The 288,358-nt window shown below is 46.5% G+C and overlaps 6 protein-coding genes across 8 annotated transcripts in view; 3 read left to right on the forward strand and 3 right to left on the reverse strand.

Annotated features, from left to right (window-relative positions):
• Window positions 1-57,609: 57,609 nt before the first annotated feature.
• LOC119383042 (putative polypeptide N-acetylgalactosaminyltransferase 10) lies at window positions 57,610-201,605 on the reverse strand. 2 transcript variants are annotated; one of them, XM_037651020.2, is made up of 10 exons: window positions 201,268-201,605; window positions 171,137-171,420; window positions 128,315-128,386; window positions 106,615-106,883; window positions 83,152-83,318; window positions 76,776-77,142; window positions 75,215-75,464; window positions 71,526-71,726; window positions 67,460-67,714; window positions 57,610-62,651 (listed from the first exon to the last, which is right to left on the reverse strand). In XM_037651020.2, the coding sequence occupies exons 2-10, from the start codon at window positions 171,311-171,313 to the stop codon at window positions 62,499-62,501; spliced, it is 1,911 nt and encodes a 636-aa protein (XP_037506948.1). In that variant the 5' UTR covers window positions 171,314-171,420; window positions 201,268-201,605; the 3' UTR covers window positions 57,610-62,498. The 2 variants fall into 2 exon arrangements, with proteins under 2 accessions (XP_037506948.1, XP_037506949.1); XM_037651021.2 differs by lacking the exon at window positions 128,315-128,386 and having other exon boundaries at window positions 201,268-201,603.
• A 2,223-nt stretch (window positions 201,606-203,828) lies between these two features.
• LOC119383044 (fucose-1-phosphate guanylyltransferase) lies at window positions 203,829-208,377 on the forward strand. The gene is made up of 4 exons (XM_037651022.2): window positions 203,829-204,025; window positions 205,916-206,086; window positions 206,362-206,865; window positions 207,301-208,377. The coding sequence occupies exons 1-4, from the start codon at window positions 203,965-203,967 to the stop codon at window positions 208,266-208,268; spliced, it is 1,704 nt and encodes a 567-aa protein (XP_037506950.1). The 5' UTR covers window positions 203,829-203,964; the 3' UTR covers window positions 208,269-208,377.
• A 1,511-nt stretch (window positions 208,378-209,888) lies between these two features.
• LOC119383045 (GDP-Man:Man(3)GlcNAc(2)-PP-Dol alpha-1,2-mannosyltransferase) lies at window positions 209,889-213,778 on the reverse strand. Its single transcript, XM_037651023.2, has 4 exons — window positions 213,570-213,778; window positions 213,285-213,500; window positions 212,043-212,983; window positions 209,889-210,604 (listed from the first exon to the last, which is right to left on the reverse strand). Exons 2-4 carry the CDS (start codon window positions 213,488-213,490, stop codon window positions 210,324-210,326), a joined length of 1,428 nt encoding a protein of 475 aa, XP_037506951.1. The 5' UTR covers window positions 213,491-213,500; window positions 213,570-213,778; the 3' UTR covers window positions 209,889-210,323.
• Window positions 213,779-214,121: 343 nt separating this feature from the next.
• LOC119383047 (transmembrane protein 184C) lies at window positions 214,122-231,830 on the forward strand. Of its 2 annotated transcripts, none has more exons than XM_037651025.2 (9): window positions 214,122-214,691; window positions 216,357-216,393; window positions 216,483-216,688; window positions 217,670-217,744; window positions 217,828-217,921; window positions 218,110-218,222; window positions 221,333-221,432; window positions 222,890-223,158; window positions 230,114-231,830. In XM_037651025.2, the coding sequence occupies exons 1-8, from the start codon at window positions 214,438-214,440 to the stop codon at window positions 223,121-223,123; spliced, it is 1,113 nt and encodes a 370-aa protein (XP_037506953.1). In that variant the 5' UTR covers window positions 214,122-214,437; the 3' UTR covers window positions 223,124-223,158; window positions 230,114-231,830. The 2 variants fall into 2 exon arrangements, with proteins under 2 accessions (XP_037506953.1, XP_037506952.1); XM_037651024.2 differs by having other exon boundaries at window positions 222,890-223,064.
• A 1,900-nt stretch (window positions 231,831-233,730) lies between these two features.
• LOC119383048 (proteasome maturation protein) lies at window positions 233,731-236,153 on the reverse strand. Its single transcript, XM_037651026.1, has 6 exons — window positions 236,088-236,153; window positions 235,582-235,676; window positions 235,438-235,498; window positions 235,271-235,372; window positions 234,503-234,596; window positions 233,731-233,861 (listed from the first exon to the last, which is right to left on the reverse strand). Exons 2-6 carry the CDS (start codon window positions 235,674-235,676, stop codon window positions 233,794-233,796), a joined length of 420 nt encoding a protein of 139 aa, XP_037506954.1. The 5' UTR covers window positions 236,088-236,153; the 3' UTR covers window positions 233,731-233,793.
• Window positions 236,154-263,672: 27,519 nt separating this feature from the next.
• LOC119381619 (vascular endothelial growth factor receptor 1) overlaps window positions 263,673-288,358 on the forward strand; it is a 53,157-nt gene continuing 28,471 nt past the window's right edge. The window contains exon 1 of the mRNA XM_037649391.2: window positions 263,673-264,141. Within this exon, the coding sequence (XP_037505319.1) occupies window positions 264,048-264,141 (94 nt within the window). The 5' untranslated portion in view covers window positions 263,673-264,047. The remainder of the gene's footprint in view (window positions 264,142-288,358) is intronic.

The raw sequence follows: 288,358 nt of genomic DNA on the forward strand, positions 1-288,358 counted from the left end.
TTGAATTCGGAATGTTTTGTCGTGTGTTCGCTCATATTCAGAGTATTCACAAAAACGTCTTACGCAAACATTTTGGTAGGACAGTATCTGAGCCAATCACGATGCGGGACATAGCATTAACGAAACCGGCGTATCAATGGAAAAAGGCACTTACGAAAGAGAAACTTTGTGAATTTAGCCCCTAGTGTATTACGGAGAGCTCCAAGAAATAAAGGTTCTGATAATCTGCCTTCGAACTCTATTATAAGTTACAGTTTAGAAAATGAGAAGGGGGGGGGGTCGAAATTTCTTTTCGAGCGATATGGGTGAGCACAGCCGCACTGATATGCAACAAAAGTTTGTTAACGCTTCAGCGCGTAGCTGCGCTTGTCCCCACACCGGTATCGCGTAATTGCAGCCACAAAAGCCAAGGCTACATTCCAAGTGGGGTATAGGCTATGGCACAGCACGGCCCTTTCATACAGGCAATTCCAAGCTCCAGTGATTATACGAGCAGGGGATGAGACGGCCATTACGCTAGCTCACACTCTAAACCCTCAGCCACTCGCTTGCAGTGCAGCTCTCGTAATTACGGTCGGGTACTTTTGCACGGCTAGGAGAAATTACCACCGCGCATGAAGGTGAGGTCGATTGAGCGGCAAAAGCACGGACGGCAGCCTTAGTAGGGCTTTGTGCAACGTACATGCCATTTCTTGCGTTGAACCAGCGATTTCCTATTGTGGTCAAGGTCGGGAAGGCCACGACAAGTTGATTGCGGAACATTGCTATTTATCTTAATGTAGTGATTTTTTTGTGATGCACTGAGGCGCAATATATCCAAAGTCCACTTGCAGTGCGGTGCCTTATTCCTATGCTGAGAGAGAGAGAGAGAGAGAGAGAGAGAACACAACTTTATTGTCGTCAGACTTTATGGATGTAGCTGAAGTTTGTCCACGAGCGACGTTCCGTGACGGTAACCAAAAAACGCTCGTCCTTTAGAGCCTTTCCTGCAACCTGGCAGCATCGCAGCATTACCGACGTTTCTTCACATTGCATGCTTGTCAAGGAGTAAAGCGTACCAGTCTGAAAGCCTAAACTAGTGCGTTGTAGGCAAGGGCCCGCACAGGCGGCACTGAGGCTGAGGCTGACGCGGCGTTCTCTTCCCTAATCTATCCAACGATAGCTCGAAGGAGAAAAGAAAATGCGCGACGAAAGCGGTGACTTCGGCCATCGTCGTTGCCGTGTAACAGGAGAGCCGATGCGTGCCAGCCAGCGGCATGTATTCAAGTGCCAGCGGGCGCTTGGAGCAATTTGTGGCAGGAACCGTGGAAGTTAACGACATCCTCCTCCTGCTTCTTTTGTTTTCGTTTATATGCATCGGATGCATAGAAGCGTTTCTATGCATCTTTTCTTTACATTGTTGTATTCATTGCGGCACGCCGTGCCGCAGTTCCCATTATCTACGGGACTCGACTTAGAAAGCCAGCGCAGTTCGCGTTACGACGTCACTCGAGCGTCTTAGGTTCCAACATCCCCGTTTGTATCCTTTCTTCGTGTCCCCTCAAAAGAGTTGCCGCTTTTTTTCTTTTCCTTTTTTTTATGGCCTTGTAGCGTATAAAGATTTTTAGTGACACCAGCAGCGAGTGACACTCTTGTTTCTGTTCCGAGCTCTTCCGGTCGAGCCCTTACTTCCGGTTTCCCGAATATTCAGAAAACGTGTTTTAAAAAATAAAACTAGTACGAGATCGATGATTCTGTTTCAAGCTAACATTTATATTGGATACATATCATATTAGAGCATAAGATTACTTAAAATAACGGCCAATTATCTGTCAGGATAATTAACGAAAATAATCGGATGAGTTCATTCAAACAGCAGAGTTTTCGTGTGAGCAGCTGGGATCGTTGCGTCACCTGGCGGAGCAGATCTCAACTACGCGCTTCTTTCTGCGTGGCCTCTGAGATCCGCTAGGCAGTGCGACGAAACTAAATGTTAACCCAAGGAATGCACCAGGGCACACGATTGCCGAGGTGCGAGTGCCACTAACAGACACCTAAGTCGAAGGTTAGGGTGACCTGCAATGTTTTTTATTGCGATATCAATTATATGGACACTCTCGGTGGATTTTTCCCGTCACCGTCATGTCCCGGATATGTATATGTATGCATATCTATAAAAAAGACACAAAAAAATAAAGCAGGAGAAAAAATTCTGAAGTACCCGACCGAGGAATCGAACCAGCGACCCCTCGCTCCCCAGCGCGCTGCGTTAGACAACTCAGCCACATGCCATTTTTTTTTTTATTTCATGGTATTTATTATAATGCGTATTTGAAGTTATCACAAACGCTATGACGTAGTATGCGCTGGAGAAAGAACGGTGAGCTATTTATGTTTACCATTTACCGCTGGTGGTAAGCAAATCTCGGAGGAGCATGAGCGTGTTTTCTATCAAGCAACGCTCCTACCTATTCTTTCAATTTGAAAACTACCCTTGAGACGGGCACAACAAAGTGGCCCTTTTCTGTTCCCACTCGTGATGTGGAACGAAAAACAAGAGAACACCGGGCACTCCTTGCGCCAGACGGCCCCGGGTGGCAGGAGACGCAGATGGGTCGCTCCACGCGCAGCAGTTTAAAAGAAAAAGAAATATTCAAGAGCGTCTCATTCTACATTCTCGACATTTATCAGTGTGCAGTGCGCTCACGGCATCCGGTGATATGAAAACATTGAAAGAGTTCAAATCCCTAACACCTGAGCACTTAACGTACGTTCGTTTAGTATGGGTACCTGGGCATAGAGGTCTATTTTTAAATGAAACAGCTGATACATTAGCGAAAGCGGCGTTAGACGGACCAGCTATTAATATTACCCCTACATCAGCTTTTATAGTAGCGGCTAGATTTCGGAGGCAAATGATGATGCAAGAATTCAGTATATCAGCTCTAAGAAATTCCCCGGACTTTAATCATCTAATGACACCCTGGAAAAGTTCAACATGTCATAACAGAGATCTAGAAGTTATAATTACGAAGTTGCGTTGCCGAATTCCATCATTAAATTTTTATTTATATAGAGCCGGTTTGGCACCATCACCCCTCTGTTCTTATTGTAGGGAAGAGGAAATAATAGAACACTTTCTGATTTCATGTCAGAAGTTTTCTAAATTACGAAAGACATCTCTGGAAACGCCGTTACGCATAATGGGATTAGAGTTGAGAACCTCAAATTTACTATCACTAGGTGCACTTACCCTTGGGCACAGCAGCGGGAAAGTATGCGAGGCCATGCAAGAGTTCATAGAACAGTCAAAAAGATTTAAACAATAACCACAGTTCAAAAGTTCCATAGTTAACCAGAAGCAAAGTACAGCAAGATTCTTTTCTATATTTATGTATTTCTTATTTGATGAAAATTAATTCCACCCACCTTTTTCCTTTTTTTTGAAATTATTATTCTCACAAAATTAACTTGTAAAAAATCTTTCTGTTAAACGAAATAGGAAATTATTCTCATTACTAGTTTTTAAATAATTTTTTGTAAGCTACCCGATTCTTGGCCAGTCCCCTGAGTGGGTGTGAGCCAGCTGTACAGGATCTACATCTACATCTACATATTCTCGACACGCAGTCTTGGCCAATCCCCCAGAGTTTTTATGTGCCATACTTTTGAGGAAACAAACAAACATTGTCGACACTTGCAGCGCGTTGCTCAAGCAGAAAGACGTAACAACTGTGACAGTTAACGTTTGTCCTGTGTATACCTGTGCGTTCATTTCGGGCGTCCTCCTTTGTGCTTCAGCGCCGCGCCGCAAGTATCGAGCCGCTTGTCGTTCTTCGTATGACATTCCAATTTCTTGCTATCGCATCGATTGCTTCGCCCTTGCGGCGAAACTGTGACTTTTCTTAACTAAACGCATATAAGGAGAGGTTGGTGCCAATGCGTGGCGCCGGCTACTCCTCTTCTGTTGCACAACGGTTGTCATCGCGAAGCAGAAAATAAACGCAAGACTATACAAAAGCATACAGTACAGCACTTACGCACTCAGTCCAAGTTCTTCAATAGAATATTCTGTCCGCTCAACACGAACTACCCCATCTGACTCCGACAAATCGACAAAGAATATTAACTATGATATTAATTAGAGAGTTCACTTTCTCCTCTAGCGATTTTATCTGCGGAGCCCAAGACAGCCGTCTGCAATGTTTGTTTCGTTATTCTACGTTTATTGTGGCTTTCGTGTTTTCTTTTCCTTGTCCTAAGTGCTTGTTTTGTTCTTACAAATTCACACTAAGATAGGTTATTCGTGGCTTTAATTTAGTCCTGGTGCCTTGTCATTAGCCTTCTTTAGCATTTAGCCTTCCCTTCACCCTGTCTTTAATTACTATTTCTCACCCGTTCTTCCTAAATAGTAGGGTTGTTCCGATCTCGCGCGCGCTGTGGGTGGCAGGTTTCTGATCCTTTTCTTTGCTTATTTTCTTTCTTTTAATTATTGCGATGGAAATTATATGCACGCTCTCGGCGGCGTTTTGCCGTCGCCGTAATGTTCCGTATATGGATCTGCGCGTATACAGAGGGTTTGTCCGGAAAGTATTAGGGCTGATTTTTTCCCTGCCAGAACATGGTAAAGGAGGCAGGTGTTACTGAGGTGATTGGGTGGTGGGGGTACTTAGCTACCGGAGCACCACTCACCAGTCGTCTCCAAGCCTCCACGGAGTGTAGATCGAGTTTAGTGTGAACCCCTTTCGAGGTGCCTTGTCATCTCCACAATGAATCGTTTGTTAGAGCAGCGTTACTCGGTGAATTTTCGCTTCAAACTGGGTAAAACTGCGCGTGAGACCCATGACATGATCAAGACTGCTTATGGGAGCGATGTCATGGGTCGATCAAGTGCAGGGTGTCGGAACGAAATGTTTTTCGTTTCGGTTTTAGTTTCGTTCCACCGCAAAAAGTTCCGTTCCGTTTCTGTTCCGGAACAAAAAAATAATGTTCCGTAACGGTTCGTAACGTTTTTTTTTATGGAAAAATTTGAAGCTAAAGTAATCATAAAAAAAAACATTTGATTTGTGATGTAGTTACTTGCCTTCCTCCTAAGAAAGCGGGACAAGGGTAAAACACGTTCATCAGAGGAGCGGAAGAACTGTACATATGAATTCCTACCAACTAGCACAAACCAGTATACCCTTCAAAGTCATAGTATTTATTTTTTCCAAATTCAATCACAATTTTAGTGGGCTCAGTGCTTTGTGTCAAGGGAGTGAGCACGATCTCAGAAGCAGCACGTCACTGAGTGCACTCTGTGATGTGCGAGACCGCTGTTTTGATAAAAAGATTGCCAGGCCTGCGCGGAATGTGCAGCACAGTCACAGCGAAAGTTGGAAGAGCGGACTTTGTAGAGCCCGTTGTAGAGTGTCTTGGTGCAGCTGATACAAGTACACATGCAGGGTACCCACTACGCCATAAATCATCGTAATTTTTCTGAAGTACCGAAGTTCCCACTATGTCATTTTTCGTGATTCTTCGGAGAATCGTGGTAGCCGCTGCACACCTGTAAGGCATTATGTGCGCTTTGTGTTGTGGCTGATGACGATGAACTATGGCTGAGCACTTTGCAGTGGGTGGGAAGCATTAAACCACACACTCTTTGCGGAATTAGCATTTTGTGATGGCTGGTTGTCGTTTTACTCTTCTGCCACGCTGTATTACCTATGTTAACACGATTCCTTGCCCGACATGACGCCTGTATAGAGTATTTTTGCGAAGGAGTTATAAGCACCAGCGTGGCACTGTGGTGGAAGACTCGAATGCCACGCAGGGGACGCGGGTTAAAATCCCATCCGATCCTAGAAATTTGTTTCTCATTTTATTTTTTCTTACTTCACGCGATAGTGGTCACGGACACGGGCGGCGGCGGGCAACTATGGTGCCAAAATCAGCTGTTCTGATCTCATAAGAGCCTTCGCTGTAACAAACTTCAGCGCCGACAATGCCCTCTCCACTTTGGCCTGCGTGACAGGCCCGCAAAAGTCCACTTGCGCTAATATCAACATCTCTGGTTGCCACTGTTTTCGTTTTTCGCACAATTTCAACATATCTTTGCTTTGGAATTGCTGCCTGAGGTACGCGTTAATACTGTACCCTGAGATATGCTCACAATGCATGAGCTCAGTTGTTCCGGACTGCGAAGTTTTCTCATGAACCGAAAAACGATTGAAAAAATTTCGGTTTCACTCCGGAACGAAATAATAGATAAAGTTTCGGTTACGTTTTCGTTCCGGTCAAAAATATCGTTTTTTTCGTTTTTCGTTTTCGGTTTTCGTTCCGTTCCGACACCCTGATCAAGTGTTCTTCAGTGGCTCAAGTTGTTTCAAGAGGGAAGAGAGCAAGTTGAAGCTGAGCAACGCCCTTCAATGGCAGAAAGTGACGAAAACTTAATGAAAGTTCGAAATCTTTTTAACTCTGACCGCTGAATGAGTGTGTGGATGATAGCAGAACAATTAAACTTCCTAAAAACTGTTGTGCACAATATTGTGACCGAAAACTTGGGTTTGAAAAAAGTGTGTAAAATTAGTGTCGAATGTATTAAGCGACGAACAAAAACAAAGACGTCTTGTGATTTGTCAAAAACTCCTTGATTGTGTTCGTAACGTACCAACTTTCTCGACAATGGCATCACCGTAGACGAGTCGTGGTTTTTTTTTTTTTTTTTTCGTACGACCCCGCGACAAAGCGCCAAAGCTCTGAATGGCGCACCCCCGCCCCACCTCTCCAGGATGCGGTTCCAGAATGCTGTCTTGATTTGTACGCGTATTTTTTTTCCCGAACGATAAAAGAGAGGGATGATTTGTTAGTATCTGTATTCACATCAACGAGCATTGGAAGTTTTGAAGAGCGCATTAAAGACCTATTATAAAATTGATCATTGCTAGTGTTATACGTACATTGCCATGACGTTCGAAATTGCATCCTGTAGTTATTATTGCGATAGCAATTATATGGACAGTCTCAGCTGGTTTTTGCCGCCGCCGTCATGCACCATATATATATATATATATATATATATATATATATATATATATATATATATATAAAGTCCCAAGGAAAAATAAGTCAGAAAAATGCTTCCGACACGCGGAATCGAACCAGCGACCTCTCGCTCGGCAGCGCTAACCACTACGCCACAAAGAGCAGATCCTTCACGTAGCTAACGGCGAGCATTATACACACACCCTTTACCGCTGGCAGGACTCAGAGACGGCAGGCGCTTATAAGCGTTTCTTCATTACCAGCGAGATGGCTCGAGGAGCGCAACGGGCTCTTTAAAAGTCGTCGGCCAGCTCGCTCGCTTCTTCTAATATTTGCGCAGGGAGAACGTTGCCCTTCCGCTGTCTGCTCGCGCGGTAGTTGCGTTTCTGCAGCGTAGCAGCGCGTTCATCACGGGCCGCTTTTCTTGCTATCGCATTCATTGCTTCGCCCTTGCGGCGAAACTGTGACTTTTTTTTTTCATACTGCATACTATACCACTGTCACGATGTCTGTCTGTATGTTATTTTTCTATAGTTTCGTTTTTTGTTTTTGAAAAATATGCATTTTTCTACAGTTTTGTTCTTTTTATACTATGTTATACTTACTTTATTCTGTGTTGTCTGTAAATTCACTGTACCCACCGTGTTACGGCCATGAAAGGAAACAGTATTTGTAAATAAATAAAAAATAATAAACACTGGTCCTCGACGTGCATTTTTTTCAAAGCGTCGTCAATTAAGGAGAAAAACGGCATGGTGTAAGCTCCCTAGTAACAAGGTAACCTATGCCTGCGCTCATGCATACACTACCACACTACCCGTTAGCAACACGGGAGGCAGAGGTTCGTAGCTCGAGCCGCGAATGCGCGCAGGCGTTCCACGTCCTGCTGGCCTCTGTATCGCTTCACCAAGGCGCAACAATCGCCCGTCGACATCGTTGCCTTTCCGCAGCGCTTACTCCAGCAGTTTTATTAGTCGATACTATCGCACTCGAAGCAGTGGGCGCGATAACATCGTTGTGCATATGAAAGCTGCACTACTCCGACAACGAGCCGTCACACGCTAGGTCTGCTCGATTTGGCTGCACTTTCCGCAATTTGGGGCTCGATTTGGCGAGTGCAGCGCGCGCCACCTGCACCTCTGCACTCGATTTGACGTCTTGCTGCACGCGACCATCTGCACTTCAGCACTAGCTTCCGCACGAGTTCTCGTCTCGTGCAAGTAGCACAAGGCATATCACGTTGCTGCACTTTTGCCCTCCATTTCACCGCTGCACCGAAACCGCTAGTGTCGTGCTGCAGTCACACTGAAAAAACTGGCGCGGCACTTGCACGGCCCTTTCGTGAACTACGTCCAGAAAGCGCAGCCAAATCGAGGAGACCTGCTAATACGACGCGAAATGCGAAGAACGCAAGTGCGTCTAGGGACGACTCTCCGATGCTAACGCCGCCAGTGCTTTTCGCCTCCAAGACTGCGCGCCTCCATGGCCTCCAATACTGCGCGTCGGCGCGCAATCTCGGAGGCCATGCTTTAAATGCGTCGTCGCCGAATGTTCTCTACTGGCGCCAGTAAGTGCCATGCCGTATTACTTTATGTCACCGCTCACAGACGGCGGCACCGCCCCGCCCCGTTTAGCTCCGCCAGAAGAGAGCACCGTGGGAGAGAGATTGTGTGAGAGATATAAGGCGCGTTTGTCAGGTGTCTTGTAACTTGGTCGGTAGAGCGCCAGGTGATTGTCGTCCCGGGCCAAGACGTCATAGGTTCAATTCCTGGCAGGGGAACTTTTTCTTACATGTTTTTTTTCCTCATCCTTTGGCGTCCATTTTATGAACGTGATATCCGTAACGGAAATACGTCATTGAAGTCTTAGTGGACCTCGGCATAAAACACTTTCGGGTTAAAACCGCAAGGCAAGATAAAGCTCGCGACCGTGGATTCGAGCGTGCGAACCCACAGCACGCCACTTTAGACACCTCCAGCATACTAACGGCGAGCTATTTATATACACCATTTACCGCTGGTGGTACGCAGAACTTAGAGCTGCTTCAGCGTGCTCGCTAGCACCCGTGAAACGGCGCGAAGGGCGCGCTATAAAGATCGTCACCCCGCACATGTTTTGCCGGAGTTCAGATGTGCGCGCGCCTCCTACCTGTATTTGACCTACAGGGCGTGGTCGCCCGTACTGGCGCGTTTATCTCGTGAGGGGGGAAGTTTGTAGGTATTGCGCTTTCACCGCAAAGCTTGCGTTGAAGCTTCACACGAACGTCACTTCGCTTGCTGCAGCGGCCGCGTTTGTGAAAGTAGTGAGCTGCTAGCTAGAAGAGCCAAATGAGGGGCTAATTGGTTGCACGTACTCCACATTTGCAGCGCACTGCTCAAACAGAACAAAGTAACAACTGTGACAGTTGTTGGTTCGCGCTCGTCCTCTGTATACCTGTGTGTTCTTTTCATGCGTCCTTTGTGTTTGAGTGGCGCGCTGCAAGTGTCGAGCATTGACAGTTGTTACCTCGCGCTCGTCCTGTGTGTTCTTTTCGTGCGTCCTTTGTTTCGTCGAAACTTGCAGCGCGCTGCAAGTTTCGAGCTGCTTGCCGTTCTTCGTGTGACATTCCAGTTTGTTGCCATCGCACTCATTGCTTCTCCCTTGAGGCGAAACTGTGACGTTTCTCTTATTAGAAACAAACCAGCAAGCAGCCTGAATGTCCCCGTAGAAGTATATTTCAAGAAGTGTGGAGGAGAGAAGCAACAAATACAACAAGTTTAGGAAGGACCGCGTACAGCCCTGGAAATGTTTCTTGTCGTCTCGCCTTCGGCATCTTGTGACCACATCACCGACGGCAGTCGCCACCAGACCGTGTCATCGTTCTGGAAATGAAAAATTGAAAAAGTGGTGGCAAAAGAGGCAGCGACGTATAGTTCGAGTAATGCTTGGTGGGGATATCAAAAAAAAAGAGGACGTCGACGACCACGCTGTGCAGTACCTATACGGTACCGGAACTTCTTGTATTTTTGTCTCTACCATGCGTCAAACCGAGAGGCACGGCCAATGTAGAAAGATCGGAAGCAAGAGCAAGTACGTGATACGAAGTGGAAAGATCAGAGCCAGTGGAAAAAGGAAATCGCAGTTCTCATTTTGTATTTCTTGCCTTTTATTTTAAAGTTTCGTGCCTGCCCTAGAGTCTTTTTTTTAATTTCTAATTCTATCCACAAGAATATGTTTAAATTCACCACACTCCACTCGACACGTATTACGTGATGCATCTGAAAAAAAAGATTGACGCTCTCGGCTAACAACACTGTATGGTGCTCAGAACATGCACAGTAAAAGGATGTGCACGTCTACTAGAGAAAAAGACGTTGTTTACATGTATTAAGTATTTATTTTTTGCCCTGAACTGCTTTTGAAATGTTTGTGGTCCGGTCAACTTGAACGGCGAGCGTTTATGATAAATGAGGTTTGACAGTTTGCACCATTGATCTCTACTAGGACGAGCTGGATGGCGCATCACGCACGCGGGCGTGAAGCCACCGGAAGCCGCCGTTTTTGTCCTGGAAAAGAGCTTTTCTCTTCTTTTTTTTAAAGAAATACCTGCTTGTAGCGCAGTAAACTGTATGAATCGACCGGAAAAGTCGTCAGGGAAGACATTTCACGCGTAAGTACCTCAAAGTTGCATTACTTTTTACGCATTTTGTACGTTTGCAGCACTCCGCCGTATTCGGACGGTGTCGGCACGGCGTCTGTCATCTTTCCTGTAGCGTTCCTCGGCGTCTAAAGTGAGGCGTAATCGCAGAGTCTGAAAAAATAAAAAATAAAAACGATCATAACAGCTGGCACCCGAGAATATTTGAATTGCGCGACTGAGACGCACAGAAGACGCCGGCTTCCGGGACAAACAGCACACCTTCCGGTGGCTTCACAAGCGCCCGCCTCGCAGAGCGGGGATGTGCCGTCCAGCCTTTTAAAGACGATAGTCTTTCTTGGGGAACTTAAACGCAGAAATTTTGGTCTGTCTGTCTGTCTGTCTTTCTGTTTGTCGGCACGTCCCTCGATTCAGCCACTCGGCCAAAGTTGAACCACTTGCCCAAGGGCCAGCCGTCTTGAACTGGTACGGCTGTTCATACTTGTGAACGTTGTCGATCAAAAAGTAAATATCATGCATATCTGAGGTGCAACATCACTAGGTAAGTATTAGGTGGCGTGTTCCTTTAATAGAAAATGCATACATACGTAATTTTAAGGACCCTAGTTTCTTAAGCTGCGCTGAAAATGCATAAGAATGGAAGCTTGAGCGAGTTGGTATGCGTTCATCTTTGTTGAAACAGCGCTCACTAGACGACGACGAAGTAAAAGAAGGCACAGGACAGGACAGAGCTTTTGGACAGGGAAGGGCTGGAAGACGCCGCCTGCTGTGGTGTTGTTGGCTGAGTATTGAGTGGTTTTAGCTTTTGTGTCCCTAGTCGAGTATCTGCTTTTGATTTTATCTCAATCTTCGGTGCCGATGTCGACCAATTCTCCTGGTCAGGCGCGATCCGCCTGGTCAGCGTCACTGCCGTCTAATGACTTACCGCTAGACTTGTTTTTCCGCAGTGGTGTCAGCAGCATTCCTGTTGCACTGGTGCCCACAAATGGAGGTTTCATCAGGCTCACTAACCCCCAGGCTGTCCAGAAGGAGCTTAAAGCCACGTCAAACCATTTTCAGACCATCACCGACGTGCGCCAATTCGGGCGAGGAGGCATAGTGTGTAGGTCACCAGACCAGACCTGTGTGCAGGATCTGCTTAAGTGCACCTCGTTTGCTTCAACCCCGGTGAGTGCTTTTATTCCGCCTCACCTTGCGTGTACTAAGGGCCTCGTACGGGGCGTCGACTCCAAGTTAAGTCCAGCCGAGACACTAGACAGGCTTTCTGGAGCAGGCGTCATTTCCGTTTACCGATGTAATCGCATTATTAACAACGAGAGGATCCCAACTGAATCTGTCATTGCGACATTTGTGGGCACAACATGCCCGTCCGAAATAAAGTTATGGCCTCTCATCTTTCGCGTAGAGCCCCTCGCTTCTCGTCCAATTCAGTGTAAAAACTGCTGGAGGTTCGGCCACAGTGCGGGAGGATGCAAATCAAACCTTCGTTGCCGTACCTGCGGAGAGAGCCATTCTTCAAGCGACTGCTCCGCAACATCAGCAAAGTGTTGTCTCTGTGGAGGGAGTCACTCTGCAGACTACTCCGACTGCTCTGCTCGTGCTCAGGAAGTACACATACTAGAAATTATTGACCGCCGCCGCTGTTCGCGAAGGGAAGCTGTTGATATGGTTAAAGACAGGGCCTTCGGATATTCTGGTGTTGCAGCACGACACACTTCAAATCTAGATTCTAATCTATCGCAGGCAATTGAATCTGCTGTGGAGAAGGCAATGACTAAGGCTATGGATAAACTAATATCCAACCTTTCCGAATGTTTCATGCAAATGATTTCAAATCAGATGACGCCAGGAATCCAGGTTCCTACAGCGCCTGAGTCAACTGTCACCATTGACACCGCTGAACTACATAGGCTAGTGCTGGACAAAATTTCTGCATCTGCAGATAAGGCTAAGCAATCTGTATCACAAGTGCAATCAGACCGGTCTACGCCTCAGCCAAGCACAAGTGATGCCACAGACATGGAAATTGATGCTCGAGCTCATAAACGTGCAAGGTCCCCTATTTCTGCTGCTCTCAAGTCAAAAACTAAAAAGACTGAATCGTTGCTTACGAATAAAGATAACGGCAAGGAAGCGGCAAGCGCCTCTGCGGTGCGCTCACCACCATTGGTCAGTTAAGGGTACTTCAGTGGAACTGCCGATCTATATTCTCAGCCTCAACTGACTTAAATTACCTTTGTAATCAACTTAACCCTGATATTGTAATTCTCCAAGAAACCTGGCTTACACCGGATAAAAATTTCTCTCTCGCAGGTTTTCGTTCTTTTCGATTAGATCGCCAAACACGTGGCGGTAGTTTAATGATTCTGGTATCAAGTAAAATATGTCATAGGGCGCAAATTTCTTTCAGAATGTTGGACTCTGATTGTGAAATTATAGCATTAGATTTGTGTCTTCCAGGCTACCACCCTTTTTCGATCGTAAATTGTTATTTCCCCACCGGTGTACAAAGTACGAGCCACCTCGACAGCGTTTTGACAGCCTGTAGAAATGAAATTGTACTAACAGGAGACTTCAACTCACATCATTTGTCTTGGGGGCTCAAAACAGATTTGTGTGGGAGGCGACTGTGGGAGTGGACCATTGACAAAAATCTTTCGTGTATGAATAAAGGGCAGGTAACATTTGTTCGAGGTCAGACTCGCTCAGTGTTAGATTTAACGTTCTGCACAAAAGCGATCAATATTTTATCATGGTCCGTGGTTGACTCGGCAACTAACAGCGATCATCTTCCTGTAGCTTTTGATATTACTTGCCCAATAATAACTTTAGATCAGCCAACACGCATATATGTCAATCACAAGAAATTTCAAAGCTGTCTGCGTTCTGCTCTTTTAAAACTTCAGAATGCCAGTGGTCAGGAAATTGCGTCTAAGATCGGCTCAATACTAGACGGATCTCGGAAAAACTCCGAGTTCGTTATCCCATCGAGTAAACGATCCTCTTCTCGTTGGTGGAATGATGAATGTACGCGCGATTACAGAAGACGAAAAGCTGCCTGGAAAAAGCTCCTACATAATCAATGCCCAACAAATTGGAAAGACTATCAGTTTCTCGCTGGCGTATTTAAGCGCACTGTTAACCGTGCAAAAGAAGAATATGACATTAGACATTACGATTACCTTTCCAAGTCAAAAAATAAGCGTGCTTTGTTTGCGTACCTTCGAACAAGAAAAGTACTGCCAACGCCTTTAACATTAGAATCTTGTATCTTGACGCCGCAAGAAATGAGCGCTTCACTGGAAGAGATAGCCAAAGGTTTAGAACGTCGCTTTACCACTAATCTATCGGCTATTCGCAACATGTCGGTATCTTCGCATGATTTTCCGGCAATTTCTTTATATGAATTGACTCAGACTGTATTATGTCTACCGAACACTGCTCCTGGACCAGATGGAATTACGAATTCAATGCTAAAAGTTTTACTTCAGGAATCGCCTAACGTTCTTTTAGAACTTGTGAATTATTCCTTAAAGAATGCATGGATACCCTTGGAGTGGAAAATTGCTAAAATTATATTGCTGCTCAAGAAACAAGATGGAGGGTATATTTTGGATAACATAAGGCCAATCGCCTTGACGTCAAATCTAGTGAAATTAATCGAGAGAATTATCCATACTCGAATCAATGATTTTATTGACGAGAGATCAATTCTAAGTCCCTGTCAAATCGGGTTCAGGGCTGGGTGTTCAATTTGGAATGCTCATGTTGATTTAGAAAGTCGTATACACTTAGCACGACTACGTAATGAATATGCGGCTTTAGTTACTTTAGACATCGCTAAAGCATATGATACTGTAGAACATGGTATTTTATTGGATCGATTGGAATACCTCAATTTTCCGGCATACATAGTAGCGTGGATTCGGAAATTCCTTGTGGACAGAAAATTTTATTGTTTTAAAAGCGGTTTTTCATCGACTACCCATACACAAACGAGAGGAGTACCGCAAGGCTCAGTGCTTTCCCCGGTGCTATTTAATATACTAATGAGCACCATTCCACGACACGAGGAAATAACAACTTATGTGTATGCTGACGACATCGCATTCTTTGCAACGGCAGATAATATCCAGACATTATATGAACGGATGCAGACTTACCTTAATACCCTGGAGATCTGGCTCGATCACAATCACTTTTTGCTTAATCCGAGTAAATGTGCCCTTCTTGTTTTTCCACTGCAATGCCCTGTGCACATCTCACTGAGTTACCATTATGAGGACATACCACAGGTGGAGTCTATTAAGTACCTTGGGGTAATTTATGATCAATCCCTTAACTGGCGACCCCACATCGAATATACAGCTGGAAAAGGTGCGCGTGCTGTTGGCATGTTGCGTAGGCTAAGCAACTACCGCACAGGTTTGAAAAGAGACACACTATTAATGATCTATCGCATGTACGTTCGCCCTATCTTGGAATTTGGCTGCGTACTATTCTCTGGTGCCCCAGCCTATAAGATACGGCCTTTAATTCTTTTGGAAAGGGAAGCGCTGCGCTTATGCCTCGGCCTTCCAAAAACTGTTTCTAACAACGTTCTGTATCTAGAATCGAGGGTTCCTTCTCTTTCGTGCCGGTTTCGCCTTCTGACTGTTCAGACATTCTTAAGAATTTACGAGTCCCCACTACGACAATCAGAAACAGCTTTATTTCCCATCCGGAATTATTTTTTGGGGCTAGATGGCCGCGATTTCACACACCCCAAATTATATTTGCACAACGTTACTGGACCCTTTGAACGTACATATCTGCGATATAACCCCGCCTCGTGATAATTCGTACCCTGTGGATATTCAATTTGATGATATTTTTCCTAATAATGCAAAATTACTCCCCCATCATACTTTAGACGGTTTATTACAAGAACACCTGCAGAGCATTAGCACTAACATTATTATTGCTACAGATGCATCACAGTGTGACGAAAAGTCAGGTGTTGGTATATTTAGCCCGAATTTGGACTGGTCTTATTCCCTTCGACTACCCGACTTCATACCCGTTTTTGTGGCTGAATTTCTGGCAGTAGTGCTCGCATTGCGCAAGTTAAACTCGACAATTACATCTGCCGTTATACTCACAGATTCCCTATCCCTCTGTGCTGCACTTTCTGCTGGGGTTGACTCCCACGTAATAAAGGCGTTTCGTGCACTGGTACCCGTGCATTTGAGAAAAGTTCGCTTAGTTTGGGTTCCTGGACATAAAGGGTTGCTCCTAAATGAAATTGCCGATTCTTTAGCGAAGTCGTCGATTAATGGACCGATTTTACCTTCTTTTCCAACATCCGCTTATGTGACGGCTGCGCGATTTCGCAGGCGTAGCATTATGGAAGTTTTTGCAGACACAGCACTCACAAGTTCCACAGAATATCGGCACTTATTATATCCCTGGCGGAGGTCATTTTGTCAAACCCGTAAACTGGAAGTGTCAATTACGAGGCTACGATGTCGTGTACCGAGGCTAAATTTCTACCAACACAGGTCTGCTCAGGCACCTTCTCCACTGTGCGCATTCTGTGGTGAGCTGGAAACAATTGATCATTTCTTTCTGACCTGCAGGCGATATACTACAGCACGAAAAACCCATTTGGAAAGGCCTTTACGGGCTATTGGAATGAATTTATCTGTGCCTGTGCTTTTGTCTTTTGGAGCCTCTATTTCTGGGTTCTCCAATGCGAAGGTTTGCGTGGCTGTGAGGGATTACCTCAATGAAACCAATCGGCTAACTAGATAATCTATATTACTATTCTTCTGTGTCAACTCATGTATATAGTTAAAATATTCGGGCATTGATTTATTTTATTTCATTATTGTTATTTCTTTATTTATTTTTCATATTTGATCAAGTGTCAAAATTTCCTATCAAATTTATAATTTTTCTATTTTGTAACCTCCCCTCTAAAGAATTATAACATTTATAAAACCACTCAAGTCTTGGCCAATCCCCCACAGTGGGTGTGAGCCAAAGTTGCAGGTGAACAAGAACAAGAACAAGGCGCTGCCTGTCCTGTGCCTTCTTTTACTTCGTGGTCGTCTAGTGAGCGCTGTTTCAACAAAGCTGAAAATGCGACTGCGCTGAAATTTGCCCTCCTCCGTGCCCTTCGCACGAGCTCATTGTTGTGTTTCGGTTTCGGTTCTGTATTGCACTGTACGAATGCTATGGGTTGGTGTTGAAAAACTTTAGTTTTGAGAAGGCCAAGAAGGTGAAAAAAAAATATTTAAAAAATGAAAAAGCAGCGTTATGGGCGGCCTTCAGGCTGCCGGTTGTGGGCGCCGCTCTGGCGTTCCTGTTTTACCCAGGCGACGTGTAAATAAGAGTGTGTGGAGAGTACTCGTTGAGTGCGGACGTTTCTCTGCAAAGGTCTTCGCCTGCTGCTGCGCCGGGACTACCAGCACGCAACACAGCACTCATGTTTCCCGACGTATTGCCAGATGGCTTCCATATCTCACACAGCGCCTCTTCTATCGTCTTTACACGACATTTGCAGCGAAGCACGCAGATACGCGGCCAAGTTTTTTAATGGAGGTCAGTGGTTTGCACTGCTTAGGCTCATGCTTTGCACTGCACAACCGAGGCGATGAAACTGAAGCTTTGCTTACAAAGAAAGTTCTACAGCGCTCGCTTACGCGGAGGTGAAGCCTTCATCATAGAATAAGTACTGTAAGAAAACTTGACAACTACGGACAACAAGGGAGACGTTCAAGTGTTTGGGTGAATTAGGCATACTTTATTCTTATAATGATGGGAGAATATAGGAGCCGGAACAGGTCGGATGACTTTTTCTAAGTTACGATGGAAATTTCAGCCATTTCTTAGTAAGCACGCACACGACCTGAGGGTTAACATTAGATATAACTGCACATTTCGTAATAAGCAGCACGATACTGGTGTTAGAGGTGGCATAAAATCAGAATAGAATAGATAGAGTAGACTATAATTAGCAATGACATAAATAATATCAGAACAGAATAATAGATAGAGTAGACTATAACTAGGAATGACGCATTATCTATGGCAAATCCTAATTACAGCAACGCGCCACAGATTGCAACATTCGACCACACTGTTCTGTATTGAAGATGTGAGCCACAATGCAAGAATATCGTCATGGACATCCGAAATAAGGCAGCCATAAGCGAAACTAGTAGCGCGATTAAAGCGGTTTGTGGTGCTTGGATTGTTGTCGAAAATCAGTAAGCGTGTTTCCGGCATCCGGAAGCAATATCCTGCTGGTTCATCGACTTCAGGCAGCGGTACGGTCCCGCGCCACGATCGGTTTCCGGAGCCAGGCGGCCGACGTTTTGTCAACCCCTTGTGGAAGCTCGATTAACTACCGACCGTCAGCCAAAGTCAACCGAAGCCGAAGCCAATAGGAAGCGCAGTTGTGCACAGCGACAGGGACTCACGCACAAACGCTTCATCACAAGCTGCGCTGTATCCTTCCATCGCCAAGCCGTACACTGCGCACAACGCTAGACTGGTCACAGCACCGCATCGATCACACGCCTCAGCCAGCGTTCGACCGGACACCACCCGGAATCAATTCTTACCCGCTTTCTATATATATTTTTTCTTTCCCCTTAGTGTTAAGCACACATTGCGTGAGCAAAACTATTCACTGGATTGCAACTGAATGGCCAGGAAAGAATAACAAATTAGACAGACGAACCGAAAGACTTTGAAGAGGTAATGATGCGGAAAGAGGAGCTTCCATGTTCGCATAGTCAGCCGAGAACGGAAGTTAACGCCTTTCTTCGTACGAACCAGGCAACCGCAGGCACCGCTTACGATAAGCTCAAAAAGGGAGTGAGACACTTTCGCCAGTTTAACTGAACTCCCGGACAAAACTATTTCGAATCAGATAAGCTTTCTTTGAACACGAGGTCTGGACACAAGAAAAAGTATAAAAAATGTTGCGAACGTTACACGCTGCAAACGTGATGAATTTATATTCTACTTAATTTACGAGGTTTAACATCCCAAAGTGATTCAGGCTATGAGAAACACTGTAGTGGAGGGCTCCGAATAATTTCTACCACCTGAGGCACAGACCATGCACTAGCACCATTGCTGCCGATGATTCTTGGTGCCGAAGTCACTTTATACATATGTTTTTCATTCATTAATTCATTCATTGCCAATTGCATTTCTCATTTGAACAAATGCTTACTAAATTTCCTATGTATTTATATTTATTTTCTTCTTCAGACTACAAGCACAGCGCTCTACAAAAAAATCGCCGTATATTTTCAGCACCTTCGAAGGGGTCGTGGCACACCGCCACTTTCAGATAAGCAAAGACTGACGGCATACAAGAACAGCAGAGGAGCGCCCACCTCGCAGTGTGTAGCAGGTCGTCCATTATTCACGCCGGCTAATTCAGCGTTGTGCCACCGCTAATCACCGAGCCGCCAAAGGTGTGCGCTTTTGTCACCGCTCAACTACCAACGATAGCTTTCTTGACCGGGTGGTATGGAAGGACATGATACTGTCTGTGACTCGGACAGACGAAGCAATCGGAACTGGAACTGCGAGGCATCGCAGTGCCAAATATGGGTGGGATAGCTGTGTAAAAAAAAAAGAATTATGAAGAAAGAGTGTCTCCGCACGTCCACATATTGTGTTAAGCGAATGAGAAAGTACGTGTGGCAAACAAAAAAATTAAGGGGCCCTTGCTTTATTGAGAAAAGGGGGGCAAACGAAACTTGGCATGTGTGTTTTTGACGTACTACTTTTTTTTTCTTTTTTTTCTTCCTTTCTTTCTTTCTTTCTTTCTTTCTTTCTTTCTTTCTTTTGTACGTCAGCTATTAAGTTCCGACTTACGCTTAAGCAGAACACATAACATCAAGGCACTTCTATAATACCTAAAAAAAAAAATCAAGCAATACGTTAGACGAGAAACGCTCTCTGAACCACTCTGACCTTGTTCTGCTGGTCGTGCTGTATGGGTTTATGAATGACCACTCAGACACGGCGACCATTCCGATGAGAAATGGATTGGAAACCCAATTACCCCTGGGACTTGTAAAACGATACTGACGTCGACTGGGAGAAGACGGCCGATACGGCACACATACGTGGTTTCGAGAGTGCACACGTACTACGTGAGGGCTACGCCTTCAATCACGTTCGATTTGTGGAATCTACGCCCATCGTAGAACAACACATTTGTCAGGAAACCATGGGAAGCAGGAGCAGCGGCGGGCAGTCCTGGTACGGAAGAAAAGGCCAGAAGGCAATCAGAATGGCACCTAACTGCTTCTGCTGTCGGAACTGGGGGAATCTCGGCGCAGAAATCAGCGCAGACGTGGATAAAATAATGATTCCAATCACACTATAGCGTCGTTATCTTGCACTTTATGTGTTCTCGCCATGAACGATAATAGCGTTCAGAAGTGATGAAGCGAAGGAAACCAATCTGCGCCGAAAGCCCAGGGGAGCTGTAAGCACACTTACGCGCAGAAATACTCAATTTGTGGCGGAGCACGCTTTACAGGCAACAACAGTCAATGGATTATTGATTGATGCCTTGAAGTTGAAGTTGGGCGGCACAATTTTGGAAACATTTCTCGCTCGTTAGGTTGGACGTAACATTCTCATTTGAGCTGAACACTTCCCTTAGCAACGGCCATTTGAAACTCTACGCAGCGTCAGTGCCAATGCCAAAAAGTTAGTCAAGGCAATACAATGTTTTCTCCAGTACGAATATAAGCATGTGCTTCAAATTTTGTTGTATCAACTCTCCGCAGGTTACCAATATGTATTGGTTAAATATACGAAAAGAAATCGAACTGCTCAAACAGCCAATAATCAAGATTGACTGTATAACTCTAAAGCATAACGTTCACTATCAGTCGCCAAATATTTTGTCTACACTAAAAAAGACTAACTGAAACAAGGCGTACAGCTACAACGCTCGAAAAGTATTCTTAACGTATCTACCCTCCAATAACCGCAAGTTCTTGAGTGCCCTTGAGACGAACAGAACCTCGCTAACAAAGAACTAATCGTGTGTTTCATTTTAACTTCGCTTTTGAACTTTCGTTGCCTTCTTTTCAGTGGCACCCGCACGATTTGTTGACTGCTGTTTATCCTTCTTTTCTTCCGCTTGAGGGACCAGCTGAATGAGATTACACTTCGAACTAATCTGATTTTCGTCGGAGAACACTTCCCTTAGGAGCTGCCTTTCTAAGCTGGGCGACTGTTTCGCCGGCTGCACAGACGTTATCAAAAACGACAGCGCACAATTTCTGCGAAAGTGAGTGCGACGCGACATTAGAGATAGCGTCGAGATTGAAACGCCCACTCCTCATTTGCATAGTGAGGTGGCTTCTCGACTTTCCTCGCGCTCAGGCGCCTCCAATCGCAAGCACGCGGGAGAGAATTCAAAGGCCATCTGTAAATACACAAAAACAGGAGGGGCACAACGGGATTTGAAACTATAGACCTAATTCACAAATGTGCTCATCCGAGAAAATTACTGTCATTAGCTGATGCTAATGGCATTGTCTAATAATACGTTCGAAATAATATTCGTTGCCAGCGGCCTATATCAACTGCACAGACGTAACCTGCTTTACGAATACAAAAACTGGTTTGCTTCGTATCTCCTTTCACGAAACTGCTTCTTTTCTCTTCTCAACGCTTTTGAAATGTCAGCGCTTGAGGCAAGAAACATAAAATTAGGGTGTTTTTTTTTGTTGTTGTTGTTTTTTTTTTCTTTACAGCATACTGCGTGTTTGCACCATGACGCCTTTCGTTGAGTATCTCGCACGACTCATAATTTGATGGTCAAGGCCGAAGCTCGAGGCCGCATCAATACTAGAGTGCTAAAGAAACAAACGCCTCAACAATTTGGGCGAGCACTACGAATGAAAAGAGATTACTACCACAGGACGACGAGGAGTGTATGAGGACATCATCACTTTTATATCTTGTTCTCAAGATAACGAACTGCAAGGCCAAGTCATCAATGGCACAAAGACTTCACTGTCATGACGGTGAAGACGCATTAACGAGCCCAGCGGCTCATTCATTCGATCAATTTATCCTCCTTTGCGTTGGCACTAAGCCGGAAACGGTTTGCACAAAATTGGTGTGTTATATTTTCGTTTTCCTCTCTGTACGACACGTTCTTATCCTTTCTTAGTGTTTACCTCCTTCCGGAGGCTTCCTTAAACACAACCCCGGAATATTAATGACCGTGCCACATTGTCACGACACCGCGGAGACTCCATAACTCAAGATAGTGCCAAGAAACAGAGGAGGCCTGCGCTGCGCGATAACTCTTCCGAACTTTCTGGTGAGCTGCGTATTTAACGTGTATATGAAAACACACTGGAGGACGTTTACTACAACACGTTTTATACAGCTGGTGTAATAGTGTACAAATTATGTCTTCTTTACGTAGTTGTCACGGACACCTTTCAACAAATAAAAACCCACAATTGAACCTTAAAGCGTTCCCTAAATCGACAAGCAATATTGCGACGAAAAAAAAAAGTGGGGGAGGGGGAGCGGGGGACGTGCTATGCCAGATTAGCGCATGTAGCTCCGAAAATACACGTAATATATTGATAACATAACTGAAAGAAAAGTCGTTCACAAAATGCAACTCAGCCAGGAAAAATGCACATATTATGTGTCATGGACGCCATTACTCGCGCGATAATAAACGATGCTAAGAGGTTTAATTTTTGCGCTAGCATTTGAGGTGAAGAGCGCCCCCGTTACATAAAGCGTCCCACACTGATAACAAAGGATTTAAAGTGCAAAGCAGCTTCTTGATACTCATAGGCATCGAAGCGTTCTTGTAAAAATACAACTAAGGAGCTTGCGGCCTAGAGATAACCACTTAGGAAGCCATTAGTTGGGCCGGTTTGGTTGGATTACATAGACACTTCGTAGTTCCTTAGTGCCTGTGCATCGAGCCAATGAACGCAGAAAGAAAGAAAGAAAGAAAGAAAGAAAGAAAGAAAGAAAGAAAGAAAGAAAGAAAGAAAGAAAGAAAGAAAGAAAGAAAGAAAGAAAGAAAGAAAGAAAGAAAGAAAGAAAGAAAGAAAGAAAGAAAGAAAGAAAGAAAGAAAGAAAGAAAGAAAGAAAGAAAGAAAGAACGAAAGAAAGAAAGAAAGAAAGAAAGAAAGAAAGAAAGAAAGAGTTTTAAGAGAAGCCGTAGCAAGGCTCCAATTCGATTTTGCGCAACTGTGGTTTTGGAACGTAAACGCAAATTTAAATGCAAGATCATTTTACCGCCAAATCAGCTTTCGTGTGATTTTTTTTACTTGCTTGTGCAAGCGATTAAGGCATTGCGATAAAGTGCAGTCATGCTTGCACAAAGCGAAAACTTGGTCGTCGCTGACATTGAATATTGGGGTACAGGGCTGTACTCATAAGTAGAGGCCGGAATTTTAGACACTAAAAAAGCTCGTTTTAGGCGCCAAAAATAGGCAGGCAAAACAATGTTTTAGGCTTCCAAAATAGCAAATATAGGAACAATAAATTTTCACATAAATGAAAATAATTTCAAACGAAGACGTGCGCGACCTCTATCTACGACAGGAAAACAAAAATGTTATTGCTTAAGATGGCACAAAGGCGCCAACATTTGAACATAGCGTGCTTTGTCCCGCACGGTTCGAACTCCCGTATTCTGCAGAGTGAGTCAAATGTCTACTGTCGAATCAACACACTCCTGAGTGTCTTTCCGGTGTGACTTAGAAGCGCAGAGCAGGAGAAGGCAGCCAGATCGCTAAAAGACCAGAAGGGAGGGATTCCTCCTATTGGCCAGGTCGAATAGCGTACAGCCGATTTCTCACCTGGCAGTGAACCACTGGCGTAGACAGGCGAGGGGGAGGGGGCAGTTCAAGCTCCCCCCTTTCCCAAAACTTTTCAGTTTTGCGTGTGTGTATATAGACGCACAAACACAAACGCATGCACGATCATATATAAAGTATGGTTGTCCCCCCCCCCCCCCCCCCGTCCCTCCCCTGAAAAATATTTCTGGCTACGCTACTACAGTGAACACCTTAAAAAATAAATTACACACAAAACAAAAGTTGCGTGCACATCACATCTTTCTTTCTTTTTTTTGCTCTTCACTCTCCTTTCCGCTGACGGCTCTCCGCGGTTTCGCATTCGCCAACCGCTCGGGCCATGTCAGCGCGGCGGCGAATGGTCGCCGGCGTGTCTTGCTTCACTGCTGCTAGCGGTTGTTGGTTGGTTGAACTAGAGGACTAGGTTGAAACCCATAGTTCCCAACAGTCAATCTTACGCGGTAACACGAACAACGGACTCAAACAGCACCCGGGAGCGAAACTCGAGGCTAAATAGCGTTCATAAAAGCGCCAATCTTGAAAATAGGCATTTATGGGCATTTGTAAGCATTTAGGCACGAACGTCAAAATAGGCATTTATAGGCACATATAAAAACACTATAAAAGCCCTTCTTAACCCCTAATTCATGCTCATATATCAAAATGGTGCGATAGGAGCGCAAGGAACAAAATAGGCATTTGCCAAAAATCCGGTCTCTACTCATAAGATAAAGCACTATTGAAACATCGTCATACGTTCTTATTTTCACCGTTTCGATCTGCAGCAACACTTCTTTACCGTTGACTCAGAATGCACTGGTATAGCGGAGGACGAAACCATAAAAAGAACAGTCGCTTCCTATTTGATTTTTTTTTTTAGAAATGTCACCACGAAAGCCCTCGCGCACATCAACGTCAAGTTAGTTCTACTGTGAAAATTCCTTTCGCATTACATATAGCAAAACTACGCCAGTGAAACCTAACTGCTGGCCAGATTTCTACTTGCCTGGAAGAGATTTCTTTCCGTTCTATTTCTTTCCTCTCTATAGCACAACTGCAGCGACGTTCACTACCGCTTTTTTGTCCTCGTTCATCTAAGCCTCTTTTGTCAGCCGTTAGGGAACGTAATGCGGTAATAAAATGCCACGATGTTCACGAAAGTCAACCACCACACGTACGGCCGTTAAACTACACCGAAGTAATACTTCAGCGCAGTAAAGCTCCATAAAGGTGATAAAATGCGCGCGAGGGGGTCAGTACCAATGGGCAAATAAAACCCTTCTTACTGCCGCACGAGCTGTATGTACTAACTTCGCCTGTTCGAAACACACGTACGCATCGCAGAAAGCTACTAGAGTTGTCAATACACATAGCTTTCCTTCAAGCAACGCGCATGCGCAAGAACGTCAGGCACGCGCGGCCCCAGATAAGTAGGCTGGCGTATGTCCGGTCATTCTGGCCCGAGTGGGCATTATGATTCCACGCACGGAAGTCAAAGCGAGACTCTAGTGGCAATAAACATAATAAACGAGCGGGTGAACGGCAGGACAGAGCGAAGCTAACGGGCGAGCAGTTCAAAGTAGCTGTAGCACATGCGTGCTCGCCTTTCGCCGCTTACGGTTGCAGCGAGCGGTGGATAAGACGCTTTCTTCCTCGCAGCCTTCGGGAATGGCAAGAAGGTACACAAACGGGCGCTCCATCGCACATGCGATACGAGCAGCAATGAGAGCTAGCGGGCTGAGCAAAGACACAGGGGGCACTCGATTCATAGGGATTCACGCAAGGGTGAATACTAACGAGGCAGCCACCGGAGCGGATGTCTTCTCCAGACGTTGGCAGGAGCTCCCAACAGTGGAAAAGACTTCCAGCGTTACTGTCATTCATCAATTTCTGTAGTTATTCTTTAGTACTGCAGTGGAACATTAGTAATAATAATAATAATAATCATCAGCCTGTCTACGCCCACTGCAGGGCAAAGGCCTCTCCCATGTTCCGCCAATCAACCCGGTCCTGTGCTTCCTGTTGCCACGTTATACCTACAAACTTCTTAATCTCATCTACCCACCTAATTTTCTGTCTTCCCCTCACGCGTTTGCCCTCTCTTGGAATCCAGTCAGTTACCCTTAATGACCACCGGTTATCCTGCCGACGTGCTACGTGCCCGGCCCATATCCATTTCTTCTTCTTTGTTTCAACTATGATATCCTTAACCCCCGTTTGTTCCCTGACCCACTCTGCTCTCTTCCTGTCTCTTAAGGTTACACCTATCATTTTCCTTTCCATCGCTCGCTGCGTCGTCCTCAATTTAAGTTGAACCCTCTTTGTAAGTCTCCAGGTTTCTGCTCCGTGGGTAAGTACCGGTAAGATGCAGCTGTTATATACCTTCCTCTTGAGAGATAGTGGTAGACTACCATTCATGATTTGATAATGCTTGTCGAATGAGCCCCATCCCATCCTTATTCTTCTAGTTATTTCACTCTCATGGTTCGGCTCCGCGGTTACTACCTGTCCTAAGTAGACGTACTCCTTTACAACTTCCAGTGTCTCGCCACCTATCGCAAAGCGCTGTTCTCTGCCAAGATTGTTCCACATTACTTTAGTTTTATGCATATTAATGCTTTGATCTTATGAACTATAATCTTATGATCATAGATCATAGATCTTATGATCTATGAACATTAATGCTTTGATCTAACAATGGGCCATTCAAAATGACATTCTCGGTCAAGTATTAACAAACACACACAACTCCAAGAGAACTGCAGAACTGCATAGTCGAGAGACTTGGAGCCGATGCCAGAGCCCGGCTTGTTTTCAACGACGACCCCAGCGTGAAGGCACTAGACTGCGTTTTTTCTCTAGTACACACCTGGCATGATTTTCTAGACTATCCATTTCTTCCTTTCTTTCCTTTTCCTTATATTCTTTAAAACGAGCGACGAAAAGCTTAGGCAGTGGACAAAACAGGTTAAGAATAAAAAGCTGCAGCAATTTCGGCAATTGTCGTTGAACGAATACGTGTTTCTAATCTCCTCGTGAAAGCTCCTTTCTTCCGCAGCCGTATTTCGTGCGAAATGACGGCGACATTCTCTGGGAAAGATTACCACAACCCCCTAGAAGCGGTAAATACACTACGTAACACAGCTGAGAAAGTTTGGCGGGTGGAGCCGCATTGCGTCGATACTTTCAGCAATTATTAAACACCGCCAAGAAGGGCAGACCTATACCAAATAGTGATATCAATCAATCAATCAATCAATCAATCAATCAATCAATCAATCAATCAATCAATCAATCAATCAATCAATCAATCAATCAATCAGGTTTTATTCATAACAAAATTGAGTACAGTGCTTAATATTTATACAGGTGGGACCCCAGAACTCGACATGAGTTGTGGAAGGGGTCCCTTTGACAGATGGTGCTACTTGTATCCGTTATATTACGTGTTACACCCCAAGGCAGCGCTGGGGAAGTATACTGTAAACGCCGACTTCGATTTTGGCACGTAACACACCAGCGATTATTACTAATTATCTTCGAGTTAATTATGTTCACTACCATACCTGTGAAACGTTGGTGAAGGGCGCAATGATACGTCATACTAAATATGAAGAGTAATGTATATATTTTAACAGGCACAAACTGTATCTCTTTACTTCTTGCGTATCATCGCTTTTAAATTATTTTATTCAAACTAAAGGAAGCACGTAATTTCATAGCTGCTTAAGGATGATGACTACGCTATAACACAATCATAGTTGGCACAAATAAGCGCGCAATAGCACACAGAATCTCGAAGATGAAAAATTACTTACTATTTCTAGAGAAATCTGTCACGCAATGTTTATCCAAGCAGTTTAATTACCTAAGGAGTGGAATTCGTATATTGGGCCCACGAACAAATAAAAAAAAGAATTGGCAAAATTTTTTTATGTCTTAAATAATGTAGGTCACTGTAGTTGCTGCTTTGTAGGCTCCGGTTCACGTCGAGGACCGCTGGTTAAAGCCCTGTTATGAAAAAAACAGAGGTAAATAAAAATTGCTGGAAATTTGCACTAAGTCGCAAAAAGCTTGGCACAAAGAAGCACGAGCTCGTCGCCGCTCGCGAGGCAACCTAATTCTCTATATTTTTCTATAGAGCTGGGCGGCCTATATTCCCTTTAGTTTTCTCTTTCTTTTTCCTTCTTCTCTCTGTTTATTCAGTCTTTTTTGTCTGCGTTTACTTCTGGTACTTTCTTTCTCATTCTCTTTTTCTTTCTATTTCTTCCTCTTTCTATATTTCTTTCTATTTCTTTCCTATCTTTGTCTCTCTATTTTTCGCTTGCTTCCTCTTGCTCTCTATCTTTCTCTCTCTCTCTCTACTTCTTTCTTTCTCTCTTTTTTAATTATCTCTCTTTCTTTCTCTTTCTGCATTTCTTTATTTCTCTCTCATTATTTAAAGGGTATGCCTTACTCTCTTCCCTCAACCTTTCCCTCCCCCTCACTTTCACTTACATTTCTACCCCCTTGCTATAAGATACCATACAAGGGGACAATAGTGATTGTGGGGTAAATAGAAGAAAAACATAAATGAACATACCCCGACCCGTACCACAAGTATAACGGGTTTGTATCCAATAAAAATAAATAAATAAATAGGGCAGATGCCAAAAGAGAAATTTTGGGGAAAAAAAAGAGGAAAAAAAGGGGGGGGGGTACTACTCCTAGCGAACCACTACCAAGGGAACGGGCCCGGCAACAGCGGGCATTTATTTAAAGTTTTTCTTTTTTTTTCTTTTTTTACTAAAGCGGTGTCTTGAATCTTCAATCTTGAACCTTGATTGGGAAGTTTTCTTGCTTCCAAATTGGCTTGAATCTTGAATCTTGAAACTTGAAATTCAGAGGTTTTCTTGCTTCCAAGTGGCTTGTTGATCCATAGTGACTTTTGGCTTGTGGATCCCGAGTCCGGCTGAAGATTGCTGGTATGAGGTAGTATTTTCGCAAACTGGGAAGTTTTCTTGCTTCCAAGGTGGTTTGTTCATCCCAAGTGCCTCTTGGCTCGTTGATCCCGTTCCAAAGTGGCTTTTTCATCCAAGGTAACTTTTAGCTTGCTGATCTCGAGGCCAGGTGAAGAGTAATGGTATGAGATGAGGTGGTATTGTCGGTCGAGGGGGCTGTTGCCTTCATCTGATTTCTAGGTTTGATGTCTTCAGACGTCTTGACTGATGGTTGACTCCTCATCACCCAGAACGCCCCGAGGAGCCCGCCAGGACGAGAAAGTGGGAAGTGCTGCCAGCATTTATTGAAAAAGAAATAGATGTAAGTTGAGTGTAATATAAGGAAGAGTAGAGTGGTGCTATGTTGTAAACCTTTGTTGGTTCGTAATTGTTTGGCGGTTTGGTTTGGTTTGTAGGAACGAACCCTCATTGCAGGTATTGTTCTGGAGGATATTTAGATACGGTGACCTCCAATGGCTAAGACGAGATGCCAACATCTACAATGGGGTCGCATATAAAAGTAATTTGTCTTGATGTCATTTTTCTTGTAGATGTCTTCGAGTCCAGTAGATCTGAGTGTGAGCCCGGCCCTGCAACCGTTTGTCAAATTGGCTCGGGGCTCAGTGCTCGTTACTCACTTATGTCTTGAGTGATTTTCTTTCTTTCACGATGTGTGTCGTAGTGGACCGGACTTAAGTGGCAGGGATTTGTCCCTGTGAGTCCGGTTGATTCCAGGCGCTACTCCGCTGATGTCAGGTCACTGGAAGTTGAACTTGATGGCTTGTTTTCATCATCAAATTAGGGAGTGTGTTGTATTTCAGATGGCAAGGTGACTTGCTTACTTTTAGTATTTGCACCAGAACGATAAAGAGAAAAGTTTATGAATTATTACATGAGGAATGAGAAAGTGAGATGGAAATGAGAAAAGGAGTATGAGAAATGAAAAATGAGTTATGTCTTTGAAGAATTATGTAAATATGTAAATAGTAGAAAAGTAAGCCGGCAGCACCCCACGCCCCCAATTGCCCACCGGGCCCCCCGCGGCACTCCAGGAGAAAATTTTTGTATTTTTCTTTAGATATTTAAAACAGAAGCCTTGTCTATGCTGGGAGTGAGGGGGAAGACCCCACCTCGTTTGGTTGAGCTCACTTTCAGCGGGATTGCAAGCTGATCAAGCACGACACGATGCCCAGCGTGGGCTGGCAACGGGCTTTACACAAAGCAGCGCAACAAAATGTAGCCCGGAACTAAGCACCACTTTAGGGAAGCCTACAATGGAGCTTTACACCACTAATAACGGAAGAAAAAAAAAAGAACGAACATAACTGTGATACACAAATTCAGAGTCAACGGCAGGCTGCCGGAAGATGGTCCAAAACAGTGGCACCATTGAGTCTAATAACACCGAACAGGTGCGAAAGCCAGCCGGAATAAAAAATAATAACAGAGAAACGCCTCGCTCGCGCTGTGACATTGTTTTCATTCTATGTGACACGCCAGGTATAGAGGCCAACATCTACACAGATGCAATCGAGTGCAATCATACGTGCGTTTCCTCGTGACAATTTCAAGCTCGCTTATCGCAACGCATACAGCGACCCAATTAACGAATACTTCATTTGTTCCTATGTGTTTCCTATGTCCTACTGGCTGGCCGCATTCGATGACAGCGTGTCAAGTGTCGTTTACGTATAGAACTCGGCCTTACGAACAGCTCTATTATAAGCGTTATCTTTTTATGAACATGGGCCGTACGTGTACTTACGTGAAGCAGCATAGCATCAAATCGAAAAGAGGCAGGATTTGTAGGCTTACTGACGTGTGGCACTTACGTAAAGTAAATGCATAAAACACTACTCGAGGCCTTAGCAATACTAACACCATGAGCTGAGGTGAAGCAGTGCTTTCTAGGAAGAGCTACGGCAGTTTGACTTTACAATTAAAATGCTTGCAAAGTCCGCTGTTAGCGCCACGAAAATGGCACGGCGTTTCGAACGATAGCATAACACCGGCATGTATCAACGTTTACCTCAGCAACTTTATGCCTATGGCGAAGCGTTTTCCAAGACACTGAGAAAAGCCGGAAAAAGAGACAGAAATAGCCTCGAAACGCTGGGTTTTTAGTCAAACCTCGGCTGGAGTGCCGTCTTTCACTAAAATCTGTTTCATCCAACCAGGGAGGTTTCTGTCGAAGCAGTTTACTTTTAAATTATTACCACAGTAAAGAACAACTGTAGGCATATCTAAATCATTAGAGCACCCACGACACGTATCGCTGATGAAAGCCCTCCCCTATCAAAACGTTTAGAAGAAAGGTAACTAGCATTGAGCAATAGGTAACTAGCAATAGTAATCTGACCGTGAATTGAGCAGACAGCGCTGCATTAATTAACTAACGCCTGGATAGCAGGTGTCTTTTTTTTTTCAGCATTATATTGGGGCAAGTAGGAAGCCATAATATTACATCATTACTTATATGTGATTATTTATCTTGCATAGCGGGGAAGGTATACGGATTGTACTGAGAAGACCATTTGCTCCTCTCTACCAACACCCCTAGTTTAACGCTCTGATGCGAGCTTACTTATGATAACTGTGCGTGAATGCGAGTGAGGAAGTCATTTATCAAGCGTACAGAAGTCAAAGGCAGTTGCTTCTAACGACGCTTTGCGTAAAGGAGTTATTTAAGAACATAAAATATGGGAGTCGAATACTCGCGAAATGGTAAGCCGTTTCTTCTTTTTCTTCTGTTCTTCAGAGGTGAACTCGTAGATATCCCTGATATGCACAATGTAAGAACTCATTAACATCGCCTCAACAAAAAAAAAAGAAGCTTACAATCACATAAAAGGACAAAACTATAAGTAGACGTATCTCGTCCTGCCCTCAGTCGCTCGCCTGCCTCTTGTTAATCGAATTTGAATGTAAATAATATTTGAATTCGCAAATAACGCCAGAGAGTAATTAGCATATGTTACAGAAAGTTTGCATATTAAAAAGGTTACACCTACAGTGACACGGGACGGTTGTTACTTTCCGACAGTGTTGCGATCGAAATACCTCTTCCGGGTCAATTAAAACAACTTGCGCATTTCCACACATACACACACAAAACTCCAGTGCTAATGCCGTTCTCGTGTAGCGATTGGTGTAGTTCTCCATAGCGAGTTGGGCGAGTTGCGCCGTTTGCGCCGGCCGTCATGAGTAGTTCTAAATCCTCCGCTAAATGCAGCTCTACTACTGTTAAACATGAGGAAGTGTGTAACACGGGCACCCAGAGATTCCCGTCGCTCTATTAGTCTCTGTCTGTGAATGATTTCTCGCAGGACTTCGTAACAGCGGCGCCGGAGAGGCGCCGGTGGGAAGAGCAATCGCGCGCCTGGCGTGGTGGTGGCGCCCTCTATAGCGCGGCGTGGGTGCCAGCCGCATGTGTCCGAAGCGTCTTCAGCGATTTTAAGTGTAAGTGTTAATTACATTATTTCACATCTTGCTCGTTTATTTAAAGCCAGTTTTGAGCATTGCTAGCCTTGTTTTAGGCTTGTGTTGACCACTTGATTTGAGCGCGAGCACGCCACATGAGATCTGGGGATGGTCGACAAGCCGGGACCCTAACGTGCTACGCACATTTTAAAAATATCTTTCGCGAAAACATGAGATCGCTCATAGACAGCATCTCCGCACTCATCTGATCATGCTGCGCTGCATCGCTAGTTTATCGACTAAACTTGCAGCATTACATTCGTACGAATAATGTCAAACGCCAGCAAGACACGTGCCACCCATTGAATTGAAGTGCCTGTAATACCTGCAAAGATGCACGTTCCTGCATTGTCGTGCCACGGAGCACAATAATTTGGCAGTGCAACGTTAAGCAAGTGCTTGTTTCAATGGGTGTTCACGAAGACAGACAGTTTAACAAGATCGAATTTCACGTAGGCTATATGCTGTAGTATGAAAGAGAGGATGGAGACGCGAAAAACGACACGAGATTTTCCACGCGCACTGGGGCATTCATCATGAATTTTAGTTACATGAAACCACGGGAAAGGAAAACCCCTGAAGAAACCCAGCAGGGTTTCTTATGCATTCCCCTAAGACGACTCGAAGGCCAAGTCGATCTTTTTATTTCTTCTCAGTCGATGTATTGATCCTCTCCCGCCCCCCGCCGAAAGCTTTCTACATCTAACATGGTTTTTCACTGCCTCCGTGACCAGCCCACCTTTGAACAAGCTTTCGGCGATGTCATGTGATGACGTCATCATATCACGGGACGTCATCGTGGGATGATGATCTTTTGCAGCGCTCGTGTTGACGCCAACGCCGACGGTCAATTTTCGCGTTTGATGAGGCGTCTAAGGCTCTTTTTTTTTTTAAGAACAATAAGTATGCTCACGGCGCCGCAAACTGCTGTGGAGCCTCAGGGCGCTTAAGGCGCGTGGCAGTTTCGTGGCACTACGCAACATTCTGTCAGTGGCTTCGTTAACAGGGTCGGGCTCAGGAGCGCGAGTGGCGAAGTAAGCAGCAAAGGCAGAGGTCGAGCAACAAAGGGTCGACGAAACCGCGTTCTTACCAAATCGAATCAAGCCGGCGCTGCGAAGCCCGAGGGCAGCCGCCTGTATATGGCAAGAAATTGAAGTAAGCACTACAGGCACGCAAGATGCCGTTCTGCGAAACGGAGAGGGGTAACATAAATCCAATTACGAGAAGAAGTCGTAGCGATGATGGCATCGACCCCTAGACGCATTTTAGTTATATATACAAAAGGAGGATTTTATTATTATCTTTAACCCTCCTTGTATACACGCTCGGCTTACGCACAGTGAAGGAAAATTCACTGTAATAAAATAAGTTCCGACTGATCAGTTTTTGCCGTAGTATTCTATGCAGCTGCTTGAGTGCTAGCGTTTTCACATGGGACAGTGATTGTGCTTGAATTTGGTGTGAGCTCATTCATACGTCAAGTGAAAATGAGAAATTAGCAAATAAAAGAAGCTGTTGTCGTTGTTGACAGATCAAACAATACCGGGTGTCAAAAAAGGAAAACTCTACAGTTCTTCTAGCAATGCGACTCTGAACTATAGAAACTTGGAGGACGCTTGAGCTTCGGCTTCAAGAGTGGGACGCGATAGCGTAATCGGGCCCCGTTTGCGTCGCCTTCACATTCGCTTGCCACGCTTGGCTCTTCTCGGTGGCCACCTGAACCACGCCGCGAGTGAAGGAACGTCTATGCGAGCGCCCAAATACATGGAGCGCATGAATCGCTCGCTACAAGGCCAGCAGCTGACATTCCGGCTGAACTCGCTGCCGCACTCACGGATGGGGCAGCGCGCCGCGGCATTCAGCGCTCTAGCTCAGCACACTCCGGACGTGAACGATTACAGTGCCCCTCCCCACAGCCATCACCCTCTGACCATTCGGATACGCATGCCGGGAGTGGGAAACAAGAGAACCAACGTGCGCGCTTAGGCAGGAAACTGCTGCCACGTTCGATGAACTTCTCGCGGGGCGCCTCCTACTCTTCACCGACGCTACTGTGCTGAGTGACGGATCTGCCGCTGCTGCGTGTGTCGTCCCCTCGTTGGAGATGCGCTGGCAGTGCCGCCTTGTGTGCGAGGTATCGCCGACGATCGCCGAGCTTGCTGCACTCGACCTGGGCGCTGATGCCCTCCTCGAACCGAAAGCTCCGTCGGCTGCCACGCTCTCGGATTCTCGTGTTGCACTCCAACTACTTGCGAACGACATCCGAGACCCACCTGTCACAAAATACATCGTGTGAAAGCTCAAGTGGCGCAGTACCTCGGGTGCGATATTGTCCTGCAGTGGATTCCCGCGCAAGTTGCAATCCCCGGCAATAAGGCAGCCGATGAGCTCGTCAAGGCAGCGCACGCGACTCAGACGCCCATCACAACAGCCGTCAGCACCTTCGACGAAGCACGAGGACGGATCAGCCGCTCTCTCCGTTCCTGTCACCCGGACCCTCGTGTTGTGGCTGGCAAACCACCACGCCCCCTCCCGAAAACTGCCTTTACGAGAGAAGAGCGCACCTTCCTCCTAAGCCTCCACATCGGCTCCTAACGGACCGCGGAGGGGCTACACCGACAATCGGGTGAGGGCGACCCGCTTTGTGCACATTACGCGCAAACTGAGACATTCGAGCACATCATCTTGCACTACAGTGAGGACTCAGATGACCGCAGTGCATTATTCCAAGCCTACTACAAATAAGAACTCGCCATCACCAGTGTCGATGAGATCTTGTTCCCATGTGTGCACGCATGTGTTATTAAGCGTGCCCAAACGGCGCTCATCTCCTTCTTAGAGGCCAGCGCACTGTTCGAGCACCTCTAAACAAGAGGAATGCTTGCCAGCCGGCCTCTCGGCGGCTTTGTTGGTTGGCGGCTGAGGCACCGTGATTCGTTTACTTTTCTTTACCGCCCCTTTTTTTTTTAACACGAAAGTGTTTTATGCCGGGGACCGCCACGGCTCTACTGACCACTTATATAGTAACAAGTGCGCAGCGGAATGTCACAGTCATTCAGACACCGCCGCGTGTGCCCTACCGAGTAATGACACCATGCTTGTCCATTCACAAGTCGACCGCATTTTTCGTAGAAGTCACCCATCGGCCTTCATGGACAGAGACCATCGATTTCGACCAGCTGATATCGCGTCCAAAAGCTTTTCTTGGGTATCGGGAAGACGCAGGCAAAAAGAACAGCGTTCGCGAAGCAGTGGCCGAGCCTGACAAATGGCACTGACGCTGCGAAGCAAGGGGGTAAACCCCGCAGGCGCCTGCTGTTACGGCACGGCGTCGATATCCTTCTTGGATCCCGCTGGGCCACATTGCTCCCGCCCCAATCCCTGCGGCACTCTCGAGACGCCAGAAGACGCGAAGGCCAAAGACAGCTCGCAGAATAAAGGACGGGAAGCAATGAAGCAGGCCTGCCGTACCGGAGTGGTTGCGACCACGAAAGTCACTTATACCGAGGTATAGAATTTCAGCAGCCGCAAGCAACTATATCGTGTAACGACAGTCCTGCGGCAGTCACCATGGAGAGGCAAATGAACGTTATGAAGTAAAGAAACTATCCAAAGCAATAAATGTGGCGTTGCCACCCCATACTTACGAAGAACTTGCTCTATATATCTTCAATGTTGTACTTCTCGGCCCGTGGCAAGACAGCGGTTGTGCGATGCGCAACACAAAAGCGCTGTTGGTGTTGTTGAGGAACACTCGACTTAACAAAAGTTTGTGAATGACTCTTTTGTGTATATATGTGCGTTTGTGATTGTACGTACTACTTGTGTGTATATGTGATCATTTTATATACCATAGTCATCACCCGACACCCGGAGTAGCAAGCCAGGCGACAAAACAGGCTAACCTCTCCGTGATTTTCATTAAAGATTATTATCTCTCTCTCTCTTCTTATAGACGAAAGAAACAAGTATGACATGCAAATGTTATAAAAAAGAACTTTCGCACTTCCAGTAAAAAAGAACAAACGACCTAAAGGAAATAAGGAAAAGGTATAATAAAACAGATGCCAGGTCGCTCGACTCGCGGTGCACGGTAGACAACAAACGACACAATGAAATGCCGTACACAGGTCTGTGCTATCCTTTCATCGAAAACCTGATGTTCGATCGGAGCACTCGCTCAAACACTACGACATCGATGATACTATATTCTACCACTTCAACAGCAAGACCGCTTCCAGCTCAGGACACCAAGTTGAAGACAACAAAACGACGTATTTCTCTGTGCCATCCCGTGGGTTCTCATTCAACGAACGAGACAGCATTGATCGGTCCTATGTTGGAGTGTCTTGTTTCGCTGTGGAATATTGCCTCCCTCTCGCGTGCTTCTTCATCTCGATCGCTGCTGTCGCTGCGGGCGTCAGTCGGCAAAGGCGTAGTGTGTTGGTAAAGCAAGTGCCTCATTGGCGACCACCTTTTCGATCTATCAATATGGTTCCAGAGGGTGTGCCTTTGATTCTCCGTTTGCCTTTTCTGTTCAGGCACCGGGAAGCCGCATCAGACAAAAATAATATGCAACAAGGAGAGAGAGAGAAACGAAGGAGAAAGGCAGGGAGGTTAACCAAGCTTGGATCGGTTGGCTAATGCAACAAGGAGAACTGTCGTTCTGCGGGGGAGATGTCAAAGTGCTTAGCACCCCGCAAGAAAGATTCAGAGTTTTCGAGTAGACGCTGCTGCAGCGGAGTCAAAGGAGTGTGTTTGTGTCATTTTTAGTATTACGGATTGTGTGCGAGTAAGCGTGTGTCGGTGCGTGTGGGAGGGAGTTAATCAGGGTGTTAACTTCTTCGCCGTAAAATTGAGATAGGAAGCTGCTTTGCACTTTCTTTCACATTCAATTTGTCTCATCAATTTTGCATCAATTAAAAAAAACAAAAACAAATGCGCTACACAGAGCATAACTTTCATTGTCTCGCGAACACTCTTTCTGGCAAAATCTGCGCCATTTTGAACCTTTTTAAAACCTAGCTCCTCGATTTTTTTTTTAACAAATCACACGCTATCGTTGCTAATGTCGCTATATTTATGCTTTAACAAACTAGTAGTGCACCGTAACGCGGCAATAAAAATGCTTTACATTTCATAATGAACGTATAAAAGACAGTTTTCTGGGAGCAATGTAATCTTGTACGAGTTTGCTCCCTGACAGTGGTTCTGTTATCAAGGTAGTGTCAAGTTATCAAAGAGCGCGAATGGAAGTCTATTTGACAACCACAACACGCCACACATCCGACACACCTCGGGGGCCCCGCGGTCAATAATAATCATAGCACACAACGAAACTAGATTATCAAGAAATACTACTGAATATCACGGAACCAACAAATATAACTTAAAAATACCCCTCCAGCCACACTCAGAAAATGGCAAAATAACTAACTGACTAACTGCAACAGAAACTTAAAAAAGCGGATTGAGCGGTATTTCCTGACGATGATGTGCTCCGAAAGCAATAAACAAAGAATGTTGAACTGCACTTAAATCACGTAACACGATGCAGAGAGCAAGCGAACAAACAAAGAGCATGAGAGAGGAAACAAGAAAGTACTTCAATACGCAGAAGAGGTAGCGACGTGCGGAAACGGGTAAATCACAGGAGCCCCTGATACACGAATCCCGAGCTTATACAGCAACAGACACAGAAATAATACTTTCAACAGCTGTAGTAGCATTAGCCGGACGCAGTTTTCGGATATATCGAGTTGAATTACATTTGTCTTACGTAAACACCGAATCCCCGTCCCATCTTTGATTGTGTCGACGAAGATTGGGGACCTCGCTTAACGATACGTTCCCGGCGCAGTAAGGTTACCGGCGCGCCGCAGCACGGGAGCTTCCGGCGCATATCTCAGAGCGGAAGCAGCAGAGCAGGAAACGGGAGCCGTATCGCGGTTGTGCGCCGCACCAGGGAGTCGGGAGTTGTCGGGCGGTGCGCCGAGAAATAGGTGAACATGAGTCCAACTAGCAAAACGCATCTTCGCAGCGCTCAGGTGTCCTCGCTTCCTGTGAACTGCGCCTTTCAACTTCGCTTATCATCGCACACAACTGTAGAAAATACTTTGGACGCAGAAGAACATGAACTAAAGTTACACCGAAATCTACGCTATCACACGACACGTTTATAATACAAGGTGAATAACAGCGCTACGAGGTGCACGCACAACAAAAACCTTCTACGGCCTCAATTAACTGCGCGTTCGCCTATCTTATAAAGAGCGCAGCAGGGGAAGTTTCGGTAGCGTTCACACGTGAGAGAGTCACGTGACATGAGTAGAAACGTCACGTAGGACGTCTTAGGTAGAGGCACACGTCGCTGCCGACTCTGGTTCTGGCAGTAGTGATGCTGACGAAATAGCAAGAACCACGAAGCGGTACGTCGTAGGTTACCCCCCACCCCCTTTCATGACACGGGCCAACCCCTGACACTGGCCAAATAGCGATACTTACGCAAAGCCAGCCAACACCTTTTCTTTCCATTCAAACTTTGGCGGTGGTGTGATGACGTCATGCGAGACATTTCTGCTCAAGTCACGTGACTTTCGCACATGTGGATGCGGTCGGAAGTTCCGCTGCAGCGCTCGTTAGGGTATAAACATGCTAACGCTCTGCACCTTTTCAGTTAACATTTTATAAAATAAATTGATAACGCTCATCTTCACGCTTGTTGGTTTCTTTAGCGCACAGACCAACGGGTTAAACTACATCTGTATCCACGCAGGCGATAAGTAAGACGAGCGAACGGAAAGTGCCGAAGAGATAGGCTGACATCTGAATTGCCGTTGAAATTAAGCATTAAGCAAAAAATCCCGACGAAAGCTAAGAGGCGCGCAATCATTCATCTGCGTACAATTTATGCCGAGTGAAATGCGCCGTCAGATGAGATCTTCGCTTCGAGGAATAAGTATGAATTAATGGCGGCAGTTTCAGAGGTGCCACAATGAGTTAGCACCGATTGATGACGCATTCTTTAAGGAGCGTAGCTCGAAGCCGTGAGCGGTAAACTGATGGCCGTTGTCAAAATGTATCTGCAACGCGTTTTCTGAAATGTAATTTAGCGGAAAATACTTAGCTTTGCTACAACTTCTCGACAGCAATTGACACAAAAGAAAAATTGAGACAGTTTTACAAACACTAACACGCGCGTAATAATGAGCGCACAACGTACAGATATGCAAATGTCCACATGCAACGTTCCACAGCATCAAAAAAGAAAAAAAAAATGACAAGCTGTCATGCATATAAATGTTGCTCATACATTATGCCACCTTTTCAACTCTTTTAGTCTTCTTGAGCATGTATTTCAAAGCAGCTGCGAAAAATGATGGGTTATTATACAAACACAGCTATATTGATCGATAAACTTTCTGGGCTTTGAATATAAACGTGAAGTCCTTCGCTTTTTTTAGCACAGCAGTAGCGATTTTTTTAAATATTCAGGACATTGCAACACAATCTATGAGAGGTATAAATAAGGTAGTGATATATGGACGACTGCGTTACTGATTTTTACGCTTCGAATATAGGTATACATGCCTCTAGAAAATCAATAGCTTCTTTTCTTTTTTTTCTTGAGTAATGCGCTTCGAGGTCTTTCGTGGTTAGACGTTCGCATAAATGGCCAAAAATTGAATAGTGGCCTCTTACGGTATAATGAAAGGGCTCTTAGGGTATAATACTCTGCGATAAGCGGCCCGTTATTTTAAGTTAGTCATTCGTTAACCTCCTTAGCTCCACATTTTCCTATTTTAAACAAGATCAGATGTCCACGTGGACGTGAAAATAGGAAGGTAAATTTGCCAGAATTAAGGTAAGAAACCAATAGAAAACAAGACATGCAAAGGGCAAATAAATACAGAAGAGGCGTGTTCCGTAGTAATAAATAACAGCTTTTAGCTGCGCAATAATTTCACGTGTCTCTTTCGTAGACTTCATAAGGTGTGCCTCAATCCTCGAGTTCCGAAAGCATGAACATTAGCATTTTCGTGCTACATAACCGCAAGACTATTAGAATACGAGTAGGCCACATGGTTAGGAGAAAGTATCTTCCTCATTCCGGAATACTCATTTCCGAGATGGGTTCTCTCTGATATGTGATTCCCTTTACGAGCTTCACCATTGCAAAAAAGCTCGCGCACACGCACAAAAAAGCAGTTAGGGTAGATTAAAATTCTTCCTGCTCGTTTACTTTATCTGAATGTTTCTGTCAAAACGTTTCATGTACGTATAAACAAAATTTGTAAGCAAGACTGCCAGATCTCTTTTGCAGCTAATCGCCTGCATCTTATCTTGACTGACATCACTATTTTTCATTTCTTATGGTCTCTGCCTGCCGGAACAATTCGCGCGTAATTGCACCACCTAAATACGATTGCTTTTAAAGGGAGCAAGCACACAGCGCAGCTCGCAAGAAGCCACAAGAAAAAAAAAATTCAATACGGGCATTCGCTTCCTGCTTTCTTTCAAACTCTCTCTTTCAAAAGCTATTTAGAAACGAACGTAAAAACAGTTATGACGCAGTTAAAAATACCCATGAAAGATACTCATCCCTGAACAGCGAGGTTATATTTTTGCCACTCTTCACCACAGGAATGCATGTATGCTTTCCCATATACGGCCATCTTTTCAACTGCAATATAGCGTTGAATATTCAATGGCACTTCATCACCGTGAAATGCTCTTGAGCTCCCAAATGCGCAGCCCTCTCTTTTTTTTTTTTTCTTCAGCGTCCATTTTGCTCTGGGTAATTTCGTCCGTAACGTTCTAGCGCCCTCGCTTTGGCAGCGCTAACCCGTTTGATTAAAACCTGTCAGCATAACCGGCCCTTATAAAAAGGCCGCCGACACGGCGCGGATATATAACACGCTTCACAATATCACGAGACGCGGAACGCACGAAAAAAAATGTAATAAAGAACTCGAGGGAAGAAAAGAATAGTCTCCATTGCTGGTGTTTTCAAAAGGGCCCCACAAACGGATAACTTTGCTTACGCCGTTCCTTTCACTAACTTGAAAGCGCGTCCGTTGAGTAGTTTTCGTCATGAATGATGAAATTGCATGGCCACCGCGCAATTGGCTACATCAACGAGCAAAACCCGTTGAAAGTGTCAACCTTTCAGAGGCTCCAGGATCCGAAGCAGCTGCAAGTATTACGCGGTCAGCGATTGAGCTAAGTAAGGGGCGTCTGGAGTAAAAGATTAGTTGAGGTTTAGTTCTTCTAAACCTAGCTATCACGAGCGAAAGGTGTGTTTGGCTTCGTTCTGCATAGGCTATGCACGGAGTGTTTCGTTAATCGCCTTGTCACGTGGTACCGCAGCGGCGAGGGCCCGAACGAGTGCAGCTGCGGTGCCACTCAGCAGCTGATCATGTGGCGTGACGTCACGCCTGCCACACTTGGGCTCCGGCGGCTCAAGGTCATTGCGACGCGATGAATGACCTTGGGAGACAGCGTAGCATAATATTCGCTCTAATAATTGGCAGAGGAAAAATGCAGAGAAGAGATTGATAAGAGCTGTGTGGTTACAGGCGCATGTAGCAGCACGTCTCATAAATAGAAGCTTGCATTAAGAAACCGAGAAAAAAAATAAAATCAGGAGAGCCAAGACCCATAAATTGAATGTATTAAATTACATCTGATTATAATATAAACTGGGTGGATATTTGTAATCACCACACTTCTGAAGGGACGCCAATGAAGAACGTAATCGTCGTCAAGGTCACGGGTTCGACCTCCGACAGCAGCCCCTCTATATGGATCGGGTCGCGAATGCGAAAGTACACGTTTACCCGGAATAAAAACAAGCTCTATGTATTGTCAGGTATTTTTTGTATAGCCACAAATACGGCGTGCCTCAAAACACGCTATAGCTATTGTCAGGTATTATTGTATAGCCACAAATACTGCATCCCTCTAAACGAGGTCTCTGATTGCGAAACTTTAAAACCAACAATTGCATGTTCCCAACGACACATAACTCAGCAGCGTCAGCGCTATTTTGTTCCAAAATAACAAGAGCACGCGCTGAAATTTCATGGGTGAGCTCAAGCCACTAGCTTACAGTACTCGCGCGTTCAAACACGACATCAATTTTTCTACTATAACGACTGGTATGTGCAATTGCTCGAGATAACCACGTCGCTAAAGATAACGTTGCCCTTGATCTACGGGTTCGAGTCGAAAATACGCCGATATGATCCGAAGTGAAGACGGTGGAAACAAAATTATGTGCGTTACTTAGCCCTAAATTGTCCTGTTCGAATCCGCGAGTACTGTACATCACTTTTTCGCTTGCCCTCTCGTTTCACAGTTGTGAAGTTACTAATTTAAGTGAAACTTCGTATTTTTCGTCATTCGGAGACATTCATCGAACGTTCGCCCTTTATTTATATTCCTATTCGGGAAGTGTTTGGAAATGATTGTGGAAACCATTGTTCCGTACCCGAGCAGTCGCCAGTGTGCGTTACATTTTGTCTGAGTCAACAGCTCGGAAAGACATTGGCTTTCATTATGAGTAAAATTCTAACAGAACACTGCTCAGGAACCGTGGAGCGAAGTGTGAAGGGGTTTCGTATATAAGGAAAAAAAATCGAACAAATAAGAATGGCTAAAGCAACCCTACGGCACAAAATTCTTTTCTAAAGAAAGACGTAAAAACCTTCACATTCGCTTTTCCAGCTTTCGCACGTAAAGCACATGCCATAAAGGCCTACTTGCAGGTATACCTGCACGAAGCGTTCCACAAGAACCGGTACAGTTACCTGAAACGCATGCTGTGCATAACTATAGGCAGACAACGTAGGTAGACGGCGCAAGTTCTCAACAGTAGATGGCGTCTTAGCCCGTGACCACAAAGCCACGTGAAGAACCGTTCTTTAAGGCGCTCCGTTATAAAGAACGCTCCCGGGCTCTACAGCATAAGCACGGTACAATTACCCACGTACATGCTCGGCACAGCTATAATTTGTCCTAAAGTACCATCCTTAGACTTTGAATTCTTGCCTTTCTACTCTGCGTCCACAGCGACATGTCGCGCGCACACCACAGAATCCCATTACGGCTCTCAACCTGCAATTAAAGCTGAAATTGCCCGCAGGTGCAGCGAAGCGGAAAACGCCGAAAGCGTAGCAGCTCTGTTGGGAAGCGCTTACACCTCCTTTTCCTTCAGCTCCTAGTAAAGTAGCATTCGTTTTCTTGGGGCACGTCCCAGAGGAACGAGCTAGAGGGGCACTGCCGAAAAACCCGACTACCGAACAAACACCGGTTCGCGGGAGAAGCGTCGGACACGTCATGAGCACAAGAACGTACAGTATACCCACAAATAGAGAGGAGCGCGAACTCCTAACGAGGCGTTCTGCCCGACTTCTCCCAGTCATTCCAGGATCCCTGGCGCGAGACGGTGCTTCCGCCGTGGCCCTGCGAAGCTGTACACTTGCAAAGCTGTCCTGGCGCACATCACTTCCACTCAGTGTCTCCCTATACCCGTACAGTTTCGGCGATGAAAAGGGAGCCTCGGGATTTTCCCGCCAACAAGCCGTGAACCCCGTCGCTTTTCCCCTCGTCTTCCATGACGCCGGGTGCCGCAGATGGCACAGACGCTCCACGTCGGTTGTTCCCGTGAGGCAAGCAAGTACGTTGGCTGTTTCTGCAGAGGATGCGAATGAGGTGTAGGAGGAGGAGCAGAATGTGTGTTGAGTTTCTGTCACACGGTCAAAAGTGACTCGTGAACGGTAAGGTTGTGCGAAAGTGTTGGGCTGGCAACCACAGACGCTGCAAATAAAATGCGCAGGTGCCTCGCATCTGTGCAAAAATGGTTGAAGCTAAGCTGATTTCGTTAAAGTTAACAAGAAGAAGATTAATGGTAACGCGAATTCTCGTCGAGAATGGTTTTGTGGAAGGACCAGAGATAGATGCGTATAATACATTACGTCATTTGAATTGAAGTGTGTGAGATGATGTTTGTTTGTTTCGTTGATTTGTTTGTTTGCTTTACTTGTCTCACAGGTTTGCGTGCTTTGATTGATTGATTGATTGATTGATTGATTGATTGATTGATTGATTGATTGATTGATTGATTGATTGATTGATTGATTGATTGATTGATTGAGTGAGTGATTGAGTGAGTGAGTGAGTGAGTGAGTGAGTGAGTGAGTGAGTGAGTGAGTGAGTGAGTGAGTGAGTGAGTGAGTGAGTGAGTGAGTGAGTGAGTGAGTGAGTGAGTGAGTGAGTGAGTGAGTGAGTGAGGTGAGTGATGAGTGAGTGAGTGAGTGAGGGAGTGAGTGAGTGAGTGAGTGAGTGAGTGAGTGAGTGAGTGAGTGAGTGAGTGAGTGAGTGATACACACAAAATGGTATACGAGGGACACCGTGGTGATCGTGGGTTCAACTCGTGGGTTCCAGGAACAAGCAGACGAGCGCACAAAATTGAGGTCGCCAAAGATGTATTGTCAGCTACCGACGCCACAGCCTTCTGTGACAACTACGTATGCCTGTACTACGCTTGATAACATCTCTGATAACATTTAACAGTTGGAGTCGTTCAGGTCCCGGCAACTCATGAGAGTGATCGCCATAATAAATAGCCATGCCTCCACCTCGGCCTTGACCAATCGAAGTCTGAACTTGTGAAAAAAGTACGCAGAAGCTTACTAAACACCAGGGTGCCGGAACGAAATGTTTTTCGTTTCGGTTTTAGTTTCGTTCCACCGCAAAACGTTCCGTTCCGTTTCTACTCCGGAACGAAAAAAAAAGGTTCCGTAACGGTTCGTAACGGTTTTTTTTTTTTGTATGCAAAAAGTTGAAGTTCAGGAAATCATAAAACACATTGGATTTATGATGTAGTTACTTGCCCTCCTATTAAGAAAGTGGGACAAGGGTAAAACACGTTCTTCAGAGAAGCGCAGGTAACTGTACCACGAATGCCTACCAACTAGCAGAAACCAGTATTAATTTCAAAGTCATAGTATTTATTTTCTCGAAAGACAAATACGAATTTTTTTAGTGGGCTCAATGCTTTGTGTCAAGGGAGTGAGCACGATCTCAGAAGCAGCACGTCATTGAGTGTACTCTCTGAGGTGCGAGACCGCTGTTCTGATAAAAAGATCGCCAGGCCTGCGCGGAACACGCCGCACAGTCACAGCGAAAGCTGGAAGAGCGGGCTTTGTAGAGCCCGTTGTAGAGTCTCTTGGGGCAACTAATACAAGTACACATGGAAGCTACCCACTACGTCATAAATCATCGCAATTTTTCTGAAGCAGCGAAGTTCCCACTATGCCATTTTTCGTCATTCCTTGGAGAATCGTGGTACCCGCTACACATGTGTAGGTAGCAAAACAGCCATTTGGGCTAGTTGGTAACGGTTCATATCTTAAAGCAAAAAAGCGCACAACAAGGGAGGAACCGACGACACAAAGCGCTTCGTGTCGTCGGTTCCTCCCTTCTTATGTCCTTGTTCCCGCAGTGCGCCTTTTTGCTTTAAGATATGAACATGTGTAGGTCTTTAGTCATTATGTGCAGATTGTGCTGTGGCTGATGATGATGAAGAATTATGGCTGAGCACTTTGCAGTGGGTGGGAAGCAGTGTTGCGGAATGGGCTCCTCCATTACATTCCAATTCCATTCCGGGGAATTAAAACTTGCCGCGATTCCATTCCTTTCAATTCCTCGGAATGAAAAAGCCTATTCCCACCCTAGGAGTGGCCGGGCAGTTCAATTCCATTTCTGTAATTCTTCAACGTAGGAAAGGCATCTTGAGACTTTTATCGAGCTAAGAATGAACGCCGCATAAAGCTGATGTCATCAGATGCATTAGGAACTGCAAAAGTACGCAAAACACTTTACCAAGGTCGACGAATAGCAGCTTGGCGACATATCTCGTGCAGTACAACCCCCTTACTAATTCCCATATGGGCAGTTCTCCCGCTACCTATAGTATTTGCATGGCCAGCATGTTTGAACAAATGGTGGTGTTTTAATATTGTTTAAGCTTAAACGTGTTAGTGCTGAAATTACGACATAGCGTATTCTTATACAAAAGTAGTATTCAAGAAGACTAAGCAGTTTTGCCACGCATCTGGAGCGGTCGTGAATATGGAGAAATCTAAGAATTGGGTAATGGGGAACAAAGCCCTCTAGATCTGCTGGTATTAGTTGGAACAGTGCACCGCTAGGACAACTTGTGCCTTTGCATCGAATACGGAACTCTGGGCCGTACTGCTCTACAGCACTCACGCTTGTCAAGCGCGCCTCGCAAGCATGAATGGGGTGAGAACTTTCTGTGTTCGCCTGTGCGCAGGTAAGCAGTATCTTCCTTGTCGCAGGAGGTTATTTGCATATGTCAGGTACTAAACTGCTCGTGAGATAAAGATCAGGCTGTGCATACAGTATTTGCCACTTTCGCGTGGGGTTATCAATGGAAACCAACGCGCAGGGGCAATTTGTTTCTCCCTTCGGTATCTACTGGGATAATCCGTTTGTACACTAACTGATGCCTCTGTTTGTAGTAGGCGCGTTGCTTATAAATGTACCGTGCTTGTAATCAGCCAAGCCATTTTAAAAATTCTGCTTTATCGTTAATTTCGAGGCTCAGACTTCCTAATGTTTGAAAACGTGCTCTATTTTCGGAAAAAGACGTAATTCCATTTCGATTCCATTGCGTGCAGAAGGTGCTTAACATTCCCATTTCACTCCCCAAGCGTTGTCCCCATTCCATTCCTGGGTCGCGAAAATGTAGAATGATTCCGGTGTCGTTCCAATTCTGGTGGGCCAACTCTGCAACACTGGTGGGAAGCATTAAACCACACACTCTTTGCGCTATTAGCATTATGTGATGACTGGTTGTTATTTTACTCTTCTGCCACGCTATATTACATAGGTTAACACGATTCCTTGCCCGAAATGACGCCTGTATGCAGTATTTTTGCGAAGGAGTTACAAGCACCATCGTGGCACTGGTGGAAGACCCGACTGCCACGCAGAGGGGCAGGTTAAAATCCCATCCGATCACACAAAAATTCTTTCTAATTTAATGTTTTCTTATATCACGTGATAGCGGACATGGACACCGGCAGCAACGGGAAACTATGGCGCCAAAATCAGCTGTTGTGATCTCATAACGGCTTTCGCTGTAACAAACTTCAGCGCCGACAATGCCCTCTCACCTTTGGCCTGCGGGACGGGCGACAGGCGCGCAAAAGTCCACTTGTGTTAATATAAACATCTCTGGTTGCCACTGTTATCGTTTTTCGCACAATTTCAACATATCTTTGCTTTGGAATTCCTGCCTGAGATATGCTCACATTGCATGAGGTCAGTTGTTCCGGATTGCCAAGTTTCCTCGTGAACCGAAAAACGATTGAAAAAATTTCGGTTTCACTCCGGAACGAAATAATAGATAAAGTTTCGGTTACGTTTTCGTTCCGGTCAAAAATATCGTTCTTTTTTTCGTTTTTCGTTTCCGGTTTTTGTTCCGTTCCGACACCCTGCTAAACACTGGGTCATGGAGGTTTCGCATAGGCAGTGGACACTTTCCAATATGTGCTTAAATATTCTGTTTGAGTCAATATTGTGGCCTCATCACGACGGTCTGCCGCTTCAAAGTGATCGAAAGAAGCTATCTGAGTTTTGTAGAAAACCTGTCGCTATCACGGCAGCTTGCCGACGCTACTTTACTTGTTGTACATTCTCCGAAGAGGCTAAGAGGATTTCCCAACCATAATCGCGAAGCACTTCGCGTCCACGACATTATTACGCCCGATTTAGCTAAAGGCTCTGCAATGGACCACGGACGACTGCTTCCTGCATCACCATCCCTTTCTCTAGCAGTATACAACCACGAACGAGCAGCTTCAGAGCTTACCCAGCATGAACCAAACCGAGTTCTAGCCTAAGCGAATACCCTTACAGTCCCCCTTCTAAAAGAACGCCAGCGTATACTTGCAACTGTACCTGTTTGCTTGAAACCTGGCCAGCCATAGACTTAAGCCATCAGGTAATCTTGAGGAAAAACCCATCAGCGCTAACACTCGCATTCCATTCGCCTGCCCTCGCTTGTGCAGAGGTGCTTCCACGCCGGAAAAAGAACGCGCACAAACTATGGCGCCTGCCTCGTGTCCGACACCGTAGGGGTGGCTGTATCCGCGTATGGCTCAGTAGAGTAGAGTGGTTCAGCGCTGGGAAGGAAGATTGCTGCTACAGCCATACGGCCGAGCCTAGAAGCACCGTTCCAGCGGCTCAGCTGCGGCGAGCGTCTGGCAGGCTCATTTTGTTCGACTCCCCCGAATACCTAATTAGAGGCCCATTCCGCGAGAATCCAGGCTCTCCCTTGTTTCAGTCATTCCGTGTCTGTTCTCCCTAACACTCTTTTGCTGGTCTATGCTATGTGGATAAAGAAATGCTCGAAAAGCTACCTCGAAGTTACAGTAATTTCGATCGACGCGAAAATTTCTATCAGTACTTTATCGCTAAAGTCTCAACAATACGGAGGTCTATCTTAGGAGCTTTGTAGATCACTAATGGCGCATGTCTATAACGGCGAGGTTGTTTTCATGGGTAACATTCTTCCACAAGATGGAGGAAACGTTTTTCCGTGTGTCACCAACCAAATATGTGTAGCATCATCTACACCCGACAACCACATCAGCTGTTTTCCTTTTTTTTTTTTGCTGCGAAAAAGTACCACCGGATGCATTTACTTTTGCGTTACGCAAATGACAGGTGTCTCCACGAAAACATCGTATGTCATTGGGGATCTGTTCATCTGTCTTTAGCCATACCTTTCCTTGACATGCAACATGTTGAAAACAATAAATGAAATTAAATGAAATGAAACGCCAAGCGTTCTCAGACATAGGTGAGGCATAGATAAAAGGCAGACATCACGGAAAGAGATACATGTGTGACTATGGCGCGGCCTAAAAACGTATGTCAGTGACGAAGCAGCTGTGGAAGGAACTAGAATAAGATTCGAGCGTTGAAGTTGTGTAACACAAAGAAGAAGAAGAAATGAAAAAAAGAAACAGGAACAAGAAAAGGAATACAAAACAAATCAACGTCATCTAGGAAAGGACAGTCATCATCATAAAATTAATGCAGAAACTTCCTACTGGGAAATGTCAGATGACGCTGAACGTTCTTTCGAGTTTTGTCAAAAAACGATATACAGTGTATGCACGTGCCACGTGTGGTGTCTTTAATTTATAAAAAAGAGAAAAAAAAAAGAAACTCGATAGGCAGTAAAAAGTAAGCGACTAGAAGGATTGCCAAATAGTATGCACGGTTCTCCTTGCAGTTTCTTATCTCTCAGTACGACGGCCTTAGTTTCAAAGAATAGAGTTTCACAAGTAATTTTCGCAATGTACTACGATGAATGCTAAGCACTATTTCACATTTCACCAGTAGGCGGAGTGTGGATTAATTACTTATTCTTGCATTTATTTATGTATTTTTATCATTCATCGTTCTTATTTGAAGTACAGCGTGCCAGACATGCAGTCATGCCATTTGCTCCAGTTTTTGGTTAATTGTCTCCGTCGTCAAGCTTCCTTCGAGTGCTTACGCAGGAGCCCAGTCTTTAAGAAAACGAAAAAGAAACAGTAATCTCGTACCTAAACCACTGAAAGCCCATTCCTTCTTGTCACCGCTAAACGAAGCGGAACGTAACCTTGCCGCCGTGACGGCTAATGGCGCATTAAATCGCTCATCCAACTCGATTTGTTTTCTATAATCCTTCAACGAATAAGGACCTTTTTTTTTTCTCCACTTCCGTTGTTTCTTGTTCTATTTCCAATACCTTCACGCCACTTCCATTCGTTCAGTCGATATTGCCGGTACGGGGCGGTGCTACAGTTTCTATCAACACTTTCTGTAAGGCCGACCGTTTAATAGCAGATGCACAGATAGACGATGAGAAGCCCGGATTATTGGCTCTGAACTATGCTTTGAAGAATGTTTGCTCGACTCCTCAAATGCCGGAACAGACTAAGATACGAAGGGCTGACAGATTGAGCACACACATTCGGGCTGTCTTGTGCCGTTCGGTCGAGGTTCTGCAAACTTTGTACTGATGGAACAGGTTACAATGGAGCTTCTGAAAATGCAGCATTGCGTGTATACTCCAGATTTTCAATCCTCTCACCAAATGGCACGCATAGTGCGACAACGACAAAGCACTCAGCTTTAGCGCATTTATCAGTCCCACAATTTCTTCAAAAAGTCAATAGTCGGGCTTATTACTAAGTTGTAGTAGCCGCAAAGATCCGAGGGAGGAAAAAATGAATAAAAGTATAGCCTGCATAGCAGTATCGACTTGATGTTGCCCCGTCGAATGTAGTATATTTAAGGAATCACTGCTGACCTAGCACTCCTGCATTTCTTCTCACGTTCGACCAACGAGACAGCCGACGACTCGTGTTCTTGAATTAGGAATCGTGAATCCCGGCCGCGGCGGCCGCACTTTCGATGCTGGAGGCCCGTGTGCTTAGATTTAAGTGCCCATAAGGAACCCCAGGTGGTTGAAATTTTCGGAGCCCTCCACTACGGCGTCTCTCATAATCATATCGTGGTTTTGGGACGTAAACCCCTACAGTTGCTGTTATTATTATTGTTATTAATATTATTATTATTATTATTATTATTATTATTATTATTATTACTATTCTTATTATTATTATTATTATTATTATTATTATTATTATTATTATTATTATTATTATTATTATTATTATTATTATTATTATTATTATTATTATTATTATTTATCAACGACATAGAAACAACAACAGAGCCAGTCATGTTTTTATCTCTCCCTGCTTTCTACACCGCATGTTCAAAGAGCAAAAAAAAAAAAAGAAAAAAAAACAAAGAAAGAAAAAGAGAAAGAAGGCACTGCACGAAGGAGTACCCTGCTTTCACAGCTCTTCTCACGCAGCAGCAGCAAAAACGGGCAGCCGAGGGAACTCCGTCGCCCTCAAACATATCGGCGTCGTCCGATGTCGCCATTAGGACAGCGCACGCCCTCCGGCGTAAGCCAGACCCGGATTCGGAGCATCTGTCATCGCTCGGGGTTCCGTCGTGGTATGTACTAGAAGGAAGAGGCAGCCCTGCGGGTCGACGACGCGACGACCGGAATCGGCGGCAATAAGTGGACGCCAGACCGAAGGGACGGCGCGCCGTCGCTCCTCCACTGGCCGTACGTAATGAGCGTTTGCACTCAGACCTCCCTTCCGGGTTCTTATACGGGACCATGGTTGGACTAAGCAGGGGCGACGCGGCGTCGCACATCCGACAGCGGCATCGTAGTGATGCAGCTGGCGGCGGGCAAATGTCTTCGGCATCGCCCTCCCTCACCCCCTGTTTTAGACGCACTGCCCAGCCGATGTCGAGTCACTGTCGTGATTTGGGCTCAACCATCGCTTCGGCTGGGCGCTGTTGCACCAGAATCACCACGCCAGCTGTTCGTGTGCGCCTTCCTAATCGTTAGTGCAGGTTGTTTTAACGCGATAGCGTTAAAGAGCTCGTTTCGCAGAAATTCCGGCGTCGGCGGCGAAGTCTTTGGTTGTGAGCGAAAAAGCAGCATTGGCCGTGAGCGACAATTCGAGGTAGATGCAAATAAAGATAGGAGCCGGAGGGCGTTTGCATTTTGACTTTTCTTGCGGCGCTGTTTAGGTTTCCACCGAGAGGCGAAGGCAGGCTAGCGATTGGGAAGGCGATAGCGTGCGTGCGTGCGTCATTATCGCGTTCGTCACTTAAAGGCGAAGCTTAAGGGTCCCCCAATTTTTAATCCCTTGAACGAAAAGATTATATTTGGATGACGTGCAGGAGGATATACCGAAACACAATACGAAAGAGAAAGCTAAACTCGTGGTGGACAAAACATGGAAAGACGAATGGTTTACACAAAAGGTCACACCTCCGGAAAGAGAAACCAGTCGTCGTTCCTATGCAAGGTTAAACGAAGATGAGGTATCGCACTGCAATACATTTTTTAAAGGCTGCGTAACGCCATTTGTTGACAATAATTGTACCGGGCTGCTCGAGATATGATAGCCTAACAGCACAACTGCCCTCCCAGTCTATACCCGAATCCCAGTCCAACACGGAATTTGCCGAGAGAAGAGTTACCGTTTTCTAGCTATCTTTGAAACGTAATTGTAAATTCCTTGCCGTGCGCGGTGCTATAATATTTGGTTCAGATATTTACAGGAACCTTGATTGCCGATCGCAGTTCCAATCCACATCATACTAACAACGCTAGAGAATAGCATTCATTCTCATTTGTCCAGCTCTTTTTACACTAATCTCAAGTCGGCACAACGCTGGATTGGACGACCTTTAGCTGCAAATAACGTGTCGTAGAGTGCTAGCTCCAAAGTATATTATACTAATGACGAAAGTAATCTGAACAACGCCAAGAAAGGTACGAGTGCGTTTTTCTAGAAATTTTCAAAGAAAGAAAATCTCATTAAGCATATTTTTCCTTCAAATTTCTTTAGTGTTGTTCATGAAACCTCGCTTTTTTTTGGCATTCCTTCAACGATTCATGTCGGAACTATACGCTGGCATGCCATTAGCAAGACAACGTCGCCAAATGCAAAGAACGTTCACGCGTTCTCGAAATTCAGGACGATGGAATCCAAAAGACCAGACAACCAGAAGAAGAAAAACTACACGGAGAAGAAAATTACAGTGGGCGAACATTGAAATCAACGTAAGCTACGCGGCAACGTTCTTTTGTTCCCGTCGCTAGGCGACAAGCTTTCTGCGACACATTTGGCCGCTATTGCCCATTATAGCTGCAGTCTATAGACGTGTGCATTAGGCGAGCAGCAGCTATCTTGAATAGGAATCGCCATGCACGTCCGTACGTACTATGTATCCACGTCCAAACACAAAAGAAAGACGGAATGATCGGAAGTGCCGCTGTGCGTAATGATTTCCGGCACGGCGTTGCCTACAATTTGCGGCGGCATGCGCAAATTGGCCGTTAACAAACGCAAATGTCACGTCGAAATTAAAGGACTTCCCAGAAAAAAAAAGACAAAAAATCTATGCTTAGCCGTGGATCAAGAAACGTAAAACAACACGGACTGAAGACGACCAGCCCTGTAGGGCTGCAGCTTGCCGCTTCGGTAGCGGCGGTAGCGATTAGAGCTTAGTAGCTGCAACAAAATTCCAGGCTCGGATACTAAAGACACGATATCCATATTATCAGCACATTTGCACATCCGGGACTAGCGTTGTAAATGGGGCTGATGAGTACCATTCATGCTCAATGTTCGTAACGTGTTACCACGACAAAATGACTGCGGGTATTCTCTGCACTTGTTCCGCAATAACGTGTTAACGGAGAGATCCGTAAATAAAATAGGCTAAGCTTCAGAACCACGTTCGCGGTGTCAATCGGTTAGAGTGACGACATGGAGCACTGTAAAAAGAAAAAAAAAATGAAGAAAGACCATCACGTGGGGTTACCGTGAAGGTGTCCAATGACGCTGGAAAGTGCATGCCACCGTGATCCAGTCACCATGGCAAACATGGTTTCACGTGAAAGGGAGGCAAATCACAGGTGCGTCGTTTCGTTAACCTCCGAGGTATACGAAGTGGGGGTTTTCGAAGAAAATCTGGCTTGGCTTGGCTTGGCTTGGCTTGCCTCCTCTCGACCACGAGCCGCAGGAGCACTAGCTCTACTCATTCCCGTGCTGCCCGTGTTGCCCGCACTGCGCTCATGCGTTTCATCACCCAGCCACTGGGCACCACTGCTACGTGCATATCACGAAGACGCCGAGCGAAGGTGTCGCAGTGTGTTTGCGGATATCGCTGCTGCTTCTCTAACACGCATGTCACGAGTGGCGATCAAATGAAAAGCCGCGAGTGACCGAGCCGTTTTCACAGTGATAACGTCTACCATCAGACCTGGAGGTGGAAGCACTTTCGTGCATCCTAAAAAGCGCCCCGTCATGTTTTGTTCGCCCGTTATCTTGTTCGCTGCTCTGTTTCGTTTTTCAAGCACAATGACAAAGCTGTTTCCAGGACATATTTTAACCTCTTCGAAACGAAACGATAACGGAAGTCGCCGACGTCACCGCAAGCCCTCGCTGCTGCACATTAAGAAAAAGGAACTACCAGCAGCGACATGCGGTCGGCGCTGCTCATACTGAACCATCTTTCTCGAACCAACCTCTGATGTACCAGGAAAACGCAAATGCACGTTCTCCATGCCTGATGTTTCTGGATAAACTCGACGATCAGCCGAGGCTGCTTGCGAGGGTAAAATGCCCATGCGCTATGCCTAAGGGACGTAATACAAGTTATTATGTACGTACACACCTGACACATATTTATGAAACACAAAGCAGAGTGTCAGCCAGACTGGTGATACAATGTAATGTTTACATGTGCCCCTCGCTGTCGTATCGTAGAATGGAAACATTGTTTTTAAGGCAAGTAATACCATTAAGATAACCACGACAGTTAGAGCTTTAGAGAGGTACTTTTTCATTTTTTTTTTATTCAATTTTTTTTCGTGTTTAGTCAGTCTTTTCGTTCTTCGTGCAAGTGTTACAAATAGAGTTCGCTTAATGAGACGTATGCCCGCGTTTTACTTACACGTGATTTGTGACATAACGGTTCCGTTTTCTTACACAAACAGCGTCCGCACTGAAAAGGACGTCACCATGACACAGCAATACACTCTACCTTGAGGGTGTGTCCAGATAAGATCGAACACGAGGTCCCGGTCACCATTCCCGATTTTGATGAACTTTACTGTAGGTCTAGGCATTACACCCAGAACAATGGTTTCGCAGTTAGTATTGCGAAGAAAAATTTTTTTCGCCTGAAAAAAATACACAAATTTTGGCCGCAAAAAACACTTTTCCGCCAATTTTGCGATTTCTTAATTTTGAGCGCACCTAGGGAAAAAACGGTGCACTTCTTCGTCACAATATTTATTCCCCTTAAAGAACAAGTGAAATACAATCTTATGAGTCTTTTATTTCCCTTGCTTGTCGAAGCACTTTTGAAGAAAAAAATCACAAACTTGGCAAATCGCACAAACTACCTTTATTTCGGGAATTTATTGCTGCATACAAGTTAAAGTGAGGATAATAAAACTCGGTACATATTAACTTTGATACTTTCGCTCTCTTTTAAAATAATTTGCTTGGTTTTATCGCGTTCTGTTTTACTTGATAAGTGGGTTGAAACGTAAGTGATTTACCAAAAACGCCGAACTTTGAAAATGATTTTCTCAAAAAGGCCATTTTTAATTTTTTTTTAAATCTCTCTGATTGAAGTCAAGGACGTCATCTACAATTCTGCAGAAAAAAACGTTGCATTATTTTGGTTGCTAACAAGTTATAGTGCGTCAAATGTGACCATGGCAGCCTAGCGGCCGCGTCGTTCGTTATGTGGTGGAACTCGGATATAAGTTGCTAAAAATACTTGTACGTGACCTTATCACAAATCAGCAGCTCCACGCCAACAAATGCGCAGCCAGGTGTCATGGTTCAGCAAGCTTAGTCTTGCGATCAGCCGCTTGACAAACCCGCGCAGCAGCGGCCGTTCCATGCTGCGGGCGCTCACTTTACATGAGTGCCGCTTCGAATGCGGATAAGCTCCGCTTGCGCGCCAAACTACGCTCAGAGGACGAACGAGAGAAGTAATGCATCACTGTGAAAGTTAAAGGCTGTTAAGTGCTAACAAATGTCATAGTATGCAACGAAAACTCTGCCGGCAATTTCCCAGTGAGCGCCTCCAGTAGTGCGCTCATGTGTTGCTTTCTCTCTTCTGATGGCCTAAAGATAATTAGGTTCATTCTATGAGCAACATATGACACAAAAGAAAGCCATTGACATCTAAAAAAAACTGTCATACGTGCTTCCGATGGTCGAACAACTCAAACTGCAGTTGTTCATCTCGTGCCAGAACACTTGTCAGCCGGCTGTGAAAAGAAGTGTGTCCAAGTCCTTTGCTTCATTAAAGAACCGCTTTTACAATGCTGTATTGTTGTGCGTCCACAGATAGAATATCCAACGCAAGTCGAGCGTTTACACGATATTTTGCGGCTTCGCGCATAACAGCGCATAACAGTGCTGTAATGAAGGCGCTCACTGGGAAATTACCGGCAGAGTTTTCGTTGCATATTATGACATTTGTTGGCACTTAACGGCCTTTAACTTTCACAGTGATGCATTCCTTCTCTCGTTTGTCCTCTGAGCGTAGTTTGGCACGCAAGCGGGGCTCATCCGCAGTCGAAGTGGCACTCATGTAATATGAGTGCCCGCAGCATCGAGCGGCCGCTGCTGCGGGCTTCTCAAGCGGCTCATCGCAAGACAAAGCTTGCTGAACCACGACACCTGGCTGCGCATTTGTTGGTGTGGAGCTACTGATTTGTGATTAAGTCACGTACAAGTATTTTTAGCAACTTATATCCGAGTTTCAGCACATAACGAACGACGCGGCCGCTAGGCTGGTATGGTCACATTCGACGCACTATAACTTGTTAGCAACCAAAATAATGCAACGTCTTTTTCTGCAGAATTGTAGATGACGTCCTTGACTTCAATCAGAGGGATTTTAAAAAAAAATTAAAAATGGCCTTTTTGAGAAAATCATTTTCAAAGTTCGGCGTTTTTGGTAAATCACTTACGTTTCAGCCCACTTATCAAGTGAAACAGAACGCGATAAAACCAAGAAAATTATTTTAAAAGAGAGCGAAAGTATCAAAGTTAATATGTACCGAGTTTTATTATCCTCACTTTAACTTGCATGCAGCAATAAATTCCTGAAATAAAGGTACTTTGTGCGATTTGCCAAGTTTGTGATTTTTTTCTTCAAAAGTGCTTTGACAAGCAAGGGAAATAAAAGACTCATAAGATCGTATTTCACTTGTTCTTTAAGGGGAATAAATATTGTGACGAAGAAATCCACCGTTTTCCCCTAGGTGCGCTCAAAATTCAGAAATCGCGAAATTGGTGGAAAAGTGTTTTTTTGCGGCCAAAATTTGTATATTTTTTTTTTCAGGCGAACAAATTTTTTTTCGCAAAACCAACTGCGAAACCATTGTTCTGGGTGTAATGCCTAGACCTGCAGTAAATTTCATCAATATCGGGAATGGTGACCGGGACCTCGTGTTCGATCTTATCTGGACACACCCTTGACTTTTTTTTTTTTGCCGAAGGCGAGGCGAGCTACTTCGACACACAAGCACAAAGACAACGAAGAAGAACAAAGAAGCTTCACCTTTTTATTATTGATCACTAATATTGTTGAGAGAAAACAAAATACTTGCCCTGAATTCTCCCCGCGTAGATTTCACGTCTCTCTCCATCACTTAGCATTTAATGAGAATAAATGGCCGACACAAACGCTACACACACACACATACCGCCTCGAAACGTCATTTCTTTGCTTACCGCGTGATCTACACGGTGTACGCAATTCGTGGAGGAAGGTAGAAAAACTGAGAAGGCGCCCAGTCAACAGTAGATATAGTCACGCGTCACTCAGGCCCGAATTATGGGTTGCATACTAGGACGGGACATTCTATTATCAGATACAATTTTTTGATACGGTATTAGACTTTGCTTCGAATTCACTACATAGAACTTCGGAACTGCAATCGTATTATTATTACGGTAATGATGGTTCTACACGAATTCGTCCAATATTCGTGCATGTAGATTAAAATGCCCCTTAGGCATTTATAAGACAGAGTCCTCATAAATTTCCAAACGCTCGTAGTTTTCTAAACGCTGGAAGCTCCACATGCGCAGTCATAGCAAACATGTTACATTTATAGCGGAATGTTTGGCGTGAAATGACGACTTTGATGAATGAGAAAACCTTCTTCAAGTTCAAAAGGACGAAAATTAGCCGACTCCATGTACTACCGTCCCTTACTAGCACGCTGGGCGACTATACTAGTAGGTTCCACACACCCCAGTTCCGTGCAGAAATATTTGAACTATACTTCCAAGTTCTACGAGGGATTAAGTGACGTTGCTGCTTCGGCTAAAGTCCCTAGATTTTTCTCTAGAGAAAAAAAATCTAGGGACTTTAGCTTCGGCACTATGCCGAACAAGACGACGAAGTTTCTAATCGCTCATATAAAAGAGAGGCCCGGAGGAGGGAAGTACCTCTCCCTGTCACGTTCTCAAGGCCTTCACTGTGATTGGCCAAGGAAACTCAAAGTGCACCCAATAAGCACATTTGGTTTGTCGCCGCATAAGGGAGTGCGACTTCAGGGTACGTCCTGAAGCTTGTTTTTCTACCTTCCTCCAATATGGAAGGGCACTTTTCAATGAACCAAAAAGAGAAGTCTCCATGCACCGGCTGCCAATAGCGATGATGGACGCTACATGAAACGAAAGGTTACCAAATGTAAAAAAGTAAAAGCGTCAAATAAAAACTCTCGTTTGACTTATAGATGGCAACGCGCTCAGGAAATGTTTGGAATGCGACGACTCCACGACCATAAAAAAAAAGTACAAGGAAAAGAAACGAAGTGTACCTCTGTTTCCGTGTATTTCGGTAGTGCCCTCGCGAAGGTCGATCCCCGATCGCATGAGCCTGGTTTCCGTTTCAAAATATGTAACTTGACGCAAGACAGAACAATGGACACAATATGTAAGCCGCAAAGTATAAAAGAACAGCAAAAACCTCCCGTTTTTTTTTTTTAAACCAACAACTACGCAGACTTCGAGGATATTGCACGACACGAAAAAAAAATGTATTTGGAAAAAGATCAGTGAGCTTGTATAACGTGTATCACAGTCTCCAAACACCACTAGCGCAACTATAATTACTATAAAGATGGCGTACATCTTTGTTTCAATTTATGGTTTTCTGGGTTAACTGAACAAAACGGAATGTAGTAATACAAGCTTGTTTGAGGCAAAGTGAATGCTGCACTGGAAAATCCGAAGACTCGAGCAATGCGGCGTGCTATTTATAGCGATCGCTTTCCATTTTTTTTTTTCGATGTAGAATGAGCCCTGCGAGGTCGCCTTAATTTTTTTTTTATGAGAAAGACCTGAAATATCACATGTTATAAAACAAAAGTACTTTGACCTATAGCTTCACGTAGACGGAAACCCGAATCGTTGTCGAGCCAGCTGCTGCTTAAAGCCACAAAAAAAATTACATACAATTCTTTTTTTACTTAGAGAAACTTAAAGAACAGTTAGTTTATTAGGTACCAGTGGAACCAATATTCGGCAAGGGATGTCGCAGTTACGCCCGAGGTCCCATTAGCTTATGGCCTGTGCAGTCTCTATTCCCTCTTTTTGTGCAGTTATACGGAGCCGATGCATACCTTCGAGATACCTGGCAAAAAAAAATAATGAGGCTTAATAAACGTCTACTAGTAATTCTCCATAGATAAGGCTATTGCTTCCTTAACTGCGTAAAAGAAAGCACTTTTTAACGAAGAAATTCGAGCAAGTTGGAATTGAAAGGATGGTGCGGTAACAACCATTAACTAATCAGTATCATTAGTTAACCACTGCACTATCCGATCTAGTTAAGTTGCACTGTGGTTACTTGCAGTTTCGCAGTCACCAGCCCAAAGAAACATGTTAGCAGTGAACAAGCGGGTAACCTCGTTGATATTTTAAGCACTTATAATGGAGACAGTCTTTTTCTTATAGATAAGAAACTGACCACGAGGCGTTCACATACTGCTGGCACACGCAGAAAATGCTTCAGAATACTTGGCACGACGGTTTTATCACCGGTTTCCCATTTCTCACAACGCTAGAGCGACGAAGAGGCGCAGACTTCGAAAGTGCAAACGAAGACACCCTAGCCAGAATTCTCTACCTCGACTAACGCCTTTCCATAGTGTATCTGGCCACAACCTTAAGTTCCCGATTTATTTCGCGGCGTTTTTTAAACATAACGTAACAAAGTACGCTTGAAAGTGTGTTTTAGCCCCATCCCGAATACGGGTGGTCCCGTGAGCCACTTATACGGCTTATCCATTACGAATATGCACCGCGGTCAACTGCTACATGGAACATCAGAGCGCGTGGCGACCCCTGGGCGCCACCACGGGCCGGTGGCTGCAATGAGTTTTGCGCAGGCGCAGTGAACATCGTGCTAGGTGCTCTGTCATCGCGCGAACGGTTCGCTTCGCGACGATTCGCAGCGCGGCAGCAGACGGTAGCGGACGGCGAAAGAGCTCCACTCTTATAGGTGGTGGTAGTGGTTTGAAGAGGAAAAGGCGCCTAATTTCTGCAGCCCGGTCGGGAGCACGGCGCAGCGCCTGCGGGAAAGGGGAGATGGGATGACAGTGGATAGGAGAGAGAGGGTTAGAGGTGTGGAGGCACAGAGGTCATCAGTACGAAGAGCAGCAGGCCGGCAGCAAGGATAGGGGTGGCAAGGGTCCCGGTCTCAGTGGTAGGCCACTCTTATAGGGAGCCTGCATGTGTGCGCCTCCGTGCCTCCGTCTTTAAAACCACGGAGGCGCGCATAAGTACGCTCCCTACACTCATAGCACTCACTGTGCCTGCGCGAAACTCGTTTCAGTCGCCGGCCGGTGGTGGCGCCGAGCGGCCGCCACGCGTAGGGTGCCTTGATGCGCTCCGATGTTCCATGTAACAGTTGACCGCGGTGTACAGGGTGGACCACATTTAAGGTGAACACCCCGTTAATATTCAAGTCGCTAAATCTAGAACGTCTATTGTACTTCACGAGGCAAATGTGCATTACATGACGTCTAATCATGATACCGATAGACACAATAATTTTACGAATAATGCATTAAAAATTAGCTTCTACGAGGTGTTGAATACTAATGAGGTGTCCAGCTTAGATGTGGACGACCCCATATAAACCAGCCGTATATGTGGTTCATGCCATCATTCCTTTCGCGTGGCTATGCTTTCTTTTTTCGGTCTTTAACGAGCTCCGTTGCTCGCCTGACTAAAGGGTCGGATTTATACGGGTACGCCGAAGGTAAAGAGAAAAATATATTGAAAATCTCGACAATAAACAATGGCGTTGTAAAACGGAACGGTACAGCTGTTGCCGGTATCTCCACGATAAATGTTAACTCGGATGATGCAGTGATGGTGGTCATGCACGGTATGTAAAACCATCGCGTCAGAGACAGCTGTGAACACGACAGCTATTGTACAATAGCGAGTAGGGCTAAAAAAAAAAAAACACCGATGATTAAGTTGTCCTCACGTGACTGGCAAACTCAATCGTAAAGTCGCAAGCAACGAATTCCTGCTCGGAAACTGATGGAACTTTCTGTCAGACTGCTGACCTCTGTTCGCTGCTCTAGCAAAAAAAAAAAAAAGATATAATAAAGAAACACCAGTTATTACAAACAACGCGCACGGGACTCGGCAGCCTTATTATGCACGGTCCCAAGCACGCAATTAACGCTCGAACACACGCTTCAGAACAAGAAAAACAACAAATATTGCTTGTAAGAAAAATACACTCAAAAAGCCAACACTAAGTTGTCAGACAAGTTCAAGAAGTCTCTCGCCAGATGCACATTTTCCAATCAAACACGGTCACACACACACAAACGGAGATAGATGCCACGGCGCTGCTTTCGGCGGGGAAACCTTCAGACGGTCCTCGTGGCCACAGGAGAACGCTGTCTGAAGAACCAGAGTACTTGGGTCGCACCTGAACAGTACGTCGCAAAAGCACCGACCACCACAGCAGCAACACTCAAGGAAGAATCGAGCGCACTCCGTGGGCTGGAATGAAATTGGAATGCTAATTCCCGCTCGGAAGCGCCCACCGATGTACGTCGCAGTACGCCCATTCAAACTTCAATCACCGGGCTGAAAGAACGAGTGCTTACGTCTTCATTCGTGGGTACTGATTACACCGCCTTACCGGAAACAGCACTCTTTCGTCTTCGCAAGAAAAGCACACAAACACGCATTGAGCTTTCTCGACACACATTAAGTCTTCTACACAGTCTATCCATTCCTTCCAGATCCTAAGAGCCACTTCACGCAGCGATGCGACCTGAATGGGGATACTAAGACGTACAGTTCCACACAACATTGGCTTTCTCGTGTCCCATGCCCATACCTCGTAAACCATGAAAGATATGTGGAGACTCTGCGTTTCTTTCTACAAACAAGTCACTTGGAAAAACAAAAATAAGCAACAAAATGCGCCTTCAGAGACTCCAGTTAATATAGCACATAGTTCGTCACACCTTCACACACGTTCAGTATGACTCCGAACTAAACATCTCACATTCACGGCACGCAGTTCAAGTCACGGCGCACAGTTTGGTGCCCAAGTGGCTGAACAGACGGAACAATCAATGAAGCGACTCTCAATAAAACGGCCAGAAGTTGCACGCACTAGGCGATGTGGATCGTCCAAGAGCGTCGCTGCGCTTAGACCAGGGAAGTCAAGAATGACGTCGAAGGTCGCGGGAGCGGCTCCCGAAGGCGTGGCAAGCTATAGTGACGATGCACGTTTTTGTTACGGCGATCACCAGTTGGTCAGCGCCGTCTCGTTCACGTGCTCGAAGAGCCAGCGCTGCGACGCCGAGTTCGGGTCGCACGAGTTCATGAAAATCTCGCGCCTTTCCGCGTCGCAGTCGAGGCACGAGGCTGTGATGGGGTGGCTGATCTGCTTCGTCGTCTGCAACAAAAGAAAAGAAAGACAATGCTGCATGGAATCTCAATTCTGTGACGCTGTTCAACGCAGAAATGTTGGCTAGTTTATTTATTTATTTATTTATTTATTTATTTATTTATTTATTTATTTATTTACACTACCCCCGGGCGCATAATGGCTTTAGAGAGTAGGTAGGGCACTAGTAACAGAAATGCAGTAAAAAATAGAACATAAATATACAACAAATTAGGACGGGCACTCGTCCTGTTCACATGCCTCTGCATTGTGTGAATGCTGCTTTGCGCTGTTAAGATGTATAACTTCTGTTGCGCTGAGCGCAGTATGTTATCTTCTCAGAGCATACGGATGCATAAGAGCCCTCGTTATTAGATGCAAAGCATCTTATGGCGGAGTTCAATCCGGTGGTGGTGGTGTGCGGCGTGACCACCCTTACTGTGCAAGCGCAAACCCTCACCCCACACCTCCTCTCCCCCTTTCCCCTCTACAATCCCTTTAGCCTTTCTCCCCTCCCCTCTCGACTTTCCATCTCCACTTCCCCTCTCCACTTTCCCTCTCCCCTCCCACCTCTGAAACGCGGGCTCGACATGCCGAAACGCTGCTTCGCATCGCCTCATGGTCCCCTTTAGCGGGAGATGGTGTGATATTTCCTATACAAACGCCATAAATACCGCAATCCGAAAACAAGTACAGGTTTGTCATCTAGAAAGAAAAAAAAATTGGCGAAGCATGCACTAAGCACTAAGCCGCGCAAGCCTTGAAACAGCGAAACTGGACGATTCTAAAGACTAATCTGGTTGCTTATAGGTTGTTTCTAGGCCCCATCTATGGTGCAGGTTGTTTCAAGGTTGCTTCTAGGTCGTTGCTAGGCTTTAACTAGGTGATGAAACATTGTTTCTACGTTGATTCTCAGCGAAGAGAGGTTCGAGTTTGTAGTGTACACGTACTTCACAGGAGTACGGCCACTAGCGTGGGTTCGGACTTAGCGAGCCACAGGGCCGCGTTTGCCGTCGCCTCGCGTGAACTAGCGCGCCGCTGCACACGTACGTTCGAGCGCAAAGGCGCCGAGCGCAACGCGGCAAGTACACAGTACTGCTCTCGAGATCCGCAACAGTTTATTTGCCTGCGGCAACACCACAAAACGCCGTACAACGCCCGCTCCCAAAGGCGGCGGGAGAAGCAAACAGGCTTCACCACACCACGGGCGAAAATACAACACAAAGGGTGCCGCTAGCACGTCTCCGCGGGCAGCGGGCTCACGGCGACACGCCGCTGAGAGGAAACGGGTCTCTCGCGACTATGCTGCGTACTCTTACGATCTGTGACCACAGGGCCCGATCGCTCGAGTGAGGGCAAACTCCGCTCGCGTTGGCTTCGATAAGTACGGTTTCGGCGTAGTACGACCACGCGCGAATGCACCGCACCGCTCTTCAGCCTAGCGTTCGGAAAAGGACAACGTAAGGTAAGCGCTCGCCGCTGGCGCAAGGCACCGTTAGCGAGTTCCGTCCGAGCGAGCCCAAAAGAGGAGCCGACGGACGGGAGAGAAAATACGTGCTTACCCCACGAGGTCCAGAGAGGGTCTCCCCCTCGCTGGCGCGAAACGTCTCGCGGGACACGAAACTCGAGCGCAGCGCCCCCCGTCGAGGCCCGGCGCCGGGAGAGAGGAGGTTAACGTCACTCCCCGCTCGCCCAGCGCCGTAAGACGGCGGAGGAGAGGAACGGCATGATCGGACGTGGGGATGGCAGAAATAGGCGAAAACCAGCGCAATGGCGACGGGCAAGCCTCAATCCCCACAAGTTAAACCACAGACAGTCACAGACACGACATGGATGTCCAAACTCCAGAGACGGAACCTTGCGCTGAAACAAAGTGTTTGCACCTCTCATAGATCTACGGGTACGTCGTCGTTGGCGTAGACCATGTCATCGCTTCGGGGTCTTCTCGCAGCTGCCGTTGACTTTCCCGTTCCCTAGTGCTGGGCTAACTGTTGCCTTCTTCCTTTTTAGTGGACCAGTGGCGAGTAATGGGATTTACCCAACTTCTGTGGCATATACCCCGTTTATGATGATAGTTTTTAAAGACGATAGTCTTTCTTGGGGAACTTAAACGCTGAAATTTTGGTCTGTCTTTCTGTCTGTCTGTCTGTCTTTCTGTTTGTCGGCACGTCCCTCGATTCAGCCACTCGGCCAAAGTTGAACCACTTGCCCAAGGGCCAGCCGTCTTGAACTGGTACGGCTGTTCATACTTGTGAACGTTGTCGATCAAAAAGTAAATATCATGCATATCTGACGTGCAATATCACTAGGTAAGTATTAGGTGGCGTGTTCCTTTAATAGAAAATGCATACATACGTAATTTTAAGGACCCTAGTTTCTTAAGCTGCGCTGAAAATGCATAAGAATGGAAGCTTGAGCGAGTTGGTATGCGTTCATCTTTGTTGAAACAGCGCTCACTAGACGACGACGAAGTAAAAGAAGGCACAGGACAGGCGCTGCCTGTCCTGTGCCTTCTTTTACTTCGTCGTCGTCTAGTGAGCGCTGTTTCAACAAAGCTGAAAATGCGACTGCGCTGAAATCTGCCTTCCTCCATGCCCTTCGCACGAGCTCATTGTTGTGTTTCGGTTTCGGTTTCGGTTCTGTACTGCACTGTACGAATGCCATGGGTTGGTGTTGAAAAACTAGTTTTGAGAAGGCCAAGAAGGTGAAAAAAAATATTTAAAAAATGAAAAAGCAGCGTTGTGGGCGGCCTTCAGGCTGCCGGTTGTGGGCGCCGCTCTGGCGTTCCTGTTTTATCCAGGCGACGTGTAAATAAAAGAGTGTGTGGAGAGTACTCGTTGAGTGCGGACGTTTCTCTGCTTCAGCGCTTCGCGCCAAACCGCGTTTTCGGGCTGGCTGGCGTCCCCGCCGGTCGCGTGGTCACCGCCGGTCTTCGCCTGCTGCTGCGCCGGGACTACCAGCACGCAACACAGCACTCATGTTTCCCGACGTATTGCCAGATGGCGTCCATATCTCACACAGCGCCTCTTCTATCGTCTTTACACGACATTTGCAGCGAAGCACGCAGATACGCGGCCAATTTTGTTTCATAGGCCGCACGAATTTTCTGTGGCACATACCCGTTTGTTGGGCTAACTGTTGTCTTCTTCATTTTTAGCGGACCAGTGGTGAGTAGTGGGATTTACTCAATTTCTGTGACACTTACCTGATAGGCCACACAGGATAGGCGGCACAAATTACGGCTGCCTTAATCAGATTCGCTGTTAAAACAATCTGGTGACGACCCTAATCCTTGACTTATGACGGTAGTTGTAGTGGCACTCGCACTATGGTGTACTAGAATGGGGTAGTGTGCCGTCTGGCGCCGGAAACGTGGCTCTTTTTGCGATGACAGCCTGCGGTGCCAGAGCACACCGTACTACTGTGTCGCCACCTGACGCCGCCCCCTGAAGTAATTTATGGTAAGCTGATATACAAAGCCTCCGAGATCGGTAGTTGTAGTTGCCGCGCTGGTCGCGCGTGTACGTGGGAAACTTGCTGATTGTTCCCTTCTGTTTCTCATGACACGTTAGCGAATTTTTTCGTGTGCATGGCAGACTCAGTGTTTGGGGAAGCCTGATGCATTCAAGCTTTCAAAGACCGATTGGAACTACGGACTTATTCACATAGGATAAATCCAACACCCCGAATACACCGCGGTGCATATAGCTGCATTCCTGCGTTTTGGCGCCCCTTTGAGGAGTAAAATCTCTAAAGAAATGAAGCAGCATTCGTCATTGAGCGTTGTATTTTTTCTGTCGAAAACCTTGCGACTGCTCTTCTGGCTGATGCAGGTGACGGGTGGTCATGCAACTCACCTGATACTGCTAATGTTAGCCTTCCGGACCTCCTCGTGTGTTTCGACGCATAACTTCAAATTAGTGTGATAGCTAGACAGGCGTATATATGCGTGGAATGAACAGCGATGTGCTTTTTTATGCCGTTTGCAATCCAAACAGTAAGCATGCAGACGATCCGGGACGCTGCTCAGCGATAGGAATTGGGCAAGCTCAGACGACCCAGAAGCATTTTTAGTTATTGTAATAATGCTACCAAATGTGTTTAGTGCCTAAATCTTGCAAATATATTTAGTTTCAATCTTGTTACGTGACCATTTGACTCAAGAACGGCAGAAATTTTCGCAATTTCAATTTAAATTTCGCGCGCTGGGCACACCGTTCGATCGTGGCGCCCTGCTAGTGGTGTCATCGCGAAAGCGACCACCGTTCACCTATTGGTTTGCTGCGAAGACGGCACACTACCCCATTCTAGTACACCATACTCGCACGGCGGCGTTTGTGTGCCCTGGTGTATTCCTTGGGTTAGGTTTGTGTTTCGCGCGCTGAGGAAGCGGATCTCAGAGGCCATGTAGAGAAAAGCGCGTGGTTGACATCTGCTCCGCCAGGTGCCGCAACGATCCCAGGCGCTCACAATCTATCGATGAACTCAATAAATTGACTTTCGTTAATTATCCTGACAGCTAATGGGCCCTTATCATAAACAAACATATTGCTCCGTATCATGTTAATCTAATATATTCCTTAACTTGAACTATAACCATCGGTATCGATTTTTTAGAACACGTTTTTCTGAACTATCGGAAAACCAGAAGTAAGTGCTCGATCGGAAGTGCTCGGAAGTGAAACGAGGGTGTCACTCGGTGCTCGTGCAACTAAAAGATTAAACGTATAGAAGGTATTAAAAGGTAAAAGGTCATTACGACGTACCGACTCGCTCAACAATCCATTCTTCCAAAAGGTTATTCCTCTGATACGTACCGTGTCGTACTTGAATAGCTGGTTGCCGTGCATGCCGTGGCAGCTCCACAGCACCACAGGCGCCCTGGCCTCGGAGCTGGATACGTCGAAGCAGACGGTGCGCTTCTGCGGTCGGATGTCCTTGTGCCAGGTGAGCACGAACTGCTGCTCGCCCGACTGGTCTCGGTGGTCCTTGATGCACTTGTCGAGGGAGAACCGCTCGTTCTGGCCCTTGAACTGAGTGTCGATGCACAGCGAGCTCTTCTCGTGCCGGATCTGCGTAGAAGCGGCACAACGAGAGTTCACGGCGGTGTAAAGTCCATCAGAAACACCTGATGAAACACCATCAGAAACACCGCCTGTGTAGAACGTGTAAACACAGATCCACGCGAAAGGAATTCGTGTAACCAACCGAATAGTAGATGTTTATCATACGTACTAAGCAAAATCATGCGTGCGATAAATTCAGCGTGTCCGCCTCGGTGGTGCGGCGGTTGCGGTGCTCAGCTGCTGACCAGGACGTCGCGGGTTCGATCCCGGCCGCGGTGGTCATATTGCGATGGCGGCGAAATGCTAGATTTCAGTGTACTGTGCGACGTAAGTGCGCGTTAATGAACACCAGATGGTCGAAATTTCCGGAGCCCTCTACTACGGCGTGCCTCATAATTATATCGCGGTTTTGGCGCATAAAATCCCGGACATTATTACAGTAGGCAGAAAACGAAACACAAAGCCACTTGCCCCATAAGTAGCGAATTGCAGGTGTTGACATTACAGCGACAGAAAAGGAAACCTTTCAACGGTGAAAAGAAAAAAGAAAATAAAGGAAGAAAAAGCACGACACCCAGCTTCTTTTTGTTGAGCAGATGGAGTGAAAGAACAAAAACAAATGAACAAGAAAAAAAAACCAGGAAGAAGACGGGACAATGTTAGTGATAAGATCTGCGCGGCGTCTCTTTCATAAACTGAAGCCCACGCGACGCGAAAGACGAGCCTCGTGTAGCTTTTGTTCGCGTGCCGAGACAACGCGGGCGCCACTCCGCTATCGCAACAAGCGATCCGATGCGGTCCACGGAATGTCGCCAATTTGGCGCTCGACTGATTACACGGCGTGTTCATTTTCCCTCTCTCCCGTGGTTGCTGCCGCTGCTGCCTTTTCGCCGGGCCTCGTTTTCAGTTATCGCCACGCAAACTTTACTGTTCATCCATGCAATTGTTGAAAAACTGGAATCTTTTTTTTTTTTTCGCGAATGTTTTAGCCGAACGCCGATGAGATTCCAGCAGTCGGCCACCACGGTGGTACAGCAGTTACGGTGCTCGGCTGCTGACGCTAAAGTCGCGGGTTCGAAGCCGGCCGCGGTGGTCTCATTTCGATGAAGGCGAAATCATAAAGGTCTGTGTACTTAAATTAAGGTGCACGTTAAAGAATCCCGGGCGGACGAAATATCGCTGCGCCATGGTGGTCTAGTGGTTATGGCGTTCGTCTGCTGACCCGAAGGTCGCGGGATCGAATCCCGGCCGCGGCGGCTGCATTTTCGATGGAGGCGGAAATGTTTGAGGCCCGTGTACTTAGATTTAGGTGCACGTTAAAGAACCCCAGGTGGTCGAAATTTCCGGAACCATCCACTACAGCGTCTCTCATGATCATATCGTGGTTTTCGGACGTTAGACCCCAGATATTATTGGACGAAATTCCTCCAGCCCTCCATTACGGCGTGCCTCATAATCACATCGTGGTTTTGGCGCGTCAAACCACAGATATTATTATTAATTTTAGCAGCGCATCAATGAACGGCGATACAGCCTCTGCGGATGTGTGCGAATAGAGTAACGCCTCTCGTGAAAATCAGACACGTGCATGGAAACGACGTTACTTAAAATACTTTTGGCTACATTCTACTGGGGTGCGCGGTAACTTGCTCTGCGCAGTCTCGCGAGGAGTTCGTTTTGTAATGCAAAGGTTACGAAAGAATATTGCACCATTGTCATTTGTGGTATGTTTAGTTCATGAAAGCATGCGCGGCTGCGAAAAAAAAAGGAAGAAAAAGAGAATTAGAATGAAGTTGGCATCGGGGAAGGCAAAGTATAGGCTTACTGTTAACGTGCGCACTAACGGACTAACAGACGCGATGTTCTCTACAAATGTTTAAATGTCTTGTCTGTGGTTACGAAAGTTCTCCGAGCGAGAAACCGACGCTGGGCTTTCAGAGCTGTTACGAAAGCGCCGGTAGCGCGAAATGGCTCCCTCAATGTGCGAAAAAGAAAAACAGCAGAAAAAAAGCAAAGAAAAATAAAAAACACAGCACCATGGCAATGAATGGCCTTTTATTATTATTTTTTCTTCGGGCATCTTGCTACAGGCCGCTTTTAAGGGCAAGAAAACAGCAATTTACGCTTCAGCTTGGGCCTTTTGGGAGCCTCCGGTGAAGGGAAAGATTCAGGGTAAGATTCACGTGTTAAAAAGCCTCGTACAAACGCCGGTCACGTGCGCCATTAAAAATAGAAAAAATACTTTAATAAGAGCTTTCTTTCTTTCTTCTTCGTTTTTTTTTTTTATCGCGGTGGCGCGCGTATACAATGCTGGCTCTCATTAAAAGCGTATGTTGTGATGGAAACCACTGCGAGTAGCGCATATTGAATCAGCCGTAAAATGCGCCAAGTTGCATTGGCAGACACGAAACGCTACTGCTTTTGACCTAGTGTTCTTCGAATTGTTCGCATGCCGTGGATAAATAAGGATTATTAATAATAATTGTCGGTATTTAATGTCCCAAAACCACGATATGATTATGAGGGACGCCGTAATTGAGGCCTCCGGAAATTACGACCACCTAGGGTTCTTTAACGTGCACCTAAATCTAAGTACACGGGCCTCGAGCATTTTCGGCTCCATCGAAAATCGAATGCCGGATCCATCGAATGCCGGAATTCGATCCAGCGACCTTCGGGTCAGTAGTCGAACACCATAACCACTAGACCACCGTGACGGGTACGCACGCAGAATAGTTAGGTGCCTGCTAACGTTTGAGGATTGGGCAAGTTAGCTTCGCATCCCTACGGCATCCCTACGAGTCCAACGTTTATATAGTTACGGCACCCTCTCAGCCTTGCGACGAGCTGCACGGTATTAAAGTAGCGGTGAAAAGAGAGCGCTGTGTGGACAGCAAAAAAAAAAAAAAATATATATATATATATATATATATATATATATATATATATATATATATATATATATATTAATAATAAAAGGCAGTTCCAGGAACCTTGGACGTTAAGGTTAAATAGCAGGAAAACTACTGCATCTGCTTCGAAACGTAGGGATATAAAAAAGCAAAACACAAACAGCGCAATTAACGAACATTGCAGCATAGCACGCGAGTGAAATATGAGAAGTGGCGCAACACCTCATCGTTTATCGTTCTTCTTGCTCTTTCTAACCACGGAAGAGAACGCAAACATAGAACCATGGCTGTAAGAGCCTGTCACACGCAAGCGATACACATCCTATATCCCGACCCAGCATCGCTTATGTTGCAATAGCTAGCTACATTAGGCACTAATCCGATGCCACGACAACGCAGTTTTTCCTACCTATAAAGTAGGAATAAACGGAATGAGAAAAAGAGAAAAGAAAAAACGTAATAATCGAGAAACACGGAAACAACTACACCTCGTGATTACCGTAATCGCAATGGAAAAGCCGCCACCCGGCTACTCTACACTATCAATCCCGTCTAAATAAATAAATAAATAAATAAATAAATAAATAACCTGCAACGTACGGCGCCCGGTCAGACAGTCGCGAAAAGCCGGGATAAAAAACGCACGCTCTCTTTCTATAGTCCGGTTACCAGGCAGCGCAGACTCACTAACGCCACTTTCAACATAGTGCGCGTGCGAAGACGGCGTGCACCACATCAGCAGCCTTCTGGGGTCACCTTTGCACCCGCAGAAGATCACGCGGCCACCAACACACGGGTTACCACCTCGAATTTAAAATTTAATCGAACCATCACGGAAGACGCATCTCCAGCGTCTGTTTGTAACAAGTCATCCAATTATGAAGGATCGTGGCGTCACTGCTCACCTCTCCCCACGCGTAGTCGGGCGGCTCGATGGCCGGGTACTTGGAGGGCTGATCGAAGGCCACGTTCTCCATGAACCACTTGAAGGACTTGCACTTGAGCCGCTTGCGGAGCTCCTTCTGCGCGGTCAGGTCGCCGGGTTCCAGGTTGCGGTAGTGAGGCCGCCGCATGTACAGGTACTCCTTGTACTCGTCCATCCACACCTGCACAGCGAGAAGACGACACGAGTGCGGGACTGAATTATTATATCCTTGACGCCGCAGTAATGCCGATCACGAGATATCTGCTACCCGCCCATATGCCCTTACGTTCGCAGCTGTGGGCTGTAAATGCGTAATCGGTGACAAAAGCTTCGTTTATTATTATTAGAGCGAACCTAGGTTCTGGCGGATCGCGTCCGCGAACAAAACGACGCGTAAAACAACAATTTGAGGCGCCACTCGTCCCCTCACCACCACTGATGTCTATTTCACAACAGTCGCGATATTCGGCGGCGGCACTTCACGCCAGTAGTTGTGCCCCTTTGCCTTTCCACGTAGAGATCGCGCTAGCGTTGCTATCAGTAGTGGCCCTTTGGAGTCGCTATGGGACGGACGCGTGTCATTCGCTCGGAGGAAGAAGAGCGGGAATTGAAGGAGCGCCATCGAGCGCAGAAGCGTGAATGGGAGCGAGGACGACGTGAAGCCGCTGCCGCAAAACGTATACAGCCGCAGCCGCTGGATTCGCTGGCTTCCATCTACACGGTAGTGGAAGGGCTCCGATTTCTTTTAGCGGTGCACAGTTGTCTTTCTGTCATCCATCGTTGCATTTGAGTGTTATAATAACTGCACACAGACGGTAATGCCGGGGCATTGTAATCAATTATTGGACAACGATCGCAATCTGCTAGTCCCTTTCCAATGGCAGACTCGCTCTTTTTATCACGTTTCCACTGGCGTCTATTCGTTCGTACAATTTGCCTTGAACGAGCTCCAGAATTGTGGTAAGACAGTTTTCGCAACCAGTGGCCGAGGGAGGAGCTCTGGTGGTTCCTACGGCATGCTCCCATCCAACTTCCTCGTAGTTTGAAGGAAAGTGCGAGGAAATGACTCCCATAGGACCAGCGGCGAGCCAGTGTCGTCCTGAAAGGCCACGCTTTTACGAGCGTCCCATGTACGACGCTGAAATCAGCGAAACGGAAGGAGCCGTGTGTTCCCAACTAGTAAGAAAAAGGAAAAAGATGGAAGAAGCGTCGTGCAGCACCCTGCGCCATTCCGATAAAAGCCGTCGGGCAAGCGAGACAAAAGAAAATGCTGGGCTAGCTCATACGCCCTCGCGACCGCAACGTGGCGCCCAGACTTCGAGACACCGGGAGAACGTGACGACACGCCGCCGTTCAAAAGCTAACGAAGGCGCCGGGGAGTTTAGAAATACTTCGTTAATTAGAAACGGCGCAATCGTGAGACAATAAACGAAAACGCAGAGAGCACGGGACGCCATTATGGTTGTCCGAAAAGGAGAGAGATCGCTTGCCTAGTTGATGATGCTCGATTAGATATAAACCGAAATGAAAATGAATAGGAGAGCAAGCCGCAGGTTGACGAGAGTACGATTGACTACCCTGCCATCGGACAGTACATAATAAAGATAAAGATAAAAGCAAAGATGGAAAGGAACGATTCTAAAGACACGAAATAATCAAACATCCCAAATATCAGACACACTTCAGTCCCACGAAAGCGCTAAAGAACCGCGCAAAAGGGGCTGATAATAAACAGATTCCTTCATCAAGTCCACCCGTTTGCGACTGCCTTCTCGTTAATTATTACGTGCCCTGACTGAGCGCGCGCACGCTATGTACGCCTCGCAGCCGACGCGACGGTTCAGAAGATTAATTACGCGGAATAAAAGCGAGAATCATCAAGTGAGCCCACGATTAATTGCCGTCACTCTCGGGCATCGTTCCTTTTCGGCCGACAGAACGCGTCCAAGCGAGAGGCTACGTGCGTCGTATTCACACGTGACGTCGGATTGCAGGGCTCGCAGCAGATGGACATCGGACTCATCGTTAGCGAGGAAAACATTTCCGCGCTGGGGCCTCTGCGCAGTACGTTAAGCGAAAGAACCGAAGCAGCAGGAGCAATCACACTCGTACATTCCAAATTCTTGCGCTAATGAACGAAAGAAGACAAGCAGCATGAGGTAGTATAGTCGCCGACAACATTTCTTGGCGATGAAGGATAGGCTACGGGGCCGGAGCTTCTGCACACGTACTGCCACGCGAAGTAGTCCGGTTTGGCACGCGTTTCGTACCGTTGTGTAATGTGATGGCTTCGCGGCACAAGCATTGTATACAGTTTGCTTTGTCTGCTTAGATGGCCATCTGTGGGTGAAGTCCGTGGCAAGTTTCTTAAACGAGCGAAACGAAAAGCCAGAACGTGACGTACGCTCACCTGCAGACGCTGACGTCATGTATGTAACGTTTGAGGTACACGTAAAACGCGCGACTTTCTCACGCATGCAAAAATGCGAATTTGCAACGTATAAAGTAAAACAGGTGTAAGTATGTACCCGATGTGTGCTTCGTACTGTCTCGAAAAGCTTCCTGTAGAAAATTAGAGAGTTTGATTTTGTTTCTCACGCACAAAACACACTAATGGACTTGTGGGACTGCAATAATTAACAGCAGCGTTCGCTTCATTGCCACGAAAAGTTGTCCGTGAGTATAACTTGACAGGGTAGTCCAAACAAGAGCACATTCTTGCCGGGCAACGTCGGTCTTTTTGGGCAATGCGCGAATGGACCAGCGTTTCACTTGTTTCTGTCAAGTCCCACAGGGCATGTCAGGCTTGTCAGACTCTCCGATAATGTGCGTCATAACTCCGTTGCTTGCTTTACTTCAATACGGATCAAAGGAGGTATAATATTACCAACGTATGGCTTGCTACATTATATTTCGAACCGGCAACGTTTTTATGGCTACTCTGTTTCGCAGTTGCTTCTCTGACCACAAACCAGATTGGCATAAAATATGAGGAAAATAGAAATTTGCCAAGTTAAACTTGGCAAACCGACCGACTTGGCAAAGTGTCCGACCGGAACGATATGTCGCACTGGAGAGAGGGCTTCGGTCAGTACGATAACTCGGACATTCAGAAAAGAACAAAAAAATCAGTAGCAATACGGCGGTAAACCCGACAGCTCCTATTTTACTTATATTTACATTCAATTACCTTTATTGTAAACACTACCGAACATTAGCTAAACGTTTTGGCGTTTGCCAGCGTCCCCGCTAACGCGATAAGAAAGCACCACAGCGAGCACGTATAATGACGAGGTAATAATGGCAGCATCACGGTGTAAGAAAAAATATTTTTCTTACACCGTGGGCAGCACTAATAAGAACGTGTGTCTTATCCTCTGACTCGAAGGCTTGGCTGCTGTACGGGTCATTCACTGCAAAGGTAAGCATCGCGTCGAACAAGAAAAGTGCGCTGAGAGCGTTTTCTTAATCCCGGCAGACGCATTCCGAGCAGCGGAAGGCACCGAATACTGTGCCGCCTGCGGAAGGGGGTGCACGTGAGCAGTGCATCTTTCTGCCAACCATGAACTGTAACAGCGCCTAATAGCAGCGTGTTTTCTTACGTCTCTGTTTCTCTGCGAAGCTCTCGATAGCCAGCTATAAACTATGAAGCAGTCACGGCACACTTACCTCGGCTACACGGCGGTAGTTTCGGCCGACGAAGTCCCCTATGCCCGGGTTGGGGAACGGGGCGAACTTGCGGTAGATGTGTCCCACACGGGAGCAGGGCGCGTCCACCATAGTTCCGCCGCATTGCCAGATCTTGAAGGACAGCTCGTACTGCTCACCGCCCCACACGTCCAGCCCTTCGTCGTAGCCACCCAGCTCCCAGAAGTAGCGACGGCTTATGGCGAACAGGCCGCCGGCCATCACGGGGCTCCTGCGCGTTGAACGAGTCGCGTTTACCGAGGGCGACGTCAAGCGTCAACACACGCAGCGAACAAGCCCGGTAAAATGGCCCTACGAGACGTTTTACCGGGACTCTACAGGGAAACGTCCAGTCAGTACCCTCCGAGGCTGGGTTTAGCTCTGTATTTTAATACTATTCGAGGCTACGGCAGACTACAACGTAAAAGTTGGGCCAACACGCGGCACACGATTGACCAAATGCAGAAGTGTACGTACAGTGGTGTAAGGTGAAAGTAGCGACAGAAATGCTGCTTGTTCGCTCTATTACATACATTCTTTCTTTTTTGCTCAATTCTGGCCCTCTCCGCGAATGATTATTGTTACTTTTTTTTGTTATTGTTGCAAATGGATCTGACCTGACGAGCACTCATTTGTGTGATTTAAGTTAGACTGCACCGCAGAACGGCGAATCACACTAAAATATCTCGGGTTTTTACTCCTGCCTTGCGTCGGACAACATTACATCAACTTCATTCCCAAGCCTCCACAGCATCAGACGAAAGTACCAAACATTCCCAGAGACACTGTTTATTGCTTTCAGATCATGGACGTCCTCCCGTGTTGGTATTTCACTTTGCGCTACGCCAATTAAAATCAATGAAATCGTCAACAGTGAAATTACGAAATAAATTCGAAGATGTGCCAAAATACTGAACGTCGATGTTTTTCCAGCGCTTAAGCGAAATAGGAAAAACACGTGCAGACACGGAAAGCAATAGGGACAGTAAGAACGCTGAATCCTTGCAGTCCCGCCGCGTTGTTACTGTCCCTTTTTTCTTTCCGTGTCTCAATGTGTTTTTCCTATTTCGGTTATGCGCTGGAAGAGCATCGAAGTTGAGTATTCTAACTAGCCCAGTAAACTGTTTTAAGTTTTGCTGAATTACAAAACGTAGGCCATGTTGCGACAAGATCATGTTGAATATTAAAGGAGATGCGTCACTTTAGTCTCACTCACTCACTCACTCACTCACTCACTCACTCACTCACTCACTCACTCACTCACTCACTCACTCACTCACTCACTCACTCACCCGCTCTCTCACTACGTCAGATGCGTCACTCTAGTCTCACTCACTCACTCACTCACTCACTCACTCACTCACTCACTCACTCACTCACTCACTCACTCACTCACTCACTCACTCACTCACTCACTCACGGACGCACATGTAATGATTTTTGCAATCAATCCCTCTGCCGATGGTGCCGTTTTAATAATCCACGTGACTACAGAGAAAGCAGGGCAGCGCGGTATGCGACGGTGAGATCTGAACGCACGCACTTGAAGGGCTCGGTGGGGTTGGCCAAGTCCTCCGAGAGCAGCGGCAGCCTCTTGTAGTAGAGCTCCCAGTCGAAGGAGCCCCGGGCTCCTTCGTCCTGCGCGCGGTAGGCGAACGTCTCGTAGTCGATGACGTCGATGAAGGGGCACACCACGGTACGGTAGTCCTGGGCGATGGGCTCCAGCAGCGGAGGCAGCCAGTTGACGTTGGCTTCGGTGTGCGAGTCGAGGAATATGAGCACGTCGCCCGTCGCCTGCCGAGCACCCAGCAGTCGAGCCCGGATGAGGCCCTCTCGCCGCGTCGCACGCACCACGCGCACCTTGTTCCAGTGCTTGGCGATGTAGTCCTCCAGGGGCTTCTTCAGCTGCTCTGCACGGGGTGAAACGACAAAGACAGAGTCAGCGGGTCGGAGAGAGAAACGCAGTGCTCAGCAGCACAAGGTCATTGGCAACTGAGCTGAGCGGTGGCGCGCTCGAGATAAAGGTTTGGGTGATAAATACGTCCCGAAACCTTCCAGTACACTGACTTCAAAATAAGTGGAAACTCGTTATAGCGAACATTGATATAGCGAATTATCGGTTATAGCGAACTAAATACGAACTTTGGTTTGTCGCGCTTCATTACAATGACATTCGTTCTTTTTATAACGAAGCTGAAAACGTGAGAGCCGCCGCGATATCGGCTGTAACGAAGAAATATTTGCTTCGCAGGAGGCTAAAAACTCTAAAGAGAACATACAAAGCAAAGTAAATGTTGAAAGACAATTCGCCACCCCATTCTAGCAAAGCCTAGAATGATGCGTTTTTGTGCCTATAGAATTTTTGCGCGAGCCAGATTGCCGATTTGTAAGAGCTGATATTTATCTCTACGTTTACAACAAATACCGGATATAACGAACTATTTTATGGCCCCGATGCTGCTTCGCTATAATCAGATTCAACTGTACGCAACAGTAGCGTAGCCAGAAACTTTTTTCGGGGGAGGGGGGAGGGTAACCATACTTTAGGTATATTCGTGCGTGCGTTTGTACAGGGTGTCCCAGCTATCATGCAGCACGATTTAAAAAAAGAGGAACGGCGTTACGCGAATCAAACCTACAGCATATTGTTCCTAGTACACTAGAGTAGCCACTGCTATTTTTTTCGTTAATGAGGTTTAATTAATTAGTCATAATTATATTTCTAACTCGACAAGTACTCGCCTAATTGTCAAAATGTCAATGAGGCGTATGTAGGCATGTTCAAATGGCATCTAACTGCGCTACTTTCAACAACGTGCTAATTGCGCGCTCATTTTTTTCCGCTTGATCAAGAAAGCCCGCGAAATATGAAAAGTGACACGTGACTAGAGTGTTGCGCGCGTCGGGAACCAGCGCCCTCAAACAGGCTCCCTATGAGGCAGACAGTATCAAGGAAAAAATGCAGAAAGAAAAAAAAACGCATCGCCCTATCTGCCACTCCCCGGCCTAAGAAACGCACCGCTTGGTTTTACAGTCAGGCCGTAATAAGAACACCTGCCGCGTTATCAATAAGAACAGTCGGCCGTGAGATATGGATGATTGCGGCGTATTATCGAACGGATTGAATCCCAGCGAAATTGCACGCATATCGCTGGCGCCCGACCTGTACCCTTGCCAAAATGCGGAACGCTGTCTTTCGCAACAGGCAACAGGCAAAGCGGTTGTTTGCAGTAAGCTTATTTCAGGGCGCTGGTTTCCTTTGCGGGTGGGAGCGTAGTCACGTGTTATTTTTCATATTTAGCGGGCTTTCTTTATCAGCCGGAAAAAATGAGCGCGCAATTAGCACGTTGTTGAAAGTAGCACAGTTAGATGCCATTTGAACATGCCTACATACGCCTCATTGACATTTTGACAATTAGGCGAGTACTTGTCGAGTTAGACATATAATTATGACTAATTAATTAAACCTCAATAACGAAAAAAATAGTAGTGGCTACTCTAGTGTACTAGGAACAATATGCTGTAGGTTTGATTCGCGTAACGCCGTTCCTCTTTTCTTAAATCGTGCTGCGTGATAGCTGGGACACCCTGTATATGCGCCTGTATATACACACATGCAGAATTTAAAATTTTCGGGGGGAGGGGTGAAGGGTTTAAACCCCCTAACACCCCCCCCCCCTGGCTACGCCTGCGGCACGCAAACCAGCTCAGCGCACAAACTATCGGGGGCCCATATTCACAAAAACGCCTTACGCTAAAAATTTTCGTAAGAGAATATTTCAACCAATGACGATGCAGGACACATCATTAGTGAAGCCGGTTTACCAATGGGAAAGCGACCTTACGAAAGGGAAGTTCTGTGAAGTCGGCCCCAGAGGGGATCTATAAAAGCCCCAGAATATACACGCAGTTGGCGCATTAACCTGCAAGGCGTGAAGATATGTATCCGTACAGCTTTATTTACATTTCCTCACGTAGTGTAAGGTCTCGCATAAAGGCACCGAGTTCGTCATCGTCGTCAGTATTATCATTGCCACCGTGATATGCCGGACCGAATAACACTCTCGAAACGTTCGCCTTTCGTAATTCATCGTCTACGCTTCCTGAACTATTCCCCAATGTAAGTTAGATTCCTTGCCATTTTCCGGTTTGCCCTCTCCTGCGTCAACTAGTTGACTTCCCTAAATCGATTCGCTTTCGAATCGCCTCACTTTTATCGAACCATTTCATCTTCTAGCTTTCCGAGTGCGCTACTTTTCCACAGGCAGCGACTCTGACAGACCATCGATTACGAGGCCTTTCAAATTCTTCCTCTTCGTCTAAACTGGAATATCGACTAGCTAGCCCCGTTTGCTCTCTAATCGATGCCGATGTCGTTTCGTCTCTTACTGGTAGGCTTGTCACTTTCGTTTTTCCAACGCTCGTCACGCTGTACTCATTCGGCGCTAACGAAGAACTAGCGCCAATAACAAAACGAGCTAGTCAGAGAGCTGAGCGCATCTCGTTACCGAACTCAAGTCTCCAAAATAAATCTTTACAGCGCACTCTGAGCAGGCTTCACGATGCGGCACCGCGTTTTTCCTGCACGCGATCATAAAAGCAACAGCGCAATAAAACCGGAACATGCTTTTTTTTCTCGTATATACCTTTTTTTTTTTTGAGGAATACAATGATGTTTGTCGGGGCAAGTACTGCGACCTATATTTTGCACCGAAACGTCAATACCATTTTGTAGGTTGTTTTTCATAGGCCCGCTTATACAGATAAAGGCGATTAAGCTCAAGTCGAACGAACACTGGTGCCACCCGAAAGATCGCCAGAAGAGAAAAAAGCAAAGAACCATGATTGATTCGCCCCGCATCCAGAACGCGATAAGGCCACGCTTAACTCGATTGAATGAAAAAAAAAATTACACCATCTCCCGCTAAAGGGGACCATGAGGCGATGCGAAGCCGGAGCACTTGCACGATCGCGTTCCGTTGGCGTTCGTTGGGCATGCTACCGACCTCGCGTCGTGGAACGCGAAGAGGGACGCTACGCGCGTCGTATCTTCCATCTAGCCTGGCCGTTAATTCTCACAGGGCGAGCGGGGAACGCGGTCGACAGGCGGGCGAGAGGGGGCAGCGTAGGAGAGGAGAGAGAAGGGGAGGGGACGCGCATGCGCTCGAGCTCATCACGGCGTTGCGCAGGAGAGAATTTCGGCATGTCTAGCCCGCGTTTCAGAGGAAGAGTGCAAAGGGGGAGGGGAGAGGGGTACGGGAGAGGGGAGGGGAGAGGAAAAGTGGAGAGGGAAATTGGAGAGGGGAAGGGAGAGGGGAGGAGAGAGGATGGGTGGAGAGGAGGTGTGTGGAGAGGGTATGCGCATGCGCAGTAAGGGTGGTCACGCCGCACACCACCACCACTACCACCACCACCACCGGATTGAGCTCCGCCTTAAGATACTTCGCATCTAAAAGTGCATCCCGTATGGGCTAAATGAAGGCAGCAAGGCAATCGTGATATTAGCCTGGCTTCGCTCGCGATTGTGTTTATGTCATGCCTTCTCTATCTCTGGCGGCTACAGCACGATCGCTCCTACAGATCCCACTAAGGACGTAGGAGCCGGTAATCGCACCTTGTAATGACAAAAGCATTTGTTGTATCTTTCTCCACAAGCCGGGAAAGGATAAAAAAAAAGAAGTCGAGACACTAGCGGTCAAGCCGAACGAATAAACAAAATACGAGAAAAAAAAGCGAGCTGAACTGAAGCGCACAGTAAATATGAGAGAGTAATGAGGGTCGCGATTTTCTTTTCATTCTTCTTACTTTTTCTTTTTTTTTAGACATTTCCCGGTGGCTGCATTCTCTGCTGCTGCTGCTGCTGCTGCTGCTGCTAGTGGAACCGAGGGCTCTCTCGACCAGGTCACAGCGATCTCTTCCTCTTTAAGAGATAATTGCGCCAGCAGCTGTCGCTAATGCAACCGTACGGGCCACTCGCCGTGCTCGGATTGTCTTCGGCACTGGCTGTAGCGTCGCTTTATGGACCCGTATCCGGCCATCTCCGGAAGCAAAAGCCCCGTCTCGTTACTTTCATCCTCCCGGCGATATCTCGTCTCGACGCCGCCGATATGACGTTACCTTTCACTCCACCAACCATATACTTGTATTATATTTTTTCTTCCTCGATCATCGCCCACATTACTCGTCGCTCGGTTACTCGTCTCCTTTTTTATTGTTTCTTTTTCTGCGCCAGTGTGTCCAGACTGTGTATAAACGACACCCATATCACCGCTACTCTTTCCGTGCGCAAGAAGGAAGCATGCTCTTGTTTTATTCTCGGGGGAATGTCAACAGAACCCGTACGATGTGTGTAGCTTCACCTCGATCCTTCGTAGAGCAAACGAGACGGGCCGAGATAAAAAGGATCGATAGAAGAAAGCACAGCCCCGGAGGTTCATTTTTTACTTTTCGTCTGCGGCATCACTTCCTTGCGCTACTTGGTCGACGCATCCTGTCGGATGTTGATAAGCGAAGCAAATTGAGGGCCCTGAGGGATGTCTGCGTATCGTTATGACGATTTTGTGCCCGTTATGACTTTAACGGCCCAAGCGCGACACGAAATCCGGCCGCTATCTCTAACACAGCTTGTACCTAAGAAAAAAGGTGCACTCCGGCAGCACTAACCATCTCTTTCACGTCCAAATCCTCGACGGATGACTTGTTAGAGATGTAGCACCGCGCATATCAGTGATTAAAACCCATTCAAACGTGGTTCCTTCATAGCGAGAAGTTAGCAAGTCGGAGCAAAGAAGGCAAGTGTTCACACTTACGAAAATATCTGAACGGGGAGAAAGAAGCATAAAGCGTCGTTTTTCACGGCACAGTCAAGTACGGTGCACACACAAACGCCAAACCGTTAAGAACGAAACGCATTGATCATACAAGCGAAATAGCGGAGCGCGAGGCTTTGGCGTTTGGCGGCAGGACGCGACAGCGAGCGGAAATTGGAAATTTGTCGTCCAAGGCATGCGCTATATCCTGACCACGCCAAGAGGTAACTCTTTAAAACCAGCGCTGTGTTTCTGGTACTGGAGAACGTGTTACCAACCTTTCGGTGACAAGACACAGCTCTATATTTCAGTAACACCCTGCAATCAGCGTGAAATAATGCAACTCGTCATCATTCTGAACAGTAGCGCAAAGAAGCACGCGGACGGTGACATATCAAGACGGGACACAGCGCTAACTAACAACTAACAAACGTGAGAGGCGTTGTTAGTTAGCGCTGTGTCCCGTCTTGACCTGTCGCCGTCCGCATGCTTCCTTGCGCTACCGTTCAGAATTTTCATTACCAACTAGCCCATCAGTCCGTCCTTATGAGCGTCATCGTTACTGAAGATAGTACATACAGTATCTCCTAACAGAAACTCAATCACTAAATTACTGTCAGCGTACCGACTGCGTACAGACATTTGCTCGATAGATCGGGAAGTTCGTAAACTCTGTAGACACAAGTAGTAGATATTAAGGATTTCTAGATTGCCCGCAATCTTATATGCGTTAGCGTTATACCGGGCTACGGTAGCCGCAAACGTGTGAGGCCGGAGAGCTGGTGGCATTCGGTGGGCCCGAGATGAACCAGGCAAGCACAGAATTTTCATTGCAGAAACCTAGCGCATTCTATTACCCGGCTGGTGCAAATTCTAGGCATCGGCATAATTCCGAATGAGCTGCCTTGTTCAACTTTCATTTCCCTCAAAGACACTCGGCGAAAACAAACAAACGTGTCTATAATTGCGGCTGCGCGAAGCGTCACAAGATGTCGATACCATCGTTCGGCAACCCGGTATTCTGTAAACCCATTTGCGTATATCCGAATACCGTACACGCTAAAACGCCTATTGCTCGACTCTGTTGCCTGGCTGGACAGCCAAGTATACCTTTGTTGCTGTAGTCATCGGCCAGGATGATCTCCTTGATCAGCTCCGGCGGTGACCGGTTGAGCACACTGGTAGCAGTACGCAGAAGCGTCGTCCAGTGCTCGTTGTGGAATGGAACAATCACGCTCACCGTCGGCAGCTTGGGCACGTAGTGCTTCTTCAGGCATCTGCACCATACGAGAGGCGACGAAGTTATCAGACAAACCATGACTTGACTCATATAAAGCTGGTTTAACAGATTCTAACACATCGTAGGTGACACTAGACTACAGTTCAGGCAAAAAAGAAATAATTTCCCAGGTAGATGAAGGTTTCATGTGATGAGAAGTTTCCGAGCAAAGAATATTGCTGGGGCCGTCGTTTCGACGGGGGAACTTCGAACGAGAAATACGATCTAAACCTTTGCCTGGGCCGTACCATATGCGGGTAACATTTAGATAATCCTCACGGTCGAGCTTCGGTATATCATCCCTGAGAGCACGCAGACAGTATTCTACGCCTGTCGTGATTTGCCGGCAGGCGTATAATGTCACAAAGCCAGTCCAAAATGTTACTTTAGGAACACAGCTATCTGGCTCATAGCTGAACCCTGGTTACCGAAAGTGCCGCTTAAGTGGGTAGATGAGGGAAGAGGTGAGCCGAGCAGTTTGCACGCCCTTCAATTTCATATTTGGTGTGCGCTGATTGTCTGTGCGCTGCATGTTTTTTGTTGTTGTTTTTATTGCAGGAGAACTTCCAACGCTCGCCAGTGCCAACGCTCGCCAGTGCCGCGGCTTCTAGTTGCCGCAGATCCCCGTACAACCGAGTTGTCAAGGTGGAAGCGATAATCCCCGGTGCCTTGCGACGAACCGAGGAGCGGTTGAGCCCCGGCTTAGGACGACAGGGAGGTCGGGGCAGGGGACGTGAAAAAAAAAACGAGATACGGCGAACGAAAGGCTGCAACAAATCCTCCGCGACAGTGCGTTTGCGCGTGTGTGCGTTCGCCATAAAACCAACAACTCGAACGGTATAGTCGGAAAGAAAAGTGCAAAAGAAAACGACACACAGGCTCTATCTCCGTCGAACGCAGCAGTTATTTTCGAAGATTCCAAAAGGCTGCAGACAGCATCCCCTGCTCAGATTTAAAACGGCGTTAATATAAACTCCGATAAAGAAAAAAGTGCCAGTTACAATGAAAATAGCGTATGTCGGGTTTCGTTGTGTAAACTGTGGTAGCTGCCGCAACATCGAATTCAGGAACGCGTGGGAAAGCAGGGCTCCGCTACCCTATAAGGCAAGCCGACGTTGGAGAACTGCACATCAACAAACACTCGTGCATTTCTGCCGCAACGTTTAGTATCATTGTACTGAAGCAACTGCTGCGACGCAAGACATACTTCTTCGAGACAAACTCGGCACGCATTTCACGTTAGTCAATGTATACCAGAAGAACAAGTCTAGGACGAGCTACCCTTTAGATCTGGCTAGAGCAACGATAACTTCAAAAAGCATTTCAAATAAACACACACAAAAAACGTACGATAAAGGGATTAGTTTGACAAAAAGATTCACTTTTTACGCACACTTTCTTTAAGGCACAGAATTTCCCAATCACAATTTTTCTTTTGTTCTTCTAGCTTAGAAACACCCTCGTCATGCCGCGAGCGGTTTCCGGGGGTTGCAGGATCAAGAGGAATATCCGCTTGCGCAGTTATTTACCTCGCTGAATCACATTACGTTTTGATGTTTTGTTGCCGCTCGTTTTCTGGCAAAAGAGCGTCTTCCGATTGCGCTCTTTTTATCCGGCAGCGTGGGTCGTCAGGCGAGAAATAACAAAACGGTAAACACTAATGCGACGCGTCGAACACAGAGAGAGAAAAAGAGTAAACAAGAAGCCCCGCAGAAACCTCGCAAAACGAATGCGGTGGAGTGAGAGGATCCCATGAAAGTGAAGAAAGAAAATGAAAGAGAGCAACTAAAAATTACAGCATATCCACGGGTGAATGATGAAGAGCTTGGGCGAAGCTACTGAAGCAATCATGGTTACACCGTGAAATGTTCAGTGGTTTCGCCAAGCAGTAATCAAAGCGATACGCCGCTTTGATTATTTTTCCTTTTTTTTCTTTTTTTTCTTCTTTTTTTATTATTTTTATTTTTCTAGTTTTTTTGTTTTCTTTATTTTCGGTTTTTTTAGTTTTTATTATGTTTTATTTATTATTTTTATTTTCATTTATTTTTGTATTTTTATTATTTTTTTTTATCTCTATGGGACAGCGCTATATCGTCACCCAACTGCAGTTTGCATGCATCTCTATGGGAGAGCGCCATCTATTGAGTGATATGGGAGACGCGACGGCGGGGGCACGCCGGATGGAGCGACGGCCGACCAGGTGATGCTATAAGGACCGTCGCCTCTAAAAGAGAGAAAGAGAAAGATCGGAATCACACTGAAGATTAGCCTAGCACGCCATTTATAGTATACATGAACACGAGCGGCAAGCGAGTACGACAAAACTAAGCGTCAAGGTCGCGAGTCGACATTCTCGGCGAGCTCAGGATACGGAGAATATGAATAATGACACGCGACATTTCTCGGCAGCTTCATTCGATATGACAAACGCTGCGACTAGAATCAACGTGGCTGTCGTGGGCACTCGCTTCAAAGATCTTTAATCAGAAGCTAGGATTATCTCCCCGTACACAATGAATAAGGCGTACTGCGCGCAAGTGAACTCGCGTTGCGTCCTTCGCACCCGCACCTACATCATTGCCCCTCGCGCAAGTGCTACTTCCGTGATGTAGCGTGGTCGATTGCCTAACTCCTGAAACACATGAAACAGAGTGACAAAGGACAGACGCCGGACCCTTTTGTAGCAAGAGTTCTCCCCGAATTCCTAGGTCATAAGCGCACATCCGGTATGCAGTAACAAGCCGTACGCAGAGCTAATTCGTCGTCGCAACGTTCAGGAATCCAAACCGATGGAGGCTACAAGTGCACTTATTTTGGTTTCTGAAAACTTTAGCAAACACCTCTCAAAACTTATGCAAAACAAAGCCAACTGAGCACGTTCGCGAAGAAGCAAGGTCCCGCAAGAATAAGTTACACGTTTGTATCACTGCAATCAGGCTTCACCTCATAACGACCATCGTTGTGGGGAAGCGCGTTCCTGAGAGCATGTAAAATACACGCGCGTCTACAAGTCGTGATGATAGCTAAGATATGACACAGGAAACATATTTAATAGGGCTTTGTGACAAAAACAAATTGTTGGAATTATTATCTATAGGGATGTAACACATCCAAGCGGAGCTGTAGGTTATCAAGCCGTAGTGGATTCCTGCTGAGTAATTTCACAGTATGGGTTTATGCTCAGAATGCAAAACGAGGTGTTCTTTTGTGCGTGCGTGCGTGCGTGCGTGTGTGTGTGTGTGTGTGTGTGTGTGTGTGTGTGTGTGTGTGTGTGTGTGTGTGTGTGTGTGTGTGTGTGTGTGTGTGTGTGTGTGTGTGTGTGTGTGTGTGTGTGTGTGTGTGTGTGTGTGTGTGTGTGTGCGCGCGCGCGCGCGCGCGCATCCCGCGCTTATAAGAATCTAGTACGATGGTGAAGGATGAAAGCTCAGGAACCGTGTCTCTGTATACGTGGTTTTATATCGAACTTTCCCTTGAAACGAAATTCCCTAAATCAAAGAAACCAGAAATCGTCGTTAAAAGTTGCGGCTGTGCTTAACATGAGCGCCGACGTCTCCAGATGACGTGACACGTAGTCACTGGAGATTGGTTGAAGTAAGCGTGCCTGTTGACACACCCATGTGCAGGTCTCATGCGCAAATGCCCAAACTTCCGAAGCAGCGAAACAAGTTTCCCCGAAGAGCTTCGCAGTAGGACAAGGGAAAACAATGAAACTGCCAAGCGCATTCCTCATGCGCAGATCAGCCGAATGTTATACATAGAAAACGCACTCCCGCTCTATCGTTAGGATTCGAAAATACTTTTGAGTTTGAGCGACGCAGTTTTAACTAAAAGTCTGCCGCGCAAAAGCGGACATTCTTTCAACTTATGCAGGCACGCATTCGAAAGCTAACTTGGAACGGATACGAATCGAGCGAATGCGCATGAAGAGCAAGACCCAGGAAACGAAGAACGAAGCATGAAGACAGAGAGGAGAGAGAGGGAGAGAGGAGGAGGAGGAGGAGGAGGAGGAGGAGGAATACGTCTACGAACTAGATAAACACTTTAGCATAAATTTAGCATCTTACTCGTGGGCACGCGATGTTGGACGGCGATAGACAGCGGGATGCCTTTAAAGAGCTCCCTTTCAGATGAGGAGCACAAAGTCTATGCAAATTGCGGCTGGAGCCCCGTCTTTTGTAGTAGGCCGGCGAAGACTCCCACACTGGCATGCTATGCTTTGTGTGCCACCACCAAGGCTACCTCGAAAGAAACAGAAAAGAAAAACGAGCGAAGAGGCGGTGGCTTGGGAACGACATCTCGGACTGTGCAACGCTTCATTGCACAAAAAACGAGGTGACGTGGGTAAATTTAAATTTCGCTATTCTGATAAATAGTCGCCTAGTGACGGCTCAGAATTAAACGACGCGGTGCGACTAAATCCACACAATGCGAGCGCTGCACAGTCTTCGGGAAATTACGCGCCGAACGAACTAAACACAGAGCGAAAACTAAAGATACAAGAGCGTTGCTCCTTTTAGCCTTCGACGTCACTGCTTCTGGCGATGTTCAGACATATAAGGCGCGTAGACGTGGTCAATATGAACAAGATCCTTATGCTCACCGAAACAAACAAAAAGAAGCTGGAACGTTATTCGTAATTCAGAGACATACGAAAATTCGTAAGAGCACGTTTGTAATGAAATAAATATTTTTCGTTGTGTAGCAATAGTAATCTACAGCTGGTGCTGGTGTTTGTGGTGTAAATGTTGGTTAGAAGTAAAGGAGAATTGATAAAATAAATGTCCATCGTGGCTAAAAATTATCAGTTAGGTTAAATATGCGTAGGATTCATTAGCCTTTTTTTTCACACGCCTGATGGGAATTATCATTTCTCACACGGCGACATTCAGCGTACCTTCAAAAAATGAATTACGCTTATTTTTGAACAAAATTCGCATCTCACAAAACGATCTTAATGAAGCTTTTTTCTTTTTTTTATGGGCTCCGTATTTAACACCTCTTGAACCCAGGCGTTCAAGTAAAAATGGAACAGCCCAAAATCACCTGATGTTCCATAATGCCCGCGTCTCCGCGCTCTCGTCACATCCTCCGCGACGCTTTCACGCCGTCCGCGCCGTTTTTTCCCTCGTCGCGCGGACGGCGCGACGAGGGAAAGAAAATGACCGAAGCCCTTCAGACGAACTTAAATAGCGAAACGCGCTTCTTCATTCATGGCGGCGCGTGAGACGTTAATGATCGCGGACGGTCCACTCCCGCCGGTCACTCAACGGGCTGATTAAGCGGACATCTGCTGTCCTACTCGGAAGCTTTCCAGTGGAACCTGTCAAGTCCAGTGCGGCAGGGTGTCCATATATGCACGGCGGCCCCGCCCATACCGCGCTTACGTTGTTTTATTCGTCACTCATTTCTCGTCGTCAAAGGCCGTTTTACCTGCGTGCGTGCTTCCCCTGAATACTCGTGCATGAGAGCGGAAAAAGTAGTCATATCGGCACAAAATGTAGGCCTAAAATTATGCCCTCTAATTGGGATAAAGCGGCGCTTTAAAAAAAAAAAAAAGCTGTGAAAGTTAATGTTTACGCTGACGCGTTGAAGAGAATTTGTGAAAGCTGGTGCGTAGGCAAAAGTTTTACCTCTTACACTTGGAGTTGTGGGCCCGTTGACTCGCTATTTCGCCTTTTATCCATTGCATATTTGTCTTTTCGTACCAGACAATAATATTAATATTGATAAACACTAAATATTATTCACCCTCCAGCAACTGTTACGTTTTTTCACTATCAAACGCACTACTCCACACAGGCTGCGTACAGCAGTGCAGATTTATGTTTTCTGCGCAAGATTTACGCGCCACACTACTCCAGCTTGTCTTAACCAGGCTTCTGCGATCTCTTACACCGCCATCGACAACAGCCGAAATCATCAAGTATATGAGATACAAATGCAGCAGCCATCCCCGTAAAACAGTCAAGATCAACAGAGCATGAAGTTACCGAGTTCAGCGAAGAATGCCTCAAACTGGTTCGCTAGTTATCGAGAGAAAAAAAGAGACAGAGGGTTCTACGAACGAAGGGAGAGGTATACGTCGCGCCTGAATTTTGAGTTCCAGGCACGACGGGCTGAAAGTGGCATGTACACAACAAAGTCAAGATGGGAGCCGACAGATGGATACACGGAGCGGGATAGGTTGAACGAGCAGGAGAAAGTGCCTCAGACAGGCTGGCCGACGTTTCGATAGGAGGACCTTTGTCAATGGCGCCTTTTCATCCTCATCGTGTTAGTTTTAAAGCTACCACGCCTAGGATGACAAGACGCCTTTGACAAAGATAGGTGCTCCTATCGAAACGGCGGCCAGGCTGTCTGAGGCACTTTCTCCTGTTTGTTCAACCTATGTACACAACAAGGCACTTCCCGACCCGCTGCCTGAAGTGCGAATCAGCGTTACACGCACGCCAGGAGTGTACGCGGCACGCAAATACGCATAAAGTGGTACAACTAACGGCCAACGCACGATAAAAGGAAGCCACTTAACGTGAGCCGCCTGCCTTTACTTATGCGGGTAATGCTCAAAGAGTCAGAAAGCGTGCGAGAGAGAGGCGGAGAATGCTCCACCATTAGCCGTAATTCTCGTGCATGTTGTCACGCTGGGCTCCGTTGGCGAGAGAAACAAAGGGGCGCAAACGCTGTAAACATACTTGGCCTCATGGCGAATGCCTTCGAGAGCAACAAGACCTTTCCGAGACAATATGACAACCTTGAGAAGCACGCCGCTGTAGGGTGTAATGAAGACAAATATTTGGATCTAACGTACACGGTGCAAGCAGAACCCGCAGAGCCAGGCGAAAGAAGGGGACGAAGTGTATTTCGCTTAGCTTGCTATAGCAGGCTGGAGACGCACCGCTGACCGTGCTTTTCGAGGCTCATAGCGAGCGAGAGATGCAGCTTAGCTGAAAGTGTTTGGAACCTTTTCTGCAAAGCTTGGCGGCAGCTACGTGTTGGTTAAAGTAAATTAAGCCCACATGTAAATAAATCTACATGCACTACGTGTTTAAACAATCTGGCAACGCAACAAAAGAACTACTTGTTTGCAACTAAGTGTGCCAACAGCTGCAGAAGTTATGTGAACGACCCCATCGAATGAGAGTGCGTTGACAAACGTCTCAGTAGCCTTGTGTGGCCTGAAAATGTTGCCTCGGGTAGGAAAATACCGCGCATGACGCTGAAATTTTCGCCCTAACTCTAGCCCAAAACACATTTCTGCGTACGCTCGTATCTCCCGAATATTATCTTAAGGTCATCAAACTGGCGTCTCGTCGGAGCTATGTGGCATTCCCTCCGCAGTGTTCTCATCTTAACCGCTAACTCCCATACACAGACTCTCACATAGGCACGCAGTCTAACAGAAGCTTTAGCTTCAGTAGAACATGCTGAAAATTTATCTTAATTTAAGCAGACAACGTCACCCTCTATGCCTACATCATTTAGAGCGGGTTATTAGTTAACCAGCGCTCAAGAGATGGGTCAGGCTATAAATTTATCTTAAGTAGACGATGCTGCCCTGTATGCATACATATATTAAAACGGGTTACTAGTTAACCAGTTGACTGTTAAGCCAGTGACATTGGCAAGACAAATAGCTTACGCATTATTTCGTATGCATGAACATGGTGACATCTCAAACAGCTGATTGTGCATTCCAAACCATCAGCGAATGGCGTCGTAAAGGGTAATTTTCCCAGACCCATCCCGTAAACAGGAGTCATGCGGTCGTGACAAGTGTAGTTGCATCGCAGTCACATAAACTTCCTTCCACTTGCTCATACATTAAAATAATGTAGTTTAGAAACAGGATACGCACGCAGTACACGCATGCACGGTCAAATGATTCCGTGTCCATTTGAGCCGAACGACAAATGGCACACAGACGGCATGGATACTTACGTACACTGACCATTACATTCGCATCGCTTAAGACAAGAAAAAAAAACTCATAGGGTCCTTATGCATTCACCTAAGACAACTTGAAGGCGAAAGCCTTCTTCTTCTTATTCTTCTTCTTCTTCTCAGTCGTATGTATTGATCCTCCCTCCCACCACGAAAGCTTACTGCACCTACCGTAGCTTTGCAGTGCCTCCAAGCTCGGAGACATCGCAGCTCTCTCCACGTCACGTCGTTTTGCAAGAGCGCCTCAGAGATCGGCACACATTTGATTAAGCGATGATGTCGCGTGGTGACGTCATCATGTGACGTCATATACTCTGACAATTAGCGACGTCACGATGACGTCATTGTGCCGTAATCTCTGATAACGCGACTTTTGGCGTCGTTCGTGTTGACGCCGACGCCGCCGACGATCGCTTTTCGCGTTTTATGAGGCATGTATAGCTTTCGCCTTAATAATGCCTCGAACACAGCTCGTAGAAGCGTCGCCGGAGGGAAGCTGCGTTGTTTTCAAAGTTCAGCGACGCGCAAGTCACGACGCTCTCTTGAGACTCGTGTACATCGAACGGAGCACGAGCGCACGCTCGCTGCAGCCACGCTGAGTTTCGGGCTACGACGTCCCCTGGGTCACCGCAAGAGCGCGTAAGTGGATAGAGACCAAAAAAAAAAAACAGCAGTAAAGAAACGTGAAGCGACGAGCGGGTGCGAGCGCCGTGGTAGATCCGGCGGAAATATCGCTAACGCAATATGCGTGTTCCCAGGCGCGCGCATAAAAGCCACCGGCACGCGAAACAGGCAAGAAAATGAGAGTGGAGCCGGCGGCGGTCCTAGGAGGCACTTCTCTCGACAGGGAGTGTCTCCTCCAAGTCGACGGACGAGGCAGGGAGAAAGGAAGAGAGAGTGAGGGGAGAATCATGCATGCACGGAATAGCTGGGGCGATGCCTTGGGCCGAGGTACCGCGCGCGCGCTGAGCGCATATAAATATTACATAGGGGTGCACGCAGGAGCGCGCTGGGTGCGAAGGTTCAAAGGGCGCGCGAGTTGTTTTGTCGCCCGTTTCGTCCCAGGGGTAATGCGGGACACGCGACCCTCTTAGCCCGCTGAGACGCCTATGCCCCAGGCACAAGACGAGGACGTCCGAGGGCGGGCGTTTTCGGGGCCCGAGGCACGACAAGTCTCTGCTATAGGCTTTTCTGCGAAGCTGTCCTATGTGAGTCGATTCTCGTGTAAAGGCATCATATTGCGAGCGATTGCGAGCGAGATTGTTTGGACGCAAATGCGGGACTGAGGCACGCGGTAATGCAAATTCACTCTGGCAGAGGGGATACGGGAAGATTGTCCCTATATTCGCGCCAAATAGCCCTCTGAATAAGTCCAGTGCTGGCCATTGTCTTCCGCGCCTAGTATATTCTATATTCGCTCTGACTCGTTCTTTCCCGAAACAATAAAAACTGCATGGCATACATCCATTTTCAGATTCAACGGAGCTTCTTGGCTGTCACGACCCTATGATGGGTTTTCCTACAGCTGTTTCACCGGAAAGTGCGTCTCAGCTGTCCCGCCGGAGATTATGTCAACTATGTTCACGGTGCCGCCCAACGGTGCAAACTTCGTCCTTTTTTTTATTTTCTTCTGAGGGGTAAGGTGGCTGCAGTTATCAGTTTTAGCGACAACAAAAAACTTGACACTACTGTTAATACCGATATCAGATGAACACTAAAACCCGCCACGCGCGCAATGTCACTAACATGTCCAATGTTTTATATTGCTATGAAATAACTCGAGGTTCAAGTACAGGCAATACCTCACGGAGGCATCAAAAGCTTTTGTTTGTTTGTTTTTTCGCTTGATAGTTCGCAGTTAGTATGGTAACAAAGCCACGCAAGTTATTGACCTTGAACAAGATAGCGCTTCATATTCACCGTAAATTTGCAGAGGCGAACCAACCGTGCAGGTAATGAACGACGCTTCGCTTTAGACGCTATACCGATGGCCACTACCGGATAAAATTGATCGTCTTCCTTCTAAACGAAACAAACGAAGAAAAGTTAAAGATCGTGAACACTGAGCTCTTCCATTCGTCTGAGGAACCGGGGTATGAGCCTAGGGAACATTTCTGCTCCTTGCATTCGAAGAAAACATAAAGCCGGCTACAACGAAATAAAAAGAATGTCGAGAGATCTTCTGAAGGCCTCTTCCACATTACTTCGAGAAGCAATGACCGGGTGGAAAACATAGCAGCAATTGGGAGAATCAAAGCAGCAATTCTACGCGTGCGACCCCCGTCCTCCTTTCATCGAGACGAAAAAGAAGACCAAAAGTAAAGGAAGTGCTGTGTTGAAAGAAAAGATGAAACAAGGGGTGCCACCATCAATTGCAGGTTCGTGTTTGTGAAACTAAAAAGTTAAGAGAAAGTCCGAGGTAGTCGCTTAGTTTACGTCCCGATTTTTTTTTTTTTTTTGTTGGACACTGGTCAGTGAGCTCGCAGAAGCGAGTTGAGAGCGCCATGATCAAACGAAGGCGAATAGAAATAAGAAAGAGCGAGAAGATGAAGAGGAGGAGGAAAAAGAGCACAAACCCGGTTTTCAGAAGCAGTATGCCCTCTGCTCACTCTGCCGCTGCGATACCTCCTTTCCGGTTTTCACGGCCGGTGCTCGAAGACGAACACGCTCGCTTTCTTTCTTCGCCACCACCGAGGCGAAAGTGGAACGAAAGGACGGAATCGAAGTGGGAGGGGTCACAAACTCATCGAGACACGCGGGGAACTGAGCGAAACGCGCGGAATAAGGTTGCACCGCCTCAGCGCCATCTTCATGCGAAATGCTCCAGAAACCAAACGCAGAAATGCGTGTCTACCACGACGGCTGGATAGTGTGCTCCCATAGACATATGCTTCCGCGCACTCTTTCTCCTTCCCTTATCGTTCCCGAGAATGGCAATGTTATCTTTTAGAGGCTATAGGATACTGTTACTACACAGCGAAACAGACAAGACTCAGTGCGACCGTTTTACTCTGGATTACAAAACGTGACTAGATGAAGACGATGGAGATAGCGGGGCGCCGTATAACGTCGCTGCGGTGGTGCAACGCTCGCCGAAGGCGGAATTTACAGTTATCCTTGCGAACGCCTAATTTACAGCATGGCCCAAGAGAGGACAACGAAAAAGCCGTACATGCGAAGCAAACAACGGCACGAATAAAGAAGCAAGCGCGCAGGAAATCTTCTCGAAGGAAGACGACAATTTCAACGTTGATACTGCCTCCCACTATGCGATACACTGAGCAATCGTCACACCACGATATGCAGTGCCTTCGTTTTTCGAACTGCACATCTCAGCGTCCTTCCAAACCCTACGCAATAAACCCAGACAAAAAAATATATAAGAATAAATCTGCAGTAAATTATTTAAACAGGTACCGTTTCGCTTACCGAAAGCGTTAGTCCGCGAATGCTATATCATGTCAGAAGCATCCAGAAAAACATGGCTGATCCCTCCGTCATAGGAATCGGTATAACACGAAAGTGAAACGTGTCTTCACAGAAGTAGTACTTATTGTGTAGTGATATATGAGAGCTTGTGCAATGTCTATTTGTGTTTGGCAGCTATTCGCGGCGAGATCGACCTATAGGTGGCAGCACCGTCACCCCGCTAGTGTGGATACTGGTTTCGTGTGGTGTGTGTAGAAGTGCACGGGGCTTCTGTTTTCACATCGTGATTTTGTGTTCCGTACCCGCAGAAAACTCTTCGTTATCGAGGATGAGGTTTTGTTCGGTGCCACAATGCCGCACATACTGCACAGAGCCAGGGATAAGCTTCCATTTTTATCCCACCGACGCGGAACGTCGCCGACTGTGGCTCGTTAGCCTTCGTAACGGCAGGACGCCTTCCAAGTACGCGATGGTGTGCAGCAAGCACTTCGACGACGGTGCATTCGCATTCGCAGACGAGAAAGAATGGTGAGTAGTCAGCGATAACTTCGCTAATGCGTGCATTTATATGCTTGTTGCTGCTGTGCACTACGAGCGTGAAGACGGTCGCAGTAAGCGAACGCTCGGGGAAGCTTCCTTGTGCTTCAATTTTACTACACTTCCGCAGGAAAATTAAGCGAGAATCAATCGAGAAAGAAGAAAATTAATTCATGGAATTTATTCTTTGTCATTCATGTACCGTCTGCGCTGTGAATGCGAAGTTTGTTCGCGCTTGGCTATGAGTCTGTTTAAACGAGAGTCCCCGAGCCCTTTTGTAGTTCGCGCATGTTCCACTGTGTTTACAGGGCCGCGAGAACAGTGAGAACAGTTCTCAGTATTCCGCAGGGCAAGTACGTGCACCGAAACGCGGCAAGTGTGTATGCATGATCTGGTGCATAGTAAAGGGTATCGTTTTATGAGCCCTCACACGCCACGTAAGCGATGAAAATGCGCGAGCGAGTTTATCGCCACTGCTTGTCTTGATGAATATATTTTTCTCGCTCGCTCTCTTTTTTTTAAGGGTTTTCGCGAAAGAGATTGAGGCCTGACGTACTTCCGACACTGAACTTGCCACAGCGCAAATTTGAGAGGCATAAGCTACCTCGCAAGCATAGGTCAGCAAAAAATGAGGAGCTCACTCAGACTCACTCATGAAATATATCTTGCCGTTAGGGCTCACTCGGACTCGGACTCACCAAAATTTACCTTGGCCGGACTCACTCGGACTCAGACTCACTATAACTTTTCTCAACCGGACTCACTCGGACTCAGACTCACCGAAATATAATTCTCTCGAACTCGCTCAGACTCACACTCACGGCTCGATCCGAGTCTGAGTGAGTCGATCCGAGTCATGAGTCGACTCATGAGCCCGTTCGCCTATAATTAGCTCTTTCTACCGTAGTGTCCCAATGCTCTTTAGCACCAATATCTCGCAAAATCGGTGCTCTACTTTGCACATTTTCATCTCGCACCTTCAAATAAGAGTTATCAGAGTTTGCAATCTAGAAAGGACATCTTTATTAAAAGAGATGACTCACACGAGATATTTTTATCAATAACTTCCCGTGAAAGAATCTGCGGGGGGGGGGGGTCAAGGCACCTCTTCCCCTCTCCCTGCGCAACTCACACCTCTGATCAATAAATATCGAGCTGACGTATAAACGGTAGCCTGTGGAAGTATGTGTGAGTAGACGTGAGTATAAACGTGAGCCGACATAAGGCTGATAGTAATGCTGAAGTTGAGGTGATCACGATAGGTCGGCAAAAAATGAGGAGCTCTCTCAGACTTATGAAATATATCTTGCCGTTAGGGCTCACTCGGACTCAGACTCACCAAAATTTTCCTCGGCCAGACTCACTCGGACTCAGACTCACTATAATTTTTCTCAACCGGACTCACTCGGACTCAGACTCACCGAAATATAGTTCGCTCGAACGCACTCAGACTCAGTCAGACTCACGGCTCAATCTGAGTCTGAGTGAGCCGACTCATAAGTGAGTTTGCCGACCTATGCTCGCAAGTAAACGGGTGTCTTTGTATACATTTCGCCACTAGTTATAATTGCGCAAGGCAACTCAGTTTTGCGATTTCCGTGTCATTCCATTTTCTGCTCTGTTTAGGGGACAATTTAGGTACCGAAGTGTCAGACCTGACTTGACAAATATTTCTCTGTAGTGGGATCAGCACCCTACACAACTCAAGCTCGTCGCGTAACCTATAAACGACAGTCCCGAAGTTATACACCTAACCACAACGCGCAAATGCATGAGATCCTTTTTTTTTAACCACCGAGCCGATAAAAGGCTATATTCACATGCTATTTAATACTTCTCATCTTTAGGACAACGCCGAGTGCACTTTGCAATGCGCTTGAACCACAGAGCGGCACCTACACTGATATGACTCTCGTGAACGGACGGTACGACGACCACACACAGCACTCTCGACAAGTGCACTCACTGATCTTATTACAGTACATATATAGCCGCTCAAGGCCAAATGCTTCTTTACATGTTGTTAGGCATACGTACGAGCGGTTAAAGTTGCACAAACGCAACGGAGCAAACCGCCTTTAGAGGCCCTGCATGACGTACGCGCACATGCAAACACAACGCGGCTAGCAGACGACGCATGGAGCAATCCACACTAGGCGCGCTTCAGCCAGTAGCCGCCAGGCGGCGACTCCGCTCGATCTCGCGGCCAATAGCACCGTTTGACGTGGATGCACCCATATTGACAGCATGTCTTTATCGCGACGACTAACGCCCATGATAATGATTAAACCGTTGTGGTAGCTGACGGTGTGAACATATATTTGGACACAGCGAATCGTGAATCCCGCGTAAGGATGATATCAACAATCTCATAATCAACACTGGTACCCGGTATGCACTTCTTCAAAGCGTCGTCCATTAAGGAGAGAATGGCACTGTGTGCGCTTTCAAGTAATGGGTAGCCGACGCCTGTGCTCATGCATACATAACACACACTGCGCTTCAGCAACACGGGAGGTAGATGTTCGTAGCCTGAGCCGCAAACGCGTGCGCCCCGCTGGCTTCTTTCTCTCAGGCGCTGCTCTCGCTCCACCAAGGCACGACATTCGCCCGTCGAAATCGCGTCCTTTCTGCAACGCATATTGCAGCAGTTTTGTTAGTCGGTGCTCGCGCCATTGAAGCAGTCGGCGGCGGAGAAATACCGTTGGTGCACGTGGAAGCTGCACTACTCCGATGAGCCGACGCACGCTAACACGAAGCCAAAGGCAAAGAACGTAACTGCGTCATGGGTGCCTCGGCGACGCCAGCGCGGCCAGTCTACCTCTCTGGTACCGAGACGCTTTAACCATGACCTCCGATATCGCGTCCAATCTCGGAGTAAGCGCTAGTAAGTGTCGATCGTGAAGCATTACTTATTTTCACGTCTCACAGACGGCGGCACCGGCCCACTCCGCCCGCCGCGAAAGAGAATGTGTGAAAGATATAAGGCGCGTTCGCCCCGTGTCTAGCATCTCGCGAGTTAGCTTAGTCGGTAGGGCGTCGGGCGCTTGCCGTCGCGGCCGCAACGTCTTGGGTTCGATTCCCAGCGGGGTGTCTTGTTTTTTTGTTTTTTTTTCTCACCCGTTGGCGTCCATTTTATCAACGTCATATCCGTGACGGATGTACTTGGTGGACCCCGGCATAAAACACTTTCGTGTTTAAAAAAAACGACGGAAATCACCACTACAGTACCCGCCTTTGATTCGCTCCTATACTTATCTGCAACGATCCGCTCTGCTCCAGTCAGCGACGCAATTCGATCGACTAGGAACACAACGGATCCGTCGGCGCAATTCCGAGAGACGACCGAATAGGCTGCGGCGTGCCACTAAACCCATTGTACCCGTTGTGCCCTCTGTGCACTCTCCACTTGCACAGAGCAAGGCGACCCGGAGTTTGTATGTGTGTGTGTGTGTGTGTGTGTGTGTGTGCGTGCAGAGGCAGAAAACTGTGGCGACCGCGATGTCGCGTTCCCCTTTTATCTCGCTCGCTTTAACAAAGGGAGCGCCGAGCGAATTGTGTGCCTCGCTAGCAGCTCTTTTCTTGGTGACAACACTACTGCTGCACTGCTTGCTCAGGAGAGGCAAGAGTGCTGCGGTGGCGGTCCACGGAAAAGGAGGAAAGTGCGGCGCAGAGAGAGACCGGCAACACAAAGGAACTCCACTGCGTACGAAGGGACGAGTAGCAAAGCTCGGCATGGGATAAAGCAAGCACACCAAGAAGGAACCATGTATGAATGGAGTGCAATTCACATTCCTGAGGACTCTCTCCCCGTACGTTCGGACCGATACTCAAGCGCGCATTTCTTGTTAGGAAAAAAAAAGTAACTTCGAAAACTTAGTATTAAATAGAAACAATTCTGAAAGTCTGATGTGTTATTGGCCGCGAGATCGATATCTGAAAGACATCTTGTCTGGTCGGACGGAAACCCACCATATTCGGAGGGAGGAGACCCTCATCCTCGATACCTCTCAACGCAGGATGTGATGCTTCTCCTTAAATCTCACATCATTGACGACAGCACTCGCGATGCCAGGGCCATACTTGGTCTCGATCTGGCTAAGGCGTTTGATCACATATCTCATACCCACATACTGGAATCCATAAATGACATGAACCTGGGTGCGCGATTTTACAATTTTGCCGCTGCTTTTCTCAGTGAGCGAACGGCTACTCTTAAGTTGGGGGAGCTGAAGTCAGAACGGTACGAATTAGGTTCACGTGGAATCCCTCAGGGGGCAATCGTCTCCCCGCTTCTTTTCAATATTGGCATGACTCGCCTTGGTCGCGAACTGGACGAACTCGAGGGGTTGGAAAGTGCGCTCTACGCGGATGATATCACGGTGTGGGTCCGAGGCGGTGTCATAGGGCGCCTTGAGGACAGATTGCAGGAGGCGGTCAACACGGTTGAAAGAAACATCAGTCGTATGTCTTTAAAGCTTTCAAGTAGTAAATCGGAGCTATTAATATACAGGCCCACCAGACAAGGACGGCGACCTAAGGACTGGGTCCCCCCTGAGCAGGTGGATGTGACATTATTGACTGCTAGTGGGGCTAGAATTCCCAAGTTTAGCTGTATCAGGATATTAGGCATGCTCATTTCAGCGGATGGACGTAACACCGAAACTTTACGTAGATTAGAGCAACATACTGCGGCTACGCTTCGCCTCATTATTAGAGTTTCTAACAGGAAAGGAGACATGAAGGAGGACAATCTTCTTCGCCTCTTTCATGCCTTCCTCATGAGTCACGTTCATTATGTTGCGTCTATGCATCATTGGCTCGCTGCAGAAAGGGAGAAGCTCAATGTACTGATCCGTAAAACTGTTAAAAGGGCACTCGGCCTTCCAATCCGAAATAGCACGGAGGGGCTGTTAGCATTAGGAATTCACAACACGTTGGATGAAATTATAGAGGCTCAACGCACGGCGCAGATCTCTCGCCTCTCGGTCACCCGGGCGGGTCGGGAGATTTTGGCACGTGCCGGAATTTCTACAATACTGCAGGAAGAGCGGATGACTTCTCTTGACTCCGCCGTTAGACAGGCACTCGTAGTTTATCCTATTCCTAGGAATATGCACCCTCAATTTAACGTCGCAAGGAGAAGGGCTAGAGCCAAGAAAATTTTGGAGCAGGTGCACTCGAAGTCGGGATCGTCGATCTTCATGGACGCTGCGCGTGCGGATAGGAATCGTTTTGTGGCCGTTGTGGTCTCTGAGCGAGGTACAGTAATGTCGGCATGCTCTGTCAAGGCAACCTCCCCGGCAATAGCTGAACCATCGCACTAGAGCTTTTGGACTCATCCCGTGTTCAGATCTATTCTGATTCCCGTTCTGCGGTTAGAGCCTTTGCCTCTGGCAGGGTCTCTCCACCTGTTGCTAGGATTCTCAGAGGTAGGACCATCACTCCACACGAGATCATTTGGTTCCCGGCCCATATGGGCTCCACGATCAGCGGCATTACCAACTCCAACGAATTGGCCCACGCCCGGGCGCGAGGACTTGCCTTCCGCGCGGGGCTTCACGGCCCTGGCACGTTGGACCGCTCCGCCCCGCCCGAGGCCGATCCTCTGGATGGAGGTGCGGCTGATCGAGGGTCGCGGGACGTTCTAGCGACATTTAACGAAGTCACTTCACATTATCGTCTGAGTCGTAGGGTCTTTCCTCCACCCCATTCGCATCTTACCAGAGGACAAGAAGTCACGCTCAGACTACTACAGACAGGGGTTTACCCTTGCCCAGCTAATGTATCTATTTATATGGATATATCTCCTGATCTCCTGACTGCCCGGACTGTGGGTGTGTGTGTACATTTGAGCACATGATGTGGGACTGCCCCCACATACCCAAGGAACTCAAGGCGCAAATCATCCCAAGACAAGGGTTTTATTCCGCCATCAAAAGTACGGATCGTCACCGTCAGCTTCGGGCAATCCAACGGGCTCACGATGCCGCAGGCAGGTACTCCCTGCCTGTTCCAACGTGGGAGCGGCCCGCAGGGGCGTCGGGGTAAAACCCGGCTCTCCTCCCTCGGTGTACAATAAAGTTATCTATCTATTGTCTGGTCGGGCAGCCCTAGGTATTGTACATCGACAGCAGTGGCGCAGATTTAAGCGCTTCCTTTCAAGACCGTAGACTTACCTGAGGAAACCGAAACTCGTAACCCATTCTGCCCACACCGCCTCAATCTGCGTTCACTTGCTGTTCACCTTGGTGTTGCCGAGAACGGTGTGCTTCGTTGAGAAAACCTTTTTCCTTTTAACGTTGGCCTCTTAAGTCGGCTTACAGCTCACCGCTAGAATCAAACACTGAGGAAAAAGAAAAGAAAATGGTGTGTTTGGTGTTCATTTAGATAGGCGAAGCGATGTTGAAACAGAAATAAAGTAAGCAAGGTGCCTCAAATCCCGAACGTCAGAGTACGAAAACGAAACTTAGGAACACGCATAAGTAGAACTACAAAAGCGCCCAGGCCTCGTTAGTACAATACGCACCCACAGCAACGTCTCCGCCGTAAGGAAAAAAACGTTTGCGAGAGATGTACAAAAACTGAAACTAAACCTTCAAGAGAGTTCGGGAGACGCGCGGCGGAGTAACATATAGAGAAAAGGTCAGAAAAATATATGAATGGGCACACGGCAGACAGGTTCCCATTTGCGTTTCAGATAAGGCTCCCCCGGCGACAGAGCGCATTCCCTTAAGAGCGGTGACGAGAAAGGAAAGAAAAGAAATAAAACGTTCGGGAAGGAATAGGCAACCCCGTTTATACGAAAGATTGAAATATCAAAGCAAGCTAGACTTTCTCGCTCCATTCGTTGCCTCTGTACACGACGTGGTAAAGAAAGCAGAAATAGAAGACGGGTGCTCGGTGAAGCCCACCCTTCGCTTTCGTTTGACTGCGCAAACAGTCTGGCTATACAGACAGTCTAGTCGGGGGCAGCACCCGCAGTTCGAAGAGAGTACAATAACAAGTGTAAAAAGGAACGGCTAGAGAAACAGATCTCTTTCTTCGTCCTGCAGGGAGTCTCTACGCAAAGGTCGCAGCTCCTCAATCCAACCCTTTATTTTTTTCATGGGGAGGGGGAGAATTATTCCGTGCCCCCGAGTTCTAAATCAGTTAGGCGACGCTGTACGTGCTTGAGAAGCAGTAGCGGGTGTTCAAGGTTAGGGCTGTGTGCAGAAAGGCTGCGTACGTGGCGAGAACATTGATGGTGAGGAGCCATTCGACGAAACGTGGCGAGTTCTGCGTGACTGAGGGAAGAGGTGAGTGAGGAGAGGTGAATTAAGCGATGAAGTGTTGAGTGAGGCCATGGCGCGAATGAATGAGTCTTTGCTTTCCCTTCGTTCGCTACGAAGCCGGTTGAAGATATTGAGCGGCTGACTGATCGAAAAGCTGCAGGGGATCTCTAAGCATATGCTTGTGAGATAAGAAGACGAAAGCGTTTTTTTTTTCGGTTAGGTTACTGTCACGAAGGCGCACGGAGCAAGTACGGAGGGATGCTGCAAAGTCTGCTGCGAAGGCTTCCCTCTCCGATACGCCGCGGCTGCACGTGGGCGCTGCAGCAGTTGTTAGCTACGGCCTCAGTTCCGGTCGGAGAGGTCGCGTGCCTTCCGGACACGGTTTTTGCGGACGGCAGCTGGGTGCTCGCTTTCACCAACCTAAGAAACTCCTTCGCGTTAATAAGTGAGCGAGCGAGAGAGCGAAGAAGGCATCGACAGCAGCCCGTTGTTTTTAACGTGAAACATTGACCCTCTATTGCACAGTGTGCCAAATTTCGCACAGTGATTCTCATTTTTTTTAAGGTTTTGCATGAAAGTTTGCTAAGAAACAGGCGCACCCAGTACAATGCGTATAGCCTTCCCGATCTCTATTAAAGGCGTAGTGCCATATACTGAAAGCGTTCCTTGATGCCAAATACGATTGCATAGCAAAAAAAAAAATCCTCATGATTTAATCATTCGTGCAACAGAAAGTTAATAGGGAATTAAAAAAAAAAGATATAGAAACTAACGCTACGATATCACACAGCTTCCAATATGGCCAAACAGGTTCTCACATGTGTGCCCTTCAAGACATGCCAAAGTTCGATGACTAGAAAACATGATACATGTGAGCAGGCTACTCTACTTCAATTATTAAAATAGTGTGCCAGCGCCTCACAACAGTCAACATAACAGTCGATCTCATAGCAGCGCATGGAAAGAAATGGGAGCTGACAAAACATTTTCGCGGTCTTCCAAACGCATTCCTCGCCTTCATTAGGGAAAAAAAAAAACATCTGGATCCGTCCGATTATGATTACTACGCAGTTTAATATTAACGCTCGCGCTAAATCCACCTGATCTAGGAAGCGAAAATAAAAGAAAGAAAAGAGCTGTTGCAATAATAGCATTAGGAGCCACAAAGAGCTTATTTATTTGACGAGGCTATCCGGTCATCGGCACCTACGAAAGCGCACGTCTTCATGCCGGTCGCGATTAAAGAGCTCCAGAAGAAGGCACCAGATATAAGTTTAGCGAAAAGAATCGCAATCGCCGAGACATTAGGATGGCGTTATTGCATCGCCGGTTTCCTCTTTCAAAGGCAACGAAGATGCCGCAGAAGTACGCGCGTAGAAATGCAACGCGATCATCAGCGAAAAGCGAAAAAGAAAAGACTGCGTAAGGGCGTTGCGAACGAAGGCCGCTCGCTTTTGTGCGGCCTCGCTAAAGCGAAAGAAACAAAAATTAAGCAGGAAACCTCGGAAGAAGCGAAAAGTTTTGAGTGGGGTTATTGCGCGAATGCCAGCGGGAAAGAATGCAGCGTCGCTGCTGTAGCAGCAGTAATTGCGAAGAAAGGAGACTCCCGAGAAGATCTATGCAGAGCGTAGGCCCCGTGTTCGTAGCGAAGTTCTAACTTGTGCAGAACACCAACGTGCCTGTAAACAAATAAGCATATATTGCAAAAAAAAAAACGTCCAGGACTTCGGCGTTCTTTGTTCTCGTACGCTACTTTAGCGAAACTAAAGAGCTACTAGGGAACGCGGCACTTTTTTTTGTTTGTTTCTCTGTTACCCGACTCAACCAACAACCTTTGCGACGAAACTCTTATTTTACCTGCCGAGAAAACTCTCGCTAGCCGGCCTCAACAAAAAAAAAAAAATAACGTGAAACAATGTAAACCTCCACAATGTACGAAGGCCGCATCGTTGCGCTTTCGTGACGCGCGGCTTGCGTGCGCTTTTGGTTAAACTTACGTTCACAGAGTTCCTCGTTCTTCGGCGCTCTTGGTTAATGGCTGGTCGCATTCGCTGGTGGTTCGCCCAGGAGCAAGAATGGCTGGAATGCGCTCTTACTAGCGGTTCCAGCGGAGGAGATTTGGGTTTTGTTTTGTTTTGCTTTGTTTTTTCTCTCTCTCTCGCGTGAATTCATCTGCACGCGGTATACCAACGCCGTTCGAAACTATTCATCCATGTTTCGTCTATGTTGTATCCTGTGGTTGTTCCTTCAAGAAACAAAATGTTGTTCCCTTATTGATAAGCAAGGAGGAATGCCTGAACTTTTGTTCTTACTTAGGTTTGTCAAGCATTCAGTTATCTTTGTTTCCTAAAGATCACCGTACCTAAAACAGGATCATCGAGGACACCTGGTACACGAGTCGGCGCGCTGCCTTATATGTACGTCATGAAACGCACAAAGCCACAAAACTCACGAAAGCACAAGACGCCGTGGGTGAAGCGAAACACAAGAACCACAAGTTTTTTTTTTTCTTTCTTTGTAGTCATGCACGCAGTTTTTTCCCATGTCTCCAGCAGATTCCAGTTTCATGGAAACTTCATCACCCAACAAGGTACAAGAGCCAGAAAAAGAAGAAAAAAGAAAGTCAGCATAGACGCATACATAATAGTCGGCGCATGCGCCGTAGATGGTTACGGCTTATAATCAAGCGTAATCTGTTTGCTCTACCTTGTCACCGGCTCTGTTCAAAAAGTTAAGCAACAAAACGCGTACCCAAAATATCTTCCCTACAACAAACACGCGTTATAAGGCGATTCCTCCCTCTAACAAACCATACTGATTTCTTTGACTCACTTCCCCGTTTTCTTCTTAACGGGTTAATGCGCGCCCTTCTTACACGGGTTAAGGCACGTTTCAATATCAAACAATTTAAGACCTATTTGCCCCTACGTGTACTTCCATAGCTCACGAAAATTAAGCGATCGGGGCTTCGTCAATAACCTCGTTTGGTTCAGAAACAAACAACCCGATAACATATCGTTCCGTGTAAGAAACACATGTTCTTGACTCCGTACGTTCACCCACCAGTTAATTTCACAACGCGCGCTCGTTACCACGCCACGTTGTCACGGCGCGTTGCCTATGGAAGCACGGAACCCCATCGTTGCGCGTGAATAGAGAAAAGCTCCGAACCACAATGTTGGCGTTCGCGCGGCGGGCGAAGATGAGAAAATACGCGTAACCAAAAAGAAAAAAGGAAAAGAAAAGACGGGTGCATGCGAAGAAATCTTGGACGCACTCATGCCTCGGCGATCGATTCAAATATCCATACTGCGCTGTACCGAGCACACCATGCTCGACGACCTCGAAGAGGCGCGGGAGAACACGCAGCATGCTTTCTCTGCCTCCAGTGCACTCGATCACTCACTTGCCTGTGTTCAAATGAAGGCATGCATTCAACAAAGTATTTACGATGCCGCGAATTGTCGCTACTCTGTTTTGTTGTGCCTAAGGGAAATCAGTGCAGCACCCGGCGAAACTCGCACCATGTGCATAGGGCGTTGCTGCACTCAGAAGTGTGCTGGAATTTCACCCACAGGCCATGCAGAGTCGAGACAACTTCCCCTGACGTAAAGTATGCGTGAAGACTGTCGCGTGTCTGCGTGTCCTTTCAGCTTTGCACTTGTCACTTCGCCCAGACGTTCTGGGCCGATAAACGTCGCCTGTACTAACAGACACACGGGAAAGCAAGACTGAAATGTACTTGACATCTGCGTAACGCGAAGCACTGCGTGAATCACTCCGCCGCAAGACGCAGAACACGTCGAAATCGCGAGACCCTTGAGTACGTGGCAAAATTGAAACTAGCCAGGTATCTCGGCGTCATTTCATGCTATGAACGACTTACTTGAAAGCAAATAACTACTAGGAAACGTGGTTCTCGTGTTTACCCTTTGACGAGGTTATGAGTGATAAGTCAAGTAATGGTCAGTCTTTGCTGTAGTAAATTGCCACGACCGCTGAGATCGCGGCTAGTCAATAATTAACCAAAACGCAGAAGCACCCGCATTAACGAAAGCGGCTTAGTAAACTATACGGAAGAAATAGCACGAAGGAACAGGAGAGGCAACTCACCCTGGATTCCTGATGTCGGGCAGCGACCTGTTGAGCGCGATGAAGTCGCTGGCCAGGGCGTTGAAGCCGTTGACCTTGTACAGTTCATCCTTCTTCTTTTCCATTCCCGCAGGAAGGAAGAAGGCGGCGCCCTGCTCTCCGGGTCCCTTGGCCTCCGCTTCGCGTTTGATCATGGCGAGGTCGTGCCAGTCCTTCTTGCCGTCAGCGTCCAATTCGCCACCGGCTGACAGTTCGTTGGCTACACCAGGCGGGGCGCGTAGATGCTGCGCCTGCAGTCAATAGGAGTGATGAGAGCTGAGGGTAAGCATAAAGTTTCGGAAAGAAGCATAGCTAAGGCCTTGCAAAGAGACTGAAAATACGTCCATGGGTGGAGTACAATTCTTAAGTATACCTACTAGCGAATCTGAATGAGATATCCCGTGCGTATTAACAAAAGCTAAGCACGTTTGCCGTTGAGCTAGGCATGCAGTATAGAGTACTAAAAACGAATACTAGCAAAGACCGTGTTATGGATGGGCTTGTAAAGGAAAGCTCTATGATTATTAACACGGTTGATTGCGAGTATATGACAAGCCGATGAGTTCTTTCAATCATCACAAGTACATTTTCATGGTCAGCACAACACGCAGATCGAGGCCGCTACCTTCTTCTGCAATTGTTACATAAATTCTGGAGGCAATACGGAAAGTCAACTGTGGTTAAAATCAGTGCGCGTTACACTCAGACGCACACATGTGCGCGCAGTTACACAAAATTACAAATGCAAGCACTCACATCAATACAGCGCGGCACGGGGCATTGGATGACGCCTCTTAATTGCAGAGTCACCGAGCGGGCGCAGCGGGATGGCGCCCGCTATGTGTGCCCCGGGAGCGCTCCAAATTAGTTTTCTTTCTCTCGCCAGCGCCTACCTCTGTTTCAGGAAAGGAAACATGTGGATGGAAGCGCCGAGACAACCGCGGCGCATACCTCATTCAACAACATCGGTCCATCCTTACGCCTTGTCCACCTCGGTGATAGATATGTTACGCTGCTCGGCTGCTGACCACAAGGTCGCGGGTTCGATCCCCACCGCGGCAGTGGCATTTCGATGGAGGCGAAATGTCAAAGGCCTGTGTACTGTCTGATGTCAGTGCACGTGAAAAAACCCCATATGGTCGAAATTTCCGGAGCCTTCCACTACGGCGCGCCTTATCATCGTATTGTGGTTTTATCTGCACGCTCAACGTTGGCCTTGAATATATTATGATTATCAATCATACCCCACCACCCCTCCTCCTTCACGCATTGCTTCATTACGCCTGAAGGCGAATCAACGCCAGTAACGTCCGTCGCATCTTCAGATAAATCTCCCTTTGGCTGAAAGGTCCTCTTACCATTAACTGTGACCGTATTCTCGCACGCGCGTAGGCACACATACCACCTAAAGCAAAACTTAAACGCAGACTATACGGTACATGTATTTCACTTTACTCTCGCACCGCCTAGCGTATACGAAGGCACAATCTACAAGTCAAAGAGAAGAGAGAAACTGCGTTGGATGTGCCACTCGATTCAAATTTCGTATCTACAGGTCGCAACAAACACGCGTGCACGCACACACCACTCGTGGTGCTCGAAAACTTTTGATCACGATTGCGTATACGTGCATCTATGTTTCCTCTGGCAGACGCCTCATACAGCTCTTCGCCGTTCGATTTCTCGCCATTTTTCGCCATTCCTCTTTCGGGTTCGCTAGACACCTCCATGTTTTCCCAAAATTTTGCCAATATCGATTCAACCTCGCACCCGTTCGCAGAACAGGAACAAGGCAGGAAGCCCACGCGTGATCGCAGGATCAATGGTCTCAGCATGTTGCTGCAGCCCCGTCGCAAGGCAGCCAGTGAGCGAGCTGGTTTTTCCAAAACGAGATTCTCTGGTTTTTCAGTATGTTCCTAAATCTAAACACGAACAGCATTGCTATAAACTATCGTACAGAATGCAATTTCGTACGTAAGGCAGCCTTTACAGTCTAAATAGATTGTAAAAAAATAAGCATTGGCAGTTTTAGAAACGAGCGTGCAGTCATATTCACGTCATAATCATCAGTACACTTATCAAACCACAGGCAACCAAACACATTCGTAAGTGAGAGATCGATAAGCTCCTTCAGCCAGTATTCAAACGCGTAGAAAATTGTTTAAACTCGAATTCTATTACTTTCCATACTTCGTTGGCGCTTCACGAGTTCTCATCAGGATCGGCTAGTCAGAATCTGTGGATAATAAGAAAAAAAATTGAATCGAGCAAGAGAAATTGTTAACTCACGCTGGCCAAGGATAGCAGCTTTTTTTATTATTATTTCTGCGCTTCTCGCACATTGGAAAGAGTCAACGAGTGAGCCACTTCGAAATTTTCTGTCGGCATTCCCCGCTCTTTAGGTCGGCCTGATAATTAGCGTATGTTGTAACTGAATGACTACATGTGTATTCTGCGCGCTAGTAGAAAATTCGGTTTAAGAATTTTCGGAAAGGGGTATTGACACGATAATTTCCCGTTGTCGTTTTTTTTTTGCGTCAAATGAAAGGCCGAGCCCCAGGGGCGTAGGCAGAAATTTTTTTCGGGGGGGGCACCTCCTTGATATGTAGTGGGGACGAGCAGGCAGATGGGGTCGAGCGTCATTTTCTGCTCTGTATGCTATGGCAAAAAAAAATTTCGGGGGGGGGGGGCACGGGCCCGGTGTGCCCTAACGTGGCTACGCCCCTGCCGAGCCCTCAAGAGCCTAGAAAATGCACTGCTATGCATGACTGAACTCTGAAAAAGTACCGTATTTGTTCCAATCTAAGCCGATTTTTTTTTTTTTTTTTGAAAAAACGATGTGCGAAAGTGCGGGGTCGGCTTAGATTCGAGTATAGATAGATTCGAGCACAATTAATAAGTTTTTTTTTTTTTCCTGGCCTTGCAAATTTCAGGGGTCGGCTTAGAATCGGGGCCGGCCTAGATTCGAGTAAATACGGTAATTACAGTATGTTTTTAAAAGCTAGTTTCGAATTCTACTGTACCCTGACGTCACGACACGGTAGCAAGATATCGCGACGCTTCCATGGGTGCTCCGCACCGTGACTCCGTTGGCGACGCACAAGCGGCCATTTTGGACGTTTTGGTACCTGACGTCATTACAACTAGCCAGACTGCTGCGTAAAGTCACCAAAGTTTGTACTGTAGCCTGACGTCAAGGTATTCTCGATTTCGGTAGGTGCGCCATGGGAAAATTGACTTTAATATCAAAATAAAATATCTTATCACCATTTGCTGACGTTCACACTCGCTCAAAGCTGCCTCTGTATCAGAAGACTTGTACGGCAGAGCAAACTCGCCTTCGAAAAAAAAAGGTGCCACTACCCCTTTAAGTCCATAGCCAAGAAAGGGAAAACACTTTGCTTCGTCAAAAGCTTAAAAGAAACCGTAGGAGTGTAACGTGGAAAGGTATGCGCTCTACAGGAGAGCGTTTGCTCCTCAGGGGCAGAGAGAATGGAGCATGCCGGAAAGCTACTGTTTTCATGTAATGCGTAAAACTTTAGACGAGAAGTACAGGTCAACGGAAAAGCAACATTACAGCGCTAGGATTTCGAGACAGGTGATCCATTTCCGGCGAACGTCCGTTGGCAGATGACAAATGAGAACCGGACACGCACGCAGCTCATGAGCAGACCGCGACTACGCGCTCGCACGTCCGACTAAATGAGAGCGTGATACGTTGTGCTAGCGGTTGGGACGAACGCGCGGTTGCTAGGGAAAGCAGCAAGCTATACCCGGCAGTAGGAACCGCCGAAACAGAGAGGTATAATAAAACGACCGAAGATCGAAAGTGGGACAGCTAACGATGTAGAAAACGAAGCAGCGACGTGCTTCACAGGGCCACACCCAGAGGCAACCGCTTCATTAGGGAATCGTCCCGGCGTGTAGTACAGGAGCGCGAATGCGTGCCGACAGGGTTTGAAACGCTCGGGGAAGCTTTCTTTTTTTCGAGAAACAGAACAAGACACCCGTACACTCAAAGTGGTTTAGAACTGTCTTTAGTATACGGGGTGGCGCAGCCGGAAGTTGAGAACCGCGCACGCCGTTAACACAGTCGCACGCAAGTGTAGACGTCACAATTTTATCGATTCAGCACTGCACGCTGAGACTTCGAGGAGATTCGGCGGTTGATTCCTCTTGCCGGCACTCCGGAAACTTCGGTGGATACATGTGCGCACTATACTGCGTGCCAATTTCCTACCAGCGCAGAGCAAATTACGAGAGGCAAATTTTTTCTCAAACCAGTCTCTTTTCTCGGCGTATATCCGCTTAACACTATTTCATAGATAAAATGCAAATGAAGCTCAAGAAAAGGACTCGACTAAAGAAATTGCTAGATAAAACAACTGAACCTCGACAGACCAGACCAACTTCTTTCCAATGACGGTGAGGGCCAGGGAGAGAGAGAATTAAACTTTATTGTCTGACCAGGCGCTCGTTCTCTTCGCCCAGAGGTGGGTGACTTCCTTATTCCAGGTAGCCATGGCTTGCAGCTGATGCCAGAGCACTGTCCACCAGCCGGAGCTGGTCCTCAGGGTTTAGTGAGGTCAGCAACGCCTCCCACTGGTCTTCCGGATTTTCTTGGATGCTCTGTTCGTCTATGGGTGGGATACTTGGATTGTTTCGGCATCCCCAGGGAGTATGGAAAAAAAGAGTTGGCTGAGGGGCGCAGTCCACCTCTTCAGCCGACCGACCACAACGTCGAAGTGTCATTATCCAAGCGCCAAAGATAACACAGAGCAGCATCCCTGCACGAGACAGGCCGAACAAAACGAAGACAACAACGCAGCAGCGTATGATGAAGCACCACGAAATAACGACGCAGTTGCAGCACAAGCCGCACAAGATTCAGCCAGAGTAGGCCAAAATAGCTCGGTCGCTAGCGCCAGAGAAAGGCTGAAAGCATGTTTTCGATTTCTCTCCCCCCCTCCCTCATCCCCTGGTGCTACTTCATGAAGTTAGGAGTGGACTCGGCCCCCTATCGGTTTCCGGCGCTACGCAACCAACGCTTTCTCAAGCGTCTGAGGCAGACTGAGGCAGCCCACACAGCTACCGACCCGAGCGGGCGCGAGCGTGCGGACAGACAAACATAGCCTCGGTAGCGCCAAAGTGCACGGTCCAGTCTTTCCCCTTTTTTGCTGTAGCAGATGCCAGCACGCCAGAGTGGTCCCAGCGCACGTCAATGCTCAAGCAAGACTCCGGTCGATCAGCAAATGTCAGAAACTATCCACTCTCTTTCTTCCTCTCTCCCTCAGGGGAAAACACACATTCCTTGAGCAGGAACCCCCCCTTCCAATCCCAGGACCCTTTCGACAAGGAATCGACAACGAAACAACGGCCACTATAATGACGACAAAAGTGTCGACCATTGAAACGCAGGCGCGGGCAAGGATTCGGATGCACCCTACGAAAATGCCCTGTAATAAAAGACGCGCCATATGGGGCCACATACGTACAATGTTTTTCGCTCGTAGGTTCTGTCCCTAGTAGCACGCAATGTTGCCACAACGTTGAAGCAACTTTCTCAATGTGGCGGCAACATTGTGTCAGCATTCGGTGCTACTAGGCTGCTTGACATTGGCTGGTCACCATCGCCAATGACATGTCCAGATTTAGGACTGGTTGTTTGGGTTCTTAAAAAAAACGTTCTAGTATGAATGCTTTCTTTTGGGAATACGGGCGCTGCACTCTTCTCGGGCGCTAAACTCCCCAACACCAATGATGTGTGTACGATGCAGAGAAGCATACGAAACGCGCATTCGAGTAACTTGTATTATGAATTGACGAAAGACTTGGCTGGTAAAGGAAAACGCAAAGCTATTCCAGCCACGTAGAACTGTCGTTCTGGAGGGCGTTTCCAAGTTTCAAAAGTATCTCCATTCGTTCGACAAATTACACTTTCGAATACGTTTACGCAGGACGAATTCGGAATCATTAATTAGCGTCTTCAACAGGGCGCTCAGAAAGGATTCTTGATAGTATCCCAAGTCGCTTAATGCAGAAAGCCGATAAGACAGTGCGCCGCTTCATGTCGCCGTATGATCGCGAGATAACCGCATCGGTAATCCACTTTAAGCAAAGGCGCTTCAGATGAGTTCACCCGGCGGACAATATTAATTCTTAAGACGACGAAATTTCTGAGGGGAACCGAGTCCTGTTAGGCATAACGCCACCAACAACGAGATAGGCACCCGTGAACGCGATTCGGTATTGTCGATTAATATCCAAACTCGTCCAAGGGCTAAGCGATGCTATCCGTCTCGTAAATCCGCATTTCGGCGAACCCGCTCGATGTCGCAGCAATGTCCCAATGAAGCGCGATTACGTAATGCGACGTGTGAAATATTATTCCAATGCACGACAGCCCAGCTTGTGGCAGCTTGCGCCTTTATCAACTTAAAAGTGCGCGTAAAATATCAGCTTGCCATGCAAACGCGCCATCGTTAGAGCTGCCTCTAAAAGCAAGAATAAACCGTGTCTTCCAAGATAAGCTTTCCTGTCCGTTCGAAGCAGCGCGCGCGTTCCTCTTGTTTTTCTTTCCAACTTTTCTCTCTAACCCCGTCAGTATTGGGGAAAAGGCTTTGCGGCTTGTTTACGAGAGCGGTGCGCGCTGCAAAGTCACCGCCGCCACCGCCGCCACCGCGCGCCACCACTTAATGCAGCACGCCCTGTCCTCTTCTCATCCGGCGAAGCAAAACAAAGACACACTCCTTCTTCGTCGTCTGGAGGTGCCTCCCACCTGCTTCCCTCACGCTCCCAAGTCTCGCGCTTCTCAGCGTCGCTCGGTCCTTTTATCCCTAGCGCCGCGATGGAATAAAGGAAAAAGGGCGCCAAGACACGTTCCATTTAATTAAGCCGGCTTCATTCGCGTTCGCGTGTATTGCGCCCGAAAAGAAAAGCAGGCGTGAGCAGAAAAGAGGCAACGACAGCGAAAAGGAGGCACTGCGCATGTAAGCCACCTCGAAGGCGGCGAGCAAACAGACTAAGGCCTCATTAAGGCCGCTGTTGTTCTTGGGTGCGAGGTGAGTGGCGAAAAAGTGCGCATTCACCTTCTCCAGAAAAACTCCCTTCCTCATGGCCTTCGCTACCAGCTGCACATCATCTGCACCTCTCTCTCTCTCGCTCTCTCTCGCTCTCTCTCTCTGTAAGAGAAGAGCCGCCGCGGTGGTGCAGTGGTTACGGTAATCGGCTGCTGACCCGAAATTCACGGGTTCGATCTGCGTCACGTTGGTCGCATTTCGATTGAGGCGAAATGCTAGGGGCCCGTGTACTGTGCGATGTCAGTGCACGTTAAATAACCCCAAGTGGCCGAAATTTCCGCACAGCCCTCCACTACGCCCTGGCACATAAATATATCGTGGTTTTGATACGGAGAAGCCCCAGATATCCATCCCTGGGAGAAGAGAACCTGTCAAAGGAAGAACACTAACGCACAAACAGGTGACAGTGTTCGGCTCTGTAAAACAAAAGTGCGGCGTAAGCTGCCAGAACTTGACACAAGACCCGTTCGAACCTCTTACTCCTTCTCATCCTTCCGTTATCGCAAAAACCAGTTAAGAACACGCAATTAGCCCTCAACGCCGCCATAACGTCGTTATTACGGAATTCTCACAACGCCTCGAGGTAATATGTCTTGCTCTGATTGTTCTTGCTTTCTGGCAGTAAAACAACGAAAAATGTATATCCCGGCTTTCCATTTCAGAAAAATGGGGGCCCACGTATAACAAATCTCGTGTATTTTTAAAGTTGGTTACATGTGATAAAACTCAAGAAGTCCAAATACGGCGGCTTCATAATCAGATCGTGTTTTTTTTTTAAAGTACGTCAAGAATTCATTTAGGATTTGTTTAAAATACGTTCCTTAGTATTTTTCTGAATTTAAAAAGAAAAAACACAATTCGACATTTGCGTGCGCTAATTTCACTGCCCGATATTATCCGTTTTGAGTACCTTGCGTCCGGACTACGGCAATGGGGGTTCGCGGTGATAAGGGGGAAAAAACCACGAATGCAAATGTCTGATATCCTAATTTCATGGTATGTTTGCATCTTAGCATGAATTCAACATATATGTAAAATCTGGAAGGGGATTAGAAATTTCACGCAACGAAATTATTCGCGAGTTGGACGGCTTCGTTGGATTGTTCCCTTTTCTTAATTGTACATTTAAAATAGCGGGGTCTTCCGGCTAACCCGAGATGAAATCGATCATTCGCATTCAAGCTTTACAACGAAGTCAGGGCGATATCTACAAGAGCAACTGCGTGAAACTTTCGCTGCTCAGAAGTTCTCCGGCACAGTTTTATGAAAAGAGCCGCCCGAAATGAGTTTCGGTATTGATTCTCAATAAGCACACCGACTGACTTTCCAAAGTAATACAAGATATCGAGAAACCGACTGGCCGCAGAAGAAAAATACGGACAAAAGGTTACACATACCACAGAGAGAACAACTCTGTTTTTCTTTCTCTCTCTCTCTCTCTCTCTTTCCCGAAGGCCTTAGCAAACTTCAGCCTGTACCGTGAGCCCGTTTTTTCAAGCAGGCTGCGAGCGTTGAACATTTTCACTTAGTGATACCATCCAGGCGTCAGCTGCTCCTCAAGTAACTGATTCGTAAGTTAGTCTACCAACTGTGGGCTGTTCATACGGGCGGCACAATGATTCACTGGGCTTACGTCCAAAGCACTATAAAATTTTCAAACCGACTGCTTGGCACAGTCGTGTGTACAGATTGTCAATGCGAACTTGCAACACTTGGCCTAACTTGTACGTGCATCTGCTAGGAGGAAGAAGGGGGGCTCCTAGAAATTACGTCCCAATCTGCTTTAGCTGCTTCCGCTTCTCAGTGAACACTTAAGAGGAAGGGGGAGAATGCGGATGTATTCCATACGACTGGTCACGATAAATAGCGCCTGTTGGCACCGCCCACGTAATCTCAGCGATGCGAGATTAAACACCGACAAGGAAAACGTACCAAGCAGCATTCTAAGATGGTCGTACCAATCGGTCATAATACTATTTAATGTCTCAGTGACATCCGCCCCCTGTTGATCTCATAACCTCTTATTCGCTATCATCACGGCGAACTAATTTCCCGGCGCAAAAGTCCGAAAATGCTCCTCTCCTCTTTCTTGCTCACTCATCTATCCACACCTTTTCTCTAAGTGAACAAGTGAACATTCCAATATACCAAGGTTAAAAATAATTGAGAACAACTTATACCGTCTCACAAACAACCATGCCACCCTGTCTGCCAAAACTTACAGATGCACACCGACGCTGACGCAGTGATAAATAAGCCGGAACACTCGATTACGTATAAGAGCATATTTAAATTCCACCATGCTTTACGCGACATGCGGAACGCGCGGCGACAACGAGCCGTAACCACGCGACACTTCAAAAAAAAAAGTGTACTACGCGCATTTTTTAGTTCGCCAACAGCACTGTGCTTCACGGTGTGAAGAAGGCACTCAATTATTCAGGCCAGCTAATTAAGCGCGCCACGAACGTTAGGCGATTGGTCACTTGAACCAGCGAGCTTCCGCTGACTACGATGCAAAATCGCGAGCTATTTACGCCGTGACAGAGCAAGCCAGGAGAGGGCGGCGCGAGTGGTGTTCGCGGAAGCAGAACAGCACGGCACTGGGATAGTTCTTGGTATAATGTATAACAATGGAATGCCGAGAAGTCGCGTTGCTGAATTGAGGCACCGCAAACAATTTGCAAATACGCGCAAGCTCTAAACACCTTACACTGTATTGAGGGTTACTCACTATTGGTACATTTTTGTTCGTTTCATGTTTGATGTTGCTTTTGCTCTGTGTCACTCTTTCGGTCGCTTAAGGTTCTTACGTAGCGTGCACCATCCCTAATTACGCGGACTTTTAGCAACTACCGGTAGGTAAGCTCCGCCAACTGCGACGAAACACGTGATAATGATCGGATTATTTATTTCCACACGATTTCAGCAGCTTGTGGCAGCTTGTTGCCAAATTTGTTTTCATCTAGTCAAATAGAAAATTTTATTGCACAACCTTAAGCGCACTATTTTTACTTTCTTCGCCTTGATAAAAGACTCCTAACGTACAAAGTAATAAAACAAACTCGTATGCAACTACAATCACAAAATAATTCTTCCCGGCGCCTTGGGAAACGAAAACGACAGGGGGTCATGACCCCACACGCCAGAGCTCGAACGAGATTATGAGAATGGCTTATCTCAATTTAATATCGCTAGACTAGCATACATGACGTCCACGAGGGAACTGAGACAGTTATCAAAAACTCATCGATAAGCGCATAGGCGTGCGCAGGGTTCCCCATCAGGGGGGGCAAAGGTTCATCGCAGCGCCTCCCCCCCCCCCCCCCCCATCCTACTAAGTCAATGTATGGGGCAGATTTTGCGCCCCCTTCCCTCTTAGGTGACTAGAAGGTTCAACGTACGGCGCAATTTCGCCCGCCCTCTTAGGTGAATAGGGGGGGGGGGAGGCGCCCCCCCCTGCCACCCCCTGTGCGCACGCCTATGGATAAGCGGGTCGGAGGTCAACGCTGGTGGAGTAAAAAAGACCGGCCCAAATTGGAAACCTCTGACACCACTAGAAGCGGAATCAGAAGTTCCGTATAAAATTAAAAGCAAGAGTGCATAAAACATTGATCGATGAGCCTCGCTGTATATATACCGTGAGTGCCAGCAGCGCGTATGACGCGTATCATGAAACGACCGAAAACACCATCCACGACGCGCACGGCGCAAGAACTAAATGCTTACCCGCATTGCTACTCTTAATGTGGCGAAGCACACTTTACAGAGAGTTTTCCGAGTGCGTATGCGGCTTTGGCTAGGAAACTCACCAGTGAATTAAAGCGAACACGCTGTTAGAATGTATAATGTTAGATACCTTGAAGACTGCAGCGCCACCTTGAGCTGTAGCCTTCGAATTGAATACACAGGTCGTAGTTGACCAAGTATCTCGCTTCTCTGCATCAAACGTTAAGATATCGCATGACTTCGCAAAGATAGGAACCGAGTAGCATTTTCTTTAGAGGCCTAAACTAAAGAGTATTCAGGAATACGTACTTCACTTTCCCAATACGAATCCTTAGCGTGGCAATATACCTAACGCAAGCTTAACAGTCTATAATAACAAATTCAGCGGCTGCCTCAATTGTTTCGTAGGTTTTTTTTTTTTTTCTCAAATTATTTAAAACGCACACGATCGGACACTTAATGTAACTGCTTTTTTATGATGCCCTGAACGGCTAAGCGAAATTAGCGCAGCGTAAACGGCTAGCTCGTCAGGAAAACAAGTGGAACTCTAGGACGTTACACAAGACACAATTTCGATGTACTGCGGCCTCTTCAATTGCACAGCGAGATGGCGTCCCAAAGTGGCTGTGCTTCCGATCTCACGTGATTGAAGGCGCTGGCACACATCTAACTCAAAATATTATCCAGGAAACCAAAAAAAACAAGAACGTAAGGATATTAGAGGCATGAAGCACGCCGGCCCTCGAAATTAAATTTAAGGATTTCTGCAGCACAATAAATTTTCTCGAAGTGCTTTCAATATCACAGTAGTCAAGGCGAGAACAGGTTTACAAACACGATGATATAGATAGTTTTACACTTTTCTTCATGTTTTTCTTGTTCCCAACAGTCCCTTGTCTCCTCGCCTTAAGTGCGGTGATATTATTAAAGATGAAGGAAAGAAAGAACGTCGTCGCAAAATCATTCAACACCTCGAACTTCAGACAAGTGGTCACATTTCCCGGTCATGATAAGCGCCATAATGAGCGAATTACTGAATAGAGTTGAACTAATTGGATGCACCACGAAATGCCAGCGCTGAAAGTTATTTGACGATAACCAGCAGAGAATAAGGGCCAGTGTACCTAAAGTATAGCAAGAGGGTCTGTACAGAACCAAATTACGTGCACTTTCTAGCTATGCGAAGAGAGGAATATTGTTTTCCAGAAAGAAAAAGTCGGAAGATAACCGAGTGAGAAAAGCGGCGGGCAATAAAAAAAAGGGAAGCTTCAGACGCAAGATATAGAACAGAAAGACGCCGATGCCTTGTTATAGAGAGCGCCGCAGTGTCTCGAGCTATCAAACCACAAAAATTACGCGCACGCACGCTTAGGCATGCATACGACCGCGTGTTGATGCAGAAACAAGCAGGAGAAAAATATTCGCCATGCTCGAACGCATAGGGCTACAGAAACCACACGAACGCCAGAACAGCCAGCGCGGAAGCACGATAAGTTATGACGTCCTTCCGAACCGCTCATTCCTTTCTTGTACAACTCACCGCATTATTCATTTAACTCAAAAACGTCACGACGTGCGGCGATTATTCACGATTGAACTAGACAGAACTGCAGCCTGCACACAATATATTATCAACGGGACGTCGAGTGTTTTCCTTTCTTCTGCCGATGACAAACGTATATAACGTATATCATGGTTATTAGTGTATGGAAAAATTAATAATATTCAAGCAAACGTTGGTTAAACGATATTATTAGATTAACCATACGAATGCTTTGCAAACAACTGCGCAACTACAGTGAGACAATTGAATAAGCGCGGAACATTCGACGCCACGTGCAAAGAAAAACTGGCGAGCAAGCGGCGAAGTGATAAAGCAGTGAAACAAAAGAGTTCGAAAATGGTTTCCCGCTCTGCGCTGGCGGACGAAAGAAACTACGACAGTGTGTTTACAAAGCCAGCAAAAACGCGATAGCGGGAGCCGGATGCCTCGAAGCGCTCGTGTGGCTAGAGTGAAATGGCTTTTTTGTTTAGGAGCACAAACGCGGAAGTTGTGGGAGGCACAATATGAATGAAGCTCATGCCGGAGCCAAAGCTCACTCCGAGACAAAGTCTATAGAAGATATGAATGGACGACGCATCCGTTCTACAGAGTGTAATGCTAGAAAGCGGTCTTTCCCTTGGACTACATTCTCGTCGTTAGTTATCTTAGACTTTTCGGCGCAAAAGCGACAGAGGTTACGTTGTGCGCCAGCCACAACGTACTGTTCAGCGAAAAGATAAACACTGTCGTTGCGCGCACTGAATATTTTGCTAACAAATCTGCAGTTTAGAGCAAAATAAGTAAGACACGTTCGTGAATTAGACAGATGTCAAAACTATCCACAAACTATCCTTATGAAACTTGAATATAGCTAAGGTCCCTTCTCAAGTCTTGCCTATACTACTGAATAGTACGACACGACAACGAAGAAGCTATTACTTGTATAAATAACCCTGTTACGCGACAGAAGCATTATCTATCTGTTCCTGAACAAAGGTAATCGAAGTAACATCAGTGACGTACTTTCATAGAGTTCCGCATGCATATAACGTTAAATGTGGGCTGAGAATGCTTATCATCGTAGGCAATGCTGCTTATCAACTCGGCATCCGTTTTGCTGTTACATTAAGAACTGCTTCCTAGATTAGCGTGGTCTATTCTTTACTGACACAGTGCAGAGCAAGTAAGTCAGCGCCATGTTGCCCCTGTCACACTCTCTTTTTCTTGTGTGCCGCGCCTTTTCCCCGTTACGATGGCATGTATAAACAAGCACAGCTGTCGTCTTTCCTTTCTTAGGCAGAATACATCGTTCATCGTCGAGCCCGTCTCCGACGCTTTCCTTAAGCAACGCCCCGCGATATTGATGTCGCTAAGACAAGCTAGCGGCACCGCAGGCCTTTCATAAATCAAGGCGGCGGCCACCAACAACGCAGTCGCGCGTTTCACGTGAATGCTCCCCCCGCGGTTTCGCTGGGCAAAACATATGAACGCGAAGCTACAGCTGAATAATGTTTTTTTATTAATTTACTGTTGTACTTATGAGGCGAGTTACCACGCTCGTGAAGAAGAATGAAAGGAGGATGAGGATAAAAGAGAGGCAGGGAGGTTAACCAATGCTGAGCCCGGGAGGCTACACTGCAATGAAGAAGGGGGAAGAAAAGTTAGAGAGGATGAGAGAAAAGTCAGTGTTGCCGCTGACGTAATTTGATATCACAGACGGCGAATCAGTCCGGTATCCTTAAGAAATCGTAGCAATACCGCTCGTGAGGAAATACTCAAGTAGCTGTACATATATAACCACTTAAAAAAATAATAAAGGTGTATGCGTGGTGTTTCTAAGCATTTAGGAGCGACGGCGACAGTGCAGAGAGGTGGATACACCAAGACACAGATTTATGCGAGGTACAGTCTCACGGTAAAAAAGTGTCTCACGGTAAAAGTCTCACAGTAAAAAGCCCTCACAAATGATACATTTGTGGAAGCGCTCCAGTGAGATAGATAGCTCCAGTCACATATATAACGTGCGTGCACGCCACGCGACAGAAAAGACAAAGAAAACAAAAATAAATGTCAAAGGAAACCAGAAAAGCAAATATTGTTATCTGGCCATTTGAGTGAAACCAATCGTGAATAAGCCAACCTAACTTCCGACGGAAATGTAAGGCGTAAATAACAGCCACCTGGCAACAGGCCCGTGGCAGTTGTGACAGCTGCATCGAAAGAAGAAAAAAAATTGACGAGGAATTCGTTCCGAGAAACCGCGAACCGCTGCAGTGACATCGCGATTCGCCAGGCTCAGCACACTCCGAACGGAGCCGGTTATTCCCACGTACATTCCAAGCATTTCTTCGGCGACGTACGTACATGCGAAACGCGTAAGCGGGCACGGTGGGACACGCTGGTAATCCGTTACTGCCGGTGCGCCAGCACGCAATTAGACGTGAAGAAAGAAAAAAAAAAGGCAGAAAAGAACACGGCGATACGCACGCGTCCGCTCCGCCACCTTCGCTGACGTACTCAAATACGAGAAACAACGTTTTCGTACTAAACGACACAAAACAAAACAAGAAAAGGAGGGGGGGGGATGTTCGACGCCTATACCAACAAACTACGTCACACTAAAACGTCACGCGTCAGCGAATCCGCTCATACGTCCCGTAGGCTTGAAGTACCGCTCTGCGAAGAAAACAGGGGCACTCTCTCGACTTGTCCACACGCCATCCCCAAGTCTGGAAGAAGCGAAGCGCGCGCACTTAAAGAGGAGAACGTCGGGCAGCCAATGATGATACAAGACGCGCGCGCTTTCTCTCTCAAAACAAACGTTCCGAATATCGTGTGGCCCGTTGCACTGGTGAGCGACAGACAGTCAACTTCGTTGACGGCTCGGCCAGGGGAACCGGCGTGTGACGCAAGTCCAGCGCAGAGAGAGGGAGAGAGGGGGGAGAGGAGTGAGACAGAGACGCGTCGCTGGGGCTCAAGGAGGCCGATGCGCCTTCAACGACAACGACGTCGTCGCAGGAGGCAGATGTTGGCAAGACAGCGGGTCGGTCCGCTGCACCGCTGCCCCGCACACGTGCTCGTCCGCCCGTGAAGGCGTATAACAAGGCAGACGGGCCGCGAGGGTTAGCTCTCCCTTTTGTCTAAGCACCGCGCGACGTCGTCGGCGTCTTGCGCGCTCCTGTAGATGATTTGACAACGTCCGCGCTCGGTCCGTTCGCTTCCGAGACAAAAGGAAAAGAAAGAAAGCGGTCGTTTCCTGAACGTTCAAGATAGCCGCTGGTTAGTGGTACCTATACTGCGTTCTCCGGACGTTGACGACTAATTAGTAAAGGAACGACGCGAACTTTAAACGCAAGCGCCGACTGACGCTTCCGTTATTTTCGAAACTACTCTAACTGACGACGTTTGCATTAATTAAGGTGTAAGTGCTGCGAAGGAAGAAAGCAGTTTACCGTGTAATCTTGTGGAGCACGGCAGGAAGCTCTTGGTGAACATAGCGTGTTGAGAGGAAGTTAAAAGGTCGGGTAAAAGTTATGGGGGACACGAGCTCAGCTAGCGTCCGAATGAAACAACGTTCCGAAATTGTGAGTTCGAAGCGGACATTAGTGATGGACGGAAAGTGTCAGCTCAACGCAAATGCCAACGGTTCGCACGTTCTGACGCGGTTTCCCTGCGAAACAAACCACAACAGAAAGGTATACCATTGCGTGCACACCACAACGTTCAACATGGCTCGCTCTTAAGCGCGCCATGCGCTTAAGCGCCATGCGAAAGGCAAAAAACTGTTATTTCACAGGGAACTGCGTACAAACAGCCATCATTGTAATCGCCAGCGTGACTACGCCTACAACAGGGCAAAGGACTCTCCCATGTTTAGCCAAATTAACCCGGTCCTGCGCTTGCTGCGGCCACGTTATCCCCGTAGACTTATCAATCTCATCTGTCCACCTAACTTTCTGCCTACCCCTCGTGCGCATGCCTTCTCTTGCAATCCACTCTGCTACTTTTAATGGCCACCGGTTATCTTGCCTACTCGCTACATGCCCTGTCCACGCTCATTACCTTGATTTCTTCTCCACAAGATCTAAGCAATCGCCGAAGTACAAACAATGAAAAGCCAAGGCTGGAGTCGAGTGGCTCGACAGCGCGGCAAGGCGCTGGCAAAAATGAATTCGGTAAGTACCGCACCACGCTTCTCCTAGCGGCGCAGCCGCATCGAGAAATCGAAGGACGGAGAAGCGAGACGCCGGAAAGACCCGCAGCGCACGGGAAACGCCCTCGCTCCACGATGCGAGACAGCTGGGCGAAGACGGTTTATCACCAAGCACTTTGGACGCACCGACCAACAGCGCTCTCAGCGCTCTTCGAAAGAAAAGGCTGACGCAGCAGAAGCGCACGCCGCGTGGACGATGAGGCCGCATTTTTCTCGCGAGTCGATCGGCAGGAGCGCAGTAGAGTGCTGAACCCCGTTTTCCAGCGAGTGCAACCATTAGCGCTCAGCGAGCAACGCTACGAAGCGACGTATACGCAGCTCGGATACAGGACGCTATACATTATATTGCCCGCTTCTAGGGAGGAACACTTAAAGGAGTTCTCGAAGGCTGAGCTTCCGATCGATCGCCCTCTACGCTGCCTGCAGTCGTGAGCAAGGAGCTGAATTGACAGAGCCCTTAGTTCAGAATCACAATACGTTTATTTGTGGCAGTAAAACAGTGACAATTACAAGGGATGTAAGTACAGAATAAGTCTCCTTAAAAGGTGATAAGAGTGACTGAAATAAAAAGTAACAACAAGATACGAAATTTGCGATTAAAAGGTGTTAGGAGACCTAAGTGTTGAAAATAAACAGAAGTTGAATCGACTGATCAGACAATACTGCTGAGAAATTAGTAAGTTCGTAGTCGTTACTTGCAGTTAGCCGGACATCTTTGCTAATAATACGTCCAGCATCGTAAGAGGGTAGCCCTCGTTCTCATACGAAAAATTGTAGCGTTGCATTTTCTGTTGCGAATCCAAGGCAGTTTTTCTTTATCTCCTACGAAGACTGAGTCGTAGTATCAATTAATTTTTCGTCAACCATAATTGTTACGAGCATAAACACGCGCGTACACGTCACCGGGATAAGCTCCTCAACTAAACAGAAGACAGAGGTAACCGAAGTAAAATACTCGCCTCAATGCATAGGTCCAAAGCAGCCTCCGACCACGCATTAAATCCGCATGCTAATAAGAGTGTAGTCTAAAAGCCACCGATGGAAGGCCTTCATACAAGGTAGCGCAGAGCCCGGCCACAGGTTTAATGGCGCTTGTTTATTGGTTGCTAAAGATATGCTGAAACTAAGGAGTGCAGAACTTCCTACACAGTGTCAGCCAACCACCATTCACGTTCACTGCCAGTGAAACACACACGCACAAGCTCACGCGTAGTACGAGTAAAGACAAATAAAATTATTCAGAGCCCTTCCACTGCTGTGAAAATGGAAGCCGACGAATATGCGAATATGGTGGGCCTGGTATAGCGAATATTGCTATGGTGAATATATACATTATCGTTATTGAGTATATTGAGCAGTTAATGAGACATACAATCAAAGATCCCGGTGTGTTTCCCCTGCGCAGGACGCATATTACCTCATCGACGGTGGCCAACGGCTGCCTCAAAATGAAATCACGTAGTGCATAAGGAACCCCGTTGCTTCGAAGAAAAAAAGTACAGATGTTGCATGACGTTCGTTTCTTATGCAAGTGGTCTTGTCCTCGAGGCAAAACTGTTCACGTCATTCTACCATGTCGGCGAAATCATACACCTTTACGTTTACGTTTACGCCATGCAAACTTTTTCGATGCAAAAGTGCTAGATTACACGAGTTAGTCGGTTCGCCGAAAATTGTTCACGCGTATTTTGTCTATGGACGCGATACGCCAGAACTAGCGATATAGAGCTTCGCTCCAAAAACAGTTGCAGCCATTCCACGCACAGAAGTGGGGCCAAAGTGCGAAAGAGAGAAAGTGTGAGAAAGGAAAGGTGCTCCCGCGGCAGTAAACGTTATAAACGACTGCGTGGATGGCCGGGAGGCGCTCCAGTCAAGCAAGCACGCCGTCAAAGAGGGCAGAGCGCGCTTCTCCTCTTTCTTCACCAACTGCCATCGGTGTGGGACGCTCAAAGGTTCGCTTTCACAGCACAACTTCGGAGAACAACTGAGAAAGCAAACAAACGGCAGCACTGGATGCCGCGCAGGCAAGCCGCCCTCAGTAACGAACGAAGGCTGGCAGGGCGATCGGGACGCACGGCCATCGCATTCAAAGCGATTCGGCACGCGGGGTGAATACTAACGAGCCATCCACCGGAGTCCGAATCCTCCCCTCCCTCATCCATCTCCTCATCTTTCCGCTCGCCGGCTTCTTTCACCCGAGAAGCTTCAGGCCGCTTCTCGCATTCGTCTCTCGTATTCGCTTGTTCTTTCTGCGGTACTGCAGCTCCCATTCCAGATCGAACAATGGGGCCATTTAAAAAGAGCTCCCCGAGTGTTAACGAAGAGAGGGGTGCCAAGAGTGACACCAATGCCACGCGGCAGTCCAAGCGAGAAGCCGTAGCCGGAGCTCGGACCGTTCCTAGTGGATTCGCGCTAGTAGCCTGGCAATGGCCCGCTGGAGATCCCATTATAGGGGGACGTTTTTCTGCGACTCTTCCAGTACGTCTAGTTCCCCACTCGTTTATTTTCTTTACCATTCTTATTCTTCAAGCCAGATCAATTCTGGCGGAAAAAAAGTCTCGTAAAAATGAGCGCTGAAGAGCATGAAGAGTAGGGAAACGAAAGCGTTCATCAATTAATTATTTCATACTACCAATGAGGAACATTCTTCTACGGCGCACACGGATAATTTTCTGTGCGTTCAAATTTCTTGCGAAATGTGGACGGAGCGTTGTTAATCAGGGTTTTCTAATTGCACTCCCTCCCAGTGATTACGCCGCACTGCCAACAAACTCTCCTTGTGTTCGCCACTCTGCGTTCCTTAACTGACATCTGGAGGCTGGGACAGATCGAAGACTCGCACTCAAAGTACACGGGGCAAGCTGACTCAGGAGGAGAAACTTGCCCTTCCACCTGGCTAGATAATGCCAAGTTTAGGTTATTCCCTGCACCCTGCAAACTGCCGTTACCGATGCAGCATATGTCACAGGCCGTTGAAAGCATTGTGAATCCCAGCCAAGCCCCCAGAATAACATGGCGAGTCGGCACGACCATGAGTGCACGGCTTCGCGCTCGAGCCTCAAGTTTCGGCAGCTGCGTGCCGAAGTAAGTCGCCGGCAGCGAAACTTTCTACAGTGTCACGCAAAAACTCGCCCAGCAGCATTCCTCCCAACACGCAGCACGCATCAGCGTGTACTCCTAACTCTCGTAGCATGGAACAAGCTGGAAATTCCGATCCACTGGGGCATTCGTATCCGCTGGGACAGAATACGCCCAATTCGAAGCAACAACGGAAGCCGCGCGTGGGTACGAAAGCGCGGCAGTCACGAACACGGCACAAAATAGCCAGTTGCGTGGTTTTGACGCACCACCGTGCTTGATCGACTGACTGAGCGACCACACGGCGTTCGTCGGCGCACTTGCTATTTTGCATCGTGTACGCAGACTACGGGTTAGGCTGCACCGCTATAGTGCAGACCGACATTGGATCCGTGCCACCCACCGCACGGTGCTTGCAACCAGTTTCCTCAACGCCATTAGCGTGCCGCTAAACCACAGCTTGTCCGTGCTCGTGTGGATGGAGTAATCCTCCTCATAAGTTATCTTGCTCCTAGCATAGTGGTATGCCATACTACTATACTAGGAGTCTGGTATATTAGGAGGGGAACGGCCAAGTCGCACTCAGAAGTGGTATATCTATAGGAGCTATTCGCGAGACGTTATCCGGAAGGGGCGGCAGTCGCCATACATGTGGTCGCCCGCGCGGTTGTCATATTGGGACTACAACCAAAGTGCTTGGCCGCGCGTGCTCTTTTGATATCTTTTCTCATATTTTCACATGACATCTGACTGTCATATGCCGGATCGCTGAACGACCACGGCTATAGTGGCCGGATGCAGACACCCGCTGACGCCGCATGGCGGGCGAGCTCAGTGAATACATCTTATAGACTTCGTGCAGTTTTACATAAGCGGTCTTATAGGTAATAGAAGACACTTTAGCCGAAGCGTAACGATGAACGCATGACATTAACTACCATCTGCTCGTAAAGAACCAGACACCAGCGCAATCTCCTAGAGTGCTTTCCGTTACATTAATGCACTCCTTTGCATACGACCCAGCGTAGCCCTTGGCATAAAGGTAGGCGGTACTCCCTCTAAAGCATGAAGAAATAAAACAGTTATACATGCAGAAAGATTCACTAACCCAGGATGATAAAAATTTTGTTTAACCTCGGTATGGCACACTTTAAACGAAACAAGGAAAGCGAAAACACTTTTTAAAAAGAGAGCGTAACGAGAGCGTTATGGAGCATTAGAACGTTTAACTGGGCAAGTTGGTGTGATTCCATCTCGAATGAATAAACCGCGCAAAAGAACGAGGACGAACAGAAGAAACAACAGACCACAGCGCTGACTACCATGTTGACGTTGTTTTCAGTGTTGGCCACAAGTTGCGACAGGTATGTCCAGCCGTGCACAGAAAGTTAAATGGAGAAAAAAGTGACAAACGGCTAAGGTGCGCAGTCAAACATAGGAAAAAAAATGTAGATTGTCAAACTAACGTTGTATATAAAATTCCATGTTCCTGCGGCAAGATTTACATAGGGCAAACTAGTCGATGCATAAATATTAGGATCCAAGAGCATGCACAAAATGTTAAAAACGGCACTGGTTCTCATTTGGCTCTTCATTGTCGAAAAAGTGGTTGAAATCCCAGTTTTGATAGGACGGAAGTTTTGCACAGGCACAGGGATCAGCGCACACGAGAAATAATGGAAGCTTTCTACATGTCATTGGAAAGTCACATATGCGTCAGCCAAACTTCGGTAGCCTTGTCACAGGCTGAAGTTTCTTATCTCAGCGATAACTTGCCTCATGTTCATGACTAATCACTCACGTACGTTATTGTGTTATTTTTTTGTTGTTGTTGTTACTTTTGTTGCCTTATGCATACGTGATGGTCGTTTGATATCTTTTCCCAGATGCTATTTATTCTGTTCCTTGTGAAATAAAGTTTTAGTTGCGAGTCAGCGCTGTGGTCTGTTGTTTCTTCTGTTCGTCCTCGTTCTTTTGCGCGGTTTATTCATTCGTTATGGAGCAGTCTGTGTCGAGGGCACCAGAGACAAAACTGCTTACCGGGTTAACCACCGCTTTACTGTCGTTCCCATTTGCCCGCGGCCCAACGAGGCCATCTTGCTGTCGAAACACCTACGACGTGAACGAAACAAAGCGCGGATGCGCGGTGGTATAATTATACAGTTCGGCTAATAAAATCAAAGACAGAACGTTAATTGCGTTGCTTCGTGCCAAGCGCGTGATCGCGTTAAGTAAAGCGTAAGAGATCTCGCATTGCGTTATCGTGATAGGTGCTATGAGGAAACAATACGCTTCCAGACTTCACAGTTGCAGCGTTTTATATTAATATATTTCACTGTGACCTGATGACAAATATAATAATTAAGTACTTGTTCCACGCGAAAATACCAAGGGAAGTACACCTTAAGTCAATGACGGCAGTCAATTTTTTTCGTTTTTCCTTTCGTGAATCTGTCACGCAAGTTGACACTAAAAGTACAATTTGAAGAAAAGTCCAACAAGATCTCCAATCCTTAAGTTCAAACAGAGTCAGCAACCAAAACAGCTTCGTAGGTATTTTAGATGGAGCCTATATATATATATATATATATATATATATATATATATATATATATATATATATATATATATATATATATATATATATATATATATATATATATGCCAATTAGAGCGTTACATTCACTACGTTTTTTTATTAATATTATTTTACTGTGACGCGGAAACCTGGTGAAACTTGGCGAGGTCTAGCAAGGCTTGGACGAGACCTGCCAAGTTTTTTTCACGATACCTTGTGTAAAGGTTGCCAAAGACTTGTTAGAATTACAATTATTTTTTTTTTATTTAACAACCAATAAATAATACTAGCCCAATCGGGAGGAACGCGGTAAAAACGGTATACATAGCGCACTCCGTACAAAAAAATAAAAACGAAAAGGATATATTGCGCGGCAGTTGTTAGGCGCTTCATTATTTGTACATGATCGTCATCACAAGGCTGTTAATCTTCACCGTCGCATGTGGGGACTCATCTTGAGCATGGTCTCCTTCATTGGCCTAGTTGGTACATAATCCTGAGGTTAAAGCTACAGCGCAACTACACAAGACACCACACGCCCCATGGGCGTCTCGTGTATTTTCTTCATGGGACGTCTTGTGCGTTTGAGCTGTAACTTTAACCCCAGGATTGAGTATGACCTGTGCCTTGAGTGAAGTCGGTTCGCCGCTTCTTTGGGGCGCAATAAATGCAAGATTGACTATTGTGTCACCATGCAATGAAAAGCGCCCCGGACACACGCTGACTGCCTGTCGGGGATCGCATCGCCGATAGGGGTGGTACATAGGAACAGAAAAGAAAGCAAATGACATCGCGATGCAAAGGTCTGCTGCCTCCGAGTGAGACAGCTTAGTCGCTACATGGCACCGTCGTCGCGTGTCGTAGTGTCTCCGTGGCAGCTTCTCCGACGGGTCGAGGCGCGTTGTCGAGGAGACAGCCGGAGGCGCAAACGACACGACACGCAGAACCGCGACGTTCCCCAAATCGGATCACGCCCGCCGCGACTCCTTTGGGGATACACGCACGGTGGAACGAACGACGGCTTTTGGTTGTCGTGGTTGTGTGTTGCCGCAGGACGCTACGCGGCTAGCGAGACTGTTCCCACGTTTATTTTGCCGGAGCAGTGACGCTATATCTCCGAGACAGGTTGAGGAGACCGGAATCAGATTACAATGGGGCCATCCCTCGATATCTCAGACTTTTTTTCATGAGGCTTACAGCGCATCAAAAGGCGAGATCTAAGAAAGACGTGACACACCAAGAAAGACGTGACACACACAGGCGCTATGTGTGTGTGTGTCACGTCCTTCTTCATCCTCGTCTTTACATGCGCTGTAAGCCTAATTATATCATATAAGCAAGCCCAAAACACATTTATGGACTTTTCGACGTATTTTCCTACAACATATGTCGGAAAGTATCCTGACCGGGAATGCGTAGTGTTGAAGCAATGAGGGCACGAAACTATGTAATAAAGGAAGGAAAAGAAAAGGAAAGCTTCGATTTCACGGCTTGCCGCTCGGCTGCTGCTACGAAAGTCGCGGGTTCGTTCCCGGCCGCGGCGTTCACATTTAGATGGAGGCGAAATGCTATAGAGGCCCGTGTACTGTGCCAAGTCAGTTCCCGTTAAAGAACACCAGATGGTCGAAATTTCCGGAGCCCTCCACTACGACGTGCCTCATAACCATATCGTGGTTCTGGCAAAGAAAAAAATCCCCAGATATTATATTATTCACGGCTTTTAATTGCCGTGCGTCTGTCAAGCCTTACTTAGTGAGCGCTTATGCGCGGAAAGCGTGAAAGAGAAACACGACAGAGTGATTTACCCTTTAAGAAAGGCCATAGGGACAGAATTCCAAGAATAAAATATGGAGAAGTGAAGTCAAACGAAAAAAAAAATTGACGGACTTGCAAAGGGCGACAAGTGCAGCAGAAAAAGAGCGAAGTTTTCCAGCTGGGCAGTGCCTTTACACGGAAGATAATTTTAAAGGTAATCATGCTTATTTTTTACAGCGAAAGCTGTTATGAGATCATTTCACCGGCCGTTTTTGGCGCCGTAGTTGTCCGCCGCCGCCGCCGCCGGTGTCCGTAACCACTATCGCTCGAAATAAGAAAAAAAACGAAATAAGAAAAAATGTCCAGGATGGAACGGGCTTCGAACCTGGGCCCTCTGCGTGGGAGCCCAGTGTTGTACCTCAAAGCCATGCCGGTGCTTGGAACTGCCTTGCAAGAAGACGCTATACAAGCTTCATGGCCAGAAGGAACCACATTAACATGTGTAATTTAGTGTGGCAGAAGAGTGAAATAACAACTACGCACCACACAACGCGAATTCTGTAACCAGGCGTCACACAGTGCGAATTCCGCACCGAGTGGGCTGTTGGATGCTTCCAACTCATTACAAGGGGCTCTGAAATAATTCTTCATCGTCATCAGGCACAACACCAACAAAGTACGCATAATGCCTTACACGTTTTTAGCGGGTACCACGGCTCTCCGTTGAATGACGAAAAATGGCATAGTGGCTGTTTCCCTATGTCACAGAAATTATGATGAGGTATAGCGTAGTGGGTTCCTCGCAAGTGCACTTGCATTGGTTGCCAAGGAAGCCCATAAGCCCATCATCCATTTCCTCAGGGTCTCGATAAAGTTCTTCCCCCCTCTCTCTGTCTCTCTTTGTCACGTCAACGTATGTTATACAGCATGATGAGCGAGTGAAATAGCCACCGGGCGTCACACAATGCAAATTACGTAACTGGTGGGCCGTTTAATGCTTCCAACCCATTACAAAGGGCTGAGCCACAATTCTTCATTGTCATCAGTCGTCACGTAAACAAAATGCACATAATGGCTTACATATGTGTAGCTGGAACCTCGCTTCTGCGCACAATGACGAATAATGGCGTTGTAGGTGCTTCCCAACTTCACAAATATTGTGATTTGTAGCGTAGTGGATACCTTGCTAGTGTACTTGTATATGTAGCCTCAAGAGAGTTTACAACGGGCTCTAGAAATGCCGCTCTTCCACCTTTCGCTGTGACTGTGCTGCGCTTTCCGCGCAGGCCTGGCGTTTTTTTTTTTTTTCTTTATGGTACGCATTATACGCCTTCAAGGGACACTATGAAATGTATGCCACAGCAAAGTGGAATGGTGGTTCTCGCTATCTTGAAAACTAGTCTGTGCCGTAAAAAAAAACACAGGAAAATAATGAACCACCCAACGACCAATGACAGCGCTGTGGGTTATAACTGACATAAACGTTTCCGATACAGAGCGTTAATTGCCAACACGCTGACACATCGCACTGAGGATTTTTTTTGCAGACCATATCCGTGAAACCTACGAGGTCTCCTGGAACAGTTTATGTTTAGGCACTCTCTCCTTCGACCAGACGCAGTTCCTTCCCCAAGTACAGTGAGCAAATGAATAATCAGACAGCGTCGAGTTCAGCAGCGCCATTTTGGATTCCATTCTGCGTATACATGTTGAACCTCTGTGCCAAATGTCTTCGTTTATTCTAGTTATGGTTTTTAATGTCAGTCGCAACGGCAGATGCCGCATGATATAAAGCTTTTCGATCATCCTGGCCACCTTTAGGATGAAGGAAGGGAATTTTTTTAGGGCTCGTTTCTTCGTTTGACAGAACCTTAATGAAAACCAGCAGACAATGAAGTCAATGAAGTTATAGGGGACCTTAGTTGTACTGGGTGTGTTCAGATAATAACGTCGGGGCATGTCCGTCGACCCCCCGTAATTTCGCCGAAAAAAAAATATATTTCGTTGTCCGCGTCCCCAAGACCACAAAACCACTTTTAGTCTCGCGAAAAAAAATTTCACCTTCCTTAAAAAAATTTAGAAGTCTCCACTGAGCCGCAACCGCCTTTTTCGAATTTCGCGGAAATGGGATTTCGATGAGATGCCACAAAAAAACTATTGCAGCTGTAGGTCTGACAAATTTTCTCTACATACTACGGATAGTTTAAGTTGACGAAACATTATTACTTTGCAGTTTTGATGCTGTTCTTTTAAGAAAAATATTCGCAAAATCGGCACAATGTTCAATAATGCTCAAATTTAAGATTTTTTTTTCTCCGCGCGTATGAGCGCCAGACTTCCCAAAATTTTTGAGAACATTGCCATACGTTAGCTTAACAAATGTGCTGAACGAAATCGCTGAGAGTGACTTGAAACGTTAGCCAGAAATGTTCAACTGAGGACAAGTCTCTAAAAATGCAATATTTCGAGGGTCATTTAAAAAAAAACACCGTCTTCGAATTTCTTTAAACTCCTCATAACTAAAGCCAGCACGTGTTCTAACTTAATCGGTAAAAACATGTTGCATTATTTTTGTGAGGTAGGAGTTATGAAGCACAAAAAGTGGCCAAATTGACGTAAACTGAGTAAGCACAACATTGCGCGAGCATGGAGCAATAATTTCCATTATCATTATTTTTAGGTCGTGAATGTGTTCTGTGAATTGACGGATTGACAGAAAAAAAGAGGAACAGTTGGTTCTGAAGAGCAAATTATTACTACATTTTACGCAAATCAAAAAAACTTCTACATGGGTCCCAGCCACTGAGCATGCCGCGATGCTGAGTCGCACGCTTCGCAGGAATCGCTTTCAAAATCTTTCGCGCATGGGAGCCTGCGTACGGCTCACAAAGGAGGTGGCTGGAGAGGATCCACGGCTGGATGTTTATCGCTTCCCATGGCGCGTCGGTAATGTGATAACGCAGTCGGTGCGTGGCGGCACAAGCGGTGCTTCTGGAGCCCGACCGCGGTCGCGCGCTTCCTAACAAAAAAGAAAAAAGAAAGAACATAAAACACATAAACTCTTCATAACTAAAGCCAAGCACGTGTTCTAACTTAATCTGTAAAAACATGTTGCATTATTTTTGTGAGGTAGAAGTTATGAAGCACGAAAAGTGGCTAAATTGACGTAAACTGAGTAACCACAAGATAAGCGAGCATGGAGCAATAGTTTCCGTTATCATTATTTTTAGGTCCTCAATGTGTTCTGTTGTGCTAGAGGGACAAGAGCTTGACAGAGAAAACCAATGAGTTGCCTTAAAGTGCATATTTGTTCATGTGCGTGCGTGCACGCGTCGAAGTTTTGGCCCATACGTAAGGACTAACCGCAAGATTTCTAGAAATGTAGTCGAATCGTGCTCTCGGAAGGGACAGTTTATTTACCCCTGATGTATGCACAGGGCGTCAGAGTCACAAGTCATAGTCAGACAAGTTAGACAGTCACTCACGTCCCTGAAGCAGTTGTGTTTTTTGCTCCTGGTGAAGCAACCTTGTGATCTTGATTACATGCGGCAAGGGGGGGCGCCTTGCGCTAAGTGTTAGTGGCACCCAGGGTGACCGTCGTGGAAAGCCGCGGTCATGGGAGTACCACCCACAAGAGTTCACAACACTTTTTACACTTATCAGGTGCATTATTGTTGGTGACGTTCAGTGTCATGTCTTCTTTGTTACGCCTGTATTACTGCGTTCTTCGGAATGATGCTTCCTGCTTCTTTACACGAGGCATGGTTGTCACTCAATAAAATTAAGCTGATTTCGTAATGAACGTGTAGAGAATCATTTTTAGCTGAAGAAGCTCCGCTGTGGAGTTATTCTCGTTTCATGCGCTGAAAAGCAGCGCCTAATCCGGCACTTTCTTCTTTGGACATTCGGCTGTTCTTGCAACAAGCAATTCGTTGCGCTCTTGGCTGACGCGCGTCCACTGCCACATTTGCCACGACTGAATGCCATGCACTGGACGGATGCACTGCCACTTCTTTGTTTTCATTTTCCTGAAGGCTTTCAAGTCAGCACTTGGAAGGTGAATCAGCGTCACATTCTATAGCTTTGTGTTGAGAACATCAACCATGTCTTTCGCGCACTTAATAACTGATGTGGCGGAGCTGCGGAGGTTGTGTAAGGTTGCGTGATGCTTGACGACGCCCCCAATTCCATCGCAAGCCTTCTTGCCGTGCCCCGCTGCGGAAAATAGCCACTGCACCGAGGCGTATTTGGTAGCTGTAAGTTCGTGAAGCTGGTACCTGTTCTTGAAATGGCTCGGGACACCATCACTGACGTATGTAACATGTGCATATAAACGAGCAACACCCTCGAGCCACTCGTGCACCTTTGCGAGAGCGTAGCATGCGTGGGCGGAGTCGTGGCTAGTGTCATCGTTTATAAGAGCGCAGCTGCAGTTTCCTTTTCTAGTCGTGACGACGAATGTGAAGATGGAGACTTGGGTTTTTTGCCAGTGATATGACTGAACGTCTCCCGGCAGAACTACGGTACGCAGGCTCCCATGCGCGAAAGATTTTGAAAGCGATTCCTGCGAAGCGTGCGACTCAGCATCGCGGCATGCTCAGTGGCTGGGACCCATGTAGAAGTTTTTTTTATTTGCGTAAAATGGTAGTAATAATTTGCTCCTCAGAACCAACTGTTCCTCTTTTTTTCTGTCAATCCGTCAATTCACAGAACACATTCACGACCTAAAAATAATGATAATGGAAATTATTGCTCCATGCTCGCTCAATGTTGTGCTTACTCAGTTTACGTCAATTTGGCCACTTTTTGTGCTTCATAACTCCTACCTCACAAAAATAATTCAACATGTTTTTACAGATTACGTTAGAACACGTGCTTGGCTTTAGTTATGAAGAGTTTAAAGAAAATCGAAGATGGTGTTTTTTTTAAATGACCTTCGAAATATTGCATTTTTAGAGACTTGTCCTCAGTTGAACATTTCTGGTTAACGTTTCAAGTCACTCCCAGCGATTTAGTTCAGCACATTTGTTAAGCTAACATATGGCAATGTTCTCAAAAATTTTGGGAAGTCTGGCGCTTATACGCGCGGAGAAAAAAAATCTTAAATTTGAGCATTATTGAACATTGTGCCGATTTTGCGAATATTTTTCTTGAAAGAACAGCATCAAAACTGCAAAGTAATAATGTTTCGTCAACTTAAACTATCCGTAGTATGTAGAGAAAATTTGTCAGACCTACAGCTGCAATAGTTTTTTTTTTTTTTTTTTGTGGCATCTCATCGAAATCCCATTTCCGCGAAATTCGAAAAAGCGGTTGTGGCTCAGTGGAGACTTCTAAATTTTTTTAAGGAAGATGAAATTCTTTTTGGCGAGACTAAAAGTGGTTTTGTGGTCTTGGGGACGAGGACAACGAAATGTATTTTTTTCGGCGAAATTACAGGGGGTCGACGGACATGCACCGACGTTCTTATCTGGACACACCCTACTGCTTTAAGCGTATTGTAGTCATTGTGATGTAGATGTGGAGAAAGTAAAGTGAACGAAAAGACAACCTGCTGCCGGCAGGGACCGAACCCGCAACCTACGGATTACGCACCCAAATGCCAATTGAGCTACGGCGGCGGTCGTCCCCTCGTCCACATTATCGGGTATTTATGTGCATGAAACCTGGGAGCCTTAGTCAGCGCCGCTCGCAGCCATGACGGCGAGTGAGGAACACCTTTTTTTGTTAGCCAGCTGGCGTCAAGTAGCACGGTATCCTTTTAACGAGCGGACAGGTGCCAATAAGCCCTCGCATACTACCTGAAGGCATAAAGTCGGCCGGAACGAGACCCTCGCAATGAATGAATGAAAGAATGGGGGGATCTTGAGGGCTCGTTCTTATTTTTTTTTTGACAATTAAAGAAATGAGCTCTCAAGAATTCCCTTCCTTCACTCACCTAGACCAACCTAGAACTGCTATTGGGCAGGCGCACTGTATTGCTGAGTGTAAGTACGCGCTAGACATTTACGTCGTTTCTCTCTTCATTCGCGCCACGCGCCGGTGTTCTCGATATATCCTCGTTAGTAACGGTTACTGCACTACGCCGCAACAAAACAATGACGACGTCGTTTACATGGATGAACTCAGCTGTAAATACGACGCAACATTCTCGAATTCGCGCGAACGCGGTTATGCAGGGAGTCCAGTGATGTTCTGTAAACTACATGCAGTTTAGAAGAACAGATACATGGGCGACTTTGTAAGGTTCCATGATGATACTCTGAAGCGCAAAAACACAGGAAGCACAAGATAGGAGAAGCAGACAGGACGGGCGCTCAGGACGAACACGCAGTTATCTCGGCTCCACTTGCCGGAAGTTGCGGAGGCCAGACTATTTGAGCAATGCGCGGATGAGTAGTGTGCCAGGGCATCATCTGCCAACCAGATGACCAGCGCCAAGACGGTTAACCACGCGAGGAAGGTTATACGCCAAACAGGAAACGAGTTAGACGACCACAACACGGAATAACGGCGTCACCTTGAAAGCCAGAACAGGAAAACATTCAGAAACCTCGTAAACAAAGCCACATCTAGAGATTCGCTCGGTCGGCACCACCGACGACGAGGTCCCGCCTTTGGGTGCCTCGGGTGGTCATTGTCGAGCCGTCACAGCAGCCGCCACGACCACGACTGCGCGACGGTGGTAAGGGAAAAAGAGACAGAGACGTGTGAAAGGAGAGAGGGGGGGGGGGGGGAGTCAAAGACGTTCTGTCTGCCACACGCACTGCCCGCGGCGTGCGGAGTAATGAATGGATCCTCACCGGCACCCAGCTAGGAACAAGCGGGTCACCGTTATACTAAGGGGCTCGCAAGCCGACGTTGTTCGTTGATGAAACAAAGCGCCGGCGCTCACAAGCGCCCGCGGCAGCGTCGGCAAACGCGACGCTAACGGGGAGCTTGGCGCTCCGAGCGCGAGCCGTGTTTAGGGCAGAGTATCAGCGCATGAATGCGCGCCGCGCTCCCGGCAACGCGATTGTCTTTAAACGGGGCCGAAACCGAGATAACGCGCCGCCGGTCATTCTCTCGCTTTGAGCGATCCTATCCAGGCCCGCTGAATGCGAGCCACGGTCGGGTGCAGCAAATTGATCGATTGAAAGCGACGGCCTAGCGGCAGAGCGTGAGATAGCCGCCCGGCAGTGAGTTTGTTTGTCGGCCCGAAAAGTACGAGTCGGCTGGCTGCGGGGAGCTGATAAACATCGGACAACGTTGCCGGCGCGAACCGTAAAGAAACGAGCGTAGCGAGTATAGAGTCACTAACGTTACTAGCAAGATTGATTAAACACGGCGTGAGCTTACGTGTACGACGTGGCTATATATAATGTCTGAATGACGTACACTTTTAACTATTTCGTATCCTCCGTGCCTTTTAGAGGCTCCTGCGTTGCAACATCCAGAGCAACGTTCGATATTAACAATTGTTGAGGTTTTACGCCCCAAAACCACAATACGATAATGAGAGACTCCATGGTGGAGGGTTCTGGAAATTTCGACCACCTGGGGTTCTTTAACGTGCGCCTATACCTGAGCACATGGGCCTCAAGCATTTTGCCTTCACCGAAATGCGGCCACCGCGGCCGGGATTCGATCCCGCGGCCTAAGGGCCATCAGTCAAGCACCATAACCACTAGACCACTGCGGCGGGTGGCAACATTCTACTGTTGTGGACGTGTGTTATCTATAATAAACTTTCGGAACGGAGTATCTCGACCCTGTACGGTAAATAAATAGCAATTTTACAAAGATCGGAACTGGCACCGTGAATGTTGCATCTGCATTTGGCTACATAAGTTTAAAAATTAAACGCGCCAAACTGTAAAACGCGGTCGTTTTATACTTTTTTCATTTCTGGCTCTGTCGCTTAAAAAGGTAAAATAAATCCTATTGTTTGACGTGCCAAAGCCACGACGTCGTCATGAAGCGCGCTATGGAGGGGACTCCGGATCCATTTTGACCACCTGGAGTTTTAAAAATGAAACACTGATCTTTTATTTTTTCTCTTAATAAAAGTCTTTGATGGTGAAATTCACTACAGTACAGTTCTCACAAAATAATTTCTCAATACAAATTGATTCATTTTTTTTTCCCCTTTAGGGTTCCTTTAACGGAGTAATTGCTGTACTTTGTGCACACGGTCCAGCACGAGCCATATTACGATGAAGTAAAACAACAATGCAGCAACGCGGATGCACTGCGCTAGAAATACGATGCAACACCCTTACTCCTAAATTTGCGCAAACGCGGTAATGCAGGAAGTCTGGTGACGTTCTGTAAGCTACACGTAGTTATCTCGGCTGCACTTGCCGGAAGCTGTGGAGGCCAGACCGTCTGAGTAACGCGCGGATAAGTCGAGTGCCAGCGCATCATCTGCCAACCACTGTATGATGAGCGCCAAGACGGTTAACCACGCGAACCATCATAAAGTAGCAACCGTTTCAAGGGCGACAAATGCAGCTGCACGACGGAGATTCATTACTTTTGCAGAACGACTTGAGTTGCGTAGTAAGTTAGCGATTACGGAAGCTTCACTTCTGGTGACCGCGAATACACATCAAAGAAAACGCCATTACTCTAGAGATTGAGCGCCCAGTGACAGCATATAGAGATGGACGAAATACAGCAACGTTCGGGAGCAGCACCGTTAGTTCGGCGAACTTGCGACCGCAAATCAACAGAAGTAAAAAAAAAAGAATTAAGTGAGAGCGCCATGGAATGAAGGAGCTTCCTAAACGATGCCGCAAGCGATTCCAAGGAAAGGAGCGTCTCGGCGCGGAACGCGCAGAGCCTGACAAATGACTCGCGTGCGCCTGTCCCCAACACAACAACTATACAACAACCACAAAAAGTGCTCGGCAGCTTCCGATGCCGCAAAGGCAGCATCGTAACTTCCAATCGGATACCGCTGGGTGGCATCGCTGTCTTGTCATCCACGCACGCCACTCGGAGAACGCCAGGGAGGAGCTAAAATGCCTTCGTTTAAGCCGAGGATCAGGTTACTTGAAAGCGGGTATAGTTAAAGGAAAAACCAAACTTGTCGAACGACAGCAACGACTACCGCGGAAAGCATGTAGCAGCGGTGTCCCGAGCGTCGGCGCTTCCGCACGGCAAGCAGCGGCACGCTATCCACGTTTAGTCACGCGATAGCAGTTGGGGTGCTACAAAACTAAAATAAATAAAGACAACTCAGACCCTAGTGTGTACAAGAGGTATACAAGATTGAATGTTAATTTCATCTCGAATAAAGGCGAGTTTACCACCGGCCTCTTGTGTATGCCCCCACCGAGAAGCGCGGCCTGCGCCACTATTTAGCGAAGGTGTTCATAACTCGTTTCTCGACCCACCAGTGTCCCGTTCCATGATGTAATGCTGACACAACTCTCTTACGTTTACCCTGAAATCGACAATGTCTTTTTTTCTATACCACTGCTGAGCACGTATTCAATTATTTTTTAACGCATCGTCCTGTCCTTACTTTTTTCGTCCGTGTCCTTCATAGCACGCTACAAGTTTAGCCAATGCAATATCGCTCTTTTGTTCTTGTTTTTTTTTTTTATAAGCGTTCATTCACATCGCCAACCAACATGAAAGTAGTTTCGTCCCCGCTGTAGTTTTTATGCGCCATTTTCGCGCAGCACTGCGGTGCCAAGCGGGGAAGAGGGCACAAGCAAAATGCCCTCTCTCGGCGCCGCTGGAGGCCTCCGTCCCGTTGAATGTGACAGCGTCAATCGATCGCGCGCGAGCCTTGTTTCGCTGCTGGCCGCTTTGTTTTACCTCCTCACCCACCGCAGGCGGTATTGCCGTTGCGGGGAGGCGAAGCGCTGCTGTATAAGTGATAACCCGGTCCCCTTACTCGACCTGTCAATGCGACTTCGAGGTGGAATTGTCTCGATTCAGTGGTTCGGGACATTCGCTGTCCTCCGCAGAGCTTTCACCGAACGACGACAAATAAGCAAAAAACTCGCAGGATCCCTTATGCATTGGCCTACGACGACTCGAAGACGAATGCCATCTTCTTCTTTTTCTTCTCACTCGATGTGCCGATCCTCGTCCGCCCCCTCCGAAAGCTTTCTGCAATTCACCTCGTTTCGCACTGCCTCCGTGATCGGTCCTTCTTTGACAAAGCGATGATGTTATGTGCTGACGTCATCATGTGACGTCACGCTACTGACGTTATAATGATTTCATGATGACGTCACATATTTTGGCGATCTGTGGCATCATGATGACGTCATATGGTGACGTCATCACGTGATGGCGAATATTTTCATCGCGTGCTGACGCCGACGCCGCGGGTCGCCGACGGTCAATTTTCGTATCTGGTGAGGCCCCTATAAGAAAGCTTAATAAATAGTGCGTGCAAAGAAAACCTAAAGAGGAAGGAAATAAGCATCTACGGATTTATTTGCCGAACGTAGTTTATACAGTTCAGTACTTAGGAAGAGTTAAACGCGCCAGGTTGCTGACGGGGGCGGTTCAAATAGTAGAGTTTAGCGTCCCGAAACTGTGCACAGTGGGTCACGTGGTATGCCGTATAGTTTAGATCTCAGGTTTATTAGAGAGCTTTAACCTGTCCGCAAGCATCTCAGCGTTTGCGGATATCGGCTTACCGGAGCCGTAAGCTTGAGCGACAGGACTGATGGCGCCATCAGGCAGCGCAGACACCAATTAGGCAAACGTGCAGAGCTATTTTTGCAGTAACGAAGCGTGTTCTATATATAGTTCACTGCTAGCGTAAATGTTTGGAAGTGACGTGATTGCGAATGCGTTACCTATTAATTTTTTTAGACAAGAACAGTCAAAGAACATAAGCACACTGCGGTTAGACGAAGCGTATAAACATTTCCAAACCATCGTCCGGACACAAGCTATTACGCAAACGCCATTGCGTGGATCCGGAGTACCAGATACGCTAAAGCTCCTACAGTTTCTTAATCACTTGGCGTTCTTTAATGTGTATTTAAGTGCACGCATTTAGGTAGACGGCAGTCTTGTATTTGGGCTGAATTGTAATGGCGGACGCCGCGACCGTCAATCAGACTTGTGACCTTGCACCAATTAGGCTAACAAGTACTTCGAAGGAAAGGTTAATTTTGGGGCCGCCCGTAATTTGCCCGCTCCAGTTTTACAAGTTTGCTTCAATAGTTACCCCGATCATTCTTCGCGAACGAAGGAAAAAAGCAGAGGCTACACTTACGAGAGAAAAGACTTGCACACGTTACAAAAAGAAAGTGAACGATTACAATGCCTTCAGTGAATAGTTTAACAGATTTCAGTCAGTAATTACTCCCTCACAAAAGCAAGTGTTAAATTACTAAATAGTAACAGATTACTTCTAGGTTACTTTCCTTTCAATTTTATGTGTCAGGTATTTGTTTGCCGACTCGTACCATAAAAGTGTATATGAGATTATTTGCATCAAACGTGACGGCTCACACATAGAATAAAGTGTTTTAGCAGTGCCAGTTTACCGTACATACCGAAATACCTTACTATCGTGGTCCGCACGCCGCATGTTTAACGCGATAGCGTTAAAGATCTCGCTTCGCAGAAATTCCGTCGTTGGTTGTGAGCGAAAAATCATCGTCTTGTCCGTGACCGAAAAACCGAGAAAGATGCAAATAAAGTAAATATTACAAAAATCTTCGATTCGAGTGAGAATCGAATCGAGGCCATCTGCGTGGCAAGCAGGTGTTCTACCACAGAGCTACGCCACTGCTTAGCCCGGTTTGAAATTAACTTTCATGCTTCACAAACATAAGCCTCCTGTGTACAGGTATCACTGTACGAGATGTAATATCGCAGTAAAACGGGGTACAAGCGTACACTGCAATCGGGCGTCACACCATGTGAATTGCAGAACGAGTTGGTGGCTTAAAACCAGCCACCCATTACAAAAGGCACACACATCACTGCGCGTATTCCCTTACGAACACGTTGTGGGCGCATCGCAACTTCAAAAAGGTATCACGCGCGTAATGGCTGCTGGTTTAAAGCATGCCACCAATTACAAAGGGCATACACATTAGTGCGCGCATTCTCTTACACACACGCAGTGGGCACACTGTTGTCACAGAAGTGCTGCTGAAGAGGGCGGAAACCTTTACCTTTACCTTTACTATAGGTATGTCGTGTGTGTGCTTGTGCGTGTGTGACGGGCTGGGCGACTGAACAATGACAAGCGAAACAGAGCGCGATAAGGATGGGACCGGATATCGCTATCGCGTTCATCTCTTGAAGGCGAAGCTTGAGCGTCCCCCATTTTTTTAAAGACATTTTCAGCTACACGAGTTGCTCACCGAATACGGTAAAGTAACGAGATTATCAAAGCGGCTAATAGAGGTCTTGCAGACTGAAAAAGCTACGTGCCGACCACGACGGTAAGGTATTTCCGTACTTACAGTGCGATAAATTGGCACTGCTAAAGGACCCTAATATTCCCTGTTTGAAAATGCCGCGTATCGCACCAGGGACCTTCAGCCCGAGAGCAGAGCCTCAACTATTACGTTATTTGCGCAAGTCTTTATATGAATTAACCTCAATCACATCGCAATGAACTCGTAAAAATTAGAAGAAAAAAATGCAGTTGCCGTTACGCATGCAGTGACTCGGAGCGATTTCTCGAAAAAGGTGCAGCACGCTTTAGTATAGCGTCAGGGGTTGCATGTGCGCAGTCTCTGCACCACGCCCTTCCGTGAAGCAACGGGCTTCCACTGATGTTGCAAACGCCGAGACACGGATCAGGGGAACTCGTAGAACAAGTGCCGGGAGCTATAGAATGAAAACGGAAAAGCCAAACCGTAGCGCGATGTGAAATGTGGTGCCGACAATACAGACCGCGCAACCTTCAACTAAGATGTAAAAACAAACAGACGGCGCTCAGGTTAACCAGCGGGAAACATGCGGTTACTGCGTCAGGTTACTGCGTTTCACGGCTGCGGGCATACCCCTATTCTTCACGCTAAATACAAATGCTAAAAGCGGTATTTGCTGTTACAGCCTGTCTTGCGAATCGAGTAGCGGTTGCACGTAATTACAAAACAAAGGTAAGTGAATTGCAGCGACGGTTAAAGAGTAAGAAAGGCAATCGATCAATTTCAAAAATGCTAAGATAATCTAACTTACAAGCAACCAATGACGTCTGATCGATTACATGCGAGTGTGCAGGCGAGCACGTGTTATCTTTCTTTTCGTTGGTATTTTGTTTGTGTGTTTTTTTTTGTTCGCCTTCATTCAATAACTGGAACAGACGCGAGCTATGTTTATTGCAATCAATTACGATTACGCGCATTCAATAATCTTCACATTCATATTCATGCATACTTGCATTCATTCATGCTTCCACTCACTCAATCATTGTTCTTTATTTCCTGCTTGCTTCAGTAGGTAATGTGATCCGCGAGGTTTATTGTTTTTCAAGTACAAAAGGCTTAGAGGCATCGTATATTAGAATAAAGGTTCAAGACGAGTACGTGGCGAGAGAACACGATGCCATATGAAAAGCGACTAACGCAGCTAATAAAGCGAGCCAATTAGAGTGAACGACGCAACACCTCACGCGCGCAGCAATAATAATGACACGCAGAAAAACGCCGACTGCGTGTAGCGCCGGGAGAATTCGGCAGTACGACTGATGCTAACGCCCTGCGTAACGAAGCAAGATCGAAGCAAGGTGAAAGCCGCATAGAGTGACGGCGCAACGTCTTACTCTTACTTCGACATATGCTTCGATTTAGGTACATAATATATGCGAGCCGACATGTATTGAAGAGAGAGAATTGATTTATGAAGTGCTGGCAATGTATTGAAGATAGCAGCATCTGTGTGAAGCACACAAAAGAAGTGATAACTTTAATCCATCCGAAGACGCAGGCGAATAAGTCGTGGAATAAGGGGCTAAGAAAAGAAGAGCGTCATGGCAATTCAAAGGATAAAGAGCTATAGCTACAACAAGACTAGCGTGAGTTATTATTATTATTATTATTATTATTATTATTATTATTATTATTATTATTATTATTATTATTATTATTATTATTATTATTAACTCTTGGGGTTTAAAGTCCCAAGACCACGGTATGATTATGAGAGACGCCGTAGAGGAAGGCTCCGGAAATTTCGACCACCTGGGGCTCTTTAACGTGCACCTAAATCTAAGTACACGGGCCTCAAACATTTTCGCCTCCATCGAAAACCCGGCCGCCGCGGCCGGGATCGATCCCGCGACCTTCGGGTCAACAGTCAAGCGCCATAACCACTAGAACACCGTGGCGGGTTATTGTTATTATCGTTCTTGTTGTAATTCCATTATCATCCTTAACTTCATCAGCATCACGCGTTCTAGACAGCAGTGCACGGTCTTTATACATAGTAAAAACCGTCCTTAGCATTTTAATTCAAATATATCACGTTCACGCTTCGCACGTTTACGAAGGAGTATACGTCGAGTGTTGGGAACGTGTGTAGCCTTGAAAGGGTTGCAAATGCGAGGGGCGCCAGACATTCAGCAAACACGGTCAGAACACAATATGTTATATGAATTCCGGGATATCCACCGCTGCTTCTCTGCGATATATACTCATAAATCAGCGAAGGCTTTGATGAACGCCTTCATGATGAACCTCATCGTGGTTAAACATAGCGTCACGGTACAGCTTCCACCGCCCGTATTTTGAAAACTCCAGCTCCGTAATCGAAGCGATGGCTGTGTACGATATAGATGGCAGCCATGCTAGACTCTCGCACATTGGACAGGGCAGACAAAAAAAAAATGCGTTTCGAGAAGAACGGGTGGCAAACACGGCTACAGCCTCTTCATTATTACAAGAGTCGAAGGGCAGCAATCGCCAAATACTTCCTTCGGACGATACCGCGTTTCTATAGATACATGGCCGCCGTCCACGATATACGTCAGAGCTCGTGGCAGACCTGTGAGAAAGCAAAAGAGGGCTGGTAGCTAGACACGAAAAGAAATAGGCCAAATAAAGTAAAGGCGCGATCCACCGAACCTTGACGCCGTCTTTGGAGGACGGCAAAGAAGGGGGCGGAAGCGACGGTAACAGGTTGCCATGGAAACGGCCTCTGAGAAAATAGCGTGCTCTCTCCCGCGAAGCCGCTGAAGCCGCACTAATTGGCCGAGCTGAGGATGCGAGCCGAGAGGCGCCCTTCCTTGCAAGTCGATCTACCTCTCCAAATTTGGTATAATCAAAGACTTGAGAGAGTTCTCGGGAAGAAAATTTGGTGCGCCTTAATTCTCAGTTTCTTTCCTATTTTATTTCTTTTCAGTTAACGTTTTAAACTAAAAATCAGTGGCCCAAAAGTAACGTTGAACGTGGCGCACAGAACAAAGTTACGACGGACAAATCTTGCGTTAGTCTCAGCTATCAGTTTACGCTCTAATTGCCGCAGCAGATGGCCACAATATTGAAAACACAAGATGTTTAGACATTTCAATGTGTGCCTAAACCAAATGTGTCAACACACGCACCAGTTTCAAATGTGCGCAACTGCACAGTAAGTGAAAGCCACTTGAGCTGTAATGCGTAAAATCCACGTGATAAGAAGAAACTAGGTGAAAAACAGGCAATAATAACGCAGTATTTGGTATTTATAGGTTATTTGCATAGCGAGTGCTTTAGTTTTTAAGCATGTGTGTTTTCCTTCTCTTCCACCCCTGAAGTAGTCCAGATGGGGCTGGCATTAAAATAAAATGAAAAAAAAAAACATCAAAGTGAAAATTTCAAGCTATAGCACGAAACCTCGAAGGGCAATTTTGACTGACTGAAACTTCGTTGCGCAGCCTAGATACTTTCCCACTTTTTTCTCCCGCCTGTACCCACATATTTACGCTATACGGCAGTTCACTAAAAACACGCATATATGACGCACGGTCAGAAATTATAGGTGCTGAATTGCCCTGCATTATTCATTCACTGGGCAGGCCACGAGCTCTTTAATTGAAATAAAGCTCAAAGACGCCGAAAATTCGGCAACACTGACGATTTCGTGCGTCTATAACGCCATTCAATGCGTCCTCATGCGTTAGAGCCGACAGCTTGCACCGACAATTTTCGAAGAGCGGCGTACGGTCGCTCCAGGCACCGTTTCACTCCTTCGGAAAAGTCACCGAAATGTGCGGAAGGGGCTTTAAGAAGAAATAAAAAAAATAGAAAGAAAGCGCGAGTATATAAAGAGAATAGAAGAATGAGGAAGAGGAAAAGAAAGCGAAGGACGGGCTGTTAGGCGTGGGCTGAGTACGCGTAAGCCGCGACCCACGGCAACCGTCTTTTCTTCCCACCAACCGCGAATAAAAGAAAAAATAAGGCAGCCTAGCGCGCGCAATGGCCTATCGCGCCCTCTGAAGACAAAAGGAGGCAGTAATGGAAGCGCGGTTCAACCACTGGGTTCAACCCATGGTCGCTGCGGGAACGCTCGCTGGGGTCAAGACCCCAAGGTTTGGGCGGATGCCCCCAGAATGCGCAGGCTGTTATAGCAATTCCGGGACGCCGCACACGGAAGAATGCGGAAGAAACAGAAATTAATGGGGGCAGGAAAAAGAAACCAGTTATTTTATGGGAATGACGATAGCTCCTGGAGACTCTGTCAATGGCCCAAATTGCATCACGTGCGTGTTTTGTTAACGAGAGAGAGAGAGATATATGAGGGAGATGTAGGGAGGTTAACCAGAAGAGAAGCTTCTGGTTTGCTACCCTACTCTAGGCGGAGGGAAAGGCAAAATAGCGGAGACAGAAAGCAGGATTGGGAAATAATTGAGGAAGTAAGGAAGGGGAGAAGTGAAATCTCTCTACCAGGTCACTTCCACGTAAAAAATTTCATCATGTCTTGACCGACTCCTCGCGCGACCAATCTTTAACACATAAATTATAAGCGCATCGCTACAGAGAGCAAGGCGTATCTTTATAAAACGCGCTATCAAATCTTCATTATTATTTGTAACTATATAAACTATTATTATTTGTAACCTAAGCCAATATAGTGCCGCTATCATTTTCTTAGTGCAATCTGGCGCCTATAATGTAATGTGTAATTTCTAAAGCAATAATCAGTAGCACATATCTAAACGTATACGCATGTGCAAGCTAGGAATATAAAGACAATTAAGAAATGCAGTGCGTTGAATGACGAGAACGACTTCGAGCACACGCAACCAATTAAAGCTTGCTACGTTGCTCAAAACGCATTCATACACGTAACGACAACGACTAGATATACCATTACGAATGGTATACTGCGCTCAGCTTATCAGCTTACTCGAACAACGGAGACGTGCAATACCGCTGTCTGCACTCGTTTATTTCGAAAACCAGAGTAGAAAAATCGCACTTTAGTCCCACCAAAGGATTCGTCCCAGAAAAGTTCGAGCCGGACGATAAGGACTTGCAGCGCACTTGCTAACAAACAGCCTTCCCCACAAACCACATCCTGCCGTTCGCCTCATGGAAACAATTTCCCGAACACACGCAAGCTCTATTTCATCGGAAGAACAGTTCGAAAGAATCGTACAAAGGTAGTCACAAATTAGGTAAGAGAGCATGGCTTGTACGTTCCATTGCCCTGGCCTATCCACCACATAGCCGTAACATACTGGGTGGGAGCGCGGAACTTGCGTGTTTTAGTCAGAGACGAAGTCGGCGCGTACCGTTCATTACGCTCACGCATACCCGTTAACTTTCTCCTCTAGCACGGGGCAGCGTGAGATCTCCACACGTTCGGCGGTCACGCGCCTCTCCTCGAAAGCCTCAGCCTGTGGCGCTCCCGCACAGACCCTCAAGTCACGAGGGACCCTAAACCCGAAGCCGCAGTCACCTACAGGCTGCGAACGAGTGGCTCTGCGGCCAATTTTCCCACCGCCACTGCGCCGCGCGAGCACGCAAGCAGAGCTCCTCCCGAGACGACGGCAAATTGGCCGCAAAGTAGGCGGCCCGCCCCCGCACACGCCCGTGCGCCGCTCCAGTGTGCTGGAAAGTTTCGGTGCCCTCTCGGCTCCGCTGTACCACGGCCGCTGGCTGTACCGTGCACTGGTGGTTCAAGTGGTGCAATTATTCGAGTTGAAAACACCAGCGAACAAGCGCACAAACGGTCTGACGAAAGGTGCAACACGACTCTTTACACAAGCAGGCTAATCAACGAGAACCGGCATTACATCTCTTCACAATGACATACGTTGGCGGTTAATTGGGCGGTTAATTGGGCGAGTCGGTATGCTTCCATCTTGAACGAGGACGTTGTCTGTCGTCCCTTTGCTCGTCCTCGTTTTCTGGCGCTGTTTATTCGTTCAAGATGGATACATTTTCGCAATTCGGGCGTAATTACCGGTTTCTAATTGCTCGTGACGACGTGGTTCTTTGCGTCGAACAAATTAAATCGTCACGTACAATCAAAACTCGTAATTATAGTACAAGGTATTGTCAAAAAAAAAAGGTTAGACATTTCACGCATATGGCAATCTCGGCATTGAATAAGTATCAGTGAATGTAATGCCAAACTTACTTAAAGGACAACAATATTGTGGCTCAGTCCGTGATTCCAACCAATAGAATAGACAAATTATAAACATTTCGTGACGGGCAGTGCTGTTTCCCAATACGCCCGATAATCCCCTACTTTCGAACTCAAGTGTATACGTTCTCAGCTGACGTTCAACAACGTATACCCTGTATGCATGGCCTATATCCATATGGCTTATTGTTGCAAGAAACATTCAAGACTTTCGTACTCCGGCACGTATTACTGCACAAGCATGCACTCGTTAAAACGTCCACGTTCGGTCTGAAGTTGCACGACCGCGGCGAGACCGATCGTGACTCCGGTACGATATCGACCCCCCCCCCCCCCTGATGTTCCTTAACGTGCGTCTTGTATGTAATAGAGCCGCAGCGGTGGCGCAGTGGTTACGGTGGTAGGCTGCTGACCCGCGGTTTCGGTCCCGGCCGCGGTGGTCGCATTTCGATGGAGGCGAAATGCTAGAGGCCCGTCTACTGTGGAATATGAGAGCACGTTAAAGATCACCAGGCAGTATCAATTATCCGGAGCCCTCCACTACGGCGTCCCTCACAGTCCGAGTCACTTTGGAGGCGTCAAACCTTTACATGAATTAATGAACCAACCAACATTTCGCCCCTATCGAAATCCGGCCGCCACGATCGGCAATCAAATCGTCGTCCTCGAGCCTATAACAGCACAACAACGCTTTAACCGCTAAGCTACCAACGGCGAGTTGAAACTTGAAAGCTAGCAGGCACCACAGCGTACGCGTTTATACAAATAATAGCCGATACATAGGCTCAACCAGCAGCGAGCAATGAGCGTACTGCACATCCAAGAGGAGCCGTCTGCCGCCTCGCGAGCACAGCCGCAGTTTATTTTCCAAAACTGAAACAAAAATAGAAAAGAATGCGAGACAAGCGTTTCCCCGCAGGCCTTTTGATCTACGCGAGCGGAAGCGCACGTGAGAGTGCCTTCGGCGGAACATCGCTCAATGCCAACTCGGCCACACCGAACCGCGATCGGACCGCCATAAAAGAGCACTCGAGGCACGCTTATATATACGGCAAACAATTCATACATGTTCAACTCGTTCCGATGAACCGACGCCTTTTCCAGCCGACCGCACGCGCGAATCTCGGCGGTACAGCGGCGGCGAACGATTTATGTCTCTCCTGCTCGCAAAAACGCGCAGTGCGCGCATTTTTCTTCCGCACTCCCGCGGGCAAGCGGAGGCTTCGAGTGAAAGTACGGGAAGCAAGACGGACCGTTTTCCGCTAGCGGTTAGAGCTGATCGAAAGGCGAGCGCCCCTCCATCGCGGTGGTAACGCGAAAGGTGTTCAACAGGCAAATAAGCTGCAGGCGTCGGTGCATGGGCGCCGCGCGCCGCTAAACGCACGAAAAAAAAAAAAAATAGACAGGTGACGTCGAGAAGGAGGTGCTGTAGGTCGTGGACGACAAGAGCATTACACTCGAAAGAAACGTGAATTCGGAAGCTATAGTGGAGCGCTGCAAAAAGCTAGATATATAAATTCCTTAAAAGCGCAATAACGATCGGCGGCTGCTCTCGAAGATGTCATTTCAAGCAAAACACGGAAGGTGAAATGGCAACTCGCTCTCCTAAAGAAAACCCGAAGCTAGAAAAGAAATATGTACGAAATTGTCGAGAAGGTATCGCAGCAGAAGAACGAAAGCCTGCATTCGTCCGGTACGCATCCACTAAATTTCTTGCACAACCACTTGTACCCGACAAATGGTACGCGGCGAGGATGGATTTATTCGAGAGCTCAGAACGATCACGCATATAATGATGAAACAAAAAGAGCTTGATAAAGCAGAGTCTCACGAAATCTCCCTGAATCTGGTCAGGAACGATCGCGAAGCACTTGTTTTTATCATTCACACTTCCCACAAACTTATCCGAATACGACGCAAACACTCGAATTTTCTCGGCGCTGCTGTCTTACATACACAGCGCAAAGACATCTGATAGCACACGCCCTGGAATGAGATTTCGCGCGGAGCGTCCCCTAAGCCGAGGTATATTTGGTTCTGTCCAAACCCAAGCTCCTTCTCCCGCGTTTTCTGGAGCGATTAAGCCGATTCCCGCGCCTCCGCATGCAAAGCAGCGCGCTCGCGCGCGCTCCTCAGCCTTAGGGGGGAATTATCTAAGCATCCTGCATCAGACCCACGGACGACTTGCTCGAGAACTGCCGCCAGAAATAAGCCAGGAGAGCAAAAACCGTGAGCATATACATATACAAAACAACTCCGATACCCCAGCTGCGCGCAGCACACAGAAGGTTCCGTGTTCGCATTCCCACGCGAGTGCGTCAGAGCGCTGGCAGCTGTATTCATTTGCCTAATGTCAAGCAGAGCTAAGGCAATGCGGCGTGCAATCGAAGAACTCGGACTTCGCCGGCGAATGCTCACATTTCGTTCATAGCGCCGGTGCTCGCGCGCTCCTTCGCAGAAACACACCTAATAGACACACAATGTGCCCACGCGAGCAAAGTACACCGCGTGGAAAGCGCGATCCGGCTGTGCGGTTTTTTGAAATGCGACGGGGAAAGCAGAGCTCTCGTACCCATGCCGACAAGAAGCGCCGTCAGGCGCCCGGCTGAGCGTGAGACAATGCACAGCCTCGGTCCATCCGGCGGCGCAGCTCCCTGACCACCGCCTGGCGCGCTCACTCGGCAGAATTCTTTTTTACCGCATTATGTTAATTAGAGAGTCATTAGAGTGGAAGCCGGAACGCACCCGCCGTGTCTCCCTCGCTCGTTTCATTTCTTTATGCCTCGCCAGCTAAGCTTTCCCACGTCGACGGTGTGTGTGTGTGTGTGTGTGTGTGTGTGTGTGTGTGTGTGTGTGTGTGTGTGTGTGTGTGTGTGTGTGTGTGTGTGTGTGTGTGTGTGTGTGTGTGTGTGTGTGTGTGTGTGTGTGTGTGTGTGTGTGTGTGTGTGTGTGTGTGTGTGTGTGTGTGTGTGTGTGTGTGTGTGTGTGTGTGTGTGTGTGTGTGTGTGTGTGGTGTGTGTGTGTGTGTGTGTGTGTGTGTGTGTGTGTGTGTGTGTGTGTGTGTTGTGTGTGTGTGTGTGTGTGTGTGTGTGTGTGTGTGTGTGTGTGTGTGTGTGTGTGTGTGTGTGTGTGTGTGTGTGTGTGTGTGTGTGTGTGTGTGGTGTGTGTGTGTGTGTGTGTGTGTGTGTGTGTGTGTGTGTGTGTGTGGGTGTGTGTGTGTGTGTGTGTGTGTGTGTGTGTGTGTGTGTGTGTGTGTGTGTGTGTGTGTGTGTGTGTGTGTGTGTGTGTGTGTGTGTGTGTGTGTGTGTGTGTGTGTGTGTGTGTGTGTGTGTGTGGTGTGTGTGTGTGTGTGTGTGTGTGGTGTGTGTGTGTGTGTGTGTGTGTGTGTGTGGTGTGTGTGGTGTGTGTGTGTGTGTGTGTGTGTGTGTGTGTGTGTGTGTGTGTGTGTGTGTGTGTGTGTGGTGTGTGTGTGTGTGTGTGTGTGTGTGGTGTGTGTGTGTGTGTGTGTGTGTGTGTGTGTGTGTGTGTGTGTGTGTGTGTGTGTGGTGTGCAATCTCTCATTACGCGGCCGAAGTATGCGGTACAAGGCACCCTCTCAGAGTGCCTTGTACCGCATACTTCGGCGAAAACGTAGGACAGGAGTAAAAATAAAACTTTTTTTAATCACGTAGTACGAGAGATCGTGCTTTTACTGCGAAGCTGTCTTAGCCTAGCCTGTGTCGTCGTCGTCGTCGTCGTCGTCGTAGTAGTAGTAGTAGTAGTAGTAGTAGTAGTAGTAGTAGTAGTAGTAGTAGTAGTAGTAGTAGTAGTAGTAGTAGTAGTAGTAGTAGTAGGAGTAGTAGTAGTAGTAACAGTAGTAGTAGTAGTAGTAGTAGTAGTAACAGTAGTAGTAGTAGTAGTAGTAGTAGTAGTAGTAGTAGTAGTAGTAGTAGTAGTAGTAGTAGTAAGCATCACGCAGGCCACGTGACCAGAGGGGGTCACGTGGCCTGCCTGACCGCCCTCTAGGCTGGTAATGATGCTCGAGATGGTGACGATGATAATGAGGCTGAATGATGATGATGATGCTCGAAATGCTTAGGATACATTCGCGCGCTTGCAGCTTCGCTGTCCGATGGTTTTCACGGCGTAAAAAAGGGTGATATTTTTTGTCAGCAATACGTGACACAATTTGCATACGTCTTACAAAAAATCTAGGCCGACTGCAGGCAATGCAGTCTCGAAAAGTCGATTGATCCGGAACGCAGTGCAGTCTAACGCGGCATCACAAAGAGCTGTAGATATATCACGATACAAGTGGGCTAGAAAGCGGTACGTGACGAACGCGCCAGACGTTTCGAGAAGCGACTTTGGTTAGAGACGAGGAGGCGAGCGATCGTGACTTAAACGACAGAGTGGTGAGCTCGTTGCTGTAGGGATTCATCATCGTCGGCAAAAGGAAGCCCTGCAAACACGGACACAAAAGAACAGAAACGGACAATAAGGACACCGGCGTTTGTGTTCTCTGGTTCTCTCCTTTCGCGTTAGTGTTTCTACGGCTTACATTCTTCCTCGGTGACGTCACCGCTATAGAGCATAGGACTGCTGTGCCGCAAGACAGAGGTTCGATTTCACCGTAGGTCATCTATTTCCTAACAGCACGTTATAGGTAGACTTCACCGCTTTGAAGGCACCCAACAGAAACGTATATAAGAAATCCCGAAACGCTGTACAATCTTAAATAACACACGATCTGTACATACAGAAACGTCACTTCGACAAATTACAACGTGGCAGGTATACCACGGGACGTATTGGTATAACTGATAATCGTAGATTATTAGAAAACAAAAAACAATTTATACGTTTATAAACACGAGTAATAGAAAAGGGCTTAACATTAGCACTGCCAACCAACCAGTCATGAAGATCAGCAGCCTAGCAGTTCCAGGTTTTCTTCCAGAGGGCTCATCAAAGGAATAGAGAGATAGGCGAGCGCGTCGCGAGCATCTTCAACTCAATAACAAAGGAATATCAAGACTGCGGCCGTGCGCTGGCTTCGCGGTACACGTTTAGATGTGACTCCGTAGCAACTCCGCCTGCTGGCACTTTGCAGCCGGGTCTGGTACGCTCTAGATGACCGCTAGTAAAAAAAAAATGCCCCCCCCCCCTTCCTAACCTCGTCGCAACTCCTTCTCACCAAACAGCCTTTTTACCATCCTGCCAAAACAAAAGAGGAACTCCCTCAACAATGCTGCCACCGTTAAAGGCTAATGGCCCCATCAAGACGCGAGTCGCCAAAGCCAAAGCCCTAGCCATTTTACGACTGCCGCCGCCGAGAGAAGGATATAACGGTCACGTTTTCCTATGGTTTCCGGCCTCACTCCTCTCTTATACGTCTACTATACCTTCGCTTTCTCTCGGAACAAAGCACAAGAGCGTGTCACGATGCGCCGGTATATACTGCTTCCGGTTGAACGCGCAGCTGCCACAGCACAGGGGCTGTGTACACTGTCGTCTCATCAACGCCGTGGAGTCTCCTCATATGCGGGTCGAATCATTGACGCAGGAACAAAAACTAAAACGCCTATCGCGGAGGCAGTCGGTTTGTCCCATGTGCGATGTTAACCGTTCCGTGATCCGTTAGTCAATCAACGCGCGAGAGGATTATTGGCGGGACGAACGGAGAACGTCCCTTGTGGTTCTTGTTTTCCCAATGGCTGCTGCATGTTTCGTTTTCAATGCGTGAGAGTTAGGAGTGCCAAAGCGGAAGACAGTGCATGAATTAGCTTATTTTTTCTATAAGCACAGCAGTGGACGAGAATTTCCTTCCCCGCGACGTTGCAGCCGTCACGTATTCATCGACTTTTGCGGACATCACCACTGTACTCTGTTCGTCATGAATGTTATTCTTCGTAACCTTCGTTTTTTAAGCCCAACCCTTTAAGTTATACTCCCAAACAAAGGTCTTTAACGTATTGAAGTGAAGTGAAGTGAGGTCTGCCGTATTCACTCGTATAATACGATAATTGTAATTGTATCGCATAATACGATAATCGTTGGCTGTCAATGTAACTAAGGGTTATTATACATAAGTAAAGGCAATGCAAACGCATCACTTTGAAGTTAACCGCTAAATCATCCCTGAATTTCCCTTTGGCCCCGCCACGGTGGTCTAGTGGTTATGGCGCTCGACTGCTGACCCGAAGGTCGCGGGATCGAATCCCGGCCGCGGCGGCTGCATTTTCGATGGAGGCGAAAATGTTTGAGGCCCGTGTACTTAGATTTAGGTGCACGTTAAAGAACCCCAGGTGGTCGAAATTTCCGGAGCCCTCCACTACGGCGTCTCTCATAATCAAATCGTGGTTTTGGGACGTTAAACCCCAGATATTGTTATATTATGAATTTCCCTTTCGCAAGATTATTTTTTCGTAAATCGTAAAAACCACTAACGGATTGCGGGGCCGTAATCAGTACCAACAGCCTCAGTGTTTTCTTGTTCATACATGTGATCCACTGGCATGACCAAAGTCACAACAGTCGCGATGTGAAGAGCATGCCTAACGCACCTACAGAGACTAGCTACTATATTAATATCTAGAATTTTACGAGCTAAAACCACGATAAGATTATGAGGCACGCCGTAGTGGAGGGCTCCGAAAATTTCGATCATCAGGTGTTCTTTAACCTGCACTGACATCGCACATCATACACGGGCCTCTAGCATTTCACCTCCTTCGAAATGCGACCACCGCAGCCGGGATCGAACCCGCGACCCTCAGGTCAGCAGCCGAGCACCGTAACCACTACCACCGAGGCGTACCTGGTTACGATATTCCGACCTTGTATAATAGTACGTGACACATGCAGCAGCAGCGAGAAGAATTCTGGGGGGATAAAGTAAAAATACGGATACTTCAGTCGGCATGCACGTCCAAGGACGCGCCAATACTCATCTTCCAGCGCATCACGTAGACGCTATAGATAGGTTTGCGATACGTGTGGAACGCTCGATTCCTTTTCGCCGCAACACCGGAAAGTGCGAGCCAAGCCAGATCGCAAGTTCCGTTTGCCGCCGCAAACAGCAAAGCCGGCCTTAAGCAGCAGCGCCTTGAGAAAATGAAAACCAAAATTCAACCCTGAATCCGGTGTTATCGATCCCCCGTCGGTGGACCCGGTTATGCGGCTGAGTCACCTTTCCAGGGCAGCAGAGAGCCGTTTCCCCAGACTGCCACAAGGTGTAGCCACGTGGCTCAGTGACCCCCCCCCCCCTTTTTTTTTCTGCCTCGACGCCTCTCTCGAGAGCTGTCTGAAAACACACCGCAGCTTTCTTTTGATTCGTGAGTAAGCGAGCCGTTCGGGTGGGTTTCGGTGCCGCAATATTGGGCTGTATGTAGCCTTACCATTCTGTACCGTGAACAACTAAACGAACAGTGCTATAGGGCGGATGAAGGTGGTTGGGCTGGTGCATCTGAGGTTCTATGACCTTATGAATTCACGTCGTGATATACAAAAATAAGAAAACATTGATTTACCGCAGTCTTCGTCTATAAATGCAGTAAAAGTAAAATCGTCTATAAGTGCAGGCTGAGCTAAATATCGCACTGCAGCTCTCCTGCCCTGCAGAACGTGTAAAAGAGCTATTAAAAAATTGATTGATGTATTGCTGACGTTGCCAATCGCTGTAATTTCGTACTTTTTTCAGTTATGTAAAATTATGTATTTGATTGTGTACCCGCTCCTGCTATCTTTCATAAGATCAGCATTATCTACTGATTGATTGATTGATTGATTGATTGATTGATTGATTGATTGATTGATTGATTGATTGATTGATTGATTGATTGATTGATTGATTGATTGATTGATTGATTGATTGATTGATTGATTGATTGATTGATTGATTGATTGATTGATTGATTGATTGATTGATTGATCGATCGATCGATATCTGGGAGCAGCACTTGAGCTGTCAGAAACGTCACTGTGAATGAGGTGATCCTGATAGCTTATATATTACCTATGTACAGTTTTATAAAACACGCTACAATCTAGCAGCGATTTCTCGTTCTGTGCTCAATGGAATGCGGTCGCTGCGGTCTAGAATCCTGCCCGCAACCTCGTGGTCAGCTGCAGAATGATACAGCCACTGGGCCAGCGCCGGCCGGATGGAACACGCAAGACGAAACCTGCAATCAAGCGACGATGCAAAGGTAGACAGAGCGCGGGAAGTCTACATTTACACGGCGACAAAAGAAATAGAAAAAGGAAAAAAATGGGCGTCGGAAGCATCGCCGGCGGGGAGTCCAGCAGGCGGCAAAGTGCCGCGAGGAAGCGACCGGTCCAACCCGTCCTGACCGCAGACAGACGGACCACGCACGCATTCGCGGTGTCCCACTTCTTTGGCACGGCCAAGAAGAAGAAGGCGGCAACTCGAAAAGGCCGGAGAAACGCGGCGCGGAAGCCCTTCCTGCAGTGAACTTCGCTAACCTTTCCCGTCCACCCCTATTAAATTTTTTGTCTCTTTGTTTACTCTTCTAGACACTGCGAAAGCAACTTCCGCAATCACGCTGCCGCAATACCCACGAGGCCGGCCTCTCTCTGTGTAATGCAGCGCACGATGCGCGCGCACACAGACATGTTGCCAAGGCCGCACGCTTTCGCGATGCTTTCGTTTTTGCTTCGTCTTACTTTTTTTCCTTCTCCCGAGGTAGCGCTAGCCGCGTGTATTACGGCCTGCGGCGCAGCGGACAAAAACCAATCAAGAAAACAAACGATCCAACGTCACACGCCTCATCATTATCGGGTGGCGTTATACCAGCCGTTGCATGTTGCGTCACAGTCAATGTTTCAGTTTTCTTTCTTTTTCATTCTTTTTACCGAGGCCCGAACCGGTTAGAATTACAATGTGTCAGTATAGGTTCGTTGCTTCATTAAGAAAGAGATGCAAGAAAGCAAGGCTATGCGTCACTCTGCAAGGAACCTACTGTATACGCATCAAGCGCAAATTTGTAACACTGAAGCCTGTTTTTGCATCAATATATCCTCGTTTTCAGCTTTTCTGTTTTGATCTCTCATTCGCGTGCAGCGGCCGATAACGGAGACTCAGCGCGGAAACCAACTTTCAGAAAGGCGAAAGAAATTTGGAAAGGGCTACAAACGCAGTCGACATTTATAACGTAGCAGATAAGTTAAGACTTCCCCAGCAGAACAACGTATTAACGACAAAGTAAGTAAATAAAATGGCTACACAACTCAATTGCTGGATTGGGAGTGAATGAAGACAACGTTGCTGTTAGAACAGTTCAAAGCCAAACATAAACCATAATATAGCCAACGTTAGCCAATGCGCATATAAATGCGAGTGACGGGCGAGGCATTCGCAGCGATATAGCGAGGTTTAGCTTCGAGCTCAAGTTCACTGGGGAGTGTTACAGCCTTCGCGCCGCGACGCATCGGCAAGGGCAAACTAACACAGAGAAACAAGGACAGAAATTCACCTCGTTGTGCATACTGAGGTTCTTAATTCGGCTCTTCACGCGTAAATTTCATATTTTCTTGCCTTTACTTCTCCTTTACTGAGAACATGAAGTTGAACGAAGAAACAAAAAAAAAAAACAGTCTTTGTTCCTCGTTTTCACTGACTGAACTTTTCCTCGGCTTCACTTACTGTCGTCTTCGGTGGATAACCAACTAACTAACTACCCGACTGGCGGTGCCCGTCAAGTAAACGCGAAGGTAAACGTCGCCGCGATAATGGAGCCTACGACGATAAAGCAAGGTCGGCGTCCAAGCACTGTCGACATTAACGTTAACGCAATAAAGAGGCGCTAGACAGCCGTTCTGGAGTAAAAAAAAACAAAAAAAAACGCTGATAACAAACAGAAATCTAAGTCAGACAAGAACGAAGAGTTCTTAACGTCGAGAAGAGAACACGTCAAAGTAGCAGAGTATTTAGAAAAACGGACGAGAACTGTCTCTAATCTTTTTCTTCGTCGATGTAGCGGTTTACTTTTTAAAGTCACATATAACCTGTCAGTCATGAAACTTTTTCACTGCAGGTTTTCAAAACACCACGACGCAAGAAACGGGAGTTGACGACTTGACGTAGTAGGAACCGAGGACACATCTGCGCGTATATGTAGTAACACGGCGCTTTCTAAAGCTTCTCACGTCCTCGCCTTCCACAGTCAATAAGCCATTTAGAGTGCGCCGGGCCTTCCTGCCACAGACTTGGACGTATCCGTAAAGGCTCGTTCACACCTGCGCCTAGCACTGGTCGCGCGACCAAGTTAGTTGCACAGCGACCGGTCGCAAACGGTCACGAATGGACGCTTTGGTCGCAATGCGCCTGCTTTGGCTCAGTCGCTCGCTGTTCAGTCTTCAGTCGCACGACTGCAGTCGCAAATCTCTTAACCAATCAAATGTGCAGGAACAGGACGTCAGCTTATTTTACTGGGCACCGGCAATGCGGGCAGACGTGAATTCTGTGTGACGACGGGTATAGGTCCCACGCAGATAGGAACATCGCTCGCGTACAGTTGCTTTCTGATCGCTAGTCGCAAATGGTCGGGCGACCGGTGCTAGAGGCAGCTGGTGAATGAGCTTTAAAGCCAAAGATCGCGGGTACGTCAAAGTATCGGCGCCATCTCCTCTCACGACGGCTAAAAGGACCAGTCGATGTCCTTTACACATGCAGCGGAGTAGTCCCCCGATGTCTCCACCATTAGGAGGAACGTTCGCACCGCGCCGCACATCCCAATCCGCGCATCTGTCATCGCAATGGTTCTCGTCGCATTACGTAGAAAGAAGGGAGGCCGTGAGTCCCGAATCGATGACGACGCAGGCCGGGGAAATAAAAAGAACAAAAGGTCGGCGCCCTGACGTCCACTCGACGTATATAATGAGCGCGCACTCGGACACCACGTCGCGACGGCTGGTCTGGCTGGAGCGATACGGCGACGCGACGCAGAGCAAAAGCAGAATACAGTAGCAATGCAGCTGGCGCGGCGTGGAAATGTCACCGACGTCGTCATCAACGTTTCCCTCGGTCGCTCGGCCAAGCCGTCCGAATAGTATAGCGCTGACCGGCTGTCGCACCGCAAAGCTAGCACAAAGTTCCCACGACGTAGCTGTGAGCTCCGAGAAGCTCAACAGCTGGTGAGCTGTTGCGCCGGCCAACGGCACCACCGCCGTAAATAACACCGTTGGTCATTCGCGTTAGTTCTGTTGACTGTTAGCGTGGTGGCGAATAGTTGCCAGGACATGGGCATTTTGCGCTGCTTGTGTTTTTTCTTTGCCAGTGCATCTACATGTATACGACAAGTACAATGCGATTTTTCACTTATCAAGCGCTATACGCCACGCTGTTCACTTAAGAACAACGTAAGCACTTTCGCAACTAACGCAAGTGCGCTAAGAAAAGGTTTTCTTTTTTTTAATGTTCAGGAGGAGAAAATTATGCTATGTTCCTCAAAGTGGTCTTGCAACGTTCCTTTGAAAGGTGCTGCATTATCTTATGCTAAAGAACACATCTAGACGAAAAAGATTCAAATGTGAAGATTGCGAATGCCACTTGTGATGAACGGGAGTCGTCACGTGTTCGACATAGCATCCGTTAAAAGCGTCGATTGTGGAACGACGTTCCTAACTCACTCATTCACTCACTCACTCACTCACTCACTCACTCACTCACTCACTCACTCACTCACTCACTCACTCACTCACTCACTCACTCACTCACTCACTCACTCACTCACTCCGTCTCTATCTTTATATCTCTCACCCACGTGTATTTCTACATCCGTAACTGCAGAACACTGTACAGTCACCTACACGGTAATAATCACAAACGAAGAAGCGTTAACTTCAAGTTCGGCATTCCCAGCCGCGGCGGCCACATTACAATGAAGACGCAAAGCAAGAACGCTTGTGCATAGGCGCACATTAAATAACACCAGTTACTCAAAACAATTTCGATCCATCCATCATGGTGCTCCTCATTACCCTCTGCGCATGCAGATTCGGGAAGTTACACCTCAGCAATATACTTTTTTCTTAATGTCACTATCTACATTGCGCCTATGTGCATCGGCCTTCTATAAGGCAAGTTTCGGACTGCACCAAACCGGACACAGCTGCAGGTTATTCGAGTGCCACATTTCAAAGGCATCTTCTAAAATTAGGTTAAATTATGCATACACGACGTCCTAAAGCTTGCCGCATAAAAGACGACGGCGATCCGCCATATCATGACCTAAGGATTTCGAAGTTAATCGAAATTCTTTTTCCACAAACTGCTCAAAAATCGCTTATCAAACGACCCAATGTTTTCATGCGCATACATTTTCCATCACCCAATAGCGCGATGTATCATAGGGATTACCCAGAAAGTGCGTTCCGACTGACAGCGTGTACTCAAGAACAACAATAAACTCTGTCGAAGATATATCTTCCTCGTCACAACAGCACATGTGGATTCATTAGGGCCCTTGTCGGGGTAGCGCCAGTCTACAATTTTTGTTAGTTCGAAATGCAGCGTCAAAGGATGCCGCCGCCTATATACGGCATACTGGGCACGCGGTTAAGTGCGCGCGCGGTGTCTTTGATGTTTTTCATACTCGGAGAAACGTCATGCACTGGAAAACTTCTTCCATCGCGAGGATAAGTGGCAATGCGTGCAAAAGCTGCGGAAAGTAACGCACCATTTAGAGTCGTCGGTGCTCGCTTATAGCCTTTTTGAATGTATACGCGCATGTTGCTTCGGCTGCGTAGCAGTCTTTCCAAGGCTTTCTCTGAAATTTCGCTGAAAGCACTAATTTCTCCAGAATATTCATTAGAGCCAAGCTTTCCTACTATATATATATATTTATATATATAATATATATATATATTTCCTACTATATATATATATATATATATATATATATATATATATATATATATATATATATATATATATATATTGCCACGCCCACTTCTTGTCCTATTTTGATGTTTTTTGGGTTTGACCAGCAAGGGCGGTTATCAACGCTCGAGGCTGCCCGCGAAGCAGTGTTCGAGAGACTTCTCGATTGTAGTAGATCGTTTTGTTAAGATTTCGCGCAGCACGCGAATGTTCCAGCTTTATCGAGAGATAACGCCGCCACCAGCGATATCGCTGGAAAGTTCGATAGCACCTGTATAAAAAACCGACGCACTTGACCGCTTGTCAGTTGATCGACGGACGACGCCCTGTTCGCCGCTATCATTGTACAGCGTGTATTGCTGTAGTTCTAGTTCTCATTTTCCCGGCCACAAGTTCGGCCAAATAAACAGTTTAATTCTGCAAACGCCGACTGCTGTCTTCGTCGACGTCACGACCACGTGACATCTGGTGGAGGTGCTGCTTCTTCCATGATCCGGACGCCCCCGCCAAACCGTGAACCCAGCCCACGTCGCGAAGACACCGACACCATCAGCGGCAGTCGAGCCAGCCGCAGACTGGAAGGACTACCCCCACAATACGGACCCCTACCGGACAAGACCAGGATCACAACGAAGAAGACAACAGCCACAATGACAGCCGCTGTGGCGCCTGCAACGGTCGTCATGCATCAACCGAGGGAGCCGCCGACATTCCGCGGATCACCATGCGAGGATCCAGAGAGCTGGCTGGAGGCATACGACCGGGTCTCCACGTTCAACAACTGGGACTGCGACGAAAAGCTACGCCATGTCTACTTCGCCCTTGAAGATGGCGCAAGGACCTGGTTCGAGAATCGAGAGTCCACGCTAACATCATGGGACCTCTTCCGCACCGGATTTCTCAACACCTTCACGAGCGTCATCCGGAAAGAAAGGGCTGAAACCCTTCTCGAGACCCGTGTACAGCTCCCCAATGAGAACCTCGGACTGTACACCGAAGAAATGACTCGCCTATTCCGCCATGCCGATCCAGCCATGTCCGAAGAAAAGAAAGTTCGCTTCCTTATGCGGGGAGTGAAGGAAGAACTCTTCGCCGGACTTGTGCGCAACCCGCCGAAGACTGTCTCGGAATTCCTTTCGGAGGCCACCACAATCGAAAAGGCACTAGAAATCCGCACTAGGCAGTACAACCGCCGCATTCCTACGACGACCTACGGGGGGGTTCAGGCGCTGCAGTCTGATGACCTGCATGACACCATCAGAGCGATTGTGCGGGAGGAGCTGCGCAAACTGTTACCTTCGCCGCAGCATCAAGTGGATTCAATCGCCGACGTTGTCCGCGAGGAAGTCCGGCAATCGCTTGGAATTCCCGAAGCACCGCAGGCTCAGCCGGAAGCCATGAGCTATGCTGCTGCAGCCCGACGCAACGCCCCCCCTCCTCGCTCACGTCAAGACGCCGCGCCGCCGCAGCAGTTCCGCCGCCAGGCACCGCCGCCACCACCACCGACGCCATACCGCCCGCCGACAGGACAACGCTGCGCCCCCCGAAAGACCGACGTTTGGCGTGCCCCTGACAACCGACCGCTCTGCTATCACTGCAGGGAAGCCGGCCACACATACCGCCGATGCCAGTATCGACAGATGGGGCTACGCGGATTCGCCGTCAACGCGCCGCGCCCGCAGCCAGGCGAACGGCCTCGCGACATCCACGACTACCTCACCGGAACACATTGGGAAGAACGACGACCTTCCCGCTCGCCGTCGCCCGGCCGCTACATGTCACCGCACCGCCGGCAGTACACTGGCCCAAACCGGGGCCGGTCGCCTAGCCCGTATCCGGGAAACTAAGGGCAGCAACCGATGGAGGTGCGGTAGCTGTACGACGAACTGCCGAAGATCCTCCGCGGCCGCCGACGACGACAACGCGACGAGACCTTCAGAACACGATGCAAACCGGACCGAGACCTCACGACGAAACTTCGTGGCCCGAAGAAAACCTGACGACGCAACGTCGAAACAGCGGGACAAATCGACGAAGCCGTGATCCGACGCCACGACCTAACCGCAACGCAAGACGACGAACAAGCGACCTCGATGTTCTTATCGACGGCCACAGCGTCACAGCTCTCGTCGACACCGGAGCCGACTATTCCGTCGTCAGTGGGCCATTCGCCACCAAGCTGAAGAAAGTAAAGACCGCTTGGAGTGGACCAGAAATCCGGACAGCTGGAGGCCACCTGATAACCCCGATTGGTGCCTGCACGGCGAGAGTCACCATCAATAACCGCACTTATCCTGCGAGCTTTGTAATTCTACAAAACTGCTCCAGGGATGTGATACTCGGAATGGACTTCCTAAGTGACCACGGCGCCGTTATCGACCTGAGGTCTGAGTCGATAACACTAACCTCAGACAAAGCGCTCCCGCCCCACGCGACGCCAGGGAACCATGCACTGAATGTGATAGAAGAGCAGGTGACCGTTCCGCCACGCTCCAGCGTCATTATTTCCGTCGGCACCGAAAAACCTGCGAACCTTGAATGCGTAATCGACGGCGATCAGCAACTACTCCTGAATCGTCAAATTTGCGTCGCAAGAGGTATCGCCGAGCTGCATGACGGTAAAGCAAAGGTACTGCTGACAAACTTCAGCCACGAATATAGGCACCTCAACATGGGTACGACGGTTGCCTACATCGACGAATGTGTAGCCGCCAGCGATGCTTTTGCCCTCTTCGATGCTGTCGAACCTGCTTCGACGAATAGAGGTCCCGAACGGGATTTTGACGTCAACCCGAGCCTTCCGAAGGTCAAGCAAGATAAGCTCAAAACCCTGCTCCTGCAATACAAGGACTGTTTCTCGTCGTCATCGCGGGTCCGACAAACGCCCCTTGCTAAGCACCGCATTATAACAGAAGAAAATGCTCGACCACTCCGTCAGAGTCCCTACCGGGTTTCGACGCGGGAACGGGAGGCCGTGAAGAAACAGGTCGACGAAATGCTATGCGACGACATCATCCAGCCGTCGAAGAGTCCGTGGGCATCCCCCGTGGTGCTAGTGAAGAAGAAGGATGGGACTCTTCGATTTTGCGTCGATTATCGTCGCCTGAACAAAGTCACGAAGAAGGACGTGTATCCCCTTCCCCGGATAGACGACACCCTGGATCGATTACACAACGCAAAGTACTTTTCGTCCATGGACCTCAAGACCGGTTACTGGCAAATAGAAGTCGACGAGAGAGACCGAGAAAAGACTGCCTTTATAACGCCAGACGGCCTGTTTGAGTTCAAGGTCATGCCTTTTGGTCTTTGCTCGGCACCTGCGACTTTTCAACGGGTTATGGATACAGTACTGGCCGGCTTGAAGTGGCAGACGTGCCTCGTGTACTTGGACGACGTCGTAGTGTTTTCCTCAAACTTCGACGAACACCTTCGGCGCCTTGAAGCTGTACTTCAAGCAATCAAGACCTCCGGACTCACCTTGAAGCCTGAAAAGTGCCGCTTCGCGTACGAGGAGCTCTTGTTCTTGGGTCATGTGATCAGCAAGGATGGTGTTCGCCCGGACCCGCGGAAAACAGCTGCCATCGCTGACTTCCCGACGCCCACCGACAAAAAGGCCGTACGACGTTTTCTCGGCTTGTGCGCCTATTACAGACGTTTCGTCAAGGAATTTTCACGGATCGCCGAGCCACTGACGCAACTCACGAAGGCCGACGTCGAATTCAGGTGGGAAACGTCGCAAGTTCAGGCATTTCAAGAATTGAAACGACGCCTGCAGACGCCTCCGATACTTGCGCATTTCGACGAGCACGCCGATACGGAAATCCACACCGACGCAAGCAGCGTAGGACTCGGCGCCGTCCTTGTGCAGAAGACCGACGGATTGGAAAGGGTCATCAGTTATGCTAGCCGGTCGCTATCAAAGGCAGAATTCAACTATTCCACAACAGAAAAGGAGTGTCTGGCCATCATCTGGGCTACATCAAAGTTTCGCCCCTACATCTACGGCCGGCCCTTCAAAGTTGTGAGCGACCACCACGCCTTGTGTTGGCTAGCCAACTTGAAGGATCCTTCAGGTCGCCTCGCACGGTGGAGCCTAAGACTTCAAGAATTCGACATTACCGTCGTTTACAAGTCCGGAAGAAAACACTCCGACGCCGACTGCTTGTCTCGTGCCCCCGTCGACGCACCGCCGCAGGACGACCACGATGATGACTGCTTCTTGGGAACCATAAGTGCCGACGACTTCGCTGAACGACAGCAAGCCGACCCGGAACTCAGGGGCCTTGTGGAATACCTCAAGGGCAGGACTGCCGTTGTTCCAAAAGTATTCAGGAGGGGATTGGCGTCATTTCTCTTGAAAAACGACGTCCTCGTAAAGAAGAACTTCTCTCCGGCCCGGGCCGACTACCTCATCGTTGTACCTTCGGCACTGCGACCAGAGGTTCTGCAGGCCCTGCACGACGACCCGACGGCTGGCCACCTCGGCTTTTCCCGCACGCTCGCAAGGATACAGGAAAAATACTACTGGCCACGCCTTCCTGCCGACGTCGCCCACTACGTTAAGACTTGCCGAGATTGCCAGCGACGGAAGACACCGCCGACTAGGCCAGCGGGACTTCTGCAGCCAATCGAACCACCTCACCGGCCGTTCCAGCAAATCGGGATGGACCTACTGGGGCCGTTCCCGACGTCGACTTTCGGCAACAAGTGGATCGTCGTAGCAACTGACTACCTCACCCGCTACGCCGAGACAAAGGCTTTGCCCAAAGGCAGTGCCGCCGAGGTAGCCAAGTTCTTCGTGGAGAACATCATCTTGCGTCATGGCGCCCCAGAGGTCCTCATCACAGACAGAGGTACCGCCTTTACTGCGGACCTAACTCAGGCGATCTTAAAATACAGCGAGACGAGCCACCGCCGCACCACCGCCTACCACCCGCAGACCAATGGCCTCACCGAGCGTCTAAATAAGACCATCGCCGACATGCTGGCCATGTACGTCGACGTTGAGCACAAGACGTGGGACGCCGTCCTTCCGTACGTGACCTTCGCTTACAACACGGCCGTCCAAGAAACGACGCAGATGACGCCGTACAAGTTGGTCTACGGAAGGAGCCCGGCGACGACATTGGACGCCATGCTACCGAATGTCACCGACGAAGAAAACCTCGACGCCGCCGCTTACTTACAACGTGCCGAGGAAGCTCGACAGCTCGCCCGCCTGCGCATCAAGACCCAGCAGCACACCGATAGCCGTCGCTACAATCTGCGACGACGCTTCGTGGAATACCAGCCCGGCGACCGCGTCTGGGTCTGGACGCCGATACGCCGACGTGGCCTTAGCGAAAAACTCCTTCGGCGATACTTCGGACCCTACAAGGTTCTTCGACGTCTCGGCGCACTTGACTACGAGGTCATCCCGGACGGCATTACGAACTCCCAGCGACGCCGCGCACGACCTGAAGTCGTCCATGTCGTGCGTCTTAAGCCGTTTTTTGCACGTTAGCGAATCTGGGGACTCTACTTTTACCTTTGTTATTGTAATTTACTTATGTATGCACTTGTGTTTTTTTCTGTTCTTTGTTCTGTCACAAGCATCGGGACGATGCTTTTTCAGAGGGGGGCAATGCCACGCCCACTTCTTGTCCTATTTTGATGTTTTTTGGGTTTGACCAGCAAGGGCGGTTATCAACGCTCGAGGCTGCCCGCGAAGCAGTGTTCGAGAGACTTCTCGATTGTAGTAGATCGTTTTGTTAAGATTTCGCGCAGCACGCGAATGTTCCAGCTTTATCGAGAGATAACGCCGCCACCAGCGATATCGCTGGAAAGTTCGATAGCACCTGTATAAAAAACCGACGCACTTGACCGCTTGTCAGTTGATCGACGGACGACGCCCTGTTCGCCGCTATCATTGTACAGCGTGTATTGCTGTAGTTCTAGTTCTCATTTTCCCGGCCACAAGTTCGGCCAAATAAACAGTTTAATTCTGCAAACGCCGACTGCTGTCTTCGTCGACGTCACGACCACGTGACAATATATATATATAAATGCTCGGATAGAACAACAGATTGGTCGGCTGCACGCTTCCGTACCTAACAAAAGCCCTTATACGGCTTTAGCCTAATCATTACCGTTTTTCGTGGATCGAGCGCAGCAAAAGGCAAAGAAAAAAAAAACATGGTTTATCCCTCCGTCATAGGCATCGGAATAACACGAAAGTAAAGCCTGCCCTTACAGAAGTAACTGAATGTTTACTGTACATTCATATAAGAAAGTTTGAACAATGTATATTGATGTCTGGCAGCTATAGCACCGTTTAACGTGGATATACCCACTTTGATGGATGTTGGTACATCTCCATCCCGACGACTAACGTCCATGCTAAGTGATTAAACAAACCCTTGTGGTAGCTGTAGTTGTTAACGGTGAAAGCGTAATCAGAGAACGATGTGTGATAGACAAAAGAGCGTCGCATATTGGACGCAGAACTTGGTCGCCATCCCGCGGCATGTTAGAATGTGATTGAACACCACGGCCGGACTAGATGGAAACGCAAAGCGCGTCGTGCCGCCCCGGTAGCCCGGCCGCGATTTTTCTCGCGGCGAGCGCGTGAGCGGGGAACGCGCCAGGTGAGACAGGCGCGCGTCGCAGAGCTATTTTTGGTTTGGATTAGCGTGATGATATGAGCGAGGCCGACGCTTTTACGACGATAGCGCTATGGTCACCACCTCGCGGTGTGTTAATTCATTGACAAACTTGAACTTCTATTGAAAACGTGCCTAATGGGACGGACGTGTAACGCGTTGCAGGTGCTAGTCGCGGAGGCCACAGTAATGACGAATCACTTTACCTTACCGCTCCCAGAGGGCAACACCGCCCCGCCGACCGGGAGAATGGTAGATATAAAAGGTGCGTTTGTAAAGCTTCTGCAGTCTGTGACCGTGGCGCAGTGGATAGCGTGCCAGGCATTTGTTGTTGCTGACCGCGCGGTCGTGGGTTCGATGCCCGTTGATGGAACTTTTTTTCTTTGCCATCTGATCGTGTATATTTTTTCGACGTCATTTCCGTGACGGAAATACGTCACTGAAGTCTTGGTGGACTCCGGCATAAAACACTTTCGTGTTAAAAACAAAGCATACTTTCGGAACTAAACAAAGTAAAGTGCTTCAAGTATGTACCCTCTAATTTATTTTCTATGTATATTTCTTTTTCTCAGCAGTGCTCCGTTGGTCCGTCTTCCACAAACACGGACACGTTCTCTTCGCAGCCTCGCAATGGCAGTGCAGGATGGCGCCGCGTAACCTTGGTTTCTAGTACTCCACACTGCACCCTCCTTGCGGTGTCATAAGTCTCCTCTGTGCATCGTTCACTCGTTCTAGACGCGTTCTTCGAGGCAAGAAAAGCAGTTTCACCGAGCCTGAGCCCCAACAATTACATTCCGCTGCGATGAAGGAACGACCATATATATAGGCGCAAAGCCATTTGTTACAAAACGTGCCGCATCATAGAGAAACGCCTCGCGGTTATTTCACTGCGGGGACAAGCCCGTGAATTGCTTCATTACCTTCTGATAGAACAGTAAGCAAAAGTTATTCTTCCAGTTTTGGTGCCAATATCGCAGACCTATACGAAGTCATATAATTGGGTTGCGCAAAAAAAGACGGACGAAGAAGGGTAGTACACAGGACGGGCGCAAATCCTGTGTACTACCCTTCTTCGACAGTGTTTTTTCGCGCAACCCAGTTATGTGTTAAAGAATGCACCAACTAGCCCAAACGAAAGCTTTACTATACGAAGTGTTGCACCAGTACGACTCACTGACTCTGTCCGGTCATGAGCGACAGTGTGCGTGTGTGTGTTTATGTTAAACGATACAAAAGCGAAAGTGCCGCAGATTTCATAGACCGTTAGCCATGAAAAATGGCGATGCTAAACAGCCGAGCAAACATACATCCATCACGCAGTTGTGCCGCTGTGTCGTGAACGGCTGCTACGCCATGTTCACTTTACTTAACTTTCGCGTTCCGTGGCTCATGAAAGAGGCAGTCAGAAAAGAAGAGCGAGAGCACAAAAACACGCTCCCATAGGCTGCCCGAATGTAATTCACAAAACACGTGAAGCGCGGCAACACGCACTCCACGGGCACGTTCACTCGTCCAGTGGCAAATCATGGGCCGTATTCAGAGACGATCACTTTTGGAGACATTGCCGAAATGTCGCTTTCGGTGAGCGCGGATTGGCCGGTTTACGAAAGGCGGGCCAGTAGCCGCTTCACTCATTGGACACACGAGATTTCACGTCACGTTAAGCGACACTGTCGCCGAAAGTGATCGCATCAGAACATGGCCCCCATGACGATAAAGGCAGAATGGCGGTGTCCGGCCCGGTAACGAAAGGTGACATTAATGGACGTTGATTTCTACAGAATGCGAACTCTGTGCCGTGCAGCGAAAGCTTCAAGTCGCGTCAGCCAATCACAATTAAGGATTAGAATCGGAACTCCGCCAGTGTCCGCCTATATTATCGCTCTCCGAACGACGCCGACCGAACAGAAGTTAATCGCGAAGGATTAGCAGCCAGAGCACAACGGACCAGCTCACCTCATTCTTCAGAACGCGCAGTTGGCTCTCGCTGCTGATAGGCTGACACAGGCCATTATAAGGCCTTCACTGAATTACGCGGACATGTTGAGATAACGTGGTTTCTAGCGATAACTGCTAAAGAGATCGCTAAGCTGTGCCACGGGAACGATGGGAATAGCGCACGAGTTTTAATATCCGAGCCTGTACATTGAAATGTTCATCATATTGCGTTAACTACAACACGTCTTTTCCAATGCTTGAAGAACATCTAGGCCCTTATTCACAATAACTTCTTACGCTAAATATCGCAAGAGGATACTTCCGCCAATCACGATGCGGCACGTATCAGTAGCGAAGCTGGCTGACCAACAGGAAAACGCACTTATAAAATAGAAGCTTTGTGAATTCGGCCCTTAGAAGTTTGTGTATGTAACTCCACGAATAAGACAGAGCACACAGCGCTCCATCACACGTCAGAAATGCAAGGCCCCGAGGCTGAGAAAGGCTCTGACCTCGCCGCCGGCGTTGGGTTCCCGCGGGGCCCTGGGCAGGAAGGAGGCACCGCCAGGCACATAGTCCAACACCTGGTTCCCGCTGCCTGCTAGAGTGCGGAACAGCAGCGTGGTGCACAACACCAACGCCAGCGCCGTCAGCGCCAGCTTCAGCATACGCCGCGTGTTGCGGCGCATGGCTGCGGCTGCTGTGGGACACTACAGGTGTCGTCAGGAGGAACAGCGGCGACTCCCAGGCATCCTTCTTGCGCAGGTTATCCCCGCTCGAACAATCGGCGGCTAGCCTGCAAAACAAGAAACAAACGCATGTATTATCCCTCACGAACAGTTTCAGCTATATTGGAATAATCTAACTCGTCTATTCCAATGCTATCCCTTCTCGAGCATCGCCAGTGTTCCTAGTGCCACTCCGACTGCGCACGCTATCGCCGGGATCGGCCGGTTGTGAACGAAGCATGCTAAAAAATATGTAGGGTGATTCCACGTAAGATCGAACAAACGATGGCTGGTCGACCTCTCAAATTTATTTCACAATTTTAAATATTATTGCCTGACGAGTGGAAAGAAGAGATCCGCAATTTGTTTTGCCGCCAAAAATTTTTTCGAAGCACAGGAAATCAATAATGACGAAGAGGTGGAGTTGAGCGCTCATCCGCTCTGCTGGTTTGGCCAACTTTCGTTATGAATTGCACAGAATATATTAAAGTTAGGTAGCTGAAATTTATTTACCAAATATACGCATGTTTTTGCTTCTGCTCAGGTATTTTTAGTTTTTATGTGTAGTATAGATGTTTTTGTAAAAAACCTCAAAAATGGCCTAATTGGCAACATTTTCTTTACTTTGAAGGTCTTTTTCTCAAAAACGCCTCGTAGCAGAGCTACAAAAATTCCGCATTACGTTCTTCGCATGCTTTTCTACCAAACTGCCAAATCTTGTATTTATATAGCTTTTCAGTAAAGAGATATGATCGGGCTAAGTTCAAGAAAACACCGAACAATGGAAACTTCTGACGACAATTAAAAAAAAACCCCATTTTTTAAATTTCTTAAACTTTGTCCACTTATTCTCCTCCACATCAGCTTTCACAATCATTAAAAACATGTTGCATAATGTCGTTGCACTAATAGTTACGGCCCCTCCAATGAGACCCTTAGGCAAGGATGGGCAATTACGACTTCTTGCCCACCAAGTGTATAAAATGCAGGCAGGATTGAATTTCTTTTTATTAAAAGGCCAACAGTACCGAAAAAGGTGTCGCCGGCACTGAAGACGTTAATTTTGAAATTATTTGGTCACTGCAGCGGCCACGAGCGCGGAGCTACCGAGCAGGCGCGCGCGCACCCGAGATGCTCGTTGTAAGAGACGGCGCAGTGAGAGCTCGTTCTCGCGTCCTCAGACCGATTGAGTTCGAAACAGCAACACCTCTCGGGTGACTTGAACGCACGTGCACTGGAGCTTCGCTATTCTATCCGCCCTCTGTTCGAATCTCAGCTAGGCGCTAATAACACGGCGGAGATGGAAGCAAGATGAAAACTCTATAAGGGAGCTATGAGCGCTCGCTTCACGCACGCTGCTGCCACAGAAACTGCGCTGCCTCAGTTGCGATCAGTGGAAAGCATGAACGTGGCGCTCCAGTGGCAAAGCAAAATATGGATTGTCAAAGGAAAGAAAAGCGAAACTATCGGTAACCGGATGCGCTTGCCTATATTACATGTCGGCAGCAGACGGCCTGAACTGGCCGCGCGTTCGGTGCACTGTTCACACTTCATTCGGCGCGGATAGTTCTTGTGCTTTGCTCTTACTCTACTCCTCCTGTGCGTCTCATGACGAGAAAGTATAGCTCTGAATGAGTCTATTGTGGAGACTACCTTTCGAAGCACAAGAAGCTGAAAGGAGTACTGACACGAATTTTAAAAAAATTCGGATTGTTGCTGTAAATAAAAATACTGGTGTCGAGAAACCTAAAACGATTATTGTGGTGCCTGGGAATGCATCCTATATATTTAATTAGCGCCACCTTAAAAAGACACTTTCGGTTTCGATATCGAGGGGGTGGCTACTCAGTGTCGTTTCATAGCAGTGTGACGTCACGGAGATACAGAAACTCGCGACGTACTAGCGGGAAATCCGTCATCTGCTCGTGGTGGAATAGGCAACGATGAGTTAATTGTCGTCCAGTGACCCTGATAGTGATTTCTACGATTTAGGCTGCATGCAGGACGCAGAACTCGCGAACTTGGAGGAACTGTCTTGACTCGTCGGGATAATGTCCTTGCAGTGTGGCTGGCTTGCAAATGCTCAGCGACGAAAACTCCAAAGTCAAATTAAAATATTTTATACGTGTTCTCCGACTCCAGTGTGTGGACAGCGTGGACATTGCATACCAACGAAGCAAAAAATGTCCCTTTTGCGATGTCTCAAAATCGTGTCAGTACTCCTTTAATTATTGCAAAGAAGCCAAAATTTCGCAAAGTTACCGACCTAGACATAAATGCTTTGAAGGAAAGTTTAACGCCCGAAAGATCAGTGACTGTCAGTGAGACGGACTACTTTTGCTACGCGTGCTTTTGCTACCACTGCAATGAAATATCTTCACGGAACGCACAGTTTAACGATGACATTCTTATGCCCCCTGAAAAAGAAATCGACGCAATTAACCAGATCACTGCGACTACCGGTGCACGTGCGTTCAAGTCACCCGAGAGGTGCTGCTGTTTCGAACTCATTCGGTCTGAGGACGCGAAAACGAGCTCTCACTGCGCCGTCTCTTACAACGAGCATCTCGGGTGCGCGCGCGCCTGATCGGTAGCCCCGCGCTCGTGGCCGCTGCAGTGACCAAATATTTTCAAAATTAACGTCTTCAGTGCCGGCGACACCCTTTTAGGTACCTGCTGGCCTTTTAATAAAAAGAAATTCAATCCTGCCTGCATTTTATACACTTGGTGGGCAAGAAGTCGGAATTGCCCATCCTTGCCTAAGGGTCTCATTGGAGGGGCCGTAACTATTAGTGCAACAACATTATGCAACATGTTTTTAATGATTGTGAAAGCTAATGTGGAGGAGAATAAATGGACAAAGATTAAGAAATTTTAAAAATGGGTTTTTTTTTTAATTGTCGTCAGAAGTTTTTATTGTTCGGTGTTTTCGTGAACTTAGCCCGATCATATCTCTTTACTGAAAAGCTACATAAATACAAGATTTGGCAGTTTGGTAGACAAGCATGCGAAGAACGTAATGCGGAATTTTTGTAGCTCTGCTACGAGGCGTTTTTGAGATAAAGACCTTCAAAGTAAAGAAAATTTTGCCAATTAGGCCATTTTTTAGGTTTTTTATAAAAACATCTATACTACACATAAAAACTAAAAATACCTGAGCAGAAGCAAAAACATGCATATATTTAGGTAAATAAATTTCAGCTACCTAACTTTAATATATTCTGTGCAATTCATAACGAAAGTTGGCCAAAACAGCAGAGCGGATGAGCGCTCCACTCCACCTCTTCGTCGTTATTGATTTCCTGTGCTTCGAAAAAATTTTTGGCGGCAAAACGAATTGCGGATCTCTTCCTTCCACTCATCAGGCAATAATATATAAAATTTTGAAATAAATTTAAGAGGTCGACCAGCCATCGTTTGTTCGATCTTACGTGGAATCACCCTGTAGGTGCTGTCCATATCCATACCCCAGTGATGGTTGCATGAACTTGCATCTGATCCACGGAAACAGATCGTGAAGGCTATATTTCTGTTACCTGCATAAGCAGGCAACATGACAACCCGAAAAGACGTCATGGACAATATATTTTACGAAAGCAGTTCTTGCATTTTACTGGGAATTGCAGAACTGGTGATGAGGAAAAAAGGTGAGTGAGTGAGTGAGTGAGTGAGTGAGTGAGTGAGTGAGTGAGTGAGTGAGTGAGTGAGTGAGTGAGTGAGTGAGTGAGTGAGTGAGTGAGTGAGTGAGTGAGTGAGTGAGTGAGTGAGTGAGTGAGTGAGTGAGTGAGTGAGTGAGTGAGTGAGTGAGTGAGTGAGTGAGTGAGTGTGTGTGTGTGTGTGGGTGTGTGTGTGTGTGTGTGTGTGTGTGTGTGTGTGTGTGTGTGTGTGTGTGTGTGTGTGTGTGTGTGTGTGTGTGTGTGTGTGTGTGTGTGTGTGTGTGTGTGTGTGTGTGTGTGTGTGTGTGTGTGTGTGTGTGTGTGTGTGTGTGTGTGTGTGTGTGTGTGTGAGTGAGTGAGTGAGGAGTGAGTGAGTGAGTGAGTGAGTGAGTGAGTGAGTGAGTGAGTGAGTGAGTGAGTGAGTGAGTGAGTGAGTGAGTGAGTGAGTGAGTGAGTGAGTGAGTGAGTGAGTGAGTGAGTGAGTGAGTGAGTGAGTGAGTGAGTGAGTGAGTGAGTGATATATCGCAGTTTCTGCCCATGAAACCACAAAATTTAATTAATTTTAACTCGAAGCTCGGGGCAAATGCGGTGCCTGTACATAAAAGGCTGCGCTGCCCATTCAAAGTAGTTATTAACGACTGGCACTCGAGATCACACGAACGCTCCTCACTAAACCAATGTTCATTCGTCGGTAATTTTCTCCCTTTAATAGTCGTATCCAAATTATCACCACTGCCCAGACCTCTCTCACAAATCAGGCCTACAGCATCCCCTAAAATCAGTCCGTTCTCTCAGCACATATCAGGAGATTAAAAATCCCATCTGCAGCTCGGGCTCCATTGTTCAATTTCGAAACCCTATTATATGAGCCGGAGGTGAACGTGCGCTCCTAAAACCCAATCTTATTCTGGCTTAAACAACCAATCAGTCTCTCGTTAGCCCATCGGAGAAGAAGCGCAACGCATTGCATTACCGGAAGCCGACAGGCACAAGGCTCCGGAGATTATACGCTTCGCAATCTGCCTGAACGAGTCAGCGAAGCAACTCTATAGTTTACGCATATACGACTATGATGAAGATGAGCTCGAGGACGATGTCTTCCCGCGAATTACTTCGCGCGTCACTCATCAGTCGATCCCGGCTAATGAAGGACCCCGAACTCCTCATCAGAGAGGTATATGGAGGAAACGGGCGCCATTCGTCAGCCAGGGAAGACCAGAAGCTTCGTTTCTCAAAAGACGTTCACGCAGCGTCTCACTGCGTCGTCGTCGCGGTAATTATTTCGCAATTGATCAGCTTTCGTCGCAGCGCGCTTCAATTTTAAAGTGGCACCTCCGTAGAGCGTCGCTAGAGACTCGCATGCAGCGACGAGGTTTTTACAGTGGTGCTGTCATAGTCTACCCTGTGTCATCGTCGTCGTCGTCGTCGTCGTCGTCTTCGTCGTAGTAGTAGTAGTAGTAGTAGTAGTAGTAGTAGTAGTAGTAGTAGTAGTAGTAGTAGTAGTAGTAGTAGTAGTAGTAGTATAGTAGCAGCAGGCGTCAAGCAGGTGACGTGACCAGAAGGGGGAGTGAATAAAGAAATAAAAGGAAACGATGATTACGACGATAATCGAAATGATGATGCACGTGATCTCGCACGCTTACAGCTTGGCTGTCCGACGGTTTTCACGGCGTGGAACTGGCAGATTTTTTTTTTTTTTCCACACAGGCATGGCGCAGTAATCACGCCTCCGGCGGCTCTCTATTTTCTCGTATACCAAATCGCACGACCTCCTCCTTCTCCTCCTCCTCCTCCTCGTAAAAGGCCGCGCCACTTCTACAGATACAGTAGACACGGTTTATGCTCGTCCTCCGCTGTATACTTCTCTCTAATAACAGCAGAGATGATGATGCGACTTTCTTTTTTTTTTTTGTTGTTGTCCTTGGTCTACTCTCGTCAACACACGTGCAGCTGCGCCCGACAGCGCAATTCGGGGCGCCACGAGATAATCGGCCTCAACGTGACCTGCAATGGCGCTAGGTTCTTTTTTCTTGTCATTTCTTTTTTACCTTCTATGTAACTCGGAATCCCCGAGACGAAAGAGAGAGAAGACCCCTAAACCAGCTCTGACAACGTTGGCGAAATGAGCGCTCCGACGAATACGAGGGGTCGTCTAAAGTAGGACAGTGGCTGTTAGAAAAACGTCTGTGCCCCAGCGCTGTCTCGCGTCCAAAACCAGAGCGACAATGCGCTAAATGCGCGTCCCAATGGAAGTAGGCATGTCAGTTTATAACAGATTCAGAATCAGCAGCCGCGGCAGCGTAGGGCGCGCTTAGCAGTAGAACTGTGCAAGCCAAATTGTCGACGGTCGATGTTCTATTGTACGCTGATATCGCAGATGAAAGCGGTGGGCTGGCTTAGACGAGCTATAAACGCGTTACAAGCGTGGCAAACGCGTTACAATTGTTTGATTCGTGGAGCTTTAACGTTGCAGTCTCTTGATTAATTATGGTCAATCGTTGTTCTTTAGGACGTGTTTTACAGCGAGTTAACGCGCAAACAGAAGGAAGACACATAGAGTGCTACGCGGGTGGCACCACCAATTGACTCACTGTGAGTGCAAAACCATGAATAAGCAGATACACACAAGCATGTAGTCACAAACTTAGCGTATCCAGTGGTCGAACAATGTCGTCTCCGATTGACAAAGATAACTGACGTATCACTAATACAGCTTAATTTCTGTTATGCAGTAATACTTTCATCGGTTCACGTGCTGTCTAATTTTTTTTGCTTCTACCAACAATGTGGAAAACATGGTTGAAAACGTGAACACGAATCTATGAGCACACATGAGTCTTTAGACTCGCTTCTATCGGAACGCGGTCTTCACGATGGCCAGGACTCGAACCCGAAACTTTGCGCGAAGAAGCACAACGCCATCACTGCTCCCCGTTCATATAGCTGCACGACGGTCTTTCAGTGGAGTTAAGCGGCTTGAGTAGAGAAAAAATGTGAGCACCGAGTTTCCTGCGAAGATTACTAGAGGACGATCTGGCACCTAAAGCATAATAACTATGGGTAAAGCTTACATGGACTTATCCTAACATTCATTCTGCAAATCGCCTTGTCACTTACTACGTCCCATCTTTATAAATTTCCAAACAATCACATTCAACTTCCACATTCCTGGAGGCAGTGCAATTTCGCGCACATGCATATATATATTGCGCATATTCAACTGCTGCATTCATATAAGGGAACAATTAGTAAAATAACAAAATAGTAATTTTTCAGAAGTTATAAGATCGTCTCGAATCCGAAGGAGGGAGTTTAGGCAAATTAAGGTGACTTCTATCACTTCCAGAGTCAGGCGTTCTCTGAAGTAAGTTTTCTTGAAAATTCTACAAAATCGATGGCTAACGTGGCCTCTATTACAGAGACAAAAATTATGGCCATGCAGAAACGGAAAAAGTAAAGCGGCGGGTGGAACTGAATTAAAAAGACGGAGAAATGAGAATGGAAAATTCACCGGCAATGCGCGGGTTCGCGTTTGAATGCAGGGCAGCTAGAGGTAATTGCGAGGCCTGGAACAGTAGCCTGTCTTGCAGCGGCCTTAATGCACTCGATAATGAAGAAGCGACGATTAAGGCAACGGCGACGGTAGCGGCTGAGGGAGTTGTGCAACCCGCCAAGATTGAATAAACAGCCTATTCGAGCAGATGCGCGCTTCGCAATGAGCGCAGTTAATTAATGCGCAACTTTTCCCGGCAACATTCCTATACAACCAGAGCGCACTATTCCTGAGGGCAGACAATACCAGCGCGTGCGACACAAAAGCCCTTGTCCCGCCGTGTTATACACACGAAACGACTCCTACACGAGGAGAACACTTCGGAGAACAACAGCCGGCCAACTATTGTGCGGTTTTCTTCCTCTTCTTTTTTTTTTTACTTTTCTTTCTAGGAACGGAACGAAAGAAACGCCGCTCTGTTCCCATATTCGCTGTCTTGCTAACGCGTAAGTCGACAAAAGACTGGCGGCGGACGAAAAGCACAATTTTCGCAGAACACGTTCACTGAATTGTCGAGCACATCAGCACGAATAACTCCCCCCGTCCACCCAATTTCCTATCCGTTTCAGCAACGAGGTGTGTCTGTATATGGAGACATATTTTTTTTTATATTGCCTATGAGCGAATATAGCATTGAAAGTAAGCGTAACGCGTCCAACGACGTATTGAACGTAACGCGTTCAACACCTTAGTACGGAAAGTATAATGCAAGACTGCTGCATTTTAACAGGTATACACTATAATGCTTGAGGGAAAAAAAAACGGCACGTATGACGAACATGGATGACAAGTAATGACATGAAGAGCGTGGTATGCGTGTCACGTACTACGTAATAAAATAAAATGACAAGATGACATCGTGATGCCATGGTGATCAAGTTGTCCTGTATTGATTATCAGTGTTAATTGTTTCCTTTCGTTAGGAGCCCCGTAGGTTAACAATAACCAGCATACCAATTCGAGCAAACATTTTAATTCATATCGTGATCTAACGCATCACCTAAAAGAGGTGAACTTCAGTATTTAATTATCTCTGCAGCTGTGAAGAGTGGCCCGATGCGGTTAATAATACTACGGGTCCACGTTTTGTTTCTTTCTGCGACATTTTAGATTAGTTTCCAGTAAAACTATAAAATTTCGAGGCCGTAAAAGCAGTCAAAGCTGCTGTGTTGGGAAGTTATCTTGTAAGCTTGAACGAAATCCCAAAGCACATGATAATGATAATAATAATCTTCCTAGGTATCAGCCTTGAAAGGGAGCGTATACAAATAGCCGCATGTAACCATTTTGTCATAAGCAGCTGCAGGCACGTAGCCAGGATTTTTTTTCGGGGAGGGCCCAAGGCCTAATTATTCGAAAGAAAGTCTTTTCATGGCAAAAAGAAAAAAAAAATTGCCCGGGAACATAAAAGGCTGAACGAATTTCGGGGGGGGGGGGGGGGGGGGCCGCCCTCCCCCCTTTGCCTACGTGCCTGAGCAGCTGTTAACCTAAAGTCTATCATTCTGGTCATCTCTTTCTCATTTCTCCTTTTAACACGCCACCTAGTGCACACAACTCAGTCATGAATCAAGTTTCTCGACACGGGCGAACACTCGCGAAAAAGAAAAAAGACAAAGACGTGTTCCACCTAGCACCAGGCACCGAAGCACGCCTGCGCTTGCATTAGGCCTCTTGCGCGCGCGCGCGTCAAAACCCGATTGCAAACCCGTAGCCCGGACACCACATAAGCGCGTACAGCCAACAATATAATCATATACGTTATGCGCACATACATAAGCGGACGTGCCAACGAGCTTTGCCCAGACGTTGACAGTTCGCGACGGTGCGGCCGCGTTCGCGGGAACAATGCGCGCACGAACGTGGGTGTGTGTGCGTGCCTCCCAGCGTCTGAAAAAAACGCGTTATACAGAAACCCAAATCACGCACGACTGTCTAACACGCTCCACGCATAACTGTCAAGCCCGTGTCGCTTTAAAGTAACTACGCCCGCCGCTTTAGTACACGCGGCGAGACGCGAGACTCCTCGTAAATTTGAAAAGCAAACAGGTGCGCCCATAGACGTGTATAACAGAGCAACTTCGAAACCAAACACGTCCTCTTTGGCAGCCTGAAATGTTCTTGCCGAGCGACCGGAACAAAACAATCTGACGAAGTAAACTTTCTAGCTCGTTTTGTTCTTCTTTCTATACCACTGAAACTTCAGATAAGAAGCAAATTGACAGACAAAACAAAGTCGCGGCCGTAGTGTACCAGACAACAAGTTACGATGTCGCCATTCGCAGGCGACATAAATTGTAACTGGAGTCGTCAAGCAGTCTACTATACTGGGCCAGCACAAAAACATGGGCAACTAAGATGCCGCACAATACATACTATTAACTGCACTAACCCAGGCACATGCGTATACTGAAATAGGCCTGCATATAGGTACGCGTAAATTCATTCAAAACATACACTAAATGCCCATAATTTTTTATGCGGCTTACTGGTATACCTCCTATATAATAAACTGACTCATTGCTTGCCCGAGCATCAAGCACACGAGTCTACAATAACGTCATAGACTTACATATATGCGTTAGTGACGCAGAAAGTAGACGAGGTAATCAGTGTACCATGCAGAACTTGTACACGATCTAACCTTAGTAATGCAACGGGATAAGAAGCTTCTGGCTCACCTCAACACATAAAAAAACATATATAAAGTGACAGGTCCCTAATCACCGTTTCGTGAACTTGCTGGTCGACATTTTTCCCAAACAATACAGAACAGAATCGTGAAGGTCATTCCCAATTCCTTTCACAGTTGAAGTGAAACAAACACTGTTTTGCCACTACAGAGATGCACTCACACGTCAGTTTACGGTTAATATTAAAGCGGTGCAGAGACTGGCCCCGCGGCACAGATGTCGCGACGTCTATATACGCCACACAAACGCACACGCACATCTCGACTGTTACCAGAGTTACCGCAATCGCTATGCGCTCATTTTTTGATAGGTTTACGCAACTGCCCGCGCTTCCATCACTGACGAAACTACACACACATACAGTATTCGACGAACGGCAGGGCTCGCGCTGCACGCAAACAGCATCCGTCACGAGCCCACGGAGACCAAACGAAGAGACACGCGAGCGAAGCCGACAGCAGCAACACGATCCGCACAAGCGGGTCTTCGATTGAGCTGACGCATGATGCGGACAGAACCGCCTAACTAGCCGATCAATGCGCACAACAAAAACCAGCGTGCCTCAGCCGGCGATATTCCGGGAATGAGCCGACTTCGTACGCGCCCCGTCGGAGAACCGCGACACGTGGGCAGTACTCACACGGCGACGATAATCACGCACACGCAACGTCGGCACGCGCCACCGACAAGCGTCTGCGGTGGCTGCACGATTTGCGTGGCGAGACGTATAATTAAATGATTGAAGGTAGAGCCGTGGTGGGGTGTATATGTACGTAGTACCTAGATATAATATCAGCGCTCAATAGGTAGCGCCTTCCACACAAGACCCTGTCCGAGGCATTGGGGGTTTGTGGGCCCAGCTGACTCTGTGCAACTACATGCAGGCGATAACCAAATGAATCGAACACACATATAGGCCAGGGAAAGCGTAGGGGTCATTAATTGTTGTCTTCGACTGCAGTAACGTAATAATGACGTCAATTCAAACAAATTAAAGTGGACGAAAAATCACCACTTCTCTCGGTGGGATGTGCACTCCACAACCTTCGACTTCGAAGGTTGTGGGTTCAGATCACGTGGTGGAACAATGAGGTCGCACACACAAGCTGCCAACAAATACCCTCGGGTGTGTGTGCGCGCGTCTGTGGAGTGTATTTTCTCTTCTTCTCTTTGCCGATTCTTTAACTAGGGCACATTAGACCTGCCACCCGATAGAAAGGGCTCAGCCACACGTCATCATCATCATCATCATCAAATATTCCGCGTGTGATGCGTGAAGGGAAAAAAATTAGGAGAGACATATTGGAGAAAAACAGCGCGAAAGACGAAAGACCAGGAGCGTTGTTATATGTGTCCTTCTCTGCCTGGTCTTTCGTCTTTCGCGCTGTTTCCCTCCAATATGTCGTACCAACTCGCCCAAGCAACCACTTTAGGAGAGACCTTATATAATGCTACGGCGAGTGAAGCCAAAAATGTATCGGCAGAACACGTGATCATCAGATCCTCCAGTGAGAGCCGGCGTGCTGGCAAACTTAGAAGGGCTTGCAACTCTTTTGTAGCGTTAGCTACACTTGCCTAGCCGGAGCCGATTTCGCGTGGGTCATCATGAGCCGTGCTGCGCATGCGCGAGGATGAGTGCGGAGCCGGCATCTCACGCGCTCTCCGCCACCGCCGCGCGCGGCTCGCCGCTGCTGGTGGCGGAGAGCGGAAGGAGTGGCGTCGTAGCGGGGCAGACAGACTGGCGCCGGCGCACGCGACTCGCCGCTGCTGCTCTGCGCATTCGAGAGGGGTGACGTCGTAGCCATGGCGCGCGCAGCTATTCGCCTTCGCTGTGCAGTCGCCGTCTGACAATGCGCTGGTGACGCTTGATAGCGCCTCTGACTGGCGTTTGCAGGTGGGTAACGCCATGGATAAGGAGAGCGCAGATGCTGCTCAACGGCGTAGAAGAGCCGAGAAGCTTATGTCATCGGATCCCGAAGTAGTTGCCTGGCAATTAGCGGTTCAGGGTACGAAGAATGAACAGAGGAAGGCTAAACGTGCTGCGGAGACACTGGAGGAAATGGAGGAACGTCTAGCAAAGCGCCGTCGCCAGGATGCTGAGCGACGTGCCCGACCACCTCTGCAGCAGCAACAACAAGACGCCGTCGATGACGTCAAGGCTCGCCGATCGACTGCCTATACTGTGAAACTTAGCGAAAGCGCCAGTTCCACTCGGACCTTCGAGACGGACTTCGTAAACAATCCGTTTGGATACGTGTGCGACGTGTGTGAAAGACTATGGCACATGAAAGACTTGACGCCGCTAAGTAGTGCCATGCGTGAAACGTTGAGTTTAGTGGCGGCGCCTGAGTGGGGTGAAACCGTGGCGCGGGTTTGTACAACGTGCAAGAACTTTCTCGTTAAGCAGAACATTCCGCTCTTTAGCGTTACCAATGGGTATCGTTACCCGGCCATGCCGCCAGGTCTACCGGTTCTGAACGATGTGGTCGAATGTGTGTCATTTGAGCAGCAGTAAGCATGACAATCAAGCTAATCCTAGACAATCTGGAAAGCTCAGAATAATCAGCTGAACCTATGCTAACGCTACATATATCCTGGCATAGCCGAGCTAAGCCACTGCAATTTTTTTTTATCGTGGTCAGAAAACGCTGTCGATCGGTACAGCCGAGGCTCCTGAGAACACGCGAGCCAAACGTTATAGCGGCAGCACGCGGCCTGGAATTTACAATTAATTTTCAAAATCAGCTCTTCTCTGACGTCATATACCGAGATAACCGCGCCATATACCGAAATTCACGGCCATTGGCTGATTTGAGCATTGTGAGCTTCATAGTTACCGCAACCGCCGCGGGAGGCCGCCACGTGCCCACGATCACACTGAAAGTAAGCCGCGCGCTCAAAGCAACAAAAGAAAAAGTGCTCAATGTCACGATGCACGCGTGACGCAACTTCTTTCCCCCGTGCCGTCCCTCCCTGCTTAGCTTCCAGCGCGCTCGTAGGGACGAGAGAAGAGAGCAATTACAGCGTGTGACAAATCTCTAACTCCGCACGTATTTGAATTCTACAAAGTTCTGTGGCGGTCTATACTTGATGCAATAAACTCCTTTAATAAAGCCATTCAACTGTTGGAAAAGTGCTGCAGGGCCCCTTTATGCAGCGTAGCCATTCTCGGCCAACAAGCTGTTTCCCACATGTAGGTCAAGTGTTCGGCCGATACTGCGACCGAAAAACAAACAGAATAGCATTATCGCAGAGAGTTCCACTTGCCAAGGTTGGAGGACGCATGACGTGACACTCTCTCCTTGGTTATTCGTCCCTCCGTCGCGCAAAGCAACAAGACACAAACAATTAAGCAAACGAGCCGGTCACACAAACGTGCGAATCGTACACGCTACAACGGTATCAAACGCCTCTCAAATGAACAGGTATGCGGACGATCTATGTCCTTTCCGAAATTCCAACGCTAAAGATCGCGGAAGCATCGAGTTGCGCAGCGCGATCCCATTACTAATTTCTCTCGGCCGTATCTCTCGCTCCTCCATACAAGAAAACCCCACCGGCTTCTTTTAACGCCAGCTCTTAAGTCAAGCCATTCAGCCACGCATGCGACGGCACGCTGCGAGCTGCGTAGTCCGTTTCGGTACTGCCCGATTCAATGGGAAACTCCGGCTGCAAAGGAAAAAGCCGCAAGGAAAGCACCGACATACGGGTCTTATACCCCGCCGCCACTTCTAATTTCGCTCTCGTGGCTCTCTGGCTCGTTTCACTTCTTAAAAACGGCCACGCTCTTCAACGTAGCAGGCCTACGGAGAGAAGAAGCGCCGCGCAGTCATTAACGTCACTCGGAGTTGGCCCCGTCACTTGCTGTACTTTTTCATCGGTCTCTAATTGCACCACCCTCCGTGCACCTCACGGTGCTACTGTTAATGACCCTCAGTTCGCACACTCGTTTTAGAGTAGTCGTTTTCCTTCCCGCTTCGTTCTTTCATTTATTCTTTATTACTTTTTGTCTTTATTGTTATGATGTAAGAACCGCTCATACAAATCGGAGACGACCCGTCCCCGGATAGACCTGTACATCGCAAGCACAAAAAATTGACGTTCGCAAAAGGATAAGGGAGAATAATGTAAAAAAATAGCACCATGGGGAGGCCGGTGGAATGAAACATGATCACAGCGGAGAAAAAGCGCCGCAGCGGCCACCGGTGTGTGCGCATACACCTACATACCTCGCCGCTAACGCGGTATATGGTCGGGAGCGCGTGACGCAAAACGTGTCGCCGTAATTTATTCATCGCGCGTATCGGTGGCGGCAGCCGCGGTCGGGAGCGCCAGCGGTGAACGTGCCGTGTAATCACATGCGTCGCCCTCCACGGCCGATAGATACACGCTCACGTTGTGAACTGAGACAGAACGGCGCAGCGGGACGGGCTCTGCAGGACCGGTCAAAGAAGGCGCCCGTAGTAATATCTGTTCGGGTTTCACGTCCAACCCCGATATCATTATGAGAGACACCGCAGTGGAGGGCTCCGGAAATTTCGACCACCTGGGGTTCTTTAGCGTGCACCTAAATCTAAGCACACCGGCCACAAGCATATCGCCTCCATAGAAACGCGGCCGTCGCGGCCGGGATTCGAACCCGCGACCTTCGGGTCAGCAGGCGAGCACCATAACCACTATGCCATCGCGGCGGGTGTCTTTGTCTTGAATCAAGTGCTGAGCTCGGTCAGGCAGTGGATGTATCATCGCTCTTGCATTGCTTTCCTTCCATTTGCCACTTGTCACGTACACCCAGCTGAGGTCAAAAGTTTATGCTCCACGAGACACAAGAAAAGCTGAATATTCACGCTGCTTCGGAAGACAGTCTTGAATTCACATTTCCGGCCTGTTCTAAAACGCGCTAACAACGTGCACTGCGCGGTTCGACCAAATGCAGTCGCAAATTGCTGGGAAATTCAAAAGTTTTCTCAGCCCCGCCACGGTGGTCTAGTGGTTATGGCGCTCGGCTGCTGACCCGAAGGTCGCGGGATCGAATCCCGGCCGCGGCGGCTGCATTTTCGATGGAGGCGAAAATGTTTGAGGCCCGTGTACTTAGATTTAGGTGCACGTTAAAGAACCTCAGGTGGTCGAAATTTCCGGAGCGCTCCACTACGGCGTCTCTCATAATCATGTCGTGGTTTTGGGACGTAAAACCCCACATATTATTATTATTAAAAGTTTTCTCAGACGAAGTGGCCTTTAAACTTTTGACGCCGACTTTGTGTGTTTGTGCGTTCTGTAGTTTCGTTAATTAAGAGACGAGCCGCTAGGGGAAAACCGATTTCCAAAGATATTTCTTACATTACCGGAATACATAGTACTTACCGTACAACCGAGCAGACTACATTTAGCGTGCTCTGAAAGCGAAAGCAGGCGGGACTCACGCGCTATCACACAAACAAACGCCAACACGCGTGCTGGCACCACTACATCAACAACGAGTGCGCCTCCGGCCGCAAGATTTCCCATTCGTTATACCGCTGGTGACAGGCGGTGCGTCCTCCGCATCCCAGATGCGACTGACGCTGATGGAGTGCGCGCGTCTCCACCGCGAGCTACCCGCTAACGCGTCGCAGCCTCGCAGGGCTCGCTGCATCGTTAAGCTATTTAACACCAACATAAATATAGAAATGGGGAGGAAGAACGCTGACGAACAGGGACAAGGAAAACGTCACGCTTCGCAAACCGACGCGCGTGTCTATAGCGCACGCTCTCAAAAAAAAAAAAAAAAGAGTAACAAATGCCAGCAGCGGATCGTGACCGAAACTCTCTGGCGCAGGATTTCTCTATACGGGCTCACTGCACGCGAACACACATCGATTTTGCAGTAACAAACGTCGTGTTGGGTTATGGCACCGGAACTCTCCGTCTCTCACAGTAGTGGGCATGCGGCTCACCATGACAGCTCGCTGTATAGAGGTCGTCTTCTTTTTTTTCTTTTCTTTCTTTTTTTTTTTCGCCGTTCGATAAGCACTGTCGTTGCTTCAATTACTAGGTCGTACAAGCTAGGGAACATTTCCTGAAAGCATTTCCTGAATGTTGCACGTTGCACGATGTGAACATCCCCCCCCCCCCCCCCCCCCCCGCATACACCTCTCTACAAGCAGCGCTCGATCTGTACGCTCTTGTCCTTTACGTAAAAATTGGGCTTTAGCTGTGCTCTATAGAGAGCGTGTCTATAGCGCACGCTCTCAAAAAAAAAAAAAAGAAAGAGTAACAAATACCAGCAGCGGTATTCGTCCACTCTGTCAACATGTTAACCGTGTACAGCAAGCTTTTGCTCAGGTTTGTTCTTTATTAACTTGTATTGTATTATATATATATATATATATATATATATATATAAGCCAGTTCAATGACAGAACTTCACGGAGACAGTGCTATGTGCACGAGCGCCGCATTCACACGTATAGTCGTCTGCAACTATACGCAGCTTACACTCCGTGCAAACAGTGTAGTCTCGTTTTCTATTTGACACAGTTCCAAGCCCGGGCTCGACAAGCATCGAAGTCGTTTTGCCTCTTAGCTCCTATATAAAAAATAAATTAAGGAACGTGCGTCGACGCATAACTTCGATATTAACAGTCAGAAGTGATGACCGCCCTTTCTCTTCAGGTAAGATCGACGACGCTCGAATTGTGGTGATTTCGTGCCAGCAGCAACCAACCAGCTGCGCCGTCTGAATCGAAACCGGGTCAGTCGGCGAACACCGTAGCATATGCATATACATGCCATTATACGCGTACATGCACAGAGCCCACCCTCGTATTCACAGGCCACGACTCCATCGCATTCACTCACGAATGCGTCGACTGGCCTGGCCTTGCGATCGTTGCGGCCATGCAAATGGGATTACGCGCGTGCCTGGGCGTAATAAGCGCCCGGGCAACGGGAGGTAAACCCGCTCGCAGATTTAGCCGAACAACGTTTCAATGCGTCCCGCTGCGCGCTTTTCAATACGTATACGCAAGGCTGTATAGCTGCTCGCGAACGCGGGCACGTTAGCAGCAACAAGTTTTCTTAAAAGCATTAGAACGGTAATGCGGCGCGCCACCATTAGACTGTCAAACAGCACAACAGCGTAACTGTCTAACGCAGAAATAATCAAACTAACTCGCTAGAAAATTATGCGCTTCTTAATGCGGGCACTGAGATGCGGGCGGAGGGCGTGTGAAGAGCAGCGTTTAAAACAATGTTCGAATGGTCTGTAAAATAACGTGAGATTAGAAATATATCAGCGCGTGCTTTATGTGACAATAGCAAATATATGGCTATAGTATACAGCGCGCGCAGGGGATTATGCCACTGAATTTGCTATATATCGCCAAGGCTATCCATTTGTGTGCTCGTGTTAAATTATACTGCGAACTTTCGAACAGGGCCTGGTATACATATTCAGATAGTATATACCATGGCCTGCATATAATGCTGCGTTATAAATGGCTACGAACTAATTACGTAATAAACTTCAGCATTCCGTCGAATCCAACATGTACAGCGGCTAGAATCGAACCCGCGATTTCGCGTTCTGCAGGGTCTGGAGAGGGACGAACGAGGTCAACATCATATATATTCTAACTTGGTCATTTCGATTTCTCCGAAATGCGTCTAAACTCTCGCAGCTTTCCCATATTGGAACGTGGCTGCCGATGCCACGATATATAAAAAAGAAGTGATAATTTATCGCTGAATAAGCTGAACGATAGAAAGCGTGGCCCAGTTTACACAAGCTTGCCTCCAACCGGCTGATGCCTTAAGAGTTGCTGGCGCAGCACACACGCCCAGCGAGGCCTGCCTTTTAGTGTGCAGGCACGCCCACGAAGGAGTGCGCCAACCATTGAGCGGTGCTATCTCATTGAGCGGTGCTATCGCGGTATCGCTCAGGGAAGCCTGTATTTGAACGGGCACGATGATGGATGAGGGCCCGACGTGACGCCACGCCGCTCTATATCGCGCTCAGAGCCTCGGGCAACGCGGTTCTTAATTTGGAGAACCCACGGCTGCATGCGGCTGATGCCTGCTTCCTCCTCTGAACAGCGTCGAAAAGCGAAGGGCGGAGCAAAATGGGAGAACTTTCAGCGTACCGCGGAAACGCAACTCGAAGCGAGGCAAGCAAACCCCGTCCAACACCAGCAAGACTCGTCGGGGCTTGGCGCGCCTGCCGCGACATCGAAGATTTCATAGAGCTGCTTCATTCTATGTTCGTTACATTTCGCTGTCCACACTGTTAACTTGACCGGCGATCGATAAATAGCCGCATTCGGTAGTATACACGCGAACAAGAAGTTGAAAGGAGAGCAGTAATATATATACGTATTCCATCGTCGCGCGTAAGCTAACATTTCTCGGAACACGTGCGGAAGTTACGTATATACAGCACCGTTGTAAAAAAAAAAAAAGTATGGTGATCTTGTTTGAATGTTGTAAACGTTAAAACAAGCTCGCTATTTTATCGACTATTTAACTGGTGATCTCCTTATATTACTGATGTGAAGTGGAACACTTAATCAGTGCTCAAGCAGTGGCTACCGAAGAAATTTAGCTCCGAACATTGCTAAGAAGTCCTCCTGTCCGTGGAAACTCCTTCCACTTTATATTCCACTCTCACTGTCATGGCTACGAGCGGCACAGGCTAACACTCCCAGGTTTAGACGCACAGATATGCCCAATGCTTTCCTTGGCCTCATGCATCGTCAGTTGATATCATTAGGTTGTGTGTAACAAAGCAAAAAAAAAGCCCTTGATCCATTCCCCTTCTTTCGTCCACTTTATATTTAAGTATACGCATATGAAAAAAGGAAAAAGGTATTGTGTGCAAAGTCGGAGCAAGTCGCGTCGTGTCCCCAATTGTACGGCTGTACCAGGTACACGCTATGAAAGCCCGCAGTACGTTACGGAGTCACTGATTCATTACAGTGTCGCAGTGTTAAAGTAGAGTTCCCCTTTTTTGTTTTATTACTGACGTCCTCGTTTTTATAGAACAGGCAACAAAAAAAAAATACACCCGGACTCAGCTGCAGCGACCGGTTGCAGCGCTGACACGAATAGCTAAAACGTTCTGGGCCGAAATGCTGCCGTAAAACATCGCGAAACACGTAACACGGACGCACTCTGCAGCGGAGAAGAATACTGAAAATAAATGAACGCAGAAAAAAAAGCAAACAACGAAACAATCCCCGACCGATTGCCTGCAAACGAATAAAGGCTGTCCTGCCACCGGGGAAGACAGATGCCGCTAGCACGGTTTAATTTTTTTTTTTTTGCTTCATAACCGTAAGCAAATATCAATCCAACGCACCTGCTATACTTCGTTTCTTCCTGATTGCGTACAATACGGCATTTATCTATTTTTATTTCCGCAAAATGAGACGAGAAGACAGGCCGATCGGGGTACAAATGCGCGACAATTGTGTCGCGTTCATTCAAGGCTTATTAATTTTCTCTATATATGCGCGTGTTTTAGCAATTTGCATCGAACGTAAACGCGATGAAGTGAAGACAGATCGAGGGTGTCCCATCGTTTCTTTTTTTTTTTTTGCTTTTTTTTCATAATTGTACGATATATGCATGAGATGTGAAATGTGGTACGGCGGTCAGAACAAAGGAAGTTGCGCACAATACGGATGCGAAAACCGCTATAATAATAAATACTGTGCGATACTGTGCGAAACATAATTGTGCGAAACATGAGGCACGCCGTAGTGGAGGGCTCCGGAAATTTGGACCACCTGGTGTTCTTTAACGTGCACTAACATCGCACATTACACGGGCCTCTATAGCATTTCGCCTCCATCGAAAATGCGACCGCCGTGGCCGGGATCGAACCCGCGACTTTCGGGTCAGCATCCGAGCACCCGGCTGACCGATGGGAAAACATACTTACGAATGAGAATTTTTGTAAATTCGGCCCCTGTTTAACTAAGCAGCAAGGAATACTTGAAGAGCCGGTTCACTTTTCGCGGACAACTACCAAACAAAAAAAAATGTAGTCAGTAGACCGAGCTATTAGTTGATGAACCTTTCATTTGTTGCCTTTACTAGGAGTACCCGAGATTAATCGCATGCATAGCACGCGCATGCACTGCATCGAAATATTCCAACTTCGGTGTGTTTGTGGGTTAGACGGTGCACATAGGTCCAGAACACAAAAGCATTTACTCCCGCGTCAGTCAGTTCAATCTTTATCGTCAGCAGCCATAGTGACGTCACGAAGTGCGGTGTGCATATTAATAAATGGCCAGCTTTCTGCTAACAGCCCATTACTAGGGATTAGCTGTTAAATTCAGCGGTTATTGAGGGGAGCACGGTTGAGGAGTAATGTGTTAGTTCCGACATAAAAGTACAAAAATGAGAGTATTTGAAATATTGTAAATCCTTGTTTCCGACCTTGTTTTGGTGAAAGCAAAATGTTGTTTAGGTAAATCAAGCTCCGTCATCTGGAGACAAGTAGAACATCGTTTCTATATTATGTTGAATAATATACGGAAGAGATAAATTGATAAATTATGCCGGGCCGTATTCATCATCGTTCTCGGGAGTCTAAATTTATCGACGTATATCGGGCCAGCCCACCCGCATACGAATATGCGCTGTCACGAGTCGTTTTATTGTCTCCACATCCGCATGCGAGAGATGCAACCGAGCACACACGTCGGCCGCGACACGCGCTACAACTTAGGGCGAGCACGCGAGGATATCCGAGCGAAACAAGATGTATTATGCATGCATACACAAATACGCTCTTGACGATACGTGCAGCTGCATATAGTTCACTAAACTGAGCCATTCAACACTCTCGGCATGCACCCCGCATCTCCTTATAATGTCCATAGAGAACCACCCGCATGGCGAGGGCGCCCGTCGCACATAAAAACGGCATGCGCAACACGCCGCGTCGGCGATGCGAATTCAGGCGTGGACCGCGGCAGGCCGACTCTCTACCCCCGCGGTGTCGCAGGAATCGCACGCTGTTCGGAAGCGATACGCGAGACGTGACGCGAATGCGCTCCTCGCCCGGTTGCGGCAAAGACCGGCGGCTTACAAAATAGCGCGCGCAGGTTGTTGGGCGAACTCGGAAACGGCGGCAGCCCGCAAAACTGCCCCCGCGAGAGCGGACGTGAGTTTAGCGCGCGAGGCCTGCCTTATCGCGTCTTCCTGACGAAGCGAATTCATTTCACATTATACGCGACGTTCGGTAACTTCAGAATCGTGCTGCGGAGAAAATGTCCGCCCTTGTTACCGCACAATCCGGCTTGTACAGTGAGAGACGCCAAAGCGTGCGCAAGTTCGCTGTACTCGCCTTTTCTGCGTAGATGTTTCAACTTTTTAGGTTATATATACATTGCAACACCTACTTGCATCACATGAAGCGTACACGGCGGGCATATATATATATATATATATATATATATATATATATATATATATATATATATATATATATATATATATATATATATATATATATGCGGTGCAACTGGGCACAATTCCGAACAACCCAGCTCGCCGAAACCTCGTTTTCAAGGCAGGCGGCGAAACCCGTGAGTGATGCCGCAACAGCACACGAGGGGGGGGGGGGGTCCACTGGCCAGCGTGTAAAATCCGGCCAATCAGATGTTTACCGTCTTTATGTCCACGCGAACCAGAATGAATGGGGAGTATGCATTAGCGTTGCTGTCATAAAACTCAACCGACTGCGGGCAAAACAATCGAACAGACTAGTTGGAAAGCGACAAAATATTTGCTTACCACTCAATTCTTTTAAGTGTGTGCCTTTTAGAAGTGTTAGGAGAGGCTGACGGTGGCAAAGCCCTAGCGCACGGTAGCACATCTTAAGAAAATGCCTCTGTTGACAAGCAACGTCTGGTCGAAACGGCAGGCTTGATAAGTGCCACCCGCATTGGCAATTATAATATATATGCGGCACAGAATGTTCTGCGGCTGATACAGTCAGCACACAGGAAGCGCATCGCCTTCCCACAGCACATCAATCTGAGCAACATGCCCGCTTCATAATAAGGAATGACATCTTTTTTTCTTTCTTTCTTTCTTTCTTTCTTTCTTTCTTTCTTTCTTTCTTTCTTTCTTTCTTTTTCTCTTTTTTTCTTTCTTTCTTTCTTTTTTCGCAAGAATACAGGCACGCGCTACTATCAGGGCGTCTTCCTTGAAAGCAGCCTACAGTAATGAGCGATTCGCTTTCTATGTATACATACGGCATAAATTTCGCCACAAAGGCGTATATACTTCCGTTCGCCGCTGCCGGTGCCAAAAGACGACGTAGTTGCGCGTTCTGAATCAGTCTGGTATCTGACCCCTCACGCTCCTTCGGGAACGTATACGTATTCTTAAATGCTGAACCTATACTTTGCACCAAACAGTTCGAAACTTTGACAGTAACGAATTCGACGAGGGTGGCGATGCTGGCTCGTTGGTTGGTCATCTTGTACGAGGTGAGCGCACAAAAGGACACGGACAAAAGTAGAGACGTACACACACTGTACGTCTCTTCTTTTGTCCGTGTCCTTTTGTGCGCTCAGGTCGTACAAAGTTTGACAGTAAACCCTAACAAAATATATCCAGAAACCAACGAGCCTGCGCGCGATTTCCGCTCGAATAACCGTCTAACAGATTCGTCCCTTCTCCGTAATGAAGACCAACGTAAAACAAGTAGAACTATATTCAGGTCATTTTATTCTCCCAAAATTCGACGACTCAAGACTTTCTTTCCTACAAGGGGTCAGTCATCGATGAGAGCTCTTGTTACGCATAATAATAACTGTTGGGGTTTCCCGTCCCAAAACCACGATATGCTTATGAGGCGTGCCGTATAGTAGAAGGCTCCGGAAATTTCGACCACCTGGGTTTCATTAAGGTGCACCTAAATGTAAGTACGTGTGTCGTTAGCATTTTCGTCTCCATCGAAACTGAAACCGCCGCCTCCGGGATCGAACCCGCGTCCTTCTGTTCAGCAGCCGAGCACCCTTGTTACACACACTTCTGCTTAAAGCCCAAACCCCATATGCGCGAAAATGCACGCGACAGCGACGAGCGATGCTATGAGCGACGAAACGAGCCGTTCGCGCGACGTGTCGCGTGGTCGATTTCGCGCGATCGCTCGGTTTTTCAGACTTGGAATCCGTCGCTCGTCGCCCGGAAGTGCTGTGCTCAAGCAGCCAATAGCAAAACACCGGAACAAGATGCATCAGTGACGTAATGCTGATTGTCGCCGCTTTCTTATCGACGCGCATCAACAACAACGTTCATCAACATGGCCAACGGCGACGAGAGCAACGTTGAAGTTGTTGAACGCGAACGTGCCCTCAGGGACGGGAACTACAAGTCCCGCGCCGTCTGTGACGCGGCTTGGCGGCACGTAGCAGCAGTGATGGGATCGAAAAAAATGCTGCAAGACAATGATAAACATTTTATGTACCATTAAGCAACAAAACATCGTATTTTACATTGCATACCGCTGACTACGGGCCACCTTTGGCACGAGTAAACGCCCTCATGCCAGCAACAGTGGAGATCGCTCGCTGAAGCCGTCGCGTGAATGGGGTTTGCCTGTAGGTTTGCCCATCCAAACGACCGCTTGCGCGAAGACAATATACGTCGCGTCGCTCGTCGCTGTCGCGTGCATTTTCGCGTATATGGGGTTTGGCCTTAATCATAAAGAACGGCGTCACGTATACCAAATGTCAAAACTTTTAAGAGTGGCTCAATAAATCGGCTACCAAACCTGCGAGACCGTCGTGAGCGGCCGAGCGCCGCTGCCATTGAGCTAGATACCCCATGATGGGTATACGTTGCACGCTTTGAACAACATCGAGTCAATAAATATACACAACACATTTCGCCAGAATCCATATTTCGTATCGACCACTGTCGCAGACGACAGTTTCAAAGGGAAGCTGATTGGCTCTATTAGCAAGCGGAAAGGATGTTTCTCGCTCCAATGAGGCACCGGGACGACACGACACACCACTCCCGAGGGGAAAGGCATAACGGGGGAAAAAATGTTTGCTTTTACTAAGAATCTATAGCGTAAAAAAAAGGGGGGCATGGACGAAGAAGGCGTCACTACACAAACGCTGCAAACGCAGTACGATGTCGTCTGCAAATCGTAAAATTGCTAAGATATTCTCCGTTATCATATTTTTTACCCGGTAGTTTAAATACTTCTTAAAAACAATGAAGAGATTTCATCTACTTGACGGACCCCTCTCTCGATCGGTATATTCCTGCTTTTCTCGGGGAGAAGCAGGGTGGCTGTGGAATCTTTGCATATACTTCGCATATATTGGCTATGATATTCAAGTGCGTTTCAAGGTATCTCTGCCCAGTCGAATTCCTTTTCGTAATCTGTGAATGCCATATAAAGGTTTAGTTTCTGTATTCGGCAGATTACTCGATTATTTGATTAAACGCACGACGGCGATCCATGCTTGACTATATACCCTTTTCTGAAGCTTGTTCCCTAGGTTGATTAAAGCAAAGTGTGGCCTTTATCATATTCGAAGTTATCTTCGTGAATATTTTATACAACGCTGAAAGATGGCTGATCGATCTTTGGTTCTTCAAGTCTTTCATGTCTCCCTCCTTGCGTATTAGTGATACAATGGCGTTTTTCCAACTCATGTTTTCTTTTACCTTTTCGTAAATAACAAGCGTAAGACGCGATGATACATTCATATGTTACGAGCTTGACACCTTTTTTTTTCTTCTATTGTTCCTTCCTTTCCTAGACTGCCCTTCATTACAGAAAAGAACGAAACTCTGTCTCGACAAAATCAACAAAGTCATCCGAGGCCTCACGAGTCAAACGACCGTTCGTATAAACGAAGTGTTCCTATACTTCACCTCGATCTGCAAGTGCGCACTTGTGTATAGATTGCGTCCGGGTCACTCGAATGGGAGTCACACGGCACTACGCGTCTCTCCTACCCACATCGCCTATACACACACACACATCCACAGCTGCGTTTTTACAGTCGCATTCAGCACGTCTGAAAATGTCTTTTATGCGCGAGCTCACGCTCACACAATGTGTCAGCGAGTCGCGAATCCTATCAAAACTACCTCCAACTTTTTTTTTTATATCTTTTACTCGTCGTAACGAATCGCATGCTTTGATACGTACGGCGCAGTACGTGATAAACGGGCACAGAACGGAGGAAACGTTTATGTCATAGTTATAGCTTACGACTGGAAGTATAAATCACACAGAAGGAACCGACACATAGATTCTGTTCTTCCTGCAGCCTCTCTCATTCGTTTCGTTTGATGCAGCAGCAACGGATACGTGTTATACAAACAGTATATATATATATATATATATATATACATACCGACTCGCAGTAATGTACACTACTTGTTCTTCGCTCGGCGACTCGACGGCTTGCCGCTATTTCTGAACGCGCGACACTATGCGACAACCCCAAAAGCTGTAAGACGAATGCTGTCAATCAGCGCGTATAAAAAAAGACGGAAAAGGCGCGGAACTCTTTCGAGTGCGCCTGTGCGACATTCGCGCGCTCTTCGTATAGCAAAAAGTGATTTACGATTTTCGCGACGTCAACTTCAGCTTCCCTTTTACTTTTATTCTCTTGTTTCCTTCTGTGCGTAATGTCAAGGAGAAAACTGAAAACGCGTCGACAAGGGGTACAAGGAAAGGAAACAGAGTGGAATCGAATGTTTCGACTCTGACGCATTGAGCGTGTAAATGGGAACGTTGTGTTTAGGCGCATGCACGACCTTCAGAGTCAGTCGAGTTAAGTTTTATTTACAGACCACAGCCAGTCAGTCGAGTTAAGTTTCATTTATAGACGAGGTAAAAACATGACGCTGACAATTACGATGATGACGCGTGTGGTTCACGGCCCGTGTCGTGAAAAATTCCAGATGACCGCACGAGTTGCCAACGAAAAGCATATAGTACTTCGAGGAAGCTCTTCGATGAAAACAGCACGGTACCATTCAAGATATAAGCCAGTGTACCTTGCACGGGACGTGCCTTGAGCAGCATTATTTTATTACAATCACGCTATAAAATTTTCACAGCACATTAAAACTTTATTACAAGTCCGCATTGCCCGCCCCCTTCTGTGCCGCTCTTTACATTAATTCTAACATTTTTTTCTAAATTTCAATATGTGAAACAGAGCTGTGTTTACTGCAGCAAAGAACAATTCAGCGCTGCCAATGTTTTTATCCTCGCTCTCACTTGTGTTTTGAGCTCGCATTCTGGCATAAATCAAACACCGGTGCTGCAGCAGCAGCACGGTCAGACCTTAGCAAACGAATAACACGAAACACACACACACATACACGCACGCAAGCACGCACGATTGCGCATAAACACACGCACGACGGCGCCTTCCTTCGATTTTAAGTGCCCATGTAGTACAAACGCTGGCCTCGTTTTTTATGCCGCGCACGGACCCAGTCGTTAAAAAAAAATAATAACTCGCACATGTTATAGGCTAGCCAGCGCGCTCGGGACCTATCTCTCACACGGGCGGCCGCCGATACACGGCGCGGGAATGCAGATAAAAAAAGCCGTATCTCTTGGAGACGCATGCATTAACCTTGTGTTTCAAGGCAAGACACGAAGTAAAGAAAAGTTAAAACGCGATACGGCCAGTTCTGCCGTTGAAATTCATGCCTATAGAGTTGTATACGTGAGAATATATCTTCGAAGGAAGGCTGGCGCAGCGCAGAATCGTGTTATGGTGAGGCGTTCTTTATACATTCGAAATGGAGCTTACTATACGATTACTCTTTAACTCCGTCGTCATGGTCTAGCCAGTTTAGTTTTATTGACGAAACTGAACCTACACGCGACAACAGGACTCATCAGAACTGTCAATTGGGCGAGTTGGTGTACTTACATCTTGAACGAATACTAGCGCGACAAAAACGAGGACGAGAATAGAAAAGACAGACTACAGCGCTGTCTTTTCTATTCTCGTCCTCGTTTTTGTCGCGCTAGTATTCGTTCAAGACAAGATGACTATCAATGTCTGCATGGCCGAGCTAGCCAATGCAATCTGTTCTGACTATAGCAGCCCGCTTCAGAAGAGAATAGACAGCCACTCAGCATGAACAAAACAGTCCATGCTTTTCTGACAAGCGTACGCCCGCGCACTTGACGTTTCGTACAAAAGCGAAAGTGTGGAGAACAAACTATGTCCTCGCAGAAGAAAAAATAAAGTGCCAAGAGCGATCCGAAACCTATACAGACTGCATATGCTTTGAGAACAATAACGAGAAAGAGATAGAAAAGCAAAGTGCGCAGTTGGTGCTTTGCTATGAGAAGACATCCATCATAGCAGTTGAATGAAACAATAACTATGATCTTAGGACACAGCGGGGTGTGACAATGCTGCTCGTGTCAACGGCCTTTGACCAATTAAAAGCGCTAACGCTCGCGTACCTGCGCTTTTCGGAACTCGCTAAGAAAAGCTTCATTAGGTACAGTTAAGAACTTTCTCGATCACTGTTCAATAAATGGTCGTGTCGCCATCACCTCATGCAGAAAATAGCAGTAGCGCAGAAGAAGGTCTCAATACATATACTGTGTTATCGGTCACAAAACAAAAGGCAAACAACAAATGAACAGAATGAGAACTAGAACCCTAGCTGGCACCGACCCAGCTGTACGCGAGCCGCGCCGCACCGATAGAACAGTGAAAAATATAAACGATTACCGCCGACATATTAAACCAGGTGTCGTCGTGCATAACAGGTCTCAGTTTCCGCCATAACAGGTTCTATTTCCCGCCCCATAACGGGTTCCCGTCCTTCTTTCATTTCCACCAAGTTCCGGGCAAAATGCGCCAGTCGAAACGACACGGCACCGCGTCACGCCGAAAAGCACGCTTCATCAAACACGCGGCCTTTTCTTGTTTCCGGGTTCACGTCAACGCGACGCCGGTGGAACCACGTGCGCCGGCGCCTAACGTCTCGAGCTGCCAGTTCTGAACTCGGCCAGAAAGTCAAACGGGACTTGGGGGCAGTGGGTACGGTCAGGGAGGCAGCTAAAAATGAACTTACAAAGCATGCACTTCCTCTGCTTCTGTCTGTCTCTCGATCGTTGTCTGTGAGCTCGGTTTTCCTCCACGCCGATCATTGGCGTGGCCAGGATGACCGGTGGTTCAACGTCTCCCCCCCCCCCCCTATTTTTTTTTTTAATTTTGCATGTGTGTATATACAGGCACTCGCAGGAACATAAATAATGAGTGAACCCCCTCAACCCCCCCCCCCCCCCCCCCCCAACGAAAAAAATAGCTGGCTGCACCCCTGATGCATTACTACTTTGTGGCCTAAACTTCACAAGTTGTCGCGCCGTGGATCAGTCTCAAACGTCAATTTCAAAGTATTGCTTACAAAAGCACTGCGTGACACGGAGTGAAGCAACCTCATCTTCGTTGAGAACCGAAGAGAGAGAGAATCACGTTAGTATCAGTCGCGTGTCCATCAATACTAATACTAGCGTTAACAATTGAGTGGACAAAACGGCGGGACGACAGAAAAAACCTACATGGGACCCGCAATATTCGAAATTCGGGGCCGCTACGGACTCTCTCCTGCTATAACTACGCAAAAAAACAATAAATAAATAAATAAATAAATAAATAAATAAATAAATAAATAAAAACGAAACACATTCTGAAACCACGTGAGACGCATTTCCAAGCAATGTCACGACGCAAAAAGCGTGATAGTACTTGATGTGGAATATTCAGCGGTATTCTGGAAAGCATATCGGAATACGTGTGCATACAAAAATTATTCTTGAATGACGGATGATTTACTTACGGAGCTGCATTTTATGTCAAATTAGACTATACAGTCAAACAGTTCCGCTGTCACAACGGAGACCATCTCAAGCTTGGACCGAGTCTCGCTACTACATTTAGCTCTTGTGAAAAGAAAAAAAAAAGCTTGCTAGAAGAAAATCGGGGGATGTGAAACCTGAAGTTATGCAAATATGGGTCGCGCCTTTGAAGCTCAAGGTGTATTCTGTGGATCACATGTTTGCCACCACTGTCACTGCGGATATTTTGCGGACCTTGCACCTGTGTTACCGCGGCGGATCCATCAAAAGCGCGCCCGTTACAGTCGCTAAACTTACTCTACTAGTTTTGCTTTCTCGTGAGGTGTCGCATATCGCATTGAATGCGTGTAAACGCCACGCCCGCGCTTCCTGTCAAAGCGAGAGGATGGGCGGTGACAGGGCGTAAAATGTCGCGCGGAGCCGACTTCTCGCAAACGCTGTACGCATGTCGAAGTGGCCTCAGTTGATCGTGTTCCCTGGACATAAGTGCGAAATTCCGGAACCTCATGTTTGCTCGGCTCATACAAATATCAGCGAGAACCTTATCGGCTGCAACGTAAATATACAAGAAAAAAAAAATGAACGTTAATGAACATATCACCGTCAAGCGCCGTGATAAGGTGAGGCGAGAGTTGCATCTGACATCGAACTTCTTGTGTCAAGAGTTCAATGTTCAATTGTATCCTTCCCTACTGACGTGCACACAAAACTTTGAAAGAACGGCGTGTCGACTGACGGGTGACGCACAGCAAATGCGATAATGTAGTGCTCGTTCCGAACGACTCTCGAAATAGCGTCCCAATTAATTACGCGACTCGATCAATTCGTGCATGAGGTGAAAATAAGGCGGTTCGTGAGAGTCAAAACTATCGTGAGCCGCTGCAAGAAACATCAGAATTAGTACTGCTCTAAACCATGTCGTGTAAATCGTAGAATGCAGTGTGCGTGCGTGTGTAACGGGAGCATGCAAATCAGAACGTGGGCGCGAGCTCCTATTGACAGATCGGCGCCGAGCGCACATGAATACCGAGGCTCGTATTTCGGCCACTGCTTTCGCGTGTTCTTTTACCACCTGTCACCCATTAAACAGAAAATGACCACCACCCACAACATGGGGGCTAGCAACGTTGTTTACTCACCTGTTCTAATCCACACGTCTTTCTGGAAACCAGTTCTTCGAGGCGCCGCGATACGAAGGCCCCCAAGACGACGCGCGCCGCGATCACACAAACTGCACACGCTGCCTCAGCTACCGAGCTCGGTCCAAAGCTGCATGCTCAGATGGAGCTTCCACGCACCAGCACACGGCCTCCGCAAGCGTTCCGACACACTTCACAGGTCACAGGAGCTGACATTAGTTCCACGGATCGCAGAGACTTCGGCAGCTGCTCGGATGCCAACATTCACCTCGCGGCCTCGCGCTGCACACCAACCGCGTCTTTGAAGCCGGCAAGCGCCGCCCAATGCGTGCCCACAGGCTGGCTTCTCTGCACGTGTAAACGTTCGTTTCGGAACTTGTCACCTTGTGCCATCTGACGAGTATGAATGAAAACAGCTGATTCTCAATAGGAGGCGTCTAAGCTCACGCTTCAAACGACGGTTATCCCTGAGTCTATAACCTGAGTCTTATTTACAAATCTCAAAGGCTGTGCAACCAATGTTAAGAGCTGAAAAGACGTCATGGCTGAGGTCTTTAGAGCGTTTAGAGCTATATGTTTTAGAGTACCCACTATATTCTCTGTTATAAGCTTTACAAAATTAGTAGTGTTTAATACAAGCATTGCCAGAAATTTAGCACTACATTTTTCTCATAAAGAGAAGACCAGTGGCGCTACAAATGTGCTACGTGGCTGCACGCAATGTATAATTTTCAAACGAAAAAATAAAAGCAATGTATTTCTTCTCAAACATACCACGCGTTATCAAATTGTGTCGCATTTAGTTAACACTTCTTTAACAAACAAGCACTAAAAGATCGATGGAAATGGCAGCGCTTTTGTTTTGTTTATTAAAAGAGAGATGGCAGCACACTACAAACCGCGCCGCCCGCGCGTCAGCGTTGCCATATGGTGAAATACGGCACCAGATTGGGAAAATCTGGTGAAAATTGGGGGCTGCTGGTGTTGAGGTGCCAGCACAGCTACACCAGACAAAATCTGGTGAAAAGTGGTGAAAAATGTTGAGGAATGGCTTGTCACTAGAATTATTCGTATTCACACCGCGTTGTTGCCGACGACTTGTTGGCCCTTCATTCACATCCCACGGGTAGCGCCAGTTTCTTTAGCACTCAAATCTCCCAAACCTTCAAGCCAAAGCCGGCCGAGCAGGCCGATTGTGTGGCGAAGGTCGCGGGACAGTTCACGGGCCTGGAACACCACCGTGGCCCTCTCCGCTCGTTTCTCTTGTCTTTAATAAAGTTATTTTCTCCTCCTTGTTTACGCATATCCACCGTTATGCCTCTAGAAGGCGACGGGCTCTAAGGAGGTTAAAAAAATTCTAGAGTGGAAGCAATCGAAGCTTCATAGGAGCGAATGTGAAGCCAGCGTTTGGACATACTTTACCTGAAAAACACAGCTTTTTCGTGTGATGTCCGATTAGAAAATGCCCTTGTTCTGGTGACGTTAATGCTAGGTTTGTCATTGGTCCGTTACTATACCGAGGAAAGTAATATATCCGAATGAGTATGTGATGGTCTGCTTGCCAAGACTTTGATAAGGAAGCCACTAACACAGAGGCACGTTGGGAAGTATCTGTCCGGAACAATTAGCCATCGAAGGTCCGTATTCAAAACCAACCTTGTCTTTACCTCTGGTTTTCTTAACACGTGCTAAGTGGATAAAAACAGTAAACAGGGCTAAATAACTGAAGTCTGTTTGTGGACACTGCGAAGAGAAAACGAGGTAAAGGCACGGTGTAAGATATATCTGGAGTATATATCTTACACCATGGGTAAGGGTAAGCCAATTTATTTTAAACTAAGAGCACATGTGACAGCTGACTTGCTACTTTTTCTTAGCTGACGTTTTATCGTTCGGCTTTTCCATTCCAGCATCTTTTTTAACATCCTTGGGTGGACCTTTCTTCGAGAAGATATCCCTGCTCACTCCGTCTTGGTTCTTCTATTTTTATATATATTATTTTTCTTCCGTTCTCGTATTTCACTCCGCGGCGCCTCGTTCGTATTCAAATTTGAATACGAACCGCTATTTTCGCTGCCCAGAAGTTTGCCTGACGATACACAGACCTTTCGCGAAATAAACATGAGAAAATGCATAGAAAAGCGACAGTTTCGGGTCCTACAAGGGTACTTGAAACGAATGCATGGCTGAAGCTAACTGCTGCTGCAGGACACACAAAGGATTCAGTGAATAATGCACAGAATTAACGTTGCCGAGTCGGCTGGTCTTCAGGCGACGCTCCGAAAATCTTTTTGTTATGTAGTAGGTAGTGACAGTGACAAGTAAAAAGTGCAGAAATAATAAAATCACTCTCTTTTGTAATAAAATAGTTGTAAACAACAAATATTTTCTCCGGGGCAGGGCTTTTGCAAAGTAAAACGCTAAAAAGAAAAAAAATGACGTCACAGTCGCCATTTTAAAGTGTTGGTGAAATCTGGTGAAATTTTGGTCTAGGGTTGGTGTCGAAGCCCCTTTCCAATCTGGCAACGCTGCCGCGCGTGTTTTATTTGAATCGAGAGACAGCGTGGCAAGGCAACTCCCCTTTTACCTCTGCCTTGTACGCAAATGCTCCGTGGCGCAGCCATGTTGTTCTCTTTCTATCGATTTCAGAGGCACTGAACACCTGTTTCCTCGCACAAACTGCGGTTTAATTCGAACATGGAGCTCACAGTACCAGACTTTATGAGAAGGTGCATTGAATCCTACGAAGCGCTGAGAGGTATGAACTGATGGACGATCTGTGTGGTTCGTTTTCTAACGCCGGCGACCGTCGTTGGGTTTAATCACAGTTTAATTAGGCTTGTTTAATTCATCTGTACTCGCGTTTCGAACCCGCTACCATTTCGTTAGAGTGACGACACAAAACCGTGCGCTCTATCGTTTTTCTATTTCTAGAAATCAAAGGGAGCGTTTGCGTTTGGTACACGATAACGGTGATCTTACGCAAACCAGGTGTTGCCGCCTAACGACAAGTAAATAAAGCAGGTTTTAGCTGATCAATCAGCGTCGAACGGCTGCTTTGTGGGTAATAAATGAGAGGGCGCCACTAGCTCTGACGCCATTGTTTGTCTTATTGCCGTACTCAAACCGTCCCAGTAAGTGGGTTTGTTACGCTAGGTTGAGAAAGTATAGAAATTTATCGGAAGTATTGTGTGCACCCGCTGTGACAGTTTGCAGAAAAATCACTGCCTCTCACAACGCCCTTTTGGCAAAATACTTGACATGTAATCACTTGAGTGTGTGCTTTGTAATTAGCTGTCTGCAAGTTGAAGTACACGGTTGTCCACTTTATATAAGCTGAGTTTCTTAAAATTAACCACTCAACTGTAACATTTTGTATTGCGATATTTGCTCCTTGGTGTATTTGCTCTGGCCATGCGGATTTGTCCTAATTTAAAACATGAGCCAGCTTGACCTCATCAGGTTGTTTTGTCGACTGATAATGTCATCAAAGAATCCTAAACATTGTCTCTTAGGTCACCATGTAGACACAGTCACAGTGTAGTCGCATACCCTATTTTCAACCATTAATTTTTGTGCGTAGCAATATTTTTCATTTTCTAGTCTGTCTGCTATCAATGTTTCACAGAAAATTATATGCAATCACGCTTGTTGTTATTTTTCATTTTTTATAAGTGGCGCCTGTTCTCTATGAAGAAAACCTGCTTTTTTTTTTTTTTCAATGCTAGACAGAGAATTTGTAGTGCACATTATGTCTTGATTGCCATGCAGTGTAGTGGCTGAGTTTTGCATTGCTAAGCTCGGGTATGTGGTTTCGATTTTAGGCCACAGTGGCCACATTTCAACGGGGGACAAAATGCCAAAGCACTCGTCTGCTTACATTTCAGTGCTTGTGAAAGAGCCCCCAGGCTGATCAAAATTAAGAGTCTTCACTATTGTGTGCTCCATAATTATACCGTAGTTTTAACATGTAACACCCCAGAATCTGATATATGTTATTAATGCCAGCGTTGGGCTCAAACCAGAAGCTGACAGCATGCAAAAAAAAACTGGCTGTCCCTGTGAAAATCTGGCTAGAAAAGCTGTCCAAAATAACAAGCACCCAGTCATGTACACATAATGTACACGTAATGTTATCATAGCAACAACATAGAGTAAGCTTCTCATTTCAACACTGTACTGCTTATTGTCTTATAACGATGTAACGAATTTAAAGGTATTCTTCCATGTGTGGACAGTTGTAGAGCAGGAAACTTCTGGAAACGAGCTAAGTTTAGTTTTTAGGTACTTTAATATCCACTGTGGCTCCTTCTGATTGATAAGGTGTTAATTATATCTGAGCGAGCATTCTCAAAATCTAGAATGTCACATTAAGCATGTGCAGGAGTTCCATTAGCACCACCAGACATTTTGTTTTGAAGTTTGTCCTCGCTTACCATGTGCTTCAATTTGTAGTTTGTAACAGTGGTTTAATTACGATATTATAGAAGGACAATCACGAATAAAGCTGAACTTACTTTTTGTCTTTTAGTGTGTTTTTAGTGTGACAGCATGAAAATTCTGCTTCCATACATATTTGTTATTCCTTTTCTTGACAACTATCGTATTGACAAACTGCAGAAACATTCACAAGCTTTCTGTGTTGCAGGAAAGGTCCCTAGTGAAGTTGATATCGCATTCTGGGATGCTGTTGTCATATCAGCAGCCGATGAGGACCAAGCCACTGCGTTTCGTGAACAAATCGCTCAGAGGAAAGAGCGAAATCTCATCCCTCTTGTGCCGTATCATGTGTTCTCAGATCCACCTGGACCAAAAGTTGGTAAGCAGAAGCTTACATTTTGCGAGGGGATTGTATGTTTGCAACAGTTAGGATCAGCTAAAAATACATTTAATATTTTGTGCATCCATGCTGCCAGACACCAACACACTCATCAAGAACTGGATGAAGTTGGCTTTTCAGAACTGCAGTAGTTTTGGAACAGTAGCGGAATGAAACTTTGCAACTTGCTTTATTTTTTTATTTCTATTTATTAGTATTGTTTCATTGTTAGTAATATTTAGTTTAATGTCTCACCATTGTTAATTATTTTTCAGGTTCAGGTGGTGCGACCCTTCACATACTTGAGCATCTTCGTAATATGTACGGAGAAGAACAGCGTCGCATGAGAATCTTGCTTATTCACACTGGCGGCCAAAGCAAGCGCCTACCTAGCCACAGTGCTCTGGGAAAGCTGTTTGCGTTTCTTCCAATCAGTGTGGCAACTGAGTTTCAAATGTTTGACCTAAAGGTGGCTATGTACTCTCCATTCCTGGCCAAGATGAAAGCCGGTGTGTTTTTGACTTGCTCAGACGACATCGAGACTTACACGCTTCCTCTGTTTGAAGGAAGCACACAGTCATGCCAGTGGAGCTTCGACAAATCCGGATTCACCGCACTTGCGCATCCATCCCCCATTTCAGTGGGGCTAACACATGGAGTCTATGTTCTGCCAAAGGAAGTTCAGTCTACCTCCACGTGCCTGACGACCGAGTGCCTTGAAGTTTTGCAGAAGCCAACAGAGAAGCGTATGCGTGACAAGGGCGCAATTTTTGAGGAAGGTAAGACACTAATACTTACTGAAGTCACACTCAACGGCCATTAGCAGGAAAATTTCACTCTAATTAATTATTAATGAATAGTATATGCATTATTGAAGACTTTTTTAGAATGCTGCAGTACTAGTAATTGTATATTTTTCTTATTAGTAGCCTTACAATAGCACTTTATTAAATGAGACATGCTCCTGGTGGTTAGAGAATATGACGTTAATGCCAGAACTTCTCAAAGATCTGTAGCATGCCGCTGGAATCTGTGGCGCACCACTCAACTTCCAAGATCCCACCTAGGAGGCGTTGGTTGAACTTGTGTAATTATCAGTTATAGTCAATTGAATATAAAACGTGCTTTGCTAATTATTGTGTAATAAAGGTGTTTTTATGTCCTATGCTCTATTGATTATAACAAAATTCAATTGTATATGTGTTTGGTTACAGGAGAAAGCAACAAGGAGTTTGCATACACTGACAGTGCATTCTTCTTTGATTGCTCTGTTGTTGACAAGCTCATCAAGTTCTACACCCAGATCAAGCCAGTGACCCAGGAAATCGATGCCTACAGAGATTTTCTGCAGCTTTTAGGCAGTCGTTCGAGGAGTTGTGTTTCACAGGCAGGCGAAGGTGGAGCGGGAGATCAGCTTGGTGTCCAACAAGTGCTCCACAACTGTGAGCTACATGTGGTGGTGCTGCCGTTATCAAAGTTCTACCATCTTGGAACAATGCAGGAGTACATAGATAACTTGTGTTTCAGCGAGACCTTTGCGGAGGAGTTGCAGACCTCTAGGTTTGTGCACAGCAAGCTTATTCCCTTGGAGGTTTGTGTACCTGCTAACATTTCTGGAGTGGTAATGCGCTCCCTCATTCACCCAGCATCCACTGTTCCTCGCTCGGCAGTTGTAGAGTGCTGTAGGTTTGAAGTGCCAGTTAAACTCGGAGACATGTGCATTCTCAGCAACTGCCGACTAGAAAACCTAGTCGACGGAGTGGTGGAAGTTCCAGGAAGGGCTATAATATTCACTGTCAGTGTAAGAAACGACACTTGCAAAGGGTACGTCACACTCGCATTTGGAATTGATGATGACTTGAAGTTAGCAGCGCGTGATGCAAGGGAACTGTCCTACTTTGGAAAGAGGTTGGGTCAGTTGGAGGATTCCAAGCTAGTCATCTGTGATTCATTGTTTAAGACTTCCTCTGCCGCATCGACTCTCTGGGAGGCAAGACTCTTTTCAGTGAAAGCCACAATGACAGAGGCATTTCTGTCAACGTTAGAACTGGTGCAGGCGGTACTACAGGATGTCCCTCAAGTGGCCGAAGGAAAAGAAAGTGCAACAATGAGCATGGATGATGTCTTAAGATGCAAGGACATAGGGGAGCTTCTAAGACACCAAAACACTATATTCAATTGATAAATGACCAAGTTATTGCACGGCATTTCTGCTAAGTTCATGCCCGGTGTACATCTTGTGAAACTTAAGTGGATTTGTGCAATAAAGGTGCAATGGTGCTTAACGCACCCACAGTGGTTTAGAAATGATCTGTGATAGTATACGCTGCTATGCCGATGCCACACATTTCAGCAAGATGCTACAAATGTCGAAGCTAGCTTACAGCTGCCAGTTACATCATTCCACGAAAGCACATTATGCTGTGCACCCAAGCTTACATTGTGCGATGTACCAAACATGAATTTGCAACATTGATGAAGCTCACTCAGACTTGAGTAAATGTTCTTAGGTTAAAGGTCTCTCAGACTTGCTCAAACAATATTCAGTCCGCCTAACTTGCATTCAGACTTATAGACTGAACGTAAGTTTTGCCAGAATTTGACACTGTCTAAGACCACATACAGTTTGGCTCATTCAGCTTACAGGGGAACAGCGCACAAATCCATTGCAGAGAGGCACAAAGAAGACAACCAGTGATGTGCATCATTCGTGCTCATCTTCATCCAATTTCTGCACTGTTCCCGTGTAAAATGAATAATCAACAAACCCAACTGAATATGCAGCTCATTTAGACTCGCACTCACAAGAAATAACATCCAGTCAGGCTGTCTCAGACTGAAAAAGCAAACCAACTTAGACTCACACCCGCAAAGGGGTACTGACACAAAAATTTTCATTTGTCGTTTTTTTTTTGTGCCAAATGAAAAGCCAGGCCCTCAAAAGCCTAGAAAATGTAGTGCTAAGTGCAAGTGCACCCTGAAAAAGTAACTGCAGTATGTTTTTAAATGCTAGTTTCAGTTCCTACTGTACCCTAACGTCACAACGCGGTATGAGTTTTTTGTCACGTGTTCGCACAATACAGAGCGACGTTCCCACGGCCGCTCCACATCATGGCTCCATTGGTGACGCACAAGCAGCCGTTTTGAATGTTTTGATGATGCACAAGCGGCCACCTTGGAAGTTTTGGTACCTGACGTTATCACAACTAGCCAGACTGCTGCATGAGGTCACGAGAATCGGTACTGTATTCTGACATCAAGATAGTTTTGATGTCGCTAGGTGCGCCATGTAAAAATTGACCTTAATGTCAAAATAAAATATCAGCGTTTGCTGAGCTTCACATTTGCCCGGAGTCATCTCTGCATACAGGAGATTTGTACGGCAGAGTAAACTCTCCTTTGAAAGAAGGTGTCAGAACCCCTTTAAGCACCGAGACTTGCAGATCACCAAGACTCGGGGGATCATAGGCTGATTCACTAAGACTCATGAACTCTTAAAATCACTCAGAAACACAAGCAAGTACTTACAAGCCCATAGCTAACCAAACTCAAAATTACCATTAAGTTGGGAGGTATTGCTCTGTGTGTGGCTGGGGCCATAGGCGAGTTCTAGATCTAGTCGCACATCAGTTGTTTCGTATGTTTTAACGTCCCTAAAGTCTAGCACAGATAATTGCAGATACAGCGAGTTCGGTGAAATAAGGCAACCGGCAACATCTACCATACAACAATTTATTGCTACAATAGCAATAAACAATGAACGGATGTGGAGAAATATTCCAATCAAAATACAAACTAGGGACAGGCTTACCTCTAACCTAATTTGCCCAGTACATCAGGTGAAGAAGTTGTTCACTTGTGGGTCAGCAGATATCTGTCCAAATCCTCCAGCCACACCAGAAAGCAAGCCTCTTTTAGGAGCACTTTCTTATCCTTTTTACTACGTATCAAGACGGGTTTGTACTCACAGAGAGACAAATACCTTTTCCCTCTCCAAGTGCGGTTGAAAGGGAGCACACATCGCAGTTTGGGGAGAGTAACAGGAAAACGAAGGAAAGGGAAAAGTGCACTTTTCTTCGTGCCATCCAATGGCTCCTGTAGGTGGGCTGCAATGTATGATTGCACCAACATGGTGCGCACTTGCTAGTTGCACACACTTTCTTTTTCGCAGATTAAGGTGTTTATTGGCTGTCGATTGCTTATATCAAACATAATAAGTGATGATGTGCAGCAGTCATTAATTTAATTTTGAAGCCAGAGGCTCAACAGCCGACACAAAAGCTTCTCTGAAAACTTCGTCTGAAAATCTCTCCGATGAAAGCCTAGCATTTTCTCTGGTCTGTCTTCTCTCATCAGGCGCCATTTCCAGAATGGTTTTGAAGGCGGCCGTGTAGCTGGAAACGCTGTCCGCTAGAAATCCAGTGCGCTTGCTGTTGTAATCGGTCACTATGTCCATTTTGGGCCCTCCGGAATTGTGAGCCACCATGAGAAGGCCTGCAGCCATGCACTCAACTACGCCTGAAATTTGAACAAGAATAATAAAAAATAAATAAATAAAAACCGTGAATGCATATACACTAAAATTACATGTGCTGTTCAGAATAAAACTTCATATTGCTCCACAGCAGAATCTTAGTACATGGAGATCGCTTAAAGAGAACTCCCATTTAAACTGGAAAGCAGCCTCTAATTTAGTTGGTTTTCTATCAACTTTGTTCATCGGAATCACAATCTTCTCACAAGCTTCGTGTCGCTCTGTAAATCAAGATGCTGGCAATGTCGAGATCCTTCAAGAAGCACGATTAGCAATGAAAAATCTTTTAGCACCTGCTTTCTGTGAAGAATGCTATGCCTAAAAAGTGGTTGAAAGGACTCAAGCAAGAAAAATTAGTACACATTCAATGCATGTGTATTAGCCACAGTAAGTGCTGCTTTGCTACATGCCTTTCTCAGTATAAAAGAAACTCCCGTTAAATGGAACATATTTTTTGCCCCCTTCTGATTCTGTTTAATGAGATTATAATGTACCAAGCATCGCATGAAGCAAGAATTATAAGCTGCAAGAGAAATCAAAACAAGCAGAGCTGAAAGCATAACTTGCATTTTCATTCAAACTTTAACTGATTTTGTGCTTACTGCTACTTTGTAATTACTAAAGTTTTACAACAATACTGAACTTATTTTGTCTGCAGTGTTCAATAAAAGCTGTTGACATAACTATCCAGACATTCAGTAAAGAATAGTTTGTGAAGCCAAAGTACCATCTCCACAGCGATTGGCGTCACGAATGAATGCCGAGGTCTACATACACCCATGTTTCGTTATATTTTTCTGAACACATAAGCAATAGGTTGAGTGTCATTATAGGAAAATTCAGATTAAACAATTCTATTGCACTGCAAAAAGCAATAGTGAACACAGAAGTTTCTTTCAAATTCGGTTGAACAGACATACTCCAAATAACTTCACAAAGTCAATACTAAGCTGCTTTCATCTTTAAACCAATGCCTTAAGCACCTTATTTCTTCTGCCGAAGGGGCTGGAGACTTCTCTTTGAAGTGCCTTGAATGTGTTAGCTTATTGCATCATCCTTCCAGAGATACAAGCCACTAACCCCACCAATACTAAGCTGAAAACCAATCTTACATCTATTTCTACAGAAACAAAGTTCACAGGCACTTTCTTCTTTAAACCAATGCTTTAAGTACCTCACTGCTTCTGCTAAAGGGGCTGGAGACTTCTCTTTGAAGTGCCTTGAATGTGCTAGCTTATTACATAATCCTTCGAAAGCGCTCAATGTTTGCTTCTTAGAGACTGATTTGTTAAAGTTAGGCTGCTATAGGTATGGCTTCATTATTTGACTTAACAGGAGCTGTACATCAATGTTTCATGCCGGGGCAAAAACTACAAACATTCAGTGAGAAGTATAGCATATCTGGTTTGTAAACAGACTTACACATTCCAAAGTGCTCATTCCACATGCTGTGTATGGCTGCAGATGCTCTCTTCATTTCAGAGATTAAGTCTGTAAAGGGAACGTTCAGCTTGAACTCCACATAGTCCTCAACTCCCATCTCTGCAGCAAGGCGCTTGAGACTAACGACCCGTTGCTCATCTTCCTGGTTCCTGCAGCCACCGATCATCACCAACCTAATCTTGGAAAACTCGGATTCGGGCAACTGCTCCTTGAGCTCAACCAGCACTTTTAGCTGCAACTCGTGGTCCTTTTCCGGACGGAACTGTGACAAGGAAAGCACCCTGAATTCAGCACTCGACGCACTGTCTTTTTCACTAATGGGCAACGCTTTGAACTCTTCAACGCTGCACGGGGGATACACCAAGACAGTTCGCACTGGCAGCTGCCAGAGCTCGAGGATGTGTCCCTTTGTCCAGCTGGAATTCACCATCACAAGGTCCGCACACCAACCACAGTACGCATATAGCCTGGCAAATATGCGGTAGTAGAGCAGCTTGATGGGTGTAAGAACTGCGCTCCTCGAGATGAGTCCCCTGTTGTTGTGAGCCTGCACTCTCCTTTCAACAGAGCTCAACATGTCGGTGCTGATGGTTGGATAATGTGTGTAGCACATTACCTTGCAACCGCCAAGGAATTTGAATATGGGCATTGTAAACGCGTAGCCCGTGCTGTCGATGAATATGGTAGGAACAAAGCTGAGGATGGCTTCTAGGCCCAGTATCATTGATCCGAGGCTCTGACCCAATATAGTGAATACTGGATACAGGCGTGCTTCAACTAGTGAACGGCTGCGGAGAAACACAAAGTGAAGCGTGGACTTTTCAAGCTTGACATTGAAACGCTTTTGGGCTTTTTCTATTATCTGGTCTCCGGAAACACCATGGTCACCTGTATACACAATGCAGTGATGGCTTGGGTACCTGCAAAAAAATAAATGAAATAAGGCTCGAAGTCGACATTACGAAAAAAAGATGTTTTTGGCTTAACAGGAGTACAAAGCATAGTGCCCCGTTTCATCCTTGAAATGCACAAAACAATCCCCGTGCTGGTACAGCCTCAGCCACACGGAAATGTTTCAGCACTTCTTTACGCAAGTTAACATCTAATTAACAGTGATATGCCTGTGCCTGTGTTCTCTCCTGATATTTGTATACTTCACGATATCGGAGGGAGGAAACAATTAAGAAAAATAAACAAACTTGACAATCGAAATACGCTTACTTTTCTTGGATCGCTCGAACTGTAGACCAAAGCACCTTCTCTCCACCTCCGCAGGCATTGGCGTAGGGGTGAAAGAACCCCCATGTTTGCGTTGCATCTCCGAACCTTCGGCGACTAGTGCGTTCGACTGTTCTTACTCGCAGCCACAGCAACGGAAGAGCCAAGGGGAGGCACAGGATGAAGAAAGTGATGAGCAGGAACAACATGGTGCGCACTCTGGAAGATCAACAGGTTGACACGTCAACGTGACATGCAATCACGCCGGCAAAACAATTTCAAACTCACCACGTAGCGCGCCCTGACACGCAGGATCTCTCAGTAAAGATGAGAAAGCTTTAGTTATAGTATACACAACAGGCAAAATCTGCCATTAGAATTCACGCCGAACAAGGGTGCGTTCGGTGTCTACAGCGTGTGCGTATAAATACCCAAGATGCGATAAGTGGCTGAAGACCCGGTGCTAGACCCGAAAGCAGAATCACGATTGAATACGCGTCAGCGATAACGGAGAAGGTGAGGGCAGTGGTATGGGTGAGAGCAATGCCTTCTTAGAGAGGGGAGAGAGGGAGAGCAGCAGGAGGAATGTTCGCGCTTCGCTTGTTTCGCTTCAAGGAGAGCGCCAGCGTGGTGCGAAACTAACATTGTGCAAAGTTGCAGTGTTGTTAACGTATTTGATAATCATCTTAGGCAACACTTTACATTCAGGTGTGGCTTTTGGTGCAGCGTATACTTGAAAATTGTGTCTTTGACAAAATTGGATTCATTATCAGTGCTATGACTCCACTTGCCGTCGCCCACATCTCTCTACCATGCAGCACACGCAGAGTGACGTAATGGCGGTGGCTTACAGCTGTGTATGCCGCAAGTTCCGTGACTTCTGTGTTCTTTTGTTTTAGGTCTCGCAGTGCCGCTGCTGCCTGCAGTATCCGTCTGTAACTGTTAGTAATGGTTCGTGCGATAAATTGTCCCTGTAGTGCGAACAAAAGAGTGCCGTACGTGGTCTGTGGATTGCAGGCAGCGAGCTAACGGGTGACTGCGTCGTCGCATTTGGGTGGTGTTGCCAGTTATGCGTCATTCCGACCACTCACTTCTATTTAGCGATACTAGTTCGTTTTTATTGTGCAAGACGTAAGAAAAGAACGCCGATAACGCCATGCCCTTTTCCTGGTGTCTCTCAAGATGGAAACTGTGGATACAGTTCGTCGTAGCCCTGGCCTACGGGCTTGTGATCCTTGTTGTGGTGCCACTTATCAGCGTCCAGCTTATGAACAAAGGTGCCAGTGCAGACGTTCAGGCCTGGTTTAGCAGTGGCGTTTTTGTTCTCTTGACTCTTCCCATAACTTTCTGGGAAATAATCCAGCACATACTAAACTACACGAAGCCACACCTTCAGAAGCACATAATTCGGTAGGTGCACACCCGTTTCCTGTTCGATGTATTTGATCAATGTGCGCCGCGATACTGTGTTTCCGACATATTCGTGGTTTCTCAGCACTCCGTTCTACATTCTGCCTGAGCAACAAATGTCGCACTTCAAGGTATGGCGAATTCAACTGAACGTTTCGCTGGGCTCTTGGGATATAAATAAAACTTCAGGGGCATCAATTCCTCGCTAACTAAACATTAATCGGCCCTGCGTACTACAATATTAAGAGAAAAGTATGTGCTACTATCGTTAAATACTTATCATAATCAACTTTAAAAATATTTTTTTAATTACCGAAGCTTTTAAGTTATGCATAATGGAAAAATAATTCTGGTTAATTCATACTATCGTAAAATTTCCTTCTAGTTTAAGTTCTTGCCATATTTCTATAGATACCTCGCTGCTCAAGCCAATTGTAACTCCCCGAAAAGGGAGTTCATTTGCATCATTTCACAGGATATCAAACATCTGCTAGAGAGCTTGCGAGCGAACGCAACAGATGCGCAGGAAAGCGGCAAACATGGAGTTGAGTGCTTTGTGGGACAGCTGTGCAAATACTTGTACAGTGGTTGAACGAGGAATGTTGCAGGAGCCAATGCTTCAACCAGGGGACTTGTCTCCATTATGGCGGCTGCTTGTTTGCTTAGCAGCATTTATGTACTGACCTTTACCATCAATGAATAAAATAATGCTTAGTGTATGGTGAAAGGCTTTGGAATTAATCATCTGCAGCAATTCTATCTGACACTTTGACAATCCGCTGTAGTGGGTATGAGCCACCCTTGCGGGTATAGCGATCGAACAAAGGGAGGCTGGGATTGTAATAGCAATGAACAGGCAGGGGTACTATTGTGTGTTCTTTCAAGATGCTAAGGTGACAAAAACAAAACTCGATATATACATCTAACCAATCCAGTGCGCCGACTTTTCTTAAAAGACTGCAACTCAGGAGATGTGAGATTTGGGTATATGTATACAAGTAGATCGATGCAGCGCATCTTTTCTTTCTTTCAATTGGCTGTTGGCGTTTTAATTCAACATTGTGGATCATTAGCCTTCTGAAAAGCATGGCAAAAACAAATTGGTCATTTGCATAGGACATGTGATATATTGCCACCAGCAGCAAGGGCAATAACAGTGATGGCATTAGCACACGCGATGCTTTTAACTGTGAAGCAATACTTATATAACCTGTGAATGGAGTGATTACTCATAGTGAAGAAGGCAGCCATCATTATTACTAGCATTTGAAGTGTCCTTGGACTATAAATTAGAGTTTCTTCAAGTAGAAGCGATGTGTGAATCACCTACTGTTTTAATGTGTGAATCACCTACTTTAAATTGGTCATCATTAGCATGAAATAACGAGAGATTGCATTGCATTTATAAAATACATTATCAGCCTAAAAATACTTTCAGCATATGTTTGCCTAGTAAATTTTACGCTGTGTACCTAAAAAATCTGACAAAAATTGGTGCATGACAGAGAAACATCAAGAATTTACCAGTGTAGCTAAAGTGGAGAGACATCTTGCTTAACCTTGCTTCATTTGTGTTTTATTATTGCAGAAAAAAATATATAAGAGCCAGCTGTGCAGTGAATTTATTAGTTTTCATGGTGTTGGTTTTTTTTTTTTTGCTTGCAGGATCCTATGGATGGTACCAATCTATTCGCTCAACTGCGTAAGTACAGTCACTACTAAGGAACAGTTGGAAGCTCTGTGATTTGTCATTTAATTTACTGTTTTTGTTTTTTTTTTTCTCTGTTGCAGTGGCTTGCCCTCACATGGCCAAAGACTGGAATATACCTTGACACAATTAGGGAGTGCTATGAGGCTTATGTGATATACAACTTCATGGTGTTCCTGTTGAACTTTCTGCACCGAGAGCTGGAGATGGAACTGTCTATGGATGAGCACAGGCCATCTGTGAAGCACATTTTTCCACTCTGCTTTCTACGGCCCTGCCCAGGGGGCTTGTAAGTTTTCCTCTTCACGTGTTGCATCTATTCTACGTTTTGCAAAAATTAGAGATAAATTTGTCTTCATGACTAGCTTGTGATTGGTGTCTTTAAGCTGATCGAATGACGGAATTAGATTAAGTAATGGGGTCTCAACATCCTGAAATTGCACAATGGGCCGTTAGGAACATGGTAGCGAAGGGCTACACATTTATCTTTTACCACTTTGGGTTCTTCATCGTGCACCAAAAGTACAATACTGCATATGCTATACTTTCTTGAATGTAATACCTGAGGTATGATGGGTGCAGTTTCTCATTAATTTTGGCACCCTAGCACCGATATCATCACGCATCTCGCTATTGTGCAAATATCCCTGCTCTAATAAACGGCTTCTCACATTTATAGCTAACCACCTTGCAGTATGTCATCGAGGGATGGAAACAAAAAACTTGATCCTTTCACTGTGTTGTTACTCAACAATGGCCTTCTGTGCAGATATTTTATGTTACCTCCACAAAGCATTTCAACTGTAAAAAAAAAATCCACAAGTGGGTACATTGATTTGTTCAAACCAACCCTGGATTTCTATTGTGTTCATCGAAATCTAAACACACTAGTGTTTGTAGATTGTACACCTTCTAGATTGCAACCACAGTGGCTGCAAATCTCAGCAGCGAGTGCATGCTGAGCACTGAGATGCTGCAGCAAGTATTGATTGTTTGAACTACTTTTGTGCTAGCTTGCATGTGCCACCAAGCGAATGTGATTTCAACCTGTTTATCAAAGGATGCCCCTCTTCAGGAATTTTTTTTTAAAGCTGCTGTAAAAGCTGAGCTTTAGGTTCTTGGTACACTCTTGTTTGATGTAGCTACTATGTGCAAATAAGAGTCGGTCTAATTAGTTTGGATAGTTAATTGTAAATTGTGGCGTTTACAGAACAACTAACGTATATGAATACATGTCTGTTCAGCCAGAGTTTGTGTTATTTTGTTTTAGGCGCTTCATAAGTTCCTGTCGACATGGTATTCTTCAATACACTGTAATCCGACCAATCACGACAGCACTGGCACTGTGAGTTCTCAGCCTTCTTCAAAAATATTTTGACTGACTTAACAGATGCATTGCACTGTCCTTCTTGATTTTTTTTTTTTCAGAATTACTGAAATGTTTGGGAAATATGGAGAAGGAAAGTTTGATCTCGGATATTCATACCCATATATAGTGGTTATAAACAACATATCACAGTTTGTAAGCACAAGATATATATTTTTTTTAAACATTGCATGTGTCCTACGATTTTTTATCAGTTGCTATGAATTACTTACTGTGTGCATCATCCGCATCCTGTTTTCTCATTTCTATTGTTCCTTGTTGATAATGTGGGTTGCATTTTGCTGGTATCCTTGTTCCAACATGTACACACTGCTTTTCCCCAGGTCGCTATGTACAGCTTAGTCTTGTTTTACAAGGCCTACAGGAATGAACTGACACCAATGTCTCCAATACCGAAATTCCTGTGCATCAAAGCTGTAGTGTTCTTTTCTTTCTTGTAAGTAACGCTTTGTCGTATTCAATGATATTTTTCCATAATAAAGCTAGTTTAATATCTAGCAATACAGTGAAACCTCGGTGATACGAATCTCGTGGGGTTACCAAAAATATTCGTATCATCCGAAATTCGTATCACCAGAAAACATGAAAAATTAGTATGCGACAAAAGAAAGTTGGCTTACGTTTTGATTCAGCGTTTCTCAGGGCCACAGCGACGTCATGAACAGCTCTGAATGATTGCCAGTGAAGTTGTCAAACGACAACGATCATACTTGTACTCGTATATAAGGTGCATGCGCGCGTGTGTAATTAATGAACCAGATGTGTTGTGCCCCGTGACCGCTAGTAGCCCCTTCCTAATCTTACTACGCTTGCTTTTCTGCATGACACCAAAGTACTGCAGCGAAAGTGACTTAAGAAGCGCTTTGCACATGATAGATGAAGGCCAAGCTCCTTCGCCAAGACCGTCCGCTTCGTCTCTTGGGGTCTTCGTCCACCTTTAATGGGACTGCATGGCGGACTCGCAGCCCAAGTTTCCGTCTTGTTTCATATAACGTCTGTTTGCGGGGACATGGCTTGCATCGACGTAGGAGGCACGTGTTAACACAGTACAAAGACGCTGCTGCCTCGAGCACAGGAGCACGCGTCGAAAAAAAAGCGCGTGTCAACGTCATCTGTAACTCAAACGCGAAGGCGCCTAAAGGCCTCCAATATTCGCGTGCACTTTCTCGAAGGCAACGAGGCACCGTTGATGGTCGCACAGCGCGCGGGCCGCACCTGTTCGTACCTGTGCACTAGCGTACGTTCGTATCAAACGTCGCGGGGTGCAAATCGGCTCGCAACAACCGTACTCCAATACATTGCAGGCTAATGGGCCTTGGCCGGGACCACAGAAAAATTCGTATCGCCCCAAAATTCGTACGAGCCGTGGTCTTATCACCGAGGTTTTACTGTACTTGGAATGGTTTATGCTACCTGTGATGTACAACAGGGAGCAAGATAAGTCTGGAAACGCATCAGGCAGCCGAAATCAGATAAAACTGCATCATTGCACCTTCCGACTTTGAGCGTCTGGTGATGAGACATCGCAGTGCACGTGCACATCCTTTCACGCTCGCAGCAATGGCCTTTTATTCGCCTGCTGCAGACCGGTTGATTACCAGTAGCGTTTGGCGGTTGGGGTCGCTTTCTTTCTTCAATCCGTCGTGCACTCTGTTCAACAGGAGCACAATGGGGGTGAAGCGTACGGTGCTTGCTTGGCGCTTGTTAAAGAGATAACATATCCTTCTGCCTAAGTTGCTTTCATTTTTGTTCTTTCACAGGCAACCTATGACCACGCTGATATCTTCTCACACTATTTTTGACTCATCTACTTGCCTATTTCGTTGCATGTGCAAAGTGACCTGCCCGTCTCATTTCACTGGATGTTGATAAAGTGAACAATTTCTTCGGCGCAACACCTCCTCGTTTTTGGTGCCCTTGTTTGCATTTCACTATCACACGGGACGTTTCAAAAGAAAATGCAAAGGGACCTGACGCTGTATGTGGCACCTGTTTATCACTGAGACAAGGTATGTTATCTCTTTAACCAGGGTGAAGCGAGCAGTGTACGCTTTACTTTCATTGCACCCCTGTCAAACTTAAGCGCATGATGGATTGAATAAAGAAAGCAGCCCCAACTGCCAAATGTCATATAATCAGCTAGTCCTCCGCAACCGAGTAAAAAGACATGGCTGCACCCGTGAGAGGACGCACGCTGCAATGTCGCAACACCAGATGCTGAATGTCAGGAGGCGTGGTGGTGCAGTTTTATCATATTTCGGCTGCCTGTCGTGTGTCCCAACTTATTGTGCTGCTGGGTGTATGCATTGCAATGCAGCTGAAAATTTGGTGTGATAAAGATTTCATTAGGATGCATTATGCTTTGTCATTCAGATTGCACAAACCTGAAAAAACAATGTTGACGCGTGAGGTAAATTTTCCAAGGCTGATCACAATTATTGCTGTCACATTCAAACACAAAAACAATGTTAAAATGTTTTGGTGCACTTCTTTGAAACTGACTTTTCTTTATAAACTTTAACATAAATTCTCTTATACAAAAAGAGTTCAAAGCAATCTCTATAGCTTCATTTAGATTCAGTTCACCTCTGTTTGGTGACTCCAGGAATGACTAAGGTTTTAAAAGTCCCATGACATTCACCTTAACAGGAACTCCCCATTATATTCACGTGCTGCTTGTAGCTGTACCAATGATCATGGTTGTTATTTATTTATTTATTTATTTATTTATTTATTTATTTATTTATTTATTTATTTATTTATTTATTTATTTATTTATCAAGTACTGCCAGCCTTGTTACTAGGCTTTAAGCAGGAGTGGGCATTTTGACCAAGCACTAACAATAAACCAGACACTCAATAGCATTGTGTTGCTGTGAAGTGCAGCAGTATGAATCCGTACCAACTTGCGTAATTGTCAGTCCTTCTAACCGAAAAGAATAACCATCCTAATAGCTTGACAGATACAAGCAATGTAAAGGAATTGTTGTCTATGTGCAAGTCCAGAAAGAAATGTTGAGACCATTTGGAAATTAACAATGTTTACAGGTAACATGTTCCATTTGGAAACCATAGGTATGAAAAATTAATGCTTAAATACCCTTGTCCTGCATGAAAAGCCTGTAACCTTTGTAGGGTGGTACCAGCTTCTGGAATATTGGGTAGCTGGTAAAATTTATGCACGTTTATGCATGTTTAATTGGCTATGGTGCTGTAAATAGAAAAGCTTCAGTCTTTCTTTGTAACCCCCCTAATGCTAGATTTTCGAGTTTTGCAGCTTGGGAGTTAAAAAGCGTAACATGCATAGAATACAACGTGTTTCACTGAAATAATCGAATTATCTTTGCATCTTCTTTTTCGTCTGCTTTTTGGCCTTACTACATCCTCCAGTGCAGAATATCCAACTCAACATTTAAGTCAGTCTTCCAACATCTGTCCTTCATCTATCATTTTTGTCCCTCTGACTGAAACAGAGGCAGTTAGTATTGACACTTTTTTTTTTAATTCTCTATGCGTATGATTAAAAACAGTTCTCTAATTTTTCAGCCAATCGGTGATCATCTCACTGTTGATATACACGGGCTTAGTGTCCCCCTCTTTCTTTAGTGAGAAAGGAACTGCTGGTGATGTGAACAGAGGTCTTCAGGTAAGCACTGTTCCCTTTCACCTAAGTAACTATGTAGGGCAGTATTTCCTGTCTTTGATCTTGGTGAAAATGTATATTTAGTGACCATCTATGTCTTAAAGGGAGGAAAAATGGTGGTGCCCCAAGCTGATATTTTGAGCTTATTCACACCAGCGAATTTGCCTAATGCAAACTCAGTTTTTATGATCCCAAAGTGAGAAAATAATGTAAGCCCAAATCTTATATGTACCTCATAGTGTTAACGTAAGAAATATAGCATGCCTCCAGTTTTTTGCAGTCAGGAGAATATATATACGTATGTATAACATTACCTGCACATTGTTGAAGGTGATTTGCACATATTTGTTGTCTCTGTCAGCCCATTGTTGACTGATATGATTGAACCACAACGTGTGATCATGTTTGTCATCTATTTTTGATATTACGCATTCCTTAAATGAATGAACATGCAACCATATCAAATGGGACCATAACATGCCCTAACCACTTTGAAGGAAAGGAGATGATTCTTAAGGGCTCGTTTATCTTTGTTAGACACAATATTAATGAGAACTAACAGACAATAACGCCAAGGAAAGCATAGGGTGCGTTATCTGTAGTATTTAGAATATAAATGTGAAGAAAGTAAAGTGGACGAAAAGATAACTTCCTGACTAACATAACGCTGACTAACACTCCTAGGTTTAAATCCAGATATATACCCCACAAAGTGAACGGGAGGATGACAGCCGCCGTAGCTCAGTGGTAGAGCATCGGTTGTGTTATTCGAAGATCACAGGTTCGGTCCCTGCCGGCGGCAAGTTATCTTTTCGTCCACTTTACTTTCTTCACATTTATATTCTAAATACTACAGATAACACCCCCTATACTTTCCTTGGTGTTATTGTCTGTTAGTTCTCATTAATATTGTGCCTAACCACTTTGTCAGCCAACCAGTGACATGTATATCGCTAGCACATAACAGTTAAGTTGCTGCCATTTTGTCTTGTAAAACAGCTTCTCTACTAAGTTAGGGTTTTAAATGACAGTGGCATGTTGTCACTACCAACCTACAGGAGGGTACTTAACTGGGCTGATTGGTGCATAACGAAGCGGAACAAAGAGCACAACAGCAGGATATAGCAAAGACTACAAGCACTGTGTCTTTCATCTTTACTACTTCCAGTTAATGCACTACTTATTCTTTTTCATTGATACATGTTCTATCGCCATCTTGTGATGACAGTGGCAACGATCTTGGCTGTGACACTAGGATGTTCTATGTGACTTCAATGTGCAGGCAACGTTTGGACCATTCTTTGGGGGAAAATGTGCATGATAGAATCTAATGAATCGGTAGGAGTAAAATAGTGAAATTTACTGAGGATTCATGTGGTGCTGCTTTCATAGATACATCATGAGCAGCTGGTGAGGGCTACCAAGAATAGTAAGAAACTCTTTTTTGCATCTCTCTTCAGGACTTCCTGATCTGCATAGAGATGTTTGTGGCCGCGGTTGCCCACTACTTTGCCTTCTCGCACGTCCCATACGTGGACCCACATGCACGGCCCATCCCCTGCTGCCTGTCGTTCATGGCCATGTGGGACGTGTCCGACGTGACGCAGGACGTGTCTGACCATATTAGACATGTCGGTAAGGCGGGCTACTCCCTGCTGCCTCTCATTCATGGCCGCGCGGGACCTCTGACCTGACACAGGATGTATGAAAGGCCGTGCTAGCCATGGCGGTAAGGCAGGCTACTGTGTGCTTTGATCTAGCTGGGATTGGGGCATGCGACACACCACAGGCCTCAGGCTGAAGCTGTTCTGTCTCTCCCCTTTCTCGCTGTCCTCGTGGACTTGGCTCTGCGGTCCCCAGCTTGTTGAAACTCTGATGCTGCAGTGAATACCAGCTTCATTAAGGGAGGGAACAACCCGGCTGTTGTGTTCGCTTGATCTAAGTTAAGCGCATGCTACCTTTCGGGAGCTCCGCAGTAACATCTTTAATGGCAGCAGTTTTCCTCTATATGTCCTACCCGCACCTGACATAGTGCAAATAAGTTGAAGATACAATGATAAAATCATGAGTATAGATGTGTAACTAAGAAATGGCTAAACATGGACATGGGAAAGGCACCTCTGAACTTGAAAACTTACTTGAGCTTACTTGTGCGTTTCAGTTATGGGTGAATATATCTTTTATACGAATTGGTCATGTGGTATGAAAAAAGGGGAGGGGGCAGAATTTAAGACGATGCTAAAGCTGTAATTACTGACTGACAGTCCATGTAGTGATTCAGTGACATAGCATCACAGACACATAGAGAAAGCTCACATTACATACTAGCCAAGCCTGCTCACTGTGTAAGTCTGTAACCAGCACCGACACGAGAAAGCAACTCTCAAAAGTGGCATTGACTTCCAAAAGCAGGCACACCTCAGTGAAAGAAGTCAGCACAGCAGTAAGAGGTGTAGTGGACATTGCTCTCAGTTTTCTCTGAACTGTAGGACTGAAATTAAGATTGTCTCGGGGATAAGTAAACATGCTAGTTGGAAATAGTGGCCTTGGCTAGAGTAACAAAAAAAAACCGAAAAAAAAAAACCCTCGTCGTAACTGCGTTGTCTGCAAACATACTTGATGCTGTTTGCCTTACAGCATGTGCCTGCAGCGAAAAAAAGAAGTTAGGGGAGATCCAGTAACTTTCTTCGGGCAGACATTGTAGACAGGTAGACAGAAGAGTTTCCAATGTTACTTAACTTCATTCACCATGTTGCCAGTTATGGCTGCATTGTGCAACCTGGGTGATGCACCGCCAAGAAAGAAATACAAGGACCAGCGAGGAGTGATTCTGACACATGCAAAGCAGACGGACAGGATACCATGATGGATCTTCACTGTAAAAATCAGACACCATGAAATTGCTCTCCAAAAGCTTGTCATTGCAGTGCACATATACACAAACTGATCTTTGTATGAACATTGTTGTATGAAGTCAAATTTCGCAACTTATTTTCACTGTAGAAGATTGACGTTGCATAGCAGTACCACTGATGCCACATCGGATTCACAGGACGTGCTTGTAAACATCTACACCTCTTCATAAGTCCTGTACCTAATTTTGTAAAGATATTGTTCAGCTAAGCAATATGTGCTGTACTTGTGACAAACAGCCAATGTTATGCATAGTTACCAGCAGCTACCAACTACCAGTGTGCGCTAGTGTATAAATCAGTCTGTATATTTTAACATGCTCACTACTTTGACTAAGGATGAGGCAGCATTCTTCCTGCCTTAATCTTCATAATTCTTTCGAAGAAATTCATACAGAAATGAACACAATTTAATTAGTATCAGCTTTATCGGACTTGCTTGGCTTCATTTGATGTACATACATCTTATTGCACGTGATGCAAGGTTGCTGTAGCGATGGGAGAAAGTAACCTTCACTTGTGCAAAACTCATATAGGGAGAACCATTCCACAGATTCACAGAACTTCTCCAAAAATTATGTCCTGTTTTACTTTGATTATTTATGCTCCATCAACTTTATGGACAACCATAAAGTTGAGCTGGAGACGATATTCTGAACGGCTTAGTTTGGATAACTATAGCACTAATCATCCTTCATACCTGCCTCAATTCTTTAGCACTTGTGCATGCAAGTGCCAGCTCACGTGTGACACTGAAGCTGTGAAGTGGAAGACTGTCTTGGGGCGGCATATATTCAGCTACCATGCCAGCCTACCAGCATGCTGAGAAAAGTTAACATATCTGTAGCTTTTGCTAACATCAGTGCCTCCTATTTGACTTCCATAAATCACCATGTTAACAGCATAACAGGTAATTAGTGTCCACAGAGGCATTATTTTAGCTTTACTTCTTAAAATGGCAATCTAGGTCTTGGTAAATTTTATTGCTGGTTTGTCACCAAGAATAAATTTCTTGATAAAACAAAAAGGAAAGAAAGAATTATAGTGTTTTTGTAATGATCCTGAAACATAATCATTTCCTTGACTGGGCTTAAAATGCCCAAGTGTACCTGCAGCAAATTCTGTGGTTCAGTATCTGGAAGCTGATAGATAGAGAAAGCATCATACAAGGGGGTGTGTCCAGATAAGATCGAACACGAGGTCCCGGTCACCATTCCAGATTTTGATGAAATTTACTGTAGGTCTAGGCATTACATCCAGAACAATGGTTTCAAAATTAGTTTCGCGAAAAAAAATTTTGTTCACCTGAAAAAAATATATATAAATTTTGGCTGTAAAAAACACTTTTCCGCCAATTTCGCGATTTCTGAATTTTGAGCGCACCTACGGAGAAAACGGTGCACTTCTTGGTCACAATATTTATTCCCCTCAAAAAACAAGTGATATACAATCTTATGAGTCTATTATTTCTCTTGCTTGTCGAAGCACTTTTGAAGAAAAAAAATCACAAACTTGGCAAATCGCGCAAAATACCCATATTTCAGGAATTTATTGCTGCAAACAAATAAAAGTGAGGATAATAAAAATTGGTATATATTCACTTTGATACCTTCGCTCTCTTTAAAATAGTTTTCGTGGTTTTACCGCGCTCCGTTTTACTCGATAATTGGGCTGAAACGTGATTCACCAAAAACACTGAACTTTGAAAATAGTTTCTCAAAAAGGCCATTTTTATTTTTTTTTAAATCGCTGTGATTGAAGTGAAGGACGTCATCTACCAGTCTGCATAAAAAAATGTTGCATTATTTTGGTTGCTAACAAGTTATAAGGTGTCAAATGTGACCAAGTCAGCCTAGCGGCCGCGTCGTTCGTTATGTGCTGAAACTCGAATATAAATTGTCAAAAATACTTGTACGTGACATAATCACAAATCAGCAGCTCCATACCAACAAATGCGCAGCCAGCTGTCATGGTTTAGCAAGCTTTGTCTTGCTGTCAGCCGCTTGACAAACCCGCAGCAGCGGCCGCTCGATGCTGCGGGCGCTCACATTATACGAGTGCCGCTTCGATTGCGGATGAGCGCCACTTGCGCGCCAAACTACGCTCAGAGGACGAAAGAGAGAAGGAATGCATCACTGTGAAAGTTAAAGGCTGTTAAGTGCCAACAAAAGCCATATTATACAATGATATCTCTGCCGGCAATTTTGCAGTGACCACCTCCAGTAGTGCGCTCATGTGTTGCTTCCTCTCTTCTGATGGCCTAAAGATGATTAGGTTCACTCTATCAGCAATATATGACACAAAAGCAAGCCATTGACATCTAAAGAAAGCTGTCATACGTGCTTCCGATGGTCGAACTACTGAAACTGCAGTTGTTCTCCATCTCGTGCAACACTTGTGTCAGCCGGCTGTGAAAAGAAGTGTGCCCAAGTCCTTTGCTTTATTAAAGCACCGCTTTTACAGTACTGTATTGTTGTGCGTCTGCAGATATAATATTCAACGCAAGCCGAGCATTTAGCACATTATATTGCGGCTACGGGCATTACAGCAGGGAAAAAAGAAAATACATACGTGCTGTACTAAAGGCGCTCACTGCGAAAGTTGCCGGCAGAGTTTTCATTGTATATTATAAAATTTGTTGGCACTTAACAGCCTTTAACTTTCACAGTGATGTATTCCTTCTCTCGTTCGTCCTCTGAGCATAGTTTGGCGCGCAGGCGGCACTCATCCGCAGTTGAAGCGGCACTCATGTAATGTGAGCGGCTGCAGCATCGAGCGACCGCCTCTGCGGTTTTGTCAAGCGGCTGATAGCAAGACAAAGCTTGCTGAACCATGACACCTGGCTGCGCATTTGTTGGTGTGGAGCTGCTGATTTGTGATTATGTCACGTACAAGTACTTTCGACAATTTTTATCAGAGTTTCAGCACATAACGAACGACGTGGCCGCTAGGCTGACTTGGTCACATTTGACGCCTTATAACTTGTTAGCAACCAAAATAATGAAATGTTTTTTTTATGCTGAATGGTAGATGACGTCCTTGACTTCAATCAGAGCGATTTTTAAAAACATTAAAAATGGCCTTTTTGAGAAAACTGTTTTCAAAATTCGGCGTTTTAGGTAAATCACTTACGTTTCAGCCCAATTATCGAGTGAAACAGAGCACGATAAAACCACGAAAACTATTTTAAAAGGGAGCGAAAGTATCAAAGTTAATATGTACCGATATTTATTATCCTCACTTTTATTTGTTTGCAGCAGTAAATTTCTGAAGTACAGGTATTTTGCACGATTTGCCAAGTTTGTGATTTTTTCTTCAAAAGTGCTTCGACAAGCAAGAGAAATAATACTCATAAGATTGTATATCACTTGTTCTTTGAGGGGAATAAATATTGTGACCAAGAAGTGCACTGTTTTCTCCCTAGGCGCGCTCAAATTTCAGAAATCGCGAAATTAGCGGAAAAGTGTTTTTTGCGGCCGAAATATATATATATTTTTTTTCAGGCAAACAAAATTTTTTTTTCGAGAAACTAACTTCAAAACCATTGTTCTGGATGTAATGCCTAGACCTACAGTAAGTTTCATCAAAATCATGAATGGTGACCGGGACTGCGTGTTCGATCTTATCTGGACACACCCCAAGCTTAAATAATTTGACTTCATTAACAAACTTGCTGGCAGAAACCTTCACGCTATCAAAAAAGAAAGAAAAGAAGAAAGGGCACACAGTCTTACACTGCCACCAAGAAACGTACTATGAGAAGTCATCATAGTTGTGCTTAGTCTTCGTGACTGTGTTCACTATCCAAAGAATTTCTCTGTTTACAGGCCAGTTGTGTCTCAAGCCAACGTTTGTGACTCTAAGCTATCACAGCCCTCTATAGTAGCAACATCTCTCACGAGTAAACCACACGACATTGTAAGGTGACATAATTTGTACTGAAAGCTGCTTTTATAAAGCAGCCACTATGCATAGCTTTGGTGAAATCTAGTATGATAGCGTGTAGTAGCAGTTTGTCAGCCCTGCATGAACATGAAAAAATTTAAATTTAAAAATAGTAACAAATAAGGTAGGAGTTCAGTGGAAGATGGAAACATGAAGATAAGAAAACTAGTAACTAATACTTCACATAAGGCGAGGTGTCCTAGTGAAAGTTTTATTAAAACTTAAAATTTTAATCAACTGGTTGGTTGCTCTTCTTCCAAGCATGCATGGAGTTCCTCCTCTTCTTCTGCCAGCTCTACCTCATTTCTGTACGGTGTCAGTGGTTTTGGCTCCTCTCATATCACCCTGTCAGTCAACTCTCCTTTCATCAGTTTCTTCATGTTGATATCTTACTCAAGGTTCCCTTACTATAAGCAGAGGAACAATGTTTTTTCATTTTTGGGTAAGTTAGCCAGACAAACTTATCCTAGTGGCCATGACTGCCTGGTGTCAACTTACCAGTGGCTTCAGCATTGCAGCTAGCAGTAGAAGATAATGAACTTAAATAAAACATAACGTCAAGGCAAAAGAGAAAACAAATTCAGCGAACATAGTCTTTGTTCTCAAGTTGGTTACAGCCAAATCAGGGATGCAGTTGAGAGAAGCAAGACACCACATTGTCCTACCTCTCACCAAGTGACTTATCACTAGGCGGAGCAGCGCACTTCCTGGCAAGTAGCTGTAGGTTACCAGTAAAGGTGACTTGGGAGCAACAGTTTGGCTTCTTCGTCACTGATTATGCAAAGGGTTTTTGTGGAAAGATGCGTGTGAGGTGGTGGCCTCCCTTATCAACATCATTTTCAAAGTTCATGAACGGAACATCTTTAAAATGAAAGCGCTTACAATTTGAGGTTGAAGTTATGTCAAAATGACACCATTCTGGCAGGTTTCAAGTTTTGGATTTGTTTATAAAACAAGGCTGAACAGACGTGGGATAACCGTGTTGGTGTAAGGACCATGTGCCCACATTTCTTGAGGCTGAAAGTTACTGAGATTTTGTATTATAGCATCTTTGTGGAGCCTGTTGTTATGTCAACATTGGTGCAATTGTTTTTTCCCTTGAATGTAGCAATAGTGTACAAGTCTCACCACCAGCTCTCTGAAGTGCTTTGATGAGGAGCATTGTGCAAAGAAAGCTTAACGACAAATTCTTGTATATGTCTAAATATTAGTATCCATGGTTCCACCGTTTGTCCCCTATTGTCGAACCAATACCTTTTACATCTATACCATGGGGTCGAATGAGCCAGTATTAATAGTTCATTAATTGCTTATTAATTGAGCATGTTGAGTTTCAGTCACGGTCACATCATCATGCTATTTGTTTGTTCCTTTTGTGGTGTGCAGAACCCACAGCACACACAGTATAACAGAGAGACAAAACACTCGGAATGATAGCCATTAATGGTTGTTTAGGAAGGTAAACAAAACAAGTTACCTCGTGAAGGAATGTAGTCAGCTTGTATTGCACAGTACCTTTGGAACATTACTGTCTTCATTTAGGGAGCAGCTTTTGCCAAGTTTTCTACAGCGCTTGATCTTATGTTTCTTTATAAAAAATATGAAATATGAGCAGGCTTTTTAGTCCCTGAACTGAATATAGCATATGTATGTAATCTCCAGGCATAATATTTTGTTGAGATAAAACTGTTCTTGTGTGAGCTATTTCCTTAACATGTTGTGTTGTACTTCTACTTTTTCCAATAAACTTTATACCCATCTGTAAAAGCAGAACATAGGTTAATGCAGCCAGTCGATTTCACTGCATTTGTCTGTACTGTTTTTCAGGCAACACTGTAAAGAATACAGTGCAACGCAGGCCAGACTACTTCAGCGAGAGGAAGCTTCTCCTAGGAAGCTTTTCAGATGACACCTGCATTCCAGTGAATGAACCTGGCGACTTCCTGAATGACAGGCCTTCTCGGAGTGGGTATCTGAGCATTGCAGGCAGCTCTACGAACGCGCACGTGACTTAGGTGCCCTTTTTTTGCTAAAGTCGGAGATTGGTTATTGTGTAATGATGGATTTGTCAGCTGCCTGCCATGGTCTTGATGGTTGTGCTTGAAGCATCTGAGAGGATACTGGTATAGGTCGCACTGTCAGAGCTGCCCCCCCCCCCCCCATTTTTTTTTTCTTATAAAGCCTACCCAACACTTGAGGAAACTGCGTTAGCTTGCTGCCTTCTTCTGCCATGCAGATTTTCTTGTATCTAAAGAGATTAGCCTTTAGTATGACCACAGCTTTAATCTTTATTTTTTCTTGTTGCCATTCGCATTTGATTGAGTTTTTGCGAGTACATGTATACTCGCGGACAACTTTTCTTGGCAATGAAGGAAAGGCTACGGGAGCGGAGCTACTGCACATGTACTGCTCCGCGAAGTAGTCCGGTTGGCGCGCATTTCGAATTTAGTCTTCGTTAGTGAACCTTCGATATCTCCTGTGACGGCCATTTGTTTATTCGAGCGGCCGTCACAGGCTTAGACAGCTGTTTGTTAGTGAAATTTGTCACAAACTCCCTCGGCGAGTCGTCGGAAAAGCTGGAGGGTGACGAGCGCTCACCTGAAGACGAAGACGCCATTTTGACTGTGAGGTGCACGTAAAAGGTGCGACGTTTTTACAGGTGCAAAAACGCGAAATGACACTGCATAAAGCAAAACAAATATAAATACCTCCTTGGTGCGCGCTGACCCTCTTTTCAAACAGCGCCCCGTAGAAAATAAAGTAATGTTCTTTTTATTCTCACGTAGAAAACACGGACGCAATTGTGGGACTATATTCTTCAGCGGTAGCACACGCGTAGTTCGGCTCTGTAGCCTTCCCTTCATTTCCAAGAAAAGTTGTCCGCAAGTATAGTGCTGCTAGGTTCCGATCTATTTCTTCGTTTCTGCTCAGTTATTATTGTGCAGCTATTGTACATATTGTTGTAGGTTTCTCTAAGCAATTCTAAAGTGTTTGTATGTGTGCAAGTGGGATGGTAATATACAGTTTATCTTGCAGTTCACCAAAGCCCTTTTTATGAAATACTAGCGACATGAACACTGGTATGCTCTTATACTGTGTGCGTGCTGTTCTTTTACCATTGTAAGTTCATGCAACAAAGCACCCTATGTGATTAGCATCAGCTGGTTTGAGCTGTACGTCTAACGAACTTCGTGCAGTGTGCAGCACTGGCCGTATACAGCCTGCTTGGTTTTATTTTGTTGGATGATTTATGTTATGTTTTACTGTTATATTTTTAGCAGACTTTTACTTAGGAAAACAGTCCTGGCCACTATGATCTGCTCTGTTGGTACATTTTTGCAATCGCGAAGACGTCACTTTCTAATGTGATCTGTTAATTTTATTGCTGGCATCTCTAGTCATTCCAAAATGACCATGACGCTGTTTATATGGCATTACTGTTCTAAACATTTGTAAGGAGTGCCTTATTCAGACACTTGTGTGAATGCTTGTCACGTAATCGTTTCTTCAATGTGGAAAATAAAATTATTCAATCTTTGTGGTATAGGAGTCTCTGTCTATATATGTGATTTAAGAGTGTCCAACGTTCTCATAGAAAGTCGCAGTTTCTGATCAGTTCTGCGTAGCTCATGTGTTGTATTCGGGAACTGCGGCCTAGTTTTTGCTTACAGGCCCCTCACCACGCCCCACTGCAAATTTTGGTTAATCGTTGGAAGTTGTAGGGCACCACCTAGGGGACGTATTACCAAAGGAATGCTTCAGGTTGGTTCATTATTGGGCATGTTCGAATAAATTGAATTTTTCTGCTACTATGCCTTCATGAGGTGAGCTTCACTGCTGGAGACAACACTCTCCCCCTGTGCTTCAGGCGGCGTCCACAAATGGCATAGCTGCCTTGCGTTCTCTCAAGTGCCCGAGGACAGGAAGCACGTTGTCTCAACATGACGAATCCCACCTCTCTTCAGTCTTCTTTTCTTATTATTTTTAGAACACTCTGCATTAAACCGAGAAACACTCATGTGCCATTCTCAGCCATATTCCACGACCAGTTTGGATGCACATGTGCATCTCCAGACCAGTCACGGACGTTCCAAGGAGTAGCTGTTACATAGGTGTTCAGGGTATACCGACACGAAAATTTGTTGTGCGTCGCCAACGAAGCCATGGCCGCTGCGCTCTGTTAATGACACACAAGCGGCCATTTTGCATATTTTGGTACCTGACATCGTCATAACTAGCCATACTGGTGCGTGAAGTCACCACAATTGATGCTGTAGCCCAACGTCGCGCTAGTGTTGATGTCACTAGGCATGCCACGTGAAAACTGACTTTAATGTAAAAATAAAATATCAGCATTTCCTGAGCATCAGGCTTTCCTCAAAGCCATCTCTGTATACAGGAGATTTGTATGGCGGGTTAGTCAGCTTCAAAAATTGGAGTCGGTACCCCGTTCATGCGTGTGAGCTTTCACTTTCTCATAGCGTGTGTTCCGCAAAAGGAAGGGCCTTCTATTTTATATTTAGGCCGCTTTCATGCTGCACAAGCATTTCATAAGTTGAAGACAGGATGGCTTACAAATAATGTATGCAGCACATTTGTTAGTTTCCAGCACACTTGTTTTTTATATCACTAAATACTCTGTCCCGTCCCCCTCTTCCTTTACACCTGCATTTTCGTTTTATTATTGTGCTGGAGATGATAATCGGTAAATTTTTAACGTGCAGGGACTTGCACCTAAAAGCTGCCTTTGTCCGAAATTTTACGTCAAGGACAGACACAAATTTAAAACTATTTACATTTACTGGCACAGAAGGGTGAAATACAAGCCGTGTGGTTGTGTACAACACTGTCATCCCCAGCAAATGACCACCCTTGAGTAAAGTTTCTGTGTGGCAGTTTGACGAGAAGTTCATTGCAGGCCAGAGAGGGTACTTTGAAGGCAGTTGTTTTTTAAGATGTTCAAAAGAACATTTGAATTATGTATTGTTACTTTTGGGTACCTTCTTTTTGTATCTCATTGTTGATATGGCAATGTCTTCATCATACAGTAGTTACTATGGCAATGCCACACTGTCACCCGGAGTCCTTGCAACTCCTATCATTACATAAAAGCCACTCCCACTCAGGCTGCTTGATTGTCATATTGCTGTGGGAACAGTTTGCGAGGCATCCAATAGTATGAGATTGTAATCCTACAGATTACAGTCTCATACTATTAATGCCAAAGAATAGGCATGCACTCGTGAAATGAAAACATCCATGCATAAGTGATGCATGCTGCATATGCTTAGTCATTCTAGTTGTTACATAGACATTCAAGTGCAGGCTGATTGCAAGGAATAACCTGCCACCATTTCAGCTGCTTTTCAAGGAAGAACAGTTGTGTCTGAGAGGATGTTCAAATGTTTCAGTGTGATCAAGAAGGCTGTACCAAACAGAAAACATTTGTGTGTGCTCAAAACTGGATTTATTTGCAAAAGCTTACATGACCAAATTTCTTCAAAGGATCACAGCATGTTCAAGTGCTTCTCCATTACCAGGTGAGGCGGTCGCAAAACCTCCGATTCTGAGAAATCTGAAAAACAACAGTATTCATCGAGAACATGTCATTCGTGCCACATTCAAATCATTTCGTAGGGTAAAAAATGTGTTCCGATTTCTGCACCGTTACACCTAAAGTCAAATAATTACATTTTTATGGCACAACGAATGTAAATTATTCTACTTCAATAGCCTGAAGAATTTTCTTTTTTTCAGTTGCAGAGGCTTCAACACCAAAAAGCTAGTGATAGCTAAGAAACAAAAGACAGTGCAAGAAAGTGCTTCAGTTCAAGAAGACATCTCAAGCAAGTGTCTAGAATGGCCACAATCTGTGTCAGTAAAAACATTTAGACTTTGTAAAAGCCCTGTAAAAACTCAAATGCCACGCCATGAAGCCTGGCAATTTCTAACTAGAAATCAAGATCATGGGCATGCTACTGACACCTGGGACTGTATTTTATATTGTCCCATTTCATCTGGCATTCCTCTGCCACTGGTTCAGATATGACCAACATGTCAATATCACCAGGACTGACCACTCTCAGGGTCACATGATAATAGGAAATGCAATCGAATATCTCTGTCTCTTCCATCAATATCTTTGTTTTTTTACTTATAATATCCCACAACATAAATGTTGAAATACACAGGCACAGTCGAGTGCAGATGACGTACCATTGTAGATGTCTTCAAACGTGATGGTTTCATCCCGTCCGTCCAGTGCCTCCAACATGGTATTGGAACTTGGCAAGAATGGCAGTCTGCCAATCTGGTGGAAACAGCGGTTGGTTTCAGTCGATAACAGTAGAGACTGCAAACACTGGCTATGATTTTGGTGAGAAATCTTGGGATAGTCAAGTTATTCAAAATGTCCTTCACTGTGATGTCTGTTGTAGAGCATGTCACTTTTTGAAATAATGTCGAAGCTGTTGACACTGGTCACGAGTGAAATAGCCAGCGTTATGTGTGCCTCACAGACTGTACTCTATGCTGCATTGTAGTTGTCAGCCAATAGCTATATTCAACTTAGCTATATAACACTCAATGCACTACTTCCTTGCACCTTTAAGGTTGGTAAATTACACTAAGCAATACAGCTTTATGAGTTAGAGCAGTACTAATTGAAAATAAGACATTACTATTTCTACCAACTTACATGCCCAAACGAACTTTATTCAGCTTGCTAACCATCAAGCGAGTTATATTCAAGGGTCACCACACCTTTCTATAAAGAAAGTCGAAGGGCCTTGTTCAATCGGTATTTCCTTATGTAGTATCGTATTTTCCCACAGATGCTTATGGTGCGGAGCTGTACGAGCCAATTATGGATGACTATGAATGAGGCTACATTCACAGTGAAGTTTTTTGTAAGACTACCGATGACTCAGAGTTAATGAAATGGCGAATTTCCCGCCTGATGCTTGTTCCAAGTTACCGCCTTACCTGTAGAGCTGCTTTCCTTTCCAACATGATTTTCATAGGGGCATGAAGCCCCTGAATGGATCGGACCGCGGCCAGTTGCATCTTTCTAGCATTTTCCTCGAACTATAAAAAGTAAAACAAATCATGTAAGTATAGAAAGTCACTAAGCTGCCAAAAAGCAAACGTACATGTTTTTCCGATTCCTCCAACGGGTGGGAAGAGGCGAGGCTGTTCCTCACGCTGGGAAACCTGGAGACACAAAATCGAATTTAGCTATCAACCAAGATGCGTTCTCAAAAACATCGTAAGTTGTCCGGCCCACTGCGACTCACCCGTGAAGCATAACTTCGTGGACACCGTAGGCGCCATGCTCCATCGACGCAGGCTTCTTCACAGAGTTTGTGGGCCTCAGCGGTGGAAGACTCATCTGACGACATAAATGGTGAAATAATGTAGTACACAGCGTTAACACGAGAGCCTACATATGCATCCTCAACCGTCCTTTGAAACGGCTGCACGAAACATCAATGTACTGCTCCAGTGAGGGACTTTCGGTTATCAATACACACATTAAGATGGATGTTGCAGTCACAGGAAGACAAATGAATCGACCGCACTGCAACAAATCCGAAAACATAGGGCCGCGCAACACGACATACATGACATCCATCGATGGACTCGCGGAGCTGCTCATCGTTAGATCCTACAGCTCATTTTCGTCAAAGCTCTCGTTAGTTAGTAGGGTTTTACGCGCAGGGCACTACTGTCAATTACTACACACAGTAAAAGCTACGCTATTTATAATGGGCTAGTAAAATACAGCGTGCGAAGCACATACCTTCAAGCAGTGAACAAGCAGCTTTTAAACAAGATGGCCGGCTGAATAACAAAACAAAAAAAAAAACTTGCCACCCAAAGCGCCATCTAGGTCTTGTTTCGGTTTCGATTTCGTTTTTCTTGCAGTTGAAATGTGTTTTGGTCTAAGTATTTTATGACTTCGCATTACTCCGCATCTCATAGCTACCATCTCAATATATGAGAGCTTCACGCATGCTCATTGCAAACGTACATCGATCATCGATCGGTTAAAGCATGGGTTAAAGAAAGCTTGTTTCGCTTTGCGTGTTTTTTGTCTGTGTTTGTTTGGGGCGGTGTGTTTAATCAGTGGCGTAGCAACCACGTGAGCAACGGGAACAGAGCGCGCCGCCCGCGCTCCACTTTCCTCCGCGCTCACTTCTCCCGCGCTTGAACATCAGCTGAACCACGTTGTTGGACTCCGCCCTCGCGGGCCCTCGCCCTACGCTGACCGGAGCTATGCGCGACGCTATGTTTCAGCGCATCGTGGAGCCCTAGCTGTCGATGCATCCACGTGCTTTCGACGTTCCGTGTTACTCGTAGTTGGACTGACGTTCCGCATTCTCTCGAGAATGACATCATGGACAGCCGTCACGAAGACGTGGATTTTGATGCAGCTCACGTTGTTGTGTCGGACGTCACAAGTCGAAGACCGTGAGTATACACACTCATCAGTCATCTTACACTTATCAACATGTTATGAATGCGAAATACATCGCTAAAAAAGCGGATTACAAGAATGAAGATTAGATTCATTTTATGACGAACCATATTGTTTATTACTGTTATTTATTATATTGAAATGCGGAAATTTTACATAGAAAGTGGTTTAATGTAATATAAATGATGTATTTTCTTGATTAATAATTTTTGAAAAGGGTATTTTAGAAATACGCTTTTCTACAAAATGCCTTATCTACAAGTTCTGCTTATTTAATTAGACTGTATGCTGACTGCATTACGAAGTATGGTCAAACACAAGCTCGCCAAGCGATTCGTTTAGAGCAGCTGCCAATTGAAGCTTATCGGACTGCCTTGAAGCCTATCGATAAATGTTTAGATATGTCATCAGCCAACAGCTTATGCGAATTAGAAGCTCGTATTCTGAACGAGTTAGAGATTGTAAGGAATTCATTACGACCTTCATCATCTGATAGGAAAAATAACACGCAGGCCGCACATGTGTTTTCTTTTGCGAAATCGTCCAGTTGACTGCGTTCTCCTCATATAGATTTTATTATCGCCGAAATATACTGCATTCCGCAAAAGAATCTGTATGATGTAGCGGAGCGCTAGCTGGTTCGTGTTTTCAACTAACACGGCAGCTGGTAAGTCATACTACTATCTGTATATGACTTACCAGCTGGCGGAAACGCTCGCATGTATAGTGTCTAATGGGACTTTTTTTCAAAATACTGAGCACACGCTGGATGGAGGAGACGGAAGTTCGAAGGATGATCGAGGTCATTCGAATTCTGCGTACTAATTGTTTTGTTTTTCCTAACGTAACCGTCGGTTTTCTGGGCTATTTCTTCGCTGCCTACTCTTGCTACTAAACATACTGAACATCAAGTCAATATGAACTTACATCTGTATATAACTATATGCATTACAGTTGCAGTCGCAAATGCTTCGCCCTGTTTACCCAGATGCCTGACATAAAACGACGTATAGACTCCCACCACCCCGCCCCCACCAACTATATTATATACCTGAAAAATTTCCTGGATACGCCATTGCGGGAGAATCTCGATTGCACGCATTTAGAATTGTTAGTAGTAGAGTACAACACCCATATATGATATTATACATAGATCAATAGATGTAGTACATTACACAACATGCATAGATGCACATTAGGAGACTATGGACTCTATGACCATAAATATGCTAACGCTTCTCCGATCGTTCGTTTTGCCCAAAGTTACGTCACCGAAGCCGTATCCTATCAGAAAATTTCTACGCCCGCGTTTAATAAAATCCACTTCAGTAAAATGCCGTATGATCACATTTCTTCATTATGCTTTTAAATTTATACTGCAGATATATGAAATGTATGGGATGAATTTACCCTAATTCGAACGCAGATGAAACGGGGGAAAAAAACGTTCCTGTTTTGTCAGCGATCGCTGTTGATATTCCACCAAAAAATGCGGGCATTGAACGGACAATATATGATGTCGGTGAGAGTGGGTATTATAAAAAAAAAATCGCGCCCGATTCGAAGCACGTCAATGGTGAATGCTTAAACAAAAGCTGTTAGCGGAATGACCAGCGCATACTTGTTCTGCGAAATCAGGGGCGCCCGATACTGTTGCCTTTATTGCCAGAAAGCGTGACTGACGACCAAGTTGAAGCACGTAATGTTTTTTGCGGATGCGTGCATTTCGTGAACAATAACAACGTTGTATACACAAATAGCGATTGTACATACGTCAAGCATAACAGCCTGATGGTAATGTCCTTTTTTACCGTGCTTCGACTGCGCCAATTCATGCGCTATCGCATCGTGCCTGTTGATAGATTCTACGTGAATGTTTTCTGCAATGCATTGGGCGACTATTGGGCATCAAAACTTCATTTTACTACATATCATGAAGAACTGCAATACTGTTTTCACTGTTCACTCAACGCGACGCGATGTCGCTTACGCTTGCCGATACGCAACCTTCTGTAAGAACGCCTTCCCGCCCATCATGCCGTAACCAAAGTGACATTGACTTCGTTTTCGGCAGTATACCTTGTAAAGCTGATACATCTATTTTTAAAGATTGGACAGTACAGGAAACCAGACCCGTAGCCAGGAATTTTTTTTCGGGTGGGGGGGGGGGGGGGGGGGCGGAGCATTTGCTGAAAACCTTGACTATTTGAGAAAAACACCTATTGTCTTTATTACAGCGAAAGCTGTTATGAGATCATTTCACCGGCCGTTTTTGGTGCCGTAGTTGTCCGCCGCCGCCGCCGCCGCCGCCGCCGCTGCCGCCGCCGCCGCCGCCGCCGGTGTCCGTAACCAGTATCGCTCGAAATAAGAAAAAAAACTAAATAAGAAAAAATTCCAGGATGGAACGAGGTTCGAACCTGGGCCCTCTGCGTGGGAGCCCAGTATTCAACCTCTGAGCCATGCCGGTGCTTCAAACTGCTTCGCAAAAAGGTCCTATACAGGCTTCATGTCGGGAAGGAACCACATTAGCATATGCAATATAGCGTGGTAAAAGAGTAGAATAAGCACCAAGCGTCGCACAACGCGGATTCTGTAACCAGGCGTCACACAATGCGAATTGCGCAACGAGTAGGTTGTTGAATGCTTCCAACCCATTACAAAGAGCTTTGCCATAATTCTTCATCGTCAGCACGCACAGCATCAGCAAAGTGCGCATAATGCCTTACATGCGTTTAGCAGGTACCACGGCTGTCTGTAGAATCACGAGAAATGGCACAGTGCCTACTGCCCTACTTCTCAAAAATTACAACGATTTATAGCGTAGTGGGTTCCTCGCAAGTGCACTTCTGTTGGTTGCCAAGGAAGCCCATAAGGCTCCCATGATCCATTTCCTCAGGGTCTCAATAAAGTCAATTCTCTCTCTCTCTCGCTCTACGTTTCTCCGGTTAAAGTGTGTTATAAAGCGTGGTGGGACAGTTAAATAACGACCGGGCGTCACACAATATGCATTACGTAACTAGTGGGGCGTTTAAAGCTTCCAACCCATTACAAAGGGCGCAACCATAATTATTCATCGTCATCAACCGCCGCATCAACAAACTGCACATAATCGCTTACATATGGTACCTCGCTTCTCCGCAGAACAACGAATAATGTCGTGCTGGGTGCTTCCCAACTTCCCAAAAATTACGCTTTGTTGCGTAGTGGGTACGTTGCTAATGTACCTGTATTAGTAGCCACAGGAGAGTTTATAACGGGCTCTAGAAATGCCGCTCTTCCAGCTTTCGCTGTGACTGTGCTGCGCTTTCCGCGCAGGCCTGGCGTTTTTTTATTTTCGGTAAAAACAACCCCCTTAATTCAATTTTTTGGGGGGCTAGGGGGGGGGGGGCTAGGTCCCCCTACTCCCCCGTCTATGGGCCTGCAGGGTACATAGGACGACGCCGTCCACCTGCACGTTGATACCTCAGCTCCACTATCGCTGGTTATGTGAAACTAAGTGTGTGGCGAAGCGCGTTTGAAGGTTTATGATACGTCATTATCATATATCATTATCATTATCTCGTATATCCTTCTGAGCTTATTTCGCGCCCTAGCAATAATCATAATTTATCTTTTGTTCAATTTTCTTTAAGTAACAATATTGCATTGGTTATACTTTCATACCAGACCAGTATTCATAGAAAAACATCTTACGCTAGAGCTCTTCACAAGTGAATGTTTTAGCCAACCGTAGTGCTGGACATATCATTAGCGAAGCCGGCCGGCCAATGGCATCGAAGCACTAGCGAAAGAAACGTTTCGCGAATTCGGCTCCGAGAACGCTGTATATTGTACCGCCCTAGGTGATACTCGCCTGCCGCTAATAACCTGGAAGTAGCGGGTGCGCAGCGTGCGTTAGATAGGAAGGCAGTTCGTGCATGACTATTACGTATATTAATCGTTAGGGTGCTATAGGCTGGTTCCAAAACTCGCGGTGGTATAGCTTAAGGTGTTGCCCAAGCTATGACGTGGTCTCGGTGGGAGCGAAATACAAGAACACTCGTATGCCTAGGTTTAAATGCTCATTGAAGAACTCGAGGTGATCGAAATTAATCAGGAGTTCACCACTTCGACGTGCCCCACAATCGTATCAGTGTTTTGGCGAATAAAACATCAGGGATCGAATTCACAAAACCTCTCTTTCCTAAGTGCGTTTTCCCATTGGTCAGCCGGCTTCGCTAATGATATGTCCCGCATCGTGATTGACTGAGATGTTCTCTTACGAAAATTTTTAAAGATATTTTTAATAATAATAATAATACTATATATCTGGGGTTTAACGTCCCAAAACCACGATATGATTATGAGAGACGCCGTAGTGGAGGGCTCCGCAAATTTCGACCAGCTGGGGTTCTTTAACGTGCACCTAAATCTAAGTACATGGGCCTCAAACAGTTTAGCTTAAGATATTTTTGTGAATACAAACCCAGAATTTAAATAATCTTAGAATTTAGCTCCTAAATCAGTCTTGCAAGTCGGTTTCGCCTCACCTTCAGTTCAGGCGAAACCAGCGCATGGAAAGACATGATGTTCTCTTCCTTATTACCATAACGCCCTTCTTGTCCTTTCGTCCAGAAAAACTTATAATTGTTACTAAGAGGCGTGCATATATATGTACTGCATGTTCTTCACAGCTGAATCACTGTTCAACCGCTCGTATGCACAAATGCGCGTTAGCAGCTTTAACTAGTGCTCCATTTTCTTCCACGCATGTATTATAATGATCGAATGTACCTTGCACAGACAAAGTTAGGAAATTTGATGAGAACGATGACAGATTTATTTTTTGCACCTCGCTCTTTTACAAGGCTTTGGCTCCCTCTCTGTCGACAACTGCCGCTGACGCGCCACCCGCCGCCCACCGCACGCACGGTGGGCGGCGGTGGAAATGCCGCCCACCTCTCTGGTTCACCATTCAGCGCTCCGATACCCCTTTGAAGTGCGCTTCTGAGGAAAGAATAAGCAACTGTGCGCGCGCAACGCCAGCGAGCCGTGCCTCCCGCCCCCTGGTTATGCAAAAAGGAGTCTCGACATGTGGCCTTGTGGTTTCAAGGATCGCCAACTCCAGTGCCAGCGCTCGAAGACAAGCGCCCTTGCTTCTGTTTTCTATGTGCCTCGTAGATGCCAGAAATGCGCGCCCAGAAATGGAATGTGGATGTATGTCGAAAACGGGAAGATTGAAAACTTGAAATTATTTAACCTAATATCCCCCCCTCACTCCCCACCACCGCTCTCAATATGTCCACCCTAAAAAAAAAAAAATCTGGGGAGAACCATGGCGTGCACATATATATGCTGGGTGCCAAGATGTTAACGAATTGCAGAAGGCACGAGCATCGTCGAATCTTCACCGCTTGTCATGGGGCAGTTGCTTCAAACGTTGTAGCGTGCTCGACGGTGCGCGCGTTTTCGACGAGGCGAGCGTGAGAAAAGCTAGCTGACCGTGAAGACGAAGCAGAAGACGGGAAGCGACGATCTGTGACTGAGGGTCCAGACACACACCACGCGCTTCTTTCTCTCTGGGAACCGTGCGCTTCTGTTCGTGGCGCACACGCAACTCTCCATGCCTTTCGTGCCTCCCTTTCGCTTACTCTGCAATTCCCTGGCTCTCTGCTTCGCGCTGAAGTATCTGGACAGGCCAGGAATGCATGTACACAAAACGTGCCTCCCGCTGAAGCACCTGTTTCGCGCCGGGTCGTGCAGAACCGCAATAGGTTTACCGGCTGTTGTGAGAGGGAGCGTATAGCCGAGGTCACTGGAGCTGCAGTACCCCGATAATATCAGCAGAGACACGGCCGCTGGATAAAAAGCCCAGCGGCCGTGGCAGAGAAAGGTTGAAGAGCGTATTTCATTTCGCGTTTGTTTATTTTTCTTAAAGATAACCTGAGTGCTACTCTCGTTCTACAGGGCATCGGATGTACGACTACATGGCCAATTTTACTAGTGTAATGCTAACGGTATGGTTACAAGGTATGGCTAACGGTATGGACACACCCACAAAAGCGTGGCTTTCACTAAATGTTATGACTACCACATGGAATCTAAGCACAATGTATGCAGCGCTTCCTCATGACTGAATTCCTTCTGGCTTATTTTCTAGAGGCCGGCGTTTTCAGTAAAAGGTGCGAACTCTGTTAAAATGGCACGCGGTGTAAACAAAGACTGTGTGTTCCAGCCTTTTCTTCTCGTTTTCCGCGTCTAAGACCGCACGTGCTGATGAGTAATCAGAAGCCTGGGCCGGCACACCGTTAGTTGGGCTCTTCTCCGCAATAAAGCGAGCTATTTTCACGCGCACAATTTGAACGGAAGATCTTTTAAATAAAAATACAAGCCGCTAAATGTGTGAAAGATATAACATTTATAAATTAAAGCCTCGTTTGAAAGAAGCTAACGTTATTGTGACGGCTGCTTCTTCTTTTGCGTTTGTTTGTTTGTTTCTTTGTTTGTTTCTTTGTTTGTTCGTTCGTTCGTTCGTTCGAGTATTCTGACCGTTGAATGAACAGGTTGGTGTCAGGCGAAATACTCTTTGACGACACAGATACTAGCGAATCGCCACGCTTTAGCCGGAAACATTATGAAACTTTCAAAACCTCGCAGCTGTCCTCTGCACGCTCAAGTATAATAGAAAATGATTCTCAAGTTAGCGAAGTTGATAGTCGCTGTTATGCTTGCAGTCATATGGCGTGAGATGAAACGACGTTTTCAATGCATAAATTAACCTCGAATACATTCTCTGTTATGCATTCTTATTTAGATGTGCGCCTGCCAAGTAAGATATCATTCGCTTCATAATGACCTGGGACTGTACGCGCAGAAAGCTCTTATGCTGGAAACATTCGTAAGAGAATATTCTAACCAACCCGAAAGCTGGCCATATTATTAATGAAGTCTGCCGGCCAATGGCAAAGCGCACTCACGGAGAAAAGGCTTTGGGAAGCCAGCCTTGTTTAACCAGAATATCAGGACCCGTATTCGCGCCCTCTTTGTCTCTCTCTCTGCACAAAGGATAGATTGCTCACCATAATTTGCTGAGGGAAATTCTCAGCAAATTCTGATCTTGGGAATATCAGTAGCGAAAGCAGCCGGCCAATCACCACAAAGCACTTCTGAACAAAATTTTTCGGGAATCCAGCCACTGACCTCTATTTCGCGCACCGAGGAATAGTGTTTAGCCTATAGTTCATGTATATAACTGCTGACCCGCAAGTCGTGAGAGCGAATCCCGGCCGCGGCGGACGCATTTCGATGGAGGCGAAATGCTGGATGCCCGTGTGCTTAGATTTAGGTGCACGTTGAAGAACCCCAGGTGGCCGAAATTTTCAAAGCTCTGGACTACGGCGTCTCTCACAGTGATATCGTGGTTTTGGGAAGTGAAATCTTCAACTATTATTATATTCCTGTATATAATTGCTGCCTCGCAAACGTTGCAGTCATACCTGCATTCAAAGGTGCAGAAATGCATATAACTTGGCTGTTCAAAATCGACACGCTAAAAAAGCGAACACGTCACCTCCGCATCTTCATCCAACTCAACGCGATCGAGCGCCGAGCTGTCTGCAGCATCCGCTCAGGCGGAACACGCCACAAGTGCGCGCACACGGCACAGTGCGCACAGCCTGCCCATCCTCGAGATATCTTGCAGAAGCCGCGATAGCGTTCGCCGGAAGTGAGTGATTGGCGCTTCCGGTTGACTCCGCCTACCCGACGTGCAGCACTTTAGGCCGACACCACGAAGCCCGATGTCTTGCGTGCGTTAGAGGGAACCTTAGAAGATCGCGTGATTACACGTGGCACCGTGCTGACTTTTCCTTCGTAGTGTTGAGGTGAAATCGTCGAAAGTTTCTGACACACTCGCCACGGAAGCCTAGCGGCAATGGCATTCTGCTGCAGATTTCAAGGTCGCGGGTTCTCTTCTCCACCGCGGAGTACTCCACTTCGATTGCTGCGAAATGCGAGATCGCTGATCGAAATTAATGCGCAGCTCCCGCATTTCAGCATCTCTCTAACGTATATAGTGTTTATAGTGTTGCTTTTAGACGTTAAATAGAATGTAATAAAGAAAAAGAAATATAAATAAACCATGTCAATCAATCAATCAATCAATCAATCAATCAATCAATCAATCAATCAATCAATCAATCAATCAATCAATCAATCAATCAATAGTGCTGGAACAAGAAGGTAGTGGCCGTGTTTCGATATATGTCTTAAATGCCCGGCTTTTCTCTCTTTCTTCTTTATTCTCTGGACATAATGCAGGGGTTCCCAACAGTGTATAGCACTTAAGTTCAAGTTTAAGTTTATTTATTGTTATCGCATGGTCAAGAAAATGGGCTAACGTTTTGTATACATCATCAGGAAGTCCCAAAGTTAGAAACTGCCAGGGGGACCTCCTATCATTAGTCTATTAGTTTATATATGTCATTAGTCTGTAGCCATTACCAGTATATAACTATCGTTCATAAATAAAGATGAGTATTGTTACGATGGAAAGGCAGTAAACATTTACAAACACGTAACTCAGTCGGGAACACTCAGATGAAGCCTTTGTATCGCTCAGCCAACGTTGTTTATGAGGCCGAAGCGTGGCGCACCGATATCACCTTGCCGGTCAATGCAGGGGTGAACGACCGGAAATTGAAAGCAACGAACGGTTCTGCGCGCTTATTGCGCGACCGCTGTGGCACGTAGCACTGGCGCATGAGGAATTACAGGCAGCTTTATGAACAGCCACACACCGCGACGTGCCATTGATAAGCGCCTGCCGTTGCCTATATACGTATGTGATCACCGGTGTGGCATCAACTGGTTCAGCCCGCGGCGCGGATTTCCTCATTGTAGCAAGCTTGTTATCGCAATAAACAACAATGGGATAGTGCACGGTCCATGTTCTCGATGATTATATAGAAATACAGCTTATTTTCATATACTGAAGGGGCGCTTCCGTTATTCTGATCCTAAAGAGTTACTAGATAAACTTCCTACGGGTATATGCTCCCATAGGGGAACAAATGCAGTAACTCTAACTGATCCTCGTTCAGCGCCAACTGAGACTTCATTGTTAAGCATGTATTCAAATGTGTTCGTATACAATGTGTACTTTTTGGATCGTACAAAGACTCTGGGCGTGAAAGCGGCCTGTTAGAGAAATGATTGCATGTAACCTCGGTTGTATAGTTTCTTACGTTGAAAACCCTAAACATTCGTAGCCGATTTTGGCAGTGCCGGTGTCGGAATCGTTCCGAGAAGCAATTATTGGTTCCGTCACATTCATACAAAAAAAAAGAAATGAAATTGAAGCTTCAGAATGCTAGTCTATAGTATAAATGATAGTTCACTCGACGGTAGAGCCGTCGAATGCAAATGGAGCGGAATTCAAGAAAATTTGCATGTCATAAATGCAGTTTGCTGTAAGTCCTATCATCTTAGCTAATAATGAATCCGACATCGCGTTTGGCTGGCATTAGTTTTTGCTAACGTTCCTAGCAATAGAACATTTTTGTCATTTTTGTAAGCACCTGTCGTGGGGGTAATTCGCAATGCTCCGTAAGCCAATTGTTTCCTATTGATCGGCCACCACCGCTAACAGTGTGTTCCACATAATGATTAGCGATTATTTGCTCTTACAAGCCGTTGTAGTGTGAGAACCTGATTGTTGAAATCTCTAGCACTTTATTAGTATCATATTATCGCGCTTTCTTGTACCGCATACTGCGGTAGAATTGCGTCGTTGCTTCACAAATTGCCGGGTACCTTAGTGACCTTCTTGGTTCTCTGAATGCTGGGACGTTACTACATCATAATAAGTATGTAGGCTCAACATTCAATAAATATCGCTAGTTCGTTCTCAGACAAAATGCGCAAGTGAAATGTAATGGAGGTATCCGTACTCGTATTGATCTGTCGTGCGGGATGTTCTGCGTATTCCAATGCGAATGTACACCACTGGGTTACCTGAACGAAATGAAATTGAAAGCAAAAAGTTCGTGCGAGATATTGGCGCTGAAATTTATAATTTTCACGATACCTTTGCATCTAGCCGCATATTACGTGTTCCGTGCAATATTGTTTAGCCCGAGTAACGCAAACGCTACCGCACCGTGCATCTGACAGCTTCGAGTGTCTTGTCATCCATATCTTGCATTAGCTATAGCACTTCAGAAGGCTGGCAGGGGACCAGACGGCAGGTGTTATGGTATGCGGAATACTTAGAGCTCTGCTTATCTAATCTACTCTAATCTTCAATATTAGTTAACACGTGTCGTTGTGTTCTGATTTAATAACCAGTACACACATGTTGCGGCCATACGGAGAGTTGCAAAGCTCACAAAATTCGCGCTAATCGCTGCAAATTCAAGCACGTTCCTTTATTACTTTTAACGCGAAAGCGTTAAAGAGCTCGTTCGGCAGAAATTCCGGTGTCGGCGTCGTTGGTTGTGAGCGAAAAATCATCTTGTATAAAATAAATAATTAAAAAATCTCAGGTTCGAGTGAGAATCGAACGCAGGCCGTCTGCGTGGCAAGCAGGTGTTCCACCACAGAGCCACTCCATTGCTTGTAACTGAACTGAAATTAACTTTAATGCTTCACAAACACACGCGTCCTGTGTACAGGTGTCACAGTACGAGATGTAATATCCCAGTAAAACGGAGTACAAGCATATATTGCCATCGGGCGGCACACCATGTGAACTGCATAACGCGTTGGTGGTTTAAAGCCGGTCACCCATTACAAAAGACACACACATTACTGCGCGTATTCCCTTACGAAAACGTAGTGGGTGCATCGCAACTTCGAAAGAGTATCACGCGCGTAATTGCTGCTGGTTTAAAGCATGACACCCATTACAAAGGGCATACATCATTAGTGCGCGCGTTCTCTTACACACGCGTAGTGGGTACACCGTTGTCATAAAAATGCTGCTGAAGAGGGCGGAAACCTTTACCTTTACTATAAGTATGTCGAGAGTGTGTGTGTGTGTGTGTGTGTGTGTGTGTGTGTGTGTGTGTGTGTGTGTGTGTGTGTGTGTGTGTGTGTGTGTGTGTGTGTGTGTGTGTGTGTGTGTGGTGTGTGTGTGTGTGGTGTTGTGTGCGTGTGTGTGTGTGTGTGCGTGTGTGTGTGTGTGTGTGCGTGTGTGTGTGCGTGCGTGCGTGCGCGTGTGTGTGTGTGTGTGTGTGTGTGTGTGTGTGTGTGTGTGTGTGTGTGTGTGAACATAATGACAAGCGAAACAGAGCACGATGAGGATGGGGTCGGATATCGCTATCGCGTTCAACTCTTAAAGGCGAAGCTTAAGCGTCCCCCAATTTTTGTTACTATTTTTCTTGTTGATTTATGTTGTTGCATTCAATATATGAGTAACAGGGAGTGCAGGCGCACGTACTACATGCGCCTGCACTATTGCTAGCAGCCAACTATAGATAGTATATGTTCGTTTTAGCTAGCTCATTCCACTCAGAAAGAAGTAAATAATAATAAGAAGCACCTCGAGATTCTTTTACCGCTCATGTGTTGTCACAATGCCGAACAATACGGCGTATCTTGCGTCGTAATGGAGTTGCTCTCCGAGAAGAAATCATAATAACTAGATCCCAACTGATGCGCCATCGGGAGCCGCACACACGAACGTGCACACTTCTGATTACGCGCTCGCTTATCGGATGTGCTCGCTTATCGAATGGGGCCTAACAAAAAGGAGACAAAGGCGAACCGAAGGTCACACTGTGAGCTCTGCAATTAAGAGAGTGATAGCGAACGAATGAGGTCCCTCGGCCTCTGAATTGATCTAACTGCGTCTTCCGAGTTACGCGGTCCTCTGAGCTACGTACTTAGCGGCCGCTTTCATACACACCTCCTAAGAGTAGGCGAATATCCTTGCTTTCATGAGCTGCAAGGCAACGCTGTATCAAAAAGCAAATAAAAGACTCAACCTTCTCTTGTTGGTATAAAAAGCCTGAAAGCATTTAGCCGTAACAGCGTGCCGGAGGATCGATATTTCCATTGCAAAACAAGCGGTGATGATGAAAACGCTAGCGCGACTGTGTACTGCCACCGCTCCGCTGATTGGTCGGCTCATTCGTTTCGTTGTGTGTGCTGTGATCAGGCCATTGGCAAAGGATGCGATCTCAAGATTGACGTCACACTCGCGTCATACCGTTGAACTGTGTTTATTCGTACTGCGCATCAACTAGGCGTTGGAGGAACGATTCAGACGGTTTCTCCTCTCTCTTTTTCTATGCGCTATGCTTTTTCATGCGTAAGAGGTGTGAAAATACAACAGAAAGGCATAGAACATGGCGAAACTATAGCACATTCTAGTACTCTACAGTTAAACGCACGAGTATGGCAAGTGCCCCAGGAACCTGAACCTCGGGACCAAGTTTAATTCTGAAAAGAGCATTAGCTTATTGCTCGGGTCGTAATATGTTTTATTTTAGAGAAAAGCTATACAAAGAAAGAAAGAAAGAAAGAAAGAAAGAAAGAAAGAAAGAAAGAAAGAAAGAAAGACCATGCCACTTCATGAAACGCTACTAACCTTAACTTGCTTTTAATCTTTAACGAGAAATGTAGTAACGCCTCGCCGGAGGCAACGCGAGTACTGTCACCATACCATGCAGCGGTCTGGTTCATAAAACCGTGAAAACATTATTCGTTCACTTACTTACATTTTATTTAATTCCGTACCAAGGGAGACACCTATCAGTATAGCAGCGTGGATGCAGAACGGTGTTATCGATATTTACCGCGACGCGCGCTGCCCGCCCTGCACTAAGCCACAGTTTACTCCTTTGCTTTTCAAGTGTTCGGCCGAAGATAACAAACTGCCCAAAACGTCCGAGCCGGCCACGCTTGCACACGCATTTCCTCGTATCAGGTACGGTACTTCACACCTCTCTCTCGAAGCAACAGATAGGCGCCCTCCTTGCACTAGCAAAAATTACACACACAGGAAGCGCGCCACTTCCCACGCATATGACGTCAAACGACGCTAAATCACATTGAGCGAGTCGGGTCGGAGTGGGTGATGCTTGATAGAGCGGCGAGGAGGATCGCCGGCTTCCCACGCGTCCCTCTTATCAGCCGTCTCGATCTACTGACAACACCTCTTATATACACACCCCAACAGTATCTCTCCTGCTTGAACGTTATTATGCTCTTTTTTTCTCATGTTGTATAGCTTTTTCTTTCTTGATGGGGGACGGATGAGCACAAGGTGAAGGGCGTCCCTTTCCCTGTTGTCGTGGGACGTATGAGCCCTAATCGATCGACAGCATTTTCACCACTTCAACCCGAAAGGGTATGGTCTATAAAGTTACATAGGTAAATGACGCCTCTTTTAAAAAGGTGGTACTTTATATTATATAGCACTGGAAAAAGTGGCGCTTACAACGAGCACAACTATAGCACAATCACAATATGCCACAGTAGAATATGTCCGAACCTCAGACAGCATAGCGATAAGAATGATGCAGCAATCTGACTGTCTAGCATCTAATCTAAGTGGGGTGTAATCTGCTGGTCATCGCGAAACAATCGATGAATCGATATGTATTTGATAAACTTTTCAAGCGCCATCAGTTTGAATGGAGAAGTTGCAGCATAGTCTTATCCTGCGTGACCCTGGCGCACTATATACACGCAAAGAGTTTCAAAAAGCTTTGTCCGAGGCACAATAATCGCTTCAGATTGCTTATCAACTACTTAGTCTCAGTTTTTCGCGTCGCATGCATCGCTGCTTTATTGTACTACATAGCTAATGTTTTGCAACATCGGCCGCACACGCGTAAAGGCAGAGTGATCGGAGTGGCCAGCAACATTTACTCAGAAGTCCGCTATCATTCCTGTATGCAATGTACATTTCGGAACTCATTGTACCTTGACACCTACATATAGTGTTCTCAGATATCGGGAATGCTTTGAAGTGGAACGGACACCGCCTATACCCCATCGCATATGTGATCATTTTACCCTTACACATGCGCAGTAAATGATAGGTATGAAAAACATGGCTGATCCCTCTGTCATAGGGATCGGTATAACACGAAAGTGAAACGTGTCTTCACAGACGTAGTTGAGCGTTTGTTGTGCATTCTTTCGCCGCAAGGGCGAAGGAATGAATGCTACAGCAACAAGTTGTAATGTCACGCGAAGAACGGCAAACAGCTCGAAACTTGCAACGCGCGCTGCTCAAGCAGAAAGGACGCACGGAACGAACATACACAGGATGAGAGCGAACTGTCACATTTGAACTTATTTCTGCGTGAGCACCGCGCTCCTTTCCCAAAAGCGGCCGCTGCAGTGAGCCAAGTGACCTTCGTGCTCTCAACGCAAGACGTACGAACCACCGCAATCACGAGATAAGCGCACGCACGAGCGACCACGCCCTTTAGAGGCGGGCGCTCGTCACAATAGCGGCGACTTTTAAAGCGCGCTCTTCGAGCCCTTCGCGCCATCTCGCTAGTGATAACGAAAACACGCTGTACCACCGATCTCTGAAGACCGCCACCGGCAAATGGTGTATATAAATAGCTCGCCGTTAGCATTGCGAGGAGCGTTCATATGTGGCCGAATCGTTCCGCGCAGCGCGCTGAGGAGCGATGGGTCGTAAGTTCGATTCCCAATGACGGAACTTTTTCTTCTGGTTTTTTTTTCTTTGCCCACTGTTAGTCTCCGTATTTTACAACGTTATATCCGTGACGGAAATACGTTGGTGGAGCCGTGGTGGACCCCGGCATAAAACACTTTCGTGTTAAAAAGTTTCTTTGCATCTTTTTAGTTCTGTTTGTTTGTTTTCTGGACGCACGCGTGTGGTCTACGTGTTCTCTTGTTGACATCGCTTGGATGACTCTGTTGCACATGCGCAGTCGCTCTGTTGAGGCATGGTTGGCTTTTGTATTGTATTTATACGTGTCGTTCTTTTCAATAAACTTCAGTTGTGAGTCAGCGCTCGTCTCGTCGCCTGCTTCGTACTTTGTCCTCGTCCCTTTAGCGCTGTGAACTATCAAAAATGAATTATTATTACGATATAATCTCTCTTCTTCCCCACTTCTCTACCACCCCCTCTCCTTCCTGCCGCACATCCCAGCGCCATTTTTCGTTATCTGCGACGTATAGTGCGCGGTGCCACCCACTCCTGGGGGAAGCACTTCCTTACAGTGTAACCAATTCAATCCTCAAGTCTTCTGTAGCATCCTAACAAGGGACGAAGCCGACGAAGACAAGTTTATCAGCAAGATCTGGAGTTGAAGTGATCAGCATTGATACAACAATAGACGTCGCCGGAGGCAGCGTTGCGACGAAAACGACTCGCCTTGTCATAACGTTGTACTCCAGCCCCAGTCCTTGTTGGACGACTGTTGGCAATTTTGGGGGAAATCAAGTGACCAATGTGTGTACTCGCCGCCTCATTAAGATAGCTATTCGTTGGAAGATTAATCCGACGGTCTTCATTCTTAATTAACGTTGCACTCAGCGCTTGAATAAAATAATTAAGGCAGCTTCGTACCTTGGGTGCCACTTCCCTCACTTCCCTTACTCGCCACCTTGCTATACTATACTATACAAGGCTATACTAGGCTATGCTACGCTAGCGTGCCTGGATAGCCGAGTGGTTAGGACGCTCGCATTAGGTTCGGGAGTACGCGGGTTCGAATCCCGCCTCGCCTGTTTCTGTCTGTTTCTTTCTCTCTCTCTGCACTCGTTTTCTCACCCATCAAAGTTATTCCATCCCGCGCCGGAGAAGTCGGCGCGTGTGTTTTGGGAGTGAAGTAGAAGATGAAGAGGAGGACTGAGTGGAAGAAGAGGACGAGGAGAGCCCGTGCGGTTCATGATGATGATAGTTTCTGTTCACACTACCCGGCGCAACGAAAAGCTTAAAGAGCTCCGCTCTTAAAATGAGATGTTAAACCTTATAAAGGTGGAGAACATGTATGTAGCCTTTACTCCCTCGACTATATGCCTCCATACAAAAGCTGTAGGCTTCTCCCTGTTCTTCGTACATGAGTTTTAGTGTGTGCGTGTCTGCAGGCGTGCGCGAGTTTGTGTGTGCGTGTGTGTGCGTGCGTGTTGTGCTGTACATAAGGAAAAGCCTACACTTTCGAATATTTTCGAGATACTTTATAAACATTGCCGCCTGCGACGACTGCGTAAAAAGCTGTATCGAAAAATGATGCTTAGAAGAACGAAGCCATGCAGTCGTGAATAATTCCGACAACGGCGCTGACCTCGACAACGTGTGTGACACATGCATGCCGCCGCCTCCTGCCATTGCCATCCGTATGCACCGACGCAGTGATGGCGCTGTCTTGCGCATTTGCAAAGATGGATGTCGCCATATGAGCTCGAAGCTCCCGCTTCATGGCCACCTGACTCGAAAATTGCGAGCGAGGAATGAATACCTTCCGGTCTTACGCATCGAAGATATATGTATATAAGAAAGCATGCACGTGCGCGAAATGCCGTCTTGACGTAGCCTCGCTAAGATGCAGCAGGCGTGTGGAACCTTTGAGCATTATAAATAATACGAAATTGACGTATAGTTATGCTCGTCAGTGCTTGCCTTGGAGCTGCGTCTCGGAAACAAACAACGAGGTGCTGCATATAATCAAGGGTCGCCGCACCGTAGTATCCCAATACTTACTTTCCACTTATTTCATGGAGGGTGTCACGAATTTTGCTACACACTTGACACCGTGAATTATATTAGCTGTTGTACCGCGTTAGAACCGACTCGGCGCACAACCCGAATCGGTTACTCAAGACTGGACGATACGCTTCCCTGCTGTGTGCTTTCTGCGGTGATGTCGGCGATATTGAACGTTTCATTTGGCTGCGTTCGCAGTTGGACACGGAATGAAGAGCGCCCGCAAGCTTCAATAGGGTGGTCTTACGCACCATGCAGGCACTTCCAAGACGTCCGTTTTTCCGGGAGGCATGCGGCAATGAGTAAGAGAGTGCAACGTCTGCTGATGGCTTTTCTGCGAGACACGGGTTTGTTCAACACCCGGTTACATGCCCCTACTGACTCATGAAAGGCTCAGGCCGGACAATTGCCGGCTATGTACGCCAGGCCAACCCCGCCTGCTGAGACATTACCACCACCGCCGCCACACGCGCAGGCGCATCCAATATAGTTGCCCTGTCTTCTGCGTTTCCCATTGCTTTCAACTTCAACGTGTATTTCATTGTTGTCCACGTCACTTACGGAGATCAGAGAACTGGCGACGACTTGTTCTGACAATTTCGGTTTCGGTTTCCTAAAATGAGAAGAACGTGGAACCTGTCTCGTTTCTTTTATCTGTTGTCTGTAAAACACAAGAACAGGTAGGCGACCGTCCAGCAAACGCAACTTTCACGGGAGCCTCCGAAAGATCTCGAGTGGGAGACAAGGATCCACTGCGGGAGATAGCGGTAGAAAAGGGTCTTTGAACGAGAGGGACTGTAGGTGCTTTCATCTGGCCAATGCAATACATTGCAAACGCCCTATGCAAAATCTTAGTGCAGAGAGCACCATAACAAAAGTGCTTACCACTTGTAGCTGTTCCACGTATGCGAAACAGGGGCTGGATTCACAAAGATTTTCGCTCGTAAGTTCTGTTTGCCACTTGCCGGCCGCCTTTGCTAATGATATGATAATGTGCGTTGTATCATATTTTGCTTCATATTTTCTTGTACAAACAATTCTAGCCCAAGACTCTTTTGCGACAACGAACCCAGGTCGTCTTTCCACCCCTGCGTTGTCAGAATGCAGGCCAGTGCCATGAGGGGCACCCTTGCCATCCTGAAAGACTTCTGTCGTCATGGTGTCCTCCTCACCCGCCGCCCCCTCCGTAGCCACTCGTGTCCCTCGAAGGAAGAAAATCCTGGCGCCACCCGTGATCTGAAGCAGTTTTGCTTCTGAACAGGAAAAAGGAACGAGAAAGACAGAAGGCAAGGAGGTTAACCAGAAAAGCTTCCGGTTGGCTGCACTGGGGGATTAGAGAATGGGAACAGAGAGATGAGAGAGAGAGAGAGGAGGAAAGAACTTGAAAGAAGTAAGTGAGGGAAAACTGCCGCCTCCTTTCAGACGACTCAAACTAAAACTATACGCTTATGAAAGGAAAAGTTGATATACACCAGATTGTAGTATAAAACAAAGCTATATAAGGCAGAGTCCTCGCGCTGCCACTTGCTAGCCCCCTGGTTAGCTCAAATGGTGGAGCGACCGCACAGGAAAGGCGTTTGTCCCGGGTTCCAACCCCGGACTGGGCCGAATTTTCCGTTAACAAGGAAACTTTCCTTTCTGAGAATTTTTTTTTATTCGAATTGATTTCCTCGTAGCCTTGTGCTACGATCAGGGGGATGCCAATTTTCGCTGTTGTAACACCTCCTCCACCTTGAGGGATTAGGCAGTACCAGCTGACTTACCGCAAAATTATTCTTGTGTCTTGGGGCTATCGTCATACATCGTATGTAAATCACATCAGGTTCCTCGTTTCACACCTGACTCAGTCAACAAACCTTCAGCGTAAGACCTTCATTGAATCAAGTATGAGTATCCGTAGCACATTGGCCCTTACACAGACCTGTCTTCAACAATTATATCATCATATCTGAGGCACGTCAGCTGAAATGTTCGCTTCTTTTCCTTCGACTGCGAACCTCTTACTGGCGTTTCTCCTCTGTGAAAGCTAAAAGACGTGAACTCCATCTGATCAGGCTTGGTGCTGCTACGAGTTCCTAACGGCCTGCTGTTCCTGATAACGACGAGGATGGCCCCAGCTTACACTGCGTTGGGGACTAGTTCTCCTCCTGAGTATTTCGGTCGGAGAAAATTGCACCTTCTGGAAGCGGTAAAACTTGGATGTCTTCCAGCTGCTGGCTGTCTAGGTCCGTGCCCGTAAGACGGACGGCGCGCGTGTAGAATGCCTCGCCACGTTGTCGTACAAGAACCACCTAGAAAAAAAAAGCGAAATAAATTACTCTGTGTAGCTCATAAATGGTTTTATCTACGCAATGCTGGGCTCCTACAAAGCTTTTTTTTTTCCTTTCGGCGTCACAACAGAGCTCACGTAATGCTCGGGGGCAAATAAACATGTCGCTTTCAAATTACGTTTTGACCGCCACGCGAGAATCTCCAGGTTGACAAAGTAATTTCTGTGCTCGGACTATAGTCTAGAGATGTAGCGCTAACCTTGAGAAACAAAAGGCGTGCACAAGACAAGGCCTGGGGCTCTCATGCGCGACCGGGCATCTTTTTCATCGCTGGCGTTTCTCGTGTCCGTAGAACAATGAACGTTCGCGCAAAATGGTACGCGAAGTGCTCACCCTGTTTCATTTAGGAAATGAAACTCCCTCGCACGTTTCTTTGTTAAGCTCGCTCACGAAGTTGTGTCCTGAGCTTTTGTTCCTGTGCACGATTACATCAAGGCACGTGCAAAAAAACAAGCAGCATCAGTAAATACCCGTGGTGCATATAGTTTTTACTTACTTCCGGCTATAAAAAGCGCGTGCTACCTTTGCAGACTCTTTGGGATAGATGTCTGTGTCTTGCGTCACCATAAGATCGCTTGTATACGAAGGTTTCTCGGAGGCAAACCTTGCTTACGGCTTGTACGAGTGTCAGCTTCATAAATGTGCTTCAGGACAAAGGAAAGTTCTGTTATGATGCATTTTAGCATGCTCTGCAACATACGTCTGTTACTCGGGGAGCATTTAAGAGACAAACGCGTTCATTAAAAATAAAGAAATAAAATGAAATGCTATGATGTTGTAGTAAACACATGCCCGCCGCGTGACTTCATATTATGTTGAACAATAACATCAATTAAATGAAACGAGATACTACAATATGCAGGCCTACGATCCTCATTTTCCAGCCAGCTGATATATAATACCTACGGAGTGAACTTTCGCTTTTTTATTCGCATTAGTGAGGGCCGAATTCACAAAACATCTCTTTCGTAAGTGCGTTTTCCCATTTGCCATCCGGCTTCACTAATACGTCCCGCGTCGTGATTTATTGAAATATTCTCTTCAGCAAAGTTTTAGCGTAAAACGTTTTTAACGTAGCATACGCATGTCTGATTATCTTAGGAACGTATGTTCACGTTGATCACGCAAGACAAGTATACATTGTGCAGCATGCGGCAGGATGCGAAAGACGACGGCTGCACTATAGCGGCTCACTCGTTTGTGTGAGGCGTTCCTTCGGGGCAACATATTGAAGCGATTGCGGCGGGATCACGCAGCGGTCTTAAGTCGTGACGGCTCAATGTCCTCGCTCGCAACTCCGTCCTGCAGATTCGTCCCTCCCGTCTCGGCGATGCGACGCTCACGTGCGCTCCTTCCGATCTGTCTTCACCGCACCGCACGCGTCGCATTATGCAACTGCAGCATTCGAGTCAAGCACGCGCGTACCAGAGTAGATCGGATTACGAATTCCCACGTCCCTCTTTTGTTCCACTGCACACCCCGAGCGAATTCGTGGGCGTGTCTACTTGACGTGCCTGACATGTACACGTGCTCGCGAGCATGTACTCAAACAAAACTTCGCTGACTCGCGGCTTTGCGCGAGACGCACTCCCACATGTGCGGTTATGTGCTCTTTTGGATCCAATGCTTGCTGGGAACATTCAAGATAGAACTGTTCCAACACGTGTTTCAGTTCGAGCCGGGTGTTTGATTGTATGTGTAGAGTTCGCCTGGAAGCTATTGAGTGCTGACTATGTAACAAGAAAAAAGAAAGTTATGCGACAAGCTTCGTCGGGAGCGGATGCGAATATGCCCACGTGGTGATGGCAGTAAACGTGTGCCTACGTTTTGTTCACAGCTGGCTGTGAGAATTGGCCAGGCCTTCTAGCGTAAAGCGATGCTTTACATGTGTGAAAATTGTTTCCTCTCGACTGAATTACTTCGCATCTCCTTCTTTCTTAGTATGTTCACCTGTAAAGGTTTACAGTGCGATCTGTCCAAGTTCCGTGTTCTGTGTTGTGTGTGTCTCAGTCCCAGTTTCCTACCATTGTTTCCACTTCAATTTGCAACACCAACTAGCTTAATTTCGTACCCTTGTTTTGTTCTACCGCTCGAATTTGCCCAACTTATCGTTTTCATTAACCCGGTGCTATATACGCGGCTGAACGGCTGCGAAATTTTTCTGTCGACCACTCGAGAACGCGTGGGCACTGCTGCGGCGGCTGCATGTTGATGTTAGTCCATGTAATGTAAGGATATATGCTTGCCTAAAGTCCTTTACGGTATTTCTCGTATCACTACATGCGTAGCATGCTATATGCGCTGTAGATGACAGCTATAGCGCCCGTTTCATTCGACGATGTACGTACGACACTGGACGACGACTGTTGCTGGTCATCCTCACCGTATATGTAATTACGCGAATACTATATCATACCGGTCAAGCCTTAAACGTCCAGGCACTTGACGCTCGCCAGTGCAGCCGCCCCGTAACCACTCCGGAACAAACCGCCCGTTGAAAGCTGGCGAGTGGGATGGTCCGGGCATTTTCCCACCATTCACTTTTCTTTTCTCCTTCTTTCTTTATCTGATAGTCATGCGGCAAAACAGCGCAGCACTCCAACGACAAACACTCTGCCTCCCCCTTGTTTTTACTTCATACCCTTATGTTTCCAACTGCCCTTGTTCTCCCGTATCCTCTCCACCGATGCCTGCAGCAGGCGGCGCGTGTTTGTGCAGCTTTTCCCTTTCCTCTTCATTTCCGACGGGATGGAGCGTTCAGTGTACGCCGCCTGCGCCGCTGAGCAAACGCCATTGTCCGGGGCCCGTGCGCCGATGCTGTGTATACGACTGGCGGGATTACGTTTCGCCCTCGGCTACACCTGCGACGACCAAACACGGTCGAACAGGACGTTCTCTTAGACAGAAAGTTCGCATATAGGTTTGGAAATAGCAGGATCACCTGTTCGCTCGACCGCGACGCCTCTCCTGTACATCCTTCTTTGCATTTAAGCCCGGGTATACTGTGTTACTTTTCACGTCAGCTGCTGAACTGAAACAGGCAACATTTGTAGAGGTTAATGGTCTCGAGCTGATGAGTTCTTTCGACGACCCGGAGCCACGACCGCAGACCCTGCGAAGCATTCGGCGGCCGTCTGCACCCGACCGTGGGAAATCCGCGTGCGTTGGGCAGGTACTACATGTGGTGTGTTTGACTTGGGGACAGGGGGAAATTGATTCACCTTGCTCTGCTTCCCGCCAGCTGCACCGTTACTCGCATCGGAATCAAACCACGGAGGAACACAAAAGGACTAGGCCTATATACATGTTTATTCATATGCCGGATCATGTACGTTTGCCGCTCTGAGCGCGTGGACATTGGTATCCGTGTGTTCTATTGGCATTCGTGGGTTTCAGTATGAGAACGGATTTTCGGTGTAAGCAGTTACCGCTCGAGCTCCGTGAGAACGTTGGTGCTTTCCGAGCTCACATCTGACCTTTAAAAAGAGTGTCGCAACTGTTGGCTTGCCGAAGTCATTCAACGATATCGCCTGTTTCCGAATGGCGCTAAGTTTCTATTGGCCTTCCTGGTACGTATTACTGCTCGTGCACACGGGTGGATCACCGGAAAGGCGCCGCTTACAGAAAGAACTGGATGTGCCACGGCTAAACCATACGAATTATCATTTCTATAGCTATGCGGTGAACCATGCTACTTGGAGGTTGCTGCCTTCAGTGGAGCGTACGGGCAGATTCATTAACTTCGTGAATGTTTGATTTACTTATCGACTGAATGACTGTTTCCTCGGTTGGTCGATTGATTGGTCGAAAGTAATGTTCTGAAACGACACCTTGGCTTCATGGCGCAGGGAAGGGGGGGGGGGGTCTGGATTTGGTACCGTATTTTCTCGAATCTAGGCCGGCCCCGATTCTAAGCCGACCCCCGAAATTCACTAGGCCAGAAAAAAAAAAAAACTTAATCATCATACTCGAATCTAAGCCGACTCCCCCCCCCCCCCCCCCCCCCCACTTTCGCATATCGTTTTTACGAAAAAAAAAAAAACATCGGCTTAGATTCGAATAAATACGGTATGTGTTCCTTAAAGCCACACTAAAGGCAAATGTTAAGTCAACGTTAATTGCTGAAATATAGTTCCAGAAACTTAGTAACGTGGCGTTTTGGGCGTGTTGGTATGTCATATGAAGATTATAGCGTACGAAAAAACGCGGACAAAGGAAGACGTGACACACACAGTCACGACTTCCTTTGTCCGTGTTTTTTTCCTGCGCTATAATCTTCAGTTCCAGAAACCTCGTCGTGCTTGTTTCGTGCCAAGAAAATGCTTACTTTGAATGAAAAATCACGTTTTAGTTGTCCGCACACCGTTAGCGCACTTCAAATCGCGCGCCTGAAAAGGCCTCCTGACGTAGCGTTTGCCTTGCCTAACGTTGCCCGCCTTTACTGCCCGGCAGCCGACGCTGTGGTTTCTGCTCTGAAGGGCACATTACACAACATCACATCGACACGGCATTTTGTCGGACTTTCCGCTTTCATGAGCGTGCAAGGCACACGCAGCAGTACGTGATAACGAAACTACCACTGAGACGCGACCGCGCGAGCGGAGCGCAGCCCTGCGAAAACGGGACTTTAGCACAACCCGCGCCTTTCTCCACAGCAACGTGAAGTTCTTTTCTGCATGAATCAAAGAGAAACGCACAAGTAGTATTTTACGTCCTGCATATGCTCGGAATGTTCTTTTTTTATCATAGGTAGCTTGAATACTAGTGATAATTTGTACTCGGGACTCTTGGCGCCATCGGACTCGTTCCAAAACGTCCCACTGGTGGCGCATATAGTGTCCTACATTTACCTCAATTTCTCGATTACTAGAGAACTGCTATTGATAATATTGACGTTTTAGACGTTCTCAAACATTGACCTTTCATTCTGACGTAAATTTTCATTTGCCTTTAGTGTCCCTTTAAATATATATTTTGTACTCCAACATTACAGAAATGCTACCGTAGCCTGTAACTGTACCCGTGACTTCGTTCTAAGCTTCATATAGCACCAGCCACTGAAGAAGCGCAGCAGATCGTGTTTGGAAATGACATTGAACTCTGTGTTTAACACGCGAGAGAATGCGTAGGCGAATTGAGCGTGATGACACCGGCTTAGGGCCAGGTGGTGAGGTATCTGGTCGCTAGACAACGCGACGCCTGCTACTCTTTCTTTCTATCTTTTTATTCTCTCTACTTCTTTCTCCCTCTTTCGTCAACGTTCTCTCTGTCTCTCTTTCTTTTTTTTCTGCATTTTTTTATCTCTTCCTCATTCTTTCAGTGCTACGCTTTAATCTCGCCCCTCCTCTTTCCCTCCTCCTCAGAATCACATCTCTCCTCCTCAACTCACTTCCCTTTCCCATCCCCTTTCTACACTATACTACACAAGGCTGTGCTCTGCTAGCGAGCCTGATAACCGAATATTGGTTAGGACGCTCGCCTTCAGATCACGGGTACGCGGGTTCGAATCCCGGCCCGGGAAGAACTTTTTTCGGCCAGAATTTTTTCTTTCTCTTTCTTTATATCTTTCCGTCTCTCTGTTTGTTTCTCTCTTTCTTTCTCTCTCTCTCTCTCTGTACTCGTTCTCATAGTTATTACAGGCCAGCCGTAGCTGTGAGTAGTGGGATTTGCCCAAATTCTGTGGCACATACCCGTTCATGATGATGGTAGTTTTCGGGCACGGTCACACACTTTACGCCGAGCTAGAGCATCTTCGCCGTTAAAGACAAGCCTAAAAAAACGACGGGACAAACTGGCTCCTTGTTCTTCTTGTTTTTTTTTTTGTTTTGTTTTACGCTGGTATTTCATCCATGCTGACATGCATCAACTAGCCCAGTTCAACGCCTTGTTGCTATAGAAAAATAATGTTTAATGAGAGGTAATGCCAAGAGACTTGACAGATTTGTACCAAGACTATCAGATCACTCTCATATCCACTATCCAACTCTGGCTCTTTTATTATTTTTTTTCGCTTTCGAAATCCTCTGACGGCGGGGGCAGCGTTCGCGAGCATGCGCTGCGTAAACCTGTTTTGAAACACCAGTAACCCTCCTGTCTTCCTGCCATTTGTGCGGAATAAGAAACGGCACCCGTAATATCAGCTGCCTGCAATTCTCGTTCGTACGCGATTCGTTTGTGCGAGAGCCGCATTTAAGCGCGGGCGCGTTTAAGCGTTAGTTGGTGCGGCGGCGTGGGTCCTAAATACGTTAGTGACCCACTGAATGAAGCCCGAAGAAAGACGATCTGTACAAGTGTAGAAGAACACAACAATTATAAGCACCGAATAAAGTAAGACAATGTATTTGAACAGTTCAAGTCATTATGGCCCACGGCAGCAACAGTATTTTCTCATTTAGACTCTCTTTAGTGGCGCCAGACACGCGTACATTCATCCGTCACTGTTAGCGTCTTTCGATTGAACTGACAAGATCGTATAACTACTGTTGTGCCCTTACGCCTTTGATTACGCCTCCCTTCACCGCTAAGGGATCGCGGTTTTTTCCGAGGCGGCCTTTTATTCTATCTTCATGCATCTTATACAGAAACGGCGATAGGCGTAGTGCGGGATCACGTATTTCTCGAAATTCCGCTATCTATACCCATTCCCCTCCAGAATTCCCATAGCCCTCGATAAACACTATATGGTTTCTCAGTACGCTGGATCAGAAATGAAGTTGAAGGAATGAACTTAGAAACTTGGGAAACGGCGCGGTCGAACGTGCTGCCCGTGGGCCATGCCCTTGTATGCGTAATATTCTTTCAGGTTTCAACCTAATTTCTCGTTAAAAGTAGATAACGCTTCTCGACGTGCACTTTATATTTGTCTCTTAAGAAGTCATAGTTCATCATACGGACGAGCATGTGTTATGACTGTTCTATATATGGCTTGAACTCGAGACAGGTGGCATAGACGTATTCCCCACGCGGGGGAATCGGGGAGGGGTGCTCCCATGCCCCTTTCGTGGACAAGCCTATGCAGGTGGGTCAGAGGCCAACCGTATAACTGTAAGTTCGACCGCCCTACCCTCACGGTAGTGAACCGTCACTCGCTTCTGGCCACGGAGGACACCGCCATCGTTCCTCCGCACCGGTATGAAATCACTGCACCGAGCCAGAAAGTCCGCTCTGCCTTTTTCCGCGCGCTCTTACACACGTGGTCATTTGGCTGCGGTCCCTTACGGTGTAGTGGCCGGCGGCATTCACCGTTGTCGTCACGCCTCAGCTACTACCGGCAGGACGTATGTCTGTGTGCGTGCGTACGGGGGCTGGTAGCAGCTGCCCTCTCCCGGCGGGCTCCACAGGTCCGTCCGTATGTGAACGCGCAGACCCGTATAGTGAACGTTTGCGTAACGCTAACCGCGTACCCCCCCCCCCCCCCCCCGCTCTTGCCGAAGAAGAAAACAACAACCGCGGGGCGTTTTGCGGAGAGCGAAAAAATGGAGAGAGCGTTTTTCACGTTGTTGAATTCTCGGGGCAGGCCCACGAGGCGGAGAAAACCGCCTATGCTGACGTGCTCGCTCCGTTGGGAAAGGAGCCAAGAAAAAAAAGGAAACGTGGTGCGGGTGATGGTAAAAGAAAACATCATGGCAAGAGAACTGAGGACATCGACGAGAAGCCAGGCACTAGGGCGTTATTAGTGAGGAGGGGGGATGCGACAACTGCCCTCTCTCTCGGATCTAGCCCTCCTTGCGAAGTCCCGGTGACGTTGGCGAGAGTGAGAGATAGATTGGCTTTTTTTGTTACTCTTTTTATTTTCTTCATTGTGCCGCCGGAGGAAGTTCCGGTGTCTCTGTGTCGGAGGTGCAAGCGGTGTGTGCTGTGGTGCGCTGGTGGCGGCTTTCACCCAAGCCTTCGCGGCAGTACAGAGATGCGCTTGTCGCGGTTGTGACAGGAGGTTGATTACACTGCGACTTGTGACGCGAGCGCACACGCGCGCTCAACCGGTCCTCTCTCACTCGTCGGCGTATCGCCTGTCCAGGCGCAAGCTTCAACGCAGTGTCCACCTCGGATTAATGGACTCCGGATTGTGCGCGTTTCTGGATCAACGCCACGGCATGCGACGCAGGTACGCTGCGTTCGCGCGCGCTGCCGTTTCGACGTGACTGCGTTCCACGCCGTCGACACTGATGTGATTCTCCTGAACATCGTCGGCACTGCTTCTCAGTTTAGTTGACGCGTGTGAGCTTTGGTGCTGCTCTATTGCCAAGTATTGCTTTGTCGCCGTCAGCGCGGGCGATGGCCATGGCGCGAATGACTGCGTGGTCCGAACGCCGCTTCTGGTGGGAATGTGCCGTCCTCTACGGCTTACTCCTCTGCTGGATGTACATTGGTGAGTGGCATGACCGAATGGTTTACTTTCGCATCAGAAACGTTGGAGACATTAGTCATCGGTCTTCCAACATTATATCATTGTCATATTCAGAGGTTATTTGAAAAAAAAAAGAAAATATATATTTTAGAGCTTTGATCACTTCCCTTTCCTTTTTTTTATGGATGACAGAAGCGTGCCAGAGTGTCCTTTATAATCACTGAACGTACCACGCATCACTGGCGCAGGATCAATTGATTCATGCTCCATTAAGCAACACGTATCATCAGTTATGAATGGAGAAGGGGACGTTGCAGCACAGATCTAGAGCCAGATGTACGTGCACTCCTTGTCTAATGGGCATGAACTGCATTGTGTTATAGTTCATGTGCAGTATAGAACATCTTTGCGCGCAGTTTATGTAACACAACAAGTTGAAGAACAGTTAACGCACGCACAACATGCTTCTTGTCCTTTAGCTCTATAAATTAATACACATATATTGTATAGCAAGCGACTCGACCCTTGCGCTTTATTTGTCACTGGTTCAAGCGTGTCAGTGCTAAAGTGTTCATCTATTGACGCCTCCTTATCCGTATAGACGTACCGTTGCAGCTTGTGAATCAACGTAGAGGCACTTCAAACGACGGCGGCACGTTTTCCACCACGCTCATTAATCTGGAGGAAAATGGCTCCAAGTAATTTCAGCGCTAGAAACCTTGACGCCGTTGTTGCGAAAGGCATTTGTTGACCCTGAAGAGCTTCTTGCTGCGCCGTCTGCATAGCGACGTGGCCGAAACAAAAAGCAGGTAACTTGTGCGTTATACACCGCCAACGTACGTACAGCGTAGCTATCTATAATAATTGTAATTTCAAAGCACAGTCTCTTAGTGCTTCCTTTACATTTACATCAGGTCTCCAATCGTAGGTGCATGTCCGTAACCACCTCAATGCAGGGACATCTTACTGTTCTCCAATAGTATAGGGTATACACAGCACTCTTAATCTTCCACGTTTTTTAACAGCGGAACTAAGTCGAGCCTGCGCCTGTGTCACGGAGATCACGTGGCTAGAGCGGGGAGTTAATAAACAAACAAATAAAATGAAATGATGATGACGCTCGAGAGTATGATGACGATGATGATGCTGATGATGTGTCTGTAATCTACATAACAGTGTGAGATATACTTCAAGAAAGGTGCAAGTAATTGTAACGTGCATGGTGAAGGAAACGTAGCGGGGTAAGCACCTTGCATTATTTCATCTTGCGTACGAAAAACGCGCCTATTCTGCAGCTATCTGCATCGAGCTAGTCGGTTACCAAAGCAGAGAACAACACGTTGCAGCTGAGTCACCATAATGCTTCACACAGTCGACGTCTGATAGCTCGAAATCGTTTAATTCGTCTCCCCGTTTTATACTCGATGGTGGGTGAAAGTCTTTACGAAATGCCGAACCAGAAATTGTTGCTCGATGTTGGCATACAATAAAAACATGCAAACAAGGAAATTTCGCCAAAGAAAGAAAGCATAGAATGGGCCGTAGCGGCGAAAGCCCGGCGACAAGGATGTGGACACCAAGGCGTGAGAAATCGACCAGAACGGTGTTTGCTGACATTCAGGGCCAGACGGTTATTTCCCGCGTATACGTTGCGAGAACATAACGCAACTGTGCTATTTTCCTTCTTTCTGGAGCGGCTGTGGCGGGGCAATAACGGGATCGGTATGCGCCCGCGAATGTTCTCGCTAAATGTTAAAGCAGCTTGACAGATGAATTAAAGGGGGTGGGGGGCTAGTTTTCAATAAACTTATACGTAGGAGTTTGAAGTCTGTCTCAATCTACTTCTTAAATTTTTTTGTTTGGTTTTCTTCCCTTTCACTTGTAGCGTCTCCTTTCTATTCTCTTTCACTCTCCGTTCGCACTTTTCTTCCGCGCAGGGTAGCCAGCCGGTCTAGAACTCGCTAACCTCCCTATCTTTCTGCTTGTTCCTTCCTTCCTTATATGTAGTGGTTGCTTAAAGTTTACTGAAAACTCATTTTAGTATTAGTTCGTGGGGAAAGCTAGACCAAGTAGTCAAACAAATCTATATCCATAATAAATACCCAATAATTAAATACTAGTATCCAGGCACCCTTGCTGATGCGTGCTCTTAAAGACTAAAGGAATATTCGCACTGAATGCGGCCGGCTCTGTATATGTTGTTTTGAGCAGTGTGGCTTATATATCAGTATGTCGTGTATGCCACATGGCTTATATACGTATGCCCTCAATATTGTTAAATAACATTTTATTCTACGCTGTCAACGTCTTCCCCTTTACACTTGTGCATATAGGATATAGCTGCAGGCCAGAGGTGGAGGCATATTCTCTTTCAGGTCGATAACTTCTTTCTTATAAAACGCTCTGACAACACGAATGCACATAGTGGGCGTCCCAAATTAAGTTTAATCATTAGTTAACTAACGACCATTTGTCGTTTTCGTGACGCATGACTTTTACTGATCTCTTATTGGGTAAAGCCACCGGGAGTGAACGGGACGAAACAGCCTCGCGAGCTGCCACGCTATGTTATTCAGTCGCATACAACGCGGCCATAAACCACGCTGTCCAAGCGGGTGGTATTTATAGAAAAAGTTGAGACGCCAGTGTATCGTCCCGTCGCTATATACAGACATTTATTAAGTCTAACCGTGTGTTACTTCTCGAGCAAATGGATCAGTCGCCGGTATATAGCTTACAGCCTCAAATACAATGTGTCGAGTGTGCGTAAAATAGTGGCCCCCGTCTGCACTGGAGATTTAATAGCCGGCTCGTGTAATCGTAGCCGCTGCTTATTGTATTCTTTTTTTGCCGGCTGCTTGTTACGCCTAATCGTAAAGCTGTGTACTCAGAAGAAAACCGCGCATGATTTCCCTTTATAGCTTATGCGACCAACGTTTAGAAACTGATGCGCGAGGATCGTGCTGTTCTACAAAACAATGCAGTCTCGCCGGATGTTAGCGAAAGATACTGGTGCCGCGTACAACTATAGGCAAGCTCAATATCAAACAGGATGGCAAAACCGCACAAGTAATTCAACAGAGTGCCGCTTAATAAGGGGTACAGGAGAAAAGCGAATGGTTCCGGGAAGGAAACCATTGTGCCGGAAGTTCGCATACAAGGCAAATCGTGCTGCAGGATTCCAAAGGAGAATTACTGAGAAAGCAGTGGCCTGACATTAAAGGAGCTCAAGAGCGGCGAAAACAAGTGCAACAGCGCACTATGCTCCTACAAACGCTGCCGCTTCGATAAAAGATAATAAACGCCGGAAGAAGAAACTGAGTGTGACCGTTACTGCCCTTACAGTTTGTGAGATAACAAACGATTACGCGCGGAAACAGGACAGAGGAATAACACAATCAGGTCGGGAGGCCGTACGTTTCCTATTAAACCTGCCCAGTTTAGAAACTGTAATTAATTATGTATTAAGTTTTTTTTTAGTGGATGTTGTGTTTAAATACCCGGATTTATTGAGTTCCGTTCGACCATGGCAAACTTATTTAAGAGTGCCGCGCACGAACTTCCAAGAGAATGCAATCATTTTGTCGACATCAAAGCGAAGGATAATGGAAACGTAAGAGTAGTAGACAAAGAAGAAGAGACAAGCAGACAAGCAACGTAACCGCGTACGCTCGAGTGCGGTAGCAGGAGTTGCTGTTAATTGAAGTATCTCATGAAGCCTCGTAGAAAGACATCAGAAACCTGGGTAGTGCGAGTAAAGGCCATTGATGAAGCTTCTTTAAAAGCTTGTTAGGGAAAATAACACTGTTAATTTGCTTTGATATTTCAGAGGGAAAATGGCATGAACCAATTCCTACTTTCTCGAACGATGCGTTACTTAAAAATCGTCCTGGTGTTTTTTTTCCTTTTTTTTGCGCTCAACTGATAATGACAAGAACCAAAAGCTGTACTCTCTGCCGTGTGTGTGTGTGTGTGTGTGTGTGTGTGTGTGTGTGTGTGTGTGTGTGTGTGTGTGTGTGTGTGTGTGTGTGTGTGTGTGTGTGTGTGTGTGTGTGTGTGTGTGTGTGTGTGTGTGTGTGTGTGTGTGTGTGTGTGTGTGTGTGTGTGTGTGTGTGTGTGTGTGTGTGTTTTAAGCGCCTAGTTGTGTCAAGGCAGGAATGTTCACGTCAAGCCTGTGCCCAGGGTACCGCGACAGCGAGGAATCCGATCACCGAAAAGTTGCGTTGATCTTTAGTCCATTAGCGCACCGAACTGGAAATGGCTACGGAAGCGTGAAGGCTTTTTTGACCTTTGTGCGGCTGTAAACCTTGAGAAATGATCGAAACACGAATTCCAAGGGGAACGAAAACATCGGTAATCTTCGGAGCAACAAGTGCGTCCGTCGTTCCTGTTTTGGCGGACCTGAACGCGGCGCGCAGGCGCGTCCTCTCGAAGCCGACGAAATCCCCGAAACTTATTTACCGGAAGGACGAGCATGGACGGGCGATAAAACATAACGCCGAAGAATCCCCGCACAATCTCCGAGAACTGATTGATGTACGGGCGAACGTGTAAGCTCTCTTTTACTGAAGGTCGTAGCAAACGATGTCCTGGGTAAGAAAGTTTTTGTCAGTTCGCTTCGGTTTGAACGAAGAATTGTTAAATATAAAGATCTTCTGAAGCGTAATCAAGTGCCCGTTTTTGTTTTCGCGTCAAGCTTTCCAAACTGTCATTATCTTTGTTTTATGCTTCTCAAATATACTTAATGGGAAAGTTCTAAGACGCAGTGATTGCTCAAGTTGTTCCCACTCAGTTTAATCTTAGTGTTGGCCCTGAAAATGTGGCCAAGGCTTATCTAAAGAAAGCCTGGCTGCGTATTGTCTGGCGCCCTCCGGTTCCCAGATGGTTCTGATAAAATTTTAAGAGATGGCGCCCATAAAATGGAGAGAGAGAGCAGGAAAGAGAAAGGGTTACAGACATCGGTGTGAGTTATATTCCACAACGAACTGTGCGGCGGGAAGGGGAAAAGGGAAAGGAATAGGTACAAGATGGATGACGGCGAAGACAGAGGGAAAAGACGAAGCACGTAATGGACAAATATATACTCAAAGTTTAGAAGATTCCGAGGCCACACTGCGGACAACAGTCATGTAAAATCTGGTCAGGCGGCCTGAAATCAAGATTCGGTGCTTCTCTCGGAAATAGCCCAGTAAACGTCCTCTGAAGACGATTGGCTGTCTAGATGATAGTTTGAAAATGTGCTTCTGAGCTCGTTGGACAATGGTTAAACTTGCATTATGTACTTAAATGGGCCCTAAACGTGTGTTCCTTTCTTTTCTTTTCTTTATTTTTATTTATGAAAGACCTCTCTGACGCCGACGCTTTCCAGAAATCCTCCGAAAAAAAAAAAGAAAAGAGAGAGAGAACAAACCTCACGGGCTCGCAGTAATGGTAATCACTGGCAGCCTATAAGCTACAACAACAACGACGACAACGACGATTACGGAAACATCCCATTAACAACAACAACAACTAATAAAGGCATCCAGCGAATCAAGAAAACCTACTGTTCGAAAGCTTATAATCCGGCTTTGATTGTTGTTCAGTTAACGAGCACATGAGAAGACATGGCCGAATATGCGGCTATGCGAAGAGATTTGGTAGTAATCCCACGCCAATATGAACAACATAAAGACACACAAAGGCCCAATAGGAAAATTATGTAAGGTATAAATCACATCACAGCACTAAGAACGTCACGGATCCGTGCTAAGTCAGTGCGCACGAAATGCCTGCGGTCAATAATAAGTACGCTTTCCTCGTTGCCTTTATTCTTTTCGTTTTCCTTTCTGTATCCTGGTTACAGTTACTGCCGTGGAACGAACGAAGGCTTATTTTTTGTCGCTTACAGCGATATCGACCTTGCTGCCTGGTCAACTTTTCTGACTTCCGATGTGCGACAAGGTGAAGTGTTTTAACATCACCTCTAGTCTGAGAATGGCGGCATAAGGGCCGCGACACCTTGTTGAAGTACGATATCAGAAAGATTATCAGCTGTGGCTGGAACAATGGCGAATATCTGGCGAGAAACAAAAGCTCATACAGTCGTATTCTCGTGACAAGCTCACGAGAATGCGATTGCTACGTTTCGACAGGCATTATCTAGTCGCTGCAAGATTCCTCAATAACTTGTCAGTTGCTCCAATCCATGGGCCTCGCACACTGAGGCCCATGGCCATGCATTCGCACCAGCCATTGTCCGCTATACATCACACTTTCGACGTTATTAATTATTGAGTTATATATTTAGTAGACTCAATGCCTTTAACGTCTTTTCTAGAAACCCTGTAAGTAAAATTTAGCCAGTCAATTCACAAATTCTAAGGAATTTGCGAAATTTGCGCGTGCTACTATATATGAATGAATGAATGAATGTTCTTTATTGCACACATGTCATTTACAAAACAAGCACAAACTGTATGGTCCCATAGCCAAAGGCTAGTGCGAGTCCCATTGAAATATACATAACTCAAACTGTAATACTTATAAATAAAATAAATAGAAGTAAACAACTCAAATGTGATATTTTCATACAAGAAGTAACATAATACATATATTTGCTCATTTATCAATATCGACGTTTAAAAAACGTTGAAGTCGATTTTGGGCACTGTATGTTGACATCGACAGAGGGAAACCGCTTTTTTGTTTGGCGTTTCGAAGTAATAACTGAAACGTTAGCCGTGTGCTCGGGGGGCTCGCTATAGTGTAAACAAGTCGTCTGTTTAGACTGCAGAGACAAACATTCACCACCTCAAGGACAGTTGTCTCGGGTAGTTGCTCAACGCCTTCACATCTCGTGTTGCTGTTGACAGTAAAGTCTGAACACATCGTCTTTGTTCTCCCCCCCCCCCCCCCCCTCTCTATTTCGTGTGTTGCCGGACTCTGAGCGTCGTCGCTAAACAGGATGCCTACCCACTTCCTCGTTCAGACAACGCGCACGATGACCCGCACGCGTCTCTGTCACTTAACCACCGACGATTTGCGTTCGGGAGTCTTGGGTCGTAGGTCGCTGTGCCGATCAAGGAATCGATCGCCTTCCACACGTTCCTAGATGGCCATTTATAGAGGCCACGAGACACGTGCGACGAGTTTTCAGACTTCGACAAAAGTCGGTGTAGCTAAGTGGGATGGGGTATTAGCCAACGTGCCAGCAACTTTCAGGAGCAACCAATCTACCGGTTACCTATACAATGGAAGGCGTGACTTGACCTTTCGAGCTCCAATAGGGTAAACACTGCTCGAACTTTGCCCTGGGTTATAGAGTTTGCCCCTTTCAAAGTTTATCGAAAGCACCTCCCAGAGGGAGGCCAGCAGAGTGCAAGCCGGTATTTTCCCCGCGGCTCACCGTATATACCGAGCTGGAGACCTTATAAACTCTGGGGCCATACAGCACCGACGCGAGGAGAAAGTACGGATCAAGGGGATGGCCAAGTTCGTCGGAAGCGGCCAGTGACGTAACCGACGGAGGCCCACCTCGGGAGACTTTCTTTTCTTTCCCAGGAAATTGACGATGTTCAGTCAGGGCATTACCTTCGTCCGGGGCCCGTGATGTTTTTCAGAGTCTTCATGGTATTATACGTGGCCTGTTTGGTGCTACTCTGTTCCATTCCACAGAGTGAAGCGGATGACGTCTTAGAATAGATAGATAGATAGATAGATAGATAGATAGATAGATAGATAGATAGATAGATAGATAGATAGATAGATAGATAGATAGATAGATAGATAGATAGATAGATAGATAGATAGATAGATAGATAGATAGATAGACAGACAGACAGACAGACAGACAGACAGACAGATAGATAGATAGATAGATAGATAGATAGATAGATAGATAGATAGATAGATAGATAGATAGATAGATAGATAGATAGATAGATAGATAGATAGACAGACAGACAGACAGACAGACAGACAGATAGACAGATAGATAGATAGATAGATAGATAGATAGATAGATAGATAGATAGATAGATAGATAGATAGATAGATAGACAGACAGACAGACAGACAGACAGACAGACAGACAGACAGACAGATAGATAGATAGATAGATAGATAGATAGATAGATAGATAGATAGATAGATAGATAGATAGATAGATAGATAGATAGATAGACAGACAGACAGACAGACAGACAGACAGACAGACAGACAGACAGACAGACAGACAGACAGATAGATAGATAGATAGATAGATAGATAGATAGATAGATAGATAGATAGATAGATAGATAGATAGATAGACAGACAGACAGACAGACAGACAGACAGACAGACAGACAGACAGACAGATAGATAGATAGATAGATAGATAGATAGATAGATAGATAGATAGATAGATAGATAGATAGATAGATAGATAGATAGATAGATAGATAGATAGATAGATAGATAGATAGATAGATAGATAGATATAGCAGCTATGCCTCTGTCATGATAGGAAAATCTGAAGGCTCTTCCACAACAACAAGCCGTACAAAACTCCCTTTAGTATACAGAAACACTTTTATTATTATTACTTTTAAATAAGTGCACAAGACTTTGGCACCAATGATGTTGCCTTTTCCCTTAACATTAGCCATGCGCGACATATAGCAAATGTAGACCAGCTCTGGAGAATGGCTAAAGGAATGAAGACATATAGAATATAAAAGTTGAAACGCTTGCTCGCTCACTTCGAATATGACAGAGAAAGCAGCAAAGAGTACCTCGAACCCACACAGTACCTCGAAGGTACTCCTTTCTGTCGCTGCTTGTTCGACAGTTTTCCTTTTCATAAAATTTTACTTCTGTCACGTACAAAGTAAAATCACTAAGCGCAGAAGGTCAGCCAAAGACATTTACACTTCGACGCGAAGAATGTCTCCTAGCGTACAGAGCCGCAGTACAAGTAAGGTAACGATCGAGGCCGGCCGCCTCGGCGTAGGACGGGGCGTGTTGCAATGCGTCGAAATGCGATGTAGTGCTACGCCCACGCAACCTTCGCCGACGCGCACGGCAAGTGCATGGGCGGGGGTGTTTTTCGAGATTTGCTACTCGCTCTAGCGTGTCGTTTTTCCGCTCCGTCTCTGCAAGCGAAGTCAGTAGCTGAGCGCTGCGTACGTGCAAACTTTTGTTAGAAAACATGGTGAAAATGAACACATGGTCAATTACTGTCGAGGGCGTTGCAAAATTATTAGAGGGTCGCTTTCTATCGAAAGCAACAGTTTTTTTTTTTAAGTTTTACGTGAAGGTTGGAACACAAGTTTGAAAACATTGGCCGTAATGCGCCATTATACAATAAAATTGGCGCTTTGATATACTGTTATTCAATCGAGAAAGTGTATTGGGCGCGCATAAGTTTTACACGTTGTAACGAAACGTGAGCTGTTCAACAGTAACATTAACGAGCTTAAGAGCGAGAATGATCGCATTAACTGTAATAATGTGCCTTCTGCAGAATAACTAATCACAATACGTTCAGGCGTTCGTTACGCTTACGAATGTTTGAACAGAACGCCTCCGTTCCGTTTAGAAGATTTAGTGATTCCCGCAATGACTTACCAAATTTATTATGGCGCAAATACACAAATCGAAAGCTCGATACACCAGCGGTCTCAGTGTAGACTTCACGAATATGAAGGGGCAGGAATTTCGCTGCACTGCCATCAAAGGTGAAACCATGTAATGGATGCTAATCTGTGTCTTTAATGCTGTATTTTTTTGTGGTAGCTCCGTCGTGGCGCCTTCATGAACATCACCTGAAACAGTAACGTGCTTGTGGGCTTGTGTAACTGTCACGCCGTTGTGACAGATACGCATTTTCATTTTGTGTTTTCTGTAGTGCGACACTCCAGCGTGCCTGCGAAGCCTTTCACTTCTATGAACACTCGTTTAATTAGTTTCATTTTTATTTCATGAATTCAACATACCCCCATGACCATGTTGTAAGCCTCGTTTCCGATCCCTCTGTTGGCCTAATAGCACCGAAATTACATCGAGTAGGCTTCGTTCGAACTTCTGTTATTTGTTGAGCTTTGGGCAACCGGTGTGGTAATTCCTGCGAGAATACATCAGCCCTCCTACAAGGAATGCTTACAAAAGAGAGTTTTTGCCACTCCAAAGGTTTCCTCGAACCTTACTTTAGACAGCGCCTTCACTTAAAAGCTTGTACCACACCACACCAAAGGTCACAGAGTTCAGTCACAAGAGAAAAAAGAAGCCCCTTCGATAAAGATATACACTGAAATGAAAGGTAATCTCTTGCGATAAAACAAACTCTTTCGATGTCGGGCTTCATATTTCGTGAAAGAAGCCTAACTCGTTAACCCGATAGAGCCTCTTTGAATTGCTAAGCTTTCGACATGAAGTTTATAGAATTTGCGCACCATTAATATAAATGTTTTGTGCTGAAAACTGATTAAAGAAGGAATAGAAACAGCTATAGCTGAAGAATGCCACCGAAAGGAGAACAGCGCCTGTTTACTGGATGAAGTATTTAAAAAAAACAACGGTAAAAGACAATGCATATCAGGGCCGTATACATCTGTTACGAATGTGACACTCCATTCGTTCAGTAATCACAGAAAAAAAAGGGGACATTAAAAGGTATTACCCGCTGCCTAGACCTCTCGAAGTGTTCAGATTACCTAAATATTGGCCACGTCAACAGCGACGATAGCGCCGTCTGACGGCGCCTTATTCATCCGTTACTTACGTGAACACATATCTAAATTGTTCTTACAAGCATAACAAGAAACACGAATGAATACCTCAAGCTACAAGATATTTTTGAGGACAACACCTCAGTCAGCACAGGCATTGAGAATACGTTCCTATAAAAATTCCAGGAGAGAGAAAGCCCCGATCTTCCTCTCAACCAAAGCAGTTCCATATTTATAAACTGGGGCCACTATTAGCTCTCTCCTTTTTCTGTCTTAATTTTAAAGGAAGAAACAATATTACCTATTTCATTACAATTAACTTTGAGCTAATTAACGTTCAGAACAGCAACGCGTTGACATCTGCTTTCTTTCTTTTTTCTGTCTTTCTTTTCTAGATTTCGCTTTGCTTTAATTTGGCCTTATATTATACTCAGTGACGACAGCTCATCCATATAATCGGCAAATTAATAATTGCGCAGTCAGAAAATTATTTTCCTGGAATGTTCTCCAGCTCTTCCAAATTTCGCTACAGGTTGTAGCTTAGTATAGTAATCCACCTTCCTCGAAACTCGCAGCTTCGCAGGGTTCTCTGACACTAAAACATAACCTTACTGGTTACCTGCCTCTCAGTATATGCATGGTTTAGTCTTGAGCTTGCTGCACGGACACACGTGTATGCATACATCCCAGTGGGGGCAGCAAATTCCGCGTAAAAACCGGCTCGCGTTGCAGCGGCTGAGTCATCTCGAAAGGAAAAGGAATATCTTCGTTTTGTTTGTTTCGTTCTCTCCGAGTCAGTGTCTACACCGTGAAAACGGTCAGCATACTGCGCCGATATCTCGAAACGATGTTGCCTAGTTGAAGTGCCTTTTGTTCTTTTTGCGCTTAGTTCAGGACTTCACATAGTCCTGGTCGCGGCGGCCGCATTTCGAAGGCGGCAAAATGCTAGAGGCACGTATCCTTAGATTTAGGTATACTTTAAAGGAACCCAGGTTGCCGAAGCTTCCGGAGCCATCCACTACGGCGTCTTTCATAATCGTGTCGTGGTTTTGGGACATAAAACCCCAACAATTATTATGAAGTCTTCGTATTGGGCGACAGCTTCTGACGGCGTTGCCCGCACTGCATTTTCTTTCTATTTCTACATTTAAGAAATTATCTTTTTCCTCCGAAAACCCTGCGCTAGAGAACCTCTTACAGTCTTATCCGAAACGTCTGGCATTGTGTGTCTAGAACAAGAGCTTTCGGCTGAATAATTGCCCGTTGTCGGAGGAGAGAATCCTGTAACGCTGCTACGCAATGTTCTGAGCTTATGAAGGCTTAAAAGCGTAACTCCAATCTTTGGCGTCACGCGGACTTTGCGTGGGAGATTAGAAGGCGCAGCACAGTGCATGTTGGTTTATCACCTCACTTTTCTTTTCATTTGTTTTTATTCGTTCGCGCCATTTTACTTAATTTTGTATTTCATGCTATCATACCTTGTTTCTCGAGGTCAAATGAGCATAGGCAGCGCTTTATGCCAACGGTGTTGTGGACTTCGGACCCGATCGCTCTTCCCATAAGCCGTTTCTGTTTTTCGATAACAGTCAATAAAAGTCGGTTTATCATCATATTCTTTTATTATCTTCAGTCCAACTTAGAAGACCCTTACTTATACAGCACGTTCGCAAAAACAAAGGAAAAGGATCGGTTTATGTTATTTGCCGGATGCACAGTGAATCAGAACTGACAAATAATTTTGGTTAAGTTCCTTAATCGATCGTAATCGTAGTTAACTGGACGTTTCTCAAGCGGGTCCGCCATGCTACAGGTGCGCGCTTCCTGTATTCTTCTTAGGCAAGAAATGAGAACAACACAGAGGTGGGATGTTCCTGCTTGTCGGTGACATCGATCTCAGGTCAAACCCTCTACACAGAAGGAGACACCTTTGTTTTTCAGGAACACCTACGGGAGCGGCTACACCTACCCTATGTGTCCTCAGTTGAGCGATGCCGGTGATAGGAAGTGCAGGATGAAAAATAAAAACTTCTTCGTCGCCCTCCTTATTCCACTCGTGGTAGGAAAACTTTTCCTACAGTCTAGCGCGCATGCGCAGGTCACGAGGGGTGTCTTCTTTCTCAACAGCCCGGAAGAGGGGATGGTCTTGTTGTTCCGCCGGAAGCACGCTCCTAGACGAAACCGTTGTTGTCGAGTGCGCATTTCCGGTTGAGGAAACATCCGCTCTGACACGTTCCTTGCAACAGTGCAGCCCAGTTATGTAGCCACGTCACTCACGACGCAACAAAACCCTGGGATATTCACACGTGTCTTATAAACTGTCTAGTTGCATTTGACCAATACTTAAACACTTCGGTTGTTAATTGACGACGTTTGGACTACGTACACCTTATACAGCTGAATGTTTAACGTTTCTGAACATTACGTTTCTGTGAAACATACTATCAATATGAAAATCTTTGTGTATTCAATCACGACGGGTAGCCCGTAAGACGCACGCGGCAGGTGATAGTAGCCCATGCGGAAATAACTTCATGCAGCCCCTTAGAGTTTAGTCTTTCTTATATAGAATAGAGACAGAGAGAGATGAAAAAAGGAAGGCCGGGAGGTTAACCAGATATTAGCATGTGGTTTGCTACCCAGCACTGGGGTGGGGAAATGCGGGCAAGTAAGGGGGTGTAGAGAGAGAGAGAGAGAGAGGGGGGGAAGAAACGCACATACACACACACAGAGGATAAAAAACAACAACACACACAGGAAGGGCCTTCTGGTTACAATCGTTCAGAAAGTCCAGTCGATCGCAAGAAGCGCAGTAGCGCTTGCATGGCAACGCGCTCAACAAGTTGGAGGCAAAACGCAACGTCGCAGAAGAAGGCTTATATAGAATAGAATATACAACTGCGCTTTTAAGGACACTTTGATGAAACAGTCTGTTCTTGTGCGTATACCACGTGCGAGTGCAAGCATTGGGTCTGCTTTGAGGCTTAACTGCCGCGCTTATACAACGTGCTTAGTTATTCTCCACGTTGAAAATGCGTGCCCCTTCGTTACGCTGTAATTCCTACTGGCTGCGTGCTTACTCATTGCATTAAATATAACGTTGTGTACTTCAAAACGACATAAAACGACACATTTCACATACACTCTCGCCGAGGTATACACTTTTGCAGACAACAAACATAAGGCGAAACACAGAAGCTCAAATGTGTGTCTGCAGAAGTGTTTTGTACATCAATGCAGTATACCACGCTAGCGCAACTCAAATAACATTATACTGGAGGTAAAACAACAAGTAAATGAAAGCAGCGTATGTAGTCCTGGGACCCCAATCTCGGCCGACAACTCCTTTGTAGGACGCAACTTCCATCGTGAGGACTCTAGCATGGACAGACGTCTCTTGATTTACCGAAAGCTCTCATGCGCTTTGTACTTGGTGATCCAACCACAGTGTGGCCCTGTGCCTGCTGACGCCTGTTGACCGCCTGCCACCTACCAAATTTAGCTCACACATTTCAAATAATTTCTTGGAAAAAGAAACGTTTGTGGCTCGTATCTAATGAAGAAGTGTGACGCGACGCGATTCGACCGCAGAAAATTGCTTTAACTTTTCTGTAACAGATAATTTTGTTTCCCTTTGATGCGTCTATGGTTCCCTAAGCTCCGGTATTGAGCGTTTGATTAATTGCTTACGGTTGTAAAATTCTTAAACCATTAGCAAAACTTTTAATATCATGGACTAGGAGGTCTGCATCAACACGCGCTCTGCAGGAGTATCCTTGGCGTAGGTGTATGAGGAAAGGAATTTCCTTGCTAATGTGGGCTAAGCGAGCAAGGCTCTTTCATGGAGTACATTTTGCCGCCGCACTCGGAAGAGGCAGTATTTAATGGCCCATCTGCAGATTCCGCCTCGCCGATGTCCACAAATAAAAGTAAGAAAAAAGTAGACTCGGCCAAGCGACGTTTCTCCTCTTTTTTTTATTACTCCCTTTGCGATTATAAAGCTAACCGGAAAACGCTCCCCATAGCATGGGAACACTTTCGCCTGCATCGTGATGTTGCATAAGTAGGCTCACTTAACAGAGGCTTGCTTTCAACTTTCTGGAACTGTGACCTCCGTGTGGAGGCACTGTGATTAATTAAGATATACTCAGCCATTGAGCGTCTTTCAGCAAAACGCGGTTTACTTGAAACAGTTTACAGCAGCGATGGTTAAATTAAATTGCCAAGTCTTATGTGACAAAACCACGTTGAGCCACGCCGAGAAGCGGGGGATTCAGGGTTCATTTTGACCATCTGGTCACATTTAACGTGCACCGAAATCTAAATATCTAAATAGACGAGTCTTTTTTTTTTTTTGCTTTTTATCTTCTAAATGAGGCCACTGAGGCCGGGACCGAGCGACCTCGAGGTCAGGATTACGGCGCCATAGCTGCTGTTATATACTACCGACGCGAGTGTGTACGCCATCAACAAAAGGAAATTGGAACGCGTTTGGGTCAGTATCAGTGTGTGAGCGCCTCAGAATGTGTGAGTGGGCTCGCTATGCGTTCGAGCTGCTGGGTCGCAGAGGATGCGTATCCGTGGCGCCGACGCCACAGTGGGTCGTCAGGAGAAATGGCTCGAGAGCTGTGGCGGGTTTCCCTGAATTATTGCCTGGAGAGTTTGTGTCAGGGAAGCGAACCACCGCAGCGGATTCTCAGTGTGGTCATGCGGGCGCCGCGGTCCAGGCCATGTGGCCGCAGCGACAGAAGGGCAGAAGCGGTGTCCGAAGTGGGATAGCGGGTTACGTCCGTCAGCAGTAATGGCCAACACGGGCGGTTCTGCCGAAGGAGAGCGTCGCGCGGATTCCTTTTCTCCTAGCTGAGAGCAAGGAGAGGGGGAACGTACATTGTTTGTATGATTGTTTTTAAACTGAGCGGGAATGCGTGGCTGGAAGACAGAACGGAGAGCTCGCTGGGCGCAGCCCGGGCGGACGGTCGTCGTGAATAAACGCTGCCTTCAACCAGACTCTGGCTCTTCCTTCGCGTTGCCAGCGTGCACTCGGGTCATCGAGGGGCTGTCGATACCAACCAAACTTAACTGTGCTTATGCTCGACGTCACGAATGCTGAGACGCTTTCCATTTACGTGTGCTTCGCGACGACATAATAGTGCCGCGTTGTTGGAACTGATGCGAGCGCCTCAAGGTGTGTTCAATTCAGTGCTTAGGCAACTCGACCCAACCATTTAATATAGTGTATGTGTGAAATGCTTACAGGAGATGGATTTGCAAAAAGAAAAGAATAAAACAAGAGAGAAACCGGGGCGCATGTTTGGCAGTTGCAGTATGCAGTTTATTTGATAAACGCAATGTTTAATTCAGTAGAGCCTGCAAGGCTAAGCTATGCAGAAGCTGAAGTTGCTGCACGTTGAGTTGTTTCTGAAGGGCCGAGCTTTCAACGGCAGCCTGCGTCGTACAGAGTAACACGAACAGAATCACTACTTCTTGCTGGTTTAATGTGAACGGTCGATGTGACAGGACTGCGTTCACACGAACTCTGCCATGCGAGTCGGCATGAGCGAACCCTATAGTCGGGCTGGCGCGTTGCCACAGCTCGACCCGGAACCTGCTCAGCCCGACCGGCTATCGTTTACGCTTGCCTGACGGGCAGATGTCAGCTCAGCGCGGAGCCTCGGCCTTATTTTTCTGAGCGCCATGTATATATCCACGTCTTTTCAAGTCTCTTTAATCCAAAGGAGTTTTTTTTAACACGAAAGTGTTTTATGCTGGGGTCCACCAAGACTTCAGTGACGTATTTCCGTCACGGAAATGACGTCGAAAAAATATACACAATCAGATGGCAAAGAAAAAAAGGTACCGTCAACGGGCATCGAACCCACGACCGCTCGGTCCGCAAGAGCAGATGCCGGGCACGCTATCCACTGCGCCACGATCACAGACTCGGGAAGCTTTATGAACGCGCCTTTTATATCCACCACCCACCCGTTCGGCTAGCTAGTGTTGACCTCTGGGAGTGGTCAGGTAAAGTAATTCGTCATTGCCTCCGCGACTAGCACCTGCAACGCGTTACGCGTCCACCCCATTCGGCGAGTTTTCAATAGAAGTTAAATTTTGCCAATGCCTTAGCACACCGCGAGGAGGCGACCTTTGGCCAAGCGTCGTAAAAGCGTCGGCCTCGCTCAGCATCACGCTAATACAAAGCAATAATAGCTCTGCGACGCGCGCCTGCCTCACCTGGCTGTAACACGGCGTTCCATGCTCACACGCTCGCCCCTAGAAAAATCGCGGCCGGGCTACCGGGGCGGCACGACGCGCTTTGCGTTTCCCTCTCGTCCTGCCGTGGTGTTCAATCACATTTTAACATTCCGCGGGATGGCGACCAATTTCTGCGTCCAATATGCGACGCTCTTCTGGCTATCACACCTAGTTCTCTGATTACGCTTTCACCGCTAACTACTACAGGTACCACAAGGGTTTATTTAATCATTTAGCAGGGACGTTAGTCATCGGGATGGAGATGTACCACCAATCGCCAAAGTGGGTGCATACACGTTAAATGGCGCCATTAGCTGCCAGACATCAATATACATTGTGCAAACTTTCTTATATCAATGTATAGTAAGCATTCAGTTACTTCTGTAAGGGCACTCTTTACTTTCGTGTTATTCCGATTCCTATGACGGAGGGATCAACCGTGTTTTATCCTCTTTGTTTAATCTGAAACCTCAATTCACACTTGTGCGACACTTGCTCTGTATACCGGGTGTTCAAAGTGAACCTTTATGGTTTTCTGAAAATTCAGCACTGGGAAGAACGTGAAAACCACCTTTAAAAATAAGTTATGCATCCAGCGGGACACAAAGTGAGACAATATTTATCGCTATCAGCCGCCAAATTAACTAAGATTGAATAATGAACTTTTTAATGAGTGCAGCAAGCGGGCATGTTTGTATTAAAAAGTTGGAGGCAGTCGCGTTTCTACACAGTTCCACTTGAAAGACTTTTTCTAGCATGTCTGTGCCCCGAGATATACCGCTGCAAAGTTTAATTGCGGTTTGCATGATTACGCATGCAAGACGGTGAGCATTGGCGCAAAGCTCCTCCCTGATGCGCCGCGGCAGTTGCCAGCGCCGTTTATTCTGACAACGGGTCGAAGGCATAGGCAAAGGTGATAACGCGTCTACCTTTTCGCTACCGGCTGGCGATAGCAAGCATTGACTGCTCGTCACATCGGGAAGGAACATTGCGCCGATCCTCACTGTCTTGCATGCGTAATCATGCAAACCGCAATTAAACTTTGCAGCGTTATATCTCGGGGCACAGACATGCTAGAAAAATTCTTCCAAGTGGAACTGTGTAGAAACGCGACTGCCTCCAACTTTTCAATGGAAACATGCCCGCTTGCAGCACTCATTCAAAAGTTCATTATTCAATCTTAGTTAATTCGGCGGCTCACAGTGATAATTATTGCCTCACTTTGTGTCCCCCTGGGTACATAACTTATCTGCAAAGGTGGTTTTCGCGTTCTTTCCAGTGCTGAATTTTAAGAAAACCATAAAGCCTAATTTTGAACACCCTGTATATTCAGCCTGACACGCCAGCAACTTTTTTTAACACGAAAGTGTTTTATGCCGGGGTCCGCCAAGACTTCAGTGACGTATTCCCGTCACGGAAATGACGTCGAAAAAATGCATACGATCAGATGGCAAAGAAAAGTAAGTTCCATCCACGAGAGTCGAACCCACGACCTCTTGGTCCGCGACAGCAGATGCCGGGCACGCTATCCACTGCGTCACGGTCACATATTTTATGTTCCTGATATTTTTTTAAGGATGTGCCAGTGAAAAGAGCTCTGCTGAATGAATCGTAGCTTTCGTCTTAAGTGGCACGTTACGACGAGCAGAGATAAAAGGGGCAAAACAGAGATGTCGCAGGCTGCCTTGCATCGTAGGTGTCGCCGGGATATGTCGCACTACGCCGAGGTTACAGTATATTGCTTTATAATCCTGCAATGTCGTTTATGCTCACGAAGGATGTAAATACGTGCGGTGTGAACGTCGTATATTCGTTTCCTTCCGAGGAAGGACTTGAGAACTGCGAGGTCATTCATACAAAAAAAAAAAAAACCAAAAGGTTGCCACTCTTGTCAACACGCTCCTCCGTTTCGTTGATTCGATCGGGTGGTGTGTTTTCCAGTTCGATTCGAATCGATAGTGCTTCAAATGCGCATTCGAGACGTTCAATTTTCGCGTCCATTCGAAGGGATGAACTTACTTTCCAGAAATCTCCGCAAACGTCAGCTATACGCCTGACACTTTGTCCGTTTTTACGACCGGAATTCGCGAAATAGTCATGCTCGTCACTGCGCTCTCGTAGCGCTACATTTTATTGGCTGTTTCCACTCCGGAGCTGTTAAAGACCTGGGAGTACCCGCGAGAACGCCCTCCAGGGCGTTCCAAACAGTCACTGATTTTGTGTTTTTCCTCGTGTAGCGAGAGTCCGGTCGCGTCCTGCTCGGTAATAGCGGGTTTCTATTGGCATCGATCAAGAATAAGGGGTCGCCGCTGTGTACTCGGCCGCCGTGGCAATACCGGTTCCGACGAGGTCATCCTTCACTCCTCAAAGCGCTCTCTGCGACGTTGCGCTTGCGTCAGAGGCGTCGGGGCCAGCTCAGCTGTTGCAATCTTCGGGAGTGACAGTTTTAGTGCGTCTAGTTAGGGGTGCTATAGTTGCTAAACGGCGCTTGGCGGGCTTCGAAATGGCACATCAGGAGGACATGTTCGTTAGGCAAGCCATCCGTGGTATCTTGTTGCCCTGCAACTGCGCGCCTGACGAATTTGCCTTCTACAGTGGACTTGTCTTTGCCCGAGGGGGTCGCGGAAAATCTTCAAAGTAGGAATGTTTTGATTATTGATTATATCTTACATTATCTTGCTAACAGTTCTATAGTGTGTGTGTGTGTGTGTGTGTGTGTGTGTGTGTGTGTGTGTGTGTGTGTGTGTGTGTGTGAGAGAGAGAGAGAGAGAGAGAGAGAGTGATAGTGCTCCCGGATGCTAAAATGGTAATAACTTCCAGCGGCGTAAATCCTGGAAAATCACGAGGAGCACACATCTTTCCATGATGGCCATATTGTTTTTTGTAAATATATGCCGTATGTTTAAGTATATAACGTTCTTGTTATACTTCAAAATAAAATTTTTAAAAACGAGCATGGCTTCCCAGCTCGCCTAATTACATTGTGCTATTGAGACTTCTCGGAAAGCGATCGAACGGCTGTTGAAAATTTCATACAGTCTTATAAAGCTGGGTGGGATTCAACAAGAGATACACACTACAAACTTATCAGACGTTAAAAAAAGAAGTTCAAGTATGACGGTTGAAAGATAAATCTCAAGGGGGGACACTTGCATGGCATGTTGCCCCCCCCCCCCCCCCTGCCCCCGTGATTTACGCCAGTGATAACTTCATTCGTAAACCCAACTAATTCTTAGTGATCAGTAGTCGAGCTTAACCGTGCCAAAGACTTTGTGAGTTTGCGTCGAAGAGAAGCCCTTGATCATCCTGTAGCAAAAAAAAAAAAAAAAAAGCGGCGTACGTGGCCTATGAAACGTAGCTTTCACGGGAGATTTCATCGCGCGATTATTGTTCGTGGAGTGCTGCTCAAAACTACGTCACACATCCGTACAACCGACATATACGCATTGACCCATCTTCCCTGTAGACTAACTACACTGTTCAAAAAAAGAAAAACTACACTGTTGACTCGTACAGAACATCTTTATGTCTTTAGCTCTGCGAATAATCTGGAAAAACGGATAATTATGGCGGAGCGGAAACCCGGAGACGGCACGGCCGCCAGATCCTGGCTGAGCCGGAGTAAATGCATAGTATAGATACACCGAAATCACTGTACATGGGCACGGATCGTGCTACTCGCACTGTGCAGGGATTGTACGTACTACGTAAGCTTTTTGTACTGCATATAAGTGATGTGTAAGTTGCCATGCGTGACCACTCTATACTATACTATGGTAGCGTTGTCGAAACGTATACACGAGTCCACGTTTAGCGTTCGGTGCGGCACACCGAGTAGGGTTACACCTACAGTGAACCTCCCTTCTAGTTCACTGTAGTTACACCCACGGCGGTGCCGCGGGCTGTCTCCGGGCACCTCGCGGTGCGGGCCATCGGCTCCCCGGCGGATGTGCGCGGCGGGGATTTCCTCTCTCGCTGCCGCCTGACGACGACCGATAGCGCCTTGGACGTCGTCCTGGGCAGGAACTCTGCTTGCCACGGGCTCGCGAAAGCGGTGAGAGAGAGAGAGAGAGCGGAACCAGTGTTTGCCCACTCGCACGACTGTCTGGTCGGCCGGCTGCTGCGGCGAGCAGCTTGCTGCAACAACAGCGTCTTGGTCGCTCGCCATCGCAGCTGACGCGCGTACTCGGCTTGATTAGGGCGGCATGACGGGCGAGCGGCCTCGAGGCAGATAAATGCGCGGCGTCTAATGCGAGAGTACGCTGCGATGCGAGGAACGCTGGTGGGCACCACCAGGTCTTGTACGAAGAGATTAGTTAGTAACTCGGCGATTCGCTGGGCGCCCACGACACGCTCAAGAAAAGGAAAGAGGGGGGGGGGGGGGGGGGGGGGGTTGGAGATGTCGACTTCAAGAAGAAACTGGAGATGTTATCATGACCATGTGCCTCGTTGCCTCGTACGTTACTCCATACCATGGGTGCTATAGAATGAGATGACACCGTTGGCACGGACCCACAACTTCCACCTACTCCCACAGACGCGACACAATCGCACATGCTGACCTTGTAAGCGATTACGTTTGTTTGTGTGTTTTGAAATGAGGTCTAGACACCTAGCAGGCATATGTTTTGCTTCGTGTTCTACAAACGGCAACCATGGTCCTTGCAGAACTTTTTTTCAAATTTTTCATTGATACCTAATGAAGAGATTCTTGAGGATTTGAACCAGCCAAAAGACGAAACACATAGGACTTCTGGTGGAGAGGGCACGAAGCATATACACACGATAGCTAAGGAAATCAGTTTCAGACTTGAAGAAGACAAGTCCACTTGTCGAAACGTTGGCTCGAGCACCTACCCCCTGTTTACGGATTTTTTCATCGCAGCTTCCATCTTCCACTTCTTGCCGTTTTTTGGATAGGACAGAAGTGGCACACACACTGACGTACGGTCGTTGTGTGTGCCACTGTGGTCACGTTGTGTGTGCAACGACGGTCGCAGCTCCGATATAAGGAGATGTTGGCGCATGAAGAAGGCGCCGGCTACTCCTTAGCTCTCGAATGGGTCTGGCATACAACACACGGGGTCCAAGAATTAGTTGCATGCTGAAAACGACAGTAATGGGAACTAAAATTATGTTGTGCCTCATTTGTATCTCTCTCAAGAGAGAGGGAGAGATACGAGTGAGATCGCCCCCCCCCCTCTGTCTCTCTATCAGAGACAATTAAACGAAGCACGAAATCGTTTTATTGTCCGTGCAAAATAAAAAAAAGAAAGAAAAGGAACGCGAGTATCATAGTCTCCCCAACAGGCCGCTGCCACGTAAAAAGTTTAATAAAGCCTCTCGACGGTGCAACAATTCGAAGGGCGTGCCGGCTGCGAATTCATTGATAACGAAGTGCTCATCGGCCCGACCCATGACGCGCACACACAAACGCAGTGTTTATTAACGTTCGGTGTTATCAGCAGACACTGCACTACTAAGCTAAGCGACAATAAGTGGGCGATAAAAATTACCGGGGACATATTACCGGGGGCATATTAAGGGGACAGTGATAACGGGAAATGAAGCATGGCCTTATCGAAATTGCGAACACTTGTAGCGACGACGAGTGCTGCATATTAAGGCATTGCAAGAGATGACTTCCTGTCGCTTGGTTCCGTGCTCAATCGGCAGAAGTTGGGGAAATTCGGCGGAGTGGTACAGTGCGTACTCTCGCGAAGCGTCGAGCGGTCTTCCCTCGATGACAGTGTTGCTGCTCGTAATAAATAAATAAATAAATAAATAAATAAATAAATAAATAAATAAATAAATAAATAAATAAATAAATAAATAAATAAATAAAACCCTAGGGAGGTTCTGTCACCTTCCCAACAGCGCAGGAGCTGTGCCAGAAACACAAAACACAAGGTCACCTTCGTAATGACGTTTCTGCGAGAGTTACCACTCTGCGGAACATGTTCATCAACGTTTTCTGCAAGCACAGTGTTGCCGTTGGCTTTGCCGCAGCATAGTCAATTACAGACGTTCAGGCACGTGTTCTTCTGTATGACAAAAAAAAAGAGAAAACTTACATGAGGACGTAAAACTCTCAGATAATAGGTAAAATGATTCGTCTACGCCAGCTACGCGTTTACACATTACGTATAAGATAATAAAGGAAGGCGCACATCGCTTGATTTCCCAGCTGCACTGATGTTGCAGTAGCTGAACAACCACTGAGCACTACGAGAAAGCGATGTCCACTTGCTAATTTCTACTTAATTACCACGTCGTCCCAACATCTCACACTTGCGTTGCGCCTCTAGATGCAAGCCTTGGTCAGAAAGACGCGCTAGGAAGACCGATGTTGCCGTTGATAAATGACATCCTAGAAATTGAGGAGCCGCTGGCACCGGCTCAAGAAACAAGTCGTCGTCCGTATCGCAGAAAGAGAAAAAAAAGGAAAAGGAAAGTGAGGTAGGCGGAAGACGAAGCAAGCGGTAAGAAAACAGCACCAAGAGAAAGTGGAACTTTGGATAACGCAGACTGGTCGTTCCGTACAGTTATTTCGGGCAGTGATAAAGAAAAAAAGAGAGTGGGAAGTTCGTCAACGTCTAGCATGTGCTCAAAGCTGTGCGCTACAGACGAGGAGAAAGCAAAAGAATATCGCGAGGAAGAGGAGTGCCTAAAGATAGCTCCCGCTGGCAGAAATATCACCGCGCGTGTTTCTCGATAAAGCTGGTCGGATCCTTCGATTTTTGATTTCTTTTTCCTTCACTGCATCGCACTACGTCCGAAAACACTATGATTCACCGATTTTCGTTCCTAGAGCATATGTATATCATGTGCTTTCTTCCCATAATTTTGTTTCTGTAAGTAGTCACCTTCACTGAAGCCGAGCTATCCAAGCAAAAGGTCAGCGTGGCTCAATGAATGTGCGCCTCGTCTCGCGTCTCACGAGAACGAGGCTAACGTTCTGGAAGTAAATTGTTTTGCCCTCGAACGACGCGTAGAGAGACGGGCATGCGAGAGTGGTCGTGAAATGGCGGGGAGCCTCGGAGGCGGGAGGGGCCGATTCCGACTTCCACCATTGGTCTTTACAGCCAATGGCTGTGGAATACTGCGCGTCGCCAAGGCCTCCGGTTCGTATATGTTATGATCAAGCCAGTCGTATTGCCTCCCGAAACGATCCCCGAGCTATTTGCTATCGTCTCAAGAGGGCAAGGGGAGGTGACGTCCAGCGATCTTGGCCTACCTCGCTTAAATCTGTGCAGCGTTGCGATTGCTACAGGTGTCAAATTACGGTGACCGTA

This window comes from Rhipicephalus sanguineus, chromosome 2 (assembly GCF_013339695.2).
Source record: "Rhipicephalus sanguineus isolate Rsan-2018 chromosome 2, BIME_Rsan_1.4, whole genome shotgun sequence".
In the NCBI taxonomy this organism is placed as follows: Eukaryota; Metazoa; Arthropoda; class Arachnida; order Ixodida; family Ixodidae; genus Rhipicephalus; species Rhipicephalus sanguineus.

Bases quoted from the DNA above. Each gene is read 5' to 3' on its own strand.
- LOC119383045 (XM_037651023.2), bottom strand. From the start codon at position 213,490: ATGTTGTTCCTGCTCATCACTTTCTTCATCCTGTGCCTCCCCTTGGCT. The intron at 212,984-213,284 runs GTAAGCGTATTT...ATTTTTTTGCAG, and splicing joins GTTCGAGCGATCCAAGAAAA to GTACCCAAGCCATCACTGCA. The intron at 210,605-212,042 runs GTAAGTCTGTTT...TTCAAATTTCAG, and splicing joins GAATGAGCACTTTGGAATGT to GCGTAGTTGAGTGCATGGCT.
- LOC119383042 (XM_037651020.2), bottom strand. From the start codon at position 171,313: ATGCGCCGCAACACGCGGCGTATGCTGAAGCTGGCGCTGACGGCGCTG. The intron at 75,465-76,775 runs GTGCGTGCGTTC...TTCAACGCGCAG, and splicing joins AACCCCACCGAGCCCTTCAA to GAGCCCCGTGATGGCCGGCG. The intron at 71,727-75,214 runs GTAAGTGTGCCG...CTCGCTGTGCAG, and splicing joins ACTACCGCCGTGTAGCCGAG to GTGTGGATGGACGAGTACAA.
- LOC119383044 (XM_037651022.2), top strand. From the start codon at position 203,965: ATGGAGCTCACAGTACCAGACTTTATGAGAAGGTGCATTGAATCCTAC. The intron at 206,087-206,361 runs GTAAGCAGAAGC...ATTATTTTTCAG, and splicing joins TCCACCTGGACCAAAAGTTG to GTTCAGGTGGTGCGACCCTT. The intron at 206,866-207,300 runs GTAAGACACTAA...GTTTGGTTACAG, and splicing joins GGGCGCAATTTTTGAGGAAG to GAGAAAGCAACAAGGAGTTT.
- LOC119383047 (XM_037651024.2), top strand. From the start codon at position 214,438: ATGCCCTTTTCCTGGTGTCTCTCAAGATGGAAACTGTGGATACAGTTC. The intron at 217,922-218,109 runs GTAAGCACAAGA...GCTTTTCCCCAG, and splicing joins TAAACAACATATCACAGTTT to GTCGCTATGTACAGCTTAGT. The intron at 221,433-222,889 runs GTAAGCACTGTT...ATCTCTCTTCAG, and splicing joins ATGTGAACAGAGGTCTTCAG to GACTTCCTGATCTGCATAGA.
- LOC119383048 (XM_037651026.1), bottom strand. From the start codon at position 235,676: ATGAGTCTTCCACCGCTGAGGCCCACAAACTCTGTGAAGAAGCCTGCG. The intron at 234,597-235,270 runs GTAAGGCGGTAA...TGTTTCCACCAG, and splicing joins AAAGGAAAGCAGCTCTACAG to ATTGGCAGACTGCCATTCTT. The intron at 233,862-234,502 runs GTACGTCATCTG...GTTGTTTTTCAG, and splicing joins GTTTGAAGACATCTACAATG to ATTTCTCAGAATCGGAGGTT.